This window comes from Pristiophorus japonicus, chromosome 8 (assembly GCF_044704955.1).
Source record: "Pristiophorus japonicus isolate sPriJap1 chromosome 8, sPriJap1.hap1, whole genome shotgun sequence".
Taxonomy (NCBI): Eukaryota; Metazoa; Chordata; class Chondrichthyes; family Pristiophoridae; genus Pristiophorus; species Pristiophorus japonicus.
The window spans coordinates 56,561,963-56,830,134 of NC_091984.1; the positions used below are offsets into that span (position 1 = coordinate 56,561,963).

At 45.3% G+C, this 268,172-nt stretch overlaps 3 protein-coding genes across 7 annotated transcripts; 2 read left to right on the top strand and 1 right to left on the bottom strand.

Moving 5' to 3' along the window:
• Positions 1-282: 282 nt before the first annotated feature.
• On the bottom strand, positions 283-89,542 carry LOC139268533 (peroxiredoxin-1-like). 3 transcript variants are annotated; one of them, XM_070886819.1, is made up of 6 exons: positions 89,374-89,463; positions 59,741-59,857; positions 28,309-28,462; positions 13,429-13,551; positions 10,506-10,636; positions 283-947 (listed from the first exon to the last, which is right to left on the bottom strand). In XM_070886819.1, exons 2-6 carry the CDS (start codon positions 59,844-59,846, stop codon positions 862-864), a joined length of 600 nt encoding a protein of 199 aa, XP_070742920.1. In that variant the 5' UTR covers positions 59,847-59,857; positions 89,374-89,463; the 3' UTR covers positions 283-861. The 3 variants fall into 3 exon arrangements, with proteins under 3 accessions (XP_070742920.1, XP_070742919.1, XP_070742918.1); XM_070886818.1 differs by lacking the exon at positions 59,741-59,857 and having other exon boundaries at positions 89,374-89,542; XM_070886817.1 differs by lacking the exons at positions 28,309-28,462; positions 59,741-59,857; positions 89,374-89,463 and adding an exon at positions 27,622-28,045.
• A 122-nt stretch (positions 89,543-89,664) lies between these two features.
• akr1a1b (aldo-keto reductase family 1, member A1b (aldehyde reductase)) lies at positions 89,665-129,217 on the top strand. 2 transcript variants are annotated; one of them, XM_070886815.1, is made up of 9 exons: positions 89,665-89,892; positions 91,484-91,576; positions 108,054-108,173; positions 114,817-114,968; positions 115,323-115,518; positions 116,398-116,597; positions 119,692-119,764; positions 125,105-125,191; positions 127,037-129,217. In XM_070886815.1, exons 2-9 carry the CDS (start codon positions 91,490-91,492, stop codon positions 127,100-127,102), a joined length of 981 nt encoding a protein of 326 aa, XP_070742916.1. In that variant the 5' UTR covers positions 89,665-89,892; positions 91,484-91,489; the 3' UTR covers positions 127,103-129,217. The 2 variants fall into 2 exon arrangements, with proteins under 2 accessions (XP_070742916.1, XP_070742915.1); XM_070886814.1 differs by having other exon boundaries at positions 89,665-89,883.
• Positions 129,218-151,324: 22,107 nt separating this feature from the next.
• Positions 151,325-174,384, top strand: nasp (nuclear autoantigenic sperm protein (histone-binding)). Of its 2 annotated transcripts, none has more exons than XM_070886812.1 (14): positions 151,325-151,597; positions 155,639-155,743; positions 155,978-156,058; positions 161,688-161,806; positions 163,255-163,911; positions 164,429-164,475; positions 164,555-164,631; positions 164,783-164,856; positions 165,045-165,233; positions 167,075-167,268; positions 168,310-168,372; positions 168,515-168,592; positions 173,324-173,458; positions 174,188-174,384. In XM_070886812.1, exons 1-14 carry the CDS (start codon positions 151,542-151,544, stop codon positions 174,248-174,250), a joined length of 1,938 nt encoding a protein of 645 aa, XP_070742913.1. In that variant the 5' UTR covers positions 151,325-151,541; the 3' UTR covers positions 174,251-174,384. The 2 variants fall into 2 exon arrangements, with proteins under 2 accessions (XP_070742913.1, XP_070742914.1); XM_070886813.1 differs by having other exon boundaries at positions 173,336-173,458.
• The last annotated feature ends 93,788 nt before the right edge of the window (positions 174,385-268,172 follow it).

The window sequence follows — 268,172 nt, forward strand, 5'->3', positions numbered from 1 at the left end:
AGTTTACTGAAAGAGGTAGATTTTGAGGTGGTTTTAAAAGAGAGGTGAAGGAATTTAAGGTTGGATTACCAGAGTGTAGGGCTTAGGTTGCTGATGTCAATGGAAAAGAAAATCGAACACAGTGTAAATCAGGCTGCCGATTCGCTAGGGGACCATTTCACACTATTGGCATAGACCAATTTCAACCCTAATGTTTGCCAGTGTCTGCAGAATTTGAGTGAGGGAAGATCAACTTGCATGAATATGGGGAAGAAACAAAAAAGTACGTAATAAATCATAATGAACACTTTTTTTCCAAACTTTATTTTTGCACTGATAAATGCATGAAATATGTCATAAATTTTACCCAAACAGCACAGGTTTATTCAAAGTCATTTACTATGCTCCGACACCTGTTCATCTCATAAAACATTGTAGCATTTTAGCTTCAGAAGAGAAGATTCATTAGAACTAATACAGAAGTGTGGAAACCAGTTTTATCAAGGCACAAGGTACATTTTGCAAGATTTTGCTCCGAGCACAGAGCCTCACTCAACAAGTGCAACAATTGGGAAATTAGGCACAGGGATTAGTACGCCCAACTCATGGCCTCTTGATTTTTCAGTGATTGAAATTAATTACTGGAAAACCAGGAGCATGCAAATTCAGCACACTGACCTCCATGCCCAATCCTTAGATCCATGTTCTCATCAAGCAAGGCTCTGTACAGAGAGCCTGGATGCATAAAATGTACCCTTATACCCATCAGTTTTGGCAAACAGCAGCAAAATGTCTGCATACTAAAAACAACTTTTTTTCAGCCACACACATAACAGACTAATATTCCACATCGGTTATATTCAATCATAAAAGAACGAGGAACTATTTCTGTTTCGCAAAGTAATTCTTGCTCTTTTCTACATCAGGTGTGATGGTTTCAGCACCAGGTTTCCAATTAGCCGGGCAAACTGTAAGAAAGGAAAGTTTTAAATAACATTTATAAAACAATCCAATGCACAAACAAAAACAGCAGAATTCATTGTGTACATTTTCTATTCTCTTTGTTCTTCACCCTCTGCTATGGCTAATTCTCAAGTGAGAGGGCAGGTAAGTGATCTGGTATCAGACTATGGGAGCATAGCTCTGCAAAGTCCCAACTAGGTGTATGACTAGAGCCCATGTCAATTTGCTTCAGTTTTCCTTTCTACATGCGGTAAAATACCTCACTTCTGCTCTGACTGGTGAAATGTTAAGCATGAAGATCCAGTCCCTCCAACATATTCAGGAAACTGTATCGTGATCTGTGGTAGGTACGCAACTTCTGGAGACTCTTTTTGATGCAGGCGCACTTGCCTGTGCTCCTGGTTGAAGAACCCTGCTTCCTTCAGCTCCCAAGTGCAAAGGAACTTTCCAAAGAAATTCATCATATGCTCAGGGTGATATGAGGCAGTGTCTTGAATGATAGGGGATACAGAAATAAATTTTAAACCAAAGAAAAAGGAAGAAATTAAAGATTCAATCTAAACCAAAGGAAACAAAAGAGCCAATCCAAAGAAACAAACAGTAGTGTAATACACAAACAAAAGCTCTTAAGTATCACCAAAAAAATGAGCTGGACAGCTTTATCACACTTTCAGTGGCTGAGCAGCAGTACTCCACGTTTTGTAGGTGCACAGCGATGAAATTCTGTTAATGATGCAATGCAGTAGAATTTACCAGTCAGTAAGGGCATGCCCTCAAACACATAAAACTAAAGGCACCAATGTGGCTTGCAGCAGAATAGTGCAGGCCACCTGTTCCTACAACAAAGACCCATTGGAAACAGAAACAGGAGTCGGCAGTTCGGCCCTTTGAGCCTGCACCACCATTCAATAAGATCATGACTGATCATTCACCTCAGTACCCCATTCCTGCTTTCTCTCCATATCCCTTGATCCCTTTAGCCATAAGGGCCATATCCAACTCCCTCTTGAATATACTAACGAACTGGCATCAAAAACTCTCTGCGGAAGAGAATTCCACAGGTTAACAACTCTCTGAGTGAAGAAGTTTCTCCTCTTCTCGGTCCTAAATGGCTTACCCCTTATCCTTAGACTGTGACCCCTGGTTCTGGACTCCCCCAACATCGGCAACATTCTTCCTGCATTTAACCAGTCCAGTCCCGTCAGAATTTTATATGTTTCTATGAGATCCCCTCTCATTTTTCTAAACTCCAGTGAATACAGGCCCAGTCGATCCAGTCTCTCTTCATATGTCAGTCCTGCCATCCCGGGAATCAGTCTGGTGAACCTTCGCTGCACTCTCTCAATAGCAAGAACGTCCTTCCTCAGATTAGGAGATCAAAACTGAACACAATATTCCAGGTGAGGCCTCACTAAGGCCCTGTACAGATGCAGCAAGACCTCCCTGCTCCTATACTCAAATCCCCTAGCTTTGAAGGCCAACATGCCATTTGCCTTCTTCGCCGCCTGCTGTATCTACATGCCAACCTTCAATGACTGATGTACCATGACACCCAGGTCTCGTTGCACCTCCCCTTTTCCTAATCTGCCGCCATTCAGATAATATTCTGCCTTCATGTTTTTGCCACCAAAGTGGATAACCTCACATTTATCCACAGTATACTGTACCTGCTATGCATTTGCCCACTCACCTAACCTGTCCAAGTCACCCTGCAGCCTCTTAGCATCCTCCTCACAGCTCACACCGCCACCCAGCTTAGTGTCATCTGCAAACTTGGAGATATTACTCTCAATTACTTCATCAAAATCATTGATGTATATTGTAAATAGCTGGGGTCCCAGCACTGAGCCCTGCGGCACCCCACTAGTCACTGCCTGCCATTCTGAAAAAGACCAGTTTATCCCGACTCTCTGCTTCCTGTCTGCCAAACAGTTTTCTATCCATGTCAATACATTACCCCCAATACCATGTGCTTTAATTTTGCACACCAACCTCTTGTGTGGGACCTTGTCAAAAGCCTTTTGAAAGTCCAAATAAATCACATCCACTGATTCTCCCTTGTCCACTCTACTAGTTACATCCTCAAAAAATTCGAGAAGATTTGTCAAGCATGATTTCCTTTTCATAAATCCATGTTGATTTGGACCAATCCTGTCATTGCTTTCCAAATGCGCTACTATTTCATCTTTAATAATTGATTCCAACATTTCCCCCACTACTGATGTCAGGCTAACCGGTCTATAATTCCCCGTTTTCTCTCTCCCTCCTTTTTTAAAAAGTGGTGTTACATTAGCTACCCTCCAGTCCATAGGAACTGATCCTTAGTCAATAGACTGTTGGAAAATGATCACCAATGCATCCATTATTTCTAGGGCCACTTCCTTAAGTACTCTGGGATGCAGACTATCAGGCCCTGGGGATTTATCGGCCTTCAATCCCATCAATTTTCCTAACACAATTTCCTGACGAATAAGAATTTCCTTCAATTCCTCCTTCTCGCTGGACTGTCAGTCCCGAGTATTTGTGGAACGTTATTTGTGTCTTCCTTCGTGAAGACAGAACCAAAGTATTTGTTCGATTGGTCTGCCATCTCTTTGTTCCCCATTATAAATTTATCTGATTCTGACTGCAAGGGACCTACATTTGTCTTCACTAACCTTTTTCTCTTCACATATCTATAGAAGCTTTTGCAGTCAGTTTTTATGTTCCCTGCAAGCTTACTCTCATACTCTATTTTCCCCCTCCTAATTAAACCCTTTGTCCTCCTCTGCTGAATTCTACCAGTCCTCAGGTTTGCTGCTTTTTCTGGCCAATTTATATGCCTCTTCCTTGGATTTAACACTATCCTAATTTCCCTTGTTAGCCACAGTTGAGTCACCTTCCTCGTTTTATTTTTACTCCAGACAGGGATGTACAATTGTTGAAGTTCATCCATGTGATCTTTAAATGTTTGCCATTGCCTATCCACCGTCAACCCTTTACGTATCATTCGCCAGTCTATCCTAGCCAATTCACGTTTCATACCATCGAAGTTACCTTTCCTTAAGTTCAGAACCCTAGTCTCTGAATTAACTGTGTCACTCTCCATCTTAATAAAGAATTCTACCATATTATGGTCACTCTTCCCCAAGGGGCCTCGCACAACAAAATTGCTAATTAGTCCGCTCTCATTACACAACACCCAGTCTAGGATGGCCAGTTCTCTAGTTGGTTCCTCGACATATTGGTCGAGAAAGCCATCCCTAATACACTCCAGGAAATCCTCCTCCACCGCATTGCTACCAGCTTGGTTAGCCCAATCTATATGTAGATTAAAGTCGCCCATGATAACTGCTGTACCTTTATTGCATGCATCCCTAATTTTTTGTTTGATGCCATCCCCAACCTCACTACTACTGTTTGGTGGTCTGTACACAACTCCCACTAGCGTTTTCTGCTCTTTGGTATTCCGCAGCTCTACCCATACAGATTCCACATCATCCAAGCTAATGTCCTTTCTTACTATTGCGTTAATTTCCTCTTTAACCAGCAGTGCTACCCCACCTCCTTTTCCTTTCTGTCTATCCTTCCTGAATGTTGAATACCCCTGGATGTTGAGTTTCCAGCCTTGGTCACCTTGGAGCCATGTCTCTGTAATCCCAATTATATCATAAACACCAATAAAACAGAAATCCATCCTGCTGTCAGAATAAAAGTGTTTAGTAATGATCAAATTGATTCTGTATAAGTATATATATATATAAATGTTAAAAGTGTAGATTACACGAAAAGACAAGTTTGAAAGAAACAAAATGGATAACTTCCCCAAGTTCATGTCTCCTCTGGCTGGGCAGAGCTCAAGGAACAAAGCTTTGAAACCCACCAAACTAGAAAAGATGTTAATCGGAAAGCCATTAACCTAATCAAGGAATGGCACCAGGCGTCCTGACAGACACATGAGGAGAAGCTAATCAGGAACAGCACTGGAACCAAGACCCAATCCTCAGGCTTTCTGAGAACAATGGCCTTAAGGGGTCATCAGTCAGTCATAGGCAGTCCCTCGGAATCGAGGAAGACTTACTTCCACTTTTAAAATGAGTCCTTAGATGGCTGAACAGTCCAATACGAGAGCTGCAGTCCCTGTCACAGGTGGGACAGATAGTCGTTGAGGGTCAGGGGGAGTGGGACAGATTTGCCGCACGCTCTTTCCACTGCCTACACTTGATTTCTGCATGCTCTCGCCGATGAGACTAGAGGTGCTCAGCGCCCTCCCAGATGCACTTCCTCCACTTAGGGCGGTCTTGGGCCAGGGACTCCTCGGTGTCGGTGGGGATATTGCACTTTATCAGGGAGGCTTTGAGGGTGTCCTTGTAACGTTTCCTCTGCCCAACTCTGGCTCGTTTGCCATGAACGAGTTCCAAGTAGAGCGCTTGCTATGGGAGTCTTGTGTCTGGCATGCGGACAATGTGGCCTGCCCAGCAAAGCTGATCAAGTGTGGTCAGTGCTTCAATGCTGGGGATGTTGACCTGGTCGAGGATGCTAATGTTGGTGCTTCTGTCCTCCGAGGGGATTTGTAGGATCTTGCGGCGACATCGTTGGTGGTATTTCTCCAGCGACTTGAGGTGTCTACTGTACATGGTCCGTGTCTCTGAGGCATACAGGAGGGTGGGTATTACTACAGCCCTGTAGACTATGAGCTTGGTGGCAGGTTTGAGGCCTGGTCTTCGAACACTCTTTTCCTCAGGCGGCCGAAGGCTGCACTGGCGCACTGGAGGCAGTGTTGAATCTCGTCATCAATGTCGGCTCTTGTTGATAAGAGGCTCCCGAGGTATGGAAAATGGTCCAACAGGACAACGTGGACCTTAAGGGATATAATAACCCAAGCAAAGATTGCTGGTTCTCTCTCTTCTCCTTAGCACACAGCAAAAGCAGGAACCTCCCTCCACAGCAGAAGTAAGGACGAACGCCATGTGCTTGTGCTTTGCCAGAGGGAAGTGACGAATACCTTTTTGTACCATTTTATACATCATTATTGTAACATCATTGTATCTGTTGTAACTAAGTAGATCCGTAGGATAGCTGATGACTGCTGATAGATGTATATGTCTGTGTGTTTAATGAACTATTCCAAATTGTTTTAAAATAATCGGTCTTGCTGTCAATTTAATGCCAGCGATTTAGAAATCTTACAAGCTGCCTGTTCCTGATTTTCTACCCCTTCTGTATTCGGCATTACCTGCATCCCCAACACAAGGAACAAAATTTAAGTCCCTTGTTCAATGTATTCTGGATAAATACTTGGCAATAAAAAAAATAGCCTGACATCAATTTCTAGCTGTTTGAAAGTTGTCTCTTATTCTTTATTTAGCAAAATTTTGTAATCAAATCTATTATGTATTTTATTGATACAGCACAATAATGATGTGGTCAGACCTGAACTGGTAAAGTCCAATTTTGTTACATAGTGAAAACAGAGGTACTAATGTGATGTCAATTCACTATATCAGTATATTTCCCACCACTTATAGCAGGCACGTTGGTGTTAACAAGGTTTTGCCATTATGAAAAGTGGGAGAACATATTGGAGTAAGTGTTGCATGTCTTTGTTATAGTACTTTGAGCTAATCAATTCAAAAGCACATAAAAGGGCAAATTAAATAATATTGTTAAATCTGATACCATTAATCATTGTGTTAATTGTACAGAAAACTTTGGTGCGGTGTACAGGCCTCTGAAAATGCTAGAGGAGTACAAAAGTTAGCAGCAGCATCCTGATGACAACTTATGAACATTAATACGACAAAACCTCCACCTCCCATATCTTATCTAAGGCCACATACCTCTGTCCCTGGTTTTCTACTCCTTCTGTACTCGGCATTACCTGTATCCCCAGCACAAGGAACAAAATTTAAGACCTTTATCACAACAGTGATAACTATCGTTAAAGTCGTTGGGACTCGGGACAGGATTGTTCAAGGCAGGAGTAGAATTTCTCTTTGGCCTCGTCCGTAGCTTCCAGGGTTGGGGCCTATGCACTGATGATCTAGCATACTGGTTCCGGGTTAGACTGAGCCGAAGGGTCATGAGGCGTTCATTTATCCCATAAGGGGAAATCACTAAGACGCCAAACTAACTGATTTTTGATGGTGAAGCCAACTCCATGGAGACGGTGTTCTTCTTCTGATTTGCCTTTCCAGAAGAAGGTGTATTCACCACCTTGTTCCTTGAGATGACCTTCTCCTGCCCGCCGTGTCTCGCTCAGGGCGGCGATATCAATGTCGAAGCATCTGAGTTCCAGGGCAATGATAACAGTAGGATGTTGGGGTTGTCTATGAGGGTCCTGATGTTCCAGGTCCCGAATCTCTTTTTAAAGGTCGGAAAATGCCTGTGTGTTAATTCTTTTAACTTGGGGTGGCCGTTGCACACCAGCTACCACACGAACGTGACTGAGCAAGGTCTTGGTCCAATGGCAAGGGGGTCCAAGACAATTAAAGGCCAGGCTCTGCTGCATGGGCCTAGCACACACATACACATGTTCCTACTGACCCCCTCCCTCCCTCAGATCCTCTCTCCCTGGTTTTCAGAGATCGCAGTGTAGGTGAGCGCATTAATCTTGGAGCAGCTTACGAATTTGCCCATAAAATATTGACACTGTACCCCGGGCTCCCTGGCTCCAGCATGTTGCTCTCCATGTGCAGGCTCTACCGCCGCTCACGCTTTGGTCTTTGGTTCTTTACTAGTGACCACACGTATTCTGGTCTCGTGTCCCCACCTCGGTGCTGGCCTCAATCTTCCGACCTCGCTACTGGCCTGGATCCCACAGCATGCTACCTGCCACCACCTCGGCACAATCCCAGCCCAGCATGAGGTTGAAAAGGTCATCTGACAACTGAAAAACAACAAGGCCTCAGGAGCAGATGGAATCCCCGCCGAAGTACTGAAGCATGGCAGAGAAGTATTCTTGACGCAAATCCTCTTCTCTTATCTGGAAGGTGGAGAGCATGCCTGGGGATCTCAGAGTCGCCGTAATCGTGACCATCTTCAAGAAAGGTGATACGTCCGATTGCAGTAATTACAGAGGAGTTTCCCTGCTGTCTGCCGCAGGGAAAATTATCGCAAGAATCCTCCTCAATCGTCTCCTCTCAGTGGCTGAAGAGCTCCACCCAGAGTCACAATACAGATTCTGCCCATTAAGTAGCACAACAGACATGATCTTCACCTCGTGATAAATCCAAGAAAAGTTTAGGGAGCAGCATCAAATTCTGTACATGGCTTTCTTTGACCGCACAAAGGCCTTCAACTCTGTCAACCGTGAGGGATTATGGAATGTCCATCTCAAATTTGGTTGTCCTTAAATGTCACCATCCTCCGCCTGCTTCACGATGACATGCAAGCCGTGATTCTTACCAACAAATCCACCACAGACCTAATACAAGTGCAGACCGAGGTCAAGCAAGGCTGTGTCATCGCATCAACACTTTTGTCAATCTTCCTCGCTGCAATGCTTTATCTCACCTTTAACAAGCTCCCCGCTGGAGTGGAGTTAAACTACAGGGCAAGCGGGAAATTGTTCAACCTCCGACGCTTCCAGTCCTGATCCAAGGTTGTTCCAACCTCTTTGTCATTGAATTACAATATGCAGATGACGCTTGCATCTGTGCACACTCGGAGGCCAAACTCCAAACCATAGTTGACTACCATTAGAACCGCCGCTGCCCGAAATACCCCTGTTTGCTTAATTGTAATTTGGGACCTGGAATAATAGGTCCTTCATTGAAACATCTGTGAACTCATCCCTTTTTGGCGTGGAAGCAAGTCATCCTTGGTACGAGGGACCGCCGATGATGATGAATTAACTTCAGTAGTAATGGCAACTGGTTTTTGCCATTTGCCCGATATAGGCGGTTGCTTGTGATAAGCATGGTCGGTATAAGTGGGGTGGACGGTTTTATATAAAAATAACATATCAATCGCCAATTATTATTAATGTGCTCTGCCTTTTATTTAGCTAGAATGAAGATAACTTTTCCAGGTGTTATGGGGTAACAATTCTGCTGCTGCACTTCTGGCACATGACAGAAACACACTGTGAAATTGTACACCACCAGAAATTAAATACCAGCATTCATTAGAGTGATTGTGCATAGCCAGTTCATATCCCGAGGCATACATACTAAAGAAATACAGATTAAACAGAATTGATGGTAAACTTCTAGGGGCTTAAGTTACTGTCTTCACTAATTTTAATGAAAATTAAATGAGTGGCTGGCAGCTGTTAACTGGCTGTTCATATTAAGAAGGCATAAGCAATGAAAATATGAGCATCAAATTTCCTGCACCGTTCCACTGGGAAATCAGTATAATTTGGGGGTGCAGGTGGAAAGAGAACCATGAAATAGGAAGCCATCCACTCAAAATGGAGTGGGAATATTGTGATGACATACAAATGTGGGAAATACATTGTGTGTCCCTATATTCCAGCATGCATTGGCCTAGAGGGTGGCGGGGGTGATGTGGATGGAAAAGGCGGGGGAAGATTACATTTTAAATGGTCAGTTTTTCTAATGCAAACAATTGTGATGTAGTTGACTGCACTAGTGAAAATGACATAATGGAGAACTGGGCACAGGCAATGTTTAAAATATTAAGCAGGGCATGTTATGGTGAAATAATATAAACCCCTCCTGCAATGAAAATCACCAAGACTTGTTCTAGAATCTAGGCCCTAGATATAACTGTCCCAGAGATATGTGCTGATTTTAATTATTAACTGTTTACATTGAAACCATTCTGGTGGTTAGTGGGCCCCACCACCCACTGCTGTAGAAAGTGCTTGGTGAGCTCCCGGAGTAGCAGCTGTTACTGGCACCTCTCCGGCAGCTTTCAAATGATCTTGATTATCATTCCTGGGTGCCAATTATTAAATGCAACCAACTCACATTTGCTTGGAAAGGACAAATAAAGATTGTTCTATTGGTAAGCCAATCAGAAACAAAAGGAATATTGACTGGGGATCATCACTATAATTGAAAGGAGAAAGTTAGAGGAAATGTTATTACATAAAGGATTATTAGAACATGGAATGCTTTATAAAATGGCTATAAGACAGACACTATAGCCCCAATTTTAACCTGAGGCAAGCTTGGGGCTGGCGGGGCAAACGGCGGACTCGCCAGCAAGAATTCTGGACCACTTTAACTCCCAGGCGTCATTACTATACTCCAGGTCAGATTCCTGCCCAAACACTGCCTGGGTTTACAAGAAAAGGCATGGGTGTACAGGACCTGCCTAAGGACCCCAGCATTTCAGGGAGCAAAGGTGATCAGAAGGGATTAATTACCGTGGAATGCCGGCAATAATTTCCAAACATTAAAAATTTTTAAGTCTTCTGTAATGGTTCATTATGGGCTGGTGGCTTCTCTAATTGGAATGACAACATGCTGCTCTGATATTCTGACAATACTGCGGAACTAAAGTATTACACATAAATGTTATCCCTGGAATTACCCAAATACTGTCTTTTAAAATGTTCTAACATATGTGTACATTGAAGGAATGAATCTGAAAAAAAAACGGCTCATTACCTTCTCCATGCTCATCTGTAAATTGGAATGCTTGAACCAGCCTCATGACTTCATCCACTGAACGCCCAACAGGCAGGTCATTGATCATGATCTGACGCAGGATACCAGCATTATCAATGATGAACAAACCTCTGGAGAACAAATTTATCATCTTTACACAATATTTGGTAACAAGTATCATCAAGTGTTAATGCATTTTTAGGGGTTTGAGAAACTAGGCATAGCGTTTACAAAACTCTAGTTTCCAAGTTTACAAAACTGTCATAACAAGTATTTTCAAACTATACTAAAATCTTCTACGGCACTATTTTTATTCAAGAAACACTATTAAAGACTGGCAGTAGGTTCTACTTTTGCTTCAAATTGGCATTTGCGTCAATTTCCTGCAGTCACAGCACTAGAAAATATAAACTACAATGAATAAAAGATTAAAGCAAATTCAATATTAGAGTATACAGATGTTCGTAAGATAGAAATGATAGAAAAGTAGGAAAGATTATGTTATAGGGCAGATTTCCATATTATTGCAATTGGATACATTGGACTGCATAGACACACCAAATAGAGCAAACTCAAGCAGGGCAGATTGCACCCCTGTAAGGGAATCCGTCCAATTTACCATCCAATAATTCCGTTTTATCTTTTTATTTCAGAATAATTATCTTATCAGATTCAAAAACTATTTAGAGTCGAGGATGCTTCTTCCATTTGTTTAATTGTGAGTTAATACTCAATGTTAGCGTATACAGTAAACCCACAATTCTGCAATCATGTGGTGGCACCAATGGGAATAGCAAAAAAGCAAGGCAACTAATATACAAAATGTAATTTTCTAGTTACAGTGTAGGGGTTCACCAACAGACTTTAATTTCAGCTACACAAATTAAGACAATTAATATTAGTCATTTAAATCTAGTAGCCAATCATTAGTTCTTTGAGAGTATATTTAAATGGGCTGAAAATTGGCTGACTCTGTTACCAGTTGCCATTACCACTGAAGTCAATTACAAAGGCACCGCTAATAACAGATTAAGCAAGCAGGGTATTTCGAGCAGCGGCGGTTCTAACATTCTATTTTCTATGAGTTTGAAAGAGCATCCTACTCTTTTTCATTGTGCTTCTCCTGGTAGCAACACATGCCTTTTTTTAATCCATTCTTGTGGTTGGCTCCCATGATCTACAAAAGACTCATGGGAATGAAGTGGCGTTCATCTCATGGCATCTTGCTTCTTGGCAGTTTGATGTTGCCTACCACGCTCCAATGGTATAGTGCTATGGGGGCGGGAAGGGGGATAGCTGGAGGCTTGGCATGTGCTGCTGTCCTGAGAGACAACAGTATCATGCAACTGCAAATCCAGGGTGGCTTGGTCCTCATTAACTTCACCATTATCTTTCTCCTCCTATACCGCCCGTTGCTGTGGCAGATCTGCAGGGAAGAAGGGTAGAAGCAAAGCATGGTATTGCATTGTTCCTTTGGGATTAAGGAGACAAAGAAGGAGGTGGAAGGTTGTGGCTGTGTGGTGCTTCACAGGAATGCCTGGGCAATAATGTTGGTGCTCACTCAATACCTGGCATCAGAAAGATCTTGCTGACTTCATTATCTCTCACAGCAAGAATTTAGTTCCTCTGCACGGACTGCATGACCTTCTCATCGAAGTGGGTAAAGTACTTAAGGTTGGAGAAGCCCTCTTTGGTGGCCTGCCTGTGGCGGGCATTGTGTGCTAACTTGTCCGACAAGATGACAGCCTTACCGTTATTCACTTTTTCAGTTGAGGATTGTGTAACCAATTGGCACAGGAGAGATGAAGGATGAGATGTGGGGCAATTAGACTGTAAGAAAGTGGAGAAAGGGGTTTTAGGGCTTTGTATGTAAGAGTAGATGGCTAGTCATAGTGCAGAATGTTGAGTTAATGTCCCCCTCAAGGAGATAGCTTTGTGATGTGTGATTTGCGGAAGTGTTGCTTGAAGAGGGTGAAGACTAGTAGTGAGCAAGGAAGAAAAGGGAAAGATATGTAGCATGCCCTGCTGAAGATGGCATTGTTCTGGAGGTGAAGGAATTGACATTCAATGCCAGTGCCAGCTCTCTCCAGGTGACATGACTTGATAATTCTGGGTGACTTGGTGACACCCATACGCAGGAGTCTTTTCGTCCTGCCTTCAAAAAAGCTTTGAGATCTGAATGAGTGAAGTTGTACATTCTTTACTCTGTTTGGTGCCAACCCCTACTGATCTCTCAGCACAGATGGTGCTGGAGTGTTCAGAATTTTGTCTATGTATAATAAAAATATTGCTTTCATTTCATTTTCGATCGGGGGAGGCTGGGGCTGGGATTTCCTTTGTGCTGGGAGGGATGCCAGGCTGGAGATTTCCTTTGCAAACGGGTATTGCTACTCCTCCTGGCCCACAAGGAGTTCAAACAGATGAAAATTTCTAAGACTTACAGTAACCTCTTATGGTCATTCGACTCCTTCCACCATGGCTTTTCTGCTGGGCAGCAGAGAGTGCTGGACTCCCCCTGGCTTGACATTACTGTTATGCTGCATTGTTGATGCTGTCACCAAGCCACGACTTTTGCATCTTAAGTCGGCTCCCGCCTGCATTTAGCGGGAGCCTCGTTGAGGACCTGAATCGTCGCTGTTAATATTACATTAGCTGGAATGCGGCGGGCTTGAGACAGGATTTCAATTTTCAACATTTTAATCCCTCGGGCCAACCCTTTCCTGCCTGTCAAAGAGAGCAGGGGAGTTAAAATCTAGGCCAAAATGCCCCATTTTGCCCTCTCAGACTTAAAGCAAAGCTTCTGAGTCTCTAGAGAAACATTTGCTTTTTATTTCTGAATCTGTATTTTGCCAATATAGGTCACTAATAGTGACGTTTAGTTCTAACCTACATTTTATTCTTATATTCCTCCCCAACAACTTACCGGAAAGCAATGCCTTCGTCTTCTTTTAATATACCATAATCTGTGCAGATCGAGTGACGGAGGTCCGAAACTAAAGGGATTTTTGTTGGACCAAGTCCTCCTTGCTTTCTTGGGGTGTTAATCCTATGAAACACAAAAGATTTAAGTTTGAGTTTGTATTTGAATGCAATACTTAAACTGAATTGAATCACATAAAAAATATGAACAATAAACTGTGGTTCAATTGGTAAAATATATGAAAAGAAAATCCTATTTGATCATCATTTTAACAGCTACTTCATTGAATTTGCTTTGGTTGTTTGAATTATGTTACAATAGCTCAGATACCATCAGAAGTCTATAGTGCCAATTTTGTGAGGGTCTGCTGCTGGTGTGGAACCTTAGTACTGCATTGAAGTATTGCCTAGATTATATACTCTTCGCTGGAGTGTTGCTTCAACCCACATCCTTCTGACTCAGAGGCATAGGTGCTACCATTGAGTGACAATTGAATGCTCAAAATGCAATAGAATAACCAGTGTAGGAATTTATCAGTCACAAGCAATGCTTTATGTTTCATATATGTATCAATGGACTTATAACCATACTCTGTTATGTCGTAGAGCCACTGCTTTGGGTTATGCGTTGTCAGAACAGAAGTGGCAACACCACCACAATACCAGTAAAAGACCTAGCGACTTTAGGACATGTTTGATTTCAAAATAATGGCTGACGCAGAAATCCAAGGTTGGTCAGGTTTCTGACTGATTCTGAAGAAGGTAATGTGAGCAATGGACAGCCCGATCAAAAGTCAGTGAGAATTGCCGCTCATCCACTGCATCTTTCATATTCTGCTCCCACAAGGAACTACTGATCGAGCAGCTCACAGGGCCATCGACTTCCCATCACATTGCAGCACTCACTCCACCTGTCGCAAGCATCAGCTCAGGAACATCCATTCAAGGGAAAATGTAGAGAGTTAGAGCAGGAGCATTAGGTGAAACACACAGTGCAAGTTAGGAGCAACTGCAGGTGGCAGAAGAGAAGCAGGGAATAAGCTGTGAAGGGCGGGGGCATGCTCCACGAGTCCCTTATATATGATTATTACTATCCAGAATGTTGCTTTCTGAGCAGTGTGGACAGAACCTGTCAAAGAAACAAAAATAAAGGCCCAAAAACAAGGGCCGGGAAATTCTTTGGAGCTGCTTCTGCTCTGCCACCATATCTTTGCCAGAAGTGCAACATAAACAGGGTTTACATAAGATATACGGCACAGAAACAGGCCATTCAGCCCAAACAGTCTATGCCGGTGTTTATGCTCCACTCGAGCATCCTCCCATCTATCCTCATCTAAATCTATCCGCATAACCTCTATTCCCTTCATATGCTTGTCTAGCCTTCCCTTAAATGCATCTATACTATTTGCTTCAACCACTCGTTGTGGGAGAGAGTTCCATATTCTCACCGCTCTTTGGGTAAAGAAAAAACTGTCGGGGGCACCGAGCGGTGGCCGGAAGATTTTCTACGGTGAATTTTGCTTGCGGGGCGGGACATTGGCGGTGCGTACTTTGAAGACGCACTAAGGAGGGTTCAGCAGCAGGGCGGAAGTGGGGACCGCCGGAAAAACCACCGGGGAGAATTTCGTAAGCATCGGCTATTCGACTACAAATCGGTGGCCATTCGACACCGTCGTGTGGCCGCTGCTTTCTGACGGTAACAGGCCTTATTGGGAGGCTGAATTTCGATCCCCCCAGCCTGTTCATTCTTTCCTGATATGTATACCCTTGTATTTCTGGTATCATCCTTGTAAATCTTCTCTGCACCCTCTCCAGTGCCTCTATATCCTTTTTATAATATGGTGACCGAAACCGTACGCAGTACTCTTACGTGTGGTCTAACCAAGGTTCAATACAGGTTTAGCATAACTTCCCTACTTTTCAATCTGATTGATACCTCTAGAAATAAACCCTAGTGCTTGGTTTGCTGTTTTTATGGCCTTGCTAACCTGTGTCGTAAATTAGTGATTTGTGTATTTACACTCCGAGATCCCTTTGTTCCTCTATGCCACCTAGACTCTCACCCTCCAAGTAGTAAGTGACCTCCCTATTCTCCTACCAAAATGTAATACCACACATTTATCAGTGTTGAACTTCATTTGCCAATTGTATGCCCATTCTGCAAGTTTATTAATGTCCTCCTGTAATTTGTGACCATCCTCCTCAGTATTGACTATTGCCCCCAGTTTGGTGTCATCCACAAATTTAGAAATTGTGTTTTTGATTCCAAAGTCTAAATCGCTAATATAAATTGTGAACAACAGTGGTCCCAGCACTGATCCTTGTGCAACACCACTTCTGCCACTGTGAATAGCTACCTTTTACCCCTACTCTCTGCTTTCTGTCTTGAAGTCAGCTAGCTATCCATTCTGCTACTTGTCCCCTGGCTCCACATTCTCTGATCAGTCTATTATAATAATAATAACTTTTACTTATATAGTGCCTTTAACATAGTAAAACATCCCAAGGCACTTCATAAGTGTTACACGACAAACAGATAAATTTGACACCGAGCCAAAGAAGAAGAAATTAAGGCAGATGACCAAAAGCTTGTTTAAAAAGGTAGGTTTTAAGGAGCGTTTCAAAGGAGGAAAGAAAGGTAGAGATGCGTAGAGGTTTAGGGAGGGAATTCCAGAGCTTAGGGCCCAGGCAGCTGAAGGCATATCCACCAATGGTTGAGCAGTTCTAATGAGGGATGTTCAAGAGGGCAGAATTTGAGGAGTGCAGACATCTTGTGGGGTTGTGAGGTTGAAAAAGATTACAGAGATAGGGAGGGGCAAGGCCATGGAGTGATTTATAAACAAGGATGAGAATTTTGAAATCAAGGCATTGTTTAACTGGGAGCCAATGTAGGTCAGACAGCACAGGGAGTGATGGGTGATCTTGACTTGGTGCAGGTTAGTACACGGACTGTTGAGTTTTGGATGACTTCAAGTTTACGTAGTGTGCAATGTGGAAGGCTGGCCAGGAGTGAGTTGGAGTAGTCAAGTCTAGAAGTAACAAAGGCATGAATGAGGGTTTCAGCAGCAGAAGAGCTGAGGCCGGGGCAGAGGTGGAAAAAGGCGGTTTTAGTTATGCAGCAGATATAAGAACATAAGAAATAGGAGCAGCAGTAGGCCATTTGGCACCTCGAGCCTGCTCCGCCATTCAATAAGATCATGGCTGATCTGATCATGGACTTAACTCCACTTCCCTGCCCGCTCCCCATAACCCTTTATTCCCTTATCGCTCAAAAATCTGTCTATCTCCGCCTGAAATATATTCAATGACCCAGCCTCCACAGTTCTCTGGGGCAGAGAATTCCATAGATTTACAACCCTCTGAGAAGAAATTCCTCCTCATCTCAATTTTAAATGGGCAGCCCTTTATTCTGAGACTATGTACCCTAGTTTTAGTTTCCCCTTTCAGTGGAAATATCCTCTCTGCATCCACCTTGTCAAGCCCCCTCATTATCTTATATGTTTCGATAAGATCATCTCTCATTCTTCTGAACTCCAATGTGTATAGGCTCAACCTATTCAACCTATCTTCATAAGTCAACCCACTCATCTCTGGAATCAACCTAGTGAACCTTTTCTCAACAGCCTCCAATGCAAGTTTATCCTTCCTTAAATACGGAGACCAAAACTGTATGCAGTATTCAAGGTGTGACCTTACCAATACCCTGTATAGTTATGGCAGGACTTCTCTGCTTTTATACTCCATCCCCCTTGCAATAAAGGCCAACATGCCATTTGCCTTCCTGATTACATGCTGTACCTGCATACTAACTTTTTTGTTTCATGCACAAGGACCCCCAGGTCCCTCTGTACTGCGGCACTTTGCAATTTTTCTCCTTTTAAATTATAATTTGTTTTCTATTTTTTCTACCAAAGTGAATAACCTCACATTTTCCCACATTATACTCCAGCCGCCAAATTTTTGCCCACTCACTTAGCCTGTCTATATCCCTATATAATAAAGCAAAGCAATATTGAACATGTATATGTTAACCACTAAAGTCTTAAGATCTCTTAGGAGTATGTTGCATGCATTTATATGGGTAACTGAATGGTTGTGTAAATAATGTCCTGCTAAGTCAGACTGAATAGAGGAAGCTTGCTAAGAAAAGGCAGCTTTTCCAGTGCTATAAAATTGAACTGTTTATTTTTGCTAGTTCTTTTCTAATTGGTGAAGCCAGTGAAAACATTAATTTATATAGTCTATTCTTCGCCTGCCACAACTACAGAAAAGTACTCAAGAAATAGTGACAACTGCAATAAAACAGTGGACATCTAATAAATCGCAAAGAACTCATTTCAGGAAACTCATTTCAGGGTCAAATATGACACCTAGGTTGCGAATAGTCTTGTTCACCCTCAGATTGATGCTAGGGAGAGGGATGGAGTCGGTGGTTAGGGAACGCAGTTTGTGGCAGGGACCAAAGATAATGGCTTCGGTCTTCCCAATATTTAATTGGAGAAAATTTCTGCTCATCCAGTATTGGATGTCGGACCAGCAATTTGACAATTTAGATATCAAGCATGGGTCGACAGAAATGGTGGAGAGGTAGAGCTGGGTGTCATCTGCGTACATGTAGAAACTGACTCCGTATTTTCGGATGATATCGTCAAGGGGCAGCATATAGATGAGAAATAAGAGGGGACCAAGGACAGATCCTTGGGGGACACCAGTGGTAATGATGTGGGAGTAGGTAAAGAAGCCATTGCAGGAGATTTTCTAGCTATGATTAGATAAATAAGAATGGAGCCAGGTGAGTGCGGTCCCACCTTGCTGGACATTGGTGGAGAGGCATTGGAGGAGGATGGAGTGGTCAACTGTGTCAAAGGCTGCCGACAGGTCCAGAAGGATGAGGAGGGATAGTTTACCTTTGTCACAGTCACAAAGGATGTCATTTGTGACTTTGATGAGAGCAGTTTTGGTACTGTGGTAGGGTCGAAAGCCAGATTGAAGGGATTCAAACAGTTTGGTTCGGGGGATCCATAATGAGACATGTGGTTGTGAGCCTAGTGGATGAACTGGTAATATGTAGTGTGATTGTTAAATCTTTGCTAATAAATCAACTAGTTCTTAATAGCAATGTGTTGCTATGAATTCTTAAGCAAAGAAACCACAAAACAAATACATTACAATGTCCTCATCAATTATCATCTTAAAGCGTGTTATATTTTAATCACTATTGCCTAGATGTTCCCCTACTTTTACTTCTCTTAACTGCTGTGGTTCATTTCCCATTGCTAGATCCAATAATGAATCCTCCCTTGTTGAGCTCTTTACATATTGGTTTAGAAAGCAGTCCTGTACACATTGTTGGAACTCCATTCCCTTATCCCCTTTACCTACCTCTTCTGTCCAATTAATATCAGGGTAGTTGAAATCACCCATGATTGTTTTTTACTCATTTCCCTTTGTCTGCATATGTCTTCCTCCACCTCCCTTCCACAATTAGGTGGTCTGTAGACTTCACCTATTAGTGTGATTGATCCTTTATTATCTTTTATCTCTATCCATATGGATTCTATTTTTGTCTTGCTGATTGCTGCGCCACTTTTTTCTACTGCCATTATGTTATCCCTAATAAGTACAGCGACTCCACTTCCCCTTTTCTCTCTCTCTCTTTTCTAAATAGGTTATACCCCGCAATGTTTAATTCTCAGTCCTGATTTTTCTTTAGCCATGTCTCAGTAATCCCTACTATTTCTGGTTCCTCGCAATGCATGATTGCCTCCAGATCCCCAGTTTTATTACAGACACTGTGTACATTGCTATACAGGCAGTTTAACTAATTATTAATAGGATTTCCTCTCACTTTAAGTTTAACCATCTTTTAGACTCCTGTTCTCTTACTCTATTTATTCCCTTGCCATCAATGTCCTTCCTTACTTTATTCTTTCCTATGCTCTTTTCTGTTGTTTTGTTGATATTTAGGCTGGTTCCGTTTCTTGTATATCCCTCCCCCTATCTTACTAGTTTAAAGCCTTTGCCACCTCCCTGTTTACCGTTTCTGCTAGGACACGGGTCCCATTCCATTTCAGGTGGAGCCCATCCCATCGGTACAGCTCCATCCTGTCCCAGAACTGGTGCCAGTGTCCCATGAAAAGGATCCCCTCTTTCTCACACCAGCCCTTTAGCCATGTGTTAATTCTCCTGATCGTCTGCTTCTATGCCAATTTGCACGTGGCTCGGGCAATAATCCAGAGATTATTACTCTTGAGGTCCTGCTTTTTAATTTAGCGTCTAACTCCTGTTACTCTTTCAGCAGGATTTCCTCCCTGTTCCTACCTATATCATTTGTTACAGCATGGACCACAACAACTGGGTTTATCCCCTCCCTTTACAAGATCCTCTCTAGCCTCCATGAGATATCCCTTATCCTGGCAACACACCCTTCGGGATTCTCGTTCTTGGCTATCTATCCCTCTAATTATAGAATCCCCTATCACTACCACATTTCGCTTCTGCTCCCCCCCATCCCCTTGGACAGCCTTCTGAGCCACAGTGCCTGTTATATATGTATACTATAGAGATATTCTCTGTGTAGTCACTGAATAGTTGCATAAGATGGAGACTTGTTTACCGGAGGTACCATGAACAAGGTTCCTACTGTATACACTACGCTGGCACCACCAGAGGATGCAACTGGTGGAGGCCCAGGGGTCACCTGTACACCACAGGTACCCAGGTATAAAAGGGAGTCCACCATGTGGTATCCTCACTCTGGAGTTATATTCAATGGACTACGGTCGCTACAGTTCAAGTACAATACTTTGTCTCGTGGAGTCATTATCAGAGCATCTAAAGACATAACAATTGGCGACGAGATTACGGACTTTCACGTGAAAATGGCTAACCTTGGTACGTTGCAGCAGTTCACCGTTGGGGATGATTGGGACGCCTCTGTGGAGAGGCTCGATCATTTCTTCACAGCAAACGACCTGGCAGGTGATGATCCTGGCTGATAAGCGCAGAGCTATCCTACTCACCAGTTGTGGGCCCACTGTCTATGGTCTCGTCAGGGACTTGCTGGCACCAGCGAAAACAATGATCAAGATGAACGAGGAGCTTGTAACGCTGATCCAAGAGAGCATCCTCACAGCCAGACACCGGTTTTACACCCACCGACGGCCCGATGGCCATAAAATCGCGAAATATGCTGCAGACCTCAGGAGGTTGGCAGTACCTTGTGATTTCGGCGAACACCTCACCGAAGCACTGCGGGATATCTTTGTCATCGGAATCGGCCACGAGGTCCTTCTTCATAAGCTACTATCTGCGGATATCAGTCACACTTCAGAAGGTCATCACCATGAGCCAGGCATTCATGACCTCGACCTGCAGCTCTAGGCGGATGACTCATCCTCAGGGCTCAAACCCGGCAAGTACTGTACACAGATTGGCGCCTTTTATAGGCAGGACTGTAGAACGTGAATCTCCTCAGGGGAGAGAGAACAGGCCCCCGAGTCCCTTAACTCTGAGCCCGCCAAGGGGGGTTAATCAGTTAGCACCATGCTGGTGTTGCGGAGGAAATCACCGGGCTCACCAGTGCCGTTTTAAGGACTATGTGTGCAAAGCGTGCAGCACAAAGGGCCACCTCCAGCGAATGTGTAAAAGAAATAGGACTCACCGTGTTGAAAAAGAGTCTGCAGAGGGCCATGAATCCAGCGCGGGTTATGAAGAGTTGGTCAGAGAGGCAGCTCAGCCCCACGATGAGGTGTACAGAATGTTTACCTGCACCACAGAATGTTCCCCGTTGAGAATGGAAGTCGAGATAAAAGGCGCTCCAGTTTTCATGGAGATGGACATGGGGGCGAGCCAGTCAGTACTGAATCAAGAAGCCTTTGAGAGGCTATGGGACGATCAAATTGAACGACCCAAGTTGATCCCGGCTCAAGCAAAGCTGCTCACCTACAACAATGAACTTATCCCAGTCATTGGTAGTGCGAATGTTAAGGTACTCCATGATGGCGCAGTGCACAAGTTACCACTGTGGATTGTTGCAGGTGATGGACCAATGCTACTCAGAGAAGGTGGATGGAGAAGATCCATTGGAGTTGGGAAGATTTCATCCCTCCAGCGATCGACGTCCCCCGTGCTCAGAGGCAAAGCAAGCCCCCACCTGAGGTTGGATCCGGCACCAGAGAGCAGACTAGCACAGCACCTGAGGCACAGACCGCTCAGCACGACTGCGTGGAGATGATCCAGCTGAGATGACCCTAATGCACCTTCCAGGCTCCAGTGGCAGGACTCCGGAGGAAGAAAATCGGATCCAAAGGCGACTTCCCAGCTTCGGTGGCAAAACCCGAGGAGAAGAGGATCACAGCAGCCGACATCGTGGATGGAAGAAAGATGGCACCCAAACCACGAGGAAAAAGATGGCGGCGGCCAGACCATGAGGTGCAGCACTGATGGAGCAACACATGGTACCAAGCGAAGAAGAGGATTGGGGTAAAGATAGCAAGGCTCTCTTAAAGGAGGACAGCAACCCACCACACTTAAAGGGACAGTCCCACATTCTCACTCAATGTAATAACAACTGTGAGCTAAATGTAAAGCTTGTAATTGATGATCAGAGTTTTATACATGTAATAAGCAAAGAAAAGTCGGGCAATTGCGATCGGAGCTACAGTTTATCCACAATAAGCAATGACATGTTGTGCAATGCAGGATTTCAACTGTATTCTGATTATGTAGCGGGCAAACACCCATCGGAAGCACACAGGTCCAGTGGGCTACCCAATGCTGTAACCTGCGCCCCTGGGACCAGAGTGATGCACCACGGAGTGTGGCCACAAGCAGCTAAAATAGACAAGCTCAGAGCAAGTGATCTCAGGAGGGCAACAGCACCAGTATCAATACGCTGCCGCTGATCGGTTCCACCTCTCAGGCACCCGATGGCACCAACTGCCACGAGCCTGAAAAAGCGAACTGCGTTAAGGCGCAGCCCCCAGACCCCATCACCACCAAGGCTACACCCGGGAACGAAGGGTCACCCGCAACGGTTCTCCCAATTGGAACCGGGATCAGCCAGGATCCCAAACCAAATAACGCCCAGGCAAGTGAGTTAGTAGTTCCTTATGCACTGCGAGACGACTGCTCCTCTGGGAGCAGCAGTGACCCGGGGCGCAAGGAGAGGACAGGGAGGTCACAGGCATCTGTGAATGTGCCCAATGCTAGGAGCATCGGCAAAGGCCCCCGAGAGCAGGCAACTCAAGCCAACCGGGTTCCCACTGCCAGCACCGGGCAACGCGCCGCCACTAGGCTACCTGGACACCATCCAGCAGCTCTGGAACTAGCTTGTCCTCACGCACCGGTGTTGACCCCAGCACTGATCTCAAAGATGTACCATCAATGTATCTCACCAGTCAAATGTACTTGCCTCACAACTGGACCACAAATGCAATGATGTAAATGCAAATTTCCTTTTCTGGATTGAATGTATATGAATGTATATGAATGTGATGAGCCACCGGCATGATCTACATGCGAGGGGGAAAATGGATGTATGTAGCCATGGGCAAACACATGGTCACACCCAGAACCAACTGAAGCCCCACTTCATCATCGAACCATCCAAACTGGTAACCACTACCCAACGTTGTGGCAATAAGGACTTGGGGTTAACAGGGAGAGAGCCAAGCCAAAGCACAGTCAAGGTGCAAGGGCTGTTGGCACTTATGTCTGGGGAGAGCTAAGCCAGAGCACACAGTGCAAAGGTATTGGCACAAAAGACTTGGAGGAGAGTGATGTTATATATGTACACTATAGAGATACTCTCTGTGTAGTCACTGTACAGTTGCATAAGATGGAGACTTGTTTACCGGAGGTACCATCAACAAGGTTCACACTGTATATACTATGCTGGCACCACCAGAGGGTGCAACTGGTGGAGGCCCAGGGGTCACCTGTACACCACAGGCACCCAGGTATAAAAGGGAGTCCACCATGTGGTATCCTCACTCTGGAGTTATATTAAATGGTCTAAGGTCACTACAGTTCAAGTACAATACTTTGCCTCGTGGAGTCATTTTCAGAGCATCTAAAGACATAACAGTGCTTTGTTCAGCATTGTGGCTGTCCTCCCTGCAGTCTTTCTCTTTATCCTCACGGGTAGCGAGTACATCGTACCTGTTGGACAGGACCAGTGTCTGTGGGACCTCCTTGTCTACCTCTCCTAATTCCTCGCTGCCCGGCTCCCTAACAGTCACACCCTCCCTTTCCTGAACATGTGCTTTCCTCTGGGATGTGACTGTATTCTGGATAAAACTTTCCAAAATTCCTCCCCCTCCCTTGCGTGTCGGAGTATCTCTAACTTACACTCCAACTCAATGACACTAAGCCGCAGAGATTCGAGATAGAGACATCCCCTGCAGACGTGCTTGCTCGAGACAGTCTCGCTGTCCACAAACTCCCACATATGGCAGTCCAGACACACAACCTGCTTTGCCATATCTTATTCTAGCCTCATTTTATTTATTTCATTCGTTAAAGTCTTTATTCAATTATTATTTATAGTTATATTAAATAGTTTAACTAGTTAAACTATAAGTTTAATACAGTACTTTATAGTTTCTCGTACCCAGTTTAAACCACAGTCGTAGGGTAGATTAGTGAGAAAAGGGAGAAAAAAAAACCTTAATACTCACCCATTGGCTGTCCTTGTTATTTTGGAAATCATCGAACATTCCGCCGCCGCTGATACCTCCTCCAATTATGTCCTTCCCCCTCTTCTCCAAATGCCCACTCCTTCCAAATTCCCAAATAAACCATTCTCTTTAAGTCCACTCCGGTTAAGACACTGGGGTCGAAATTGCCCTCCTGAGAAGGCCTCTGGCCACCTGAAAGCGGCAGCCACAGGGCAACGCGGAATGGCTGCCTACTCTCCAGAGAGGGACCACCATTTTGTAAATTAACCTTCTTGAGTTTTACAGTGGTGCCTGGGACTGCTCCGCCCATTTTCTCACCGCAGCATGCATGCGCTGACCCTTTACTGACTGGCGGGGATCTCCTCATGAAATTGCCCCCCAAGAAATGGACCCTTTCCCGGTATTGCCCCACAGAAGCAGCCCCGCCGCCGTCCCGGACAGCTTTTTGTGTCGATACACTATCTTTGGCATGACGGCCCGGCCGCTCTTAAAGGGGAGGGCGCACTGCCGTGGCCGCCATGTTAATTATTTTTGTTGGTCAACTGCCAGGTCGGCCCAACAATTATGCCCCCGGGTTCGGCTGGGCCACCAACAGGCAACCTGGCACCTCTTGGGCCCGGCCGAAACCCTCCTTGGTGGCCCAGTTGACCTAACTTAAAAGTATGCAGAGCTCGCAGTGGCTCTCCCCTTTAACTGAAGGGAGGAAACGTTGTGACGTGTCAGCGCGAAGTCATCACGAGACAGTCAACCCGCTGCAGGGGCACGTCTGCCCTTCAGCCGCTACGACATCCGCCCTGACCCAAAAAAAATTCTAAGTGCCAAATATCGACGGAATCTCCACTGCATGAGTTAAAAAAATGGAGGATTCGCCCCATTTCGGGCGATGGGAAATTTCGGCCCCACTGTGCGCAGAGTACAAGTCTGAGGGATTAACCCCCAAGGTTTCCTAAAGGCTGCAAACGATCAGGCTGGAGGCAGCTTTAAGGGTTCTTCTGGTTGCTGTGTGCCTGCAGGAATGCACTGTGGAAGCGCACAACAATGACGTTCTTCCAATGATATGATACACTGGACTTTCCGGGGCAGCAAGTACATATCAAAAATGAGTAGAATTACACACATGGCGAAAAAGGCGCACCTCAGAGCTGGGCGCCTGTTTTGCGCGCCGAAAATGGCGCCGGAAAAAAAGTGCGGTATTCTCGAACTCCTTGGAGCTCGATGTCTGCTTGGCGCGGCGCACAGGGGGCGGAGCCTACCACTCGCGCCGATTTTGTAAGGAGGGGGCGGGTACAATTGAAATGAGGCTTCTTGGTGCCGGCAACCCTGCGCGTGCGCGTTGGAGCATTCGCGCACGTGTGGTCTGAAGTAAACATTGGCACTCGGCCATTTTTAAAAGTACTGCAGAAAAAGTGAAGAATTGTTTCTTGGACCCCTGCAAAGGCTTGTATTTTAATTTTCTTGATATTTCTGTGTGTGAGGGAGTGCTTTTAGCAGCACTGCTGAATAAATCACCTGCTGAAATCAGTGAGTTCAGCTTTTCACTACTAAACTTGCAGAACCGGTGCCTTCAAATTAAGGACTGTGTGTTTGGAGAAATAAAAGTGCCAATTCAACTTTGCAATGGATCAACGTCCACCAAGAACAAAGAATTTCTTGCATGAGGAAGCAAACCATTGCATAATATGTGGTGTTGACAATGCAGCACCCATTCTGCAAATTTAAATATAAAGATGTCGATGTGGCTGCCTCTCCCTGTCCAAATGGCCTCAGTCAGTCCCCCTCACAGCTCGAAGGCTGCTGCTATTCTTTCTTCGGCTCCCGGCCAGCCACTGACGCCGCTGCAATCCCATGGCCGAATGGCCTCACGTCCGCTCCTGATTCTTCGGCTGCCTTCGAGCCACTGACGCCGCCCCATAAGCGTGGCTGAACGGCCTAAAGAATTTTTAATCTGCAGCTGCGTGTGTCCTGTGTTCATTCTTCGGCTCCCGGCCAGCCACTGACGCCGCTGCAATCTCATGGCCGAATGGCCTCAAGTCCGTCCGGGTGCTGCATCTTCGCGGGGAATGAAGGCCTGCCTCAAGCACCGCAGCTCAGCTCGAAGGCTGCTTGCTGCCTGCCGCTGCCGTCGAGACGAGACACTGACGCCATACCCCTCCCTCAAGCACTGCAGCTCAGCTTGAAGGCTGCTTGCTGCCGCTGCCGTCGAGACACTGACGCCACACCGCTGCCTGAAAGGCCTGCCTGAAGCACTTTCACACAGGTAGGAACATGGTTTATTTAATCTTTTCTTTGCTTATAAATTTTTATTCAGGTTGGATTTATTTGTATAATATTTGTATAAGTATAACTAAGGATTGATTGTAGAATTTAATGACTTCCCTTCCCCCCCCTCCCCCCCCCCCTCGTTCCCTACGCCTAATTTGTAAACTGCGCCTGATTTTTTAAAGTGTAGACAAGGTTTTTTCAAGCGTACAAAAATCTTCACTTACTCCATTCTAAGTTAGTTTGGAGTACGTTTTCACTGTGGAAACTTTGAAATCAGGCGTCAGTGGCCGGACACGCCCCCTTTTGAAAAAAAAATTCAGTTCCAAAGTGAAACTGTTCTAACTAACTAGAACTGGAGGAAACTAAATGTGGAGAATTCCGATTTCTAAGATACTCCGTTCTACACCAGTTGCTCCTAAAAATCAGGAGCAAATCATGTAGAAACTTGGGGCCAATGTTCTTAATGACACACATGACAAGGTGGAGCATGAGGCTCCTGCTCCCCCAAAGAGAAAACCCCAAACAAGAATAAATCAGGTGCAAGTGGCAGAAGAGACGGTGATTTAATTGCAGCCTTTTTTTTAAATTTCTGTGCCCGTTTACTGCTGGGATCAGGTCTTGGCAAGCTAGAACGAATGTTCATGAGCAATTGGGGCAAATAAGTTGGAGCTGGTGAGAATTTTGACAATTAATATTATTCCGCGAGTTCTGCCTTTTTTATTGTCCACACAGAAAGGGACAGATAACAGAAGCATCCACTATCACTTGTGACAAAAATTTTAACACAGCGTAAAGGGGCAGAAACACGGTGTAACCAGGCTTTGCACCAAATTCTGCCTTTACCCAGATTACACAAATTTGGGACCCCTGAAAGTTAGGAATTTCAAAACTTTATGGCTGCAATCTCCTCCACAATCCCGCCCAGAATAGCAATGCGAATGATGGAAAATTGAGGCTCACCACCACTTCACTGCCCCAACTTAGAATCTTCCTCCCCGCCCCCACCACCCCCATTGCTTCCCTTGCCCTCTGCACGTAATTATTCAATCAGGTTGCAATGCCTACTTGAATCCTCTAGCCACCTCTGCTCACCCATGCAAAAATACCAGAGTAATAAAAACAAGGTGAACATGAAAATACAGGTTCAACCTCCCTTATCCAGCACCCTTGGGACCTGGCCTGTGCCGGATAAAGGATTTTGCCGGACGACGGGAGGTCACACTGACCGTCCTCCGTCGCCCCCCCAGACTTACTGGGTACTGCTGACTTGGGGCACCAACACCCACGTTGTGTCCTCGGGCCGACGTCCTCTCGTCTCGCTGCTCGCCGACCTCCTCTCTTCCCACTGCTCGCCAACATCCTCACCTCCCACTGCTCGCCAACCTCTTCTGGGCCCTGACACCGCCGCTGAGCTCGACTTCGCACCAAGAGACCTGGCTGCTTCAACCCAGGACGGGTCTGCCGACGCCGGAATGCTGCAAAATGGCAGGTGCTGTGCAGCGCGATGGCTGCAATTGTCTGTGTGTCGGGCTGTCTCTCTCGGGGGCTGTGGGTGTGAGGGGAGCGGTAAGGGAGAGGGGAGGCCGGCACTGATTCTCCGGATCACCGGCCATCCCACATTTGATGCTGCAGCAGCTCCCACCGCTTTCACACACATACCCGACCACCTGCCGGGAATGATGCTGGACGAGGGGTGGTGCAGGATAAGGGAGTCCCGGATAAGGCAGGTTCAACCTGTAATACCATCTAGGTTGCCGATGGTTTCCCAAATATCCTCACTCTGGTCATTACAATCACTATATTAAATCAACTAATAAACCTGGAAGGGAGAAAGAAGGAAAAAGAAACACTTGACACTCCATTCCTACGTTACTTTGCAATTTGCAATTCAAGCACTGGATACATTGGTCAAAAAAAGGACAAAAAACAGTATTACATACCAAGCTAAATGAGCAAAATGGGAGTCTGTAGATGCAGCAATTATTTCGCAATTGACCTTGGTGAAATCTTCGACACGATCACTAAAAGCGATAATTTCAGTCGGACACACGTAGGAGAAATCAAGTGGGTAGAAAAAGAAGACTACATATTTTCCTGTTGAGAAAATCAACAGTTTAATTCATAAACACAGTGCTGTGCAATCAAAAGCCATACATCACTGTTCAGCATGTCAGGTTTGTGCCAAAGCAATGGCTGGAACCCATGTTGAGAATGCTAGCTCACTTACTATTTACGAGAACTATCTAAAGAGCAATACAAAAAATGTAGAGCAGAGGAAGACCCAAGCCCCCATATTCCCCTTACATTGCACAAATTGCCCTAGGAGCCAAAATTGGTTGATGGGTAAGGTCCGCCCATTTCTCAGCGGTATGTCGGCGGTGCGTCATAGAAACATAGAAAATAGGTGCAGGAGTAGGCCATTCAGCCCTTTGAGCCTACACCACCATTCAATATGATCATAGCTGATTATGCAACTTCAGTACCCCATTCCTGCTTTCTCTCCATACCCCTTGATCCCTTTAGCCATAAGGGCCACATCTAACTCCCTTTTGAATATATCTAACAAACTGGCCTCAACAACTTTCTGTGGTAGAGAATTCCACAGGTTCATAATTCTCTGAGTGAAGAAGTTTCTCCTCTTCTCGGTCCTAAATGGCTTACCCCTTATCCTTAGACTGTGACCCCTGGTTCTGGACTTCCCCAACATCGGAAACATTCTTCCTGCATCTACCCTGTCCAGTCCTGTCAGAATTTTATATGTTTCTATGAGATCCCCTCTCATTATTCTAAATTCCAGTGAATATAAGCCTAGTCAATCCAGTCCTTCTTCATATGTCAGTCCTGCCATCCCGGGAATCAGTCTGGTGAAAATTCGCTGCAATCCCTCAATAGCAAGAATGTCCTTCCTCAGATTAGGAGACCAAAACTGTACACAATGTTCAAGGTGTGGCCTCACCAAGGCCCTGTACACCTGCAGTAAGACCTCCCTGCTCCGATACTCAAATCCTCTCGCTATGAAGGCCAACATTCCATTTGCCTTCTTCGCCGCCTGCTGTACCTGCACGCCAACTTTCAATGATTGATGTACCATGACACCCAGGTCTGGTTGCACCTCACCTTTTACTAATCTGTCACCATTCAGATAATATTCTGCCTTCCTGTTTTTGCTACCAAGGTAGATAACCTCAATTTATCTACATTATACTGCATCTGCTATGCATTTGCCCACTCACCTAACCTGTCCAAGTCACCTTGCAACCTCTTAGCATCCTCCTCACAGCTCACACTGCTATCCAGCTTATTTATTACATACTTGGATTTATTACATTCAATTCCTTCGTCTAAATCATTAATCTATATTGTAAATAGCTGGGGTCCCAGCACTGAACCTTGCGGTACCCCACTAGTCACTATCTGCCATTCTGAAAAGGACCCGTTTATTCCTACTCTTTGCTTCCTGTCTGCCAACCAGTTCTCTATCCATGTCAATACATTACCCCCAATACCATGTGCTTTAATTTTGCACACTAATCTCTTGTGTGGGACCTTGTCAAAAGCCTTTTAAAAGTCCAAATACACCACACCCACTGGTTCTCCCATGTCCACTCTACTAGTTACATCCTCAAAAAAATTCTAGAAGATTTGTCAAGCACGATTTCCCTTTCCATGCTGACTTGGACCAATCCTGTCACTGCTTTACAAATACGCTGCTATCACATCTTTCATAATTGATTCCAACATTTTCCCCACTACCGATGTCAGGCTAACCGGTCTATAATCCCCTGTTTTCTCTCTCTCACCCTTTTTTTAAAAAGTGGGGTTACATTAGCTACCCTCCAATCAATAGGAACTGATCCAGAGTCTATAGAATGTTGGAAAATGACCACTAATGCATTCACTGTTTCTAGGGTCACTTCCTTAAGTACTCTGGGATGCAGACTATCAGGCCCTGGGGATTTATCGACTTTCAATCCCATCAATTTCCCTAACACAATTTCCTGATTAACAAGAATTTCCTTCAGTTCCTCCTTCTCACTAGATCCTCGGTCCCCTAGTATTTCCGGAAGGAGATTTTTATCTGCCTTAATGAAGATAGAACCAAAGTATTTGTTCAATTGGTCTGCCATTTCTTTGTTCCCCATTATAAATTCACCTGATTCTGACTGCAAGGGACCTACATTTGTCTTCACTAACCTTTTTCTCTTCACATATCTATAGAAGCTTTTGCAGTCAGTTTTTATCTTCCCTGCAAGCTTATTCTCATACTCTATTTTTCCCCTCCTAATTAAACCCTTTGTCTTCCTCTGCTGAATTCTAAATTTCTCCCAGTCCTCAGGTTTGCTGCTTTTTCTAGCCAATTTATATGCCTCTTCGTTGGAGTTAATACTATCCCTAATTTCCCTTGTTAGCCACGGTTGAGCCACCTTCCCCATTTTATTTTTACGCCAGACAGGGATGTACAATTGTTGAAGTTCATCCATGTGATCTTTAAATGTCTGCCATTGCCTATCCACCGTCAACCCTTTAAGTATCATTTGCCAGTCTATCCTAGCCAAATTCACGTCTCATACCATCGAAGTTACCTTTCTTTAAGTTCAGGACCCTAGTCTCTGCATTAACTGTGTCACTCTCCATCTTAATAAAGAATTTGACCATATTATGGTCACTCTTCCCCAAGAGTGCTAATTAATCCTCTCTCATTACACAACACTCAGTCTAGGATGGCCAGCTCTCTAGTTGGTTCCTCGACATATTGGTCTAGAAAACCATCCCTTATACACTCCAGGAAATCGTCCTCCACCGTATTGCTACAAGTTTGGTTAGCCCAATCTATGTGTAGATTAAAGTCATCCATGATAACTGCTGTACCTTAATTGCACGCATCCCTAATTTCCTGTTTGATGTCATCCCCAACCTCACTACTACTGTTTGGTGGTCTGTACACAACTCCCACTAACGTTTTCTGCCCTTTGGTGTTCCGCAGCTCTACCCATACAGATTCCATATCATCCAAGCTAATGTCCTTCCTTACAATTGCGTTAATCTCCTCTTTAACCAGCAATGCTACCCCACCTACTTTTCCTTTCTGTCTATCCTTCCTGAATATTGAATACCCTTGGATGTTGAGTTCCCAGCCTTGGTCACCCTGGAGCCATGTCTCCGTAATCCTAATTACATCATATCCGTTAACAGCTATCTGAGCAGTTAATTCATCCACCTTATCACAAATGCTCCTCGCATTGAGACACAGAGCCTTCAGACTTGTTTTTTTAACACTCTTTGTCCTTTTAGAATTATGTTGTACTGTAACCCTTTTTGATTTTTGCCTTTGATTTCTCTGCCCTCCACTTTTCCTCATCTCCTTTCTACATTTTGCTTCTGCCCCCAATTTACTTCCCTCTGTCTCCATGCATTGATTCCCATCCCCCTGCCATATTAGTTTAAACCCTCCCCAACAGCACTAACAAACACTCCCCCTAGGACATTGATTCTGGTCCTGCCCAGGTGTACACCGCCCGGTTTGTACTGGTCCCATCTCCCCCAGAACCAGTTCATATGTCCCAGGAATTTGAATCCCTCCCTCTTGCACCATTCCTCAAGCCACGTATTCATCTTAACTATCCTGCTATTTCTACTCTGAGCAGCACGTGGCACTGGTAGCAATCCTGAGGTCCTATTTTTTAATTTAACTCCTAGCTCCCTAAATTCAGCTTGTAGGACCTCATCCCATTTTTTTTACCTATATCATTGGTGCCTATATGCAGTACGACAACTGGCTGTTCACCCTCCTCCTCCAGAATGCCCTGCAGCCGCTCTGAGACCTCCTTGACCCTTATACCAGGGAGGCAACATACCATCCTGGAGTCTCGACTGCGGCCGCAGAAACGCCTATCTATTCCCCTTACAATAGAATCCCGTACCACTATAGCTCTCCCACTCTTTTTCCTGTCCTCCTGTGCAGCAGAGACACCCATGGTGCCATGAACTTGGCTGCTGCTGCCTTCCCCTGATGAGCCATCTCCTCCATCAGTATCCAAAGTGGTATATCTTTTTTGGAGGGAGATGACCGCAGGGGACCCCCTTCCTACTCCTGCTCTGCCTGATGGTCACCCATTTCCTATCTTCCTTTGTAACCTTTACCTGCGGTGTGACCAAGTCAGTAAACGTGCCTCAACATCGCGGATGCTCCAGAGTGAATCCATGCGCAGCTCCAGTGCCGCAATGTGGTCTGACAGGAGCTGCAGCTGGATACATTTCCAGCACACGTAGTAGTGTCCCTGATTTCCCACATAGCACAGGAGGAACATGGGTCTGGGCTCTCCTGCCATGACTTAACCCTTAAATTAACTTAATTTGGCAACAATGCCAAAGGATTCCTACTGATAAGAAAAAGAAAAAGAAAAATATAAAATACTCACCAATCCACCAGCCAATCACTTACCCGCTTGGCTGTGACGTCACACTTCGATTTCTTTTTACTTCTTTGTTTTACCTTCGGCCTCGATCTCCCGCTCCCGCTGTGATCTCGGACTTAGAGTCAGCGCTCCTTTTATCCCCACCGCTGGTCCCGCTCCTGCTGTGAACTCGGGCCTCGGGTCAGCGCTCCTTTTATCCCCGCGCTGGTCCCGCTCTCGCTGTAATCTCGGGCCTCGGGTCAGCGCTCCTTTTATCCCCACCGCTGGTCCCGCTCTCGCTGTGATCTCGGGCTTCGGGTCAGCGCTCCTTTTATCCCCGCCGTTGGTCCCGCTCCCGCTGTGATCTCGGGTCTCGAGTCAGCGCTTCTTTTATCCCCGCCGCTGGTCCTGCTCCCGCTGTGTTTCAAACCGCCGGCATACCGCTGAGACTGAAGAGGACAAAATTGATCAAATTTTTTTCGGCAGTATGTCGGCTGTCTGCATTGGGCGGTATGTATTCTAGTAGTCGAAGCAGATCGACTTTCTGTTCAATGGGCGGTGTGGCACTGAACTGCGCATAATATAAATTTATTGTACTGTAATGTTGGCCTGATGTAATGTAATGTAAGTTTATTGCACTGTAATATTGGCCTCGTGTGATGTACTGCAATGTTGGGGGCATGTAACACAATACATATATGTATTGTCTGTCTGTGATATGTAATGCAGTACTGCAGCAGTGGACATTTAAGTAAGACTGCGGTAAGTCATTGTACTATGTACTCATGTAACCCTGACCCCTCTCCTGTTGCCAAGCTTTTAAAAATGTTGTTGTGTACTTCCAGACTCGGATGATTCAGACCACAGCAACACAAGACAGATCCACTGCCTCCACCTCTGGCAGAGATGAGGAAGACGAAGAGGAAGAGCCGCTGATCCTGCAGCCAGTGGAGGTGGAGCTGGGGGTGGAGACGGAGGAGCAGTGGCGTAACTACGCCAATGCAGTGGCATTGGGGCCCTTGCCTGAAGGGGGCCCCCCCCCACCTGCTTCCTCGCGAACTCGTTGGCGATGTGGCTCAGCTGGAAAACGCTCTCGTCCATCCTCTTGGTGAAAGTTTTGAACCCGTCGGCCCTGCTCTCCACCTCCTGCAGGTCGAGGGGGCTCTGAGCATCAGGAAGAAGTTGCCCCCCACCAGGACGTCCTTCTCAGCTTTCCTCTTGCCCTGCTTCCAAGCCTTCTCGTCGTTGCAGGTGAGGAAGTGCTGGAAGGCGTTGCAGCTGGTGAGAACCCGCCATCGCCGCTGTCTCCCCCGGACAGTGGCTCGTCCGCCACCGTCAAGTTATCATCCCAGTTGTCGTCGTCGCCGCTGCCCGACGTCTGGTGCTGCAGTCCTGTCAGGACCAGCCCCCCCCCCCCCCCCCGAGGCCGCCGCCGCCCGTTTGGCACCCTCCAGCCAGCCCTCGATGTCGTGGTGGCTGTACGCAGTCAGCATTTCGTCCTCCCACACTGAGATCTCGCCCACATTCTCGCTTTGGAAATCGTACAGAGCCCGAGCCTGGAGCGCCATCATCCCATTGTCCGCACCCAGCTCAGCTCCGCTCCTGGACCCCGCAGTAACCCGCCACCCCGTAAACCCTCCCTCACACCGGTCTCAGCTCCCCCAGACCCCGAACTCCCTCTTCGGCCCCCCTCACGCGAGGGGTGGCTGCGTGGTGTCTTCCCTGGCCAGCTGCACTTTTCCCTGTCATTCTGTGATTCTTTTTTTAAATCTATGTTTGCATTGGGAGCCCACATCCTCTAGTTAAGCCATTGCGGAGGAGGATACACCAGCTTAGTGAGGGACAGCTGGAACATCCTCCACTACGGAGTCTGTATTCATGGGATTCCCCCATGGCTCCTCTGATTCTGCCGGACCCAGCTGTGCGCAGCAAGGCACCCCCAGTGTTGCAGTGCCTTTGCCGCAGCAACGGAGGTTGGTGCAGGAAAGGTCGGTTGCTGTTGGCGTCTACCAGGACATGGTGCGTCTGTCACAGGCCAGCATCGACATAGGTCAAGAGCTGCTCAAGGCCTTGACTACAATACCCACAAACATCGCAGCTCTATCAGAGCGGCAGTCGGAGGAAAGGTTGCGTATGATCATCGTGATGGAGCAAACCGCCGAATCCATGCGGCAATCGACGGGATCGGGACATGGCGTGGAAGCCCCCCCCGCCCGTGCCATAGTAGTCAAGTAGACAACACCTGAGGGTGGGGAGCTGACATCATCGTCCAGCCCAGAAGCCTCATCTTCCACATCGCGAGCTTCTCCAGAGGCCCCATTTATTGCGCCTGCAATGCCTGACCCCCAACGACAGCAACGGTTCTTGGGGTGTGGTGCTGTACATCGGCTTGGTATCAACACAGGGGTCCATGCACTGGGAAAGGGAAGGGAGGGAGCAAAAAAGGGGGGGAATAGTCCCAAGGGTGATGTAGCATGCGGGCGTAGACAGGGTAGAGGTCGTGGCCAAGGAAACTAAAGGGTCTTTTTGTTGTAATTGAAGTTTGATTTGTAAAAGTTTATTAAAGTTGTAAAAGTTTTGATAACAGTCGTTATTAAAGTTGTTACAGATGTTTTATAGTTATAAGTTTTTAAATTGTTGTATATTTTTTACATAAATATTTGAATTGAATTTAAGCACTCTTGTACAATGTCAAACCTTTGGGGTAACAGTCATCAGGGTCCCAAAACGCAGCTCTCCAATTCAAGCAAAGCGTTCATTTATGAGCTGCTGACATTACAATTTTGCAGTGGCATACGCTCCCTGTGCCCTCCGCTGTGGTGTTGCGGGGGGGGGGGGGGGAGGGTGCCATGGATTAATTTGCAAGCTCCTCATCATCCTCCTGCCCCTCATTGTCCTCTTCTTCCTCCTCTGTCTTCTGCACACTCTCCTCAGGTGGTTCCGCAGTCCCCAGTGGCAATTCCTGTCCCCGCATGATTGCTAAATTATGCAACATGCAGCACACCACTGTAAACTGAGCAACCTGCTCAGGGTGGTATAGACACCTCAAATCACTGGAGAAATACCACCAACGATGTCTCCACAAGATCCTGCAAATCCCCTGGGAGGACAGATGCACCAACGTTAGTGTCCTCGACCAGACCAACATCCCCAGCATCAAAGCACTGACCACACTCGACCAGCTCTGCCAATTTGGGGCCAATTTGTTCGCATGCCTGACACAAGACTCCCAAAGAAAGCGCTCTACCGGAGCTCCTACACAGCAGGCGAGCCCAAGGTGGGCAGAGTAAATGTTTCAAGAACACCCTCAAAACCTCCTTGATAAAATGCAACGCCCCCACTGACACCTGGGAGTCCCTGGCCAAAGTGGAGGAAATGCATCTGGGAGGGCGCTGAGTACCTCGAGTCTCATCGCCGAGAGCATGCAGAAACCAGGCGCAGGCAGCGGAAGGAGCATGCGGCAAACCATTCCCACCCAACCTTTCCTTCAACGACTGTCTGTCCCATCTGTGATAGTGTCTTTAATTCCCATATTGGACTGTTCAGTAACCTAAGAACTCATTTTTAGAGTGGAAGCAAGTCTTCCTCGATTTCTAATGATTGCCTATGATGATGATGATGGTATTGCAGCCTGCCTCCCAAGTGATCGAAGCATCAAAAGCACTGCTTCAGCACTCCAATTGTCTTTTCAATTAGGTTACGTGTGGCTATATGGTTCTTATTGTAGCGTTGCTCGGGTTCTGTGTGAGGGCTCCGCAGGGGAGTTCAAAAGCCAGGTGGCGAGGCCGTACCCTTTGTCCCCGAGCATCCAGCATTTACTTTATGGCTCAGTCTTGAACAGGTCAGACACAGTGCTCTCATGCAAGATGTGTGCCTCATGGATGCTCCCTGGAAAGTTGGCATTGACTGCCATTATGCGCGGTGTATGGTCGCATACGAGCTGCATGTTGAGGGAGTGAAATCCCTTATGGTTTCGGTACACCTCCGCCTCTTGTAATGCTGCTCGCAGGGCAATATGGGTACAGTCAATAGCATCCTGCACCTTGGGGAAGCCGGCAATGCAAATCCCAAAGTCCTGTCACTCTGTGCTTCCCTGGTAACTGGGATGTTTATAAATTCCATCCGGCGTGTATACAGTGCTTCGGTTACCTGTCAAATGCACCAATGAGTAGCCTACTGAGAAACAGAGCATATGTCTTGTAAAGTCCTTACATAATACCACAAATCCACATGAGGCACACTCTATGGACAAGGTCACTCATGACCTGAACCTTTATTCACAGGACCAAGAAATCTCACTTTATATACCTGGGTGACCAGGTGAGGAGTGTCTCCCACAAGTTCACCCCCTGTGGTCAAGGTGTGCATTTCTTACGTATATACAGTATTGCAGTGTTGTTACATAAAGGTTACATACATGACATCACCTCCCCCTCAACATCTTATTGGTCTCTCGTGGAGCGCCGCAATTGGGGCTCTGGTTGTTGAGCTTTGGTATGCATGTCTGTCACCTGTGGTGGTTCAGGCCTGTCCGGGCTGACCGCAGCTGCTGAATGTTCTTGTTGCTCGTTCACTGGCGGTGGTGTGAATACCATCTCATGATCTTCCTCAGGTTCCTCAGTGTCCATGCTGAACCTTTTTTTTATTTGGTCCAGATGCTTGCGGCATATCTGCCCATTGTTAAGTTTAACCACTATGACCCTATTCCCCTCTTTGTCTACTACAGTACACTCAAGCCATTTGGGCCCCAAAGCGTGATTGAGAACAAATACGGGGTCATCAATTTCTATACATCTCCCCCTTGAATTTCGGTCATGGTACTCGTTTTAGGACTGGCGCTTGCCCTTAACTATGTCGGACATTCATCTATGTCTGGATGAATGAGGAACAGCTGAGTTTTGAGTGTTCGTTTCATGAGCAGCTCCGCGGGCGGGACCCCCGCGAGCGTGTGCGGTCGGGGCCTATAGGCCAGCAGGAGGCGCGATAGGCGGCATTGAAGGGAGGGTCCTTGAATCTGGAGCATGCCTTGCTTTATGATTTGGACCGCACGTTCCGCTTGGCCATTGGAGGCCGGCTTGAACGGTGCTGTCCTGACATGGTTAATGCCATTACCCGACATGAGCTCCGGGAATTCGTAGCTTGTGAAACATGGGCCATTATCGCTAACAAGGATGTCCGGCAAGCTGTGGGTCACAAAGACCGCGTGCAGACTCTCCACGGTGCTGGATGTCGTGCACGATGATCCATTTCGAGTACGCATCAACCACAATGAGAAACATTTTTCCCCATGAATGGGCCCGCGTAGTCTACGTGAATACATGACCATGGCCTGGTGGGCCAGGGCCATGGGCTGAGCGGGGCCTCCCTGGGGGCATTACCTAGCTAGGCACACGTCGTGCACCTGCGAACACAGTGTTCCAGGTCTGAATCAATTCACGGCCACCACACGTGACCAGGCTTTCATCAGCACGATCCCTGGGTGCTCGCTGTGGAGTTCCGTGATGAATGCTTCCCTGCTCCTCTGGGGCATGACCACCCAGCTGCCTCATAATAGGCAGTCGGCTTGGATGGAAAGCTCATCCATCCGCCTGTGAAATCCCCAGTCAGGACACATTTCTTAATCAAGGATAGGAGGGGATCTCTGTTGGTCCAGATTTTGATCTGTCGGGCTGTGATGGGGGAGCCTGCCCTGTCAAAGGCATCGACAGCCATGACCATCTCAGCGCTTTGCTTCGCTGCCCCCTCAGTGGTGGCCAGTGATAGCCTGCTGAGCGCGTCAGCACAATTCTCAGTGCCAGGCCGGTGTCGGATGGTGTAGTCATATGCAGCGAGCGTGAGAGCCCATCGCTGTATGCGAGCTAACGCATTGGCATTGACGGCCTTGCTGTCTCACAGCAGGGATGTTAACGGCTTGTGATCCATTTCTAATTCAAACCTCCTGCCAAAAAGGTACAGAAAGGAATTAGAAACGGACCCATAGACACATGCGAGTGCTTCCTTCTCAACCATCCCACATCCCCATTCAGCTTGAGAGAGCGACCTGGAGGCATAAGCCACAGGTTGTATTTGGCCCTCAGCATTACCCTGCTACAACACGCACCCAACCCCGTAGGACGATGCATCACATGTCAGAACCAATTTCTTACGGGGGTCGTACAGGGTCAACAACTTATTTGAACAAAGTAGGTTCCACGCCCGATTGAAAGCCCGTTCCTGACAGTCCCCCCAAACCACCAATCGCAACCCTTACGCAGGAGCACGTGTAGCGGCTCCAACAATGTGCTTAAGTTCGGCAGAAAGTTCGCGAAATAGTTCAAGAGTCCCAGAAATGAACGCAACTCCCATGTGTTGCAAGGCCTGGGCGCTCGTCGAATCACCTCCGTTTTGGATTTGGTAGGCTGAATCCCAACTGCAGCAACCCTCCTGCCCAGAAACTCGACCTCGGGAGCCAAAACCACACACTTAGACTTCTTGAGTCGCAGGCCTACCCAGTCCAGTTGGCGTAGCACTTCCTCCAGGTTGTGGAGGTGTTCCTCGGTGTCACGACCCGTGATGAGGATGTCGTCCTGAAATACGATTGTCCCAGGAATGGATTTGAGCAGGCTTTCTATGTTTCTTTGAAAAATCGCGGCCGCTGATTGAATGCCAAATGGACACCTGTTGTAAACAAACAGTCCCTTGTGCGTGGTGATGGTGGTCAGTAGTTTAGATTCGTCGGCCAGTTCTTGGGTCATGCAGGCTGAAGTGAGGTCCAACTTGGTGAATAGCTTGCCGCCTGCCAGCGTGGCAAAAAGGTCTTCCGCTCTCAGGAGCGGGTATTGGTCTTGTAGGGACACTCGGTTGATAGTGGCCTTGTCGTCGCCACAGATCTTGACCGAGCCGTCGCTTTTAGGACGGGAACGATGGGGCTTGCCCAGTCGCTGAATTCAACGGGCGAGGTGATGCCCTCTCTCAGCAACCGGTACAACTCGCTCTCAATTTTCTCCCGTATCACATATGGCACAGCTCTGGCTTTGTGGTGCACTGGTCTGGCGTCTGGGGTGATGCGTATCACTACTTTGGTACCTTTGAACGTCCCGACGCCAGGTTGAAATAGTGACTCAAATTGCTGTAGGACCTGTGAGCATGAACTTCGCTCCACAGATGACATGGCATGCACATCCCCCCATTTCCAGTTCATCTCAGCTAACCAGCTCCTCCCCAACAGTGCGGGACCATTGACCGGGACAATCCAGAGCGGCAGCTGGTTCACCAAACCATTGTGTGTGACCGCCAACATTGCATTGCCTAGCACTGGAATGATTTCTTTGGTGTGCGTCTGCAATTGCGTCTCAATGCGTTCTAGTTTAGGTCTGCTGGCTTTGAGTAGCCACAGCTTTTTGAATTGTTGAACACTCATGAGTGACTGGCTGGCCCCCGTGTCCAGCTCCATGCGTACAGGGATGCCGTTTTAATAGGACTTTCATCATCATAGGTGGCGTTTTGGTATATGAGCTGTGAATGTTTGCCACATGAACCCGCTGAACTTCAGCGTCCATTGATTTGCCCCAAGCGTCATCCTGCCTCGCAGACCCCTCATCTGGTTCATCCACCTCATATTATTAGCCGGGTTACAGGTTTTCTGCACATTCTGGCTAAATGGCCACTGAGGTTACAATTTCTGCAGACGAACTGTTGAAACCTGCAAGTCCTGGCAGCATGTCTGCCCCCACACCTCCAGCATGAACTGAGATTCCCATTGTTGTGAACAAAAGAGCTGTTGCAAGGCATTCCTCGCTGATTGTCCCTTTGACTGCACTTGAACACCCTGTTAGTGGGTGTCAATGGCCCCATCCCGGGCCGCATTGTCCACTGGGGGAGGCGTAAATGTCCGTTCAGCCTGCCATTGTCTCTGTTGGAGACTTATTCTTTTGCTGCCTGGGGTGTCTCGAACTGCCCTTGCCTGCCTGTGGGGCTCTGTGTCGCGTTTATGATATTGACTCCCTGATCCATCACCACATTGAAGGCAGAATTGCGCGCATATATTATCTTGGTTTCTTCCTCCCCCGCCATAAAAGTCTGAGCCATCAACGCCGCCGCTTCCAAGGTCAAGTCCTTGGTCTCAATTAGCTTTCTGAAAATCCCAGCATGACCGATGCCCTCAATAAAGAAATCCCTTAGCATCTCCCCCTGCAGGCATCTGTGAACTTACAGAGGCTGGCTAAGCGCCGGTGGTCCGCAACGAAATCCGGTATGCTCTGTCCTTCCCAACGTCAGTGTGTATAGAATCTGTGTCGGGCCATGTATACGCTGCTCGCCGGTTTGAGGTGCTCACCGATTAGTTTGTTGAGCTCTTTGAAGGTTTTGTCCGCCGGCTTCTCGGGTGCTAGCAGGTCTTTCATGAGCGCGTAAGTCTTAGGTCCACAGCTGGTCAGCAAATGAGCCCTTCGCTTGTCGGCCGCTGCATCTCCCAGCCAGCCCTTCGTGACAAAACTCTGCTGGAGCCTCTCAATGAAATCGTCCCAGACCTCACCAGCCTTTCATCTGTGCTGCTGGTGGCCATTCTCGTGGGTCATTGATTTCCGTTTCTCGTCGCCAATGTAAAGTCCTTACACAATACCACAAATCCACATGAGGCACATTCTATGGACAAGGTCACTTCCATGACCTGAACCTTTATTCACAGGACCAAGAAGTCTCACCCTGCGTGGGACCTCCCTTTATATACCTGGGTGACCAGGTGAGGAGTGTCTCCCACAAGTTCACCCCCTGTGGTCAAGGTGTATATTTCTTACGTATATACAGTATTGCAGTATTGTTACATAAAGGTTACATACATGACATGTCTGGTGCCTGAAAAGAGCCACATGCATAAAAGGAAAGTGCCACAGTCACCTTCATCTCCATAGAAAATGCAGTAATGTTGGTGGTACCGGGCTGCAGGTCTGCCTTAATGAGCTGGCAAATCTCAGTGATGACCTATTTCTGAAAGCATAGCCTTCGAATGCACTGTCAATCGGTCAGGTCCAAGTATGTATGCTTCTCCCTGAAAATCCTATGCGGGTAAGGCCTCCTCCTCCTCCTCATCAGTCTGCAACCTCCTCCATAACCCTTATAACTCTGCTCAATAAACTCTCTCATATCTGGTTCCTCCATTAGACAGGTTGTCAGCAATACAGCCAGAGATAATACAGGCCCCATTCTTTTTAAATCTCCACAATATTTCTCGATTAAACAAATATATCTAAAATGCCTTCTATCTTAATAAGGTACTCAGTAACAATAAAAATACCTTTTCCAATCTAAATCTCACCGTAAAATCAATATTCACCTCAGAAATACAGAGGTGCTGCTTTAGCTGACAGTTCCCGATTTCCAAACTGACAGATCTGTGCATTCCGCCAACTTAACATCACGCATAAAACCACCTTTTCCAGGACGGTATGCAGCTCTGATGGTATGTCGGCGGTAAGCGATGAAAATCGGGACTTTTTGGGCGGTATGCGGGCGGTCCTGCACAGCGGACGGTGTGCATATCGCTTGGCGGTATGTCAATGATGAATATTCTGCCGAGCAGTATGTCGGTGTTTTTGACCAAAATCACAATTTTGGACGGTTCGCCAGCGGTATGTCAACCAATTTCAGCCCCCTAATGTTTTGGGCATTCCTGACAAGAAAAATGAATGCAATCACTGCAGTGACTTGGTGCTTACATAGCGTTGCCCGAATGCTGTCTCTGGATTCCTGTCAGTGTTTGACTGCACTGTAATGAATCATTCCAAATGAATTAGCATTCAATTCAGGGTCATTTGATGACATCAAGGCCTGCTACCTGTTTACACAGATCATGGGTCAAGTGCAGGCTGCCCCTATAAAAGTTGGTGCCGAGTAAAGAAAGCTATGTCTGAGAGTGCACTTTAAATAAACGTCTAAGAAGCAATTAGTGCAGCAGTCATGATTCTACATTTAGATATGTTTGGTGTTGCAAAATGATCTTAGTATTTTTGTCAGTTGATTGTTGTGGGTGCAGTGTGAACTGTTTAAACCCCACATTCTCCATCAAAACAATGGGGGTTTTGGCTTATAAGGAAAGAAAAGACTTGCCCTTATATAGCGCTTTTCATGACCACCAGATGTCTGCAAGCATTTTACAGCCAATGAAGTACTTTTCAAATGTAGTCACTGTTGTAATGTAGGCAATGTGGCAGCCAATTTGCAAACAAGGTCTCACAAATGTGATAATGACCAGATAATCTGTTTTTGTAGATTGGATAAATATTGACCAGGACTCTGGAGATAACTCCCCTGTTCTTCTTCAAAATAGTGCCATGGAATCTTTTACGTCCACCTGAGAGAGCAGACGAAGCATCAGTTTAACTTCTCATCCGAAAGACAGCACCTCCGACAGTGCAGCACTCCCTCAGCACTGCACTGGAGTGTCAGCCTAGATTTTTGAACTCAAGGAAGATAAACCGGAAGCTCTTCTGAATGCCAGGAAGGTGCAAAATCACAGGAGGAGGAAGGCACCTACCTATTCACTGTTACTCTACCGTCTGGATTTATTGGGCTAGAAATTCATGAACTTGCCGCCATTCTGTAGCGCCATGAAATGATGGAAAAATGACGGCGGCCACTCTTTCACCAGCTGGTGCCACGTCCCGCGGTGACCGCCATTTTCCTCCTTCTCTTTGCCAGTAACTGCCAGCGCCCTGGGAAAAAAAATGCAGGATGGTGACGTCAATCGACGTGCAACGCCGACTTAACATCACTACTCAGAACTTCGACCCTAGCGCTGAATTCAGCACTAGGTCCCTAAGCATGCCAAGCAGGCTGACAGTGGCGATGTCAGCACTTCTTAAAGGTAACATAGAAACTCAGATTTCAGCAGAGAAAAAAAACTGAAACATAGAAAATAGGTTAGCAGCAGGCCATTCAGTCTTTCGAGCCTGCACCACCATTCAATAAGATCATGGCTGATCATTCAACTTCAGTACCCCTTTCCTGCTTTCTCTCCATACCCCTTGATCCCTTTAGCCTTAAGGGCCACATCTAACTCCCTTTTGAATATATCTAACGAACTGGCCTCATCAACTTTCTGCGGTAGAGAATTCCACAGGTTAACAACTCTCTGGGTGAAGAAGTTTCTCCTCATCTCGGTCCTAAATGGCTTACCCCTCATCCTTAGACTGTCACCCCTGGTTCTGGACTTCCCCAACATCGGAATATTCTTCCTGCCTCTAACCTGTCCAATCGCATCAGAATTTTGTATGTTTCCAAGAGATCCCCTCTCATTCTTCTAAATTCCAGTGAATACAAGCCCAGTCGATCCAGTTTTTCCTCATATGTCAGTCCTGCCATCCTGGGAATCAGTCTGGTGAACTTTCGCTGCACTCACTCAATAGCAAGAACGTCCTTCCTCAGATTAGGAGACCAATACTGAATACAATATTCAAGGTGTGGCCTCACCAAGGCCCTCTACAACTGCAGTAAGACCTCCCTGTTCCAACTGCAGTAAGACTTCCCTGTTCCCGGAATGGCGGGACTGACATATCAAGAAAGACTGGGCTTGTATTCACTGGAGTTCAGAAGAATGAGAGGTGATTTCATAGAAACGTTGAAAATTCTGACGGGTTTAGACAGGTTAGATGCAGGAAGAATGTTCCCAATGTTGGGGAAGTCCAGAACCAGGGGTCACAGTCTAAGGATAAGGGGTAAGCCATTTAGGACCGAGATGAGGAGAAACTTCTTCAACCAGAGAGTGGTGAACCTGGGGAATTCTCTACCATAAAGTTGTTGAGGACAATTGTCTAAATATATTCAAAAAGAAGTTAGATGTAGTCCTTACTACTAGGGGGATGAAGGGGTGTGGCGAGAAAGCAGGAATAGGGTACTGAAGTTGCATGTTCAGCCATGAACTCATTGAATGGCGGTGCAGGCTCGAAGGGCCGAATGGCCTACTCCTGCACTTATTTTCTAGATTTCTATACTCAAATCCTCTCGCTATGAAGGCCAACATGCCATTTGCCTTCTTCACCGCCTGCTGTATCTGCATGCCAGCTTTCAATGACTGATGTACCATGACACCCAGGTCTCGTTGCAGCTCCCCTTTTCCTAATCTGTCACCATTCAGATTATATTCTGCCTTCCTGTTTTTGCCACCAAAGTGGATAACCTTACATTTATCCACATTATACTGCATCTGCCATGCATTTGCCCACTCACCTAACCTGAACTAACCTGTCCAAGTCATCCTGCAGCCTCCTAGCATCCTCCTCACAGCTCACACCGCCACCCAGCTTAGTGTCATCTGAAAATTTGGAGATATCACATTCAATTCCTTCATTTAAAACATTAATGTATATTGTAAATAGCTGGCGTCCCAGCACTGAATCCTGCAACACCCGACTAGTTACTGCCTGCCATTCTGAAAAGGACCCGTTTATTCTCTGCTTCCTGTCTGCCAACCAGTTCTCTATCCTCGTCAATACATAATCTCCAATACCATGTGCTTTAATTTTGCACACCAATCTCTTGTGTGGGACCTTGTCAAAAGCCTTTTCAAAGTCCAAATACACATCCACTGGTTCTTCCTTGTCCATTCTACTTGTTACATCCTCAAAAAATTTGAGAAGATTTGTCAAGCATGATTTACCTTCCATAAATCCATGCTGACTTGGATTGATCCTGTCACTGCTTTCCGAATGTTCTGTTATTTGTTCAATTGGTCTGCCATTTCTTTGTTCCCCATTATAAATTCACCTGATTCTGACTGCAAGGGATCTACGTTTGTCTTCACTAATCTTTTTCTCTTCACATATATATAGAAGCTTTCGCAGTCAGTTTTTATGTAACCTGCAAGCTTACTCTCATACTCTATTTTCCCCCTAATTAAACCCTTTGTCCTCCGCTGCTGAATTCTAAATTGCTCCCAGTCCTCAGGTTTGCTGCTTTTTCTGGCCAATTTATATGCCTCTTCCTTGCATTTAACACTATCCCTAATTTCCCTTGTTAGCCACGGTTGAGCCACCTTCCCCGTTTTATTTTTACGCCAGACAGCGATGTACAATTGTTGAAGTTCATTCATGTGATATCTGAATGTCGGCCATTGCCTATCTACCGTCAACTCTTTAAGTATCATTTGCCAGTCTATCCAAGCCAATTAACGTCTCATATCATTGAAGTTACCTTTCCTTAAATTCAGGACCCTAGTCTCTGAATTAACTGTCACTCTGCACCTTAATAAAGAAATCTACCATATTATGGTCACTCTTCCCCAAGGGGCCTCGCACAACAAGATTGCTAATTAGTCCTCTCTCATTACACAACACCCAGTCTAGGATGGCCAGCCCTCTAGTTGGTTCCTCGACATATTGGTCTGGAAAACCATCCCTTATACACTCCAGGAAATCGTCCTCCACCGTATTGTTACCAGTTTGGTTAGCCCAATCTATATGTAGATTAAAGTCGCCCATGATAACTACTGTACCTTTAGTGCACGTATTGTGCCCTAAACACAGATGAGGCTGCACACAGGGAGGTTAAAGTAACAGTGACTGCAGTCTTTATTAAGACACTCCAGAGTGAGGAACAGGCCTTAGGGGCCGGCTTATATAGTGTTCCCAAGGGATGCTGGGATCCCTTGGAACTTCAGGGGATGAGCTCCCTGGTGGCGGAACATGGGAGTGCATGCTTTACAGATACACATCACTCCCCATCCAAAGTCAAAGTAAAAACTATTTACAAGGTGAGGCGGTCGGGAGCCTTTCTTTCCCTGGTGGACTGCCTCGGTACAAATGTCTGTTCTGGTGTGTTGGCTGTGCCCTCGCTGGGCTGGCGTGTTGTTGGCCCTGCAGGGCTGCTAGGTGAGCCTGGCCTTGCTGGGCTGTTGGGTGTGATGGGTTCGATTTCCGGGCCCGGGGTGGTGTCGTTGATCCTTTGGGTGTGTGATGTGGGCTCGAAAAAGGTGGTGTCTGCTGTGGGTTGTTCAGGGCAGTCTGTGAACCGCAGCCTCGTTTGGTCCAGGTGCTTTCTGCAAATTTGTCCGTTGTCTAGTTTGACTACAAACACCCTATTCCCTTCTTTAGCTATCACCGTGCCCGCAATCCACTTGGGCATGTCCATAGTTTAGCACATACACAGGGTCATTCAGATCAATTTCCCGTGACACAGTGGCGCGACCATCGTTTACATTTTGTTGCTGCCGCCTGCTCTCTACCTCATCATGCAGGTTGGGGTGAACCAGCGAGTTTTAAGTGTCCTTTTCATGAGTAGCTCAGCCGGGGGCACCCCTGTGAGCGAGTGGGGTCTCGTGCGGTAACTGAGCAGTACAGGCAGGTTTGGAGTGAGCCTTCTGTGACTCGGTTAAGGCTCTGTTTGATTGTTTGTACTGCCCGCTCTGCCTGCCCATTGGAGGCTGGTTTAAACGGGGCCGAGGAGACATGTTTGATCCTATTGTGGGTCATGAATTCTTTAAATTCGGCACTGGTGAAACATGGCCCATTGTCACTGACCAGTATGTCACGCAGGCCGTGGGTGGCAAACATGGCCCTCAGGCTTTCAATGATGGCGGTGGCGGTGCTTCCCAACATTATTTCACATTCAATCCATTTTGAAAAAGCATCCACCACCACCGGGAACATTTTACCGAGAAACAGGCCCGCATAGTCAACATGGATCCTCGACCATGGTTTGGAGGGCCAGGACCACAAACTTAGTGGTGTCCCTCTGGGCGTGTTGCGCAACTGAGCACACACGCTGCATTGCCGTACACAGGACTCTTAAGTCAGAGTCGATACCAGGCCACCACACGTGGGATCTGGCTATCGCTTTCATCATTACTATATCCGGGTGTGTGCTGTGTAGATCCGAGATGAACATCTCCCTGCCCTTTTTGGGTAACACTACGCGGTTACCCCACAACAGGCAGTCTGCTTGAATGGACAGCTCGTCCTTTCGCCGCTGGAACGGCTTGATTAGCTCTTGCATTTCAACTAGGGACAGCAGAGGATCTTGGCTGGTCCAAGTCCTAATCTGGTGGGCTGTGACAGGTGATTTATCATTTTCAAACACTTCCATGACCATGAACAAGTCTGCGGGCCGCGCCACCATCAACAAGTTTGCAGTCTGAGCCATTTCCACCACCGTGGTGGGAAATGGTAGCCGACTAAGAACATCCGCACAGTTCTCGGTGCCTGGCCAGTGGCGGATGGTATAGTCATACGCTGATAGCGCGAGTGCCCACCTTTGTATACAGGCTGAGGCAATCGTATTCATCCCCTTGTTTTCAGCGAACAGGGATGTGAGGGGCTTGCGATCGGTTTCCAGCTCAAATTTGAGGCCAAACAGGTACTGATGCATTTTCTTTACCCCGAACACACATGCTAATGCCTCTTTCTCAATCATGCTGTCGGCCTTCTTGGCCTTAAGACTAGCTTCTGGAAGCATAGGCAACAGGTTGCAACTTCCCCGCAACGTTAGCTTGTTGTAAAATACACACCCGACTCCGTACAATGACGCGTTACATGCTAGCACAAGTCATTTACACAGGTTATACAATACAAGTAGCTTGTTAGAGCATAAAATGTTTCTGGCTTTCTCAAAAGCAATTACTTGTTTTTTTTCCCAATACTCAGTTCTCACCTTTGCGCAATAACACATGTAGGGGCTCTAAGAGGGTGCTTAACCCCGGTAGGAACTTACCAAAATAGTTGAGGAGTCCCAGGAACGACCGCAGCTCTGTGACGTTCTGTGGCCTGGGCGCGTTCCTGATAGCCTCTGTCTTGACGCCTGTGGGCCGAATGCCGTCCGCCGTGACCTTTCTCCCCCAAAACTCCACTTCTGTTGCCATGAAGAAGCATTTCGACCTCTTCAGCCGCAGCCCTACGCGATCCAGTCGCTGGAGGACCTCCTCCAGGTTTTGTAGGTGCTCGATGGTGTCCCGACCCGTGACCAGTATGTCGTCCTGAAAGACCACCGTGTGTGGTAACGACTTGAGTAGGCTCTCCATGTTTCTCTGGAAGATCGCTGCAGCCGACCGAATTCTAAACGGGCATCTGTTGTAAATGAACAGTCCCTTGTGCGTGTTGATGCAGATGAGGCCCTTCGAAGGCTCCTCCAGCTTCTGTGTCATATTGGCCGAAGTCAGGTCGAGCTTGGTGAACGTCTTGCCTCCTGCCAGCGTCGCAAATAGGTCGTCTGCCTTAGGTAGTGGGTATTGGTTCTGCAGCGAGAAACGATTAATAGTTACGTTATAGTCGCGGCAAATCCTGACCGTGCCACCACTTTTGAGTACTGGAACAATCGGGCAGGCCCACTCGCTGAATTCCACCGGGGAGATGATGCCCTCGCGTTGCAACCTGTCCAGCTCGATTTCCACTCTCTCCCATGTGAGGTACCGCTCGCGCCTTGTGGTGAATGGGTCATGCCTCTGGGACCGAGTGGATCTGCACCTTCGCCCCGGAAAAGTTTCCAATGCCTGGCTCAAAAAGGCAAGGAAATTTGTTAAGAACCTGGGTACATGAGGCCTCATCGACATGTGATAGCGCTCGGATGTCATCCCAGTTCCAGCAGATTTTGCCCAGCCAGCTCCTTCCAAGCAATGTAGGGCCATTGCCCGGGACAATCTAGAGTGGCAGTTCGTACACCGTGCCCTCATAGGTGACCTTGACCATGGCGCTGCCCAGGACAGTGATAAGCTCTTTGGTGTTTGTTCTCAGTTTCGTGTGGATGGGGCTCAGGGCTGGTCTGAGTGTCTTGTTGCACCACAGTCTCTCAAACATCTTTTTACTCATGATGGATTGGCTAGCGCCAGTGTCCAGTTCCATGGCTACGGGTAAGCCATTCAATTTTACGTTTAGCATTATAGGTGGACATTTCGTCAAAAATGTGTGCACCCCATGTACTTCAGCATCTGCCTCCTTTCTGAGGCTCGAAATTGCTTTGATGCATCATGGACCAATCTTCCTCTGCCATGTGGTGGTTAGCAGGTTTTTCAGAGCTTGCAGCTCGTTGGAGGTGCCCCATTGTTCCACAGCTCTTGCAAACATACCCTTTGAAGCGGCATGAATAGGCTGAATGGAAGCCTCCACGCCAACAAGGTGTGAATTGCCTTGCATTCATCCTTTGTTGGAGACTCTCAGTCATCTGGGTCACCTGAGGCATGCTGGCAGTTGCAGACTCGTAGGTTCTTCCCTGTACATTTCTGCTCGCAAACTCAGTTCCAGTTAATTTATGAACATTGCGAGCACTTGTGTGCTGAGAGATTTGTTTGGTGTTATCACTGGTGGACATAAACGCCTGTGCTATCGCAATGGCCTTACTGAGGGTCGGTTTCTCTACAGTCAAAAGTTTTCGTAGGATGGTCTCGTGGCCAATGCCCAGTACAAAAAAGTCTCTGAGCATTTGTTCCAGGTAGCCATCAAACTCACAATGTCCTGCAAGTCGCCTTAGCTCGGCGACATAGCTCGCCACTTCCTGACCTTCAGATCGCTGGCACGTGTGGAACCGATACCTCGCCATCAGCACGCTCTCCCTCGGATTAAGATGCTCCCGAACCAGTGTACACAGCTCCTCGTACGACTTATCTGTGGGTTTCACCAGAGCCAGAACATTCTTCATGAGGCTGTAGGTCGGTGCCCCGCAGACTGTGAGGACCGCTCTCCTTTTTGCAGCGCTTCCTTCTCCGTCCAGCTCGTTGGCTACAAAGTACTGGTCTAGCCGTTCGACATAGGCTTCCCAGTCCTCACCCTCCGAGAACTTCTCCAGGATGTCCAGTTTGCTGCATCTTTGCATTGGATTCGTATTCTCGTCGGCAGTTATTGTGTTCCTAACACAGATGAGGCTGCACACAGGGAGGTTAAAGTAACAGTGACCTCAGTCTTTAATAAGACACTCCATAGTGAGGAACAGGCCTTCGGGGCCGGCTTATATACAGTGCTCCCAAGGGATGCTGGGATCCCTTGGGACTTCAGGGGATGAGCTCCCTGGTGGCGGAACATGGGAGTGCATGCTTTACAGATACACAACAGCACGCATCCCTAATTTCTTGTTTGATGCCATCCCCAACCTCCCTACTACTGTTTGGTGGTCTGTACACAACTCCCACTAGCGTTTTCTGCCCTTTGGTATTCCGCAGCTCTACCCATACAGATTCCACATCATCCAAGCTAATGTCCTTTCTTACTATTGCGTTAATTTCCTCTTTAACCAGCAACGCTACCCCACCTCCTTTTCCTTTCTGTCTATCCTTCCTGAATGTTGAATACCCCTGGATGTTGAGTTCCCAGCCTTGGTCACCCTGGAGCCATGTCTCCGTAATCCCAACATATATAATATTCGTTAATAATTGCCTGCGCAGTTAATTCATCCACCTTATTACGAATACTCCTTGCATTGAGACACATAGCCTCAGGCTTGTCTTTTTAACACCCTTTGTCCCTTTAGAATTATGCTGTAATGTGGCCCTTTTTGATTTTTGCCTTGGATTTCTCTACCCTCCACTTTTACTTTTCTCCTTTCTATCTTTTGCTTCTGTCCCCATTTTACTTCCCTCTGTCTCCCTGCATAGATTCCCTGCCATATTAGTTTAACCCCTCCCGACAGCACTAACAAACACTCCTCCTAGGACATCGGTTCCGGTCCTGCCCAGGTACAGGCCATCCGCGTTGTACTGGTCCCACTTCCCCCAGAACCGGTTCCAATGTCCCAGGAATTTGAATCCCTCCCTCTTGCACCATTTCTCAAGCCACGTGTTCATCTTAACTATCCTGCTATTTCTACTCTGACTAGCACGTGGCACTGGTGCAATCCTGAGATTACTACCTTTGAGGACCTACTTTTTAAATTTAACTCCTAGCTCCCTAAATTCAGCTTGTACACACATCTTTCAGGCAAGTTTAGATTTAAGCTTTTGGACTGTTTTTTTTGTTGATTTTATTGAAGTAGTGGCTTGCTGCAATAGATGTTAAAAGTTTTTTTTAAAGTGTGTACGGAGTCCCTGGGTGCCCATTCCCTGGCTTGCTGAGCCATGTGTGTTAGTGCTGAAGCAGTTTTCCCTTTTCTTGAGGTTCAGAAGGGAATTGAGCTTTAAGAGATGAATAACCACATTTGGGACTTCTTTTAAAAAAAAGGCAATAAGGGCTGAAAACTCAATTTTTCATTGTATTTTAATTTGTATTAGTTCTGAGTGCATTGTCTCTTTAATTAATAGTCTTTTTAATTGTCCACAATTTCTTACAAGCTCCACAACCTCGCTCCCAGAGGCGGGGCGAAGCCACTTCAGGATGGGAACTTTGTCTCAGCAGTCTCCACCAACTCCACCAGTAGGGGGTTGCACAGAAGGTTATTCTCCTTCGCCGTTAACTCACTTTCTAAAGTTCAGCAAAGGGGTTGTGCAAAAGTTAAGCAACCTGTTTCAGGAAGACTTGGAGTCATGCAGCAGGGTTGACACGGCACTGACAGTTGCAGTGAGGTAACTACAGCTTTGACTTAGGGTGGAATCAAGTGGGCCATGGGAGACACAGCTAACATTAGCTAGTTAGTAGTGCATTGAGCATTCACCAAGTGGCCACAGCATCACCTTTCCCATGAATCCCAGGGATCAGCGAGCCAAAGCACTTGCTTTTTTTCCACACCACTGGCTTCCCGGGATTGATCAATGACATACACATTAGCTTCATGCTCCTCTGTAAACAAGTGCCCCTTATATGAATAGAAAGAGTTCCTGATCTATGAATATCCAGCTTGTCATTGGGAAAATGCTGGAGTACATTATTAAGGGAGTAGTAGCAGGTCATTTAGAAAATCATAATACAGTCAAGCAGAGTCAGTTTATGAAAGGAAAATCATGTCTGACAAATTTGCTGGAGTTCTTTGAAGATAGAACAAGCACGGTGGATAAAGGGGAACCAGTGCACAGGTTGGACGTCCCTTATCCGGGGCTCCCTTAACCGGCACCACCATTCGTCCAGCATGATTCCGGCGGTCGGGGGTGCATGCACAGAACGCAGCCGGCCTCCACCCCAACTTTGGGCCCGCGCCGACACTCGTCCCGCTGAGGCCACGCCCGGGGTGCCGACCTCCTCCTCCCCACCCCCGGTAGTAGCAGGACATTTAGAAAATCTTAAAAGTCAGAGTCAACATGATTTTCTGAAAGAGAAATCATGTTTGACAAATTTGCTGGCGTACTTTGAGGATAAAGGGGAACCAGTCAATGTTGTTTATTTGGATTTCCAGAAGGCATTCGATAAGGTGCCACATAAAAGGTTACCGCACAAGATAAGAACTCACGGGATTGGGGGTAACATATTAGCATGGAGAGAGGATTGGCTAATTAACAGAAAATAGAGAGTCGGGATAAATGAGTAATTTTCTGGATGGCAAACTATAACTAGTGGGGTGCCACAGATATCAGTGCTGGGGCCTCAACTACTTACAAACTATATTAATGACTTGGATGAAGGAACCGAGTGTAAAGTAGCCAAATTTGCTCATGATACAAAGATAGCAAGTTGTGAGGATGCAAAGAATCTGCAAAGGGATATAGATAGGCTAAGTGAGTGGGCAAACATTTGGCAGATGGAGTATAATGTGGGAAAATGTGAGGTTATCCACTTTGTTAGAAAAAGAAAATTATTATTTAAATGCGCGAGATTACAAAATGTTGCGATACAGAGGGATCTGGGTGTTCTTATACATGAAACACAAAAGTTAGTATGCAGGTACAGCAAGTAATTAGGAAAGCAAATGAAATGTTGGCCTTTAGTGCAAGGGGGATGGAGTATAAAAGTAGGGAAGTCCTGCTACAGTTATACAGGATATTGATGAGACCACACCTGGAATACTGCATACAGTTTTGGTCTCCTTATTTAAGGAAAGATATACTTGCATTGGAGACTGTTCAGAGAAGGTTTATGAGGTTGATTTCCAAGATGAAGGAGTTGTCTTATGAAGAAAGGTTGAACCTGTTGGAGTTTAGAAGAATGAGAGGTGATCTTATTGAAACTTATAAGATTCTGAGGGGGCTTGACAGGGTAGATGCAGAGAGGATGTTTCCCCTCGTGGGGGAATCTAGAACTAGGGAGCATAGTTTCACAATAAGGGGTCGCCTTTTTAAAACAATGAGGAGGAATTTCTTCTCTCAGAGGGTAATGAATCTTTGGAATTCTTTACCCCAGGGAGCTGTGGAGGCTGGGTCATTAAATATATAAGGTGGAGATAAGACAGATTTTTGAACAATAAGGGAATTAAGGGTTATGGGGAGCGGGCAGGGAAGTGGAGTTGAAGCCATGATCTTATTAAATGGCGGAGCAGGCTCGAGGGACCAAATGGCCTACTCCTGCTATTTCTTATGTTCTTATGTTTGTGTGCATAAGATCATACAGCTGAAAATGACATTCCCCTGCTGCACACATTTTGAGACATGCTCTTAAACGGACTATCTCGGTCCCCAAGGATGGATGGGCTCTGCGGTGATGCTTGTCTGTGTAAGATACAGTAAAGAGGTGCAAATAAGGTGGTCTTGAGATGGCCGTACTGCAACTAATGCTCCCATTGTTCAAGGTTACCCACAAAGTGAAGGATTGGCTTCTGGGCACACGGTTTAAGGGATCTAGCAGTTTAAAGGCACAGTGGCTAGAGGGTTGATTTATTTTTTCCATTTTTGCTGCTTGAGCTGTGCCTGCCAGATTACTGTTCATACCTAAAATGTTGCTGCCATCTTAGTCCTGCTGTCTCTCATGTGCCTGCCAGATTATTGTTGATCCCTGAACTGGGTTTACTAGATTATTGCTATTGCCTCAACGAGGTCTACTTGGGGCCGCTGGAAATTGTACTCTTAAAAAGATTGCATACAGCAATGAAGGAAGAAACAATACTGCCACAACTGTTGAGATTTTTTTTTAAGGAAGTGGAGTGCAGAAGGGAAGTTCTGCTCATTCATGGTTGCAAGATATGTATGATGAAGAGCTTGGCAGATTTAGGATTATTTCTGCTATACACCAACTAGTAGTAGCACCATCTCATGCCTCTTATTTATTCCTTTCCTTTCTCTATCCAGGACTGTCCATGAAGCTCTACTTGGCACCACTTACCTTGTCCAATCACATTCTAAACAAGGACCCCAAGACAATCTGTAAACAACTCCTTCTCTGACTAGCACCTTGATGCTGCATCTTTTTGCCCTTACCAACCCTATGGAGTGCATCTTCACACATGGGTGTGGGTACATTCTAAGCAGACAAACGCACAGTTCCCATCTCTTCGTCTAGTTTTATAGGAGGAAGCCATGAGCAACATAATGCAGCTGTCTGCTCCTGTTGGGGGGACAGTGACAATCCATGATCTTACCCCATATGAAGAGCATGCTCTGCAAGTCTAGGGTTGTAGTTTTGGAGGAGTTGGTGAAATAGGCATGGTCTGAACTAAAGGTCTGTATTAGACTGCTCCTTCTTTCATGCTCCATCCTACATATTCTCATTGATATCCAACCTGCCATACATTGCTAAGTAGCTGGCATAGTATAGCCAAAGGCAACTCTTCAGCAAGTACCTCTGAGAACATTCTCCTGACATTTTTGTCTTTCTGTCTCTTTAGTTGTGCTGCCATTAGTTGCAGTAAGGCCATCCCAAGACCACCTTATTTGCACCCCTTTACTGTGAACTTAAGGAAAGGTAACTTCGATGGTTTGAGGTGTGAATTGGCTAGAATAGACTGACAAATGAACTTAAAGGGTTGACGGTGCATAGGCAATGGCAGACATTTAAAGATCACATGGATGAACTTCAGCAATTGTACATCCCTGTTCAGAGTAAAAATAAAACCGGGAAGGTGGCTCAACCGTGGCTAACAAGGGAAATTAAGGATAGTGTTAAATCCAAGGAAGAGGCATATAAATTGTCCAGAAAAAGCAACAAACCCGAGGACTGGGAGAAATTTAGAATTCAGCAGAGGAGGACAAAGGGTTTAATTAAGAGGGGGAAAATAGAGTACGAGAAGAAGCTTGCCGGAAACATAAAAAGTGACTGCAAAAGCTTCTATAGATATGTGAAGAGAAAAAGATTATTGAAGACAAACGTAGGTCCCTTGCAGTCTGATTCAGGTGAAATTATAATGGGGTACAAAGAAATGGCAGACCAATTGAACAAATACTTTGGTTCTGTCTTCATGAAGGAAGACACAAATAACCTTCCGGAAGTACGAGGGGACCGAGGGTCTAGTGAGAAGGAGGAACTGAAGGATATCCTTATTAGGCGGGAAATTGTGTTAGGGAAATTGATGGGATTGAAGGCCGATAAATTCCCGGGGCCTGATAGTCTGCATCCCAAAGTACTTAAGGAAGTGGCCCTAGAAATAGTGGATGCATTGGTGATTAATTTCCAACAGTCTATCGACTCTGGATCAGTTCCTGTGGACTGGTGGGTAGCTAATGTAACACCACTTTTTAAAAAGGGAGGGAGAGAGAAAGCGGGTAATTATAGACCGGTTAGCCTGACATCAGTAGTGGGGAAAATGTTGGAATCAATTATTAAGGATGAAATAACAGCGCATTTGGAAAGCAGTGACAGGATCGGTCCAAGTCAGCATGGATTTATGAAGGGAAAATCATGCTTGACAAATCTTCTGGAATTTTTTGAGGATGTAACTAGTTGAGTGGACAAGGAAGAACCATTGGATGTGGTGTATTCGGACTTTCAAAAGGCTTTTGACAAGGTCCCACACAAGAGATTGGTGTGCAAAATCAAAGCACATGGTATTGGGGTAATGTACTGACGTGGTTAGAGAACTGGTTGGCAGACAGGAAGCAGAGTCGGGATAAACGGGTCCTTTTCAGAATGGCAGGCAGTGACTAGTGGAGTGCCGCAGGGCTCAGTGCTGGGACCCCAGCTCTTTACAATATACATCTATGATTAGGATGAAGAAGTTGAGTGCAATATCTCTAAGTTTGCAGATGACACTAAACTGGGTGGCGGTGTGAGCTGTGAGGGGGACGTTAGGAGGCTGCAGGGTGACTTGGACAGGTTAGGCGAGTTAGGTGAGCAGATGCAATATAATGTGGATAAATGTGAGGTTATCCACTTTGGGGGCAAAAACACGAAGACAGAATATTATCTGAATGGCGGCAGATTAGGAAAAGGGGAGGTGCAACGAGACCTGGGTGTCATGGTTCATCAGTCATTGAAAGTTGCCGTACAGGTACAGCAGGCGGTGAAGAAGGCAAATGGTATGTTGGGCTTCATAGCTAAGGGATTTGAGTATAGGAGCAGGGAGGTGTTACTGCAGTTGTACAGGGTCTTGGTGAGGCCTCACCTGGAATATTGTGTTCAGTTTTGGTCTCCTAATTTGAGGAAAGACGTTCTTGCTATTGAGGGAGTGCAGCGAAGGTTCACCAGACTGATTCCTGGGATGGCAGGATTGACATATGAGGAGAGACTGGATCAACTGGGCCTTTATACACTGCAGTTTAAAAGGATGAGAGGGGATCTCATAGAAACATATATGATTCTGACGGGACGGGACAGGTTAGATGCGGGTAGAATGTTCCCGATGTTGGGGAAGTCCAGAACCAGGGGACATAGTCTTAGGATAAGGGGTAGGCCATTTAGGACTGAGATGAGGAGAAACTTCTTCACTCAGAGAGTTGTTAACCTGTGGAATTCCCTGCCGCAGAGTTGTTGATGCCAGCTCATTGGATATATTCAAGAGGGAGTTAGATATGGCCGTTACGGCTAAGGGGATCAAGGGGTATGGAGAGAAAGCAGGAAAGGGATACTGAGGGAATGATCAGCCATGATCTTATTGAATGGTGGTGCAGGCTCAAAGGGCCGAATGGCCTACTCCTGCACCTATTTTCTATATATCTTATACAAGCATCACCACAGAGCCACCAAATGGATAAATGCCCAATCACAGATGCAGCACATTGCCTGCTGCACGCCCACATTATGTACAAAATTAAATATTGGCACTGCAAGCCCCTTCCAGGCACGGTGCACTACCAGTGCATTCCGCTGTGGGAGTGCAATCATAAGGGCCCCCCTGTGCAATGCATTGATGCAACAAGTATAGTTAACAATAGGTTGTATTGCAGGTTTTGTAAAGATGACATCAGTAATAAAGCAGATTCATCAGGAAGGACTGCAGCCTACACTCTAATCGACAGGGCACGAGCTCACTGGGGGTAAACTTTGCAAGGCACAGTGCCTTACATGCAGTGGTCAAGATATTAGGTTTGTGGCTGCATGTGCCCTATTTCCAATCCAGTAATATCAGGGCAATAATGAGGCTATGCTAACAACATGCATGGGCCTCACTTCAATCAAATATTTATTGAAAAATTAGGTCTCTTGCCATAATTCCTGAGAGACTGTTCAGTGCATGCTGCTCATCTATTTTATGAAGGCACATTGAAGAGACAAAACGCCCGGATTCCCAATCAGGCTTCTTAATCTTTGAAATTTTTATCCCCATTTACACCTGCAATCTGTCTCACATATTAGATGCCTTTGCTGGAAACTGCAATTTTGTATTTTGGAAATTGGATAAGGCATAAAAACGGGCACGATGTGTGAATACCCCACGTCCATTCCTTCCGATGGAGGCAGCACGCAAACTAGGCCACCAGAGCAGGGTGGTGCCGAGTCCACAGCCCGGCACCCAAAACGGAGTGCAGAGCCGCAAGAGGCGAAGAAGTCGGGCCGACCTGTGAGTCAGCAAAACTGCCGAGATGGTGGTGCAGGGCACTCACGACCGCCCCTTTAACTTCTGCCCCGCGAGCGGATGTTGGCCTGGTTCGCGACCCATGAGGCTGGCGTTGACACCACTCGCGGCAGCCTCGCAGGGTAAAATCCCCCGTGGGATGGAAAGGGATTGGCGCCAAGGGGTTGCCATGCACGGCGATGATGTCATTGGCGGTTGCGCGGTGGCCCAGGGTGCTACTGGCAGAGAGCGCCGCTATCATGGCAGCGCCTCCGCTAACTCCCGCACAATTTCATGGGAGTCTGTAGCACCCCCCACCCCACCTCCCCCGGGTGAAAAGTGTTTCGCACCCCATTAGCGACTCCTCCCCCCCCCCCCCCCCGAGGCGGTAATGAGCATCGCAAAAAGGGGCACATTTCGACCCCCCTGGAATTTTTTTTAAATTGCAACTTCCTAAATAGCTACTGATCTCTAATATTAACAATCTAAGTATCAATACACTACCATATTGTAGACCTTTTACAACCACAGAAGCTGATGAGAAACAAGTCTCTAAGAAATTCAAGAAGATAGTGAAATTATATCCCAGCATCGTTATGTGTTAGCCGTGGCTCAGTTCGTAGCACCCTTGCCTTGGAGTCAGAAGACTTGAGCAGAAAAATCTAGGCAGAGACTCCAGTGCGGTACTGAGGCAATGCTGCACTGACGGAGGAGCCATCTCAGGTGGATGTAAAAGATCCTATGGCACTATTTCGAAGAAGAGCAGGAGAGTTATTCCCGGTGTCATGGCCAATATTTATCCCTCAATTATCACTAAAAAGCAGATTATCTGATCATTATCAAATTGCTGTTTATAGGAGCTTGCTGTGCAAATTGGTAGCTGCTTTTCCTACATTACAAGTGACTATACTTCAAAAGTACTTCAGTGGCTGTAAAGCGCTCTGGGATGTCGGAGGTCACGAAAGGTCATATAAATGCTAAATTTCTTTCTTCTTCCTATCATCATGGTAAGTAGTCAGCAAAATGTTCCAATTTGATCCCAAATTTTAACAGTTACTGCAATTTAATCATAATGACTGCAAGAGTCTGATTTTCAGATCACTTTACAATTCCATGCGGTACATCAAAAGATATGCGCTAAACCTGGCACACTTCATGCTCACAGCTTAAACAATACTTCAGTAAAGGCTTCCAAAATTCTGACTGTGATTTCGAGAAAATAGACATATTATTACAACATTTAAGAAAATTTTAAACCAGTGATTTTGTTTTCTAATTTTACCTAAAACCCTGTCATTATTCTCACCTCTGTATTTAGACAGTATGAGTTGTTCAAATTGTCCATTAGGCATCACAGCAGTGGCTTCAAAATCAGGGGCTAGCTTCCCAATCATAGCTTTTCCAGCAGTCATTCTGAATCAGTCTGAAAAAAATATTTTTAGAATATAGGCTTGTCCTATTAATCTAGCAGATTCTTTGACACCTCGAAGGATCTTTGTTTAATGTATAGACCTTGTAATCTAAGTCATAGTCTTAATACGCACATCCAACATTTAGGAATTCTGGATTATGATAATACCAGCAAGAGTGTGCTAGCCCTGTAGTAGAGAGGAACTGAAAATAGCCTAATTGGCCAGATGAATACTGAGATGTCAGTTTGATTCAGTTGAGTCAGAAAATCACGGAGCCAATCCCGATCCAGAATTGCAGCACATAATCTAGGCTGATACTTCAGTGCAGTAATGAGGAAGTGCAGCATTGTTTCCGATGATACATTAAACGAGGCGCTGTCTAACATAAAAGATTTAATGACACGTTCCCCTGGTGTCCTAGCCAAAATCCATCCATCAACCAGCACTAACAAAAAAACACATTGGCCCAGGTTTTGCTGTAGCAGGGCATCCATCTAACAGCATCTGCCCTTGCAAGTTGTTTTTTAATTTTTGGCGTGGAAAGTTGCTGAAAGTGTGAGCTGATAACGATGCAGCAAGGGAAAAAGGACATCTGGGAGCATACTGGTCAGGGCAACCAACTTAATCTCCTGTTTCTCCTTAATCAATCAGCTTGAAGGATGAGAAATAAACAAAGGAACAACTGAGAAGCATAAATTAGAGTGAATTCAGTATCAAATCAGGTACAGAAAGAGAAATAAAGAGGTAAAGAAAGATTGGACTGAAAGAAAAAGAGATTTTTAAAAATCTTTTAAAATCTCCACCAATACCTGAAGGAATGAGACTCCACACTTTTAATAATTCATTTTTAGGGCCAGTTAAAAGGGTACTTGCACTTGTAATGATAAGACTCAACTTTCTGTAGCGAGTTTAGTACATATCTACGCGCAAATACAGCAACTTCAAACCACTGAATGCATTTCAAATGATAAGGAAGACAATGAAATCCGGTTTTCGCGAAGCTAATGGTGGAGTAGCGCAACTCGAACAGCAAGTTTTGGGTATGGCATTTAACCGCGCATCTGCCCCTCGCCTGAAGTTGCTGTAGCATTTAAGTTTCAATAACGGCGACTGCCATTAGCATCACTGTTGTTTTGACTGCAAAATCTGGGCCTTACACATTCACTGACTATCCCACTGCTGTTTGTGTGACTTTGCTGTATGCAAAATATCTGCGTCATGTGCGTATATAACAAGTTTACACCACACAAGTGACAGGCAATGACTATCTCCAACAAGCAAAAGTGTAACCCTTGACATTCAACAACATTACCATCACCGAATCCCCCACCATCAATATCCTGGGGGTTACCATTGACCAGAAACTTAACTGGACCAGCCACATAAATACTGTGCCAACAAGAGGTCATAGGCTGGGTATTCTGAGTCACCTCCTGACTCCCCAAAGCCTTTCCACCATTTACAGGTCAGGAATGAGATGGAATACTCTCCACTTACCTGGATGAATGCAGTTCCACCTATACTTAAGAAGCTCAACACCATCCAGGACAAAGCAGCCCGCTTGATTGGTACCCCATCCACCACATTAAACATTCACTTCCTCCACCAATGGCGCACCATGTCGACAGTGTGTGCCATCTACAAGATACACTGCAACAACTTGCCAAGGCTTCTTCGGCATATCCTCCCAAACCCATGACAACTACCATCCAAAAGGACAAGGGCAGCAGGCGCAGGGGAACACCATCACCTGCAAGTTTGCCTCCAAGTTACACAGCATCCTGACTTGGAAATATAGCGCTGTTCCTTCATCGTCGCTGAGTCAAAATCCTGGAATTCCCTCCCTAACAGCACTGTGGGAGTACCTTCACCACACGGACTGCAGCAGTTCAAGGCGATGACTCACCACCACCTTCTCAAGGGTAATTAGGGTTGGGCAATAAATGCTGGCCAACGACGCCCACGTCCCATGAATGAATAAAAAGTTGACCTTTTTTAAAAAAGTAATTCATTTCTGTGAGCACTGCTCTGAAGATGTGAAAGTTAGTATATAAATGCAAATTCTCTCTTTTGGAGTTAAATATTGGTAACTGCAAAAATTAATGCTAAATTATTTTCCACCATCAACTATTTACCTAGATATACAGATCAAAAGGCAACCGCTAGCACAATTCTAAGGACAAGTTTACATTAGACTGGATTTATTTTAGCATAATTATAAATGCTAGGAAGTTTTTGTGTGAATTCAGGCATTAATTTATTTTGGTCCTCTATTACTCTACTATGCTTTATTTTAAATGTGTTTTTAAAAAATTAAATATGAATTTATTATTTTTAGAAATGGTTTATAGCAGCATGCTTGAAAATATTACCATAAAGTTCACCCAACACATTCACACTTCCATTGCATCTCTTCATAAGTGTTTTATTTTGTTAATCTATGTGCAGTGACCAGATTAAAATATAAATGTACAAAGACATCAAAGTACAGACAACAGAAGTAATTTGGACTATCTAGCTCAATTTTCCAAAGAACGAACTTGCATTATTATAGGGGTTTTCATGACCTCGGGAAGTCCCAAAGCTCTTTACAGACGATGAAGTGCTTTTAAGTGTAGTCACTGTTGTAATGTAGGAAACCAGACAGCAAGCTCCCATGAACAACAATCACAGAATTAACCAGGTCATCTGTTTTAGGTGTTGGATGAGGAAAAATGTTGGTCAGAACTCCCCATTTCTTCAAATAGTGCCTGGGGATCTTTTACGTCCCTGCGAGATGGAAGATGAGGCCTTTGTTTAATATTTAATCTAAAACACTACACCTCTGACAATGCAGCACTTCCTCATTACTGCACTGAAGTGTCAGCCTAGATTTTGTACTCAAGTCTCTGAAGTGTGACTTGAACACAACAAAAAAAGTTGGGTGATTCCACTCATTTGCTGTGATTTGGACTTTACTGTACACAATTTGACTGCTGTTTTCCTACATATAAGTGTCATGTATGTACTTTTGGGATCACTAGCCACTAGATGGCATCACTGTTGGAGGCCATTGGGCTGCACGCACATGTGTGCAGCCCAAGTATAAAAGGACAGCCATTTTGTATATTAGTCATTTTGGGCCTTAATAAAGCAGAGCCGAGGTCATACCTCTTGGAGTTAAACAGTACTCAGTCTAACAGTTATTGCATACACAACATTTGGCGATGAGGCAACAAGAACCTTTGCATGCAAAAATGAGCACAATTAGATTGTTGGAGTGATTTGTGGAAGGAGAAGATTGGGCAGACTTTGTGAGCCATTTGAGCCAGATCTTCGTGACCAACAAAAATGGAGGAGGTCGGCGACGCAGATTGACGCTGGGCGGTGTTCCTCACGATTTGCAGTCCAAAAATTTATGGTCTGATAAAGAATCTACTCCTGCCTGTGAGTCCAACAAAGAAGACATATGAAGAATTGTGTACATTGGTGCAGGACCACCTTAAGCCAGATGAAGGCATCATCATCTAGATACAGATTTTACATGCACGTTCGCTCAGAGGGCCAGAATGCGGCGGAATTCGTTGCCAACCCGAAACGTCTACCGGGACCGTGTAAGTTCGGGGCTGTGTTGGCAGACATGCTGCAGGATTTCTTTATAATCGGCATCAACCACGAGGTGATCCTGCGTAAACTACTGGCGGTGAAGACGTTGGACTTGAACAGGGCCATCACGATCGCTCAGTCATGCATGACGACGGATAGAAGTCTAAAGCAGATATCAGTGAAAAATCGAAACTCGGCAAGCACTGTAAATAGGATTGATTCGGCGTTCAGCAGAGCGGCACATGGCAGGGCCTATCTGACTGCGTATGTGAAACCTGTGGCTGCCCAAAGTCTGCCAGCGGGAATGCATCCGATTTCTCTGTGTTGGCGTTGTGGGGGAAATCACCGGCACCAGCAGTGCCGATTTAAGCAATATAGTTGCAAAGGCTGTCTGAAAGTGGGGCATCTCCAGCACAAGTGTCCACAGATGAGCAAGTGTGCTGCGACACACCACGTGGAGGATGATCGTCAGACTAGCACGGATCCAGATACAGAATCCGAGAGACCAGAGGAGGAAGTGTATGGACTGTACTCGTTCCTAACTAAGAGCAAACCAATAATGATCAACATGAAATTTAATGGGGTGCCAGTATCGATGGAACTGGATGTGGGGGCGAGTCAATCGATAATGAGCCAGAAGGCATTCGACAAGCTGTGGGATACTAAGACTGTGAAGCCCAGGCTGAGTCCAGTCAATGCCAAGTTGCACACGTACACCAAAGAACTCATAACGATGATTGGCAGTGCCACAATTAAAGTGTCGTATGACGGTGCGGTTCACGAGTTACCGCTATGGATTGTCCCAGGCAATGGTCCAACGCTGTTCGGCAGGAACTGGCTTGAAAAAAATCAGATGCGATTGGAACATCATCAAAGCATTGTCGTCGGAGAAAGATACATGTGCCCAAGTACTGAGCAAGTTCCCCTCGCTGTTCGAACAGGCATCGGCAACTTCAAAGTGCAGATCCACGTGGACTCAGATGCAGGACCCGTCCATCATAAAGTTCAAGCAGTTCCTTTTATGATAAGGGAGAAGGTCGAAATCGAACTGTACTCCAGCGTGAAGGGATCATATCACCAGTTGAATTTAATGAATGGGCCAGCCCCATTGTTCCTGTGCTGAAAAGTGATGGCACAGTCAGAATCTGTGGCGACTACAAGGCTATGATCAACAGGGTTTCGAAACAGGATCAGTACCCTTTACCGAAGGCTGATGACTTGTTTGCAACGCTAGCCGGGGGGAAGTCGTTCACCAAACTGGACTTGACGTCGACCTACGTGACACAGGAGCTGGTCGAGACGTCGAAGAGACTTACATGCATTAACACGCATAAAGGACGGTTTATTTATCACAGATGCCCTTTTGGAATTCGCTCGGCTGCAGCAATATTTCAGAGGAACATGGAGAGTCTACTGAACGCCATTCCCAGAACCGTCATGTTCCAAGATGACATCCTGATCCCAGGTCGTGACTCTGAGGAACATCTGAAGAGGTTCTACATCGTCTGGACAAAGTGGGACTCAGACTGAAACCTCAAATTGCGTCTTCATGTACCAGAAGTCGAATTCCTGAGGAGGAAAATTGCTGCTGACGGCATCAGGCCCATGGACGCGAAAACCAAGGCCATCAAGAATGCACCGAAGCTGCAGAATGTGACAGAGCTGCGTTTGTTCCTGGTTCCACTCAACTACTTTAGTAACTTTCTACCTAAATTGAGCACCTTATTAGAATCATTGCACATGCAGCTAAGAAAAGGTGACAACTGGGTGTGGAGTGCGTCTCAAAACAGAGCTTTTGAGAAAGCCACTAATCTGCTTTGCTCTAACAAGCTGCTGGTACATTATGTCGCATGTAAACGTTTAGTATTGGCCTGTGATGCTTCGTCATATGGAATTGGTTGCGTACTCCAACAAGCTAATGTCGGGTAAACTTCAACCAGTCGCGAATGCTTCAAAAAGTTTGTCTGAAGCGGAAAGAGCCTACAGCATGGTAGAGAAAGAAGCACTAGCCTATGTGTATGGGTTAAAAAGATGCATCGGTACTTGTTTGGTCTTCGGTTTGAACTGGAGACAGATCACAAGCCGTTCATTTCACTGTTCTCTGAAAACAAAGGTATCAATACCAATGCTTCATCCTGCATCCAGAGGTGGGCGCTGACATTATCTGCTTATGATTATGTCATTCGCCATAGACGGCACCGAGAATTGTGCTGATGCTTTGAGCCGTCTGCCGTTGCCCACACCGGAGGTGGAAACGCCCCAACCGGCAGACCTATTGCTGGTTATGGATGCTTTTGAGAGTGAAGGAACCTGTCACGGCTCAACAAGTTAAGACCTGGACCAGCCAGGACCCGATTTTATTGGTGGTGAAGAATTGCATCCTCAAAGGTCTGCCATACCCAAGCAAATGTGCGAGGAGACCAAATCTTACATTCGTCGCAAAGACGAACTGTCTATTCAGTCATATTGTATACTGTGGGGCCCAAGAAAGGGAGAGAGAAATTTGTATGTAAGCTACATAGCAGACATCCCAGCATTGTAATGATGAAAGCCATCGCCAGGCCTCATGTATGGTGGCCGGGAATTGACTCTGAGCTGGAATCATGTGTGTATCAGTGCAACACTTGCATACAGCTTAGCAAAGCACCAGCAGAATCGCCACTGAGTCTGTGGCCGTGGCCGTCCAAACCATGATCCAGGATCCACATAGACTTTGCAGGTCCCTTCCTAGGGAAGATGTTTTTAGTTGCAGTGGATGCATATTCGAAGTGGATAGAGTGTATAATCATGTCATCCAGCACATCCACAGCTACCATTGAGAATCTCAGTGTCATGTCTGGCAGACACATGGTCTGCCTGACATCGTTGTTAGCGACAACGGAGCGTGCTTCATCAGTCAGGAGTTTCAAGATTTCATGAAACTCAATGGTATCAAACATGTAAGGTCAGCACCATTTAAACCTGCATCCAATGGGCAAGCAGAACGTGCAGTCCAAATCATAAAGCAGAGTATGAAGCGAGTAACCCAAGAGTCACTGCAGACCCGCCTATCATACATACTGCTGAGTTACAGGACAAGGCCACACACACTTACCGGGATCTCGCCTGCTGAACTAATGATGAAGAGAGCTCGTAAGAACATTTACTTGTTATAGCACACATTCTCTTGTACACCCGGACTTGAATAATCATGTTGAATATAGAAGACAAAGTCAGCAAGGGTATCACGATCGCGCAGCTGTGTCCGGCGATATTTTTGTAAATGATCCTGTATATGTTCTGAATTATGGTCAGGGTCCCAAGTGGGTCGTTGGTACTGTCATGGCCAAGGAGGGCAACAGAGTATTTATTGTCAAGCTCAAAAATGGGTAAATATGCAGGAAACATATGGATCAGACAAAGTTGCGGCACACAGACGAACCGGAACAGTCAGAGGAAGAGACAATCGACGACCAACCAACCTACCCTCAGTCATCAGAAGACTCAGTGGTCATCAGTGAATCGGGACTTTCAATCCCTGATATGGTCATTGACTCTCCCACCAGGTCAGCCACCCAGCCACCAGTTACAACAGACTCTGAACACTCACCCAAGGCTGGAGTTGAACTGAGACGGTCAACCCGGGAGCGTAAAACACCGGACCGTCTCAATTTGTAAAAGACTGTGTTAATATCTCAGAGGGGGGTATTGCCATGTATGTACTTTTGGGATCATTAGCCACTAGATGGCGTCACTGTTGGAGGTCATTGGGCTGCACGCACGTGTGTGGAGCCCAAGTATAAAAGGCCAGCCATTTTGTATATTAGTCACTTTGGGCCTTAAAGCAAATCCAAGGTCATAATTCTTGGAGTTAAACAGTACTCAGACTAACAGTTATTGCATACACAATAAGTAACTGCACTTCAAAAATGAATCCATCAGATGGTTTGTGGATGTTTTAAGGTGCTGTATGTGACCATGAGTTGATGTGCAAATCCGCTAATAAACAAACAGAATTAATTGGTCCTGCTCCTAAAATAGTAGGTCCAGCTTTGCTGGTCCCAGCTAGTAGAGCTATACCAATTGCTGGCAAAGACAATGGAGAGTCACAATTTGCAAAATAACAGTGGCATGACAGGAATCCCAGAGATGTCAAGCACCGAGTGATTTTCCATTGCTGCTGAAGTAGTTGTAGTTTCAAAATGTACGCTGTCAGAATGTCAGTTAAATTCAATAATGGGCATCAGCAATACTGCCAACCTTTAGCACATGAGTTCAGCGCAGGCATTTACCCATGCCAATACTTTGTCCAGTATAGAACTGGAATGGCATTCCTTGTTAAATATAGGGAGTACATTTGCATGCTTTCAGTCTTGTAATATCTCACTAGCCCTAAGCAATTCTCAAGACAATTGCCAGTGCCAGAAATTGCCTCCATGGTCTCCCTCAACAAATCTGGGTATATTCTGTTTGGCTAATAAGATTTATTTATCTTCAGTCCCCTTAGCCCATGCAAATAGACTTCAAAAACCACCATTAATTTTTGATGTACTATAACAATTAAACAATGGCCCTGAAATTGCAGCCTTGCCAGGTGCATACAATGTGTGCATGCGCCCGAAGAGAACCCGCAAGTTCCAGGTTTAGGCAAGCAAAGCACACGTGCCGAAATACAGCACTTGCGAACAGTTCCAACACATCCCCGGGAGAAGGGCTTTCGCAGGTGGAAATATGGGCTATTTGCCCAATTCTTGCCCAGCAAATGTCCTTAAAACTCATGCCTGGTAAAAGCAGGTGTAAGGCTTGCTTTTACCAGCGTAAGAGTTTTAAAAGATAAAAAAATTAAATTTTATCGCCAATTTTTATATTAAAAATCCTGTCCATTAAGCTAAGTTTATTTTTAACCCTATTAAAACATTTTCAAAAACATTTTCAAAAAATTTTTTTTTTTCCTAAAATGTTTAATTTCAATTAATTTTAAGAGACTGAATCAACTGGGCCTGTATTAGAGTTTAGAAGGATGAGAGGGGATCTCATAGAAACATAAAATTCTGACGGGACTGGAAGGTTAGATGCAGGAAGAATGTTCCCAATGTTGGGGAAGTCCAGAACCAGGGGACATAGTCTAAGGATAAGGGGTAAGCCATTTAGGACTGAGATGAGGAGAAACTTCTTCACTCACGAGAGTTGTTAACCTATGGAATTCCCTACCGCAGAGAGTTGTTGATGCCAATTCATTGGATATATTCAAGAGAGAGTTAGATATGGCCCTTACAGCTAAAGGGATCAAGGGGTATGGAGAGAAAGCAGGAAAGGGGTACCGAGGTGAACGATCAGCCATGATCTTATTGAATGATGGTGCAAGCTCGAAGGGCTGAATGGTCTACTCCTGCACCTATTTTCTATGTTTCTATATGTGAGGGTTTTTTTTATTTATTGTGTTGTGTTTCTGTGTTTTGGGGGGTATTCTTTTGAAAGTAATGGGAGCTCATACAAACAGAACTCACCATTATTATCAATGAGAATACTCCATGTTCATTGGTAGTCCAGGCCCACGTGATCCTTGGTTGCACTTATGTTCCTGGGATGCGTGGGCCTCTGCGCTATGCTGCGCATCTAGGCCTCGGACCGGAAGTGTTCGTTCTTCCAGGATCACCAAGTACTTTCGTTAAAAAAATTTTGGTTGGAGGCATCCGCCTACGGGAAGCCTCTGACCGCAATTTTTGGCACAACTTGTTTGAATTATCCTCTTTAGTGAATGTCTTACAAAGTATTAATTCTCTTTTTCAACCCAAACTTCTGTGCACTGTTGTAAAAGAGGTGCAGGAGCAAACTGCTGCTCCCAATGTTATTTCAGCTGAGAAGATTTCATTAACATGATGCCTGCTTTTTTAAGTAGCTGCAATTTTAAGAGATCTTCTAGGTCTTGACCATGAATCACAATGCTTTCAAGTTGAATTTGAGGTTTCAAGACACAGATGAAGTAGACTGCTGACACCACACCAATGACAGAGGCAGAAAGAGGGATGAAGTCCTGTAGGCAGATTTTAGAGGAAAGAGTTTAATAAACAGGACCTCAAAGGTAGTAATCTCCAGAATACTCCTGGTGTTGTGCAGTACTGAGTACGAAAGAGAGACTGGATTGACTGGGCCTGTATTCACTGGAGTTTAGAAGGATGAGAGGGGATCTCATAGAAACATATAAAATTCTGACGGGACTGGACAGGTTAGATGCAGGAAGAATTTTCCCGATGTTGGGGAAGTCCAGAACCAGGGGACGTAGTCTAAGGATAAGAGGTAAGCCTGAGATGAGGAGAAACTTCTTCACTCACCGAGTTGTTAACCTGGAGAATTTCCTAACGCAGAGAGTTGTTGATGCCAGTTGCCAGTTCATTGGATATATTCAAGAGAGTTAGATATGGCCTTTATGGTTAAAGGGATTAAGGGGTGTGGAGAGAAAGTGGGAAAGGGGTACTGAGGTGAACGATCAGCCATGATCTTATTGAGTGGTGCAGGCTCGAAGGGCCGAATGGCCTACTCCTGCACCTATTTTCTATGTTTCTATGAAATAGGAGGATAGAGCAGATGAATGTGTGGCTCGACAAAGATGGTGCAGGAGGGAGGGCTTTAGATTCCTGAGGAATTGGGACCGATTCTGGACAGGTGAGGCTTGGATAAGCCAGGCGGGTTGCACCTCATCAGGGCCAGGACCAATATCCTCGCGGCGAGGTTTGCTAGTTCTGTTGGGGAGGGGTTAAACTAGCTTGGCAGGGGATGGGAACCAGAGCGTAGATTAGAAGGGAGAGAAGTAAAGCTGGAAATGGAGAGTGCAAGAATACACCAATGGACTGGACAGGTGGGCAGAAAAGTGGCAAATTTGGGGAGGGTTAACAAGGCAAGGGAATACACATTAAATGGTAGGACACTGAGAAATGTAGAGGAACAGAGTGACCTTGGAGTACATGTCCACAGATCCCTGAAGGTAGCACAACAGGAAAAAAGGTGGTTAAGAAGGCATTACCGGAGACATACATTTATTACCTGAGAGCTTCCTTTTCCCCAAGCCCCAGCCCTAATAGACACTAATGGGTGTCTTAAGCACTTAAATCCCCACTCTAACCCCAACACCGCGAATCCCAAAAGTTCGGGCCTACCTCAGGCCTCCCACCATACCACACATCGGCAACTCGGTGCAACCTGGGCCTTCCGGCTCGACCTCCTGTGGTGACTCGACGCAACCTGGGCCTCCCGGCTGGACCTCCAGCGGCGACTCAACGCGAGCTGGGCCTCCCGGCTGGACCTCCTGCGACGGCTTGGTGGCTGGACCTGGTTATCGAGCCTCCATACACCCCGCCCATCTAGACCTCTCCTTCCCCACTGATGGCCTGGCCTCCTCTCCTCCTCCAGCACGTGGTGAGTACAGTGGCTGTGATCCCCCTGCCCTCCCACTCTGAACCCGTGGATCACTGGCCCCCCCAATGCCTGCCCCCAACCAAGCCTTGGACCACCTACCATCAAGGGCGCTACTCAGCGCCAAGCCTGCTGCCAACATCTCGCCATGGGCCCATACAGCCTGGTCTCCAGTCGTCTTGGACCCCTTTGCCACTGGACCAAGACCTTGCTCAGCTTAGCCCGTGTGGTAGCCGATGTGCAACGACCACCCCACGTTAAAAGAACTCACGCACAGGCATCTTCCACTCCTCAAACATGAAGTTCGGGACCTGGAATGTCAGGACCCTCATGGACAACCCCAACAGCGACAGACCGGAACGCCGCACTGCCATAGTTGCCCGGGAACGTAGACGCTTTGATAGCGACATCGCTGCCCTAAGCGAGACACGGTGGGCAGTGGAAGGCCAGCTCAAGGATCAAGGTGAAGGTTAAACCTTCTTTTGGAAAGGGAAACCAGAGGCAGAACGCCGTCTCCACGGAGTCGGCTTCGCCATCAAAAACGAGCTGGTCGACCGCCTCAAAGAATCCCCCTGCGGGGCTAACGAACGCCTCATGACACGCTGACTCAAAATATCCCGAAACCAGTGCGTCACAGTCATCAGTGCTTACGCCCCAACACTCGATGCAAAAGATGAGGCCAAAGAGGGTTTTTACTCCAACCTCGAAAAATCCCTGACCTGCGTACCCACGGGCGACAAACTGATCCTCCTCAGCGACTTCCAACGCCAAGGTCGGCAAGGACACAGATCTCTGGGGAGGCATAATTGGCAGAGGGGTAGGGAAAGCCAACTCCAGCGGTACGCTACTCCTAACAAAATGTCTAGAGCATGAACTTGTCATCACCAACACCTTGTTCCGACAGAGGGACAAATACAAGGCATCGTGGCAACACCCTCGCTCCAAACACTGGCACCTGCTCGACTATGTCATTTCTCGAGCCAGGGATCGCAAGGATGTGCACATTACCCGTGCCATGACAGGAGCTAACGACTGCTGGACGGACCACCACCTAATCCGATCCATCATTGAGATCATCATAGCCCCAAAGCGAAGAGGGCAGCAGAAGCAGTGTCGCAAAAAAGTCAATGCCGGGGCATTTAAGGACCCAGTTAAGAGAGCTCTTTACAGTCAGCACCTCATAGCTAACCTGGCATGCCTTGATGACCCCAAGATGCAGAATGCCCACAGCGCTTGGTCTGCCCTGCAGGCCTCCATAACCAGTGCCTGCAAAGAGACACTTGGTCACTCAACCAGGAAATCCCAGGACTGGTTTGATGAAAATGATCCAGGAGATTCAAGAGCTAATAGATTGCAAGCGCAGGGCATTTCTGAGCCTTAAACAACCCAACTCGGAGCAACAAAGCAGCATTACAGGCGGCTAAAGGCTAAGGTCCAACAAAAAACCTGGGACCAAAAGAACAGGTGGTGGATAGAAAAAGCACAGGAGATACAACAGCTGGCCGACAGCCATGATGCGCGAGGATTCTTCATCGCAGTCAAGGCCACCTACAGTCCAAACACCCAAGGCCCCACCCCGCTGCTCGCCAAGAATGGGGAAACACTCATCAAGGACACCGAGACAGTCAGAGCCGCTGGAAGGAGCACCGAAGATCTCCTCAATTGAGACTTTGCCTTTGACTCGAGTGTTCTTGACTCCATTCCGCAGCATGCTACCCGCCATCACCTCAATAAAACCCCAACACTGCTCGAGGTAGAAAAAACCATAAGGCAGCTAAAAAACAAGGCTACGGAAGCGGATGGAATCCTTGCTGAGGCACTGAAGTATGGCGGAGAGGCACTGCTGGCGCGAATACATGACCTCATCACTCTCATCTGGAGGGAGGAGAGCATGCCAGGGGATCTTAGAGATGCAGTGATCGTGACCATCTTTAAAAAAGGGGACAAGTCCGACTGCGGCAACTACAGAGGAATCTCCCTGCTATCAGCCACTGGGAAAGTCATCGCTAGAGTCCTCCACAACCGTCTTCTCCAGGAGTCGCAGTGCGTATTTCGTCCCCTCCTGGGCACAACGGACATGATATTTGCAGCGCAACAGCTGCAGGAAAAATGCAGGGAACCGCGCCAGCCCTCATACATGGCCTTCTTCAACCTTACAAAGGCCTTTGACATTGTCAACCATGAGGGTCTATGGAGCGTCCTCCGTTTTGGATGCCCCCAAAAGTACGTCACCATCCTCCGCCTGCTCCACGACGACATGCAGGCCGTGATCCTTACCAACGGATCTATCACAGACCCAATCCACGTTCGGACCAGGTTTAAGCAGGGCTGCATCATCACCCCAACCCTCTTCTCAATCTTCCTCGCTGCCATGCTCCACCTCACAGTTGACAAGCTTCCCGCTGGAGTGGAACTAAACTACAGAACCAGTGGGAAGCTGTTCAACCTTCGCCGTCTCCAGGCCAGGTCCAAGACCACTCCAATCCCTGTCGTCGAACTACAGTACGTGGACGACGCCTGTGTCTGTGCACACACAGAGGCTGAACTCCAGGACATAGTCGTTGTATTTACTGAGGCGTACGAAAGCATGGGCCTTACACTAAACATCAGTAAGACAATGGTCCTCCACCAGCCTGTCCTCGCCGCACAGCACTGCCCCCACCAGACATTAAGATCCACGGCGCAGCCCTGGATAACATGGATCGCTTCCCTTATCTCAGGAGCCTCCTATCAACAAGAGCAGGCACTGACGACGAAATCCAACACCGCCTCCAGTGCAGCCTTCGGCCGCCTGAGGAAAAAAGTGTTTGAAGAGGTGGTGAGAGGCGGGAGCAGCGTCGGAGCGGCCTGTAAAAGGCGTACTTGTGCAGCTACAGCGGGAGAGAAAGCAAAAAAGTAGAAAGGAATCAAAAGATGACGCCACAGCCAATGGGGTAAGTGATTGGCTGGTGATTGGTGAGTAGCTTTTCTTTTTATTTTCATATCAGTAAGTAAACTGTAACATTGTTGTTACCAATTTAAGTGTATCCAAGGGTTAAGGCATGGCGGGAGAGCTCGGTCACGTGATATGCTCCTCCTGTGCCATGTGGGAACTCAGGGACGCTTCCGGTGTCCCTGACGACTACGTGTGTGAGAAGTGTATCCGCCTGCATCTCCTGACGGACCGTGTTGCGGAATTGGAGCTGAGGGTGGATTCACTCTGGAGCATCCACGATGCTGAGAATGACATAAGTAGCACGTGTAGTGAGTTCGTCTTACCGCATGAGAAGGATCCTTAGCCAGTTAGGGAATGGAAGACCAGCAGGAAGAGTAGTACAAAGAAGGTAGTGCAGGGGTCCCATATGGTCATCCCCTTGCAAAATAGATACACTGCTTTGAGTGCTGTTGAGGGAGATGACTCATCAGGGAAGGGCAGCAGCAGCCAAGTTCATGGCACCGTGGCTGGCTCTGTTGTACAAGAGGGCATAAAAAAGAGTGGGAGAGCGATAGTGATAGGGGATTCAATCATAAGGGGAATAGATAGGCGTTTCTGCGGCCGCAATCGAGACTCCAGGATGGTATGTTGCCTCCCTGGTGCAAGGGTCAAGGATGTCTCCGAGCGAGTGCAGGACATTCTAAAAAGGGAGGGAGAACAGCCAGTTGTCATGGTGCACATTGGTACCAACGACATAGGTTAAAAAAAAGGGATGAGGTCCTACGAGACGAATTTAAGGAGCTAGGAGCTAAATTAAAAAGTAGAACCTCAAAAGTAGTAATCTCGGGATTGCTACCAGTGCCACGTGCTAGTCAGAGTTGCAATCGCACAGATGAATACGTGTCTTGAGCAGTGGTGCAACAGGGAGGGATTCAAATTCGTGGGGCATTGGAACAGGTTCTGGGGGAGGTGGGACCAGTACAAACTGGACGGTCTGCACTTGGGCAGGACCGGAACCAATGTCCTAGGGGGAGTGTTTGCTAGTGCTGTTGGTGAGGAGTTAAACTAATATGGCAGGGGGATGGGAACCAATACAGGGAGACAGAGGGAAACGAAAGGGAGACAGAAACAAAATACGGAAAGGAGATGAGTAAAAGTGGAGGGCAGAGAAACCAAAGGCAAGAAACAAAAAGGGCCACTGAATATAAAAGGGCTGCAGGAGGGGTCAAAACTAAAAATCATGGTTTAAAAACTAAGATGAAAACACTCTACCTAAATGCACGCAGCATTCGAAATAAAGTAAATGAGTTGACGGCACAAATCATTACAAATGGGTATGATTTGGTGGCCATTACAGAAACATGGTTGCAAGGTGGCCAAGACTGGGAATTAAACATACAGGGGTATCTGACGATTCAGAAAGATAGGCAAGAAGGGAAAGGAGGTGGGGTAGCTCTGTTAATAAAAGATGATATCAGGGCAGTTGTGAGGGATGATATTGGGTCCAATGAACAAAATGTTGAATCATTGTGGGTGGAGATTAGAGATAGTAAGGGGAAAAGGTCACTGGTTGACGTAGTTTATAGGCCCCCAAATAATAACTTCACGGTGGGGCGGGCAATAATCAAGGGAATAATGGAGGCAAGGAATGGCAGTAGTCATGGGGGATTTTAACCTACATATCGATTGGTCAAATCAAATCGCACGGGGTAGCCTGGAGGAGGAATTCATAGAATGCATACGGGATTGTTTCTTAGAACAGTATGTAACAGAACCTACAAGGGAGCAAGCCATCTTAGATCTGGTCCTGTGTAATGAGACAGGAAAAATAAACGATCTCCTCATAAAAGATCCTCTCGGAATGAGTGATCACAATATGGTTGAATTTGTAATACAGATTGAGGATGAGGAAGTTGTGTCAGAAATGAGCGTACTATGCTTAAACAAAGGGGACTACAGTGGGATGAGGGCAGAATTGGCTAAAGTAGACTGGAAACAATGACTAAACAGTGGCACAATTGAGGAACAGTGGAGGACTTTTAAGGAGCTCTTTCATAGTGCGCAACAAAAATATATTCCAGTGAAAAAGGGCGGCAAGAGAAGGGATAACCAGCCGTGGATAACCAAGGAAATAAAGGAAAGTATCAAATCAAAGACCAATGCGTATAAGGTGGCCCAGGTTAGTGGGAAACTAGAGGATTGGGAAAATTTTAAGGAACAGCAAAGAATGACTAAAAAAGCAATAAAGGGAAGAGAAGATAGATTATGAAGGTAAACTTGCGCAAAACATAAAAACAGATAGTAAAAGCTTTTACAGATATATAAAACGGAAAAGAGTGACTAAAGTAAATGTTGGTCCCTTAGAAGATGAGAAGGGGGATGTAATAATGGGAAATGTGGAAATGGCTGAGACCTTAAACAATTATTTTGCTTCCGTCTTCACAGTGGAAGACACAAAAACCATGCCAAAATTTGCAGGCCACAGGAATGTGGGAAGAGAGGACCTGGAGACAATCACTATCACTAGGCGGGTAGTGCTGGACAGGCTAATGGGACTCAAGGTGGACAAGTCCCCTGGTCCTGATGAAATGCATCCCAGGGTATTAAAAGAGATGGCGGAAGTTATAGCAGATGCATTCGTTATAATCTACCAAAATTCTCTGGACTCTGGGGAGGTACCAGCGGATTGGAAAGCAGCTAATGTAACGCCTCTGTTTAAAAAAGGGGGCAGGTAAAAGGCAGGTAACTATAGGCCGGTTAGTTTAACATCTGTAGTGGGGAAAATGCTTGAAACTATCATTAAGGAAGAAATAGCGGGACATCTAGATAGGAATAGTGCAATCAAGCAGACGCAGCATGGATTCATGAAAGGGAAATCATGATTAACTAACTTACTGGAATTCTTTGAGGATATAACGAGCATGGTGGATAGAGGTGTACCGATGGATGTGGTGTATTTAGATTTCCAAAAGGCATTCGATAAGGTGCCACACAAAAGGTTACTGCAGAAGATAAAGGTGCGCGGAGTCAGAGGAAATATATTAGCATGGATAGAGAATTGGCTGGCGAATAGAAAGCAGAGAGTTGGGATAAATGGGTCCTTTTCCGGTTGGAAATCAGTGGTTAGTGGTGTGCCACAGGGATCGGTGCTGGGACCACAACTGTTTACAATATACATAGATGACCTAGAAGAGGGGACAGAGTGTAGTGTAACAAAATTTCCAATGACACTAAAATTAGTGGGAAAGCGGGTTGTGTAGAGGACTCAGAGAGGCTGCAAAGAGATTTGGATAGGTTAAGCGAATGGGCTAAGGTTTGGCAGATGGAATACAATATCGGAAAGTGTGAGGTCATCCACCTTGGGAAAAAAAAACAGTAAAAGGGAATATTATTTGAATGGGGAGAAATTGCTGTGGTGCAGAGGGACCTGGGGGTCCTTGTGCATGAATCCCAAAAGGTTAGTTTGCAGGTGCAGCAGGTAATCAGGAAGGCAAATGGAATGTTGGCCTTCATTGCGAGAGGGATGGAGTACAAAAGCAGGGAGGTCTTGCTGCAACTGTATAAGGTATTGGTAAGGCCGCACCTGGAGTACTGCGTGCAGTTTTGGTCACCTTACTTAAGGAAGGATATACTAGCTTTGGAAGGGGTACAGAGATGATTCACTTGGCTGATTCCAGAAATGAGGGGGTAACCTTATGATGATAGATTGAGTAGACTGGGTCTTTACTCCTTGGAGTTCAGAAGGATGAGGGGCGATCTTATAGAAACATTTAAAATCATGAAAGGGATAGACAAGATCGAGGCAGAGAGGTTGTTTCCACTGGTAGGGGAGACTAGAACTAGGGGGCACAGCCCCAAAATACGGAGGAGCCAATTTAAAACCGAGTTGAGAAAGAATTTCTTCTCCCAGAGGGTTGTGAATCTGTGGAATTCTCTGCCCAAGGAAGCAGTTGAGGCTAGCTCATTGAATGTTTTCAAGTCAAAGATAGATAGATTTTTAACCAATAAGAGAATTAAGGGTTACGGGGAGAGGGCGGGTAAGTGGAGCTGAGTCCACGACCAGATCAGCCATGATCTTATTGAATGGCGGAGCAGGCTCGAGGGGCTAGATGGCCTACTCCTGTTCCTAATTCTTATGTTCTTATGAAGACCAGGCCCTCAAAACGGTCACCAAGCTCATGGTCTACAGGGCCGTAGTAATACCCACCCTCCTGTATGGCTCAAGAGATCTGAACCATGTACAGTAGACACCTCAAGTTGCTGGAGGAATACCACCAATGTCTCCGCAAGATCCTACAAATCCCCTGGGAGGATAGATGCACCAACATTAGCGTCCTCGCCAGGCTAATATCCCCAGCATTGAAGCACTGACCACACTTGATCATCTCCGCTGGGCAGGCCACATAGTTCGCATGCCAGACACGAGACTCCCAAAGCAAGCGCACTACTCGGAACTCGTCCACGGCAAACGAACCAAAGATGGGCAGCGGAAACGTTACAAGAACACCCTCAAAGCCTCCCTGATAAAGTGCGACATCCCCACTGACACCTGGGAGTCCCTGGCCAAAGACCGCCCTAAGTGGAGGAAGTGCATCCAGGAGGGCACTGAGCTTGATTATCGTCGCCGAGAGCATGCAATCAAGCGCAGGCAGCAGAAGGAGCGTGTGGCAAACCAGGCTCCCCGCCCACCCTTCCCTTCAACCATTATCTGTCCCACCTGTGACAGAGACTGTGGTTCTCGTATTGGACTGTACAGCCACCTAAGAACTCATGCTAAGAGTGGAAGCAAGTCTTCCTCGATTCCGAGGGACCGCCTATGATGATGACCCGAGGCATAGAATACAAGAACAGGGAGGTTTATCAGAATCAGTGCTGTGCTATATTCAGCAACTAGAGCAGAGCTAATAGGAACTAGGGGCACTGACAATCTCAACAAACTGCTGCATCATTGACAGATAGTCTCATTGGACAGAAGCTAAAGAACAATCTCACACTGCCATATATGCTTGGCATTAAGGCACTGAAACAATTATCGTGACCATCTGCAAAGGAAAAAGTACATGAGTATTTACTAGTGTTTGGTCATTTAAGAATATTTGATCTGATCTAAATAAGACTTGAATTCCTAAAAAGATTTAACTCGAGCTACTTTTCAACTAAAAAAAGGAAGAACCAACTAAGTACAAATACAGAGCTCACAATTTTTTTAAAAACTTAAGATCTGAGGATAGTTAACAATTAAAGCAAGACATCATTTTTTTTTTACAAATCTGAGCAGTGCAATTTGAGTGTTGAGTTGAGACTGAAAAAACCCAAACTGAAGCCTTAGTGATAGGGCTTGCCAGAGTGAGAGAACAGGAAGAGGTCAAACAGCGGCCACCTTTGATAGGTTGGTACTTATATCATGCTTAAAAGGAGTTAACATAGAAAAAAAGTTAATTCTGTAATTTTCCCCCTGAAAAACAGAACCAGCTCAGCTTGCTCTTGTATTATGTAAAGGAAGTATTTTTTGTCTTCCTTAAGCACAGAATCTAAGCTACTATCTTACTCCAATACTAAGGGAGTGTTGCACTATTGGAGGTGCCATCTTTTGGACATGACGTTAAATCAAGATCTTGTCTGTCCCCTCAGGAAGATCCCATGGCACTATTCAAAGAAAGGTTTGGTGGATTTTCCAGTGTGCTAACCAACATTTATCTCGCAACCAAAATCACCAGATTGTCATTTATCTCATTACTGTTTATGGCTCCTTGTTTGTGCAAATTAGCTGCCCGTTCCTCTACATTATAACTACATCTTAAAAGTGATTAATGTGGCAGACTCGATGGTCCAAATGGCCTCCTTCTGTGCTTTACTGTACATTTATTTCAACAAATTTGGCAGAAGATTCCAATTAGTTGTGATTTTATTCTTTGGTGTGTAAATAAAGAAATTAATCACAATCACGCCCTCTTTTCTCAACTTAAATACTTTCATTACCTTTATGATTCTCGTCTAATAATTCATTTGTCAATTAGATCTGTTTTCCACAAGTCTGAATGTGTCCCAAGACTCCTCATGGCACTAAAATCGTGCTGCCAAGCTGGACTTGAACATAGTCATTTACTGCTTAACATACCTTTCGATTCCTGTAAACGAACATTCTTCGCAGATCACCTTCTATGTGGCCATTGCCTCTAGTAGAAGAATCAGTGCAATTCAGGCATGGTGTGAATGCAGTAATTGGATTTTTTTTTAATTCTAAAGATGTGGGCATCACTGGCATCCCTTGTTACCCTGGTGGTGGGCCTTCCTCTTTGTTGCAGTTTGGTACAGCTGAGAACCTTGCTAGCCCACTTCAGAGGGCAGTTACGAGTCAACCACGTTAGTGTGGCACCCGAGTCACATTTAGGCCAGACTGGGTAAGGATGGCAGTTTTCTTTCCCTAAAAGGACCTTAGTGAACCAATTTGATTTTTATGACAATCCAACAGCTTCATGTCACTTTTTCTGATATCAGCTTTTAAAACTTAATTCAAATTCTCAAACTGCCATGATGAGGTTTGAATTTACATTCTCTGGATTATTAGTCCTGGCCTTTGGATTAGTCCAGTAACATAACCACTACACTACCGTACCCCATGGAAGCGGACTCCTCCACACTCTCAGCTATAGTGGTGAAATTCCTTGGCAGACCTTCCAATACCTTGTATAACTGCTAATGTGAGTTTTCATTTCATGGCTGGGCCCACAAGGTGCACATCTCTGTCCTCCTCGGCAGAGCTGGGAGAGGGCATTGCCCTCCAGTGAGCTCTCTTCTGAACTGTCCCTGCCACCAGCACCTGCTGCTGCTCACTGGCGCTTTTTGTTTCACCACATGCAGGCCCCTCTGCCTCACTATCTAACCCACGCAACATGCCAATATCTGAGTTGGTGCCTGGGAGAAATGGAGTAGCTGACAGTGCATCTTCAGGAGATTATCCTCCTCCAAGCATCTTCTGAAGTAACCTCTTGCTTTCTAGGACCTGAATAAAAGAGAAAAGGGACAAGAGTTAGAATGGCAGATAGAAACGGCATTTTCAGGTGACGGTCTGGAGAATGCAGCTGGAAGTTGTGAAGCTTACTGCATATTTGCTGAGTGAATGTAAGGATGCAAGTAATATATAGATACGCTACTCAGATAAGGCGTCAGCCTTGCCATCCCCGATACTCATGGCTCTGTCTGGGTCATTGAACCTCAGGGCTTGATCTGCTTGGGTGAGAGCAATGACGCTGGCGACTCCTCCCCTAGTTTTGGTACTCTCCCTTACATTATATCTTGCTTTGTCCTGCAGAAAGAGGAGAGTTATTGAGTGGATGCTGAAAATGTCATGTATGTAACCTTTATGTAACAACACTGCAATACTGTATATACGTAAGAAATGCACACCTTGACCACAGGGGGTGAACTTGTGGGAGACACTCCTCACCTGGTCATCCAGGTATATAAAGGGAGGTCCCAAGCAGAGTCATCACTTCTTGGTCCTGTGAATAAAGGTTCAGGTCATGGAGTGACCTTGTCCATAGAATGTGCCTCGTGTGGATTTGTAATATTGTGTAAGGACTTTACAGAAAATGTAGGTGGAGATGTGTTGGACTTGTGCATACAGTATATGTGCTGAGAACTTGGGAAGAAGCAAAGTGGAATGAGGATGGGGATGTGCTGAATGTAAAGCTTAATGTGTGGAATGTGAAGAGAGAACGGAGTACTGGGAGTAGTTGTTGCTTGTGCAAGTAGCATGATGTGAGAAGAGAATGCTGTTTATGTGTGGTGTGAAGGGAGGAAAGGAAGAGATGAGTGTGCATGGAATAGGAAAGGAAGGCACTGCAATGTACCCTTGTGATTGTATGCTGAAGGGTGTGATGGGAGGGGAGAGAACTGTTGAGAGCGGTGGGGGAAGAGGATGTAAGGAATGTTGTCAGGTGCTCTTGAGAAAGATGGCAACGTGAAGAACTGTACTCACCCTTGCTGTTCTTGAGGTCATGGAGCCTCTTTCTACATGAAACCAGGTCCTGGGGTGATGGTGCTGGTGCTAACTCGGTCAGTCACCTCTGTCTAAACCTGCTGAGCAGTGGCCTTGTAGTGGCTCCTGCAGCTGCCGGGGAACAGTACCTTCCCTCTTGCCCGGACTTCCTCCACTTAGACCTCCAGGGAGCAATCAGAAAAGTGGGGGGGTCGCCCTTCGACTCATCTCTGCTGTAAAATTTCTTCTGCAGCTGGTCAAGAAAAAAATCGAAGCGGGGAATGCATCCTCGCTTTAAGAGATGCACCCCTACTATAAAGAAGCATCAGAGTTGCGCCAGAATTATGTGCGTCATGTGGGCAGGTTGATTTCCAATGCAATCAGAAGGGCAGCCAGTCAGTTGAATGGAAGTGAAGTCCAGGTATTAAAATTGCCCGGCCTCCCAACGACAATGTCATAGGGCATTCTATGCAGCTGATTCGCACCCAGAGTTAAAACTGGTCCTCATCAAACTAAAAAAGATCCAAATCACAGCAAATAGGCATCTCTACTCTATCTTTCCCAGGAGAGCTGGAATATCCTGGATCGATTTTAACCTCCAGCGACTTTAGGGATGGGGCCAAGTGCAATACACACTCGCAAGTCCAGCTTTCAGGCCCAGGGTATTTTAACTCCATATTTGTGGGAGTTAGCTTGTGCACAAAATGGCTGCCACATTTCCTACATTACAACAGTGATTACACTACAAAAGTACTTCATTGGCTGTAAAGCGCTGAGATTTCCGGTGATCATGGAAGGTGCTATATAAATTGAATTTTTTCTTTCTTTCTTTCTCCCAGACCTTATTTGTATACTGCTAATCAGCTTCCCACCTAACAGAGGCAGAAAGTGTCAGCTGGCCAGTGGGTTTGTCCGTACATTCAGGCTGTCGGCACCAAAGGAAGGTTTGCCAGCAAGCAATTAAGTGGCAGGGAGGGGTTTCGGGAGGGTCTCGAAGGTGATGGAGTGGGGGAGTCTGGGGCAGGAGAGGCCACAATTTTTCGTGGGGCTGAGAAGAGCACTCCTGCTCCGTCTGGCCCCACAAAGGAAGGATTTGCACTTACCTCAGAGGACTTTTACTACTTCCGACAGCTTCTGACCTGCCTTTATCTAATTGGAAAGTCGCAGCGACGACCCCGCTCAGGCCAGAGTTAAATTCACAGCCTGATTAAAATGGAGTGGTTATTCAGCAATTACATCAACATAACAGGTTGTGCATCGCGGTCGTGAAATACATTGAGCACTGGAACAGAAACAGGCTATTCGGCCCAACAGGTCGATGTCGGTGTTTATGCTCTGCACGAGCATCCTCCCACCCCTCCTCATCTAATCCATCAACTCATGTGTTTATCTAGTTTCCCCTGAAATGCATCTATGCTATTCACCTCAACCACTCCCTGTGGTAGTGAGCTCCACATTCTCACCACTCTCTGGGTAAAGAAGTTTCTCCAGAATCCCCTATTGGATTTATTAGTTATTAGTTAGGGATTATGGTTATTGATTAGGGACTAGTGTTAACGGTTCAGATCAGTGGGTAGGGGTTAATGATCAGTGGTTAGGGGTTAATGGTCAGTGGTTAGGGGTTAATGATCTGCAGGTATCTAAAAAGGAAAAGAGCGGCTAAAGTAAATGTTGGTCCCTTAGAGGACGAGACCAAGGAATTAGTGATGGGGAACATGGAGATGGCAGAAATTCTGAACAAATATTTTGTATCAGTCTTTACGATAGAAGACACTAAAAATATCCCAACAGAGGATAGTCAAGGGGCTATGGGGGTGGGGGGAGGAACTTAACACAATCACAATTACTAAGGAGGTGGTACTCAGTAAGACTTGCATCTGAGGGTCTTAAGAGAAGTAGCGGCAGGGATAGTGGATGCATTGGTTGCAATTTACCAAAATTCCCTGGATTCTGGGGAGGTCCCAGCAAATTGGAAAACTGCAAATGTAACACCCCTATTTAAAAAAAGAGGCAGACAAAAAGCAGGAAACTATAGACCAGTTAGCCTAACATCTGTGGTTGGGAAAATGTTGGAGTCCATTATTAAAGAAGCAGTAGCAGGACATTTGGAAAAGCAAAATTCAGTCAGGCAGAGTCAGCATAGATTTATGAAGGGGGAGTCATGTTTGACAAATTTGTTGGAATTCTTTGAGGATGTAACGAACAGGGTGGATAAAGGGGAACCAGTGGATGTGGTGTATTTGGACTTCCAGAAGGCATTTGACAAGGTGCCACATAAAAGTTTACTGCACAAGATAAAAGTTCATGGGGTTGGGGCTAACAGAAAACAGAGCATCAGGATAAATGGTTCATTCTCTGGTTGGCAACCAGTAACTCGTGAGGTGCCGCAGGGATCAGTGCTGGGACCCCAACTATTTACAATCTATATTAACGACTTGGAAGAAGGGACTGAATGTAATGTAGCCAAGTTTGCTGACAATACAAAAGTGGGAGGAAAAGCAATGTGTGAGGACACAAAAAATCTGCAAAAGGACATAGACAGACCTCAGTAAATGGGCAAAAATTTGGCAGATGGAGTATAATGTTGGAAAGTGCAAGGTCATGCACTTTGGCAGAAAAAAAATCAAAGAGCAAGTTATTATTTAAATGGAAAAAGATTGCAAAGTGCCACAGTACAGCGGGACCTGGGGGTACTTGTGCATGAAACACAAAAGGATAGTATGCAGGTACAGCAATTGATCATGAAGGCCAATGGAATCTTGGCCTTTATTGCAAAGGGGACGGAGTATAAAAGCAGGGAAGTCTTGCTACAGTTATACAGGGTATTGGTGAGGCCGCACCTGGAATACTGCGTGCAGTTTTGGTTTCCATTATTTATGAAAGGATATACTTGCTTTGGAGGCAGTTCAGAGAAGGTTCACTCGGTTGATTCCAGAGGTGAGGGGGTTGACTTATGAGGAAAGGTTGAGTAGGTTGGGTCTCTACTCATTGGAATTCAGAAGAATGAGAGGTAATCTTATCGAAACATATAAGATTATGAGGGGGCTTGACAAGGTGGATGCAGAGAGGATGTTTCCATTGATAGGGGAGAGTCAAACTAGAGGGCATGATCTTAGAATAAGGGTCCGCCCATTTAAAACTGAGGTGAGGAGAAATTTCTTCTCTCAGAGGGTTGTAAATCTTGGAATTCGCTGCCTCAGAGAGCTGTGGAAGCTGAGACATTGAATAAATTTAAGACAGAAATAGGCAGTTTCTTAAACAATAAGGGGTTATGGGGAGCAGGCAGGGAGCTGTAGCTGAGTCCATGATCAGATCAGCCATGATCTTATTGAATGGCGGAGCACACTCGAGGGGCCGTATGGCCTACTTCTATTCCTATTTCTTATGTTCTTATTAGCATGGATAAAGGATTGGCTAACTAACAGAAATCAAGAGAGTTGTGATAAATGTTTCAGTCTTGGGTTGGCAATCAGTAACTAGTGGGGTGCTGCAGGGATCAGTGCTGGGACCCCAACTATTTACAATCTATATTAATGACTTGGATGAAGGGACAGAGTGTAACATAGCCAAGTTTGCTGACGATACAAAGATGGGAGGAAAAGCAATGTGAGGAAGGCACAAAAAATCTGCAAAAGGACATAGGCAGGCTAAGTGAGTGAGCAAAAATTTGGCAGATACAGCATAATGTTGGAAAATGTGAGGTCATAATAAAAGAGCAAGTTATTATTTAAATGGAGAAAAATTGCAAAGTGCTGCAGTACAGTGGGACCTGGGGATCTTGGTGCATGAAACACAATAGGTTAGTATGCAAGTACAGCAAGTGATCAGGAAGGCCAATGGTATCTTGGCCTTTATTGCAAAGGGGATGGAGTATAAAAGCAGGGGAGTCTTGCTACAGTTATACAGGGTATTGGTGAGGCCACACCTGGAATACTGCATGCAGTTTTGGTTTCCATATTTACAAAAGGATATACTTGCTTTGGAGACAGTTCAGAGAAGGTTCACTAGGTTGATTCTGGGGATGAGGAGTTGACTTATGAGGAAAGGTTGAATAGGTTGGGCCTCTACTCATTGGAATTCAGAAGAATGAGAGGTGATCTTATCGAAACGTATAAGATTATGAGGGGGCTTGACAAGGTGGATGTAGGGAGGATGTTTCCATTGATGGAAATTAATGTTTCCATTAAGCAACAGCAAAGAATGACTAAAAAAGCAATAAAGAAAGGGAAGATAGATTATGAAGGTAAACTTGCGCAAAACATAAAAACAGATAGTAAAAGCTTTTACAGATATATAAAACGGAAAAGAGTGACTAAAGTAAATGTTGGTCCCTTAGAAGATGAAAAGGGGGATTTAATAATGGGAAATGTGGAGATGGCTGAGACCTTAAACAATTATTTTGCTTCGGTCTTCACAGTGGAAGACACAAAAACCATGCCAAAAATTGCTGGTCATAGGAATGTGGGAAGGGAGGACCTTGAGATGATCACTATCACTAGGGAGGTAGTGCTGGACAGACTAATGGGACTGAAGGTAGACAAGTCCCCTGGTCCTGATGAAATGCATCCCAGGGTATTAAAAGAGATGGCGGAAGTTATAGCAGATGCATTTGTTATAATCTACCAAAATTCTCTGGACTCTGGGGAGGTACCAGCGGATTGGAGAGCAGCTAATGTAACGCCTGTTTAAAAAAGGGGGCAGGCAAAAGGCAGGTAACTATAGGCCGGTTAGTTTAACATCTGTAGTGGGGAAAATGCTTGAAACTATCATTAAGGAAGAAATAGCGGGACATCTGGATAGGAATAGTGCAATCAAGCAGACGCAGCATGGATTCATGAAAGGGAAATCATGTTTAACTAACTTACTGGAATTCTTTGAGGATATAACGAGCATGGTGGATAGAGGTGTACCGATGGATGTGGTGTATTTAGATTTCCAAAAGGCATTCGATAAGGTGCCACACAAAAGGTTACTGCAGAAGATAAAGGTACGCGGAGTCAGAGGAAATGTATTAGCATGGATAGAGAATTGGCTGGCGAACAGAAAGCAGAGAGTCGGGATAAATGGGTCCTTTTCCGGTTGAAAATCAGTGGTTAGTGGTGTGCCACAGGGATCAGTGCTGGGACCACAACTGTTTACAATACACATAGATGACCTAGAAGAGGGGACAGAGTGTAGTGCAACAAAATTTGCAGATGACATTAAGATTAGTGGGAAAGTGGGTTGTGTAGAGGACTCAGAGAGGCTGCAAGGAGATTTGGATAGGTTAAGCGAATGGGCTAAGGTTTGGCAGATGGAATACAATGTCGGAAAGTGTGAGGTCATCCACCTTGGGAAAAAAAACAGTAAAAGGGAATATTATTTGAATGGGGAGAAATTACAACATGCTGCGGTGCAGAGGGACCTGGGGGTCCTTGTGCATGAAACTCTTTTTGGAGTTTATCTTAAAACATAAAACATTAATCCGTGCCACCCGACCTGGATGACACACCAGACATTTACAAGGCCCTTTTTTTCCTTTTTTGTGGTTTTTTTTGTGTTTTTCTTTTTTTTTTTGGGCACTAAAATCACATTTTTTTTTCCAGTGCCCCCTATAAAAGGGGAGGGGGACACTAAAAGCACCGGCAATTAAAACAAATTAACTTAAAAACATAAAATCAAATTAAAATTTGGTTGCCAGGCATGATGATGCACTCCAGTCCCTCCGGTGCCTACCTCTCGCGGAAGGCCGCGAGCGTACCGGTGGACACCGCGTGCTCCATCTCCAAGGACACCCTGGACCGGATGTATGCGCGGAAGAGAGGCAGGCAGTCTGGCTGAATGACCCCCTCGACCGCCCGCTGCCTGGACCCAAAAAATTAGTTTGCAGGTGCAGCAGGTAATCAGGAAGGCAAATGGAATGTTGGCCTTCATTGCGAAAAGGATGGAGTACAAAAGCAGGGAGGTGTTGCTGCAACTGTATAAGGTATTGGTAAGGCCGCACCTGGAGTACTGCGTGCAGTTTTGGTCACCTTACTTAAGGAAGGATATACTAGCTTTGGAAGGGGTACAGAGACGATTCACTAGGCTGATTCGAGAAATGAGGGGGTTACCTTATGATGATAGATTGAGTAGACTGGGTCTAGTTCAGAAGGATGAGGGGGTGATCTTATAGAAACATTTAAAATCATGAAAGGGATAGACAAGATAGAGGCAGAGAGGTTGTTTCCATTGGTGGGGGAGACTAGAACTAGGGGACACAGCCTCAAAATACGGAGGAGCCAATTTAAAACCGAGTTGAGAAAGAATTTCTTCTCCCAGAGGGTTGTGAATCTGTGGAATTCTCTGCCCAAGGAAGCAGTTGAGGCTGGCTCATTGAATGTTTTCAAGTCAAAGTTAGATAGATTTTTAAGCAATAAGAGAATTCAGGGTTACGGGGAGGGGGCGGGTAAGTGGAGCTGAGTCCACGACCAGATCAGCCATGATCTTATTGAACGGCGGAGCAGGCTCGAGGGGCTAGATGGCCTACTCCTGTTCCTAATTCTTATGTTCTTATAGAAACATAGACATAGAAACATAGAAAATAGGTGCAGGAGTAGGCCATTCGGCCCTTCTAGCCTGCACCGCCATTCAATGAGTTCATGGCTGAACATTCAACTTCAGTACCCCATTCCTGCTTTCTCGCCATACCCCTTGATCCCCCTAGTAGTAAGGACCTCATCTAACTCCTTTTTGAATATATTTAGTGAATTGGCCTCAACAACTTTCTGTGGTAGAGAATTCCACAGGTTCACCACTCTCTGGGTGAAGAAGTTCCTCCGCATCTCGGTCCTAAATGGCTTACCCCTTATCCTTAGACTGTGACCTCTGGTTCTGGACTTCCCCAACATTGGGAACATTCTTCCTGCATCTAACCTGTCTAACCCCGTCAGAATTTTAAATGTTTCTATGAGGTCCCCTCTCATTCTTCTCAACTCCAGTGAATACAAGCCCAGTTGATCCAGTCTTTCTTGATAGGTCAGTCCCGCCATCCCGGGAATCAGTCTGGTGAACCTTCGCTGCACTCCCTCAATAGCAAGAATGTCCTTCCTCAGGTTAGGAGACCAAAACTGTATGATGGGGGAAGAGTTGAATTAGAGGGCATAATCTTAGAATAAGGGTCTGCCCATTTAAAACTGAGATGAGGAGAAATTTCTTCTGTGGGTTGTAAATCTGTGGAATTCGCTGCCTCAGACAGCTGTGGAAGCTGGGACATTGAATAAATTTAAGACAGAAAGAGACAGTTTCTTAAACGATAAGGGAATAAGGGGTTATGGGGAACGGGTGGGGAGGTGGAGCTGAGTCCATGATCGGATCAGCCATGATCTTATTAAATGGCGGAGCAGGCTCGAGGGGCCATATGGCCTACTCCTGCTCCTATTTCTTATGTTCTTATCAGTAGTTAGCGGTTAATGATCAGTGGTTAGAGATTAATGATCAGAGATTGGGGCGAGCGGTTAAGAATTCAAAAACATTTAATTTTGTTACGAATTATCAATAGTAGAAACCGTTCTTGATAATGTCACCGAACTTCACATCATATTTTTCCCTTTTTTTAAACCGTGACCTGTTCTTTTGTTATAAAGAAAATAAAGAAAAGCCGCTCTGTAATTTGAGCCGAGACACTAAACGCTACTTGCCGTTATCAGCAGCCGCCTCACTCCCGCACTGCAAACCGTTAACCGTCAACCGCGTGAGCCCCGCGTGCCACGTACCCGCACCCCGCGCCTGCGCAGCCGGCCCGCGGCGGGGCGAGCCCCAGACCTGGCAGTTTGAATTGGCGCGCGCAGGCATTTAATTGAACTTCCGTGCCATTATCATCGTAACAGTAAAAAAAAAGATTCCATCTTCTTCCCTTTCCGTATAAACATATATATAAAAATAACCTCGTGTAAAAAAAAATAATTCTCAGCCTGCCAACGACGATCGATGACGTCAGCGCGCCTTTCAGGAAGCAGCACGTTGGTCGCGTGAGTAGACAGAGGAAGGTTGTGGGCTGTGTTTCGGGGCAAGTCTGCTGGGGGAAAAAGCAGCTTCTTCCTCCTCCTGTTTAAAGTAGCAGAGTGTGCAACCGCAACAGTAAAAGTAATAGAAATAAAGATATTGAGGAACAGGAAATACACAGCAGCTTGGTCAGCATCGGTGAACAGGTATTTGGAGTATGTGGCAGTTCATTTGACTTACGCTTTGGGAGATTGATGATGCATTTTGTTCAGATTAAGTACAGTGTTAACATTTGCTGCATTCTAATCAATATGCGAGTCGGTGCATTATCTTTAACTTGGCTATATGTTATAGTATTGTTTTACTCGTGATGTTTCAGGATTAAATTTAAAGGAAACTTTATTCATTCAAAATGTGCATACGTTGTTGGGTCTCACACACGTAAAGTGCTTAAGTGGAAATCAAGATATGGTTGAAGTGATATTAACATGAGCCAATAGAAGGCATAATGACACTGACAATTTGCATTTATGCCACACTTTTTAAATACAGAAAAATGTCCCAAAGAGCTTAAGTGTAGTCGAACAAAAAAAAACGATGGCCATATTATATATGTTAATAAGTGCAAATTGTTGTACTGAGCTCTTCCTCCTTTGATCACATTTGGATAATAACAGAAATATTGCACTTTACTGCAGTGTAGTCTCAACTAGAATACATTTTCTCTTTTCCTCCAGTCCCTGTTTTCATTTCAATGCAACCATTTTGTCATGTCCAGCAGTGTAATCTGAAATATCTTTCACTGAGATTAACTGTTAATGGTTTTAAAATTTCTTTGTGGGAACCCTCTAAATAGTCAGTGATTCCCTGTCCTTTTTTTCCACCAAAGGATGGTGTTAGCTACCCAAAACAGTGTGATAATTACAGAAAACTACTTTACTTTAGTGTACAACAAAAGTAGCGAGCTAGTAAGTGAAATTCAGCAAAAAATCTGAAATCTGCTGACGTTTGAGACCTCCCCCTTCTCAGATGCAGTTTGCAATCCTATAGATGAGAGAACTCGAGTTAGAGATTTACAAGTTGTATGCTTCAATTTTGAAGGGGCAATATGTGCAAGATTTTAACCCTGTTTTTAAGGCCAAAGCAAATTTCCAGAAACTTCTGCAAGGTAACAAGTAGAAATGTGCTTTTGCTATTAGTGCTGGTATTTATTTGTATAAATTGTATGACTTGTGAAGGCCTTAAAGCCAATTATGTACCACTTTTTGGCCAAACCCATTGTCAACACTAGATGTCTAGAGACTAGTGACACAGATTAATAAATATTTCACTCTTTCCTTTTCAGTTCTTTTTCTCAATTTTATATGTATAATTCTTTTTTTCTCCACACACAAGTATTAATTCCAACTTTCTTTCCTCTTGAAGGAACCAGTTGGGGTTCTGTTCCACAGGTGCTAGCTCCTTTCCTGTAACTCTCAAACTTAAATAGCAGCTATTCAACCATAGAGAGCATCTTGGTCCAGTCTGATCTTGTCCACACTTCCCTTTTCCAATGAGGTTCACTGCATAGCAATCAAAAGGCCTTAAGTTTAGTGGGAAAGCAGGTTGATTTAACCTCTCCCTAACCCAGTTTCCCCCCCACTTAAATATCAATATATCAACTTTAAAAAGAAAGTTAAGTTCTGTGTGTGATATTCAAAAAAGAGTAGGTAGCATTGATTTATGAATTTTAAAGGTATGTATAATGGTATTAATTTGTGTACATGTCTTGAAGCTTTTAGAAATGTTTGTTTTTTGTTTCTTTAGGTTAAAATGGCCACTTCTGATTATGTTGTGCTCCATACTGGACAGAAGATGCCCCTCATTGGGTTGGGGACATGGAAAAGTGCACCTGGCGAGGTAACCTGACCATGCTTACACAGACAATTTGATTGACTTTCTTTTGAGCAGCATCATTTTGTTTTTTGAATGAATTGATAACTGGTTGTGTTGCTGTTTGAATCTGGCAGCATACGTGTATTTTTTTTTTTCCTGCTATTTTTCTCCCCAACTTCCTCCCATCTCCTTTCCTAGTGGTATTGATTCCTTTCTGGGACGTAAGAAATAAAAGCATGAGTAGGTCACTCGAGCCTGCTCAGCCATTCAATAAGATCATGGCTGTTCATCAATCTCAACTCCACTTTCCTGCCCGATCTCCATATCCCTCGATTCCCCTAGACTCCAAAAATCTATCTATCTCCGCCTTCAATATAATCAGAGACTCGGCATCCAAATCCCTCTGAGCAGAGAATTCCAAAGATTCACAGCATTGAATGAAGAAATTCTTCCTCGTCACTGTCTTAAATGGCCGACCCCTTATTTTGAGACTATGCCTCCTAGTTCTAGACACTCCAGCCAGGGGAAACAACCTCTCAACATCTACCCTGTCAATCCCCTTCAGAATCTTGTCTGTTTCAATGAGATCACCTCTCATTCTTTTAAACTCCAGAGATTATAGGCCCATTCTACACAATCTCTCATCATAAGAGCCCTCTCATCCCAATAATCAATCCAGTGAACCTCTGTTGCACTGCCTCCAGTGCAAGTATATCCTTCTTTCAAGGACCTTGCATTCATGGAACTAAGTTGATAGTGAGCTTTCAGGATAAATGTTGGCAGGCTCATCAATTGTAGTGTGTAATAAACATAGAAACATAGAAAATAGGTGCAGGAGTAGGCCATTCGGCCCTTCGAGCCTGCACCGCCATTCAATGAATTCATGGCTGAACATGCAACTTCAGTACCCCATTCCTGCTTTCTCGCCATACCCCTTGATCCCCCTAGCAGTAAGGACTACATCTAACTCCTTTTTTAAGATATTTAGTGAATTGGCCTCAACAACTTTCTGTGGTAGAGAATTCCACAGGTTCACCACTCTCTGGGTGAAGAAGTTTCTCCTCATCTTGGTCCTAAATGGCTTACCCCTTATCCTTAGACTGTGACCCCTGGTTCTGGACTTCCCCAACATTGGGAACATTCTTCCTGCATCTAACCTGTCTAAACTCGTCAGAATTTTAAAAGTTTCTGAGATCCCCTCTCATTCTTCTGAACTCCAGTGAATACAAGCCCAGTTGATCCAGTCTTTCTTCATATGTAAGTCCTGCCATCCTGGGAATCAGTCTGGTGAACCTTCGCTACATTCCCTCAATAGCAAGAATGTCCTTCCTCAATTAGGGGACCAAAACTGTACACAATACTCCAGGTGTGGCCTCACCAAGGCCCTGTACAACTGTAGTAACACCTCCCTGACCCTGTACTCAAATCCCCTCGCTATGAAGGCCAACATGCCATTTGCTTTCTTAACCGCCTGCTGTACCTGCATGCCAACCTTCAATGACTGATGTACCATGACACCCAGGTCTTGTTGCACCTCCCCTTTTCCTAACCTGTTACCATTCAGATAATAGTCTGTCTCTCTGTTTTTACCACCAAAGTGGATAACCTCACATTTATCCAGATTATACTTCATCTGCCATGCATTTGCCCACTCACCTAACCTATCCAAGTCACACTGCAGCCTCATAGCATCCTCCTCGCAGCTCACACTGCCACCCAACTTAGTGTCATCTGCAAATTTGGAGATACTACATTTAATCCCCTCGTCTAAATCATTAATGTACAATGTAAACAGCTGGGGCCCCAGCACAGAACCTTGCGGTACCCCACTAGTCACTGCCTGCCATTCTGAAAAGTACCCATTTACTCCCACTCTTTGCTTCCTGTCTGCCAACCAGTTCTCAATCCATGTCAGCACACTGCCCCCAATCCCATGTGCTTTAACTTTGCACATTGATCTCTTGTGTGGGACCTTGTCGAAAGCCTTCTGAAAGTCCAAATACACCACATCAACTGGTTCTCCCTTGTCCACTCTACTTGAAACATCCTCAAAATATTCCAGAAGATTTGTTAAGCATGATTTCCCTTTCACAAATCCATGCTGACTTGGACCTATCATGTCTCACCTTTTTCCAAATGCGCTGCTATGACATCCTTAATAATTGATTCCATCATTTTACCCACTACCGATGTCAGGCTGACTGATCTATAATTCCCTGTTTTCTCTCCCTCCTTTTTTTAAAAAGTGGGGTTACATTGGCTACCCTCCACTCTATAGGAGCTGATCCAGATTCTATGGAATGTTGGAAAATGACTGTCAATGCATCTGCTATTTCCAAGGCCACCTCCTTAAGTACTCTGGGATGCAGTCCATCAGGCCCTGGGGATTTATCTGCCTTCAATCCCATCAATTTCCCCAACACAATTTCCTGACTAATAAGGATTTCCCTCAGTTCCTCCTTTTTTACTAGACCCTCTGACCCCTTTTATATCCGGAAGGTTGTTTGTCCTCCTTAGTGAATACCGAACCAAAGTACTTGTTCAATTGGTGTGCCATTTCTTTGTTCCCTGTTATGACTTCCCCTGATTCTGACTGCAGGGGACCTACGTTTGTCTTTACTAACCTTTTTCTCTTTACATATCTATAGAAGCTTTTGCAGTCCGTCTTGATGTTCCCTGCAAGCTTGCTCTCGTACTCTATTTTCCCTGCCCTAATCAAACCCTTTGTCCTCCTCTGCTGAGTTCTAAATTTCTCCCAGTCCCTGGGTTCGCTGCTATTTCTGGCCAATTTGTATGTCACTTCCTTGGCTTTAATACTATCCCTGATTTCCCTTGATAGCCACGGTTGAGCCACCTTCCCTTTATTATTTTTATGCCAGTCAGGGATGTACAATTGTTGTAGTTCATCCATGTGATCTCTAAATGTCTGCCATTGCCCATCCACTGTCAACCCCTTAAGTATCATTCGCCACTCTATCCTAGCCAATTCATGCCTCATACCTTCAAAGTTACCCTTCTTTAAGTTCTGGACCATGGTCTGCGAATTAACTGTTTCCTTTTCCATTCTAATGTAGAATTCCACCATATTATGGTCACTCTTCCCCAAGGGGCCTCGCACAACGAGATTGCTAATTAATCCTCTCTCATTACACAACACCCAGTCTAAGATGGCCTTCCCCCTAGTTGGTTTCTCGACATATTGGTCTAGAAAACCGTCCCTTATGGACTCCAGGAAATCCTCCTCCACCGTATTGCTTCCAGTTTGGTTAGCCCAATCTATATGCATATTAAAGTCACCCATGTTAACTACAACATGAGACTGTTCGCTCTCGCTCTCGTGTTACATTTGTCTATTTCTCATTCACAGCAATTGTAGATCACCAGTGCTCTTTGCCCATTAGCTTTTCTCCAAATTATTTTGTAAGACTGAAATATCAATACACCACCCTCCAGTTATTTTCAGGCTCCAAATTGAATTACTAAGCTTATTTACAATGATCTTTAACAAGTAAATCACATACCGAACAACAATGACTTGCACAATGGCTGCACGAAACTGTTGGCCTTTTGAAGCTATACTCAGTAGTGAATGTCAAATGTCGCCATGTGCAAGTTTTCAATACAGTTCCTGAATCTCTCATCCCCTTGTAATTGAATTTCTCATCTCCCACAGTTCCCAACAGAGACTTCTAAGTATCATATTTTCTTATTATTTACATGGAGTTCACCATGAATTTAATGTAGCCAGAAAGTGCAGATCTTGTACTAATTAATTGCTTAATTGTCACTTAGTATTCTTAGTTCCAAATTGAATGATGGCACAGAATAGCATTGGTAGTGTTTTTGAAAGATCTTCCTGGTTCATGTTGGCACATCAAATCCGTGAGAATGCCAAGAAAAACCATCTTCCAGTAGCTAGAAAAAGCATGTTGTCAAGCCCCTAATGCCACACTGGCTGAGATCATCTGACAGTTGGCACAGACTGGTGATAGAACATGAGACCTTACAAGACTGTATAGCTCATCTACTCCCTCAGTAAATTCGCTTAGCTGTCGAGGGAGCTTATGCATATACAGCTATTTCAAAAGCATCTTGTTGGAAGGCGATTCTCTGCATTGAAGAACCAAAGTGGAGTGCTACAGAGTGATGCAATCCAGGTGCAATATACGTAAGGAACGAGATGAGGTCCTACAAGCTTGTATTTAGGGAGCTAGGAGTTAAATTAAAAAGCAGGACCTCAAAGGTAGTAATCTCAGGATTGCTACCAGTGCCACGTGCTCGTCAGAATAGGAATTGCAGGATAGCTAAGATGAATACGTGGCTTGAGGAGTGGTGCAGGAGGGAGGGATTCAAATTCCTGGGACATTGGAACCGGTTCTGGGGGAGGTGGGACCAGTACAAACCGGACGGTCTGCACCTGGGCAGAACCGGAACCAATGTCTTAGTGGGAGTGTTTGCTAGTGCTGTTGGGGAGGGTTTAAACTAATATGGCAGAGGGATGGGAACCTATGCAGGGAGACAGAGAAGTAAAATGGGGGCAGAAGCAAAAGATAGAAAGAAGAAAAGTAAAAGTGGAGGGCAGAGAAACCCAAGGCAAAAATCAAAAAGGGCCACATTACAGCAAAATTCTAAAGGGACAAAGTGTGTTAAAAAGACAAGCCTGAAGCTCTGCGCCTCAATGCGAGGAGTATTCATAATAAGGTGGGCGAATTAACTGTGCAGGCAGCTATTAACGAATATGATATAATTGGGGTTACGGAGACATGGCTCCAGGGTGACCAAGGCTGGGAACTCAACATCCAGGGGTATTCAACATTCAGGAAGGATAGACAGAAAAGAAAAGGAGGTAGGGTAGCGTTGATGGTTAAAGAGGAAATTAACGCAATAGAAAGGAAGGACATTAGCTTGGATGATGTGGAATCTGTATCGGTAGAGCTGCGGAATACCAAAGGGCAGAAAACGCTAGTGAGAGTTGTGTCCAGACCACCAAACAGTAGTAGTGAGGTTGGGGACAGCTTCAAACACGAAATTAGCGATGTGTGCAATAAAGGTACAGCAGTTATCATGGGCGACTTTAATCTCATATAGATTTGGGATAACCAAACTGATAGCAGTACGGTGGAGGAGAATTTCTTGGAGTGTATTAGCGATGGTTTTCGAGACCAATATGTCGAGGAACCAACTAGAGGGCTGGCCATCCTAGACTGGGTGATGTGTAACGAGACAGGACTAATTAGCAATCTTCTTGTGCGAGGCCTCTTGGGGAAGAGTGACCATAATATGGTAGAATTCTTTATTAAGATGGCGAGTGACACAGTTAATTCAGAGACTAGGGTCCTGAACTTAAGGAAAGGTAACTTCGATGGTAAGAGACATGAATTGGCTAGAACAGACTGGCGAATGATACGTAAAGGGTTGACGGTGGATAGGCAATGGCAAACATTTAAAGATCATATGGATGAACTTCAACAATTGTACATCCTTGTCTGGAGTAAAAATAAAATGGGGAAGGTGGCTCAACCGTGACTAACGAGGGAAATTAGGGATAGTGTTAAATCCAAGGAAGCGGCATATAAATTGGCCAGAAAAAGCAGCAAACCTGAGGACTAGGAGAAATTTAGAATTCAGCAGAGGACGACAAAAGGTTTAATTAAGGGGAGAAAATAGAGTATGAGAGGAAGCTTGCTGGGAACATAAAAACTGACTGCAAAAGCGTCTCTAGATATGTGAAGAGAAAAAGATTCGTGAAGACAAACATAGGTCCCTTGCAGTCAGAATCAGGTGAATTTATAATGGGGAACAAAGAAATGGCAGACCAATTGAACAAATACGTTGGTTCTGTCTTCACGAAGGAAGACACAAATAACTTTCCAGAAATACTAGGGGACCGAGGGTCTAGCGAGAAGGAGGAACTGAAGGAAGTCCTTACTAGTCAGGAAATTGTGTTGGGGAAATTGATGGGATTGAATGCTGATAAATCCCCAGGGCCTGATAGTCTGCATCCCAGAGTACTTAAGGAAGTGGCCCTAGAAATAGTGGATGCATTGGTGATTTTCCAACAGTCTATTGACTCTGGATCAGTTCCTATGGACTGGAGGGTAGCTAATGTAACAGCACTTTTTTTAAAAAAGGAGGGAGAGAAAACGGGGAATTATAGACCGGTTAGCCTGACATCAGTAGTGGGGAAAATGTTGGAATCAATTATTAAAGATGAAGTAGCAGCGCATTTGGAAAGCAGTGACAGGATCAGTCCAAGTCAGCATGGATTTATGAAAGTGAAATCATGCTTGACAAATCTTGTAGAATTTTTTGAGGCTGTAACTAGTAGAGTGGGCAAGGGAGAACCAGTGAATGTGGTGTATTTGGACTTTCAAAAGGCTTTTGACAAGGTCCCACACAAGAGATTGGTGTGCAAAATTAAAGCACATGGTATTGGGGGTAATGTTTTGACGTGGATAGAGAACTGGTTGGCAGACAGGAAGCAGAGAGTTGGGATAAACGGGTCCTTTTCAGAATGGCAGGCAGTGACTAGTGGGGTGCCGCAGGGCTCAGTGCTGGGACCCCAGCTATTTACAATATACATCAATGATTTAGATGAAGGAATTGAGAGTAATATCTCCAAGTTTGCAGACGACACTAAGCTGGGTGGCGGTGTGAGCTGTGAGGAGGATGCTAAGAGGCTGCAGGGTGACTTGGACAGGTTAGGTGAATGGGCAACTGCATGGTAGTGGATAAATGTGAAGTTATCCACTTTAGTGGCAAAAACATGAAGGCAGAATATTATCTGAATGGTGGCAGATTAGGAAAAGGGGAGGTGCAACGAGACCTGGGTGTCATGGTACATCAGTCATTGAAGGTTAGCAAGCAGGTGCAGCAGGCGGTGAAGAATTCAAATGGCATTTGGCCTTCATAGCTAGGGAATTTGAGTATTGGAACAGGGAGGTCTTGCTGCAGCTTTACAGGGCCTTGGTGAGGCCTCACCTGTAATATTGTGTTCAGTTTTGGTCTCCTAATCTGAGGATGTTCTTGCTATTGAGGGAGTGCAGCGAAGGTTCACCAGACTGATTCCTGGGATGGCAGGACTGACACGAGGAGAGACTGGATCGATGGGCCCTGTATTCACTGGAGTTTAGAAGAATGAGAGGGGATCTCATAGATACATATAAAATTCTGATGGGACTGGACAGGTTAGATGCATGAAGAATGTTCCTGATGTTGGAGGAGTCCAGAACCAGTGGCCACAGTCTAAGGATAAAGGGTAAGCCATTTAGGACCGAGATGAGGAGAAACTTCTTCACTAAGAGTTGTTAACCTGTGGAATTTTCTTCCACAGAGTTGTTGATGCCAGTTCGTGTTATATATTCAAGAGGGAGTTGGATATGGCCCTTATGGCTAAAGGGATCAAGGGGTATGGAGAGAAAGCAGGAAAGGGGTACTGAGGTGAATGATCAGCCATGATCTTATTGAATGGTGGTGCAGACTCGAAGGGCCAAATGGCCTGCTCGTGAAGCTATTTTCTATGTTTCAGTTTTTTTTCTCTGCTGAAATCTGAGTTTCAACAATAGTATTAGGTTGATAGGGAGAGGGAAAAGCAGTTGGGGAACCTGACCTGTTGCTTTGACATGGCACTTGGTGGCTACCCCAGAGTGATATCCTTGATGGACTGGGGATAAACCATGCATTTTATCCCACACACAGAAGATATGCAATACCTGTATTGGGGAGAAAGGTTCATGTAAAATGATTCAAACAATTCTGAATGATAGTAACACTCAGACTTCTCGATTTTGAGGAGACTACATTTTATTTTCCCCCCAAAAAGTGTTTTTAAACATTTTCGAAGGAAGGGAAGCCAAGATTCTATATCTCTTCAGATTGGCTTACACTGAGCTCTTGGATTTAAAGAAGTATTCTCTTAGCCTTCTAAGAAATATGAATTGTAGTGATGATTCTTTAATTCATTTGTTATTTTTATAAGCATTTATAAAGCTTGAAAGAATTGCTGAATCTGATGAAAAAATTAGCTTTAGCAGAGACTGTCTTATCAGTGCTGCTTCAATATTCATTGTTAATTCAGGTGGCTCATAACTTCAACATTAATACTTCCATCAACACCTTGATGTCATTAACACTTGCATTTTCCTTTGAATTTTTTTTAAGAACTGCAATGATAGTCCAATTTTGTATTTGTATCTGTTTAAAGGATTCTGATGGTAAAAATGTCCCCATTTTAAATATGCAATAAAACATCAATTCATCAGCTTGATGTCAGTGAGCAGCCCAAGTTTGTATAATAGGTATTTCCCAGGGATCATTATAAATTCCTGGGTTCCATGTCAAGCACTTTAAAAATGAAAATGTGTGATAGTGTAGTATTTTAGTCTGCTTCTGAAACAGAAACAGAAAAATGCTGGAAACACTCATCAGGTTGAGTAGCATTGAAAAAGGAGAAAAGTTAAGTTTCAGACCTATAACCCTTCGTACAGCATTAACAAAAAATCAATGATCGTTTGTTTTTGTTAAAAAGGCACTCATTGATTTTTCTAATTTATAATCTGATTGTTTATCAGCTAATTCTTCCTGTGACATTCATTTCACAGTAAATCAACATGTTCTGATGTGCTTAAATATAGAAACATAGAAAATAGGTGCAGAAGTAGGCCATTCGGCCCTTCGAGCCTGCACCACCATTCAATATGATCATGGCTGATCATGCAACTTCAGTACCCCATTCCTGCTTTCTCTCCATACCCCTTGATCCCTTTAGCCATAAGGGCCACATCTAACTCCCTTTTGAATATATCCAATGAACTTGCCTCAACAACTCTCTGTGGTAGAGAATTCCACGGGTTCACAATTCTGAGTGAGTGGCTCAACCGTGGCTATCAAGGGAAATCAGGGATAGTATTAAAGCCAAGGAAGTGGCATACAAATTGGCCAGAAATAGCAGCGAACCTGGGGACTGGGAGAAATTTAGAACTCAGCAGAGGAGGACAAAGGGTTTGATTAGGGCAGGGAAAATGGAGTATGAGAAGAAGCTTGCAGGGAACATTAAGACGGATTGCAAAACTTTCTATAGATATGTAAAGAGAAAAAGGTTAGTAAAGACAAACGTAGGTCCCCTGCAGTCAGAATCAGGGGAAGTCATAACGGGGAACAAAGAAATGGCAGACCAATTGAACAAGTACTTTGGTTCGGTATTCACGAAGGAGGACACGAACAACCTTCCGGTTATAAAAGGGGTCGGGGGGTCTAGTAAGGAGGAGGAACTGAGGGAAATCCTTATTAGCCGGGAAATTGTGTTGGGGAAATTGATGGGATTGAAGGCCGATAAATCCCCAGGGCCTGATGGACTGCATCCCAGAGTACTTAAGGAGGTGGCCTTGGAAATAGTGGATGCGTTGACAGTCATTTTCCAACATTCCATTGACTCTGGATCAGTTCCTATGGAGTGGAGGGTAGCCAATGTAACCCCACTTTTTAAAAAAGGTGGGAGAGAGAAAACAGGGAATTATAGACCGGTCAGCCTGACATCGGTAGTGGGTAAAATGATGGAATCAATTATTAAGGATGTCATAGCAGTGCATTTGGAAAGAGGTGACATGATAGGTCCAAGTCGGCATGGATTTGTGAAAGGGAAATCATGCTTGACAAATCTTCTGGAATTTTTTGAGGATGTTTCAAGTAGAGTGGATAAGGGAGAACCAGTTGATGTGGTATATTTGGACTTTCAGAAGGCGTTCGACAAGGTCCCACACAAGAGATTGATGTGCAAAGTTAGAGCACATGAGATTGGGGGTAGTGTACTGACATGGATTGAGAACTGGTTGTCAGACAGGAAGCAAAGAGTAGGAGTAAATGGGTACTTTTCAGAATGGCAGGCAGTGACTAGTGGGGTACCGCAAGGTTCTGTGCTGGGGCCCCAGCTGTTTACACTGTACATTAATGATTTAGATGAGGGGATTAAATGTAGTATCTCCAAATTTGCGGATGACACTAAGTTGGGTGGCAGTGTGAGCTGCGAGGAGGATGCTGTGAGGCTGCAGAGCGACTTGGATAGGTTAGGTGAGTGGGCAAATGCATGGCAGATGAAGTATAATGTGGATAAATGTGAGGTTATCCACTTTGGTGGTAAAAACAGAGAGACAGACTATTATCTGAATGGTGACAGATTAGGAAAAGGGGAGGTGCAAAGAGACCTGGGTGTCATGTTACATCAGTCATTGAAGGTTGGCATGCAGGTGCAGCAGGCGGTTAAGAAAGCAAATGGCATGTTGGCCTTCATAGCAAGGGGATTTGAGTACAGGGGCAGGGAGGTGTTGCTACAGTTGTACAGGGCATTGGTGAGGCCACACCTGGAGTATTGTGTACAGTTTTGGTGGTCTAACCTGAGGAAGGACATTCTTGCTATTGAGGGAGTGCAGCGAAGGTTCACCAGACTGATTCCCGGGATGGTGGGACTGACCTATCAAGAAAGACTGGATCAACTGGGCTTGTATTCACTGGAGTTGAGAAGAATGAGAGAGGACCTCATAGAAACATTTAAAATTCTGACGGGGTTAGACAGGTTAGATGCAGGAAGAATGTTCCCAATGTTGGGGAAGTCCAGAACCAGAGGTCACAGTCTAAGGATAAGGGGTAAGCTATTTAGGACCGAGATGCGGAGGAACTTCTTCACCCAGAGAGTGGTGAACCTGTGGAATTCTCTACCACAGAAAGTTGTTGAGGCCAATTCACTAAATATATTCAAAAAGGAGTTAGATGAGGTCCTTACTACTAGGGGGATCAAGGGGTATGGCGAGAAAGCAGGAATGGGGTACTGAAGTTGAATGTTCAGCCATGAACTCATTGAATGGCGGTGCAGGCTAGAAGGGCCGAATGGCCTACTCCTGCACCTATTTTCTATGTTTCTATGTTTCTAAGAAGTTTCTCCTCATCTCGGTCCTAAATGGCTTACCCCCTTATCCTAAGACTGTGACCCCTGGTTCTGGACTTCCCCAACATCGGGAACATTCTTCCTGCTTCTAACCTGTCCAATCCTGTCAGAATTTTTCTATGAGGTCCCTTGTCATTCTTCTAAATTCCAGTGAATATAAGCCTAGTCGATCCAGTCTTTCTTCATGTCAGTCCTGCCATCCCGGGAATCAGTCTGGTGAACCTTCGCTGCACTCCCTCAATAGCAAGAGTGTCCTTCCTCAGATTAGGAGACCAAAACTGTACACCATATTCAAGGTGTGGCCTCACCGAGGCCCTGTACAACTGCAGTAAGACCACCTCCTCCTATACTCAGATCCCCTCGCTGTAAAGGCCAACGTGCATTTGCTGCCTTTACCACCTGCTGTACCTGCATGCCAACTTTCATTGACTGATGTACCATGACACCCAGGTCTCGTTGCACTTCCCCTTTTCCTAATCTGTCACCATTCAGATAATCTGCCCTCCTGTTTTTGCCACCAAAGTGGATAACCTCACATTTATCCACATTATACTGCATCTGCCATGCATTTGCCCACTCACCTAACCTGTCCAAGTCATCCTGCAGCCTCTTAGCGTCCTCATCACCGCTCACACTGCCACCCAGTTTAGTGTCATCTGCAAACTTGGAGATATTACATTCAATTCCTTCGTCCAAATCATTAATGTATATCTTCCTTGGCTATTTAAGCTATCAATCTGTTAATTAAATAACTGTTCATCTAGTATATCAAACTGACAATTAGTTCTTGTTTGCCTATATTTGGCAAGTGATATGCTGGGAAGAGTGAAGCTAAAATAAATCTCTGGTCAGAATCTGTTCTAATGTTTTCCCACTGTTCATGATCTATTCTGTTTTTTGTCAAGCTGATGGCTTAAAAACAACAAATTGCTTTTGGTCTTTGTCCTTCCCTATTCTCCTAAATTTATTAGAAAGCATGGGAAATAGTAAGTGTTAACACTTTCTTTTGTCTCCCTTTCCTCCTCACACTGCCCCGCCCCAAACATATGAGGAAAATTAACTGTGTATTGAGAAACACTGGTACAGCTTAATATATTTTTTTCTTGGAAGGGGGAGAGAAAGAAGAAATTTGGCACAGTGAAAAACATGAATCTATTTTAAAGTCTGAGTTGTTTGTGCAAAGTGTGATCACCAGAAAGTTGGCTGACCAACCAACAGCATACAGTTGTAAACAAGAAACTAGTTAGCTTCTGTGTTCATTGGTTAATTTTCAGTTTTCACGTACCAGTGACCTTAAAAACCTTTCAGGTGACGCTGTATAGTTGAATATAATGATTTTCTTCCTCTCTCCTGCCCTCTCCCTAAATTCTCCCCTTTCAGGAGCACTCCTAGATCAGAAATGCAGTGACTATCTGACATTAAAGTTGTCTTTGCTGGAATACTGATCCTGCAGGCAAGTTTGGGTAGTTTCAATATTTATTAATATTCCATTTCCCACACAAGTCATCCTGTGCAATTTCAAAATTGCTAATTTTGACTTAATTGAAACTGCCCAAACTTGCCTGCAGTATCAGTACTCCAGCAAAGACGACTTTAATTGTCAGTTTGGGCTGGATTTGAACCTGGTTCCGGAGGTGACAATTCATTGTCTAATCCACAGGAGCACCTACCAACCCCCAAAAAGAGATTTTTTTTTTCCCAACCAAATGTTTTTTAATTTTTTTTTAAATGCATGCTTATTAAGTGATATTATTGGCACTGGTTATTGGCATGCATGATGTGGACATTAATCTGCAGTAAACAGGTCTGTACCACAGTTTCTTGATTCCTACCTCCCCTGCCCCCCCCAAAAATAAAACTCACTAATGTTGCTGAGAGTCTGATTTTGGAATGGGTTCTCCAAACTGAGTTATCATTCATTTTAGTGCAGTTATTTTCAAACTTTTCACTGGTGGGGGAAGGAGACAGCACACCTGCAAGTACTCTATTAATCAACTCTTGGGGACTTCATCGTACCATCCAAAATAGCAGGTCCAGCTACCTAAAGGAACACAGTGCTATTGTTGCTGAAAATGTTTTCTCAATACACAGCAGTAGAAATAAAATGCTAGAAAATCAACCAATACAGGGAAAGAAAAGAGAATATTGTGAGGCACTAGGCTCTTGGTGCCCAGTATGCTCAAACCCAGACGGACAGCTATGATAATCTTGCAGATCCTTTGGGATCCGGTGCTCCCAGTCTCAAAGCCTACAATTGTCTAGCATCACAGCAACTTATTTTTATTTGGAATATGCTAAGGATAAAATTCTGTTAGTACCCTTTAAAAACTTTTATTTAACTGTGATGCATATTTTTAAGTTAGAGTTAGTTTAGTTCTAAGTCAATAGCCAGTGCTAATTGTCTCGGGTATGCATTTGGGAGGAATTATCGAATCATTTAATAGTAAGGGAGCATAGTTGAAACTGAAGCAAATCTGTTTGAACATTGATGCATTTTTTGATATTTTTCCAATTTTGGTGAATTGCCCTCATCACGATGAGGGATGCCTGCCCTTCGGAGCAGATACTTTTCCACTTTGTCAGCATCAAACAGTCCCAGATAGATGCAGAGTAAAACTCCATCGACTCTGCTGAGCAGCATGCCTTAAAATTCAGGCAAATATTCCCACTGCAGTAAGTGTTTAATTTCCCACACCAACCTTTCTTCTTGCACCCCTGAGTGAGATTTCTTAATTGTAAAAGACTGCCCAAATATATTTCACTGACTTGTAACCTGAGGGAACAAGAAAGGACAGACTTGACCTTACCAGCCCGAGTTAGATTTAAACTCTGCAGAGATGAAAAGATGCTTTGCTAACCAGGTGTGACAGCCATTTTCTCTGAGGAAGCTGAATACCCATCAACAGAGACAGTGACAAACTAATTCCACATTATTGGAATTCTTCAGTGCTATCTCAGAAGGAAGAGAATATTCCTCTAGGATATTCATTCAAACTTCCTAGCAGACAGTCTAAAAGCAGCAATGGTATACTTCTGGGAAGAGTTGTCAGCCTGACCTCTTGGCTGGAAAATTGTGTGTGGGGGAAGGGATGTGGAGAGCCCAATGGCAAGGCCCAACAAATCTGTGTCCATCAGAAAATGAAATGTGTTGGTATCTTCCATAAATCCAAATCCCCTATTTTTGCAGTACCTAGTGTACATGTCACACAAGTCAACATGAACTCATCCAAGTTTACTTAAGCTTTCTTCTTGGGCAGTCTCCTGGAGTCGAGGATGACTTGCTTCCACACTAAAATGAGTTCTAAGGTGACTGATGAGACCAATGCAGGATCTACAATCTCTCTCGGGTGGGGCAGACGCTGGTTGGAGGGACAGGTAGGTGGGGTGCTTGATGTGTTGTACGCTCCTTCTGTTTTTTGTGCTTGGCTTCCGCGTGCTCCCAGCGCAGAGACTCGAAGTGTTCAGCACCTTCTTGGGTGCTTCTTCTCCAATTTGAGCGGTCTTGGGCCAAGGATTCCCAAGAGTCGGTGGGGATATTGCATTTTTTCAAAGAGGCTCTGAGGGTGTCCTTGAAGTGTTTTCTCTGCCCTTCTGGGGCTCACCTCCTGTGATGTAACTCGGAGTAGAATGCTTGTTTCTGGAGTCTAGCATGCGGACAATGTGGCCCGCCCACCGGAGCTGGTTGATTGTGCTCAGTGCCTCCATGCTGGGGATGTTGGCCTGAGAGAACATGCTGATGGTGCGCCTAGCCTGTCGATGAATTTGCAGGATTTTGTGGAGGCAGCATTGGTGGTACTTCAGTGTTTTGAGGTGCCTACTGTACATAGTCCATGTCTCCTGAAGCATGTAGGAGGGTGGGTATCACTACTGCTCTGTAGACCATGAGCTTGGTGTTGGGTATGAGATCCTGGTCTCCGAACACACTCTTCCTCAGGCAAACGAAGGCTACACTGGCACACTGAAGGCGGTGTTGGACTTTGTCATCGATGCCTGTCCCTGCTGACATTGGCTCCCGAGGTATGGGAAGTGGTCCACATTGTCCAAGGTCTCATCACGGATCTTGATAACTGGGGAGCAGTACTGTGTGGCGGGGGCAGGTTGGTAGAGGACCTTTGTCTTACTAATGTTTAATGTGAGGCCCAGACTCTCATACGCTTCAGTGAAGGTGTCAACGATGGTTTGGAGTTCGGCCACCAAGTGTGCACAAATACAAGCCTCATCTGCATATTTTAATTCAATGACAGGTTGGAGCAACCTTGGATCTGGACTGGAGGTGTTGAAGGTTGAACAATTTCCCATTTGTCCTGTAAATTAACTCCACTCCAGTGGGGAGCTTGTAAAGGGTGAGACGAAGCATTGCAGCGAGGAAGATTGAGAAGAGCATTGGTACGATGACACAGCCTTGCTTGACCCCAGTATGCACTTGTATTGGGTCTGTGGTGGATCTGTTGGTAAGAATCACGGCTTGCGTATCATTGTGAAGCAGGCGGAGGATGGTGATGAATTTTTGAAGATAGCCAAATTTAAGAAGGACACTCCATAATCCCTTGCAGTTGACAGTCGAAGGCCTTTGAGGTGAAAGAAAGCTATGTAGAAGTTGATGCTGTCTCCTACATTTTTCTTGAATTTGTCACGCGGTGAAGATCATGTCCGTTGTGTTTTAGTGGGCGGAATTCGCATTGCGACTCTAGGAGGAGCTCTTCAGCACTGGGAGGAGCCAATTCAGAAGGATTCTTGCGGTGATTTTTCCTGCAGCAGACAGCAGGGAAACTTCTCTGGTTTGCCTTTCCAGAATAAGGTGTACCCACCACCTTGTTCCTTGAGCTGACTTTCTGCCCAACGTTTCACGCTCGGGGCAGTGATGTCGTAGTGTCTGAGTTCCCGGGCAATGATAGCAGTACGACATTCCGGTCTGTCGCTGTTGAGGGTCCTGATGTTCCAGGTCCCGAACTTAATTTTAAAGGATGGAAGATGCCCAAGTGTGAATTCTTTTAACGTGAGGTGACCGTTGCACACCAGCTGCCACATGAACTTGACAGAGCGAGGTCTTCAGCTTTAACTATTTAGTGACTGCTGTGTCACTTGTGTTTTCTCTGAATTTGCTGGACTATAGATGTGTTGCACAGAATTATACATCAGTATACTTTTATTTTGTCGTGGTTTTGTGATGTATCAGTAAGTGAAGTCATGTTTATCTGCCATCAATTACAAACCATGAACAATCCAAATAAATAAAACACTGAAGCTCTTGTTTTCCCCTGCTGGTCCTGGGTGATAGGCTGAAGAATTGCCAGGTCATTGCTATCTTATACAGTAGTTAGCCACTGAAAGACGTGTGAATATGGCTGGGAATAACTGGTGTAGCTTATCTATCATCCTCCCTTCTTCCACATCTCTTTCCCAACCCCCCCCCCCAAAAAAAAAACTTGCTTCCTCATCGTGGCGGAGTTGAGATTGCTATACAAATAGCAATTGATCCCCAGTAGAATTTTATTCATGTTGGAAAGAACCTTGGAATTGTCCTTTTTTTAGACAATGTTTAATCATATTTGCTCTTTTGCTTAGGTAAAAGAAGCTTTCCAGAATGCTTTAAAGACAGGCTATCGTCACATAGACTGTGCTGCAGTGTACAGCAATGAAGCTGAAATTGGAGAGGCCTTTAAGGAAATGGTTGGTGTTGACAAGGTAAGGTGTAAGCATTGAAATGACCCATTGATGAGAACCACGTTATAAAAATATGCCGAGAATTGCGATTTTTAAGATACTCCATACTAAACTAGTTGCTCCAAAAAATTGGAGCAACTCCACCCGAAACTTTGGCCCAATGAATGCAGATTTGGGTTTTTGTGATGTTTCATTTTGTTCTTGTCCTCTTAGTCAATTCTTTGCAAATTGACTAAATTGCAAGGCTCCAACCACCAGAATGAACTACCACTTAACTCTTGATTCGTCCCCCAAAATATCATAGACTGAACAGGTCGCAATTTGATATATTACTGACAACATTATTTCACTAAATCTCCACAGTACTGGATGTTACAATTATCAGTGTAATCTTTGCAAATAGAACAGCTGAGTTCAATTTAAATACAACAGTAATATTCAATTTCAAGGATTCCAGTATATGCTTGGCAAAGTTGGTCCTTTTCAGTTTATATAGTAAAGTAACAGTTAGCATTCATGATCATCCTGTTTAAATGTAGATCTTTGAAGATGTTAATAAAAAATATGCAGCCTTTCTGATCAACTAACATGGCATCAAAACAGTTACCTGCAGTCTGTGATGCATTGGTTCCAAGTTCTGGCAAACACCTTCAAATCATCTGTAGTCCTGGCTTTTCAGCCATCTTCTGGCTAACACCTTAATATGCTTATACTGTTGCAAGTTGGAAGCATGCAGTACATTACTGATTAACAGTTGGGTTACACTGTTCCACTTAGTAGTCGTGATAGTCCAGCAGAGCTATAAACTATCTGAACTGTAGATCCACATGCTAACAATCTAAACATTGTCTACAAATTTCTACTTTCATACACCTTTCAGACTTCCCTGCAAGGGTCATTTTTTAATATAACAGACTTGCATTATATAGCACCTTTCATGACCACCGGTCATCCCAAAGCACTTCACAGCCAATTAAATACTATTTTTGAAATGTAGTTACTGTTGTAATGTAGGAAATGTGGCAGCCAATTTGCATACAGCAAACTCCCACAAACAGCACTTTGAGAACCAGATAATCTGTTTGTGATATTGATTTGAGAGAGAAATATTGGCCAGGACATTGAGGATAAACCCTGCTCTTCTTAAAAATAGTGCCATGGGATCTTTTATGTCTGTCTGAGAGCATAGATGGTTTAACATCTCATCCTCTGAGCTCCCTCAGTATTGCACTGGAGTGTCAACCTAGATTTTTGTGCTCCAGTCTCTGGTGGGACTTGAACCCACAACCTTCTGACTGAGGCAAGGGTGCTAACTACTGTGCCACAGCTGACATTGTAAATTATTAAATTGAAAGAACAGTCTCGAGCAACCACCCTAAAAAGTGGCATCTGACTGATGCATTTAAGCTGTTAGCAGTTTTATCTCCTGTATGTTTCAAATATATTATCCCTATAGTGTTACAGCTTTCCCTGAAGGTACTTTTGCACAGCCATCTTTTTTTCTTCAGGTGCTGTCTGAAATGTATTAAAGATTTTTTTCCCCATTATGTTTGACAGGTGTGGGTCAGCTTCTTTATAACTAAACTATACAAAAATATTCATTATGCACCTGATTGCATTTTTTAATTTAAAAAAAACATGGTTAGAAATTTAAGTTCACTTCAGTGAATGGCCTTATTTTAAAATTTCATACATAGGATATACTGCACAGAAACAGGCCATTCGGTCCAACCAGTCCATGCCGACGTTTATGCTCCACTCGAGCCTACTCCTGTTTTTCCTCATCTAAATCTACCTCTATTCCCTTGTCCCTCATATGCTTGTCTAGCCTCCCCAAATGCATCTATTATTTGCTTCAACCACTCCCTATGGTAGCAAGCTCCACATTCTTACCATTCTTTGGATAAAGAAGTTTCCTTGGAATTCCCTATTGGATTTCTTGGTGACTATTTTGTTTTGATGGCCTCAGGTTATGCTCTTCACCCACAAGTGGAAACATTCTCTTTCTATCCACTCTTAATTTTAAAGATTTGTATTAGGTCACCCCTCTGACTTTTTTTAAAAAGAAAAGAAACCCAGCCTTTTCATCCTTTTTCTGATATGTATACCCTCGCATTTCTGGTATCGTCTTGTAAATCTTTGCACCCTCTCCAGTGCCTTTATATCCTTTTTATAATATGGTGACCAAAACCATACGCAGTACTCTTGGTCTAACCAAGGTTCGATACAGGTTTAGCATAACTTCCCTACTTTTCAATTCTAATCCTCGAAATAAACCGGAGTGCTTGGTTTGCTTTTTTTAATGGCCTTGCTAACCTGTGTTGCAACTTTGTGATTTTGTGTATTTGTACTCCGACACCCCACCTAGACTCACACCCTCCAAGTAATAAGTGACCTCCCTATTCAACCTTCCAAAATGTAATACCTCGAAGTTCAACACAGATAAATGCATTTGCCAATTTTTGCCCAATCTGCAAGTCTATTGTCCTCCTCCGTATTGACTATCTTCCCCCAATTTGGTGTCATCCGCAAATTTAGAAATTATTTTTGATTCCAAAGTCTAAATCATTAATATAAATTGTGAACAAGTTGTCCCAGCACTAATCCTTGTGGAACACCACTACCCACTTTCTGCCACTGTGAATAGCTACCTTTTACCCCTGCTCTCTGCTTTCTGTCTTGAAGCCAACTAGCTATCCATTCTGCTACTTGTCCCTTGACTAGCATTCTCTGACTTCATTTTATTATGGGATAGCTTATGTAAGGACTTTTGAAAATCTAGATAAATTAGACCTATTGCTTTACAATTATCTACCCTGTTACCTCTTCAAAAAATGTAATGAGATTGGTCAAGCAAGACTTTCTTGAAATCCATGCTGACTATTCATTACAATATTTTTGGTTTCTAGATGTTCTATTTTCTCCTTTTAGTAGGGATTCTATTATTTTTCCTGCCACTGATGAGCTAACTGGTCTATAATTCCCTGGGCATGTTTTAACCCCATTCTTAAATATAGCCTATCCGTCAGTCCTCTGGCACTACACCTTTTTACAACAAATGATTAAATGTGTTCTAATGTCTCTGCTATCTCTTCCCTAGATTCTTTTAAAATGCATGGATGCAATCCATCTGGACCAATTTTAATTTGAGTTTGATTCATTTATTTACTATACCTTCTCTTTTTAAAAAAAAAAAATTTAAATGCACTTATCTCATTACTAATCTCATCATCCAATGTCATGTCCGCCTGTTCTATCTTCCTGGTAAATACTGAGGCAAAATTATTAAATATTTCTACCATCTCTATTATTATCTGTGGTATTATTCTGTCTATCCCTTAAGGTTTCTATTCCTGTCCCAACCTTTTATTATCTATGTGCCTGTAAAATATTTAATGATTTTATTTGATGATTTTTGATTTAATTTCATAGTTTCTCTTTGCCTTCCTATTGTTTTTTTGACTTCTCTCCTAATCTCTTTATATTCTCCATTGTCAATATACTTGATGTATGCCTCTATCCTTACCCTCAAATGTTCCCTTATAGCTTTATTCATCCAAGGAGTCTCATTAGTGTTTAGTTTGTTCTTTCCTTTGTGGAATATATTGTTCCTACACTCTGTTGAACACATTGCTGTTCTACATTGTTGTTTGCCAATATTGTTGCCATTTTATTTTCCCAAGTTCTATTCTCAGTACCTTAAAATCAGCTTTTCTCCAATCTATTACCCTGGTTTTCGTCATACTTATATCCTTATCAATTATCATAACGCATAATATATTGTGGTCACTGTTGCCTAGATATTCCTCTACTTTTACTTCTCTTAAATTATCTGGTTCATTCCCCATTACTATACTCCCTTGGGCTTTTTACATACTCAATTAGAAAAGAGTTCTGTACACATTGTAGGAACTCCATTCCCTTATCCCCTTTACCTACCTTTCTGTCCAATTAATATCTGGGTAGCTGAAATCCACCATGATTATAATTCTATTTTTTTTTTACTCATTTCCCTAATTTGTCTGCATATTTCTTTATCCACCTGCCTTCCACTATTAGGTGGTCTGTAGACTACACCTATTAGTGTGATTGATCCTTTATTATATTTCATCTCTGTCCATGTGGATTCTATTTTTGTCTTGCTGATAGCTGTCACTTTTTTTCTACTGCCATTATGTTATCCTTAAGTACAGCTACTCCAGCTCCCCTTTTCCCCCCTCTCTTTTCTAAATATATTATACCCTGCAATGTTTAATTCCAGTCCTGATTTTTCTGTAGCCATGTCTCTGTAATCCCTACTATGTCTGGCTCCTCGCAATGCACGATTGCCTCCAGCTTCCGTGTTTTATTACGGACACTTTGTGCATTGCTGTACAGACAGCTTAACTAATTTTTAATAGGATTTCCTCTCACTTTATGTTTAACCATCTTTTTAGACTCCTGTTCTGTAACTCTATTTATTCCCTTGCCATCAATGTCCTTCCTTACTTACTTTATTCTTTCATATGCTCTCTTCCTGTTTTGTTTATATTTAGGCTGGTTAAGTTTCTTGTAGATTTCCCCCCCCCCTCCCCCCCCATCTTACTAGTTTAAAGCCTTTGCCACCTCTCTTTACCCTTTCCACTAGGACATGTGTGCCATACCAGTTCAGATGGAGCCTATCCCATCAGTATAACTTCCTGTCCCAGAACTGGTGCCAATGTCCCCTGAAAAGGAACCCCTCTTTCCCACAACAGGCCTTTAGCCACATGTTAAGTCTACTGATCTGTCTGCTTCTATGCCAATTTGCTGGTGGCTCTGGCAATAATCCAGCGATTATTACCCTTGAGGTCCTGCTTTTTAATTTCGAGCCTAACTACTAATATGCTCTCAGCAGGATTTCCTCCCTATTCCTACGTGTGTCATTTGTTCCAACATCGACCAAGACAACTGGATTTACCCTCTTCCTTTCCAAGTCCCTCTCCAGCTGCCGTGAGATCCCTTACCCTGGCACCAGTAGGCAACACACCCTTCGGGATTCTCGTTCTTGCCTGCAGATGGTGCTATCTATCCCCCTAATTATAGAATCCCCTATCACTACCACATTTCTATTCTGCTCTTCTGTCGCTCTTTCTCTCTGCCACCCAACCCCTTGGACAGCCTTCTGAGCCATGGTGCCTTGGTCTGCATTGTGGCTGTCCTCCCTACAGTCGTCTTGTCCTCACGGGTAGCGAGTACATCGTACCTGTTGGACAGGACCAGTGTCTGCGGAATCTCCTTCTCTACCTCTCCTAAATCTCCGCTTATCTAGCTCCCTAACAATCACACTCTCCCTTTCCTGAACCTGTGCTTTCCTCTGGGGTGTGACATGCAACCTGCTCTGCCATATCTTAGTCTAACCTTGTTTTATTTAATTAGTTAAAATGTTTATTCAACTTAAATATCAATTAAGTCCAAGCCAACTTGCAATGGTTCAATGTTTTTTTTAAACACTGGAGTAACATTCTGGGGGTCACCATTGACAGAAACATAACTGGACCTGCCACATAAATACTGTGGCAGTAAGAGCAGGTCAAGCAGCCCGCTTGATTAGCACCCCATCCACCACCTTAAACATTCACTCCCTCCATCACCGACATACCGTGGCTGCAGTGTGTACCACCTACAAGATGCACTGTAGCAGCTCACCAAGGCTTCTTTGGTAGCACCTCCCAAACCTGTAATCTATAGCACATGGGAACACCACCATCTCCACGTTCCTCTCCAAGTCTCTCACCATCCTGACTCGGAAGTATATCGCTATTCCTTCATCGTTGCTGGGTCAAAATTCTGGAACTCCCTAACAGCACTGTGGGAGTACCTTCACCACACGAACTGCAGCAGTTGAAGGCGGCTCACCACCATCTTAAGGGTAATTAGTGATGGGCAATAAATGCTGGCCTTGCCAGCGACGTCCACATCCCATGAACGAATTTTTAAAAAATGTTTTTAAATATATATTTATATATACAAGTTGAGCATCTGAAATTCGGAGGTCCAAAACTTGGAATGTTCTGGAATCTGGACACCAGGCCAATGGTGGGGTCATCTGGAAACCGGAAAATGTTCCGAAATCCGGATCTCTTCACTTTTTTTCTCTTTTTTTTCCCCCCACCCTTGGCGGCCGCAAGTTCACCCACCCCAACCCTTGGCGGCCACGACTTCGCCTGCCTCGGCCCTCAGCCGCCCTGCACCTTGGCGGCCCGAGCTCATCCCGGCCCTCAGCGCTTCTTCCCCTTCCGCCCCCCCCCCCCATTACCTCGGCTGCCAGACGCCACCTACCTTGACCCAGGCAAAGACGGTCCAAAATCCGGAAATATCTGGAACGGCCTCGGTCCTGAGGTTTCTGCATTTCGGACACTCAACCTATAATATATATATATAATATAATTTCTTTAAAAAAAAATTTTTTTAATTGGTGTGTTTTGTAAGGTATCTGCATTTACTGGTCACAATGATGTTGCACTAATGAATCAAAAAGCAAAATGTGTTTTGAATGATGGCTGAAGATCAAATTTAGAAAATAAAATCAATGGTCTTTTTGATCCATATGATAAGTATATATCATATTTAGCTATGTAAAGTTGACTGAATTTCCAAGCTGATGAAGGAATTTAATTTTTAAATCATACACTTCCTGTTGCAGATGGTAAGGCGTGAAGAACTTTTTGTAACTTCCAAGTTGTGGAATACCAAGCATCATCCTGAAGATGTGGAACCTTCCTGTCGCAAATCCCTGGATGACCTGAAGCTTGCTTACCTGGATTTGTATCTGATTCACTGGCCTTATGCCTTTCAGTAAGGCATAGTTTATATTGAAGTTTGTTGTGGGATTGGGTCGTTATGAGTTGGAATGTAACACTTTGTTGTGGAAGTAAAGTGCAGATAAATGGAAGCTTTCCTTTGGCTAATTGCAGTGGGCTCGTTGGTCTGTTGAAAGCCCAGATCATTGACTTACACAAATTGCTGATTACAAAATTGGTTTTGCATTTATTGTATCCACATAAATGTGGGTTTGTGATCAGTTTACATGATAACCATGATTATCAATAAGACTCAACATCTCTAAGCAGTAGTTTCTTGTGTATCTTGCATGTTCTACAGTATGTGTTGTAATTGCAGTTTCAATTTAGAAATTTGTGCTATTTACAGACGAGGTGACATCCCCTTTCCAAAGAATCCTGATGGCACAGTACAGTATGATTATATTGATTATAAGGAAACTTGGAAAGCTATGGAGGGGCTAGTAGAAAAGGGCCTGGTGAAAGCCATCGGACTCTCAAACTTCAACAGTCGACAGATAGATGATATCATTGCCACAGCTACGATCAAACCTGCAGTGTTGCAGGTAAGAACATTTTTGGAATTGTCAGTTGTGCATAACCTGTTTCCTTCTCCAAAAAGGATATATTGAGCTGTTTTCTGGACTCTTGAGGGCCACATCCTGACAGACGCATGAATATATAACAATATTTGCCTAGTACAGGTTCGACCTCCTGAATCCAGCAACCTCGGGACTGGGGCTGAGCCGGTTTTCGTGTTTTTCCGGACTTCTGACATCACTAATCCGGAAACACCCGAGCATCAGTTCAGAAGGGCGGGGGGGGGGTGCTCGCCGAGGAGCTGTTTAGGTCGCCAGCCCTGCCGCCAAGAACCTGATCGGGCGGGGCCCCACCGCCGTGGAGGAGTTCCTTGTCTGGCCCGAGGTAGTGAAGGCGGGTGAAGTTGGGCCGGGACGAAGTCTGTTTGCCAAGGCAGGGAGAGTCTGGAATATCGGAAATTTTCCGGTTTCCGGACTACCCCGCCACAGATCAGCCCGGATTCCCGAACTCCGGATTTTGGAGGTCGAACCTGTAACATATAAAGTTGAATTTTATTAATGGTCAAAATTAATTACTTTAGACATGCAGTAACTGTTAGGACTAAATGTACAAGCACACTCAATCATGATTTATCAGTTATCTGTACTTGCACATGTAGCCTTTAATTTTGTTCCCTTGGGCTTGTGACCAAATAATTGCACTATAAGCCAACTAATCTGGAAGATTTGTGGGTAGGTGAAAGAAGGAAAAATATTTTCTGTAAGTTAATTTAATTATTTCTGGTGCTGAATAGTTCCTAAAAGTTACCTTGTACTTAAACCAAATTGCCTTTTAAGATCCAGGAACAAGGCATAAGTCCTGAGAACTTTGCATGACTCTGGCATTTCTTTGTATATCATTCCTAGGTTGAATGCCATCCATATTTTGCCCAGAATGAGTTGATTGCACATTGCCAGAAGCGTGGATTGGTGGTGACTGCGTACAGTCCTCTTGGTTCCTTTGATCGGATGTGGAAAGCCGCAGATGAACCAGTATTACTTGAAGATGCTAACATTAAAACTCTAGCTGATAAACATGGGAAATCACCTGCTCAAGTTATGCTCAGGTACGGGTTCTTAGAATGATTTTGTAAGTTATCATAAGGCTTGAAGCAATTTCATCAAGATAACTCCGAAAAGAATGAACAGCACATTTTCTTTTTAAAACAAAACAAAATGCCTGTTAATGGGGTTATGATCAGAAAAGTTCATGGCAATATATATTCTGGCAGTGACTTCCATGGCCTGATGTTTTGGACAGACTGAGACCACAGAGAATGTGACCGGATTCTCATTCCGTACAGACGCCGGTATTATGGGGCTATCCCCCTGGAAAAAGTCTCCAACAATAGTCTCCCCTCCCCCTGGCAACTCCAGGTGAGAGGCGGGAAATCAGAAGATTGTCTCGTGTGCCTCCCGTCATACGAATAAAACAGGAGCCGCTGGACTGAACGGACACACTCGTAAGAGGAGAGAGCAAAAAAAAAAAAAATTATTAAAAAATAAATAAATTTTAAGAAACATTTCCTGTGCATTGGGTTGAAAGGTACTGACTCTTCACAATTGTTCCTTCTAGCTGGTTTCCCTGCCCCATTGTGTTGAAGTGCAAACCTCTTTATCACAAACACATGGGTGAAACAATTGTAGGATTATATGCCAGGTAATATATGGATGCTGCCTGGAGCTCTGAAAGCACCAGGTAGTCTGAAGCCTACTCTAGCCAGCTATCCTCAACCTGACCCCAGGGTACGATCATAAGCTGGCAATGATTCTCTTCTGTTCTGATCTGCTGAGCTGTGAACGTCTCTCTCTCAGCCCTGTAAAATCTCTTCAGACTCCTCCTCCCCCATCGCCCCCCCCCCAACCAAGTTCTGGAAAGGTAATTGAAATCATCTTGTCGTGGCTGAACCTGAGAGCGTCAAATTATCCTAATTGGTGTTCAAATTAGAAATACCTGTACATTGTAGTGAAACACTCCTGCAGATTTCATGTACCAACAAAAGTTGAACCTACATTACCACAGTGGCTACAGTTCAAAAAAAAAAGTACAGATCGGGACCTGGCCTGTGCCGGATGAGAGGTCATGTTAAAGTGACTTATTGAGCAAAGGGATATTGGGGCTAGGAATGCGGCGGGGAGGGTGGAGCGATGGATTGCGGGGTCAGGCCAGCGATTGTGGAAGTCGGCAGCGAGGAAGGACTTCAATTTGTTCATGTCGGATTTCTGCGCATGTGCCACCCGGGGCCGGGAATGGTTCCGGACCAGGGGTGGTGCCAGATAATGGAGTCCCGGATAAGGGAGGTTCAACCTGTACTTTATTGGCTGGTTGTCAAGTGTTTTGGAACATCTGGTGGTCGTGACAGGTGCTATATAAATGCAAGTCTTTCTTTTTCTTCCTCTTGAAAGATGTGAATCTGATTCAGTCTTAAACTTCAATAGTGATGAAGGTTGTTTTCCATTGTAAAAATTGCTGACCAAAAGAAGGATCTTTGCAAAAACCTGGTGACCTTTAGGAAAATTGTTGCCATGCACGTCAGTCAAAATTGACATTTTGTCACTTTGTCCTAAAATTTGGTCAATAATAAAATAATCCATTAGATTCACCTTCCTTCTAGTTCTATAGAACTTGATACCTGTATTCCAAAATCCTGCTAATGTGAACCAGATACAGAACTATGTAGTTTTCAGCAGAATTTTTTTTTAAGTAGTGTCTTTGGCAAGCATTTACAACATTCTTGTGAACAGGCCAGTTCTTGAAGTAATCTAGGAAGCTGAGAGTGCATTGAGTTGAGAAGGGAGGAAGGATCATCAGTTTGAAAATCTGAACTGCTAATATGATGTATTGGAGATTGGTTTCACCATGTCTTTGGTATCCCCTTAGACTAGGATGATTTCAAATCTGTTCCATGCTGTCTTGTGCCTGTCCTGGGGGAAGGTATATTGGGAACCCCAGCTGGTACTGCAGGGCTCAATTTTGGCCATGACTTGCTCCAATTTTATTTTTTAAAGAGTACGTTAGTTTTTCTGGCGCACTTTTTTTTAAAAAGCCATTTTCCCCAATAAACTTGCTCCAGAGTAAGTCAGGTTAGGTATGATTTTTTTTGAGTGGGGGGGGGTTTCCAGCCAGTTTTGGCCATTTATGCCACTTTGGCCAGCTAAAACTTACTCCAAATCGACTTAGGTCAGTGTATGTGGCCAGCTCTGAAAAATATTGCGGGCAGTTAAGAATTCGGCACAGGTTAGTACATTTAAAGCACCAAGACTTACAAAGCACTAAACAAAGCATAAAAATAAGCATTCAATAACAAATAAAAAAATACAAGGAAGCTGAGGACCTGCACTAAACAAACCACAAAAAGTAATCAATCAATCAATTAACACACAAAAAATAGAAGTCCTATCTTTATGCCAGAATCAAGTTTTTAAACCCCCCCCCCCCTTGCTGCGCAATCAAAACTCTCCCCACTAAACAAAGCACAACCATCAATAAATAAAAAAATAAAACTCTGGTCCTATCTCGGCCCGAGAAGTCAGTGGGCCGACTGGTGTGGGAGGCCACTAGGCCGGGGATAGGGCGAGGTGAACATCGGAGCGTCCCTTCGTAGGGGATAGGGGCTGCGAGCATTGGGTCCTGCTCTTAGTTTTTTTTTAATTATCTGGCGTTCCTACTGATTTAGTCAAATGGGGAATAGATGTTTGTGCGAATTGGGCATCAAATAAATGAACCAAAAATTGGACTATCATGAAAGATTAATGCAGTAATAATCTGACAATTATTTATTTATCAAATGGTGCTATAATCAATTTGCAAATTATGTTTGAAGTAGTTTTGTCTTGACTTCAGTGTTGGAAATTAGTTTTAATAGGCATAGATACATTCTTGGTATCTAACTTTGATCTAATATTGATTCCTAGTGTCTTACTACCTGTCGGAGCTGACACTTAAGTCTCCTTTTATATAGGTTTTAAACTTAAGGAAGTGACTTTTCCCTAAATCTTCATGCTCTAAATGCAGTAGTCTCTTGTCGTTTTATTTCAAACTCCGTTTTGTCAGACGTTTACCAGCTTGCTTTTACAGATGGCCAATTAATTTGAATTAATTACTCTAGGTTTTCTACCCTTTCTATCCATGTAACTTCATTAGGATGCCTCTCTCTGCAGGTGGCAGGTACAGCGTGGGGTGGTGGCCATTCCCAAGAGTGTCAATCCAGCACGAATTTCACAGAATCTACAGGTAACTTGGATGTTTCACCATTATTAGAATTGGGCTCTGTTTCTATGATTAGTAATGAAACAGCAGAATGGAAGTTCATTAAATCAATTTTACATGTAGCAATAACATTTCTCGTTCATAACGTCTGCAGCGATCCTCATTATCTCGTAGTGAAAAGTCAAGTGCAAATGAGGGAGGCCATTCAGGAACCATGTTGATTCACCCATGCAGAGAGATCCTAAAATCCCCATAGGTTGTAGCATCCAAATGTTTCTTGAATGATTCCAGGGTTTTTTCCACATTGATCACTTGCGTGTATCCAGTCTTTCCTCATAACTCAAACCACTGACACTGTGAACCAACCTCATGGCTTTTCTCTGCACTGTCACCAGTGCTTAATTGTCTGTTTCTTGGCCATCAGAGCTAGATGATAACATTTGATCTCTACTTCTATTCCACTATTTTGGCTATGTAACTCAAAGTTTTGTTGGCTTTGCTTGTTGCTCTCCATTGGTTGGACATGTTCTACAAAGAATTCTAGGGTTTGTTTCATTATAAACTATTTCTACAGCATTCATGGAGTATGCATGTTGTCGGTCTTGCCTTCCTACGTGCAGCACTTTATATTGGGCAGATGAAATTTGATGTAGACAATGTTCTTCCCACTTGCCTGCGCTATACAACTTGTTCCATAATTGCTGGGCTGTCTCTTCCAAATCCACTGCCCCCTCCTAGTTTGGCATCATCTGCAAATTTAACCATTTTGCATTAAGTTTCTGAAATTAGATTGAGTAGCAGTGCCAGCACTGAGCCCTGAGGCACTCCACTCAGTACCCCCACTCTGTATAGCAAGCACTTGTTAGAGAAGATGTTTTATTATCTTTCAGCCAGTTTCTCCATTCTCAGGTTTTTCCTGAATCCCCCACAACTGAATTTAATATATTTTTAGAACTTTATCAAAACGCTTTTGAAGTCGAGGTTTGCCATACCATGGGGCTTAACACAGTCCACTTGGGTTGGCACTTCTTCAAAGAACAGAGGTTGGTCAAGCAGGATCTTCCCTTATCAATCCATGCTGACTTATTTCCATTATTTTACATGGAATGGAAGTAAGACTAATGGCTTTATAGCCTTGTGACTCTTAACACCATTTTTGAATATGGGCACCACATTAGCCTGTCTGCAAACTACTAGTATCTCCCCGGTGTCCATTGACTCCCTCGTAATGAGCGTCAGTGCATTACTATTCTCTTCCTGGTGTCTTTCAGCACTCTTGGATAAATGCCATATATCCCTGGGGATTTGTTTGTTTTGAATCTATTTAGCCTGCCTTGTCTAAGTTTCATTTATAATGTCATTGATTTTGCTTGGGATATCTTTGTTTCGAGAAGGCACATTACTAATGTCTTCCCCTATGAATACTGAGATGAAGTAGGTTTTTTCAGAATATTTACGTTTTGTACTCATTCTGACTTTTAAGCTATTTATGGTTTTCTCCCTTCTTGTACTATTGTCCCCAATCAGATATGTTGGTATTATTGCAGTTTGCCTGCTGTGAGGTAGACGGTGAACACAAGAACATAAGAAATAGGAGCATGAGTAGGCCATTTAGCCCCTCAAGTCTGCTCTGCCATTCAATAAGATCATGACTGATCTAATCATGGCCTCAACTCCACTTTCCTGCCTGTTCCCCATAACCCTTAACTCCCCTGTAGTTCAAAAATCTGTCCATCGCCACCTTGAACTTATTCAATGACTCTGCCTCCACAGCTCTCTGGGGTAGAGAATTCCAAAGATTCACATCCCTCTAAGAAATTCCTCTTCATCTGTCTTAAATGGATGACCCTCTTAATCTGAAACGATGCCCCTTAGTTCTAGATTCCCCACAAGGGGAAACATCCTCTCGGCATCTACCCTGTCAAGCCCCCTCCAAATCTTTTATATGTTTAAATAAGATCACACCTCATTCTTCTCAACCTTTCCTCATATAAAACAACTGTTTAATCTCCGGAGTCAACCTTCTCTGAACTGTCTTGAATGCAAGTATAATCCCTCTAAGACCAAAACTGTACGCAGTACTCCAAGTGTGGCCTCACCAATACCCTGTACAGTTGTAGCAGGACTTCTCTGCGTTTATACTCTCTCCCCCTTGCAATAAAGGCCAACATTCCATTTGCCTTCCTAATTGCTTGCTGTACCTACATGCTAACTTTTTGTATTTCATGTACGAGGACACCAGATCCTTCTATACCACAGCATTCTGTAATCTCTCTCCATTTAAATAATCTGCTTTTCTATTCTTCCTACCGAAGTGGATAACCTCACATTATACTCCATTTGCCAATTTTTTGCCCACTCACTTAACCTATCTATATCCCTTTGTAGACTTTGTGTCCTACTTACAATTCTGGCCCACTACTAATCTTCCCAACATTGTCTGCCTTTTCTTCCAATCTGATACCATCCTTAACTTCCTTAGTTGGCCACAGATGGTTTGTCCTTTTCATAGAGTCTTTCTCAGTGGAATATATCTTTGTTGAGAATTAATGAAATATCTCCTTAAATGTCTGCCACTGCTCATCAATTGTCCCATACTTTAGTCTATTTTCCCAGTCCACTTTAGCCAACTCTGCCCTCATACCTTTGTAGTCTCCTTTATTTAAGCTTAGGACATTGGTTTGAGAACCAACTTTCTCACCCTCCAACTGAATTTTAATTCAACCATGTTATGGTCATTCATTCCTAGAGGATCCTGTACAAGATCATTTATTAATCGTGTCTCATTACACAGTACCAGATCGAAGATAGCCTGCTCCCTGATTAGTTCCACAACATACTGTTCAAGGAAACTGTCCTGGATACACTATGAACTCTTCCTTAAGGCTACCCTGGCCAATTTGCTTTGTCCAATCAATATGAAGGTTAAAATTGCCCATGATTATTGCCATTCCTTTATTACAAGCCTCCATTATTTCTTGATTTATACTCTGTCCAACAGTGTAGCTACTGTTAGGGGCCTATAGACCACGCCCACCAGTGACCTTTTTCCCCTTATTATTCCTTATCTCTACCGAAACTGATTCAACATCTTGGCCAATATCGTTTCTCACTAACTCACTGATCTCATCTTTTTATTAACAGTGCTACCCCACCTCCTTTTCCTTCCAAATTGTCACATACCCCTGAATATTTAGTTCCCAGTCCTGATCACTTTGCAACGGTGTCTCTGTAATGGCTATCCGATCATACCTATTTGTGCCGTCAACTCATCTATTTTGTTACGAATGCTACATGCATTCAGATAAAGAGCTTTTAAATTTTTTTTACCTTTTTTTTTTTTTCCCCTGCTTTGACCCCACTTTCTGATTCGCCTTTGTTTATACATTCTATCCCTTCCTGGCACACTCTGGTTTTTCATTTCCCCCAGTGCTGCCCTGATCTATTGTCTTCTCATTCTTTTGACTTTTTTTAAATTTTCGCTCACCTGAATCTTCCCCTTCCCTGCCCTCCCCCTCCACTGTTGCATTTGTGTTGGTAGATTTCCATGGAATCATTCTTAAAACACAAAATTGCTTTTCCTGTTGAAGCATGATCCAGTGCTCTGACTTCAAACCTGTGGGTTTCCCCCCACTAATCAGACTCCATCATATCATTGAGTCACCAATGTCAGCAAAGGAAGGATAGAGTCTGCTGCAAATTCCTCCCTCAAGCTCATTTTATCAACACCTGACATTAGAAGGAAAAATTCACAGGAAAATAAAAATGAATTACTGAAGGCATCTAGCCAGCTGCAGTTACATTTTCCCTGTGAATCTGCATTCTGTGCTGTGCAGATTTCTCCCCTGCGGCTGTTCTCATTTCACTTCAATTGCCAACTAACCTGAAATACTGCAGCAAAAAGTGAGCACCAGGCAGCCAATAAAGTTTAGTACCACAACTATCTGATGGCCCGACCATCAGATCACAAAGCAGTACTCCAGATGGGGTCTAAATAAGACTATACAACTGAAGCATCACCTTATCTCTCTTGTATTCTCACCACCGTGAATGCATGTCGCATTTGTAACAAAATAGATGAGTTGGCCTTTTTGATCATTTGTGCACAGCACAAAAAGTATTTAATGTTTGCTAACATGGACACCCAAATCCCTTTGCTTTACCATAGTTCCAAGTCTCTCACCATTAAGAAAATATTCTGACTTATTTTTCTCTGAACCAAAGTGCATGATCTCATGTGCTCATATTGAACTCCATTTCCCATAATTTAGCTCACTCACCTAATCTGCATATGTTTAATTTCCTGCTTCCATCTAACTTAGTGTGACTTTTTTAACTTGGTGTCATCGGCAAACTTGAATATGCAACTCTCTATTCTTCATCCAAGTCATTAATATATATGGGGGGGGAAAAAAAACTATAATCCCGGTACAGATCCCTGGAAGCACCACCTGTCATATCCCGCCAATCAGAATGTTCTCTTTATTCCGACTGTCTCCTACCTCCCAACCAATTATCAATCCATGTCACATGGTTGTCTCCAATTCCATCCTCTTTCATTTTTGTGAATAATCTCTGGTGGAACCTTATCAAATGCCTTCTCCAGTCCATAGTCAACATCCATAGGCACTCCTATCCACCATGCTCGTGATCTCACAAAATGAAATGGATTAGTCAGACATGACCTACCCTTGCAAATAGATGCCGACTCTCTGATCAGCTGATAATTGTCCAAGTGGTCAGTCTCTCTGTCTCTAATGGATTCCAGTAACTTTCCCACAGCTGGTGTTAAACTGATGGGTCTGTTATTGTGGTTTCTCTCTCTCTCTACCGCCTCCCTTAAATAATGGAGTGACATTTGTAATTTTCCAATCCAAAGGCACAATTCCTAAACCTCGAGTGCTTTGGTAAATGATGACCCGTATTTGCAATTTCCTCACCTATGTTAATGCTCTGGGCTGGATATCATCAGAACCTTTGTAAAAGAGACAGTTTTATTTTCCTTCAGCAAATTTACTCTGGATGCTCCAGACAAAAAGAAAAGCCCTGGCATTTGAAACTACAGCATCAAGATCTGCCTGAGCTACATATCTTCTCTAAGGAAGTTGACCAGGCAACTTCTTTCTTGCTTCTCTGCCAATGCCACTTTTAGACTAGGTAGATGAGAGCAGCCTGGTTGGGGGGGGAATTATGTCTATACTACTTCCTGTTCCTCTTCCACCCACCCTACATAAAATGTGGAAGTGCTATTGCGTGCAACATTAGTTTATTACTGTAGGAGTCATTTTATCCACAAGTAAAGCTGCCGAACAAATAATACTGGAAAGTCTTAAGAATGCTGTAATTGTCACACTCTCCTCTTAGGTATTTGATTTCACTCTGACTGAAGATGAAATGAAAACAATTGGAGCTCTCAACAGAAACTTGCGGTTCATTGTTCCAAAAGTTGTAGTAAGTATTCATGGCCTTCCTTTCTCTGCCCTCCCCACCCAAAACAAGATTTCTGCCCACTCCAAAGTGCACATATCGCAGTGTCACTGAATTAAGTTAGGCTGATCCTATGACGATATGGCTGGTAAGTGAGAGCTCCTGTAAACTGCATAGATATGGGCAGTTGAATTTCAGTGTTGAGGCTAAGATTGCAATCATTGACTGTTGAGTCTAATGTATTGCTAGAGCTACTGGCCTTTCCTGAGTGTGTGTGATATTATGGCTTTATTTTTACTGTAAGTTCTCAATAGGGAACTATGTACACAGGAAGTGCAATTTTTTTAATTCACTTTTTCATGTTTGAATTTAGACTTGGAAAAACTGCTGTGAACAGTCAGTAGCAGCAGTATCTCTTTTTTTTTGTCCTAACATTGGTAGTGCTTCCCATTGTGTATCTTCGGAGGCAGTTTGGAAATTGCCTGCTATTATACAGGTAAAACATCCCGAATCTGGCAACCAAGGGACCAAGGCCGTGCTGGTTTTCGGATTTCGGGTCTGACATTAAAACAGCGTATGGGTCAGGTCGCACACTGCGATATGTGCGCACTTGGTCCGTGCAGCAGAGCTGGTCTCCAGTCGTCTTGGTTAATCCTTGCTACTTGACCAAGATCTAGCTCTGTCAAGCCCGTGTGGTGGCTGGTGTGCAACGGCCACCATACGTTTAAAAATAATCCACGCACAGGCATCTTCCACCCTTCAAGATTTAGTTCGGGACCTGGAATTTTTGGTCCTTCATTGAAACACCTGTGAACTTCTTGATGTGGAAGCAAGTCATCCTCTATTCGAGGGACTGCCTATGATGATGGTGGATCGGGTCACACGTAGGTCGGGGTTGAGGGTTATTTGGCAAGGCTCGGACCAATCGCTCGCCAGACTACTCAATCTGAAATGCGCTTTTGTAAAAAATGTCCGGTTTTCGGACAATGATTCAAGATTCCAGACTGCTCAATCTGAAATGTGTTTTTGTAGAAAAAAAAATGTCTGGTTTTCAGACCAATCCAGAATTCTGTACCTGTACTTGCAAATGAAGGTCTGCTTTTAGTCAATTCAGGTACTACAGGTGCAGCGTCCAAAATCCGGAATGTTTCGGACTCCGGGACAATTCGTGGCAGGGTTGTCCGGAATCTGTAAAATGTTCCGGAATCCAGACCGGATGACCCTGTCTGGCCTCTCCTTGCCGCTGCCTGACCTCGGGCCTCTCCTCGGGGCCTCCTTGCCGGCCGGCTGGCCCGACAATGACATCCTTGGCGAGGCCCCGCTGGCCCGACAATTACATTCTTGGCGGTGCCCACTGGCCCGACACCACCTCGGTGGGGTCCCGCCCGATGCAAACACCTCCTCGAAGGGCCCTGCCGGCCCGCCCAACAACATCCTTGACAGGACCAGCCTGATGACGACCTCCTCGGTGGGGACCCGCCCGATGACCACCTCAGCTGGCCCCGGACGGCCCAAACAGTTCCTCAGCGGGTACAGCCCCCTCCATCCTTCTGACGTTCCGAAATTCGGAAATACCCGAACCTGGGCTCTGGTGTTTCCGGATTCGTGACGTCAAAGATGTTCCAAAGTCTGGGAAACCGCGAAATCTGTAATGGCCTCAGTCCCGAGGTTTCCGGAGTCGGGACACTGCACCTGTATTTGATAAAGGATCTTAATATTAGGGTATTGGGGTCAATTTTTTTTGGAGTTGTGCTGATCACTAAAATGCAGCAGAAAATATTAAACACTTATTTCATAATTAGGCAGATTATGTGCAAGATAATTGGTCATGTTTTTCTCACTAACCCTTTTTCCTCCTTGTTAATGCAGGTTGACAACAAATCTGTATCCAGAGATGCACAGCATCCCCATTACCCGTTCAATGATCCATATTAGTGTCTGTGGGATGAGCCGTCTCTGCCTCGATGTTTGTACTATTGTGCAAAAACTAACTTCTTGCACCAGTTGCTGATGGGATTATTTAATAATTCCTTTATGTAAAAAAAAAGTAATGTTTGAAGAACCTTATTCAAAATGATTGCCATATTTTGTAGCTTTTTTTAGATAGTCCTAGCACTCCACTGTTTCCATAGAAACTTCAAATGTTTGAAAGCAAAACCATGAAATTAATTACTGGAGAAAAGTAACCGTAAGGGTGACTTCAATTCAGATTTTCCTTTCCTCATTTTCAGCTTTATCTTTTTTTTTTAATCTGACAGAGGAAAGTAGTTTGACATTCACTAACCCAAGACAAAAATGACTAATAGGGTTGTACCTAATGAATTTATTAGAAACTGTGTTGGTAGCTTTTGGTGGGGGGGGTGGAAATTTTGCCATAGTAAGCATTCATACACCATTGCACATCTTCAAAATGTTGACTTTACTTATATGAGGTTTGAGAAAATACCTTTTGTCGGTACCTGTAATAGGAATATTTAATCACCCAGGTGCTGGTTGGAAGTCTACCTCCTTTGTTTTGTGGAGATTGAATTTACTTTTAACATGCAAAATTATTATTTTCATCACTATTTCCTTCCACTCTGAGATAAAATGTCTCTCGAACTCACAAAACATTTGTAAGGGATTGGATCAATTCTGATTCAGTAAAAGGTTGGTTTAACTTGTCCACTGGGATCTAAAAAGGGCTTGGATAGAATCATATGGAGGACATTCGGGCCAGCTCTTTCGAAGAGCAATCCAATTAGTCCCATATCCCTGCAATTTTTTTTCTCCAAGTGTTTATCCAATTCCCTTTTGAAGGCTACTATTGAATCTGTATCCACCACTCTTATCAGGCAGTGCATTCCAAAGTTTTTTCTCATGTTGCCTCTGGCTCTTTTGCCAATCACTTTAAATCTATGCCCTCTTATTGACCCGTCAGCCATTGAAAACAGTTCCTCTTTATTTACTCTTGCCTAAATCCTTCATGATTTTAAACACCTCTATGAAATCTTCTTTGCTCCAAGGAGAACAACCCCAGCTTCTCTAGTCTGTCCAAATAACTGCAAACCCTCATCCCTGGAACCATTCTAGTAAATTTCTTTTGCACCCTCTCCAAAGCCTTCACATCCTTCCTAAAGTATGGTGGCCAGAATGGGACACAATACTCCAACTGGGCTGAATTGGTGTTTTATATAGATTTAACATAAACTTCCTGGCTTTTGTACTCTATGCCTCAAGTTGTAAAGCCCAGCATCCTATTTTATTTGTTTACCTGTCCTGCCACCTTCAAAGATTTGTGCACAAGTACCCCCAAGTGTCTGTTTTTGCACCCCCTTTAAAATTGCACCATTTAATATGTATTGTGTCTCCTGATTCTTCCTACCATATCACCTCACCCTTTCGTGTGTTGAATTTCATCTGCCATGTCTCTGCAAAATCCACCAGCCTGTCTGTCTTAAAGTCTTTATTATCTTCCTCACTGTTTGCTGCACTTCCAAGTTTCATGTCATCTGCAATGGATGATTTAGCAAGCTGATTTGTTTCTCATTCCTGTTTTCTTAGCATTTAACTGGAATAACCCTCCCAACTGAGGTGAGTTTGCAATTGACAGAAAACCCATCTCCTTTGAGAATTACTTCTGTTACTTGAACTCATCACTTAATTATGGAATTGAGAACTTAACTCACTTCACCAATTAACCTATATGGGAGGAGAGGTTCCATAATTAACTACAGGAAGGGTAATGGCAGACATCACTATACACAGGATGAATGGATGAGTTTAAAAACTAGATTGTGAAATAAAAACTTTGTTTTAATAATCAATTATCACCCAAATATCTGCTAATTCCTTGAAATCTGTCAATGATTTCATGGATATTACTTTAAACTCAATAGCTGCAAAAGTAGTGAACGTGCATCTCTACTGACATTGTTTTCTTTATAATCAGATTATAAATGCACTAGCTGCTGCTGATATCCTGCTTTGTGCTGTATTCTTTATCTACTTCATTATTGTATCTGATTTATTAGCGAGACTTATGAGTATTAATAAAACTAATACTGTCAATTTTCCTACAATTATTGATTTACAAGCAATGAATACAACATCTGACCATCCAAAGTGTCAAGCACAAATAATTTGCACATTTAATTCCTATTTAGTTCAAAGTATTAATCTATGATTGTATACTGTTTTAGTGCTTTGCGGGTCTTATTAACGTCCTTGCTATTAATCCACAATAATAGAAATTTCATAAAGATTGCTATAGTTTTGAATCTATACAAATATTTGTGTAATTTAGCAACAATATAACAGTTTTGTCAAAATTCACTACAGGTTCAGTGCAAATTCTCTCAATTTATCAGCTTCTCTATCCAGAGAACCACAGGTTTTAAAGTCATAAAAGATAATCGCGAGATTGCGCTACACATTTTAATGTTCAGAGACTACTATCTAGCTGAATCACACCTGATTGCCAGGGACTGAAGCACAGCCAGGCAGCCTGACTGCACTTTCAGCAACATTAGATATGTGGGCCAGTGGGCCAAGGACAGAATAAAGAAATGTCAGACCCTGCCCCAAAAAAACAAGTACCAGATCCTGTTATGGAATTTTTAAAATTCTAATCTAGGTCACTACAGTGCATTAAATTATTTATTGTGGATTACAAGGATGCTGAGATTGACATTCAATACCACTTGGAAGTAGCACTGAGGGGAGCAAAGGCACAATGTATTCTGGATGGGGCACTTCAATGGCTCAGGAGCATCGCCACTGGTCGAGTCTTGAAGGTTATTACTTCCAGACTAGGCACGCGGCAGGTACCTGTAGTGAAAGAGCCAATACGGAGGAAAAACCTACTTGACGTGGACACCTACTTAAACTAGCAAGAAATATAAAAATGGACAGTAAGAGCTTCTACAGGTGTATATAAAAAGGAAGAGTAGTTAAAGTAAACGTTGGTCCCTTAGAGGATGAGGCTGGGGAATTAATAATGGCAGAACCTTTGAACAAATATTTAGTATTGGTTTTCACTAGTAGAAGGCACTAAAAGCATCCCAATAATAACCAAGGGGCTATTGGGAGGGGGGAACTTAAAACAATCACTCACCAGAGAAAAAGTACAAGGCAAACTAGTGAGAATAAAGGTGCACAAGTTCCCTGGACCTGATGGCCTGCATCCTAGGGTCTTAAAAGAAGTGGCTGCAGAGATAGTGTATGCATTGGTTGTAATCTACCAAAATTCCCTGGATTCTGGAGAGGTTCCAGCAAATGTAACGCCCCTATTTAAGAAAGGAGGAAGACAGAAAGCAGGAAACTATAAACCAGTTAGCCTAACATCTGTCAGTGGGAAAATGCTGGAGTCCATTATTAAGGAAGTAGTAGCAGGACATTGAGAAAATCATAAGTCAAACAGTCAGCGTGGTTTGATGAAAGGGAAATAATGTTTGACAAATTTGCTGGAGTTCTTTGAGGATGTAACGAGCAGGGTGGATAAGGGGGAACTAGTAGATGTGTATTTGGATTTCAGAAGGCTTTCAATAAGGTGCCACATAAAAGGTTACCGCACAAGGTAAGCGCTCATGGGGTTGGTAATATATTAGCATGGATAATTAACACAATACAGAGAATTGCGATAAGTGGGACATTTTCAGGTTGGCAAACTAACTAGCGGGGTGCCACACATCAGTGCTGGGGCCTCAACTATTTACAATCTAAATTAATGACTTGGATGAAGGGACTGAGTAATGTAGCCAAATTTGCTGATACAAAGATGGGTGGGAAAGCAAGTTGTGAGGAGGACTCAAAGAATCTGCAAAGGAATATAGATAGGCTAAGTGAGTGGGCAAAAATTTGGCAGATGGAGTATAATGTGGGAAACTGAGGGGTTATCCACTTTGATAGGAAAAAAGCAAATTATTTAAATAGGAAGAGATTACAAAATACTGCGGTATAGAGGGATCTGGGAGTCCTTATACCTGAAACACAAAGTTAGCTTGCAGGTACAGTAAGTAATTAGGAAAGCAAATGGAATGTTGGCCTTTATTGTAAGGATAGCGTCTAAAAGTAGGGAAGTCCTGCTATAACTCTAAAGGGCATTGGTGAGTCTGCACCTGGAGTACTGTATACAGTTTTGGCCTCCTTATTTAAGGAGGGATATACTTCCATTGGAGGCAGTTCAGAGAAGGTTCACGAGGTTGAGATGAAGGGATGGTCTTGTGAAGAAAGGTTGGGCCTCCACTCACTGGAGTTTAGAAGAATGAGAGGTGATCTTATTGAAACGTATAAGATTCTGAGGGGGCTTGATAGCGTAGATGCAGAGAGGATAATTCCCCTCATGGGGGGAATTTCGAACTAGGGGGCGTAGTTTCAGACTAAGGGGTCGCCCAGCTCAAACTGAGATGATTAATTTCTTCTGAGGGTCATAAATCTTTGGAATTCTCTGTGGAGGCTGGGTCATTGAATATATTTAAGTGGAGATACAGATTTTTGAATGATTAGGGAGCGGACAGGGAAGTGGAGTTGAGGCCAAGATCAGATCAGCCATGATACTGAATGGCGGAGTAGGCTCGAGGGGCCAAATGGCTGACTCCTGCTCCTATTTCTTGTGTTCTTATGACTGTGTCCAAACCAAACTACCTGTCACAGATGCATCTGTCATTGCCAGTAGCGCTAGGCGTGACCACCTCACAGTCCTGGAGACAAAGTCCCATCTTCACACTGAGGAGACAGTGCCACCCAATAGATGCAGTATCACTGTGCTAAATGCAATTGATTAACACATTTAGCAGCTCAAAAATGGGCAACCATGGGGTGCAAAGGGCCATCAGTAGAATTGTATTGCACCACAATCAAACCTCCATGGCCTGGCATATTCTTCACTCTACTATTACCATCAAGCCAGTTGACCAACCCTGGTTCAATGAGGAGTGTAGAAGAGTATGCCAGGAGCTGCTCCAGGAGTATCTGAAAATGAAATACCAACCTGGTGAAGCAACAACATAGGACTATATGCATGCTAAATAACAGAAGCAGCATACTCCAGACAGCTAAGTGATTCCACAACCAACGAATCAGATCAAAGCGATGCAGTCCTGCCACATCCAGTCGTGGATGTGGCAGGACTAACTGGAGGAAGAAGCTCCATGAATATACTCAACGATGGAGGAATCCAGCACGTGAGTGTAAAAGACTGAAGCATTTGCAACCATCTACAACCAGCAGTGCGGAGTGCAGGATCCATCTTGGCCTCTTCCTGAGGTGCCCACCGTCACAGATGCCAGTCTTCAGCCAATTGTATTCACTCCTCGTGATATCAAGAAACGGCTGAGCACACTGGATACAACAATAGCTACGAGCCCCGACAACATCCGGCTGTAAATACTGTGGCTACAAGTTCAGGTCCGAGGCTGGGTATTCTCTGGCGATGACTCTCCTGATTTCTCAAAGCCTTTCCACCACCTACAAGGCACAAGTCAGGAGTGTGATAGAATACTCTCCACTTGCCGGACGTCCCAAGGCGGTTCACATGGGAGTATTATGAATGTTTTTTTAATTGACACCGAGCCGCATAAGGAAAAATTAGGGCAGGTGACCAAAAGCTTGGTCAAAGCGGTAGGTTTTAAGGAACGTCTTGATGGAGAAAAGAGAGTTGGAGATGTTTAGGCAGTGAATTCCAGAGCTTGGGGCCTAGGCAACAGAAGTCACGGCCACCAATGATTTGAGCATCCCAGATTATAAATCGCTCAGAGGGCAGAATTAGAAGAGTGCAGACATCTCGTGTGGGTGGAATTGTGGGGCTGGAGAAGATTAGAGATAGGGAGGGGAGGGGCGAGGCTATGGAGGGATTTGAAAACAAGGATGAGAATTTTGAAATCGAGGCATTGCTTAACCGGGAGCCAATGTAGGTCAGCGAGCACAGGGCTGATGGGTGAGCGGGACTTGGTGCGAGTTAGGACACGGGCAGCCGAGTTTTGGACCACCTCTAGTTTACGTAGGGTAGAATTTGAAAGGCCAGCCAAGAGTGCATTGAAATAGTCAAGTCTAGAGGTAACAAAGGCATGGATGAGAGCTTCAGCAGCAGATGAGCTGAGGCAAGGGTGGAGACAGGCAATGTTACGGAAGTGGAAATAGGCAGTCTTAGTTATGCTGTGGATATGTGGTCGATAGCTAATTTCAGGGTCAAATGTCGGAGGTTGGAGATGGGGTGGATATTTGTAGGGGTGGATATTTGTAAGGGCGGAGGGCTCGAGGGTTTTTTTGAGGAGAGGGGTGATGACAGTAGATTTGCGGGAGAGGGGGACAGTACCTGAGGAGAGAGTACCGTTAACAATGTCAGCTAACACTGGAGCCAGAAAAGGAAGTTAGCTGGTAAGCAGTTTGGTGAGAATAGGATCAAGGGAGCAGGAAGTAGGTCTCGTGGACAGGATGAGCTTGGAAGCAACACTCAAGAAACTCGACACCATCCAGCACAAAGCAGCCCGCTTGATCGGCACCCCATCCACCACCTTAAACATTCACTCACTCCACCATTGGCGCAATATGACTGCAATGTGTACCATTTACAAGATGCACTGCAGCAACTCACTAAGGCTTCTTCGACAGCACCTCCCAAACCCATGACCTCTACCACTTAGAAGGGCAACAAGTGCATGGACTTCAAGATCCCCTCCAAGTCACACACCATACTGACTTGGAAATATATCACCGTTCCTTAATCGTCGCTGAGTCAAAATCCTGCAACTCCCTATCTAACTGTACTGTGGGAGTACCTTCACCACACAGACTGCAGCAGTTCAAGAAGGTGGCTCATCACCACCTTCTCAAGGGCAGCTAGGGATGGGCAATAAATGCTGGCCTTTCCATTGATGTCCATATCCCATGAATGATTTTTTTTTTTAAATTCCAATCAACTTTTACAATTTTTAAAGTTTTACTGAAATCCTTGATGTAGCTATTTGTTTTGGGGCCAGTTGCAGCCGTCCCTAAACACAATAGCTCACTCCGTATTTAGCCACTCCCTACTCCATTGAAATCTCCTTGCTGCACATTTATGTCACGTGAGCAAGCACCATAGTGATGTCAGTAATTGGTGTTGCACACAATATTATTTTCACCATTTTCAGATGTGTTCTTGAGGATGACTTGCTTCCTCACTAAAAAGGAGTACTCAGGTGACTGATGAACTCATTTTAAACGGTGGAAGATGCCTGTGCATGAATTATTTTAACGTGGGGTGGTCATTGCACACCAGCTTGATGGAGCAAGGTCTTGGTCCAGTGGCATGGGGATCCAAGCCAACTGGAGACCAGGCTCCGCCGCATGTGCCAATACATGCACACAAACTCAAACATACTCCTACTGTCCTCCTTCCCACAGGACCCCTCTCTACATGGAATTCGTAGTACGCAATGTGAGCCTCACGACCTCACAGCCTCGCTATTGGCCCGTGCTGCACCTTCCCTTGTCCACGCTGCTCCACCTCTGGGCTCTGACCTCTCCGCTCCTCCATGCCTCGTCCGTCTTCTCCTCTCCGCTTCCGATCTCCGGACCTCCACTCCTCATCAGTCCCTCTCTCTGCTCCTAGCTGCTTCCGACCTCTGCTCCTCACCGCTTCCGACTTCCCCTCCATGCCGATTCCAACCTGCACTCCACGCTGATTCTGACCTCCGCTCCTCGTCGCTGCCGACCTCCACTCCTCGCCGCTTCCAGCCTCCGCTCCACACTGATTCCGACCTCCGCTACTCACCACTTCCGACCTCCACTCCTCGCCGCTTCCGGCCTCCGCTCCTCGCCACTGTCGACCTCCACTCCTCGCTGCTTCCGGCCTCCACTCCACACTGATTGCGACCTCCGCTCCTCACCACTTCCGACTTCCCCTCCACGCCGATTTAGACTTCCACTCCATGCTGATTCTGACCTCCACTCCTCGGCTGCTGCTGACCTCCACTCCTCGCCACTTCCGGCCTCCACTCCATGCAGATTCCGACCTCCTCTCCTGGCCGCTTCCGACCTCTACTCCTCATCGTTTCTGACCTCAGCTCCACGCAGATTCTGACCTCCACTCCTCGCCACTTCCGTCCTCTGCTTCTGCTTCTCCTGCTCCTGCTCCTGGGTCCCGACCACTCCACCATGCTCCAAAAGATGCCACCAATCATAAACCCGCATACTGATGACGTCTAATTTTGTCGCCCACTTTGGTTTTGTCATCCTCTCGAGACCGTTGTTGATTCTGCTGCTGCGGTGACTAGCTTTTTTTGATTTGCCCACAGCTCCAGCCTCGTGCTCCAAACTGCTCCTCTGACTGTCCCACGAGGTGAGATAGAGGATTGGATGGACAGAGGATTGGCTAACTAACAGAAAACAGAGAGTCAGGATAAATGGATTATTTTCTGGTTGGCAAACTGTAACTAGTGTCTGCCACAAGGATCAATGCTGGGTCCTCAACTATTTACAATCTATATTAATGACTTGGATGAAGGGACCGAGTGTAATGTAGTCAAATTTGCTGATGATACAAAGATGGGTTGTAAAGCAAGTTGTAAGGAGGACGCAAATAATCTGCAAAGGGATAGATAGGTTAAGTGAGTGGGCTAAAATTTGGCAGATGGAGTATAATGTGGGAAAATGTGAAGTTATCCACTTTGGTAGAAAAAAGAAAATTATTATTTAAATGGTATTACAAACATTACAAAATGCTGCGATACAGAGGGATCTGGGGGTCCTTGTACATGAAACACAAAATGTTAGCATGCAGATACAGCAAGTAATTAGGAAGACAAATAGAATGTTGGTCTTTATTGCAAGGGGGATAGAGTATAAAAGTAGGGAAGTCCTGCTACAACTGTACAGGGTATTGGTGAGACCACACCTGGAGTACTGCGTACAGTTTGCGTCTCCTTATTTAAGGAGGGATACACTTGCATTGGAGAGAGTTCAGAGAAGGCTCATAGGGTTGATTCCTGAGATGAGGGGGTTGACTTATGAAGAAAGGTTGAGCAGGTTGGGCCTATAATCATTGGAGTTTAGAAAAATGAGAGGTGATCTTATTGAAACGTTTAAGATTCTGAGGGGGCTTGACAGAGTAGATGCAGAGAGGATGTTTCCCCTCGTGGGGGAATCTAGAATTAGGGGGCATAGTTTCAGAATAAGGGGTTGCCCATTTAAAACGGAGATGAGGAGGAATTTCTTCTCTCAGAGGGTTGTGAATCTTTGGAATTCTCTCCCCCAATGAGCTGTGGAGGCTGGGTCCTTGAATATATTTAAGGTGGAGAGAGACAGATTTTTGAACGATAACGGAGTCAAGGGCTATGGGGAGCAGGCAGGGAAGTAGAGTTGAGGCCAAGATCGGATAGGCCAAGATCAGATCAGCCATGATCTTATTGAATGGGGCCATATGGCCTACTCCTGCTCCTACTTCTTCTGTTCTTATAATAGGGTGTAAGGCAGGCGAGATTAAATGACAACAGGAATGGTAATGCAAGGCGAAAGCAGATGGTAATAAGCAAGTAAAGAAACAAAAGATGAGTCTAGAGGTACAAATGCGAAGATCAGAATCATCAGGAACAGCTGCCATCTGAAAAAGTGGGGCAGAGGTCATGTTCCCAATGTTGGGAAGTCCAGAACCAGGGGGTCACAGTCTAAGGATAAGGGGTAAGCCATTTAGGATCGAGATGAGGAGAAACTTCTTCACCCAGAGAGTGGTGCACCTGTGGAATTCTCTACCACCGAAAGTTGTTGAGGCCAATTCACTAAATATATTCAAAAAGGAGTTAGATGTAGTCCTTACTACTAGGGGGATCAAGGGGTATGGCGAGAAAGCAGGAATGGGGTACTGAAGTTGCATGTTCAGCCATGAACTCATTGAATGGCGGTGCAGGCTTGAAGAGCCGAATGGCCTACTCCTGCACCTATTTTCTATGTGTCTATGTCTATGTTTCTATCTGAAAATGTTCAACTCAATGTTGATTCCGGAAGGCTGTAAAGTGTCTGATAGAAAGATGAGATGCTGTTCCTCAAGCTTACATTGAGCTTCATTAGAAAAGTGTAGAAGGCCAAGGACAGAAAGGTCAAAGTGGGAGTAGGGCGGCGAATTAAAATGATAGGTGACTGGAAGCTCGGGATCACACTTGTGAGCTGAACGAAGGTGTTCCGCAAAATGGTCACCCAATCTCCAATGAAGATACTGACCTGAGGAAATCCTGCAACGATGTACTGGGGCTGAGATGATTGGCCTCCAACAACCACAACCATCTTCCTTTGTGCAAGGTATGACTCCAGCCAGTGGAGAATTTGTCCCTGATTCCCATTGACTTCAATTTTACTAGGGCTCCTTGATGTCAAGGACAGTCACTCTCACCTCACCTCCTCATCTACCCGACAATGTGGAAAACTACCCAAGTATATCTTGTTCACAAAAGAACAAATCCAATCTGGTCACTTACCTCCCTCTCAATCTACTCTCAATCATCAGCAAAGCAATGGAAGGTGTCAGCGACAGTGCTATCAAGCGGCTCTTACTCAGTTTGAGTTCCGACAAGACCACTCAGCTCCAGCCCTCATTGTATGCCTTGCTCCAAACATGGACAAAAGAGCTGAATTTCAGAGGTGAGGTGAAAGTGACTGATCTTGACATCAAGGCAGTGTTTGACCAAGTGTGGCATCAAGGAGCCCTAGTAATATTGAAGTCAATGGTTATCGGGGAAAACTCTTCAATTGCTGGAGTCAGGCCTAGCACAAAGGAAGATGGTTGTGGTTATTGGAGGCCAATCATCTCAGCCCAAGGACATTGTTGCAGAACTTTCTCAGGGTAGTAGTCTTCAGCTGCTTCATCAATGACTTTCCCTCCATCATAAGGTTAGAGGTGGGGACGATCGTTGATGTTTGCACAGTGTTCAATCCATTTTGCAACTCCTCAGATAATGAAGCAGTCCGTGCCCATAGGCAGCAAGACCTGGACCACATTCAGGCTTGAGATGTTAAATGGCAAGTAACATTCGTGCCACATAAGTGCCAGGCAATGACCATCTCCAACAAAAGACAGTCTAACCACCGCCCCTTGACATGCAACAGCATTACCATCACCGAATCCCCCACTATCAACATCCTGGATCAGCCACATAAATAATGTGGCTACAAGAATAGGTCAGCGGCTGGGTATTCTGCGACGAGTGTCTCACTTCCTGACTCCCCAAAGCCTTTCCACTATCTACAAGGCTCAAGTTAGGAGTGTGATGGAATATGCTCCACATACCTGGAAGAGTCTTCTTCTTAGGCAGTCCTCTGGAGTCGAGGATGACTTGCTTCCATACTAAAATGAGTTCTAAGGTGACTGATGAGACCAATGCAGGATCTACAATCTCTGTCACAGGTGGGGCAGATGGTGGTTGGAGGGATGGTTGGGTGGGGTGCTTGATTTGTCATATGCTCCTTCCACTGTTTGTACTTGGCTTCCACCTGCTCCTGACGAAGAGACTCAAAGTGTTCAGCCTCTTCTCGGATGCTTCTCCTCCACTTTGAGCGGTCATGGGTCAGGGATTCCCAAGAGTCGGTGGGGATGTTGAATTTTTTCAAGGAGGCTTTGAGGGTGTCAAGTGTTTTCTCTGCCCTCCTGTGACTCACTTGCTGTGACATAGCTTGGAGTAGAGTGCTTGTTTCGGGAGTCTAGCATCAGCTTTGCGGACAATGTGGCCCGTCCATCGGAGCTGGTCGATTGTGGTCAATGCCTCAATGCTGGGGATGTTGGCCTGAGAGAGAACGCTGACGTTGGTGCGCCTATCTTGCCAATGAATTTGCAGGATTTTGTGGAGGCTGCGTTGGTGGTACTTCTCCAGTACTTTGAGGTGCCTACTGTACATAGTCCATGTTTCTGAAGCATATAGGTGGGCGGGTATCACTACTGCTCTGTAGACCATGAGCTTGGTGCCAGGTTTGAGATCCTGGTCTTCAAACACTCTTTTGCTCAGGTGGCCGAAGGCTGCACTGGCACACAGAAGCAGTGTTGGACTCCTTCGTCGATAGTAGGTTCCCAAGGTATGGGAAGTGGTCCACATTGTTCACGGTCTCGACATGGATCTTGATAATCGGGGAGCAGTACTGTGTGGCGGGGGTAGGTTTGTAGAGAATCTTTGTCTTATGGATGTTTAATATAAGGCACAGGCGCTCATGCGCTTCGGTGAAGGTATCAACGATGGTTTGGAGTTCGGCCTCCAAGTGTGCACAAACGCAAGCATCGTCTGCATATAATGATGGAGGTTGGAATAGCCTTGGATCTGGACTGGAGGCGTCAGAGTTTGAACAATTTCAAACTTGTCCTGTAGATTAACTCCACTCCAGCGGGGAGCTTGTTAAAGGTGAGATGAAGCATTGCAGCGAGGAAAATTGAGAAGAGCGTTGGTGCGATGACACAGCCTTGCTTGACCCCGATCTGCACTTGTATTGGGTCTGTGGTGGATCTGTTGGTAAGAATCACGGCCTGCATGTCATCGTGAAGCAGGCGGAGAACAGCCGAATTTGAGAAGGACGCTCTATAATCCCTCATGGTTGACAGAGTCGAAGGTCTTTGTGAGGTCAAAGAAAGCCATGTACAGAGGTTGATGCTGCTCCCTACACTTTTTTTGGATTTGTCGTGCGGTGAAGATCATGTCCGTTGTGTCCCTTCGTGGGCGGAATCTGCATTGCGATTCAGAGAGGAGCTATTCAGCCACTGGGAGGAGAAGATTGAGGAGGATTCTGGATGAGCGCAGCTCCAACAACGCTCAAAAAGCTCAACACCATCAAGGGCAAAACAGTCCGCTTGATTGCCACCCCGTCCACCACCTTAAACATTCACTCCCTCCACCACTGGCGCAACGTGGCTTCAATGTGTACCATCTACAAGATGCACTGCTGCAACTTGCCGAGGTTTCTTCAACATAACCTCCCAAACCCACAACCTCTACCACCTAGAAGGGCAAGGGCAGCAGACTCATGGGAACACCACCACCTGCAAGTTCCCCTCTAATCACACACCATCCTGACTTGGAAATATATCACCGCTCCTTCATAGTTGCTGGGTCAAAATCCTGGAAATCCCTCCCGAACAGCACTGTGAGAGTACTTTCACCACACAGACTGCAGCGGTTCAAGAAGGCAGCTCACCACTACTTTCTCAAGGGCAATTAGAGATGGGCAATAAATAAATGCTGGCCTTGCCAGCGCCGTCCACATCCTGTGAACAAATTTTTTAAAATGCATCGTGAGCAGCGAATACAGTATAATAAATTGAAGGAAGTACAAAAGAAATCGCTGTTTCACCTGGAAGGAGTGTTTGGGCCCCTGGGGAAGAGGTAAAAGGGCAGGTGTTGCATCTCCTGCACTTGCGCAGGAAGGTGCGGTGGGAAGTGGAGTAGATGTTGGGGGTGATAAGAGATGTGGACCAGGGTGTTGCAGAGGGAACGGTCCCTTCGGAATGCATGAAAAGGGGAGGGGAAGATGTGTTTAGGGGAGGTTACGGTAGCAAGGTGGGTAGCTGGATTTAAGATTCAAGTCAGCCATTATCTAATTGAATGGCGGAACAGGCTGGAGAAACTGAATGGTCTACTCCTGTTCTTATGCTGGTTAATCATACTGGTAGAACTTCTTTCATGAGAAACCACATAAAGTACAACATGCTAAAATTGAATTCCTATGAAAAACCTTCCAGTATAATGGTTAGTTAGGCCTTTGTACATGTCCGTTGCCACAACCAAGTTTAACAGTTGGAGTTTCTGCTTGTACTAATCATCTGCCAAAGTGAAATCTGGAAATATTTCATGCATTTGTGTGGCTACTGAAGGTGTGTACAGTGCACCTCATGTATTGCCACTATCTGCCTTCTCTTCAGCCTCCATTTTCCCTGCACCTCACGTCCCTTTGAGAAACCTATTGATAGCAGTAATGGTGCTGCAGAAAAATAAATTAAAAAGTTAACACAAAGGCTCATAATACCTTAGTAGCCTGTGCCTTCTCAGACATGGCTTCAGGTGTACCAGTACCATTTCATGACCATGCATGCACCCATGTTCAGGTAGACTTGGTGGGGGAGGGGGGGGGGGTGGTCTGTAAGTTCAGGGCCTGGAGTAGTGATGGGTGCACATAAAACACCTTAAATGTCATTGTACTTGCATTTATTGTCCCTTCATGAATTTGTCTTCCTCGTATTGCAGCACTTTTGAACCTCAAAGGAGTTCCCATTCTCCCAACTTTGTTTGCTGAAAATTGAATTGCAGCAGCAGGGAATAATACTGCAGGAAATTACTGCAAAAAGTGCAAAAATGGCACAGCACAGCAACAAAAACTAATGCATGGAGAAAAATTAAACCAAATATCAATGCTAAGTGAAAATAAATTCATAAGTTTGCAATTAAGTTTTGTAACAGCAACATTGTTTTAAGAATCCAACTTCAAAAGGCCAGGACAAAGGATTAGCCCTCCACTCATTTTGTATGGCGAGCTCAACGCTGGATTGCAGCCTGGCAATAATATGGGAAATCCAGGAAATTACTGTGGCTGTAATGAGGTTTGTGCGCGTTGACAGTATAGGCTCTGGAAAGCTCCTAAATTACTCAGCTGAAAAATTAAGTCCAACTTTACAACTCTTTTTCACCCCTATCGAACCTCTGCATTAGTGCAGCCTCCAAAGTTGGCCCTACACTGCTCCTTTAAAAAAAAAGTGAAACACAACAAATGAATTATATTTAAAAACCAAAATGAATGATTGTCTTCATGAGTGATATTTGGCTTCTCTGATGCTATTGTACTTTCATCTAATTATATAGCAATTTACAAATTGACCCATGTAGCTATTGCAGAGTAAGTGAAAAGAATTGGGCACGGTTTTTTATTTCACTGCACAGAGACGATGAAAGAGAAAGAAAAAACACTATTTACAGCAAGTTGCTTGAAGAGAAACTGCTGGTGAATTAATTAAAGCAGTTTTTGCTGTGGAGTACTGCAGTCCATCACTATGCTGGTTCCAGGGAAAGCGTTACATAGGATTACATAGGATATACGGCACAGAAACAGACCATTCTGCCCAACCAGTCCATGCTGGCGTTTATGCTTCACTCGAGCCTCCTTCCCATCTTTCTTCATCTAATTCTGTCAGTATAACCCTCTATTCCCTTCTCCCTCATATGCTTATCTAACCACCCCTTAAATGCATCTATACTATTCACTTCAACCAATCCCTGTGGTAGCGAGTTCCAATTCTCACCACTCTCTGAGTAAAGAAGTTTCTTCTGAATTCCCTATTTGATTTCTTGGTGGCTATCTTATATTGATGGCTTCTAGTTATGCTCTTCCCCACAAGTGGAAACACTTTCTCTGTATCCACTCTATCAAAACTTTTCATAATTTTAAAGACCTCTATTAGGTCACCCCTCAGCCTTCTTTTTTCACACAGAAAGAGACCAAGCCTGTTCATCCTTTCCTGATAGGTATACTCTCACATTTCTGGTATCATCCTTGTAAATCTTCTCTGCACCCTCTCCAGGAACTCTATATCCTTTTTATAATATGGCAACCAGAATTGTACGCAGTACTCCAAGTGTGGTCTAACCAAGGTTCGATACAGGTTTAGCTACTTTTCAATTCTATCCCTCTAGAAATATTCCCTAGTGCTTGGTTTGCATTTTTGATGGTCTTCTTAACCTGTATCACAACTTTTAGCGATTTGTGTATTTGTACTCCAAGATCCCTTTGCTACTCTACCCCACCCAGACTCGTACCCTCCAAGTAATAAGTGACCTCCCTATTCTTCCTACCAAAATGTAATACTTCACATTTATCTGTGTCGAAATTCACTTGACAATTATATTGGTAATCCTCCTCAGTATTGACTTTCCTCCCCAATTTAGTGTCATCTGCAAATTTAGAAATTGTGGTTTTGATTCCAAAGTCTAAATCGTTAATATAAATTGTGAACAGCAGTGGTCCAAGCACTGATCCTTATGGAACACCACTACCCACCTTCTGCCACTGTGAATAGCTACTCTCTGCTTCTGTCTCAAAGCCAGCTAGCTATCCAATTTGCGACTTGTCCACTCTGCATTCTCTGACCTTGTTCATTAGTCTATTATGTGGTACCTTATCGAAGGCCTTTTGAAAATCTAGATAAATTACCCTTGTCTACTCTCTCTGTACCGCTTCAAAAAATTTAATGAGGTTGGCCAAGCAAGACTTTCCCTTTTGAAATCCATGCTACTCATTAATATATTTTTGGCTTCTAGATGTTGTTGTGTTGTGTAGTAAATAAGCAACACAATTATTGCCGTCCAGAGAAGGTGGGGGTCACCAATGGAGTGCTCTCTATGTGGGAGTCCTCCCTTTATTTATTGGGGACTTGGCCTGGAGGGTGTTGCACAGAGTAGTCCCGTGCAGTAAGTTTTTAAGTCGGTTCGTGGGCTCCCAGGCCGCCTGCAATTTCTGCGGTCTGGAAGAGTCCGTGTTCCACATTTTTATTGAATGTGCGAGGTTACAGCTCCTCTTCCAATATTTGAAGGAGTTGTTCCTCAAATTCTGGTTGCACTTCAGTCCCACATTCCTGATCTTTGGGCACCCTGTGCAGAGGGGTGCAGGCAGGTTGGAAGGCCTCCTCGTAGGACTGTTCCTTGGCATGGCCAAGAGGGCCATCAGCCAGTCCAGGCAGCGGGCAGTCGAGGGGGTCGTTCAGCCCGACTGCCTGCCTCTCCTCCGCGGTTACATCCGAGCCAGGGTGTCCCTGGAGATGGAGCACGCGATGTCCACTGGTACGCTCGTGGCCTTCCGCAAGAGGTGGGCGCCGGAGGGACTGGAGTGCATCATCACTCCCGGCAACCAAATTTTAATTTGATTTAATGTCTAAAGCTTAATTTGTTTAAGTTGTCGGTTTTAGTGCCCACCCCCCTTTTAGCCAGGGGGCACTTGTATAACTTGTGTTTTAATGCCCTCAAAAAAAAAACAAAAAAAGGGGGCACTTGAAAAGTTTTTGGAGTGTGCCCCCCTTTAATCAGAGGGCACTTGATTAAAGTTTACAACTCAAAATAGTTGCACTTCAGTCCCACGCTCCTGATTTTTGGGCACCCTGTGCGGAGGGGAGCGGGCAGGTCGGAAGGCCCCCTCGTAGGACTGCTCCTGGGCATGGCCATGGTGGCCATCAACCGGTCCAGGCAGCGGGCAGTCAAGGGGGTCGTTCAGCCTGACTGCCTGCCTCTCTTCCGCGGTTACATCCGGGCCAGGGTGTCCCTGGAGATGGAGCACGCGATGTCCACTGGTACGCTCACGGCCTTCCAGGAGAGGTGTGCGCCAGAGGAACTGGACTGCATCATCATCCCCGGCAACCAAATTTTAATTTGATTTAAGTGATTTATTTGTCGGTTTTAGTGCCCCCCCCCTTTAATCAGGGGACACTTGATTTATGGTTTCAACTTAAAATAATTGTAGCGATTTCTGGCCATTTGGAATGCAGATCATGTACTACAACAAGGAAATGCTGGTGCTGTGGAGCTGCTTCATCTGGACCAAAGATATCCAACTGAAGTTGTTGCCATGGTCTTTGTGGCCATGAAATGGGCTTCATTGGCGCTGGTCAGATGTTTGTGTCCATTCCGCTCACACTGCGTGCTTCGCAGTGTGAGACAAACTCCTCGATGCGAGTGTCAATCCCAGGCCACTATACTGAATCGCGACATCTCTGCTTCATGCGGACAATGCCAGGGTGTCCATCGTGTGCCAATGAGAGAACGTGTTGTTGAAGCGACTTGGGAATTAATGCTCTATCACCATGAGCTAGGCAGCCTTCATTCTAAACGGAACATTCATTGCGAAGTCTGTGGAAGGTTTTCAGCTCTTCCGGAATTTGCTTAGGTCACTCAGTCTGGAGGAAGTGGCATATGTACTGGAGCGTAGCATCACTCTGTGATTCGGTTTTGAGTTTGTCGCAGGAGATAAGGCTTCTGATGGACTGAATGATGATCGATGTGACATTTGTGTCGTCATCTGTGAACAAGTCAGCATCAGAGTTCGAAGCAGGTGTCGAGCAGCTGAGCATGTCAGCTACGTGGTTACGACTGCCAGCGATGTACTGTACATCAAAGTTATACTGATGAAGGCAATCTGACCATCGACTGATTCATAGTGATCTGTGCCCAAATCCTGTTGTAGCGAGTAGCGTAGTTAGCGCTTGGTGATCCGTATGAGGGTAAATTTCCTGCCATAGAGGTAGATGTGCCAGTGTTCACATGTATAGATGTATGCGAGTGCTTTGCATTCCCCTATAGAGGATTTACATTCTGCAGACATAAGAAATAGGAGCAGGAGTAGGCCATACGGCCCCTTGAGCCTGCTCCGCCATTCAATAAGATCATGGCTGATCTGATCATAGACTCAGCTCCACTTCCCCGCCCGCTCCCCATAACCCCTTATCGTTTAAGAAACTGTCTATTTCTGACTTAAATTTATTCAATGACCCAGCTTCCACAACTCTGAGGCAGCGAATTCCACAGATTTACAACCCTCTGAGAGAAGAAATTTCTCCTCATCTCTGTTTTGTATGGGCGGATCCTTATTCTAAGATCATGCCCTCTAGTTCTAGTCTCCCCCCCCATCAGTGGAAACATCCTCTCTGCATCCACCCTGTCAAGCCCCCTCATAATCTTATACGTTTCAATAAGATCACCTCTCATTCTTCTGAATTCCAATGAGTAGAGACCAAACCTACTCAACCTTTCCTCATAAGTCAACCCCGCAATCAACCTAGTGAACCTTCTCTGAATTGCCCCCAAAGCAAGTATATCCTTTCGTAAATATGGAAACCAAAACTGCATGCAGTACTCCAGATGTGGTCTCATCAATACCTTATATAGCTGTAGCAAGACTTCATTGCTTTTATACTCCATCCCCTTTGCAATAAAGGCCAAGATACCATTGCCCTTCCTGATCACTTGCTGTACCTGCATACTATCCTTTTGTGTTTCATGCACAAGTACCCTCAGGTCCCGCTGTACTGCAGCATTTTGCAATCTTTCTCCATTTAAACAGTAACTTGCTCTTTGATTTTTTTCTGCAAAAGTGCATAACATCATACTTTCCAACATTATACTCCATCTGCCAAATTTTTGCCCACTCACTCAGCCTGTCTATGTCCTTTAGAAGATTTTTTGTGTCCTCCTCACACATTGCTTTTCCTCCCATCTTTGTATCATCAGCAAACTTGGCTATGTTACACTCAGTCCCTTCTTCCAAGTCATTAATAGATTATAAATAACTGGGGTCCCAGCACTGATCTCTGCGGCACCCCACTAATTACTGGGAGCCAACCAGAGAAAGAATAATTTATCCCTACTCTCTGTTTTCTATTCGTTAGCCAATCTTCTATCCATGCTAAAAAAAAACCCCAACCCCGTGAACTTTTATCTTGTGCAGTAACCTTTTATGTGGCACCAAGTTAAATGCCTTCTGACTTTGAGGAGGTCTTCTAAGTGCTTCTTCTAGCGGGCTCTGACTGCCTCGGTGTCCTTGATGAGTGTTTCCCTGTTCTTGGCCAGCAGTGGGGTGGGGCCTTTGGTGTTTGGCGTGCGAGAGGTGTAAAATGTACAGAGTTAAAAGCATTCAAGCAAAATAAACGATTATTGTATCCGCATTTATGGTATAAACTGAATTAACAGACACTATAATTTAAACCAGAATTGAATAGAAACATAAAAACATAGAAAATAGGTGCAGGAGTAGGCCATTCGGCCCATCGAGCCTGCACCGACATTCAATTAGTTCATGGCTGAACATGCAACTTCAGTACCCCATTCCTGCTTTCTCGCCATACCCCTTGATCCCCCTAGTAGTAAGGACTACATCTAACTCCTTTTTGAATATATTTAGTAAGTTGGCCTCAACAACTTCCTGTGGTAGAGAATTCCACAGGTTCACCACTCTCTGGGTGAAGAAGTTTCTCCTCATCTCGGTCCTAAATGGCTTACCCCTTATCCTTAGACTGTGACCCCTGGTTCTGGACTTCCCCAACATTGGGAACATTCTTCCTGCATCTAACCTGTCTAAACCCGTCAGAATTTTAAACGTTTCTATGAGATCCCCTCTCATTCTTCTGAACTCCAGTGAATACAAGCCCAGTTGATCCAGTCTTTCTTGATATGTCAGTCCCGCCAACCTGGGAATCAGTCTGGTGAACCTTCGCTGCACTCCCTCAATAGCAAGAATGTCCTTCCTCAAGTTAGGAGACCAAAACTGTATACAATACTCCAGGTGTGGCCTTACAAAGGCCCTGTACAACTGTAGTAACATCTCCCTGCCCCTGTACTCAAATCCCCTCGCTATGAAGGCCAACATGCCATTTGCTTTCTTAACCGCCTGCTGTACCTGCATGCCAATCTTCAGTGACTGATGTACCATGACACCCAGGTCTCGTTGCATCTCCCCTTTTCCTAATCTGTCACCATTCAGATAATAGTCTGTCTCCTGTTTTTACCACCAAAGAGGATAACCTCACATTTATCCACATTATACTTCATCTGCCATGCATTTGCCCACTCACATAGAAACATAGAAAATAGGTGCAGGAGTAGGCCATTCGGCCCTTCTAGCCTGCACCGCCATTCAATGAGTTCATGGCTGAACATTCAACTTCAGTACCCCATTCCTGCTTTCTCGCCATACCCCTTGATCCCCCTAGTAGTAAGGACCTCATCTAACTCCTTTTTGAATATATTTAGTGAATTAGCCTCAACAACTTTCTGTGGTAGAGAATTCCACAGGTTCACCACTCTCTGGGTGAAGAAGTTCCTCCGCATCTCGGTCCTAAATGGCTTACCCCTTATCCTTAGACTGTGACCTCTGGTTCTGGACTTCCCCAACATTGGGAACATTCTTCCTGCATCTAACCTGTCTAACCCCGTCAGAATTTTAAATGTTTCTATGAGGTCCCCTCTCATTCTTCTGAACTCCAGTGAATACAAGCCCAGTTGATCCAGTCTTTCTTGATCGGTCAGTCCCGCCATCCCGGGAATCAGTCTGGTGAACCTTCGCTGCACTCCCTCAATAGCAAGAATGTCCTTCCTCAGGTTAGGAGACCAAAACTGTACACAATACTCCAGGTGTGGCCTCACCAATGCCCTGTACAACTGTAGCAACACCTCCCTGCCCCTGTACTCAAATCCCCTTGCTATGAAGGCCAACATGCCATTTGCTTTCTTAACCGCCTGCTGTACCTGCATGCCAACCTTCAATGACTGATGTACCATGACACCCAGGTCTCTTTGCACCTCCCCTTTTCCTAATCTGTCACCATTCAGATAATAGTCTGTCTCTCTGTTTTTACCACCAAAGTGGATAACCTCACATTTATCCACATTATACTTCATCTGCCATGCATTTGCCCACTCACCTAACCTATCCAAGTCGCTCTGCAGCCTCACAGCATCCTCCTCGCAGCTCACACTGCCACCCAACTTAGTGTCATCCGCAAATTTGGAGATACTACATTTAATCCCCTCATCTAAATCATTAATGTACAGTGTAAACAGCTGGGGCCCCAGCACAGAACCTTGCGGTACCCCACTAGTCACTGCCTGCCATTCTGAAAAGTACCCATTTACTCCTACTCTTTGCTTCCTGTCTGACAACCAGTTCTCAATCCATGTCAGTACACTACCCCCAATCCCATGTGCTCTAACTTTGCACATCAATCTCTTGTGTGGGACCTTGTCGAACGCCTTGTGAAAGTCCAAATATACCACATCAACTGGTTCTCCCTTGTCCACTCTACTGGAAACATCCTCAAAAAATTCCAGAAGATTTGTCAAGCATGATTTCCCTTTCACAAATCCATGCTGACTTGGACCTATCATGTCACCTCTTTCCAAATGCACTGCTATGACATCCTTAATAATTGATTCCATCATTTTACCCACTACCGATGTCAGGCTGACTGGTCTATAATTCCCTGTTTTCTCTCTCCCTCCTTTTTTAAAAAGTGGGGTTACATTGGCTACCCTCCACTCCATAGGAACTGATCCAGAGTCAATGGAATGTTGGAAAATGACTGTCAACGCATCCACTATTTCTAAGGCCACCTCCTTAAGTACTCTGGGATGCAGTCCATCAGGCCCTGGGGATTTATCGGCCTTCAATCCCATCAATTTCCCCAACACAATTTCCCGGCTAATAAGAATTTCCCTCAGTTCCTCCTCCTTACTAGACCCCCTGACCCCTTTTATAACCGGAAGGTTGTTCGTGTCCTCCTTCGTGAATACCGAACCAAAGTACTTGTTCAATTGGTCCGCCATTTCTTTGTTCCCCGTTATGACTTCCCCTGATTCTGACTGCAGGGTACCTACGTTTGTCTTTACTAACCTTTTTCTCTTTATATATCTATAGAAACTTTTGCAATCCGTCTTAATGTTCCCTGCAAGCTTCTTCTCATACTCCATTTTCCCTGCCCTAATCAAACCCTTTGTCCTCCTCTGCTGAGTTCTAAATTTCTCCCAGTCCCCAGGTTCGCTGCTATTTCTGGCCAATTTGTATGCCACTTCCTTGGCTTTAATACTATCCCTGATTTCCCTTGATAGCCACGGTTGAGCCACCTTCCCTTTTTTATTTTTATGCCAGACCTAACCTATCCAAGTCACTCTGCAGCCTCATACCATCCTCCTCGCAGCTCACACTGCCACCCATCCGCAAATTTGGAGATACTACATTGAATCCCCTCGTCTAAATCATTATAGTACAATGTAAACAGTTGGGGCCCCAGCACAGAACCTTGCGGTACCCCACTAGTCACTGCCTGCCATTCTGAAAAGTACCCATTTACTCCTATTCTTTGCTTCCTGTCTGACAACCAGTTCTCAATCCACGTCAGCACACTACCCCCAATCCCATGTGCTTTAACTTTGCACATTAATCTTTTGTGTGGGACCTTGTCGAAGGCCTTCTGAAAGTCCAAATACACCAATCCCCAGGGCCTGATGGACTGCATCCCAGAGTACTTAAGGAGGTGGCCTTGGAAATAGCGGATGCATTGACAGTCATTTTCCAACATTCCATAGACTCTGGATCAGTTCCGATCGAGTGGAGGGTAGCCAATGTAACCCCACTTTTTAAAAAAGGAGGGAGAGAGAAAACAGGGAATTATAGACCGGTCAGCCTGACATCGGTTGTGGGTAAAATGATGGAATCAATTATTAAGGATGTCATAGCAGCGCATTTGGAAAGAGGTGACATGATAGGTCCAAGTCAGCATGGATTTATGAAAGGGAAATCATGCTTGACAAATCTTCTGGAAGTTTTTGAGGATGTTTCCAGTAGAGTGGACAAGGGAGAGTCCAAATACACCACATCAACTGGCCCTGGGGATTTATCGGCCTTCAATCCCATCAATTTCCCCAACACAATTTCCCGACTAGTAAGGATTTCCCTCAGTTCCTCCTTCTTACTAGACCCTCTGACCCCTTTTATATCCGGAAGGTTGTTTGTGTCCTCCTTAGTGAATACCGAACCAAAGTACTTGTTCAATTGGTCTGCCATTTCTTTGTTCCCCGTTATGACTTCCCCTGATTCTGACTGTAGGGGACCTACGTTTGTCTTTACTAACCTTTTTCTCTTTACATATCTATAGAAGCTTTTGCAGTCCGTCTTAATGTTCCCTGCAAGCTTCCTCTCGTAGTCTATTTTCCCTGCCCTCATCAAACCCTTTGTCCTCCTCTGCTGATTTCTAAATTTCTCCCAGTCCCTGGGTTCGCTGCCATTTCTGGCCAATTTGTATGCCGACAAAGAAGCTGTCATTTGACGTTGTCACCATTTGCCAAGGTGAACTTTGGCAGAATCTCCACCTGCAGCCTCACATAACAGGATCATTCAAAGCAATCGGTGTTTGCATTGAACACGGCAAATAATTGGCAATCACACCGCCAGAAGTTTAAATGGGTTTTCAATCTCTTTTTCATCATAAATTCCAATGCTGACATCGATGTTACAGTGTAAAGCTTAAATCTCGTTCACAAAAGTCGAACCCGTTCAGTGTCTCCGAGGTGGTTTAGTCAGAGATCAGGCTGCCCGCCCACACTCTCACTCCAGTTCTCCAACGGCCTAGACAATGGGCAGAGCAGGCCGCTTCCGGCCGGTCGGCCAGCTGGGGTGAAAGGTGAGCCGGAAGTGCTGCGCGGGCGGGCGAGCGGGGCATAAAAGGCGGGAACAGCGACAGCTTCTTTCCGCTGCTACACTTTAAACAGAGAGGGTCGGGAAACCCGGGAAATATTAAGAATAATTTATTGGTTACATAATTATCCTTATTGTTCAGTCTCTGTAGGAGTTTTTAAAAATATTATATATATATATATATAACACATAGGTGGAAAGTAAGTACGAGCCTGAAGGAGAATTTGAAATGGCGGATCAGGAACCGAGCGCCTCTACGTCCAGTGTCCCGGCCAGCGCCGAGGGGTGAGTGAGGGAGGGAGGGGTGAGTGAGTGAGGTGCTCTGGGCTTTGGGCTGGTGCTCTGGGCTCGGGCTGCTGTGTACTGGCTCTCTGGGCAGTGCTGTCTGTGCTCGGGCTGTGCTGGTGTTCTGCTCCCTCTCCCCCTCTCTGCTTCCCACGCGCTCACCGCCTTCTGTTTGTTTTTTTTGCTGCAGTTTGGACCGAGTCCCCGCTCCGCTCAAAGCCCCGAGCCTGGGACACCTGCTGCAAATGCACCGCTTCTCGGGCAATAACGCAGAGTGTCCTCCAAGTCTTATTGGGGATGTTTGAAAGGTTTTTTTCCTAACTTGGCCGTTTGCTTTAGGTTATCTTGGGGTTTTTTGCTGGCTGCTGTGTAACCCTTTCCGTTAAGAAACGCGCTGGGTTAGTGGAGGTTGGGTCATTTTACTACGTTAAAGGCGCTATATAAAAAAAAGTTTCTATTTTAGTGGAATGAATGTTCGAGCCACTTTATCTTGAGCAAAAGTTTAAATCGTCAACACTTTAACAACTTTAAAACATTGTGGACATTTTTAAAAACCTTGTAGTAAACCTTACACCTGCAGTAAGTTTTGTTGCGTGTCTCTATAAATAATGGGTTAATGAAGGTTCTTCAGCCTACCGAAGTTCACCTTTCGAGGACCGTGACTATCTGCCATCACCACATCCAATTGTATTTTGAACTCCAGTTTCCTGTTTGGTCGATTATAGAGACTTTTCCTCAAAGTTTATTTTCCATTTGTTCTTTAGTCTTTATTTTTTTGTGAAGAAAAGTCTCTGGATGATGCTGGCAAGGCTGCATTTATTTCCTTGGATGCCGTGCTCTATGATGGTTGGCCTTGAACTGTTGCAGTCCTGGTGATGGTGCTCCCACAATAGGATTGGATAGTGACTTTTACACAACTTGCATTTATGTAGCACCTTTAACATAATAAAACTTCCCCACTGCTGTTGCTGTAGAATTTTTGTGGTGGAGGTTGCATGGGGCTGGTCTACTCAAGTAATCTGGGTTTATATAATGTGTATCAAAAGCTAGAGTTTGCCTTTGTGGATGTGAACGATGGAGCCTTGAGGGCCATGTATAAAGTTTAAATCATGATTACAGTATCTCTCGTTGCTAATACAGACACATCTCTGGTGTTTTGGTTTGTTGCCATGAGGCAATAACTTTTTCCAAACCACTGGGCCTGCACAATTCAGCCAAGGCAAACCCAGTGTATAATGCAAGCACAACTGACACTATCACAGACTTGGGAGATCATGTATAGCCCATGCACTGTAGTTTGGATACTATCTTTGAGTGTCTTCAGGCACTAGTGGGAGTTATTTAGCTAGGTCATGTGTTATGAAAAATTAATATATATTTAACATGAGCTACTGCATGATGCCTGTTTGGGAAATAGAGGGGGGGTGGTGGAATAAGTAAAATGTGCAACTATTTCTATTGGATAGACTAATTGAGATTTTCATATTGGGCCTTCAGTTAAGATTTCTACGTTAAAATGATTAGCTTTACTTACCTTTTTATATTTTAGTGCTGTCTTAAAAGGTAGATAACTGGAAATCTAAGCTATTATTGTGAAGTGTATTGGTATTGCACCTGAAACACTTTTTTTGTGGGTGCTAATCTGCAGTGACTTCTTTTGTATTTTGAAGTTACTTTTATGCAGAATTTTGGATTTTAAATACATTGAGAAAAAAAATTGACATGGCACATGCTGGAGTGAATTTTACCATCTGTGTTCTGCTACCAAAAGCTGATAGTTATTGAATTTATCCCTGAATAGTGCTCTTTAAAATCAAAGGAGCAAATTGGTGATTTTATAATTGATACATTTTAACATTATTGGGACATCCCAAAGTACCTCACAGCCAATGCATTAAGTGTCACTGTTATGTAGACTTCTGACTGCTAATTATCCAATAGGATAGTTGTTGGTGGTAGGGATCTTCTACATGTACCCGAACTGGGGGGCAGGGGGTTGGTTTAACTTGTATTTGACAACTCTGAAATTCCTTAGTACTTGAAGTTTGTTTAGATTATCTGCTCAAGTCTGTAGTGGGGCTTGAACTTGAGGTGACTGTTACCACTGCCAAACTGATTTGTTTGTTTCAGCCGTTGTAATTTTAGCTGTGAATTTCCCTCACTGTTTTGCCAACTCCCTTTAATGTTTTACTAAACCTTTTTTAGCAAAAATTTGATCTTCTGTTTTGAGGTCTGGCATTTGAATCTACCTGCAGCTTGATGGCGCCAGCATATCTGATCATGAGATCAGGTTGATGGCAGCTGGTGTCTTTGTGTTGGTGGTGATTTGTGGTCCAGATGGTTCTTGCTGACCAAGGGCTGAGTTTCTAGCTTCATGCTTGAAGTTAGATCTGTGTGGCATTGCAGAAACCACTTGCTTTGGTTTTGTGAAGTGCCTTTTTATAGAGCTAAAAGGGATGGAACTTTAACTAAGCTACAATGTCCTGCTGGTTATGGTACTAGACTAGAGACCCAGAGATAGAGTTCAAAATTATATCCAATAAAATGACTACACTTAAGTCTGTTGCTGCCCCTACCTAGTCTGGTCTACAACTTCAGTCACTCACTGATTGATTCTTGTTGCTGTCTGAAGTTGCTGAGTAGACAGCATCACGCATCCCAAGAACGCGATGGGAAATAACATTCTCATGTTTGTTTTGTGGAAAGAATGTGATGCCCAAGTTAACAATTAATGCCTGCTTGTTGTATTGCTCATCATATGGGACACCACTGTCATTTCTGAAGATGGAAAATAACAAAGCAATGCATAAAACTACTTGGTTAGAATTAGCCATGCTGGCACAACAATACAGCAAGGTACTAAACAGGGCATAAAAACCATTACACTAGAATTGGTTTATACAACAGTTTAACTGCTTTTTACTAACTTGAGCAGGATTTCTGGATTAAAATCTATATTGATTTAGACAGTTTTTTTTTTTAAAGATGAACTGTTGCATTTAGATTCAATGTTGGAGTTCAGATGGTTTAACTAGAACTGAAAACTAGCCTCTCAGCAAGTTATGCCATGCAACATCCTTGGCCACTTCCAGATTAAGCCTGGTGAGGTTTTGGTATCTGGGAATTGCCCCTAGATGACTTGCTCTTTTATACTGGTCTCTACTAATGGGTCATGATTCAGACAGTAGTAATCTATGCCACTCTTGGTCAATTAAATAAAGCCATTCAGAAACTGACACAATTTGGTTTTTGAACAGATGTTTAGCTGCATTCATCATACAGTCCCTCGAATTGAGGATGACTTGCTTCCATGCCAAAAAGTTCACGGGTGTTTCAATAAAGGACCTAATATTCCAGATCCCGAGCTAAATCTTGAAGGGTGGAAGATGCCTGCGTGGATTTTATTTAACATGGGATGGCTGTTGCATACCAGCCACCACACGGGCTTGACAGAGCTAGGTCTTGGTCCAGTGGTGAGGATTAACAAAACTATTGGAAACCAGCTCTGCTGCATGGACCTAGTGTGCACACCAATGTGGGTTGGCCTGTGCTGCCCCTGGACCCTGATCACATCCATCTAAAATCTCTTGCCACTCCTTCGCCCCGACCCCTCTGCTCCTCTCCTGCTGTACCTGCCCTCGCTCCAATCAGCGACCTGATTCTTGGTGACGTCCAATCCTGTCGCCCTCTTTGCTGTTGTTGCTCTCCTGCTTCAGCACATGCAGCTCCCTGGAGTGGTATGCTCCTTTTTTAAGGCCCTGACCTGCCTCTGATGTTCCCTCGCAGGTCGGGGCCGCCATGCTGCTCCTTCTGCTCCCCAGAAGGAGCAGCATTGCCATAAAGGTAGTCTATGGCTTCATTTAGCATCTTTGGTGAGGAAAGATAATTTCAACTTCAACTAGCTTTTTATAAACTGAAATAGATATGTCACTGTTTTAGAATTTTTTTAACATTGTGTTTTTAAACTGGGCAATCTTGGCAACAAGCTGGTAAAAGTGGATGTCTTCTTTTCATTCATGTTACAATTATTTTATTTCATAGTGTTGGTGTTGAAGCCATGAAGTTGCTTGGGACTGGCAAAAGACACATGGTAATGGAAGACTTTGTAGCAGCTGTCAATGCCTTTCAAGATGCATGCAAGCTATTGTAAGTATATTGCTATGGGCTGTCTGATAAATTTGCAGAAGAGATGTCTGATGCCAGTTGCTGTGAAAATTGTCATGCTTAGAAGTTGATTGGGTGGGGGAGTTTATTTATAAAACAAGTTTGCATTTTCAGATGGTAAAATACATGTATGACTTGGTGTGGCAAGTTGAATTTTTCCTGCTGTCATGACTGTTACACTTGCAAAACTGACTGTTCCCTTTTTTTTTTAAAAAGGAGCACAACGCATGGAGAAATGGCAAATGAATGTGGAGAAGCTTACTTCTGTTACGGAAAAGCCCTTCTGGAGTTAGCAAGGTTAGTCTACAACTGATCGATCAATAGACTGACTAATGCAGTTGATGGAAAATGCAAGGAAGAATATTTCAAACAAAAGCTTGTCCCTATATTCCAACCTTGCAGCCACCTCTAACTTTACCTAATCTCTGAACTCTTGTCTTCATCATAGGCAGTCCCTTGGAATTGAGGAAGACTTGCTTCCATTCTTAAAATGAGTCCTTGGGTGGTTGAACAGTCCAATATGAGAACCACAGTCCCTGTCACAGGTGGGGCAGATAGAAAATAGGTGCAGGAGTAGGCCATTCGGTCCTTCGAGCCTGCACCGCCATTCAATGAGTTCATGGCTGAACATGCAACTTCAGTACCCCATTCCTGTTTTCTCACCATACCCCTTGATCCCCTGAGTAGTAAGGACTACATCTAACTCCTTTTTGAATATATTTAGTGAATTGGCCTCAACAACTTTCTGTGGCAGAGAATTCCACAGGTTCACCACTCTCTGGGTGAAGAAGTCTCTCCTCATCTCGGTCCTAAATGGCTTACCCTTATCCTTAGACTGTGACCCCTGTCTCCCCCAACATTCATAAGAACATAAGAACATGACATCTAGCCCCTCGAGCCTGCTCTGCCATTCAACAAGATCATGGCTGATCTGGCTGTGGACTCAGCTCCACTTACCTGCCTGCTCCCCATAACCCTTAATTCCCTTATTGGTTAAAAATCCATCTATCTGTGATTATGAATATATTCAATGAGCTAGCCTCAACTGCTTCCTTGGGCAGAGAATTTCACAGATTCACAACCCTTGGAGAAGAAATTCCTTCTCAACTCGGTTTTAAATTGGCTCCCCTGTATTTTGAGGCTGTGCCCCCTAGTTCTAGTCTCCCTGACCAGTGGAAACAACCTCTCTCACTCTATCCTGGCTATCCATTTCATTATTTTATTTGTTTCTATAAGATCACACCTCATCCTTAACTCCAAGTAAAGACCCAGTTTACTCAATCTATCATAAGGTAACCCCCTCATCTCTGGAATCAGCCTAGTGAATCGTCTCTGTACCCCCTCCCAAAGCTAGTATATCCTTAAGTAAGGTGACCAAAACTGCGTGCAGTACTCCAGGTGTGGCCTCACCAATACCCTGTACAGTTGCAGCAGGACCTCCTTGCTTTTGTACTCTATCCCTCTCGCAATGAAGGGCAACATTCCATTTGCCTTCCTGATTACCTGCTGCACCTGCAAACTAACTTTTTGGGATTCATGCACGAGGACCCCCACGTCCTCTGCACTGCAGCATGTTGTAATTTCTCCCCATTCAAATAATAATCCCTTTACTGTTTCCCCCCCCCCCCCCCCCCCCCCCCAAGGTGGATGACCTCACTTTTTCCGACGTTGAATTCCATCTGCCAAACCTTAGCCCATTCGCTTAACCTATCTAAATCTCTCTGCAGCCTCTCTGTCCTCTACACAACCTGCTTTCCCACTAATCTTTGTCATCTACAAATTTTGTTACACTACACTCTGTCCTCTCTTCCAGATCATCTATGTATATTGTAAACAGTTGTGGTCCCAGCACCGTATCCCTGCGGCACACCACTAACCACCGATTTCCAATCCGAAAAGGACCCATTTATCCTGACTGTCTGCTTTCTGCCAGCCAGCCAATTCTCTATCCTTGCTAATATATTTCCTGACTCCATGTACCTCTATCTTCTGCAGTAACCTTTTGTGTGGCACCTTATCGAATGCCTTTTGGAAATCTAAATACACCACATCCATCGGTACACCTCTATCCACCATGCTTGTATCAAAGAATTGCAGTAAATTAGTTGCACATGATTTCCCCTTCATGAATCCATGTTGCATCTGCTTGATTGCACTATTCCTATCTAGATGTCCTGCTATTTCTTCCTTAATGATAACTTCGAGCATTTTCCCCACTACAGATGTTAAACTAACCAGCCTATAGTTACCTGCCTTTTGTCTGCCCCCTTTTTTAAACAGGTGTTACATTAGCTGCTTTCCAATCCGATGGTACCTCCCCAGAGTCCAGAGAATTTTGGCAGATTATAACGAATGCATCTGCTATAACTTCTGCCATCTCTTTTAATACCCTGGGATGCATTTCAAGACCAGAGGACTTGTCTACCTTGAGTCCCATTAGCCTGTCCAGCACTACCTCCCTAGTGATTGTCTGAATCCTCCCTTCCCACTTTCCCATGACCAGCAATTTTTGGCATGGTTTTTGTGTATTCCACTGGACAGGTTAGATGCGGGAAGAATGTTCCCTATGTTGGGGAAGTCCAGAATTAGGGGATATAGTCTTGGGATAAGGGGTAGGCCATTTAGGACTAAGATGAGGAGAAACTTCTTCACTGAGTTGTTAACCTATGGAATTCCCTGCTGCAGAGAGTTGTTGATGCCAGTTCATTGAATATATTCAAGAGGGAGTTAGATATGGCCCTTACAGCTAAGGGGATCAAGGGGTATGGAGAGAAAGCAGGAAAGGGGTGCTGAGGGAATGATCAGCCATGGTCTTATTGAATGGCGGTGCAGGCTCGAAGGGCGAATGGCCTACTCCTGCACCTATTTTTTTTCTGTTTCTAAAGACCGAAGCAAAATAATTGTTTAAGGTCTCAGCCATTTCCACATTTCCCATTTATTAAATTCCCCTTCTCATCTTCTAAGGGACCAACATTTACTTTAGTCACACTTTTCTGTTTTATATATCTGTAAAAGCTTTTACTATCTTTGTTTTGCGCAAGTTTACTTTCGTAATCTATCTTTCCTTTCTTTATTGCTTTCCTAGTCATTCTTTGCTGTCGTTTAAAATTTTCCCAATCTTCTAGTTTCCCACTAACCTTGGCCACCTTATACGCATTGGTTTTTAATTTGATACGCTCCTTTATTTTGCTGGTTATCCCTTCTCTTACTGCCCTTTTTCACGAATATATTTTTGTTGAGCACTATGAAAGAGCTCCTTAAAAGTCCTCCACTGTTCCTCAGTTGTGCCATTGTTTAATCTACTTTAGCCAATTCTGCCTTCATCCCACTGTAGTCCCCTTTGTTTAAGCATAGTACGCTTGTTTGAGACACTACTTCCTCACCCTCAATCTGTATTACAAATTCAACTATACTGTGATCACTCATTCCAAGAATATCTTTTACTAGGAGATCGTTTATTATTCCTGTCTCATTACACAGGACCAGATCTAAGATCTTGCTCCCTTGTAGGTTCTGTAACATACTGTTCTAAGAAACAATCCTGTATGCATTCTATGAATTCCTCCTCTAGGCTACCCCATGTGATTTGATTTGACCAATCGATATGTAGGTTAAAATCCCCCATGATTACTGCTGTTCCTTTTTCACATGTCTCCATTATTCCTCTAATTATTGTCTGCCCCACCGTGAAGTTATTATTTGGGGGCCTATAAACTACGCCCACCAGTGACTTTTTCCCCTTACTATCTCTAATCTCCACCCACAATGATTCAACATTTTGTTCATTAGAGCCAATATTGTCTCTCTCAAATGCCCTGATATCATCCTTCATTAACAGAGCTACCCCACCTCCCTTCCCCTCGTCTGTCTTTCTGAATTATCAGATACCCCTGTATGTTTCATTCCCCAGTCTTGGCCACCCTGCAACCACGTTTCAGTAATGGCCACCAAATCATACCCATTTATAATGATTTGTGCCGTCAACTCATTTACTTTGTTTTGAATGCTGCGTGTGTTTAGGTAGTGTTTTAATACTAGATTTTAAACCATGATTTTTAGTTTTGACCCTTCCTGCAGCCCCTTTATATTCATATATATTGTCCCTTCCTATCACCTTGTGGTTTACACTTACCCCAGTGCTACTCTGCTCTGTTGCCTCCTGCCTTTTGCATTCTTTCTTGGGGTTCTGTTTGTCTGAGCTCTCACCCACTCTAACTAGCTCAGAGCCCTCCTGGGTTCCCATCCCCCTGCCAAGCTAGTTTAAAGCCCTCCCAACCGTACTATCAAAACCACCCGTGAGAACATTGGTCCCGTCTCTGTTGAGGTGTAACCTGTCTGACTTGTACAGGTCCCACCTACCCCAGAAGCGATCCCAATTATTCAGGAAACTAAAGCACCCCCCCCTTCCTACACCAACGGGAGAGTGGAGAGCACCAGTTCCAACTGTCGCAGGACGGGAGAGTGGAGAGCATTTGGGGTTGAGAGGGAAAGAGTAGGTGGGACTGGTTTTCCGCATGCTCTTTCCGATGCCTGCACTTGACTTCTGCATGCTCTCGGCGATGAAACTCTGCTCAGCGCCCTCCCAGATGCACTTCCCCCACTTGGGGTGGTGCTTGGCCAGGGTCTCCCAGGTGTCAGTGGGGATGTTGCACTTTATCGGGGAGGCTTCGAGGGTGTTCTTGTAACGTTTCCTCTGCCCACCTTTGGCTTATGTAAAGGAGTTCTGAGTAGAGCGCTTGCTTTGGGAGTCTCGTGTTTGGCATGCCAAACACGTGGCCTGCCCAGCAGAGCTGATCAAGTGTGATCAGTGCTTCAATGCTGGGGATGTTGGCCTGGTCGAGGACGCTAATGTTGGTACATCTGTCCTCCATGGGGATTTGTAGGATCTTGTGGAGACATCGTTGGTAGTGTTTCTCCAGCGACTTGGTGTCTGCAGTACATGGTCCATATCTCTGAGCCATACAAGAGAATGGGTATTACTACAGCCCTGTAGACCATGAGATTGGTGGCAGATTTGAGGGCCTGATCTTCAAACACACTTTTGCTCAGGTGGTTGAAGGCTGCACTGGCACACTGGAGGCGGTGTTGAATCTCAATCAATGTCTGCTCTTAAGAGGCTCCTGCGGTATGGGAAATGGTCCACGTTGTCCAGGGCCGTGCCGTGGATCTTGATTCCTGGGGGGCAGTGCTGTGTGGCAAGGACAGGCTGGTGGAGGACATTTGTCTTACGGATGTTTAGTGTAAGGTCCATGCTTTCGTACACCTCAGTAAATACATTGACTATCTTGTCTTATGGTAGTGAAGCCAGATATTTCACCTATTGAGAATCAGGTTGATTTTTAGACTGCGACACCTATTTTCTCTAACCAGTCTGCAACACTTAAGTACTTGTTTCCCATTTAAAAAAAAAAAAAAATCCAATTTCTTCTAACTGCAGGTTCCTGTGGATTTTAGGCACTGATGTCCATTTTGACACAAAGTTAGCTCCTGAATATTAACTGGAAAGTTTTGTACTTATCATTTTGAATCTTGTTCTGTGCTGTTTGCTTGCTGGCTAGAAAATAGGTTGCATGTTTCCACTTCACTAAAACTTGATTTGCAGGCCAGATTTTTTTTAAACAGTAGATTCAGGAGAAACTTCTTTACTCAGTGGTGAGAATGTGGAACTTACTATGACAAGGAGTAGTTATGGTGAAGCTAAATAAATGCATGAGGAAGAAAGGAATAGATGGTTATGCAGATAGGTTGGATGAGTTTGGGGAGGCTCGTATGGAGCACAGCCAACATTTTGGTTGGACTGAATGGGCTGTTGCTGTTAATTCTATGTAATTGTCCTAGTGTAGTTATAAAACTGGGTGCATGTTGTGGCTTTGGGATGAGGGGTTATGAAGGAGCAGGATGCCCATCATGATCTCTTAACTTGCAGAATGGAGAGTGGTGTTCTTGGTAATGCCCTTCAAGGAGTTCCTGATGAAGATAATGACGATGATGAAGAAGCAGCAGCAGATGAGGACTCGAAAGTAGAAAATGCAGGGAGTGTAGATGGTGAGTATCTTCTATTTTGACAAGTGAGTTTACTGTTTGCTTAAAGCATGGCTTCAAGTTGGTATTTGTCCTCGTTTTAATTGCACAGCATCTGTAGACTACATCTGGCTGATTAATGCAGCCAGTTTGGAGTGACCTTTCAAGCAAAAGTCGAGACCATGTTTGCCTGTTTATGCTGGTGGGCAACTCCAAAATACATGCAAGCTTATAGACTTTAAATATACATCACCTGATAGGTGTTTGATTTTAGATATTGAGTGATCTCTGTATATTCTTGGTGAATCTCATTTCAACAGTGGCTGGGCAATTGCAGTTTGTGAAGTGGCAAATTTGCCATTAGCCTGTGCTTTCTTCCCCCACCCCACCACTGCTATAAACAAAGTTTATAGGTTAGCTTGCATGTATTTATATATTTGAAGGAATGTGAATTCTTTACATGTTGGAGTAGAATGTATAGTCTAAAAAGTGCATTTCTGTGGGCTGTTAAGTATAAATGTAGGTCAAACAATTTGGATATAAACTCCAACTTTATACAAAGGATTAGGACTTGCAAATATTCTTGGTGAAAGCAAGATTTTTGGTTTGCTGTTGATCTGATCTTTTACTGTAACTGAAAAAGCAATTAAGATCAAATTATGGGTAGAATTACTCAGGATATAGGAGATAGTGTATACCTCCATGTCTTTATTCTTTGGTTTCCTCCCCCCCCCCCCCCCCAATGCACTTGGTGTCATGGGTCACAAGTGGAATATAGTTTTTTAAAGAATCTTCATACATTGCATTGATGTGGTTTAGAATTAATTTCTAACTTGGTCATTTTTTTGTTACCATTTTTGACACAGCCAGAGGGTGCTGTATGGATAAGAACAAGATGGGGGTAGGGAGGGGGGGGGGAACATAAGAAATAGGAGGAGTAGGCCATACTGCCCCTTGAGCCTGCTCTGCCATTTAATACAATCATGGCTGATCTGATCATGGACTTGGGTCCACTTCCCTGTCTGCTCCCCATAACCCCTTAATCCCTGATCAGTTAAGAAACTGTCTCTTTCTGACTTAAATGTATTCAATGTCCCAGCTTCCACAGCTGAGGTAGTGAATTTGAGATTTCCAACCCTCAGAAGAAATGTCTCCATCTCAGTTTTAAATGGGCAGCCCCTTAGTTCTAGTCTCCCCTATCAGTGGAAACATCCTCTCTGCATCCACCTTGTCAAGCCCCTTTTTATAATGTTTCATATGGAGTTGGTAAGATTGATTTACTGGTAGCTGCCTTAATCTGTACTGCTGTCTACTCTGCACTAAACTTAAAATTCTACATTCTTCCTGATGCTATTTTCCACTTTGAGACCTTTCAACTGTGACTGTCCAGATAGTCTCCTCCAGATTTTTGTTGCTGATGCCACCATTGGAAACTCCAATTTTATGCATTTCTTTTTCCTTAATGTGTATAGAAAAAGAGAGGGAGGAATTGAGGGAACAGGTGTATGCAGCACTAGCCGAAGAAAAGAATGAGAAGCCAGCAGAAGATGAGGCACCAGCTGAAAACATTTCTGGTGATCAGAAAGTAGATCATGAAAAAACCAAAAGTCCTACTGAGAAAACTAGTAAAGAAAAAAAAGTAAGCTCTCCCACAGGAGAGCTCTGTACTGCTGAGAATGAAATGAAGTCCAAAATAGAATCAGCTGACCAGGATGATAAAAATGAGCCAATGGAAGTAGTAGATTCCCATCTGGGGAGTGGTGATGGTATCCAGGAAGGGAAAGTGAAGAACTACCTTGAAGATAAGAGCAGTGCTGCTAAAGAGATGACTGTTGAAGATTCCCCTATGACTGAGGATGCTGGCGAGAAGGCAACTACTGATGAATCGGTGGAAGGAGTTAGTAAAATTGAACTGGAGAAAAAAGTAGCTCTTCCTTTGAAAAATGCTCTGGGGGATCCAGATAAAAAATCAGATGCAGATAAGGAACCAGCGCAAGAGAGCCTGAAAGATGAGAGTGTGAGAAATGACCAAGAATCAACCAAAAGTAAAATCACAGTTGAGAAAACCATTGCTGCTGACCAAGAGGATGGGACTTCTGGTTCTGAAGAACAAATGGAAGAGGGTGAAGGTATAAGCTCAAGGACAAGTTTCAGATTTACAAAGTTGGTTTAAAGGGTTAAATGGCCTGGGGATTATCAACTGAACTAAAACCACAACAATCTCTTCCTTATAGACACTTTATGGCTATAGATACCTAATTGTTCTTTAAGCACTTGTTGAATCTGCCCACTTAACACTAATATGAAGAGCACAAGAATGGAAACTAGTTGTTTTTTAAACTTGCAGTACTCACTGGGGATAGAACGGTCTTGAGTTGTGTACTTTGGCACCAATCACAGTTGCACAGTGGGTTTTTAAGTGATCCTCTGCATGCCTGAGTTAAATCTCCTTGTTCCAAAAGTTGAAAATTCCAATGACTGGTAGCTTTTTAAAATGGGTATGGATCCAGAATTGAGTTAGGGTAGTATTTCTAGTAACCATGGCTACAGTGCCTATAAATGCAGTAATTGGCATGTTCACTCTTTGGCTAGCATATAGAGCTGAAAATTGGTCAATGTATAAATGTTGTACACCAATTTTTCCAGATGCTGCAGATGCAAGTGATGAAAATGAAGAGCCTGCTGCAGAAAAGGTGGGTGTAATGCTGTGCCAGCTTCAAGCACCAACTTGGGTTTGAACTTGAGATTTAATGTGCCCACTATTTGTTGCAGGATGCTGAAAGTGAGGAGGTGGATAATTTGCAGCTGGCCTGGGAAATGCTTGAATTGGCGAAAGTGATCTTCAAAAGGCAAGTCTCAATAAACCAGCATCCTAGCACAAAATTCAGTTTTATGCCTTTTATTTAATAGGAACTGGTGTGTAGAGCAAGGAATGAGAATTGAATGATTCAATGCATTAATTCTGTAACAAGCTCAGCTCCATTTTGGTCAATCTTTCAGGCAAGAAACAAAAGTACAACAACTGTGTGCAGCACAGGCTTATCTGAAACTGGGAGAAGTCGGAATAGAATCTGGTAAGCTGTAAACTGCATGGTCTTTAGTTCTTGCTGTACAGTATAAACTGCTAATGGCTTTTTTGTTCCATCTGGTGATTCATTTTCCTGAAGGTTTCAGTAATGGGTAAACTGAATATTGAGTTTGGCCCATATGGTATTGTGTAAAATAAGTGACTGCAGATTGATTTAATCTTGTTCTATTCCAGAAAACTACATACAGGCTATTGAGGATTTCAGTGAGTGTCTGAACATTCAGGAAAAACACCTTGAGCCACATAACCGACTACTGGCAGAGACGCATTATCAACTGGGGCTGGCTTACAGTTTTAACAATCAATATGATTGCTCTCTGAAGCATTTCAAGAAGTCGTTTAGTGTCATAGAGAAAAGGTTGGGTAAGGAGAATAAGCTTTAGTTTTTACACAAACATTATACCCTGCTTTCATCTAGGGTGGATGCAATGCCAACGCTGCTTGTTTGCTGCAGGATTTACTGTGTGGCTAGACTGGCAAGATGCTGCTCTTTTTTTTTTTGGTAAACACTAGGTGCTAGCTGCCATAATCATTTTCCAAATATGATTACAGTTGCTTTCCACTGAACATTATTTGATTCATTCATAACCTATATTCAACATGCAAGGTGGCCATTTAGTGGAGTGGGGGTGGAGAAAGACTGAGTAACTGCATTGAGTGCAACCACCTAACAAATGCTTACCAGTGGAAATTTAGTCTTGTACAGATTTGTGTTGCATTTTGGGAGGAAGAATGAGTACAATTTAAAGGCAGACACAGATCTGGGTGTTCATGTACTCCAATCTTTGAAGGTGGCAGGACCACTTGATAAGGTGGTTAAAGCATATGGGATCCCTGCTTTATATAGACAAAGGGCACAAACACAAGGAAGCAATGCTAAACTTTTATAAAATACTGGTTAATCCTTGCCATAGGGGAATCTTCTACAGTCACCTCTCATCCTCCGATGGAGTATTGTCCAATTCTGGGCACTACACTTTAGGAAGGATGTCAGGGCCTTGAAGGTGGTTCAAAGAAGATTTACCCAAATACCACCAGGGATGAAGGACTTGTGTGGAGGGACTAGAAAAGCTGTGATTATGCTCCTTGGAACAAAGGTTATGGGAGATTTGAGGTGTTCAAAATTATTTGGTGTAAATAAAGGGACTGGCAGGTGGGTCAGTAATCAGGACACTTGCAACTGACAAAAGAATAATGGGATTTGTTTTTTAATGCAGTGAATTATGATCTGGAATGCACTGCTATACTTTTGTAAGTAACATGAAATGTCTGTCCCAATGGTGTCTTTTGTCTGGATTGCCATTTGACTGATGGCTAGTTCATGAAGAGTAGAATCTGAGTTGAACACATTCAAATTTCTGAGGAACATTTTGATCTTTAAGAACCTTTTGGAGCTCATGGGATTGGGGGTAATATATTGGCATAGATTGCAGATTGGTAAAAAAGTAGGAATAAATGGGTCATTGTCAGAATGGCAGGGTGTAATTAGTGGAGTGCCGCAAGGGTCAGTGGGCCTCAGCTCTATGTATAATCAATGATTGATTTGGATGAGTGTAATTCAATTCTGACTGTACAAAGCTCACAGCTGGCATACTGGTACATTTTGGTCTCTTTTCCTAAAGGAAGGATATCGTTGACTTTTTATAGGGGAGTGCAACAAAAGTTAAATTGATTGCTGGGATGAGGGCTGTCCTGAAGAGAAATTGAGTAGCATGGGCCTATACTCTAGAGTTTAGAAGAATGAGATGATCTCATTGAAATATAAGATTGTGATGACTTTACAGGGTTGATGCTGAGGCTGTTTTCCCTGGCTGGAGAATCTAGAACTAGGGGGTAGTCTCATGGGGTCAGCCATTAAGATTGAGAAATTTCTTCACTGAGTTGATTTAAAATTCTGTACCCCGGAGGGCTGTGGATGCTTAGTCAGTATGTTCAAGAACAATTGTTTTTATTTGGGGGGGCAGGGGGTGGCCAGTAAGGGAGTTGAGGGATATGATTGGTTGGGAAAGTGGAGTTGATTTGTAGAAGTTCAGCCATGATATAATTGGTGGAGCAGGCTTGATGGGCTTTATGGACTACTACTCCTCCTATTTCTCGTGCTCTTGTGGAGGTAAACCTTTTATGGCTGCTTTAGGCTTCCAGCCACTTTATATTGTAAATAAGTGTTGGATTTGCAGTTGAACTAATTTACACTTTATCTGCAGTTATGTTAACGGAAAGGATTGAAAAAGCTGAAGAGAAAGGCAAATCTCCAGCAAAGGACACTGATGCAGTTTCTGAAGATAAGCAGGAGGTTGAGGAACTTCAAGAGCTATTGCCAGAGATAAAGGCAAAAATCGAGGATTCAGAAGAATCCAAAGATGATGGGAAAGCAACTAAAGCCCTTCAAGAAACATTGGTCAGTACATGTTGAGTAGGAAATTCATAAATTGACAGGGGCTAGCCAATTGGTTGTTGCATTGGATGACTTGGAACCAAGGAGAATATGAAGTGTGCCCTTTGGGTAGTACATGTCCTGAAGGTTTGAATTAGAGGGGCAAAATGCTGCATGTAAATTAAAATTACAGTTCATCAGTTGACTGCTTCATGGTATTGAGCCCCTCTATACATAAAATATACAGCATAATAGTCTGTGCTGGTGTTTATATGCCTTTCTAGTCTCATTGTATCACACATCTGACTTTCAGCACATTTTTTTCTTATACCCATCTAGTTTCCTTATGAAAGCATCTGATTTGCCTTAACTGCTTACACTCAGCTAGTTCCACTCATGTAAACTTCTCATTTCCTTATTGGATTTATTAGTAACTATCTTGTATTTATGGCCTCTTGTTTTGGATTCTCCCACAAGTGGGAATGTTCTTTCCACATCTACCCTGTTAAATCCATTCATCATTTGAAAGACCTGCTGGTTCACCATTAAGTCTTTAAAGATAAAAGCCCCAACCTGCCACAATCTTTCCCAATAACTAATCTCAGTTCTGGTACCATCCTTGTAAATATTTTTTGCACTATCCAGTGCTTCTAGTCCTTTGTATAGTATGGAGACCAGAATCATGTGCAGTACTTGTACTGATTAGGGTCCTGTACAAGTTTTAGCATAACTTCACTGCTTTTGAAATCTATACCCCTAGAAATGCTTTAGCATTTTTTAATAGCTTTGTTAATCTGTGATGCTGCTATTAATAATTTGTTCCTGTATCCCTAGATCCCTTTGATCTTCTACCTCATGCAAGTTTCTTATTTTCTAAGGTGTAGTGTAGGTGATTCTATTTTCTTACCATAGTGCATCACCTAATTTATCTGGTTCATTTGCCACTTAACTGGCCAGTCTGCAAGTTTTCTAATGTCATGTATTCTGTTGGATTCTTCCTCTGTATTGGTTGTCTGGGTATTGTATTGTGTATGAATTACTATACTATTTTTCTTTCCACATCAGTCTAGAACACCTGCCATTTCAGGGTTTGTTACAGAAAGTATTGCAAGTAGCACGCCATCAGCTGTAAGTTTTTGTAAAAATGCCTTGATATATGCTGCTTATCTCTTTAGTCATAGTTGCTTTGAATTCAGATGATTTACTTGAAGGAGGACCTGGACTTTGTTCTTTTGTAACTTGACATTATTCTGAATTGTTGTCGATACAGGCTGGAAAAGTAACAGGTGAAGCTTCTACCTCCACCTCAAACTCTGTATCTAACATCTCTCATTTAGTAAGGAAAAAGGTGAGTTTTGTGTTTGAACTGGTATCCTGCAAATGGCTTTTCTGCTTGTTGATACTTGTGCTTTGAGAATCGTGCTGTGCCTTTGTCATGCTGTATATCTGGTGTGTAGTGTACTCTGGCAACAAGGAGCCAATTTCTCAGTTAGTAGCTCTGCTGCATAGATTTGATCTGAAGCATGGATCACTCAATTACTGCAAACTTTCACATTCAATGAGGATTGAAAGATGAGACAACTGGATAGGTGCTGCAAATTAGTTTGCTGCCTCCCGATCGGTTAACCCTCCCAATTTCATTTGATTTAAATATTAACTAAATTCAACTTTGAAGCTTTTTTTGGGGGTGGTGGGTTTATTCCTCCCTGCCAAGTGAGAATGGGATGGCCATGCAGTTAAAATCACCATGAGAAATTATTGCCACCATCACTAGAGGCTTTTTATTTTTGGTGGCTGAGGCACTTCAATATGTGCTAATTTGATTCTCTGCCTAATGAGTAGGACACTGCTCAATAAAAGCTGGCAGGGAAGAAGAGTAGATCCTCTTGGGGTAAATCTGTTCTGGGCTTCTGTTGCCTTGGGTGCCCCACTTTCCCACAATTTACCTTGGTGCAGGTATGTGGCCTCTAAGCTCTGCCATTTTTGACCTGCTTGAAGCTGTTGAGCTGCCTCTTGCCACCATTTTTGGCAGGCAGCTAGTTAGTGGCATGTAAATGGGTTCCATGCATTAATATTGTCTGGGTGGCCATGATGGGTGGATTTAATGCATACACTGCCTGTGAAACATGCTTCCAGTTTAAAATCCAACCACCCCAACATGTAGTGGCATGGTGCAAGCAGAATTACCCACAATGAAATTCTGCTGACTCTCATAATGCCATTTGTGATTGACCATGGTCTTTTGTGGTATTCCATGCTTACATTTTCCTGGCCTTGAGGAAGTGACAAGAAAATAATTGGTTATTACATAGAAAATAGATGCAGGCCATTCAGCCCTTTGAGCCTACACTGCCATTCAATGATCATGGCTAATCATGCAACCTCAGTACCCCACCCTTGCCTTCTCTAGAATTCCACAGGTTCACAACTGAGTGAAGAAGTTTCTCCTCATCTCAGTCCTACATGGCTTACCCCTTATCTTTAGACTGTGACCCCTGGTTCTGGACTCCTCCCCCTCCCCTCCCAGGACATTCTACCTGCATCTAACCTGCCCAGTCCCATCAAAATTTTAAGTTTGAGATCCCCTCTAGAACTAGGACAAGAGGGCTCATGTCATTTCCAGTAACAAGTATGCTGTACAAGGTTCTGTCACTAGATATTGTATATTTGGTTGATAAGAAATGGAGAGCTTACTTGCAATCATGATCTTCAACACTGGGTGCAAGAGATACCTGTTCAGAGCCTGAAAATCATCATGCATGCATCCTAATGTAATGCCTCTGTTTAAAAAAAAAAAGGGGGCAGACAAAAGGCAGGTAACTATAGGCCAGTTAGTTTAACATCTGTAGTGGGGAAAATGCTTGAAACTATCATTAAGGAAGAAATAGTGGGACATCTAGATAGGAATAGTGCAATCAAGCAGATGCAACATGGATTCATGAAGGTGAAATCATGTTTAACTAATTTACTGGAATTCTTTGAGGATATAACGAGCATGGTGGATAGAGGTGTACCAATGGATGTGGTGTATTTAGATTTCCAAAAAGCATTTGATAAAGTGCCACACAAGGTTACTGCAGAAGATAACTGTTTGTGGAGTCAGGAAATGTATTAGCATGGATAGAGAATTGGCTGGCGAACAGAAAACAGTCGGGATAAATGGGTCCTTTTCGAGTTGGAAATTGGTGGTTAGTGGTGTGCCACAGGGATCGGTGCTGGGACCACAACTGTTTACAATATACATAGATGACCTGGAAGAGGGGACAGTGTAGTGTAACACAATTTGCAGATGACAAAGATTGGTGGGAAAGCGGGTTGTGTAGAGGACACAGAGGCTGCAAAGAGATTTAGATAGGTTAAGCGAATGGGCTAAGGTTTGGCAGATGGAATACAATGTCGGAAAGTGAGGTCATCCACCTTGGGGGGGGGGGGGGGGAAGAGGAGGAGGAGGAGGAGGAGGAGAAGAAGAGAGAAACAGTAAAAGGGAATATTATTTGAATGGGGAGAAATTACAACATGCTGTGGTGCAGAGGGACCTGGGGGTCCTTGTGCATGAAACTCAAGTTAGTTTGCAGGTGCAGCAGGTAATCAGGAAGGCGAATGGAATGTTGGCCTTCATTGCGAGAGGGATGGAATACAAAAGCAGGGAGGTCCTGCTGCAACTGTATAGGGTATTGGTGAGGCCGCACCTGGAGTACTGCATGCAGTTTTGGTCACCTTACTTAAGGAAGGATATACTAGCTTGAGGGGGTACAGAGATGATTCACTAGGCTGATTTTGGAGATGAGGGGGTTACCTTATGATCGATTGAGTAGACTGGGTCTTTACTCATTGGAGTTCAGACGGATGAGGGATGATCTTATAGAAACATTTAAAATAATGACAGGGATAGACAAGATAGAGGCAGAGAGGTTGTTTCCACTGGCCGGGGAGACTAGAACTAGAGAGCACAGCCTCAAAATATGGGAGGGCCAATTTAAGAGTAGAGAAGGAATTTCTTCTCTCAGAGGATTGTGAATCTGGAATTCTCTGCCCAAGGAAGCAGTTGAGGCTAGCTCATTGAATGTATTCAAGTCACGGATAGATAGATTTTTAACCAATAAGGGAATTAAGGGTTACGGGGAGCGGGCGGGTAAGTGGAGCTGAGTCCACGGCCAGATCAGCCATGATCTTGTTGAATGGCGGAGCAGGCTCGAGGGGCTAGATGGCCTACTCCTGTTCCTAATTCTTATGTTATGTTCTTATGTAGATCGCCACAAGCAAAAATAAATGACTCTGATGCCATTTTATTGTGAATTCAGTGATTTTTAACAAAGTATACATTTTGACATCTGAACTGCACAATTAGATTTCAGCAGGAAACTCGCTCTCGTCAGACATTGTCCTATATACAAATCATATGAACCCTTTGATTAGATTTCCGCCTATGATTTGCTTCTCTGTGCTCTTTATTCTCATAAATTATCTCCACTCCCTTGATTGAAATTGCAGCTTGTAACCTATTCCCAGGTATCTGTTCAGAGTAATTAAACAATTCCTCACTGACTTCAGAGGTGTTGACTGTCCAAAAAGGTAGTTTCTAAAATATCAGAACTCAAAATGGTCTTGAGCCCCAAGTTATATTACAGGACTGCCAATGAAATAGTTACAATTCATGACTTTCAAATAACTGTACATGTGACATAACTCCCATTGTTGTAGAATTCACTCTTGGAAGCTGCTCCATAATGTAAAGGGAGCAAGAGAAGGGTATGTAAGAAAACAACAAATCTGAAGCAGGGGATAAGGAGCTTTGGAGCAGGAGGCTAGACATCAGTGTGTTCGTTAGAGTCTTGTGGGTTTTTTGTGGATGGATGTGATCAGGGCCCAGGGGAGGCATGAGTTCAGGGGCAGCATGGGCCAGCCCACACTGAGCAGGTCTCCACTTGTCTTAGGTAATCCTTGGACCAAGACCTAGCTCTGTCAAGCCCATGGGGTGGCTGGTGTGCAATGGCCACCACACGTTTATTTAAAAAAAATCCCCACACTGGCATCTTCCACCCTTGATGTAGTTCAGGTGGTTCTTTTGAAACACCTGTGAACTCTTTTTTTTTTTGGGCATGAAAGCAAGTCATCCTCATTTTGAGGGACCACCTATGATTTTTTTAAAAGCTATTCAATGTATTTTCAAAATGAGTGCTCTATAACAAGGTCATTTAACATTTTCAAAGCCAAATGTTTGTAGGAAGTCTAATTGGTTTGGCTTGCACCCAGTTTCTTGAAAAATTAGTTTTCATAAGCATTTCCTAGATCACTAACTGCTCTCAGCCCATTCCCAAATTTGATAGCACATGGCTGTTAAATTAGTAGGTAGTTTAAGGTACAAAAATCACAAGTCCCCCAAAATAACCACCCACTGAGAACCCAGCTGTCCCACTGCCAAAGATTTTAATATATAGAAACATTAAAATAACAATTGAGCAAATTTCCTTTTTAGAGCTTCAATTTTCAAAGCTGACATTTTAACAACCAAGTACTTTTCCCAATAAACTTTTGGTTTGGCTAAATTGACCTAATCAGGTACACCTGTGCCTTTAAATTACATTTAAAATTGCATCTCTAAAAGCAAGACAGGCTGTAACAATGTCATTAAGGACAGCTCCCCCTCTTTTTCAATTCCCAAACTCTTTTACACACCACCAGCTTTTTTGGGGGTACTTTTTGTTACTGAATGATTAGTGAGCCAACAAACTGAACTGCTTTGTCACATTCCCAACCTGCTTCAACACATTACTTAATTGTCAGGTTTAAGCCACACTTTGTCTTCCAATTTTGATTCCATGAGCCAACTTAAAAATTGTTCCTGGGCTGTGGGCATTGCTGGCAAGGCCAGCATTTATTATCCTCTAAAGTGGTGATGAACCACCTTGAACTGCTGCAGTCCTTGTGAAGGTACTTCCACAGTGCTGTTAGGGAGGGAGTTCCAGGATTTTGATTATTCTCAACCTTTTTTTAATTCAAATTTTGTTCTTGTAACTATATTGTTGGAATATTGTGCACAGTATGCTAATAAGTGTAAAAAGTATTTAAACTTTTAAAGTCCTCATTGCAGAGGAAACCTGAAGACAGTGAAGGAGATAAAGAGCCTAAAAAAGCCAAGCAGGAGGAGTCTGCTGTGAATGGCAGGTGTGGTGATACTGCCCATGATAGGAATGGTGTTCCTGAGAAAATGGAAGTAAGTTTATTATTTTTATATAGTCCATTGCTCCTTGGAGCCAAATTTGAAAATTGTACAATACCACCAGTTTAAATTTTAGCAGAATGCAATAGACTGTTTATAAATGTTAACTAGAGTTGATTTGCTGCCAATTCTGCAAGCTATTTTCTCAATCACTGGTTAACATTTGTCTGTAATTTATCCATTTTACTAAAATAGACCTGATGCATGCAAGGAGATTGTGATCAGAAGGACTGATTTTTCCTTGGTCAATAACCAGGGGCCATAGATTTAAAGTAGGATTAGAGGAGAGTTGAGAAATTATTTCACCAGATGGTGGGTGTGGCACTGCCCAAGGGTGATAGAGGCAGAAACCCTTGGCACATTTAAAAGTGTGTGGATGTGCACTGAGAAGTGCTGTGGCCTGCAAGGCTATGGACCAACAGCTGGAAAACTGGATAGCTCCTTTTGGCCAAATGGCTAGATAGCTCCAAACTTCTATGTTGTGACTGTTGATGTGAAGGTCCTTTTTAGCCTGGAGAGGAGACTTGTTTCATACTGGTCACTTGTGCACACTGAGGAAGTTATAAATAGTGAAATTGAACTTTGTCAGTTGCTGTTGGATTAGCAATAAACTACAGTTTATTGTAAAGTGGCCAAACTATTATCTTGCATAATTACACATTGGCTGTAGGAAACCTTCAGAATCTTTTACAACATTTTAACCTGCTTTTCTCTCTCTTTCAGTCTGAAGAAACTAAAACTGCTTCCCCGAAGAAGTCTGAGCCAGCAGCTCAAAGTGCTAGTTAATAGATGTTTGGATGGCTGGCAATACTTTGCCCACATGCAGGACTGTTTTTGTACATAATGTATTTTTTGATTGGCTTTTTGAACTGTTTTTGTAATACATTGTGGAAATATTCAATAAAGATGTAATTTGCAAACTGGAGTCTTGGAGTACTTACCAGCTTTGGGCACATTAATGTTTTGGATTAAGGTACTAAATTCTTTCCTGTAGTGCGGTTTTGAGACTGCCTGTAGCATCTTTGATGGCTTGGGTGTACTACACAATTTAGCCATTTGGTGGTGTGCCTTCTGCTTTTTAAGCTTGGCTGTTCACTGCACAAGGTGTATTTTACCAATTTTAGTAAATAAGTGGCATTAGCTTTTAGCTATTCAGTTGGAGCTGGTGGCCTCATTTAATTTTATATTCTCTCTCTCTCTCTCTCTCTCTCTCTCTCTCTCTCTCTCTCTCTCAGAAAGCTGCTTTATATAGATCCTGTGACCAGAGTTGATCTAAAGTTGGCACTAGCCAGTGATGGCTACAAAGCAAAGTGGCTTTATTTCTATGCAAAGTAGGGCTACATGAAATTCTGTCCAACAAATGCACTCTTCCTTTACCTATACAAAAGTCAGTGCTGAAACCCAAGTTCCATATTTTGCCACTTTTTTATGATTTGGGTGGGATGAATAGATCTGTGACTAAACATTTCCTCAGGCTAAAGCCTTGGCATGCTATTTGCTCAGCCTCAAACTGCACATCCTACTATCTTCCCCCCCCCCAAAAAAAAATAAAATCACTTATTTCCACTTGAGCTTTCATGTCTCCATCCTTTCTTTACCCTATCTTTTTTCTTCCATTAGCTTCATTATCCACTTCCATAACAACTTGTTCAAAACCCAGATACCACTTGCCTCAACTTTCCAAAACATTGAATGTAAAATCCTTGCTAATCTTCCACCCTATTCAGTCTCCTGGCCTTGTCCCCTAACTCCCCTTTGAACCTTTGTTTGTCAGCTTTCTGACCCTTAACCCCATGTTGGTTCTTCTTTATGGATTGAGTTTTACTTGAGGCATGCTTTACCTTCCAGTATATGCTTTGAGTAACTGCTTGTTTTGTCATGAGACCTCGTGCATTGTATTTAGCTGAATGCATCGGAAATTGTGTCCTGTCTTTTTCAGGTTTCTATTGCTGACTTGTGCACTAAGGGCTTCTAATCCTTGATACTCCGATTCAGTTGACTCCAGAACTTTGGATGGCAGGGTGGCAAAGGATTGTCATCAACTTGACACTAGCTGTAGAGTTGAAAAACAAAAGGTGTGAAGAGAAATTAATAGCCTACAATGTGCAATCTACAACTTCATTAAGGACATTGTTTACATGTGACATGTATTTAAAACTGGTGCACTACCTTCTGCAACTGAAACTTTTAATTAGAAAAAATCAAACTGGTATACAACCAGGTGATCTGGTCTGCTCTAACTTGAGTTGTGCTTGTAGGGGGAGATGGTGATAGTGTGATTGTGCTGCTTGGCATTTTTTCAACCAATAAAACACCTCCCAGGGTCTACTGCAGGCTCAATTTTTCCCAGTGATGTTGCTGTTTTTTTGGAGCAGGCTGCCTTTTCTGGCCTAACTTTAAAAATCTGCTGTTTTCCCCAATCAATTTGGACCTGTAGCACTTTTTTTTTTTAGGTTAAGTTTTTTTTCATCCAAAGGGGGTGTAACCAGCCACCTATACCAATTCTGGCCATTGAGAGAATTTTGGCCAGCTGATTTCTGCTTGGGCTAGCATATGTGGCCTCTCTCAAAAACCCTTGCGGAGAGTTAAAGAAATCAGTGCAGGTAAGTAAATTAGAGGCCATTCGGCCTGGGCTAGGAGCGAACCTGGACTGACTCAGGACCGGGAAGGCACGCACCTGGGGGCCACAGCAGACTGGGAAGGCAAGCACTGGGGGGGGACACCTCACTCAAGGACCAGAGAGGCTTGGCAGTTTGATATGAATCTAGATTTCAAATGTCAGTTTTGTTTTACAGAACATAATTTTTATTTTAATGAAATTGTAATGGTACAGCAATATGCACAGTTGTGGGAGTGCATAGTGTTTGCTTTTTTCTTTCTCTTCTCCCCTCTTCTTTCTCTCTTCCCCTGTGCGCACACCACCCCCCCCCCCCCCCCCCCAAAAAAAAAAAATGAATGAGGATATGCAAAATTCAGTGTTTCACCTGCCCTTGTCCTAGCTGGTAGCTAACTGGTTTGGGAGATGCTGTCAAAGAAGCCTTGGTGAGTTTCTGCAGTGCATCTTGTAGATGGCACACACCACCTGTGGTGGATGGAGTACCAATCAAGTGGGCTGCTTTGTTATGGATGGTGTTGAGCTTCAGTTATCCAGGCAAGTGGAGATTATTCCATCTCATGTCCAGCTTGTGCCCTGTAGATGGTCGAAATGGCAGGGAGTCGGGAGGTGAATCACTCACCGCAGAATACCCAGCCTCTCAGTTGCTCTTGTAGCCACAGTATTTATATGGCCAGTCCATTTAGATTTCTGGTCAATATGACCCCCCAAGATGTTGACTGGGGGATTTGACAATGGTAATGCTGTTGCATGTCAAGGGGCAGTGATTAGACTTGTTGGACATAGTTATTACCTGGCACAAGTTTGGTGTGAATGTTGCCACTTATCAGCCCAAGCCTGAATGTCATCCAGGTCTTGCTGTATGCGGGCATGGACCGCTTCATTATCTGAACAGTTGCAAATGGCATTGAACACTGCAGTCATCAGCGAACATCCCCACTTCTGATGTTTGTCTGATCAGCCTAGTGTCCTTTTACACCTCCTCGGAAAAGCAAAGACGCTGGGGGAATTCCTGATGGGAACTTAGATGAAAGTGACAAATTGAAGCATATAACACATTTTTATTAATTCACAATGTGGACGTCGCTGGCAAGGCCCATCCCTAATTGCCCTTGAGAAGGTGGTGGTGAGCCGCCACCTTGAATAGCTGCAGTCCATGGGGTGAAGGCACTCCCACAATGCTGCTAGGGAGGGAGTTCCAGGATTTTGACCCAGCAACGATGAAGGAACGGCAATTATATATCCAAGTCAGGATAGTGTGTGCCTTGGAGGGCGCCTTGTAGGTGATGGTGCTCCCATGCACCTGCTGCCTTTGTCCTTTTAGGTTGTAGGTTTGGGAGATGCTGTTGAAAGAAGCTTTAGTGAGTTGCTGTAGTGTATCTTGTAGATGGTACACACTGCAGCCAGGGTGCGCCACATGGTGGAGGGAGTGAATGTTGGATAGGGTGCCAATCAAGCAGGCTGTTTTGTTCTGGATGGTGTCAAGCTTGTTGAAGCTGCACTCATCCAGGCAAATGGAGAGTATTCCATCACACTCCTGACTTGTGCCTTGTAGATGCTGGAATGGCTTTGGGGAGTCAGGAGGTGAGACACTTGCCGCAGAATACCCTGCCTCTGACCTGCTCTTGTAGCCGCATATTTATGTGGCTGGTCCAGTTAAGTTTCTGGTCATTGGTGACACTCGGGCTGTTGATGGTGGGGGAATTCAGTGATGGTAGTGTCATTGAATATCTAAGAGCGGTGGTTAGATTCTCTCTTGTTGAAGATAGTCAGTCATTGCCTGACACTTAAGTGGCAAGTAACATTCGCACCACACATCAGCCCAAGCCTGAATGTCATCCAGGTCTTGTTGCATGTGGGCACAGACTGCTTCATTATCTGAGGAGTTATGAATGGAACTGAACCCTGTACAATCATCACTTCTGACCTTATGATGGAGGGGAAGTCATTGATGAAGCAGCTGAAGATGGTTGGGCCTAGAACACTGTCCTGAGGAATTCTTGCAGCGATGTCCTGGGGCTGAGATGATTGGCCACCAACAATCTCAACTATCTTCATTTGTGGCAGGTATGACTCTAGCAAATGGAAGGCCAATGGAATTTTGGCCTTTATTGCAAAGGGGATGGAGTATAAAAGCAGGGAAGTCTTGCTACAGTTATACAGGGTATTGGTGAAGCCACATCTGGAATACTGCATGCAGTTTTGGTTTCCATATTTACGAAAGGATATACTTGCTTTGCAGTTCAGAGGTGGTTCACTAGGTAGATTCTGGAGATGAGGGGGTTGACTTATGAGGAAAGGTTGAGTAGGTTGGGCCTCTACTCATTGGAATTCAGAAGAATTCAGAGACTAGAGTCCTGAACTTAAAGAAAGGTAACTTCGACGGTATGAGATGTGAATTGGTTGGTTAGGATAGACTGGCGAATGATACTTAAAGGGCTGACGGTGGATAGGCAATGGCAGACATTTAAAGATCGCATGGATGAACTACAACAATTGTACATCCGTGTGTGATGTAAAAATAAAAAAGGGAAGGTGACATAGCCGTGGCTAACGAGGGAAATTAGGGAAAGTGTTAAATCCAAGGAAGAGGCATATAAATTGGCCAGAAAAAGCAGCAAACCTGAGGACTGGGAGAAATTTAGAATTCAGCAGGAGGACGACGAAGGGTTTATTTAGGAGGGGGAAATAGAGTATGAGAGTCAGCTTGCAGGGAACATAAAAACTGACTTCACATATCTACAGAAGCTTTTGCAGAGAAAAAGATTAGTGAAGACTAATGTGGGTCCCTTGCAGTCAGAATCAGGTGAATTGATAATGGGGAACAAGGAAATGCCAGACCAATTGAACAAATACTTTGGCTCTGTCTTCACTAAGGAAGACACAAATAACCTCCCGAAAATAATAGGGGACCGAGGGTCTAGCGAGAAGGAACTGAAGGAAATCCTTATTAGGAAATTGTGTTTGGGAAATTGATGGGATTGAAGGCCGATAAATCCCCGGGACCTGATGATCTGCATCCCAGAGTACTTAAGGAAGTGGCCCTAGAAATAGTGGATGCATTGGTGGTCATTTTCCAACATTCTATAGACTCTGGATCAGTTCCTATGGATTGGAGGGTAGCTAATGTAACCCCACTTTGTAAAAGAGGAGGGAGAGAGAAAACAGAATTATAGACCGGTTAGCCTGACATCAGTAGTGGGGAAAATGTTGGAATCAACTATGAAAGATGTAATTGCAGCGCATTTGGAAAACAGTGATAGGATTGGTCCAAGTCAGCATAGATTTATGAACGGGAAATCATGCTTGACAAATCTGCTAGAATTTTGTGAGGATGTAACTAATAGAGTGGACAAGGGAGAACCAGTGGATGTGGTGTATTTGGACTTTCAAAAGGCTTTTGACAAGGTCCCACACAAGAGATTAGAGTGCAAAATTAAAGCACATGGTATTGGGGGTAATGTATTGGCGTGGATAGAGAACTGGTTGGCAGACAGGAAGCAAAGAGTAGGAATAAACGGGTCCTTTTCAGAATGGCAAGCAGTCACTAGTCGGGACTGCAAGGTTGTGCTGGAACCCCAGCTATTTACAATATACATTAATGATTTAGACAAAGGAATTGAATGTAATATCTCCAAGTTTGCAGATGACACTAAGCTGGGTGGTAGTGCGAGCTGTGAGGAGGATGCTAAGAGGCTGCAGGGTGACTTGGACAGGTTAGGTGAGTGGCAAATGCATGGCAGATATGGTATAATGTAGATAAATGTGAGGTTATCCACTTTGGTGGCAAAAACAGGAAGGCAGAATATTATCTGAATGGTGACAGATTATGAAAAGGGGAGGTGCAATGAGACCTGGATGTCATGGTACATCAGTCATTGAAAGTTGGCATGCAGCTACAGCAGACGGTGAAGAAGGCAAATGATATGTTGGCCTTCCTAGCGAGAGGATTTGAGTATAGGAGCAGGGAGGTCTTACTGCCGTTGTACAGGGCCTTGGTGAGGCCACACCTTGAATATTGTGTACAGTTTTGGTCTCCTAATCTGAGGAAGGACATTCTTGCTATTGAGGGAATGCAACAAAGGTTCACCAGACTGATTCCCGGGATGGCAGGACTGACATATGAAGAAAGACTGGATCGACTAGACTTATATTCACTGGAATTTAGAAGAATGAGAGGGGATCTCATAGAAACATATAAAATTCTGACGGGATTGGACAGGTTAGATGCAGGAAGAATGTTCCCGATGTTGGGGAAGTCCAGAGCCAGGGGTCACAGTCTAAGGATAAGGGGTAAGCCATTTAGGACCAAGATGAGGAGAAACTTCTTCACTCAGAGAATTGTGAAATTCTCTACCACAGAAAGTTGTTGAGGCCAGTTCATTAGATATATTCAAAAGGGAGTTACCCTTACGGCTAAAGGGATCAAGGGGTATGGAGAGAAAGCAGGAATGGGGTACTGAAGTTGCATGATCATATTGAATGGTGGTGCAGGCTCGACGGGCCAAATGGCCTACTCCTGCACCTATTTTCTATGTTTCTATGAATGAGAGGTGATCTTATCAAAACGTTTAAGATAATGAGGGGGCTTGACAAGGTGGCTTCGGAGAGGATGTTTCCACTCATAAGGGAGACTAGATCTAGAGGGCATAATCTTAGAGTAAGGGGCCACCCATTTAAAACTGAGATAAGGAGAAATTTCTTCTCTGAGGGTTGTAAATCTGTGGAATTCGCTGCCTCAGAGAGCTGTGGAAGCTGGGACATTGAATAAATTTAAGACAGATATAGACAGTTTCTTAAACGATAAGGGGTTATGGGGAGCAGGCAGGGAAGTGGACCTGAGTCCATGATCGAATCAGCCATGATCGTATTAAATGGCGGAGCAGGCTCAAGAGGCCGTATGGCCTACTCCTGCTCCTATTTCTTATGGTCTAATGTTCCCCCTGATTCCCATTGACTTCAATTTTACTAGGTCTGCTTGATACCACACTTGGTCAAATGCTGCCTTGATGTCAAGGGTAGTCACTATCACCTCATCTCTGGAATTCAGCTCTTTTGTCCAAGTTTGGACTAAGGCTGTAATGATGTCTGGAGTTGAGTGGTCCTGGTGGAACCCAAACTGAACGTCGATGAGCAGGTTATTGGAGAGTAAGTGCCACTTGATAGCACTGTCGACGACACTTTCGATCACTTTACTGATGATTGAGAGTAAACTGATGGAGTAGTAATTAGCCGGATTGGATTTTTCCTGCTTTTCGTGGACAGGACATACCTGGGTAGTTTTCCACATTGTCGGTTGGATGCCAGTGTTGTACCTATACTGGGACAACTTGGCTAGAGGCGTGGCTAGTTCTGGAATGCAAGTCTTCAGCACGACAGTCGGGATGTTGTTGAGGCCCATAGCCTTTGCTATATCCAATGCGCTCAGCCGTTTCTTGATATCACGTGGAGTGAATCGAATTGGCTGAAGACTGGCTTTTGTGATGGTGAGGACATCAGGCGGAGGCCGATATGGATCATCTCCTCAGCACTTCTGGCTGAAAAAGGTTGCAAACTCTTCAGCCTTATCTTTTGCACTCGCGTGTTGGGTGTCGGCATTATTGAGGATAGGGATATTCATGGAACCTCCTCCTCCCGTTAGTTTAATAGTCCACCAGCATTCACGACTAGATGTGGCAAGATTGCAGAGCCTTGATCTGATCCGTTGATTGTGGGATCGCTTAGCTCTGTTTATAGCATGCTGCTTCCGCTGTTTAGCATGCATGTAGTCCTGTGTTGCAGCTTCCCCAGCTTGGCACCTCATTTTTAGGTACGCCTGGTGCTGTTCCTGGCATGCTGTTCTGCACTCCTCATTGAACCAGGGTTTGTCCCCTGGCTTGATGATAATGGTAGAGTGAGAGATATGCTGGGCCATGAGGTTATAGATTGTAGTGGAGTATAATTCTACTGCTGCTGATGGCCCACGATGCCTCATGGATGCCCATTTTTGAGCTGCTAGATCTGTTCTGAATCTATCTCATTTAGCACGGTGGTAGTACCATGCAATGGATGGTGTCCTCAGTGTGAAGACGGGACTTCGTCTCCACAATGACTGTGCGGTGGTCACTGCTACCAATGCTGTTTTGGATAGATGCATCTGTGACAGGTAGATTGGTGAGGACGAGGTCAAGTAGATTTTTCCCTCATGTTGGTTCTCTCACCACCTGCTACAGGCCCAGTCTGGCAGCTATGGTCTTAAGGGCTCAGTCAGTAGTGGTGCTACCGAGCCACTCTTGGTGATGGACATTGAAAGCCCCCACCCAAAGTACATTCTGTGCACTTGCTAACCCCCCCCACCCCCCACCCCCGTACTTCTTCTAAGTGGTTTTCAACATGGAGGAGCATTGATTCACCAGCTGAGAGTGGTAATCAATAGGAAATTTCCTTGCCTACGCTTGACCTGAAGCCATGAAACTTCATAGGGTCCGGAATTAATGTTGAGGACTCCCAGGGCCACTCACTCCCGACTATATTCCACTGTACCACCACCTCTGGCAGGTCATACCCCGGGATGGTGATGGAGGAGTCTGGGACATTAGCTGAAAGGTATGATTCTGTGAGTATGACTGTGTCAGGCTGTTGCTTGACTAGTCTGTGTGACAGCTCTCCTAATTTTGACATGTCCCCAGATGCTAATGAGGAGGACTTTGCAGGGTTGACTGGGCTGCATGTGCTATTTTCGTGTCCGAGGTCAATGCCGGGTGGTCTGTCTTGTTTTATTCTTCTTACTGTTTTCTGTCATGGTTTGCTACAACTGAGTGGCTTTGTAGGCCATTTCACAGGACAGTTAAGAGTAAACCACATTGCTGTCACTTATAGGCCAGACCAGGTAAGGATGGTAGATTTCCTTCCCTTAAAGGACATTAGTGAACCAGATGGGTTTTTATGATAATCCGATAGTTTCATGGTCACTATTACTGATACAAGATTTTTATTGCTAGCATGCAGGGCTCGGAAGGTCAGGAAATTGATGAATTGAGGGAACAGAAGGTAGGTCTTATGGACAAAAGGAGCTTAGAGATTGCAGAGTGTGCAGAGACTTGGAGGTTTAGGTTGAGAGTGGGAAGAGCCCCAGAGAGGATCCAGCAAAGGCAGTTGCATGAATGGTCTCTATCTTGGTAACTAAAATCCATGAGCACCTCACACTTGGTGTTTGAGCTGAGGGATGGAAAATATGACCACAACATGACGCAATAGCATTGTGTTACTTAAACTGCACTTCTGAAGAACAAATATCCAATGAATAGGTGTGCTTGCATAACCATTTTGATCACCCCTCCTACCATGATCTTGGTTCAAACAAATAGTGTAATCAGAAACAAGTTCAGCTGTGAATGGTATAGGATGAGCATTCTCAATCCCTACAGCCTCAGTTCTCAAATCTTTGCCATGAGGAGGGGCTTAGCAAAAGTATGAGGGTGTGTCATTTTTGGGCCAGTTGGCCTCCTTCTGCGATGTATCATTCTATGATTAATGAGGACTTTCCTAGCTGTAGATGATGCTTGGTACAGGGAGAGACAGCAAGAAAATACCTTAAGCGGATGTATCACCTCAACAAACAAGAAACAATAGATTGTCATTTTGATATGTTTTCCAGTATTCTACCATTTACATACCTCTCTGAATCGCTGCGATAACTGTTTTTGAAAATCTTCCATAGACTTGCCAGCAGGAATCAGCTGCCTGAGTAGCATGTTACTAGGTTCTGCTTTGTACAATTCAATGAGTTCAGATGACAAATATGACTGATTAACATCCTTCAAGAAATGGAAATAATAAAAATTAGAACCCACTCAATCAAACTATACTGTTCCGACGAAAAATTCGGTGTGCCCCGTTTGGAGGCAGTAACGCTTGTGAGGCGCAGATGTCTCGCCTCACGTGAGAAGTTGGTGTTATTGCCCCCGAAAGAATGTGGAGTGCTAAATGAAGCGCTCCACTTTCTTTCTGGGACAGTAGCAGGACGGACGTATCGGGAGGTGGGCGATACGCTACGCACTGCGCCGGGTAACACTGAATTAAAGGGAAGGGCCCAAGCTGCATACTCTGCAACAAAAAATGGATTGTACCTGGACCACCGGGGAGCGGGGGTGTCATGTCAACAGCCCGGCACTCAAGCAGAGTGCCGGGCTGACCGATTGTGGCACGGACTTCGCGTTCAAAGCGCCAACGGAACGCTCAAAAAAAAAAAATCGGGGAATTTTTTTTTAACAGCTGCACAACTCCCCTTTAAGTTCTGCCCTGTGAGTGGTCGGCCGCCCAATACGCATCCCCTGAGGGTGGCGCTGTCGACTCCCAGCGCAGCTTCAGGGGGCAATACCCAATTTAGGGTACGGGACGCTGCGCACGGCAATGATGTCAGCATTACTGGCGCAGCAGAGTGGGGTGCTGCGGGTTACCGCTGCCACTAAACTCCCGTCAAATTTAGCAGGAGTCGTTAGCGGCACCGTGCCCGGTCGCAAAGTCATTAGCACTCCCGGGGGCGCTAACGGGAGGTACAAATGACCCGAATTTCTAGGCCTCAATGTCTGAAATATAAATTGTGCCGTTGAGTGGTAGGATCTATGTATGTATCCATAATTTCTACATGAATCCCTGAGCTCAGCACATGGGTAAGGCATTTCCTCACAAGAAAGTTTGAGAAGATGGAGGGTACACTGATTTGAGCTGATCAGCAGTGACTGGCTACAGATGGTAGATGGAGTTAAGATACAAATCGGGCATGATCTAATTGAGTGGTGGAGCAGGCTCAAGGGGCTGAATGCTTCTATAGATATGTGAAGAGAAAAAGATTAGTGAAAACAAACGTAGGTCCCTTGCAATCAGATTCAGGTGAATTTATAATGGGGAACAAAGAAATGGCAGACCAGTTAAACAAATACTTTGGTTCTGTCTTCACGAAGGAAGACACAAATAACCTTCCGGAAATACTAGGGGACCGAGGGTCTAGTGAGAAGGAGGAACTGAAGGAAATCCTTATTAGGCCACTAATCTTTTTCACATATCTGTAGAAATTTTTTGAGGATGTAACTAGTAGAGTGGATAATGGAGAACCAGTGGATGTGGTATATTTGGACTTTCAAAAGACTTTTGATAAGGTCCCACACAAGAGATTGGTGTGCAAAATTAAAGCACATGGTATTGGGGGTAATGTACTGACGTGGATAGAGAACTGGTTGGCAGATAGGAAGCAGAGAGCCGGGATAAATGGGTCCTTTTCACAATGGCAGGCAGTGACTAGTGGGGTACCGCAGGGCTCAATGCTGGGACCCCAGCTATTTACAATATACATTAATGATTTGGATGAGGGAATTGAGTGTAATATCGCCAAGTTTGCAGATGACACGAAGCTGGGTGCAGTGTGAGCTGTGAGGAGGATGCTAAAAGGCTGCTGACTTGGACAGGTTAGGTGAGTGGGCAAATGCATGGCAGATGCAGTGTAATGTGAATAAATGTGAGGTTATCCACTTTGGTGGCAAAAACACTCAGGCAGAATATTATCTGAATGGCAGCAGATTAGGAAAAGGGGAGGTGCAGCATGATCTGGGTGTCATGGTACATCAGTCATTGAAAGTTGGCATGCAGGTTCAGCAGGTGGTGAAGTAGGCAAATGGTATATTGGCCTTCATAGCTAGGGGATTTGAGTACAGGAGCAGGGAGGTCCTACTGCAGTTGTACAGGGCCTTGGTGAGGCCTCACCTGGAATATTGTGTTCAGTTTTGGTCTCCTAATCTGAGGAAGGACATTCTTGTTATTGAGGGAGTGCAGCGAAGGTTCACCAGACTGATTCCCAGGATAGCAGGACTGACACATGAGGAGAGACTGGATCGACTGGGCCTGTATTCAATGGAGTTTAGAAGGATGAGAGGGGATCTCATAGAAACATATAAATTCTGATGGGACTGGATAGGTTAGATGCAGGAAGAATGTTCCCGTGTTGGGGAAGTCCAGAATCAGGGGACATAGTCTAAGGATAAGAGTTAAGCCTGAGATGAGGAGAAACTTCTTCACTGAGAGTTGTTAACCTGTGGAATTCCCGACCGCAGAGAGTTGTTGATGCCAGTTCATTTGATATATTCAAGAGGGAGTTAGATATGGCCCTTATGGCTAAAGGGATCAAGGGGTATGGAGAGAAAGCAGGAAAGGGATACTGAGGTGAATGATCAGCCATGGTCTTACTGAATGGTGGTGCAGGCTCGAATGAACAAATGGCCTACTCCTGCACCTATGTTCTATGTTTCTATGTTTCTATGAATGGCTTACTCCTGTTCCTATGTAAAACAAAAGCTAAAACATGTAGTCACTGCTTGCTTTATTTTAAACACTAATGTGATCATCATCATAGGCAGTCCCTCGGAATCGAGGAAGACTTGCTCCACTCCTGAAGTGAGTTCTTTGGTGGCTGAACAGTCCAACACGAGAGCCACAGACTCTGTCACAGGTGGGACAGACAGTCGTTGAGGGAAGGGGTGGGTGGGACTGGTTTGCTGCACGCTCTTTCCGCTGCCTGCGCTTGGTTTCTGCGACGAGACTCAAAGTGCTCAGCGCCCTCCCGGATGCACTTCCTCCACTTAGGGCAGTCTTTGGCCAGGGACTCCCAGGTTTCAGTGGGGATATCAACTTTATCAGGGAGGCTTTGAGAGTTGTAACGTTTCCACTGCCCACCTTTGGCTTGTTTGCCGTGAAGGGGCTCCGCATGGAGCACTTGTTTCGGTAGTCTCGTGTCTAGCATGCGAACTATGTGGCCTGCCCACCGGAGCTGATCGAGTGCGGTCAGTGCTTCAATGCTGGGGATGTTAGCCTGGACGAGGACACTAATGTTGGTGCGTCTGTCCTCCCAGGGGATTTGTAGGATCTTGCGGAGACATCGTTGGTGATATATCTCCAGCGACTTCAGGTGTCCACTGTACTTAGTCCATGCCTCTGAGCCATACAGTAGGGTGGGTATTACTACAGCCCTGTAGATCATGAGCTTGGTGGTAGATTTGAGGGCCTAGTCTTCGAACATTCTTTTCCTCAGGCGGCCGAAAGCTGCACTGGTGCACTGGAGGCGGTGTTGAATCTCCTCATCAATGTCCGCTTTTGTTGATAAGAGGCTCCCGAGGTATGGGAAATGGTCCACGTTGTCGAGGGCCGCGCTGTGGATCTTGATGACTGGGGAGCAATGCTGTGCGGCGAGAACAGGCTGGTGGAGGACATTTGACTTACGGATGTTTAGCGTTAGGCCCATTCTTTCGTATGCCTCAGTAAATACGTCGACTATATCCTGGAGTTCAGCCTCAGAATGTGCGCAGATGCAGGCGTCGTCTGCGTACTATAGCCAACGACAGAGGTTGGGATGATCTTGGACCTGGCCTGGAGATGGCGAAGGTTAAACAGCTTCCCACTGGTTCTGTAGTTTAGTTCCACTCCAGCGGGGGAGCTTGTTGAATGTGAGGTGGAGCATGGCAGCGAGGAAGATTGAGAAGAGGGTTGGAGCGATGGCGCAGCCCTATTTGACCCTGGTCCGGACGTGGATTGGATCTGTAATGGATCCGTTGGTAAGGATTACAGCCTGCATGTCGTTGTGGAGCAGGCAAAGGATGTTGACAAACTTTTGGGGGTATCCGAAACGGAGGAGGATGCTCCATAGACCCTCACGGTTGACAGTGTCAAAGGCCTATGTAAGGTCGAAAAAGGCCATGTATAAGGGCTGGCGCTGCTCCCTGCATTTTCCCTGCAACTATCACGCTGCAAAAATCATGTCCGTTGTGCCCTGTAGGGGACAAAATCCGCACTGTGACTCCGGGAGGAGCTCCTCGGCCACAGAGAGAAGACGATTGAGGAGAACTCTAGCGACAACTTTCCCAGTGACTGAAAGCCGGGAGATTCCCCTGTAGTTGCCACAGTCGGACTTGTCCCCTTTTTTAAAGATGGTCACGATCACTGCATCTCTGAGATCTCCTGGCATGCTCTCCTCCCTCCAGATGAGAGAGATGAATTCATGTATCCGCGCCAACAGCGCCTTTCCGCCATACTTTAGCGCCTCAGCTGGGATTCCATCCGCTCCTTGTTGTTCTTGAGCTGTCTTATGGCTTTTCCTACCTCATGCAACGTTGGGGTTTCACTGAAGTGGTGGCGGGTCACATGCTGTGGGATGGAGTCAAGGACACTCGAGTCAAAGACAGAGTCTCGATTGAGGAGATCTTCGAAGTGCTCCTTCTATCGGGCCCTTACTGCCTCGGTGTCCTTGATGAGTGTTTCCCCGGTCTTGGCCAGCAACGGGGTGAGGCCTTGGGTGTTTGGCCAGTAGGTGGCCTTGATTGCAATGAAGAATCCTCACACATCGTGGCTGTCGGCCAGTTGTTATATCTCCTGTGCTTTCTCCATCTACCACCTGTTCTTTAGGTCCCAGGTTCTTTGTTGGACCTCAGCCTTGAGCCGCCAGTAATGTTGCTTTGCTGCTCCCGAGTTGGGTTGTTGCTTGAGGCTCAGAAATGCTCTGCGCTTGCGATCTATTAGTTCTTGGATCTCCTGATCATTCTCATCAAACCATTCCTGTTGTTTTCTGGTTGAGTGACCAAGTGTCTCTTCACAGGCACTGGTTATAGAGACCTGGAGGGCAGACCAAATGCTGTGGGTATTCAGCATTCAGTGTCATCAAGGCATGCCAGTTTGGCTGTGACGCGCTGGCTGTATAGGGCTCTCTTAACTTGGTCTTTAAGTGCCCCGGCATTGACTTTTTTGCGGCATTGCTTCTGCTGCCCCCTCCTCTTTGGGGCTATGTTAATGTCGATGACGCATCGGATTAGGCGGTGGTCCGTCCAGCAGTCGTCAGCTCCTGTCATGGCACGGGTGATGTGCACATCCTTGCGATCCCTGGCTCGGACGATGACATAGTCGAGCAGGTATCAGTGTTTGGAGCGAGGGTGTTGCCACAATGCCTTGTATTTGTCCCTCTGGCGGAACAGGGTGTTGCTGATGAGAAGTTCATGTTCTAGACATTTTGTCAGGAGTAGGGTACTGATGGAGTTGGCTTTTCCTACCCCCTCTCTGCCAATCATGCACCTCAGAGGGCTGTGTCCTTGCCGACCCTGGCGTTGAAATCACCTAGGAGGATCAGTTTGTCACCCACGGGGACGCGGGACAGGGATTTTTCGAGGGTGGAGTAAAAACCCTCTTTAGTCTCATCCGTTGCATCGAGTGTTGGGGCGTTCGCACTGATGACTGTGGCGCATTGGTTCCGGGATAGGGTGAGTCGAAGAGTCATGAGGCGTTCGTTAACCCCCCAGGGGGAGTATTTGAGGCGGTCGACCAGCTCATTTTTGATGGCAAAGCCGACTCCGTGAAGGTTGTGTTCTTCCTCTGGTTTTCCTTTCCAGTAAAAGGTGTAACCTCCACCGTGTTCCTTGAGCTGGCCTTCCCCTGCCCACCAGAACTCACTTAGGGCGGCGATGTCGATGTCAAAGCGTCTAAGTTCCCGGGCAACTATGGTGGTGCGGCGTTCCGGCCTGTCGCTGTTGGAGTTGTCCATGAGGGTCCTGACGTTCCAGGTCCCGAACTTCATGTTAACGGAGTGGAAGATGCCTGTGCGTGAGCTCTTTTAATGTGGGGTGGCCATTGCACACCGGCCATCACACAGGCTTAACTGAGCAAGGTCTTGGTCCAGTGGCAAGGGGGTCCAAGACGACTGGAGATGAGGCACTGTTGTATGAGCCTAATTGCCTACGGCGAGATGTTGGCTGCAAGCTCGGTGTCGAGTAGCGCCCTTGATGGTAGGTGGCCCGAGGCTTGGGGGCAGGCATTAGGAAAGTCAGTTGTCCGCTGGAGTTCCGGGTGGGAGATCAGCAAGGAGTGGGAGGGTGGAAGAGTCTTAGCCATAAGGTTCACCAGTAAAAGAGACCAGGTCACCAGTGGGGAAGGAGAGGTATAGCCATTGACGAGGAGAGGGATGTGCGCCCGCCGCTGGAGGGATGTAGGCCCGCCGCAGGAGGGGGGTGGTGATGTCCCAGTCGTCTGGTCGGAGGCATAACCGCTCGGCGGGCGGCATCATGAGTAACTCGGTTTCAAATGACTGAAAATGATGCTAATAAAAGTTTCTTCAGAAGTTTTAAAGGTATCTTCTGAAGTTTTAAAAAAGTTTCTCCAAATTGTTTAAAAGTTTCTCCCAAAGTTTTAAGAGTTTTCCCAAGTTGTTTAAAAGTTTCCCAAATTGATTAAAAGTTTAAAATGAAAGTCAGTAGTAAGCTGCCTCCCTTGTTACTGTTCCATGAGTGCTGCCAGCCCTCTGCAGCTGCACAAAGCCCTGGCTAGACCACACCTGGAGCACTGCGGGGAAGTAGAGGCCCAGTTGTCTCCGAAGGCGGCCCGAACATCTGGACGCCGCTGGGAAGGGGTTTGGACACCGCCAGGGAGAGGTGCCCTTGGGATCTTTGATAAAATAGCTGCCGTTCGACCACTGCGAGATCCGCTGCGGGTAGACGCCGCTGATGGCCTGCTCAGCCTGCAGGACAATGTCAGTGAACTCGGAGTCATACTATCTTTCCTGTTTGCACTTGTTAGTGACTGCAGGGTAGATGTTGCACCAACATACAAAGACACAACATCAAATCAACTCCTTTCTCTTTGATGCTTTAAATGTTCCCTCCTGAGGTGGTGAGGGAGGTGGGGTGAGGGAGGCGGGGGGGGGGGGGGGGGGTAGAGTGAAATAATTCTCTCCAGTAGAGTCTCAACTTAGCACTACTTACACGTTCAGAATGTGTCACTAGCTCTTCACCCCTTCTTCCATCAGCAATGCGAACAAATACTGATGCACCTCTCACTCGAAGAATCTATGTAGGAAAAAATATTAAAAGGATCGTATTTCAAACTTACATTAGGAAAACAACAGTAAAACTTGGTTTTATTAATTGGAAATGACACTTACAGTATTCCTACGAACCAGATCATCTAGAATACTCTGACAATCTGCTCTTGCCAACGCAGCCAAGACATCCTGCACACAGGAAAATAGTCAAAGTGCATCAGAATTGGGACGATTTTGATCTACTTTTAGTGTATAGATAGTGGGGTAGAAATTCGGCTTGGGCAGCGGAGCGAAACTGGTGGCATCACTGTGGCCGCCTGTTCGAAGCCCCGCTTGATATTTCGATCCATTGCAGTCAATGGAATTGAATATTAGGCAAGGCATATAACGGGCAACTGATGGAATACCGCTCATTTTGCATTACCACCCATGCCGAATTTCTACCCCAGTGTAGCTTGTGCTAAATAGGTAAAGCTATTGTGGGCCGAAGATGCGCGGCCAGTCTAGAGGGATAGTCCAGACTCCGGTCGGCGAGCGATGTTTCTAGGATGGTTTTAGAATCATACATAGAAACTTACAGCATGGAAGGGGGTCATTTCAGCCCGTCATGTCCACGCTGGCCAACCAAGAGCTATCCGGCCTAATCCCACTTTCCAGCTATTGGTCCGAAGCATCTTGTGGGGGTAGAATCTCCAACAATGATCCCTGTAAGCTGTGCTTTGTTCTGCATGGCCTGTTTCTTTTAATGCGTGGTCCCTTTGTAAATACTGCGCACGAGCTGAGATTTAACGTAAAAGCTAGTGAGCGGCCTACGCAGGATCTTTCCGATTACTACTTAGCCGCACACGTGCATTTTAATGGGAACATTGGTCTCCAAACATTCCTACCAGGCCATTGACTAAAGGGTGGGGGAGGGGTGGTTGGGGAACGGGAGTCCCTCAGTCGGGACGTCCTGTAGCCTAGCCCCAGGTTGGGGTCTGGTGTTGGGTTGGTGCTGGTACCCCTGGTCTCGCCGATAGGGGCAGCTCTTGCACAATTCAAACAGGAATCTAGTTTACTGGATTCTTGCTGTTTTCCTGATTCATAAGAACATATGAAATAGGAGCAGCATTAGGCCATAAGGCCCCTCGAGCCTGCTCCGTCATTTAATACGATCATGGCTGATCCGATCATGGACTCAGGTCCACTTCACTGCCCGCTCCCCAAAACCCCTTATTCCCTTCTCGGTTAAGAAACTGTCTATCTCTGTCTTAAATTTATTCAATGACCTGGCTTCCACAGCTCTCTGAGGCAACGAATTCCACAGATTTACAACCCTCAGAGAAGAAATTCCTCCTCATCTCAGTTTTAAATAGGCGGCACCTTATTCTAAGATTTTGCCCCCCAGTTCTAGTCTCCCCTATCAATGGAAACATCCTCTCAGCATCCACCTTGTCAAGCATAATCTTATACATTTCGATAAGATCACCTCTCATTCTTCTGAATTCCAATGAGTAGAGGCCCACCCTACTCAATCTTTCCTCATAACTCAACCTCTTCATCTCCGGAATCAACCTAGTGAACCTTTTCTGAACTGCCTCCAAAGCAAGTATATCCTTTCTTAAATATGGAAACCAAACTGTACGCAGTATTCCAGGTGTGGCCTCACCAATACCTTATATAGCTGTAGCAAGACTTCCCTGCTTTTATACTCCATCCCCTTTGCAATAAAGGCCAAGATTCCATTGGCCTTCCTGTATGTCCAAGATTGAGAAGAGGGTTGGGGGCGATGACACAGCCCTGCTTGACCGGTCCGGATGTGGATTGGGTCTGTGACGGATCCATTGGTAAGGATCGCGGCCTGCATGTCGTCGTGGAGCAGGCGGAGGATGGTGACGTACTTTTGGGGGTATCCGAAACGGTAGAGGACGCTCCGTAGACCCTCGCAGTTGACAGTGTCGAAGAAGGCCATGTATAAGGGCTGGCGCTGTTCCCTGCATTTTTGCCTGCAGCTGTCGCGCTGCAAAAATCATGTCCGTTGTGCCCCGTAGGAGACAAAATCCACACTGCGACTCCGGGAAAAGCTCCTTGGCCACAGGGAGAAGACGGTTGAGGAGGACTCTAGCGACGACTTTCCCAGTAGCTGATAGCAGGGAGATTCCTCTGTAGTTGCCGCAATCGGACTTGTCCCTTTTTTAAAGATGGTCATGATCACTGCATCGCTAAGATCTCCTGGCATGCTCTCCTCCCTCCAGATTAGAGCGATGAGGTCATGTATTCGCGCCAACAGTGCTTGTCCGCCATACTTCAGTGCCTCAGCAGGGGTTCCATCTGCTCCCGTAGCCTTGTTGTTTTTAAGCTGTCTTATGGCTTTTTCTACCTCGTGCAGTGTTGGGGTTTCACTGAGGTGGTGGCGGGTAGCATGCTGCGGGGTGAAGTCGAGAACACTCGGGTCAAAGGCAGAGACTCGATTGAGGAGATCTTCGAAGTGCTCCTTGCAGCGGGCCCTGACTGCCTCGGTGTCCTTGACAAGTGTCTCCCCGTTCTTGGCCAGCATTGGGATGGGGCCTTGGGTGTTTGGACCGTAGATGGCCTAAGGATAAAATACTTTTTACATTTGGCACCAGTGTTAGTATCGAGCATTCCAGTTCCGGCATAGCAGAAAATCAGGATTTTTAAGAAAAATAGAGGTTCCTAGAATTGTTGGGATAGTGTAACTCTATTCCGGAGCAGGGATCTGGGACGAAAGGATTTTCATTCTCCCCCAAACATGGCCCATGACACTGGAGGTCGCAGGACTCGACTTCTGCCTCCATTCTACCCAACAATCTGGATGCCAGAAAGAATCCTACGTACAAGTTGCATAGCTGCTGCATGGGGCCTATCAGGATCGCCAAGCCAGAATCATGGCCTGAAAAGCCCCAGAGATGCTGCTAGGTAACATTTTGATCAGTCTTCCTAAGTGTTCAGTGGGGAAGCCTGTACTTTGAGAGGGCCCTCCCAGCGGCCATTCCTCTTGCAATTTACTCTCACCAGGTGCAAGCGCCCAAGCAAATAAACTGACTGCACCCAGATCCTGGATACTCCAGTGGGGATCAGGGCTGGAGGTCAATAGCATGCTCTCCACCACACTTTCGCCACCGGAGTAAGGCCAAGGATTTTAATACAGAGTGTTTTTATTATATACAGTATAAAGATATTTCATACCTGAGTGGGTGCTCCTTGGTACAGAGGTAGCTGATAAATTGCAGTGTTGCAGTAGCCTTTAGAAAACACCTGTAAGGCAGTCCAGGCTTGATCCTTCAGATCATAGATAAGTGCACCTGCCTCCAAAGGGGAGACAGCAACTTCATGAAGGTGGACAATCACAGTGAGGTACTCATTATAAACTCTTCTTGGGAATGACTGGAAATATTAAAGAAATTGTGAAAAATAAGGTTCTTGCAGCTTAATACAAAAACAGAACGGTGAAGTTACATTCTTCTTTTTGGAGTATCCAAGTATCATCTGTGTTTCTGAAGACAAGCTGGAGACCAACTCCCCAGTCTCAACTGTTGCCTCTACAGCCAGCCGCCAGGAGGTGTGCAAAACAGCCTGGGTTAATTGGTCCTTTGATTTTCTCCCTCTCTGCTGTGCGAAAGCACATGACTTCTGCTTGTTGTCTTTCAACAGCAACACAGTTGAGATTACTCGAGAAGAAAGCACACATGTAGAACCACATCCTGTCACTCTATGGCTCAGCATATTGGACTATGCTGGACATGGAGTTAAAACTATAATCCAATCAGTCACACTTAAATGAAAATACGTTAAATTTGTGAATATGTTCTTCTTTAACCTTGCAGAACATTTCCATCAGAATGTAGAAAAAATATTTCAGAATTCAGAATATCAGAAACTTAGCAAGAAATAGTGTTGCTGTTCGAATGTTTAAAAAAAAGTTATTTCTTGATCACCTGCTGAGCAAACTATACCCCACGGCAAATCTGTAGCTACACTTTGCCATTCTAACTCGAGACTACCACTTCACCCTATTAGCTAGATGCTCCGGAATAGGCAAGAACAGTTTCACATATTCCCACCTCTTCTGGAAGTTGAGGTACACTATGTCATAGAGCTAACCACCTCCTCAAAGACATTGAGGAGCTTGGTCGGGCAAGATCTACCTTTCTCAATCTATGCTGACTGCTGTTAACTAGGTTATTGTTGTACAGGTGATCCTCATGTTTGCTACTGATAAATCATTCCATATTACATGGTAGCATGAGGACAAGTGCTCCCCAAAGACATGAACTAAATTATTTCCCTAAATTCCACCATTGGAATGTTCATGTATTAGAAATAATAAAATGCATTTTCAATTTTCCAATGAACAAACTGAGTTGCTGTTGAAACCCTACATGACACCAATATTCATTGAGTTACAAAATATAGGGCCCAATTTTAGCCATGACCTGCATCAATTTTTTTTGGAGTAAGTTTTTTCTGGCGTAAGTTTAAAAAATGCCATTTTCCCCCCAAAATTTGCTCCAGAGTAAGTCAGTTAGATACGATTTTTTTTAGGTCAGTTTTCTTTTCAAAATGGGGCGTTCCCAGACACTTACACCAGTTTTGGCCATTTATGCCACTTTGGCACAGCAAAAACTTACTCCAAATCGACTTAGGTCAGCATATGTGGCCAGCTCTGAAAAACCTTGCGGGCAATGAAGAAAAAGCAGCGCACATTTGGCAGACATTAGGGCAGGGATAGGGGAGGGAAGGGAACTGGAGAGGACCTCAACAACTAAGCACCAAACATTGCAAGGAAAAGCTCAAACAATTAAAATACTAATAAAAATGAAGTAATTCCTACCGGAGAAATGTGAGCTGCTGGCCCGATGTCACGGGGGCGGTGGGGATAGGGTGGTAGCCAGAGAGAGAGAGAGATGCTGGTATACAAAACACTCTTTCTGCCCCCCCTCCCCATACACTCTTTCTCTCTGCCGCCCCCCCAAAACTCTCCTCCTCCTCCCCCTGCCCCACCCCCCACCAATCAAAACTCTCAAGCACACACAACCACTAAATAAAAAATAAAACCAAAGTCCTACCTCGCCCGGGAACTCAGTGGGTCGGCCAGCCAGTGCAAGAGGCACTTGGCCAGGGATAGGGTGCAGCGAGATCGGGCATCCCTTCGGCCGGGGATAGGGGCTGCGAGCATCGGGTCCTGCTCACAGCCCACAGGAGCATGCGTGCAGCCTTCACTGAGCATGCGCGCAGGTGCCGGCAGTGCTTTCTGCGCTGTCTGTTGCTCCGCACCCCCCACCCCCCCCCCCTCAGACTGCATGCCACGCCAGGACTCCGGGGACTTGGAAGAGCGGCCAGGATGGGGCCCTTTTTTCCGGCGCCCTTTCCAGCGCGCAAAGTCGCCGTGCTTCAGATCAGAGCACTGAAACAACAGCTTAGGCAATGTTGGGCCCATACAGTTGCAAATAGCCTTAGTGGCAAAACTAGTAGTTGAAATTACATTACCTTCAAATTATCCAACCATATTGGGCACTTCTGGAGACTGCTGAAATCTATGTTTTCTATGAAAACTGGGCGATCATATTTGGCCCATGGACTCCCAAAATAATATGCACCCGGAGGGTTGAATGAGGAGTGAGCTAATGTGAAGTTAGCCCAGGGTAAATTCTTAGCCCTGTCCATAGATAACTGTAAAAGAAATAAGCACAAATAAATTGTAAGTAAGTTACAGATAGCATCTGTAATTAAGGAGTTCAAAATCACAAGTAAGCTGGGACAATGGCAGTGTTCCAGTAGGAAAGCACACTGCACAATAAGGGACAGATAAAGTGTACTTTCAATTATTTACTCGAACTTTGAACTGCTGCAGTTTTGTATTTTTATCAGATTTGTAATTTAGCATAAGAGCCTTTCAATTTACATATTCAACACATGGTTATCTTGAATTACATGATGTTTATTCACTCACGGGATGTGGGCGTCACTGGCAAGGCCAGCATTTATTGCCCATCCCTAATTGTCCTTGAGAAGGTGGTGGTGAGCCGCCTTCTTGAACCATCGCAGTCCGTGTGGTGAAGGTACTCCCATAGTGTTGTTAGGAAGGGAGTTCCAGAATATTGACTCAGTGACGATGATGGGTCGGCGATATATTTCGAATGGTGTGTAATTTGGAGGGGAACTTGCAGGTGATGGTGTTCCCATGTCCCTGCTGCCCTTGCCCTTCTAGGTGGTAGAGGTCGCAGATTTGGGAGGGGAATGTGTTATAACACTGTACATAATTTGCAAAAACAAACACCTTTGGAAAAATCATTTAAGTTCACATTTTACCTCACCTCACATGGCATTAGTCAAAACCAACTTGTAAAAGCTAAGTTAAAAGGGACAGTGGGTCCCTCTATAGATGGAAAAATAAAGTGTTTCTATTTTGCCCCAATGAGATGTCAACCAATATCCGAGCACTGCCTGTTTTCCAAAGACTTTGGCCCTGCAAAATTTGCATAACTTCCACATTCTTCATAAGAGCCTCACGTGGCACTAGGTTAAAGCCTCTCAAAAGTCACTGAAAGTGAGTTTCTCCTGAATCTTATGATACTCTGCGATCTTGTATAAATACATTCCTCATTCGAGCTAAATCCAACTTATTGTTTTCTAATTATGCTATGTACCTCCATAGAATCTAATATATGTGCCACAGCAATCCAATGAACCACCTCAGAAGCCTGAGATTTCTCAGTAGTTTTCTGCCGTATTAGATCCCCCTTCTTATGGACAGAAATTGCAGTACTCGAAAACCTTGCAATCCCTACGCTCATTAACATAATTTTCAAACCTTAATGAAATCCATGCATGTCATCAGTACATGTCCTCTGTGAAACAGCAGTTTAGCCAGTAAAGCATATGAAGCACGATCCTAATGCAGAGTAGGTTCAAAACCTCAGTTCGAACTTTCTGACCTCTCCCACACTAGAAGCACACATGCACAACTGGCATATACACCAGCAGAGAATTTCCCCTATGGACCCTACCGCATAGGCACAAAAAACCATGTTAGAATATTTTAAAGTGGTTTAAATGGTCAAGTCGAATATGGAGAAAAGGGGAAGCTAGAAATTGAATCACGCCTGAATTGGGACACGATCCCACTGCAGCACACGCTGCATGTGCCTAAGGAGTCCTGCAGCAGGACCACATCAAGTTGGTCCATTGTCCTAATTGGCCGTGGGCGTCATCACATCTCAAGAGGTAGCTCGCTAGTCCCAGGGATCAGCCGGTTAGGAGAGTCCGGGAGGAGGCAGGCAATCAGAAGGGGTTGAGTAGTCCGCGAATTTAATGTAGAGCCAGGAGGAGTACTCCTGCTCCTTCCAGCTTCACAATAAGGTATGTAAAAAAAGTTTAAACTTGCCTCCTCCAATTCTTTTAAGGACCACAGGTTTGGCTGCCAAGTACTTGAGAATATTGACCAAAACAGGCACAGCGTATGCTGCAGTCATGAGCAAACAAATTTTGCAAAGGGGGCCTCAAAAATGCGTTTAGCCCCCATTTGCATATAGCTAATGCCTGTTTCAGGTGCCACAGAGGAGCCCTTACCAATATGGAGTGCAGCGCAATTCCGACATGGAATGAGCATGTGCCCGCCATATTGGACCCTCAGACCCCTGTTTTATACATTTAAAGCAGGCACAGTGCAATCCAATTTCTAGGCCATTAACCATGAGTCAGTTTTTTCCAAGGACCTTAATTTGTTTTCCCCTCTTTCAGTCGATAAAAGATTAATGACTATTTTGCTCATGTATCATACACACCTTGATGCCATATGTAGTGAGATACCTGCTTATATAGGCCAGGTTAAAGGACAATGGTTTATCATCCATCAGTTTGCAAAGTTTCATGTGGATATAGGTTTCAATTTCATCATCTGTCCTAAGGTCTTGTTCCTTGCTGCCAGCTATCATTGGAACTATTTCTCGAACCAAAACAACAGATCTTTGAAACAAAACCAACAGCAGTGTCACAAGGGCTGATGCTCATGAAAATCCTTGAAGGAATAAAAACCACTACGGACAATATTTTCAATAGAGACTGTTTAAAAACATTCTCCTTAAGAGCAAAGAAAGCATACATTTAATACAGGAAGAAATCAAGGGAGCATCCAGTGATATTGGCCAAACACATTCTTAAAAAATGTATAGCTCTATCCAGCACTGATATCTAAGCAAATAAAAAGGAAAATGTAAATGCTGAAAATCTGAAATCAATGTTAGTGCTTGAGTATAGACCCTTTGTCAGAACTTAAAACTGAAAGATAACAATGCTCCTTCCTATCTCTGTAACCTCCTCCAACCCTACAACCCTTCGAGATCTCTGCGCATTCCCGATTTTAATCGTTCCACCATTGGCGGCAGTCGGAGGAGCGGGTGGTCGAGGATCGAGGCCTATAAAAGGCCAGGAGCAGCGGCAGTCAGAGGAGTGGGAGGTCGAGGATCGAGGCCTATAAAAGGCCAAGAGCAGTGGCAGTCGCAGGAGCCAGCTGGTGCAGGGACAAAAGTAAACAAAGAAGTATTAAGAAATCGAAGTGTGACGTCACAGCCAAGCGGGTAAGTTATTGGCTGGTGGATTGGTGAGTATTTAATCTTTTTTGTTTTCTTTTCCTTTTCTTATCAGTAGGTAACCTTTGGCATTGTTGCCAAATTAAGTTAATTTAAAGGTTAAGTCATGGCAGGAGAGCCCAGACCCGTGTCATGCTTCTCCTGTGCTATGTGGGAAGTCAGGGATGCTTCCAGTGTCTCTGACGACTATGTGTGCAAGAAGTGTGTCCAGCTGCAGCTCCTGAAAAACCGCATTGCAGCACTGGAGCTGCGCATGGATTCACTCTGGAGCATCTGCGATGCTGAGGATGTCGTGAATAGCACGTTTAGTGAGTTGGTCACACTGCAGGTAAAGGTTACACAGGCAGATAGGGAATGGGTGACCATCAGGCAGAGCATTGGAAGGAAGGTAGTGCAGGGGTCCCCTGTGGTCATCTCTCTCCAAAACAGATATACCGTTTTGGGTACTGTTGAGGGAGATGACTCATCAGGGGAAGGCAGCAGCAGCCAAGTTCATGGCACCATGGGTGGCACTGCTGCATAGGAGGGCAGGAAAAAGAGTGGGAGAGCTATAGTGGTAGGGGATTCTATTGTAAGGGGAATAGTTAGGCGTTTCTGCGGCCGCAATCGAGATTCCAGGATGGTATGTTGCCTCCCTGGTGCAAGGGTCAAGGATGTCTCGGAGCGGCTGCAGGGCATTCTGGAGGGGGAAGGGTGAACAGCCAGTTGTCGTGGTGCACATAGGTACCAACGATATAGGTAAAAAATGAGATGAGGTCCGACAAGCTGAATTTAGGGAGCTCGGAGCTAAATTAAAAAGTAGGACCTCAAAGGTAGTAATCTCAGGATTGATACCAGTGCCTCGTGCTAGTCAGAGCAGAAATAGCAGGATAGTTAAGATGAATGCGTGGCTTAAGGAATGATGCAAGAGGGAGGGACTCAAATTCCTGGGACATTGGAACCGGTTCTGGGGGAGGTGGGACCAGTACAAACCGGACGATCTGCACCTGGGCAGGACCGGAACCAATGTCCTGGAGGAGTGTTTGCTAGTGCTGTCGTGGAGGGTTTAAACTTATATAGCAGGTGGATAGAAATCTATGCAGGATGACAGAGAGAAATAAAATGGGGGCAAAAGCAAAAGGTAGAAAGGAGATAAGGAAAAGTGGAGGGCAGAGAAATAAAAGGCAATAATCAAAAAGGGCCACTTTACAACATAATTCTAAAAGGACAAAGAGTGTTAAAAAAACAAGCCTGAAGGCTCTGTGTTTCAATGCGAGGAGCATTCATAATAAGGTGGATGAATTAACTGCGCAGATAGCTGTTAAGCTGTTAATGGATATGATGTAATTGGGATTACGGAGACATGGCTCCAGGGTGACCAAGGCTGGGAACTCAACATCCAGGGGTATTCAATGTTCAGGAAGGATAGACAGAAAGGAAAAGGAGGTGGGGTAGCGTTGCTGGTTAAAGCGGAGATTAACGCAATAGTAAGGAAGGACATTAGCTTGGATGATGTGGAATCTGTATGGGTAGAGCTGCGGAACACCAAAGGGCAGAAAACGCTAGTGGGAGTTGTGTACAGACCACCAAACATTAGTAGTGAGGTTGGGGATGGCATCAAACAGGAAATTAGGGATGCGTGCAATAAAGGTACAGCAGTAATCATGGGTGGCTTTAATCTGCATATAGATTGGGCTAACCAAACTGGTAGCAATACAGTGGAGGAGGATTTCCTGGAGTGTATAAGGGATGGTTTTCTAGACCAATACGTCGAGGAACCAACTAGAGAGCTGGCTATCCTAGACTGGGTGTTGTGTACTGAGAGGGGATTAATTAGCAATCTTGTTGTGCGAGGCCCCTTGGAGAAGAGTGACCATAATATGGTAGAGTGACACAGTTAAGTCAGAGACCAGGGTCCTGAACTGAACTTAACTTCGATGGTATGAGACGTGAATTGGCTAGGATAGACTGGCGAATAATACGTAAAGGGTTGACGGTGGATAAGCAATGGCAGACATTTAAAGATCACATGATGAACTTCAACAATTGTACATCCCTGTCTGGCGTAAAAATAAAACGGGGAAGATGGCTCAACCATGGCTAACAAGGGAAATTAGGGATAGTGTAATATCCAAGGAAGAGGCATATAAATTGGCCAGAAAAAGCAGCAAACCTGAGGATTGGGAGAAATTTAGAATTCAGCAGAAGAGGACAAAGGGTTTAATTAGGAGGGGTAAAATAGAGTATGAGAATAAGCTTGCAGGAAACATAAAAACTGACTGCAAAAGCTTCTATAGATATGTGAAGAGAAAAAGATTAGTGCAGACAAACGTAGGTCTCTTGCAGTCAGAATCAGGTGAATTTATAATGGGAAACAAAGAAATGGCAGACCAATTGAACAAATACTTTGGTTCTGTCTTCACTAAGGAAGACATAAATAACCTTCCGGAAAGCCCAGGGGACCGAGGGTCTAGTGAGAAGGAGAAACTGAAGGAAATCCTTATTAATCAGGAAATTGTGTTAGGGAAATTGACGGGACTGAAGGCCGATAAATCCCCAGGGCCTGATGGTCTGCATCCCTGAGTACTTAAGGAAGTGGCCCTAGAAATAGTGGATGCATTGGTGGTCATTTTCCAACATTCGAAAGACTCTGGATCAGTTCCTATGGATTGGAGGGTAGTAATGTAACCCCACTTTTTAAAAAAGGAGGGAGAGAGAAAACAGGGAATTATAGACCGGTTAGTCTGACATCGGTAGTGGGGAAAATGTTGGAATCAATTATTAAAGATGTAATAGCAGCGCATTTGAAAAGCAGTGACAGGATCGGTCCAAGTCAGCATGGATTTATGAAAGGGAAATCATGCTTGACAAATCTACAATTTTTTGAGGATGTAACTAGTAGAGTGGACAAGGGAGAACCAGTGGATGTGGTGTATTTGGACTTTCAAAAGGCTTTTGACAAGGTCCCACACAAGAGATTAGAGTGCAAAATTAAAGCACATGGTATTGGGGGTAATGTATTGACATGGATAGAGAACTGGTTGGCAGACAGGAAGCAAAGAGTATGAATAAACGGGTCCATTTCAGAATGGTAGGCAGTGATTAGTGGGGTACTGCAAGGTTCAGTGCTGGGACCCCAGCTATTTACAATATACATGAATGATTTAAACAAAGGAATTGAATGTAAAATCTTCAAGTTTGCAGATGGCACTAAGCTGGGTGGCGGTGTGAGCTGTGAGGAGGATACTAAGAAGCTGCAGGGTGACTTGGACAGGTAGGTGAGTGGGCAAATGCATGGCAGATGCAGTTTAATGTAGTTAAATGTGAGGTTATCCACTTTGGCGGCAAAAGCAGGAAGGCAGACTATTATCTGAATGGTGACAGATTAGGAAAAGGGGAGGTGCAACGAGACCTGGGTGTCATGGTATATCAGTCATTGAAAGTTGGCGTGCAGGTACAGTAGGCGGTGAAGGCGGCAAATGGCCAGTTGGCCTTCATAGCGCGAGGATTTGAGTATAGGAATAGGGGGTTCTTACTGCAGTTGTACAGGGCCTTGGTGAGGCCACACTTTGAATATTGTGTACAGTTTTGGTCTCCTAATCTGAGGAAGGACATTCTTGCTATTGAGGGAATGCAACGAAGGTTCACCAGACTGATTCCTGGGATGGCAGGACTGACATATGAAGAAAGACTGGATCGACTAGGCTTATATTCGCTGGAATTTAGAAGAATGAGAGGGGATCTCATAGAAACATATAAAATTCTGACAGGACTGGACAGGTTAGATGCAGGAAGAATGTTCCCGATGTTGGGGAAGTCCAGAGCCAGGGGTCACAGTCTAAGGATAAGGGGTAAGCCATTTAGGACCGAGATGAGGAGAAACTTATTCACTCAGAGAATTGTGAACCTGTGGAATTCTCTACCACAGAAAGTTGTTGAGGCCAGTTCGTTAGATATATTCAAAAGGGAGTTAGATGTGGCCCTTACGGCTAAAGGGATCAAGGGGTATGGAGAGAAAGCAGGAATGGGGTATTGAAGTTGCAAAAATGATCATGATCATATTGAATGGTAGTGCTGGCTTGAAGGACCGAATGGCCTACTCCTGCACCTATTTTCTATGTTTCTATGCCTTCAGCTCCCTGGGCCCTAGGCTCTGGAAATCCCTCCCTACACCTCTCTGCCTCGCTACCTCTCTCTCCCCTCCCTTAAGACGCTCCTTAAAACTTACCTCTTTGACCAAGCTTTTGGTCATCTGCTGTAATATCTCCTTATGTGGCTTGGTGTCAAATTTTGTTTGGTAACTCTCCTGTGAAGCACCTTGGGTCATTTTACATTAAATGCAAATTGTTATTGTTGTTGTTGAATAGCACTGAGCAAAAAAAGAGGAAAGGGGGTACTGCAATCACAAAGAGAAAGTGACTGGATTAAAAGGTCTGTGAACTACTTAAGAGAAAGCAAGAAACTGGCAGATGATATAAAAGAACCTCTTGATGAAACAATTAAAGGTACTAAAAGAACAGAGGAGTGTGAAAATAGATGTGGTGAAAAGGCATGGGAGACCCCGACAAGGAACTGAGGAGGGGTGGGGGGAACGTAAACTGCACATGCAGGCGGTCTGCAATTCATTAATTTTCAACTTACAAACATGCAGTAGGCCAATCTGTACCTAGAAAGAGAAAAGTACTGACAGCACTATGTTGTGATAAAGGGCCTATACCTTATCTGCATTCCCTTGCCTTGCATTCCAACAGACCTGTTCCACATCCCCAGCACTCCTGTTCCCCAAAAAATGGGACAAATGGCTAGGTCTGAAGTTGTTAAAATTAATTGGGCTGTAGATTTTGCTGAAAATTTGCTGTGTAGACATCTAGGAGGCAAAATTCCCCTGTTGTGCGCCTCCTGTTAGCACCTCCGGAGGGGTAGCTAACGGGGTGCAAACCTGTTTTTACCCGGGGGGCGCTACTGGCCCCCGCGAAATTGCGTGGGATTTATCGGAGGTGCTGACATTAAGAACATAAGAAATAGGAGCAGGAGTAGGCCATTTGGCCCCTCGAGCCTGCTCTGCTCTACCTCATATCCATTGATTCCCTTAATATCCAAAAAAACTATCGATCTCTGTCTTTAATATACTCAATAACTGAGCTTCGACAGCCCGCTGGGGTAAAGAATTCCAAGGATTCACAACCCTCACAACCCTCCTCATCTCAGTCCTAAATTGCTGATCCCTTATTCGGTCACTGTGACCCCTGGTTCTAGACTCCCCAGCCAGAGGAAACATCCTCCCTGCAGCCATCCTGTCAAGCCCTGTAAGAATTTTGTATGTTTCAATGAGATCCCCTCTCATTCTTCTAAACTCTAGAGAATATAGGCTTAGTCTACTCAATCGCTCTTCATAGAACAATCCCCCCATCCCAGGGATCAGTCTGGTGAACCTTTGTTGCACTCCCTCTATGGCACGTATATCCTTCTTTCGGTAAGTAGACCAAAACTGTGCAAAATACTCCAGGTGTGGTCTCACCAGGGCCCTATGTAATTACAGTAAGACATCTTTACTCTTATACTCAAATCCTCTTGTAATAACATACCATCTGCTTTCTTAATTGCTTGCTGTACCTGCACGTTAACTTTCAGTGATGTGTGTACAAGGACACCCAGGTCCCCCTGAACATCTACATTTCCCAATCTCTCACCATTTAAAAAATACTCTGCTCTTCTATTTTTCCTACCAAAGTGGATAACTTCACATTTCTCCACATTATATTCCATTTGCCATGTTCTTGCCCACTCACTTAGCCTGTCTATATCCCCTTGAAGCCTTTTTGCATCCTCCTCACAACTTACATTCCCACCTAGCTTTGTATCATCAGCAAACTTGGATATATTACATTTGGTCTCCTCATCCAAATCATTGATATAGATTGTGAATAGCTGAGGTCCAAGCACCGATCCTTGCGGTACCCCACTAGTTACAGCCTGCCAACCCAAAAATGACCCGTTTATTCCTACTCTCTGTTTTCTGTCCGTCAACCAATCCTCAATCCATGCTAGTATATTACCCCCAATCCCATGAGCCTTAATTTTGTTTAATAACCTCTTGGTAACACTGCGCTCTGCTAGTAGCACCCTGGGCCGCCGTGCAACTGGTGATGACATCAACGCCGTGCGTGGCAACCCTTTATACTCCACAGCGGAAATTGCCTAGCGCCCCGCGAGCAGTGTCAGCGCTAACCTCACGGGTCGCAAACAGGGTTGACATCCGTTCCCGGGATGGAAGTTAAAGTGGACGTGCACTGGACGCCATTTTCTCGTTTGGCCGACTCACCGATCGACCCAACTTGAGGCTCCCTAGTATGGTCTGGGCCGTCATCGTGCAGCCCGGCACTCCGTTTGGGTGCCGGGCTGCGGCCTCGGCATCACACCACCCTGGTGGCCCAGTAGAGGCCATCAGAGGCCCTGCAGAGTGCGCCGTGACGGTCCCCTTTAATGGAAGGGGAGGGGCTTTGAAACGCGTCTGCACTTTGCGGAGAAGCCGCGTAGCACTGCTGATCCCACTCGAGTAATGCCCTGGATACTGGCCCAACAGAAAGTGGAGCATGTCACATTGCGCTCCACTTCCAGTGAGAAGTGGTAATCCCAATTTCTCCGCCGGGGCGGGACTTCCACGCCGGACGCAGGAAATCCCTCCCAGACTAGGTTACTGCCTCCCAAACAGGACGCTGGGGCATTTCACCATCCTAATGTCAAATAACAAAAAATAAGTGTGTATGAAAATAAAGTTAAGTGTACATCCAATTGCAAATAGCTGGCACGTTAGTCAGGAGCTTTGAAAAAGAATTTTCAGCTGATTCACCTATTAACCATGGCATGGTAGAGATCATTTTCACCTGTGGTTGGTCTGGCCTTGTCAGAATAGTACACTTTATCATCATAGTTAGGCCTAGGCTGGAAAAGACCAAGTTTAATCCATTCAGTTTTGGGAACCTTGTCTCTCTCTAGGGCTCGGAGATTCATATCAACTCGTGCTTTCACCAATCTGACTAATAATGTAGCACATGGAATATACCTAAAAAACAAGGAAATGTAGTTGGTAATGCCCTTCAAGAATAGAAAAAACATTCATCATTGTTAAAAGATTTGGATGAGGAGATGGCCTGTTCAAATATGAGTCCAATCCAAGATTTTATAAATCCATGCAGCAGGTGAAACTGACTCAGCTCCAGTTTCCTCAGGTCAGAGAGGGGGATAAAAGAAAAATCTGCCAGGATTCCCAGAAGCATTCATCCCTATGTAGTCTTGCAAAATAACAAGGAGGGCACTAACGAGTTATCGCCCAGGGGCAGGCAGCGGAAGCGAAAATGGGGTATTGGCGACCTCGTACTTTTTGCCCCGGGTCAGGACACGCACGGCGATGATCTCATCGTGTGCGCACTGAGCCCTTATCAGCCAGCGCCGACCCGAAAATTGCCCCGCGGGACACGAGATTGGTGTGGAGCGATGCCGAATCACGAAGCTGTCATGACTGGGGTGCCCCTGCCGCCCTTAAAGGGGAGGGCCTTGCACTGTGGCCGTCATCTGTTTTTGTCTACAATGGCCGGGCCGCCAACATGTAGCCTGGCACCCTCCAGGAAAGCGGCTGCAGAGTTCGTAGCAGCCTTCCCCTTTAAAAAGGGAGGGATGTTGTGATGCAGGGCTACACGGAGGGCTGCACGGAGCATCCACATGGCACTGCAGTACTCGCCCCAGTAGCGCCCTGGGACCCGTCCCTAAAGGAAGTGGAGCATGCGAGATTGCGCTCCACTTCCTTTGAGGGGTGGTAAGCCCAATTCAGCGGCGGGGGCGGAATTTCTGCGCCGGGCATAGGAAGTCCCGGCCCCAGCAGGTTACCGCCCCCAATCGGGGCGAAGGGCAATTTTGCTCCCTCATATCCTTCTTATAACAGAAAGCCCAAAAGTGCACACAATACTCCAAATGCCTTGTACATAATTATCATCACCTCTTTGCTTCTATATTTAATGTCCCTATCTATGAACCTGGTGTCTCATTTGCCTTATTAATGATTTTATTTTCTGATTTTAAAGGTCTGTCGTTCGAAATCTAAAACTCTGTTCCTCCATTCCATTGAGAATTTTACCATTTATGTCGTATTTCCATTCTCTGTTCTTTTCCCAAAATGTACGACTTAAAATTTATCGAATTGAACTGCATTTGCACACATCTGCCCATTCTCCTAATCTATCCACACACACACCCTCCTCCCCCCCTGCAGTCTTCCACACATTTTGGCATGCCTCTAATTTGTCAGCAAATTTTGATATTGATGTCTGTGTCCAATTCAGTTATTTATATGGAGAACAAGAGAGGTCCTCTCCCATCAGATCCTTCGGGCACACTTCTAGCTGCACCTTGCTAATCCATTTCCTCCCACTCTCTCATTTCTGTCCTTTAGCCATCTGTCCATCTATGCCATTACTTTACTTTTAATACCATGGGCTTCAATCTTTATAACAATTGTGTTCTCAGCTTAGACAGCAGAGCAGTCTTTACAGACAGTTTTCCTCCTCTTGGTTGAAGAGTGTTCTGTAATTTTATGGAGTGGTTCAAGAACTGAGACAGCCAAGTTTCCGTATCAGTCAAGCTTGCAATTTGCACCCAGCTCTGCCACCATGGGAATCCTATACTGTCTTTCTGTAAGTCCAAGGCTGCAAACTCATGATTACATAACTTTCTTGTTTTATATTGTTATTTTTACATTTTGAAGCTCAGAAATTAGACTTACCTTCCTTCTATTGTAACAGCATGAACTGATAATGGCTTATCTGGGTCAGGGCCATCATAGTACAAACGTAACTGGTGAGCACCTTCATTCAGTGAGATCTGACAGACAAAGCATGATCATGATCAAGTATAATTGGAAAACTTAAGCTGGATTTCCAAACAAAAACATACTTAAAATATGAATGGATACCATAAAAACATGATCTATGAGATAACAAAAGTGAATTATATAAATGTTGTTTTGGTAACTTATGTACATTAGTGCAGCAATACATTCTGCCATGCAGGCTCTTCTAGAGTCCCTGAATGTCAATTTTCCATCTTAATCTGTGAAATCTGCTGAGGTGCTGACAAACTACTTCCTCTGAGAGAAGGCATGAAAGTCAAAATAGTGCATTTAATTTTAATCTGTGACCGCTGCACTTGATAATATGAATACAAAATTGTTAAGCCTCAAGCAACACTTGTATTAGGAGAAAAGTTTTCCTACCCCTTCTACATACAAACACACGATCTCAGAACAATATATAGATGGGATCTGTTCCCATCAAAGCTAATTAGTACTCTACTTATTTACTCCCATTAACAGTAATTGGATAGATTTATGGTTATGAAAGGCATTAAAGGCAAAGGATTACTATTCGGAACAGGCAATCAAATAATCTACAAAGCACTATTCAAAAGATGTCCCTGGGCCATAGGTATATTAACTGTGAAAGAACAGGTTAAACAATGTTAGATTCATAATCCGGAGTTTTTCCACAAGATTGTTACCAGGATCAGTGAGTTTTCTCTCCTTAGAAGTGTGACTTGTGCTGTTCACTATCCAAAAAAGTTTAGATTAAACAGGGTTGGGGATAATTCCACACTCCCAGCAATGAGTTGCATTCCTGTTCCTTTGTTCCTATGCACTCATGAAAATTTCATGTTAACCAATCAGGGCTACAATGTCCTAACCCTGTCTCCAACCCATGCTGAACATGAGCGTGGCTTCCCTGTTGGGAGCACGGGATCGAAGAAACACCTCTGATGAATCCAACAGAATACAAATTATACATGGTCAACTAGTAGAAGGCTGAATAATTGGAAATTTATGTTCAAAGTCACATGATTCTTGAACACCTCTATTCAAAACAAAAACAGTCGGAAGTGTGGGAACAAGACAATGTCTTCTTAGCACAGGGAACCTAAAGTATTAAGAGATAATAACATGAAAAATAGTTTGTGCAAGCTACCAGGACAAAACAATGGAACTCCTTGTCAATGAAAAGCATAAAAGGATTACAAGATGAACAGAACAAGCAAACATTAACTAAGTTAAATTACACATATCGATTACTGCTCTGCAATTGTTCAGCGGAACTTGTTCCTTGCTTTTTATTTACATTGGAAGGATTAATGTATTGGAATATACACTGACTGTTGAATAAAGATGCTCAGTGCCTTGATTCTTATTCATAGAATCATAGAATGGTTACAGCACAGAAGAAGGCCATTTGGCCCGTAAAGCCCATGCCAGCTCTCTGCAAGAGCACCTCAGCTAGTCCCATTCGGCCCTTTCCCCTGTCCCGGCAAATTTTTACTAATGACTCTTGAAAGTTGCAACGCCTGGTGAAGCCATTGCATAACTCCAATGGCAGCAGTTTGTAGAAAGAGATGAAGGGAGGGAGAGAAGCAAAGGAGGGAGGTGGAAAGATAGGGTGGGAAGGTACATAAATAAACATTATCCAGAGAATAATCCCTTAGTGAACTGCTCAAGCTCATTTTGGAGCAGGTTGAGTAAGCAGCTGCATTGATGGTATAGACTGGGCCATTTCCACCCTTCCCATCAAGGAATATAGAATGGTAAGAGGGATTTTATAAACATCAATTCAATTTCTTTCAACGTTGATGGCAAGACAGTAAACTTAAGTTTGCATTAATGTTTCATTAGGAAACCTTCTCCACCTAATTCTGTATGTTGAATATTATTTACCTGAACTACTCCAGAATCCACTGTTGGGTTTGTTTCATTGCCTGACTCCACAAAGACATTCAGAACTGCCCAGCCAATCAAAACCAATTTCAAACTGAATCGGTCAATAGAATAAACCTACAAAACAATACATTTAAAGGTATTTCCCTTTATGACTGACAATGCATCAAGCACATTGGATGTTTCTAAAAGAGTATTGGATAGAGAATAGTGGATACTGATTACAAGGTAGCAATATCATCCAATTGAATATGGAAGCATAATCTCAATAACATTTTATAGCTATTATCAGTGACACGCACAATAATTACAGTTCTAAAATGACTTCCAGTATATTAGCAGATGGTTTTGTTTACAATAGAGTTTCCATTTGGCAATGCTCGATTTCCAAATATTAAGTGGGCATTAGCAATTGGAAAATTAACCATTTTGCATCCTTTCCAAGTTTGCAATCACAATTTTAATAAGTACATTAAGCCCTGGCCAGGTTGTGGGCAGATGTATGCCAAAGAGTGAATAATGGCATAATTAAGACAATATTCCAGCATTTCCACCCCTTTTAACACTGATTCTGTATAAACTGGGCACTCAGTGTTGGTAGATGCTGATCTCCATCTAGAAATCAGGTCAAAATAACCCAGAAGGTAAATTGCCACATTACAAGGCCACTGCTGAAGCTGTTTTGTATTTTCTTCCTGTTGCCATTGATGTTTTTGAAGAGTCTTTGTGGCTATTGCTGTAGTGCTGCCTTTTTTCTACTCCCGCCGCTATAGTCCACCATAGATTTTCCCTGGGAATTCCCCTATCTCTCTGCTTTTATGGCAACAAGAGGACTAACAGAAAAATACCAGGCAAGCAAAGCTCAGAAATGCTCTGCACCCACCCCCTGATAATGCCACACCATGGTATACATCCAGAGGTGTACATGCCTCCACTTATTTAAGGAGCAGTGTGCAAAGTTGCAATTTACACCAACATCATGATTGAGTCATGCGGAATGCTCCAATGAACACATGAGCCAGGCTCAATCACAGGGCCGGTTCAGGATTATTTCAAGCATCTACCAGGGACATCAATAACAGAAGACGATCAGTTGGCCATAGACATGTCAAGCAAGTGACCAATGTCTTGTTTTCAACTTCTTACAACGGACATTGGTCAGTGGCATCAGGATTGGTAGAATTTTATAGGGAGGCAGGATTCTTGAAGTAGCTTATAAGTCATACCCATGTGGTTCTCCATAACAAATGAATAGGAAAGGATTCCTCTTTCTCTCCCTATACAGTTGATTGGCAATCATATGTTTGCTTCTCAGGCAGCTGTCACGACACCATAATTTTAAGGTAGCCCATCTTTCACCATTATTTAATCTACAAGGGCAAGTTTCATGGTGGCTCCTGGGCAGCCATGTGTCATGACACTTGTGCGGTATCTTAGGACATCATGATCTGATGGCATCAACCAGAGTAATCAGTGAACATACAGTGGATAAGGCTCCCTTCTCAGTCATTTCCTAGTTAGGTTAAAGAGTTCTGTTTTCTCCAGTCTATCCTCACAATTTAATCCTTTAACACGAGGCATCAGTCTCGTGGACTGAATATACTTATTGAGCTGAGCATTAAAATATAGATGAATGGGAATTGTTATGTTTCAATACAATTCTGTAAAATAGAAATGACTGAATCTGTCATAATTCCATTCCTAATCTGTATTTCAAATGGAACTAATCATTACTGTTGTAATTTATTTTCTATAATTCATATTTTCAAGTTCAAAAAAAGTCCTGAATAGTTTTATTTCTATTCCTCAAAATGATTTCTGTTGATATTGATAATTATTACCACCTTCCTATACAATTAGAGCTCTGTAAACAGAATTAATGTTCTCCAAAGCGACGGCATTCTGATAATGGCACTTTACTTAACACATCACTTCTCGCACCATGCTCTAACTCACCAGCTGCAGGACACGAAGCTAGGAAAGTGGACTCAACAAACTGCAACTTCCAACCAGGGACTGGGACTATTACCCTGTGCACACCAAGGGGGAGAAATTGGGTGCATTTGCACCTCCCGTTAGTGCCCCGGGTGGGGCGATAACATCAACTCCCACCATATTGGGCGGGAGTTTAGCTGCGGTGCTACAGCATTGTGCCCCGATCTCCTGTGCCCGGAGATTGTGACATCATCGTTGTGCGCATCGCCCCATTAGTGCCCCGGACCCGAAATTCGCTTCCACCCCTGAAGCAGAGCCTGGCGAAAACTCCGGCAGCTGTAGGAGGCATGGATCGGGCAGCCGGCTGCTACTGGGGCGATGTTTAAAGGCGAGGTGGCCAAGGTAAGTAAAAAAAAAAAAGTACCTTTGTTGATGCCGTTTTCTTCACGGGTTCCTGCCCACGATTATTCAGCCTGGCCCTCTGCCGGGCTGATCTCGTGGGATCGGCGCGGCCTTGGTGGTCCAGGTAGGTGACTTTTAAATTGCAGAGCCTGCAGTGATGTTGTAGCACTGCTGAGGTTTCTGCCTTGCCTTCGTCCTTTAGCACTCCAAGCTTGATTTAGCTCTCCACTTCCTTCCTGGAGCGCTAAAGCCAATTTTTTGAAAGCTGGGAAGCAGCAGCGCTTGGAATTAACTTTCCCAGCTTTCAAAAGTTACTGCCCCCAAATGGGGCCATAATGAATTTCACCTCCCAACACTCTAAATTTAGTTTGATACAATTTAAAAGGGCATGAGGCTGCGCATAGTGCAGCTCTATTTTCAGAATTCCACTTTATGCACCATTCTAATCTAAAATTGTAATTAAATAAAGCTTGATTTTATCAACATAAATCATTTTTTGGATAAGGAATAAATACTCCTTTTCAATTTGAAAATACTTTATAGAAAGTACAACATAAAAATTAAAATTAAAAAAAATTAAGTGACAACTGTTATATATGTAAATCTGTAAATACCTTGTTTAACCACCAGAGGGCTCATCCCCTGGAGTCCCAAGTACAAACCGGGCGGTCTGCACCTGGGCAGGACCGGAACCAATGTCCTAGGGGGAGTGTTTGCTAGTGCTGTTTGGGAGGAGTTAAACTAATATGGCAGGGGGATGGGAATCTATGCAGGGAGACAGAGGGAAATAAAATGGAGACAGAAGCAAAAGATAGAAAGGAGAATAGTAAAAGTGGAGGGTAGAGAAACCCAAGGCAAAAAACAAAAAGGGCCACTTTACAGCAAAATTCTAAAGGGTCAAAGTGTGTTAAAAAGACAAGCCTGAAGGCTCTGTGCCTCAATGTGAGGAGTATTCGGAATAAAGTGGACGAATTAACTGCGCAGATAGCAGTTAATGGAGACGATGTGATTGGCATCACGGAAACATGGCTCCAGAGTGACCAAGGCTGGGAACTCAACATCCAGGGGTATTCAGCATTTAGGAAGGATAGACAGAAAGGAAAAGGAAGCGTGGTAGCATTGCTGGTTAAAGAGGAAATTAATGTAATTGTAAGGAAGGACATTAGCTTGGATTTTGTGGAATCGGTATGGGTGGAGCTACGGAATACCAAAGGGCAGAAAATGCTAGTGGGAGTTGTGTACAGGCCACCAAACAGTAGTAGTGAGGTTGGGGACAGCTTCAAACAAGAAATAAGGGATGTCTGCAATAAAGGTACAGCAGTAATCATGGGCAACTTTAATCTACATATTGATTGGGCTAACCTAACTGGTAGCAATGCGGTGGAGGAGGATTTCTTGGAGTGCATTAGGGATGGTTTTCTGGACCAATATGTTGAGGAACCAACCAGACAGCTGGCCATCCTCGACTGGGTGATGTGTAATGAGAGAGGACTAATTAGCAATCTTGTGCGAGGCCCCTTGGGGGAGAGTGACCATAATATGGTAGAATTCTTTATTAAGATGGAGAGTGACACAGTTAATTCAGAAACTAGGGTCCTGAACTTAAGGAAAGGTAACTTTGACGGTATGAGGCGCGAATTGGCTAGATTAGACTGGCAAATGATACTTAAAGGGTTGACGGTGGATAGGCAATGGCAAACATTTAAAGATCACATGGATGAACTTCAACAATTGTACACCCCTGTCTGGAGTAAAAATAAAATGGGGAAGGTGGCTCAACTGTGGCCAACAGGGGAATTAAGGATAGTGTTAAATCCAAGGAAGAGGCATACAAATTAGCCAGAAAAAGCAGCAAACCGGAGGACTGGGACAAAGGGTTTAATTAGGAGGGGGAAAATGAGTACGAGAGGAAGCTTATCGGAAACATAAAAACTGACTGCAAAAGCTTCTATAGATATGTGAAGAGAAAAAGATTAGTGAAGACAAACGTAGATCCCTTGCAGTCGGATTCGGGTGAATTTATAATGGGGAATAAAGAAATGGCAGACCAATTGAACAAGTACTTTGGTTCTGTCTTCACAAAGGAAGACACAAATAACCTTCCGGATGTACTAGGGGACTGAGGGTCTAGTGAGAAGGAGGAACTGAAGGATATCCTTATTAGGCAGGAAATTGTGTTAGGGAAATTGACGGGATTGAAGGCCGATAAATTCCCAGGGCCTGATAGTCTACATCCCAGAGTACTTAAGGAAGTGGCCCTCGAAATAGTGGATGCATTGGTGATAATTTTCCATCAGTCTATCAACTCTGGATCAGTTCCTATGGACTGGAGGGTTGCTAATGGAACATCACTTTTTAAAAAAGGAGGGAGAGAGACCTGTTAGCCTGACATCAGTAGTGGGGAAAATGTTGGAATCAATCATTAAGGATGAAATAGCAGCGCATTTGGAAAGCAGTGACAGGATTGGTCCAAGTCAGCATGGATTTATGAAAGGGAAATCATGCTTGACAAATCTTCCAAAATCTTTTGAGGATGTAACTAGTAGAGTGGACAAGGGAGAACCTGTGGATGTGGTGTGTTTGGACTTTCAAAAGGCTTTTGACAAGGTCCCACACAAGAGATTGATGTGCAAAATCAAAGCACATGGTATTGGGGGTAATGTACTAACGCGGATAGAGAACTGGTTGGCAGACAGGAAGCAGAGAGTCGGGATAAACGGGTCCTTTTCACAATGGCAGGCAGTGACTAGTGGAGTGCCGCAGGGCTCAGTGCTGGGACCACAACTATTTATAATATACATTAATGATTTAGATGATGGAATTGAGTGTAATATCTCCAAGTTTGCAGATGACACTAAACTGGTGGCAGTGTGAGCTGTGAGGAGGACGCTAAGAGGCTGCAGGGTGACTTGGACAGATTAGGCGAATGGGCAAATACATGGCAGATGCAGTATAATGTGGATAAATGTGAGGTTATCCACTTTGGGGCAAAAACAGGAAAACAGAATATTTACTGAATGGCGGCAGATTAGGAAAAGGGGCGGTGCAACGAGATCTGGGTGTCATGGTTCATCAGTCATTGAAAGTGGGCATGTAGGTACAGCAGGCGGTGAAGAAGGCAAATGGTATGTTGGCCTTCTTGGCTAGGGGATTTGAATACAGGAGCAGGGAGGTCTTACTGCAGTTGTACAGGGCCTTAGTGAGGCCTCACCTGGAATATTGTGTTCAGTTTTGGTCTCCTAATCTGAGGAAGGACATTCCTGCTATTGAGGGAGTGCAGCGAAGGTTCACCAGACTGATTCCACGGATGGCTGGACTGTTATATGAGGAGAGACTAGATCAACTGGGCCTTTATTTACTGGAGTTTAGAAGGATGAGAGGGGATCTCATAGAAACGTATAAGATTCTGACGGGACGGGACAGGTTAGATGCGGGAAGAATGTTCCCGATGTTGGGGAAGTTCAGAACCAGGGAACATAGTCTTAGGATAAGGGGTAGGCCATTTAGGACTGAGATGAGGAGAAACTTCTTCACTCAGAGAGTTGTTGACCTATGGAATTCCCTGCTGCAGAGAGTTGTTGATGCCAGTTCATTGGATATATTCAAGAGGGAGTTAGATATGACCCTTACGGCTACGGGGATCAAGGGGTATGGGGAGAAAGCAGGAAAAGGGTGCTGAGGGAATGATCAGCCATGATCTTCTTGAATGGCAGTGCAGGCTCGAAGGGCCGAATGGCCTACTCCTGCACCTATTTTCTATGTTTCCACAATCCCTTGGGAGCACCTGTATATAAGGCGGCCTCACAGGCTGGAGAGGCATTCTGGAGACCTGTAATAAAGGACTACGGTCACACTTTACTTTGAGCTTACAGTATCTGGTCAGACTCTTTGTTCATACACTACAACTGGCGACAAGATACAGATGATGAACCCCACCACAATGATGCAGAGAACAGTGGGCATCTTGGAGAAATTTTCGGAAAGATGATTGGGAAACCTTCATGGAGCGACTCAACCAATACTCCGTGGCTAACGAGCTGGAAGGAGAAGCGAACGCTGCCAAATGAAGGGTGATTCTCCTCACCGTTTGCGGGGCACCAACGTAAGGCCTCATGAAAAATCTGCTTGCTTCAGCGAAACCCACAGAGAAGTCGTATGATGATTTGTGCACACTGGTCCGGGAGCATCTAAACCCACAGGAAAACGTTCTGATGGCGAGGTACCGGTTCTACAAGGACAAGAGATCTGAAGGCCAGGAAGTGATAAGCTATGTCGCCGAGCTAAGATGCCTTGCAGGACATTGAAGGACATTTGGAGCACATGCTCAGGGACTTCTTTGTACTTGGCATTGGCCATGAAGTAATACTTCGCAAACTTTTGAATGTAAAGACCCCAACCTTGAGCAAAGCCATAGCGATAGCCCAGCCATTCATCGCCACCAGTGACAATACCAAACAAATCTCTCAGCACATGAGTACTGCTACAAGTACTGTGAACAAAGTAACGTTGTTTTCGAATCGTAACATACAGGGCAGGCCTCACATGCCTGCAGCTGCATGTCCACAGATGTCTCAGAGTCCACCATCAAGGGTGGTGAATGCTAGGCTGCGGGGGTGATCATAGTTTTCATTCATGCCGCTTCAAAGGATACGTTTGCAAGGGCTGTAGAACAATGGGACATCTCCAACATAGTTGCAGGTGAGATGCAAACCCTGCAAGCCATGTTGCAGAGGAGGACAGATCCATGGTGGATCACGACGAACCAGAGCCTCAGACCGAGGAGGCAGAGGTATATGGGGTGCACACATTTACCACAAAGTGTCCCCCGATAATGCTGAAGGTTGAATTAAATGGACTCCCAGTGTCAATGGAGCTGGACATAGGGACAAGCCAGTCCATTATGAGCAAAAAGACTTTCGATAAATTATGGTGCAGCAAGGCCTCAAGGCCAGTCCTGACTCCCATTCGCACTAAACTGAGAACGTACACAAAGGAACTGATACCCGTAATCAGCAGTGCTACTGTAAAAGATGTCCTATGATGGAGCGGTGCACAAGTTACCACTCTGGGTGGTACCGGGCAATGGCCCCACGCTGCTCGGCAGGAGCTGTCTGGGGAAGATACGTTGGAACTGGGACGACGTCCGAGCGCTCTCGTCCGTCGACGACACTTCGTGTGCCCAGGTTCTAAATAAGTTCCCCTCGCTGTTTGGACCAGGCATCAGGAAGTTCCAAGGAGCAAAAGTGCAGATCGACCTGATTCCAGGGGCGCAACCCATCCATCACAAGACGAGAGCGGTACCGTACATGATGAGAGAGAAGGTGGAGATCGAGCTGGACTGGCTGCAACAAGAGGGCATCATTTCACCGATCGAATTCAACAAGTGGGCCAGTCCGATTGTTCAAGTCCTCAAGGGAGACGGCAATGTCAGAATCTGTGGTGATTACAAAGTAACTATCAATCGTTTCTCCCTGCAGGATCAATACCCACTACCAAAGGCAGACGACCTATTTGCGACGCTGGCAGGAGGAAAATGTTCACGAAGCTGGACTTGACCTCGGCCTACATGATGCAGGAGTGGAGGAATCATCGAAGGGCCTCACCTGCATCAACACACACAAAAGTCTCTTCATTTACAACAGATGCCCGTTTGGGATTTGATCAGCTACGGCGATATTCCAGAGAAACATGGAAAGCTTACTGAAGTCGGTCCCGTGCACCGTGGTCTTCCATGACGACATCTTGCTTACAGGTCGGGACACTGTCGAGCATCTGCAGAACCTGGAGGAGGTTCTTAGTCGGCTTAATCGCAGGGGGCTCAGATTAAAATGCTCGAAGTGCGTTTTCCTGGTGCCTGAAGTGGAGTTCCTGGGGAGAAGAATCGCGGCGGACAGAATCAGGCCCACCGATTCGAAGACGGAGGCAATCGAGAACGCACCGAGACCACAGAACGTGATGGAGCTGCGGTCGTTTCTAGGACTCCTGAACTACTTTGGTAACTTCTTACCAGGTCTTAGCACACTGTTAGAATCACTGCACGCTTTACTGCGTAAAGGAGATGAATGGGTATGGGGTAAAAGCCAAGAAAATGCCTTTGTAAAAGGTAGAAAACTGTTATGCTCAAACAAATTGCTTGTGTTGTACGATCCATGTAAGCATTTGGTATTAGCATGTGATGCGTCATCATCGGTGTCGGGTATGTATTGCAACAAGCTAATGAATCTGGGAAATTGCAACCGGTTGCTTAAGGCTGTCTAAGGCTGAGAGGGCCTACAGCATTGATCGAAAAAGAAGCGTAAGCATGTGTTTATGGGGTAAAGAAAATGCATCAGTATCTGTTTGGGCTCAAATTTGAATTGGAAACCGACCATAAGCCACTGATATCCCTTTTTTCTGAAAGCAAGGGGATGAATACCAATGCTTCGGCCTGCATCCAGAGATGGGCACTTACGTTGTCCGCATACAACTACGCCATCCGCCACAGGCCAGGCACAGAAAACTGTGCCGATGCTCTCAGTAGGCTGCCATTCCCTACCACAGGGGTGGAGATGGCACAGCCCGCAGATTTAGTCATGGTAATGGAAGCATTTGAGAGTGAGCAATCACCTGTTACCGCCCGACAGATTCGAACCTGGATGAGCCAGGACCCCTTACTGTCCTTAGTAAAAAACTGTATGCTCCACGGCAGTTGGTCCAGTATCCCATTAGAAATGCAGGAAGAAATAAAGCTGTACCAGCAGCGCAAAGATGAGATGTCTATACAGGCAGACTGCCTTCTGTGGGGTAATCGGGTAGTGGTGCCCACAAAGGGCAGGGATACTTTCATTAGTGATCTCCACAGTACCCACCCAAGCAGTGTAATGATGAAAGCGATAGCCAGATCCCACGTGTGGTGGCCCGGTATCGATGCAGACTTAGAGTCCTGCGTGCACAAATGTAATACATGTTCACAGTTAAGCAATGCACCCAGGGAGGCGCCACTAAGTTTATAGTCTTGGCCCTCCAAACCGTGGTCTAGGGTTCATGTTGACTATGCAGGCCCGTTCTTGGGAAAAATGTTCCTCGTAGTTGTAGATGCGTACTCCAAATGGATCGAATGTGAGATAATGTCAGCAAGCATGTCTGCTGCCACCATTAAAAGCCTGCGGGCCATGTTTGCCATGCACGGCCTGCCTGATGTCCTTGTGAGTGACAATGGGCCGTGCTTCACCAGTGCCGAATTCAAAGAGTTCATGACCCGTAATGGGATCAAACATGTCACATCTACCGCATTCAAACCAGCGTCCAGTGGTCAGGCAGAGAGAGCAGTGCAAACAATCAAGCAGAGCTTGAAGAGGGTAACTGAAGGCTCACTGCAGACTCGCCTATCCCGAGTCCTGCTTAGTTACCGCACTAGACCCCACTCGCTCACTGGGATTCCCACCTGCTGAACTGCTCATGAAAAGGGCACTTAAGACAAGGCTCTCGTTAGTCCAACCTGATCTACACGAGCAGGTAGAGAGCAGGCGACTTCAACAGAATACATATCATGATCGCGCAAATGTGTCACGCGAAATTGAGATTAATGATCCTATATTTGTGTTGAACTATGGACAAGGTCCCAAGTGGCTTCCTGGCACTGTCGTGACCAAAGAGGGGAGTAGGGTGTTTCGGGTCAAACTTTCAAATGGACTCATCTACAGGAAACAATTGAACCAAACCAAACTCAGATTCACGGACTATCCAGAGCAATCCACAATAGACTCTATCTTTTTTGACCCTCCAACACACACACAAGTGGCAACCGACCCAGCGGTTGACCACGAAGCAGAACCCATCACCTGCAGCAGCCCAGCAGTACTCACCTCGCCAGGATGCCCAGCAAGGCCAGCTGCACAGCAGCCCAGCGAGGGCCCAACAAACGACTCACCGAAACCAGCATGTGCACCGAGACGATCAACCAGGGAAAGAAAGGCCCCAGATCGATTCACATTGTAAATAGTTACACTGTTGACTATGGGGGGGGTGAGTGTTGTTATATATGTAAGCCTGTAAATACCTTGTTAACCACCAGAGGGCTCATCCCTTGGAGTCCCAAGGGATCCCACAATCCCTTGGGAGCACCTGTACATAAGGAGGCCTCACAGGCTGGAGAGACACTCTGGAGACCTGTAATAAAGGACTGCGGTCACACTTTACTTTGAGCTCACAATATCTGGTCAGACTCTTTATTCAATACATAACCACAACTGTATTTATTTTTTCCTCAAAATACAAACTGACTCCAGGTTGTGAGGGTGTAAATTGCAGTATTTTTCTCTCCAATTCCTAAGCCCCCTGTGCCTAGCTCCTGGAAGAGCTCCACCGCTCTTCAATCAGTGGTTAGAAATGTATTCAGCAATGGCTCAAGAATGACTCCTAACGATTCTCCTTACTTTCTCCCCAATCATGGGAAAATGTTTGTGCTTCACTTAGTGACTTTCCACTACTATGATATTGTGCGTTATGTCTACTGTACTGTGCTACAAGATAGATACAGGTGAAGCAGTCCATTCAGCCTATCCTTCCACACAAAATATCTACATTCCCCCATTTATGTCACCTGTCTCTTGAATGAGCCCGTTTTCACCTCTGCTATCATACCTGGAAGGCCATTCGCTCTTTGCATGAAATAATTCTTCATGACATCTGCCCTAAACTTTCCTTCCACCAGTTTTGACCTATGTCCCCTGTTCTACAATCCTGGCATAACTTGAAGTAATGCTTCAGATTAACCTCATCGATGCCATTTAATTTCTTGTATACATCTATAAGGTTCTTTTCTCAGTCACATTTTTTCAGGGTTAAAGAGCTCCAGTTTCTCCAGCCTCTCCTCATAATTCCACCCTTTGACACTAGGAATCAGCATTATGGATCTTTTCTGCACCGCCTCCATGATTTGAATGTTTCCTCTATGCTTTGGTGATCAAAACGGAACACAGTACTCAACGTGCAGTCTAGCCAGAGTACTATACAGTTTTAACATGGCATCTGCCAATTTTATATTCAACTAACCTGCAATATTATTAAACAGCCTCTTTATTTATTATTGACCTACCTTGATTTGACATGTCAAGCCAAATCTATTTTCATTTCCTGATCTCTTTTTGCTTTTGTTCGTGCCTAATGTACCGTGCCTTTAATTATTTCTACATATTCCATTGCATACTTATGGCATCCAATTTTTCTGCCAATATGTAGTAAACATTTGTGAATGTGCAGTTACCTTCAGTAACAATGTGGCTGATGGCGGCATTCGTGGGTTCCTAAATTCTACACGGTGATTGTAAAAGGGCTCAAATATGTTGCTGTTCAAGTCAATCCCTGTAGCTATATCTGGACCAATTCTTTTGACAAAATGGAAATACAAAGATGTGTTAAAAAATATTTTGTGTGAAGTTGTACATGACTGATAAGTTCAGATATCAATTCACAAAACACATTAATTTAGCACCATCAACTAATAGCTAGTTCATTTTACATGTGCTGCCTCTTCAAATGAAACTGGTATTGTTGTCAAACATTTTAAGGAGCAGAATGATTTACTAATTAATGTGTATGTATAACATAAGTATACTCCCTGTACACTCAATGTACAGTTATATAAGACTACTGGATGTACCTTCACACTGGATACACTATGCTTGTACCACCAGAGGGTGCAACTGGTGGAGACCTAGGGGCCACCTGTACACGACAGGTAACCAGGTATAAAAGGGAGCTCACCATGCTGTACCCTTACTCAGGAGTTGTAATAAATGGACTAAGATCACCACAGTTCAAGAACAATATCTTGCCTCGTGGAGTCATTACTAGAGTGCTTACAGACATAATAACAGGCATTGAGATTATGAATTTCCACGCGAAAATAGCCAACCTTGGCATGTCTCAACAATTCGCCGATGGGGAAGATTGGGAGGCCTGAGTGGAAAGGCTCGAACACTTCTTTATTGCGAACGACCTGGCGGGAGACGACCCGACCTCGCTCTGGTTGATAAGCGCAGAGCTATCCTGCTCACCAATTGTGGGCCACCGTCTATGGCCTCATCAGGGACTTGCTAGCCCCAGCGAAGACAACGGCCAAAACATATGAGGAGTTCGTAACAATGATACAGGAACAACTCAAACCTAAAGAGAGCATCCTCACAGCTAGACACCGGTTCTACACCCACCGGCGGCCCGAAGGTCAAGAAATCGCAAAATATGCTGCAGACCTCAGATGATTGGCTGCACCATGTAATTTTGGCGACCACCTCACCGAAGCGCTGAGGGACATCTTCGGCCACGAGGGCCTTCTCCACAAGCTGCTCTCTGGGGATACCACAGTCACCCTGCAGAAGGCAATTAATGTGAGCCAGGTGATCATGTTCTCGGCCTGCGATTCCCAAGTGGATGTCTCATCCCCAGGACTCTAACCCAGCAAGTACTGTGAACCGATTGGCACCTTTTAGAGGCAGGGCTACTGCAAGCAGTCTCTCTCAGGGAAAAGAGAACAGAACCCTGAGTCCTGCAACCCTGAGTCCGCCACATGGGGCCAACCGGCTAACCCCATGCTGGCGCTGTGGAGGAAATCACAGGACCCACCAGTGCCGCTATAAAGACTATACATGCAAAGGCTGTAACACAAAGGGCCACCTCCAGCGAATGTTGGCCGATCATCCGGACTCCAGCGACGATGAAGAAAGAGTCCATAAGGCAGCTCAGCCCCACGATGAGGTGTACGGAGTGTTTACCTGCTCCACTGAGAGTTCTCTGTTGAAAATGGAAGTCAAAATCAACAGTGTTCCAGTCACAATGGAGGTGGACACAGGGGCGAGCCAGTCACTGATGAATCAGGCACAATTGCTTTGAGAAACTCTGGGACAATCCAGTCGAACGACCTAAAATGATCCCGATCCAAGTGAAGCTGCTCACCTACATAAATGACACCATCCCAGTCGTTAGCAGCGTGGATGTCCAGGTGTCCCATGATGGCGCGATGCACAAGTTACCTTTGTGGATTGTTGCTGGGGATGGTCCAATGCTATTCGGAAGAAGATGGATGAAAAAGATCCGTTGGAGCTGGGAAAACCTCCAACCTCCAGCGATCGACATCCGCCGCGGCCCCGAAGAAAAACCAGCCGCTCAACTCAACTGTGTGGAGACGACCCAGATCGCTCAACCCAACTGCGAGATGATGCTGCCGAAAAGACCCGACCTCACCTTCCAGGCTCCAGTGGCAGGACCTCGGAGGAAGAAAATCGGCGCAGAAAGCAACTTCCCTGCTTCCATGGCAGAACTGGGGGAGAAAAGTTCACTGCAGTCTGCCCTGGAGAGAAAGATGGCGCCCGCACCATGAGGTGAAGCGCCTGAAGTAAAGATGGCGGCGGCCAGATCACGAGGGGCAACGTTGATGGAGCAACACGTGATGCCGAGCAGCGAACCGAATTGGGGTAAAGATTGCAAGACCCTCTTAAAGGAGACCAGCAACCCATCACAATTAAAGGGACAGTTCCACTCTTTATACAGCGATGCCGGTGACACATATGTAAAAGATGTAAGTGACAATTTCAAGTTTGTAAATGTAACTAACCATGATAAGTCGGGCGATTGCGGTCAGAACCAATGCATTGTGAGGGTAAATGAAGTGATGATGTGCGATGCTGGGATCTACATGCATGCCGACAAAACCAAGGGCAACCTCCCATCGGAAGCACCCAGGTCCAGCAGGCTACCCGATCATGTAGCCTGCGCCTCCGGGACCAATGTGCTGCCCCAGGGAGCGTGGCCACACACAGAGGGAGCATACCAGTTGCAGGGCCAGCGATCAGCGGAAGGCAAAGGCACCACTACCGGTACCCAGCCCCTGATCGGCTCTACCCCTCTGGCCGCCAGGGCCAGTACCAGGAGCAAGAGGCTAGCACCCTCCAGCACTCCCAATGGGACCTGGGATGACCAGGCTCCCACTATCGCTGAAGGGCAGCAAAGAGACACTGCAGCCCTCAAAGGAGGACAGGGAGGCTACACACCCCTGTGGCTCTGCCCACCATTAGGCAACGGCAAAAGCTCTGAGACTCAGCCAGGTGAGCGATCCGAGCCCACCCAACTGGCAGGGGGCGCAGCGCCGCCATCAGACAACCTGGACACAGTCCGGTCACTCCGAACTAGCGTCCTCACCCACCTGCACCTACACCTACACAATCCATGGGCAAGACTGTGATACCACATATGTACCTTATCTGTAAAATGTACTTGTTCCACTACTGCAGAACCCAAACAGTGATGTAATCAATCCTACGATTTTTTTTGTGCTTTCTTTCTGTACATGTATGCACATACAGGTGTTGAGCCACACACATGGTCTATGTATGGTGGAGAAAGATGAATGTATGTGGCCATGGACACACTTGGATCTCACCCAAAACCCACTCAACCCCCACTGCAACCTCAAACCACCCACTGCTGACCATTTACCAATGTTATGGCAATAAGGACTTGGGGGTCAACAGGGAGAGAGCCAAGCCAAAGCATAGACAAGGTGCAAGGACTTTGGGCATTTAAGTCTAGGGCCAGAGTACACAATGCAAAGGCCAGTTGCACAAGACTTAGGGGAGAGTGATGTTGTGTATGCATAACATAAGTATACTCCCTGTACACTCAATGTACAGTTACATAAGACTACTGGATGTACCTTCACACTGTATACACTATGCTTGTATCACCAGGGGGTGCAACTGGTGGCGACCTAGGGGTCACCTGTACACGACAGGTAACCAGGTATAAAAGGGAGCTCAGCATGCTGTACCTTCACTCAGGAGTTGTAATAAATGGACTAAGGTCACCACAGTTCAAGTACAATACCTTGCCTCGTGGAGTCATTACTAGAGTGCTCATAGATATAATTATCTCAGAATTTCTTCTAATTTCTTTGCATAAAAATGGTACAATCTGGGCAGAAACATGAGGAATATGAGCAGGTCTTAGATCTACCCTATTTTACATCCATTGTATAAATTCGACCAGGAGAGAGGGAAGAAGCTCCTGTCCTCATCCTAGCAGAAATAGGAAACTGACAGGATAATTACAGGATGACGTCAATAAATTTGAGTATTTTGTTGTGGCTATGTGGTGCTTTGTTTTTCCTGATTTGTAACTTTTCCTACCTATCTAAATGGAAAGAACAACCAAGGAAAGTCAGGAAAATGTGCAAGATTGTGAACATTTGTATCCGACTGGATATACCACCTTAACTGCCTTAAGCTTAAATGTGCACATCTGCATTGCAGAATAACCCATTTCGTAAACCCCCAGGTTCTCGTATTTCTCCTGTAAATACAGTTTTTACAAAGTGATTTTGAGAGCAATGTGGCACCTTCTTGCACACAGATTTAACACAAAAAGTTTAAATGGGCAAGCGCACTTGGGCACACCGTTAACAAGCTGTCTAGTGGTCCCACATTGGTCAGGACAAGCGGCAGCTATAGTATAAAGCAAGTTGGTATAAAGTCTTTCCAAAAGTTACACTTCTGATTTAAAAAAAACATTCCTTATTTCCTCCCCGTTTCTCCTAAAGTTTTGCCGTGCTGGGACAGTATGTGATTTAATCAATGCCAAGGGTTATCTAATACCTTGCCCTAGTGACCACTCTTCATGCATGAAACAGAGAGTGAATGTCTAACACAAAAGCAAAATACTGTGGCTGCTGGAATCTGAAATAAAAACAGAAAATGCTGGAAATCTCAGCGGGTCAGGCAGCATCTGTAGAGAGAAACAAAGTTAACGTTTCAGGTCGATGACCCTTCGTTCTGACGGGGATATCAGAGCCAAGCCTGTCCTCACCTAATCTCCACACATGCTCACTTTCCAATAGAGATCATTGGATAGCCTTTATGAGTGGGAACCCTGGCTGAATTATTCCTCTTCTTTAACCCAGCCACTTAAACCAATTCGCGGCTCTACCACTGCCCCAGTTGAGATCAGCTAACTGAACACAGACTTCGTAATAATGCAAGCAGACATATTGCCCACCTGACTGTGTCCTTTCAAATGCTGCCCAATCAGCTCTTCCTTTCCAGTCTATAGTGCAAGTAAAAGGATTGTAATAAAATTACAGGTGCAGTAGTTTTAATAGATTGTTTTCCTAGAATTATGGACATGATGGAATCCCATCTTCCGAAACAAAAAAGGAAATGGGGTGTGACTGCACAGCTAGGCATTACCAGCACACTCCAAGCAAACAGGACAAGGAGCTTTTCATTGCTGAAATTGGAGTGTACCGAATAAGCCAACAAACTTGCCTGGTTCATTGCCACTAGAGGACCTCAGTGAAATAGGTTAATGCAAGAACCATCTCCACTGATGTAAACTGCAACATCTCAATTTGTCACACAGGTCTGACAGCAATTGAATACATACTTAATTCAAATAAAATGTTTCCTTAAACGAAAATCTGTGGCATATTCTATACCAAACTTAGACATTTCTGCTCGTACTCACTGGTTGTAGTTCCGATCAAAGATGCGGCCTGTAACTCTGCTGATGGTGACAGCATCTGGGAGAAAACGAGCACCATCGATGTACAAGTCAAATCCATCTCCTGCATTAAATGGTGAAGATGGTGGGGATGGCCTAACATGATGAATGTAGACAATCTAAATAATATAGATAATGCAAGTCAGTTATAAAGGATTAAAACACCAGTTCATTTTTCCTTCCCATTTGCAATGCTACTCTCTAATGGGACACTATGACCTAATAATCCAAGTTCATCTTCTTTCCTGTGGTAAGTACCTAGGGTCCCTTGGCACCTACCTTCATTGTTGGCAGGGGCATGGTGCATGGGCATGATTTTGAACTCAATGTGTGGAAAAGCAAACCCACATCCTAGGAATTAGTTGCATTCCTTGGCCCTTCGATCCCTGGTCCTTCATTCGCAGCACCCCCCACACCCCCAGACCCCCAGCCCCCCCCAAATTCCCAACCCATCCTGATCCCTGTCCTCGCATTACCTGGCCCCACTGACCTCCAGCACTTCATTCACTTCCCCCCCCCACCCCGAATCACTGACCCCACATTCTCCAGCCCCATGTTCTCCCCTCCCCCTCAACTCAATCCCCAGCCCCATGTTCCCAAGCCTCCCAAATTCTCGGATCCCTGGCTCCCGGACCCACTTATCTCTGGGCCGCTGTGACTCTAGCAGTGTCCCGATTTTTCATACTCTTTGCAAGTGGGCTGTTGCACCGCACTGGCTCCATTATATTGAGGCCCGAGTCCCAATATCTGGGGAGCCTTGGGCCTCACCATTCAGGTACAGGGAATGTAACCTGTATCCCCCATGGCCTCAAAGAATAAGCATGCCTTAATTGCAGTGCAAATAGCATTAACAGATTCCTAACTGCAAAGTGGATGAGAATGGGAAAATAAACATACTGGGATCTAAAATATGTAGGAATGATAGAAAATATAGCAAAGGAGTGACAATATCGGTTAAAGAGGGACTGCATGCTGTAGAGAGGGATGAGCTAGACGGGGTTTGTGCCACCTGCCTCAGGTACAGGTACACCTTCCTCAGCAGGGGCTGTTGCAAAGCTCTGTGAAAAGCCCGTGACTGGTAGGTGGTATAAGGAGAAAAAGGGAAAAAAAGACTAAATTAAACTGAAATGCAAATGAAAGTTCATCAATGAATGCAAGAAAAGAAAACCATAACGTCAATTCAAAAAAGCAAACAAAAAATATTCACCAAACCTAGGGACATATAAAAGGAGCAGGAATTCACTTCTGTTGATTGCGTGTGTTGGCCAGTACCGTGTTCCTATTTATGACCTAGTGATGATGGTACAAGCCACCAGAAAATGTGGGACATGGACATGTCTTCAGTTAAATCATTTTTACACGTTTAATGAGGTTCACACCCAGGAGCAGTGCAAGCCTCCTGCGCCCCCAGCACTGCCCAGTTGCAGCGATATCTGGTGCAAGGCCTCGGAACCTGATTTTCTGCTCCCACCGTGCCTGATGCACGTCTGCACCATCAGCAAATGGCGACAGGATTTTTATCCTATACGTTAAGATGTTACATGTGAAATCAGAATGTCTGGTTTGTAAAGGATATTTTTTTAAAAATGTACCACCACAAGTAGGGTCTTTATCAGCTACTTACATCAGGCCATTCCTTAATCATGTCTGACTCAACAGGAGAATCTGGTATGGTGAGAACCTTGGGTCTGCTGCCAATGAACAGATAGAGTCTCACTGTAGCATTCCCGTATGGCTCCCATAGGTCATACAGGTGTTCGCCAGGCTTAAAGAAAGATAAACACGTATCAATAAGCTTTTATCTCGTACCCCTCAACTTCCACTTGTGAACAAGATATATATGTGAACTTCATGCTTTTACATCAAAACATACAGATTGTTTTCCTTTAATTTTGCACCTCCAACATCAGATGTCTATAGTGCCCGTCTGTGACTAGGCCTGTGATTCACACCAATTATTATTGCCAATGATGAACATACTTTGCAAGCCAACTCACCACAATGCAACAATGGACACATCCTGAAAATTAATACTTAGTCACAAGATAATTTAACATGTCATTGATTTTGGGACAAAAACTTCTGGTTGTGCCGATGTTTGAAAATACTCCATACCAACCACTGTTATATACAGTGGTCTGGGACCATTGGTTAGTTCTAAGTGGATATGGTTTTTGCCAGCCATTAATAATAGAACTGTTGACAGTTTTGAATATTAAAGGATTAATTTAGAAAGTCCTCCATGTACTTGTTATTTTGAAAATTCTCAAAATATAGTTCAGTCAATTTCTCAAAATGACAAAGTCCAGATTTCAGGTCAGAACTGAGAGGAATCTTCCCCGGGAGTGGAGGGTACTTCTCATCGGAAATTTGGAGAGCAAATCAATTACAACTACTTCCACACATTGGCTAAAAGATATGAATTGGGATTGGCAGAGGACAGGGAGTCACTTGTGCCTTGGCCAGAGTTTAGTGAAAGGTCAAGGGACTAAAGAAGGTTAAAGAAATAATAAAATGGAGGAATATTGATAATTTATCAGACTTTAAACTCAGAAGTAATAAAGACTTATTTTATGACATTTATACAGTATTGCAGTCATGTTATCTAGTTTGACCTACGTATAGTCAATTGGTGAACAGACTGGCTAGGATTGTCCATCAAGTAACACCTTAACCTAAATAACCTAATATTGCCTTACATAGTCCAAGGGCTTTCCCTCTCTACTGCCATTATTCAGTTCATAAATAAGTACATAGGGCCCAAGGTTCCACATGATTTGTGCCTGATTTTTAGGAGCAACTGGTGGAGAACGGACTATCTTAGAAATCGCAATTCTCCACATTTTTTTTTCTGCAGTTCTAGTCAGGTAGAACAGTTCTACTTTGGAACAGAATTTTTTCTTCAAAAGGGGGCGTGTCCGGCCACTGACGCCTGATTTCAAAGTTTCCACAGTGAAAACGTACTCCAAACTAACTTAGAATGGAGCAAGTGAAGATTTTTGTAGAACTGAAAAAACCTGTTCTACACATTAAAAAATCAGGCGCAGGTTACAAATTAGGCGTCCAGAACGAGGTGGGGGGGGAGGGGGGGTGAAGGGAAGTCATTAAATTCTACAATAAATCCTTATTTATACTTCTACAAATATTATACAAATAAATCCAACCTGAATAAACATTTATAAGCAAAGAAAAGATTAAATAAACCATCTTCCTACCTGTGTGAAAGTGCTTCAGCCAGCCTCACAAGTTGGTTCGTTCGTTCCCGACGGCAGGGGGGGAGGAGGAAGATGTTCCAGACGGCGGGAGGGAGGGAGGGAGTGCGGGCCCGACCGACCACCCGCCCGAATGCAGCGGTGGGGGGGGGGGAGGAAGACGTTCCAGATGGCGGGAGGGAGGGGAGTGCGGGCCCGCCCGCCCGAACGCAGCGGGGAGGAGGAGGAATACGTTCCAGACGGCGGGAGGGAGGGAGGGAGGGAGTGCGGGCCTGCCCGCCCGAACGCAGCGGGGGGGGGGGGGGAGGAAGACGTTCCAGATGGCGGGCGGGAAGGAGACAGTGAGAAGGCTGCAGGAAGCCTCAGTGCTGATGGCAATGTGCTTTTATTAAAACATTTTCAAAAATTAAACAGCTACAAAGAACTACAAAAATGGCCGAGTGCCAATGTTTTCCTTCACACTGCGCGTGCGCGAACGGTCCAACGCACACGCACAGGGTTGCCGGCAGGAAAAAAACTAATTTAAATAGTACCCGCCCCCTCCCACTTACAAAATCGGCGCGAGTGTAGGCTCCGTCCCCCTGGGCGCCGCGCCAAACAGACAAGGAGCTGCAGGGCTCTCCAGAATCGCGAGTTTTTTTCCGGCGCCGTTTTAGGCGCGAAAAACGGGCGCCCAGCTCGGAGGGGCGCCGGTTTTTTATCGTGTGGAAACTTGGGCCCATAGAGTTAATTTACTCTTAAAAGGCATGGAAAGTTGAGGGGCAGTGCTGTTTAAAGTGAACTCTATTGTTTATTTAAAAATTCTAAAATAAAAATATACTCAGAAGTCTTTAAAAAAACAATGTGTTACCCCAGCAGACTGGTCTCCTTCCCACTGACAGGGAGCAGCTCCCTGCATTAGGAGCAGCTACAATCATTTTAATTGGAACTCTGCTTTCAGACCTGTCTGGGAGCCAATCTACGGCTGCTCAACTCCAGAAAAATACACTACCAGCTTGGTACACTGTCAAGCAGGTATATGGAAGGCAATCACCCTTCCATAGAGGAGCTTTGCAAACAAAGACAATTCAAAAACACAAGCTTCCAAAAGTAATCGAGACCAGTGAAGAATTCCACAGGTACAAATCCATCACTAAAATTGTTCATTTATACAGTCATGTACTTGTTTGAGTGACTACTCCTTTAAAGATGTAACATGTAGTACCTGTACAAACATTTTGACAATAGTAATTTGATTAAAAATACAAAGTTGCCTATGGCATGGAAAGGGCTAAAAGAAGACTTTGCTTCCATACCAGCACTGAAAGATCATGAGGTGAAGGGACGGGTCCATGAAACAATGGCAGAGTGTGTGTCCCAGTGTTCCATGTGATGACTGGGCTTTGAGTCTTCGAGGTATCTGTGGATAGCACACAGAAAACATATTTTTATAATCTCCATCATCCACTGTTAGAAATAGAATTTTGAAATTAGGGGCGAGCACCTCCACTTTTGAGCTTATCGCCCCAAAATGGGCATTATTTCCAGCGTAGGTGTTAAAAAAGGATTTTCAGATCGCCGGCTTCTCGCCCATTCTCAAAACACCTAGTTTACATTTTTGAAAATGGGCGTTACCGCAAATGATATCAAATGGGCGGTAGCGCCAAATTTTTCTGACCTTCTGCCGTAAAGTGTGGTCGTCCTTAGCAACGGCATGGCAATGCTCGATTCCTGTGATTCATGAGGTCAAGGGTCATCATGACATGCGCAGAAGAGGAGACAGAGAGAGAGGGAGCTCAGGGGCACTGAAAGCGTGTGTGGCTGTGGTGTGTGCTTATTTGGCTGTTGTGGGAGGAACGACGGAGATTCACCAGTAGCAAAAAGCCCACTAAGCACCAAGAACATAGTTGGCACCGAGTTTTTGTCCAACAAATAACATATAAAATGGAAGGGATGGAAGAGGCCCTGGAGCTGGTAGCCAGGAACACTGGTGGCAGAGGGCTCCCAGTGGTCCTGGAGCGCCGCACTGCACCCCAAGGTGCCGTACCCCCATTGCCAACCACACACGAGAGAGCCAGCAGCAACATCTTGCTTAAGGCTCGGAGCACGTTCCCACCTCGGGACCGTCCTCTCCCGTATTCGCCCAAGCAGCACTTCGGCCGTCACCGCACCCCGCCCAATGAAGCATTGCCTGAGGACCTCCTCGGTCAAGCAGCTTGGAGTCAGGGGGGGAAGGGGAAGGGGTAGAGGTGGGGAGGAGAAGCGGGGTGGGGGGGGGGGCAGGGTTGGTTTGTACAGAAATACTGATGATTTCAGACTAATGTTCGGTTTAAATGTTTTTTATTTAACAAAACCTTGCAGCACATTGGCTCAGATAGCTGCACCATTACACGCTGGTGATTCCTTAACATCAAAGGGTAGGTATAATCACACTTAACTTCAATCAACTTAAACTTTAACTGTCACCAAGGTGATGTCCACCATCGATGTATGACCTGCACACCCAGCAGTGTGTCAGCCTTGTAAATAACATCAACGTTCTTTCAGGCAAAGTGATCATTGATGAGCTCCTGACGTAAGGCTCTTGCAGCTATCATGCGGTCTACAGGGGGGTGGGGGCATGGCTTCAGCATCAGCCTAATTGTCTGGCCCGATGCCAATGTCCGCCTCCTCGTCCTCCTCTTCCTCTCTCTGGTGAGGTGGACTGAGACTCATCAGGCAATTCTTGTCCCCTCCTGATAGCCAAGTTGTGTAGCATGGAGCAGACCACCATGAATTGAGCTGCTCAGGGTGGTATTGGAGCTCGCCTCCTGAGTAGTTCAGGCATATGAAGCGCTGCTTCAGCACTCCAATGGTTTTCTCCACGATATTGTGAGTTGCTCTGTGGCTCTCGTTGTATCGCCTCTCAGCCTCGGTGTGGGTGTCACTCAGGGGGGTCATCAGCCAGGTGGCGAGGCCACATCCTTTGTCCCCAAGTATCCAGCATTGACCTTGTGGCTCATTGTTAAACAAGTCAGATACAGTGCTCTCATGCAGGATGTGCACATAAGAACATAAGAACATAAGAATTAGGAACAGGAGTAGGCCATCTAGCCCCTCGAGCCTGCTCCACCATTCAAAATGACCATGGCTGATCTGACCATGGACTCAGCTCCACTTACCCGCCCGCTCCCCATAACCCTTAATTCCCTTACTGGTTAAAAATCTATCTATCTGTGATTTGAATACATTCAATGAGCTAGCCTCAACTGCTTCCTTGGGCAGAGAATTTCACAGATTCACAACCCTCTGGGAGAAGAAATTCCTTCTCAACTCGGTTTTAAATTAGCTCCCCCGTATTTTGAGGCTGTGCCCCCTAGTTCTAGTCTCCCCGACCAGTGGAAACAACTTCTCTGCCTCTACCTTGTCTATCCCTTTCATTATTTTGAATGTTTCTATAAGATCACCCCTCATCCTTCTGAACTCCAACGAGTAAAGACCTAGTCTACTCAATCTATCATCATAAGGTAACCCCCTCATCTCCGGAATCAGCCTAGTGAATCGTCTCTGTACCCCTCCAAGGCTAGTATATCCTTTCTTAAGTAAGGTGACCAAAACTGCACACAGTACTCCAGGTGCGGCATCACCAATACCCTGTACAGTTGCAGCAGGACCTCCCTGCTTTTGTACTCCATCCCTCTCGCAATGAAGGCCAACATTCCATTCACCTTCCTGATTACCTGCTGCACCTGCAAACTAACTTTTTCGGATTCATGCACAAGGACGCCAGGGATGCCCCATGTCCGGCCAGTTATACGCCGTTTGCGTGGAGCCTTTCCTGCGCCTCTTGCGGACGAGGTTGACGGGACTGGCTCTGCAAGGGCCGGGCGTGGAGGTCGTCCTCTCGGCTTACGCCGATGACGTGCTCCTCGCGGTAGAGGATCCCGCTGACCTGCGGAGGATGCGTGAGTGCCAGGAGATTTACTCGGCCGCGTCCTCCGCCAGGATCAACTGGGAGAAATGTTCCGGACTCCTGGTGGGTCAGTGGCGGGTGGACTCCCTGCCGGAGGAGCTCAGGCCTTTTGCCTGGAGCACGACCCATCTCCTCTATCTGGGAGTCTACCTTAGCCCCGACGAGGGAGCCTGGCCGGCGAACTGGCAGGAGCTGGAGGCCAAGGTCGCTGCTCGCCTAGGGCGCTGGACAGGACTGCTCCGAGTGCTGTCCTACAGGGGTCGAGCGCTAGTCATAAACCAGCTGGTGGCCGCAATGTTGTGGTACCGACTGGTAACTTTGACCCCTCCCCCTGCGTTTGTCGCCAAGATACAGAAGAAGCTGGTGGACTTCTTCTGGAACAACAGGAAGCACTGGGTCTCTGCCGCGGTCTTGAGTCTCCCGCTTGAGGAGGGCGGTCAGTCGTTGGTGTGCGTCAGCGCCCAGCTCGCGACTTTCCGTCTTCAGACCCTGCAGAGATACCATTACGTCGAGCCCCCTCCTAGGTGGTGTGCTCTGGCGAGGTATTTCTTCCGCCAGCAGCGCGACCTCAATTATGACACGCAGCTCCTGTTTGTGAACTTGGGGGGTGCTAGGACCGCCCTCCGGGAGCTGCCTGTCTTTTACAGGGAACTCATCAGGGTCTGGAACAAAGTCTCCACCAAGCGCAGCTCTCCGCCGGCTGGAGTGGCGGCCATCCTGCAGGAGCCGCTGCTCGGGAATCCGTACCTCCACGACCGAGGTTTTATGTGGCGGTCGGAAGAGAGGGCTGTGGCTGGTGAGGTGACCAGGGTCAGGGACCTGCTCGATGGCGGAGGAGCGGGCTGGATGGCGCCAGAAACGCTGGCGCGGCGCCTAAATTCTGCCAACGTCCGCCACGCGGCCGATGCCATCGAGTCGCTAAAAACAGCTCTGGGCCCTGACTCCGTTAGGTGCATCGAGGAGGCTCAAGCACGTGGGGAGATCCCGTCCGAACTGACCCCCGTCCGGACGGAATTCCTCATCGGCGCCAAACCCCGGAACCTCCCTCAGGGGCCGGCGCCTCACAACTTGAGCCGCCTCGGGGAAATCCCCTCCGTGCCTTTCAGTTCCGCGCGGAGGGGTTTCATGTACGGGCTGCTCCTGCACACTCTCAACTTTGCCATCCTCGCCTGCCGTCCGGACACGCCATGGCGTACCATCTTGCCGTCCGGAGGAGGCGGGGGTCTCCGATGGAGGGCACTCTACGCAGGGGTCCTCCCACCATTCGTCGGGGACTTGGCCTGGAGGGTGGTGCACGGAGCAGTGCCGTGCAACAAATTTTTAAGCCGGTTCACGGACTCCCAGGCTGCCTGCAATTTCTGCGGTCTGGAGGAGTCCGTGTTCCATGTTTTTATTGAGTGCACGAGGTTGCAGCCCCTGTTCCATTATTTGAAGGGGCTGCTCCTGAAATTCTGGCTGCACTTCAGTCCCACTCTCCTGATCTTTGGGCACCCTGTGCGGAGGGGAGCGGGTAGGTCCGAAGGCCTCCTCGTAGGACTGCTCCTGGGCACGGCCAAGGGTGCCATCAGCCGGTCCAGGCAGCGGGCGGTCGAGGGGGTCGTTCAACCTGACTGCCTGCCTCTCTTCCGCTCTTACATCCGGTCCAGGGTGTCCTTGGAGATGGAGCACTCGGTGTCCACCGGTACGCTCGCGGCCTTCCGCGAGAGGTGGGCACCGGAGGGACTGGAGTGCATCATCACGCCCGGCAACCAAATTTTAATTTGATTTTACGTTTTAAAGTTTAATTTGTTTTAATTGCCGGTGTTTTTAGTGTCCCCTTCCCTTTTATAGGGGGCACTGGGGAAAAATTGTGATTTTAGTGCCCAAAAAAAACCCAAAAAAAAGAAGGAAAAAAAAAAAACCCCAAAAAACCCCCCAAAAAAAAAAAGGCCTTGTAAATGTCTGGTATGTCACCCAGGTCGGGTGGCACGGTTTAATGTGTTTTGTTTTGCAGATAAACTCCAAAAAGAGTTTCATGCACAAGGACCCCCAGGTGCCTCTGCACCGCAGCATGTTGTAATTTCTCCCCATTCAAATAATATTCCCTTTTACTGTTTTTTTTTCCAAGGTGGATGACCTCACATTTTCCGACATTGTATTCCATCTGCCAAACTTAGCCCATTCGCTTAACCTATCTAAATCTCTTTGCAGCCTCTCTGTGTCCTCTACACAATCCACTTTCCCACTAATCTTTGTGCCATCTGCAAATTTTGTTACACTACACTTTGTCCCCTCTTCCAGGTCATCTATGTATATTGTAAACAGTTGTGGTCCCAGCACCGATCCCTGTGGCACACCACTAACCACCGATTTCCAACCCGAAAAGGACCCATTTATCCCAACTCTCTGCTTTCTGTTAGCCAGCCAATTCTCGATCAATGCTAATACATTTCCTCTGACTCCGCGTACCTTTATCTTCTGCAGTAACCTTTTGTGTGGCACCTTATCGAATGCCTTTTGGAAATCTAAATACACCACATCCATCGGTACACCTCTATCCACCATGCTCGTTATATCCTCAAAGAATTGCAGTAAATTAGTTAAACATGATTTCCCCTACATGAATCCATGTTGCGTCTGCTTGATTGCACTATTCCTATCTAGATGTCCCGCTATTTCTTCCTTAATGATAGCTTCAAGCATTTTCCCCACTACAGATGTTAAACTAACCGGCTTATAGTTACCTGCCTTTTGTCTGCCCCCTTTTTTAAACAGAGGCATTACATTAGCTGCTTTCCAATCCGCTGGTACCTCCCCAGAGTCCAGAGAATTTTGGTCGACTATAACCAATGCATCTGCTATAACTTCCGCCATCTCTTTTAATACCCTGAGATGCATTTCATCAGGACCAGGGGACTTGTCTACCTTGAGTCCCATTAGCCTGTCCAGCACTACCTCCCTAGTGATAGTGATTATCTCAAGGTCCTCCCTTCCCACATTCCCGTGACCAGCAATTTTTGCCATGGTTTTTGTGTCTTCCACTGTGAAGACCGAAGCAAAATAGTTGTTTAAGGTCTCAGCCATTTCCACATCATGGATGCTGCCCGGAAATTGAGCATTCACTGCCAGTATAATTTGCTACAGTACGCGGACGACGCCGGCATCTGTGCACACACACAGAGGCTGAACTCCAGGACATAGTTAACGTATTTACCAAGACGTATGAAAGCATGGGCCTTACGCTCAACATTAGTAAGACAAAGGTCCTCCAACAGCCTATCCTCACCGCACTGCACTGCCCCCCAAACATCAAGATCCATGGCGTGACCCTGGACAACGTGGCCCATTTCCCTTATCTCGGGAGCCTCCTATCAACAAGAGCAGAGATTGATGACGAGATCCAACACCGCCTCCAGTGCGTCAGTGCAGCCTTCGGCTGCCTGTGGAAAAGAGTGTTTGACGATCAGTCCCTCAAAACTGTCACCAAGCTCATGGTCTACAAGGCCATAGTAATACCCGCCCTCCTGTATGGCTCAGAGACGTGGACCATGTACAGTAGACACCTCAAGTCGCTGGAGACATACCACCAGCGATGTCTCCGCAAGATCCTGCAAATCCCCTGGGAGGACAGATGCACAAACATTAGCGTCCTCAACCAGGCCAACATCCCCAGCATTGAAGCACTGACCACACTTGATCAGCTCTGCTGGGCAGGCCACATAGTCCGCATGCCAGACATGAGACTCTCAAAGCAAGCGCTCTACTCGGAACTCGTCCACGGCAAACGAGCCAAAGGTGGGCAGAGGAAATGTTACAAGGACACCCTCAAAGCCTCCCTGATAAAGTGCGAAATCCCCACTGACACCTGGAAGTCCTTGGCCATAAATGGAGGAAGTGCATTCGGAAGGGCGCTGAGCTCCTCGAGTATCATCACCGAGAGCATGCAGAAATCAAGTGCAGGCAGTAGAAGGAGCATGCGGCAAACCATGCTCCCTGCCCACCCTTTCCCTCAACGACTATCTGTCCGACCTGTGACAGAGACTGTGGTTCTCGTATTGGACTGTGCAGCCACCTAAGAACTCATGTTAAGAGTGGAAGCAAGCATTCCTCGATTCCGAGGACGACTGCCTATGAATTTGCTGGTGGTCGACAACCAGCTGGACATTCAGGGAGTGGAAACCCTTATGGTTCCTGAAAACCTCAGCATTCTGAAAAGGTGCCCGCACCGCGATGTGCGTACAGTCTATTGCTCCCTGCACCTTGGGGAAGTTTGCAATTCTGGAGAAACCTAGAGCCTTCTCACTCTGTGCCTCCCTGGTCATGGGGAAGCTGATCAAGTCCTTCCTGCAAGCGTACAAGGCTTCAGTGACCTGTCTAATGCAGCGATGTGTGGCATGCTGAGAAAGTCCGCAAATATCGTCAGCTGTGGCCTGAAAAGAACCCGAGGCATAGAACGACAGTGCCGCGGTGACTTTGACCTTGACGGACAGTGCAGTTCTGATGGTGCTGGCAGGCTGCAGGTCTGCCCTTATCAGCTGGCATACCTCAGTGATAACCTCTTTGTGGAAGCGCAGTTTCCGAAGGCAGGTGGTGTCGGGCAAGTTGAGGTAAGAATGCTTCTCCTTGTACTTGCGGGGGGTGTAACGTCTGGTCCTCCTCATCTGACTATCACTTCATACATTGGGCACGTAATGCAGTGGAGCGTTCCTTCGGCGATGTCGAGTCTGCTGCATATATTTGGTCACCAAGAGAGGGTGAGAAAGGACAGGCTCCATTGCAGTAGCTCTCTGTTTTCCAACAATTGCACACAAACAAGGAATGTCCAGACGAGCACACCTCTTCAATTCCAATCGGTCACATTGTGGTCAAGATGTTTTTAGAGATGTTCACATCAACTCCAACGACCTGCAGAGTACATCCGAACTCCGCTGAGGTTGAAGCACAGCAGCCTTTTAAAGGACGCGACATGTGATCTACAATATGGCGTCCATAATGCTGTGATTAGTTCCGGTTAGTTCCACTTTTTGTGGGCGGTTTTTTGAGCAAGTGATATTGCAGGCGAAATGTGTGCGAGGTGGTGAAATTGGCACTAATTTGGGTAAATACAACAAAAAACAGTCGCCGGGCGTTAATATTGAATGTCGGCGTTAATTCCGCGCGGAAAGTAACGCTGTGTGATATTATGGGTGTTGAATTCGCCCATTCTGTTGATTCCGCCCCCAAAAAGTGGGCGGGTGGTAATATTTTTCTCGATGTTAACCACATGGGGAAAGTAACGCTCGGCGATAAGTTTCTGAAAAATGCTGGTCAGTTTCCATTTTGTGCCAAAATGGGCAATATATGGGCGTTATATGTCATTTCAGTGGTAAAATGGGCGTTAAGTGGGCATGAAGCAGGCAAAAGAAGTGGAAGTTCTAGCCCCTAGTCTCCATTTTTGAAAATGGGCGTTACCACGTGCGATATGAAATGGGCGGTAGCATAAAACATTTTTGACCTTCTGCCGTAAAAGTGTTGCTATCCTTGGCAACGGTATGGCAATGCTCGAATCCCGCGATTCAGGAGCTCAAGGGTCACCATGACATGCGCAGAAGAGGAGACAGAGAGAGAGGGAGCTCAGAGGGACTGAAGGCGTGTCTGGGTGTGGTGTGGCTGCTTTGGGAGGAAGGAGGGAGACTTTAAAGCTTCACAGCAAGTAAGTGTACCTTACTACAGACTCACACGAGGCATGGATATATCAGACATGGTCACTCTGTGACCTTCACCTTTGTTGCCAGGACCAAGGAGTGTTGACCCTGGGTGGGACCTCCCCTTTTAGACCTGGAAACCCAGGTGAGCAGTGTCTCCCGCAAGTTCACCCACTGTGGTCAAGGTGTGCATTTCTAGGATACAGGTACAGTGTACATGAGTTACAGTTACATGACTATGTCATTGCAAGATGTTTAAATACATGACATCACCTTCCCCCTTAAGTCTTTTTGTTTCAGAGGTTAAGTCTGTCAGGTGGTCGACGCTCTCTCATGGAGCGCCGCAGTTGTGGCTTTGGTGGTTGAGCCACTGCACGCGTCTCTGTCACTTGAGGTGATTCCGGCCTGTCCGGGCTGGCCGCAGGGACTGTGCATGCTGAGGGCTGTCTTTGTTGCTTGTCCGCTGGCAGTGATGTGGGTGCCATCTCATGCGCTAGGCGGTACTGAAGGGAGGGTCCTTGGATGCGTAGCATGCCCTGTTTTATGACTTGGACCGCCTGTTCCGCCTGGCCATTGGAAGCCGGCTAGAATGGCGCTGTCCAGACGTGCTTGATACCATTGCCCGACATAAACTCCTGGAATTCATGGCTGGTGAAACACGGGCCATTGTCGCTGACCAGGATGTCCGGCAAGCCATGGGTCGTGAAAACCGTAGGCAGACTGTCCACGGTAATGGATGTCGTGCACGAGTTCAATATGATGCACTCGATCCACTTCAAGTATGCATCGACAACGATCAGGAACATTTTCCCCGTGAACGGGCCCGCATAGTCTACGTGAATGCGTGACCATGGTCTGGTGGGCCAGGGCCACGGGCTGAGTATATGTCATGCGCCTGCGAACCTAGTGTTCCAGGTCTGAGTCAATCCCCGGCCACCATACATGTGACCGGACAATGGCCTTCATTAACACGATGCCAGGGTGCTCGCTGTGGAGTTCCCTGATGAACGCTTCCCTTCCTTTCTGGGGCATGACTACCCGGCTGGCCCATAGCAGGCAGTTGACTTGGATGGAGAGCTCATCCATCCGTCTCTGAAACGGTCTGACTTCCTCGGGGCACGCCCTGTGTGCGGGAGCCCAATCCCCAGTTAGGACACATTTCTTTATCATGGATAGGAGGGGGTCCCTGTTGGTCCAGAGTTTGATCTGGCGGGCTGTGATGGGGGAGCCTGCAGTGTCAAAAGCCTCAATGGCCATGACCATCTCGGCGCTCGGTGGTGGCGCGTCAGTGCAATTTTCGGTGCTTGGCCGGTGCCGTATGGTGTAGTCATACGCAGCCAGCGTGAGGGCCCAGTGCTGTATGCGAACTGACGCATTAGCATTGACAGCCTTGCTGTCGGACAACAAGGATGTTAACGGCTTGTGGTCCGTCTCCAGCTCGAACTCTCTACCAAAAAGGGAGAGCGACCTAGAGGCGTAAGCCACCGGTTGAAGTCGGCCGTCATCGTTACCCTGCTGCAACACACACCCAACCCCGTAGGATGACGCATCGCATGTTAAGACCAGTTTTTTTACAAGGGTCATACAAAGTCAACAGTTTGTTGGAACACAGCAGGTTCCTCGCCTTATTGAAAGTCCGTTCTTGACAGTCCCCCCAAAACCATTCACAACCTTTACGCAGGAGCATGTGTAACGGCTCCAGCAATGTGCTTAAGTTCGGCAGAAAGTTCCCAAAATAGTTCAAAAGTCCCAGGAATGATCGCAACTCCGATGTGTTGCCGGGCCTGGGCGCCCGGCGGATTGCCTCCGTTTTTGATTCAGTGGGCCGGATCCCATCTGCGGCAACCCTCCTGCCCAAAAACGCAACCTCTGGGGCCAAAAACACGCACTTGGTCTTTTTCAGCCGCAAGCCTACCCGATCCAATCAGCGTAGCACCTCCTCCAGGTTGTGGAGGTGTTCTTCGATGTCTCGACCCATTATGAGAATGTCGTCTTGGAATACGATCATTCCAGGAATGGATTTGAGCAAGCTTTCCATGTTTCTCTGAAAGATGGCTGCTGCTGAATGAATGTCGAACGGACACCTGTTGTAGACAAATAATCCCTTGTGTGTCGTGATGGTGGTCAGAAGCTTGGGTTCTTCAACCAGTTCCTGAGTTATGTAGGCCGAAGTGAGGTCCAACTTCGTGAACAGCTTGCAACCCACCAGCGTGGCAAAAAGGTCCTCCACTCTCGGATGCGGATATTGGTCTTGAGGCGATACTCGGTCAATGGTGGCTTTGTAGTCGTCACAAATCCTAACCGAGCCATCTGCTTTGAGGACGGGAACGATGTGACTTGCCCAGTCGCTGAATTCAACGGCCGAAATTATGCCCTCTCTGAGCAGCCTGTCCAGTTCACATTCAATTTTTTCACGCATCACATACGGCACCGCTCTGGCTTTGTGGTGCACTGGTCTGGCATCTGGAGTGATGCGTATCACTACTTTGGTGCCCTTGAACGTTCCGACACCAGGTTGAAACAGTGACCCGAATTTTTGCAGGACCTGTGAACATAAACTTCGCTCCACGGATGAAATGGCGTGCACATCCCCCCATTTCCAGTTCATCTCAGCTAGCCAACTCCTCCCCAAAAGCGCGGGGCCATTCCCCGGAACGATCCAGAGTGGCAGCGGTTCTGTATTCCATTATGTTTAACCACCAAGTTTGCACTGCCCAGCACTGGGATGATCTCTTTGGTGTACGTCTGTAGCTGCGTCTCAATGCATTCCAGTTTGGGCCTGCTAGCTCTATGTGGCCATAGTCTCTCAAATTGTTGGGCGCTCATGAGTGACTGGCTGGCTCCCGTATCCAGCTCCATGTGCACCGGGATGCCATCATGGGTGGCGTTTTAGTGTCTGAGCTGTGGACGTCAGCCACATGAACCCGCTGAACTTCAGCATCTATGGCTTTACCCCAGGCCTCATCCTGCATTGCAGACCCCTCGTCTGGTTCTTCTATCTCGCAGATTAGCCTCGCTACTGCCTTTTTGCACATCCTGGCCAAGTGTCCACTGACATTACAAATCCTACAGGTATATTGCTGGAACCTGCAGCTTCTCGCAGTGTGTCTACCCCCGCACCTCCAGCATGAGCTGAGATTGAGATTGCTGTTAACAAAAGGACTATTACCAGGCATTCCTCTCTGATTGCCCATTTGGCTGTTTCTAAGCACTCTGATGGTGGGTGTTAATGATCCCATCGCGGGACGCATTGTTCCTCAAGATGGCATGAATTGCTGATCCCCTTTCCGTTGTCCTTTTTGCAGGCCCACCCTAGAGCCTGTTGCTGCCTGGGCGGTTTCGAAATGCCCTTGCCTGCCTGTGGGGTCCCGTGCTGCGTTCACCATATTAACTCCCTGGTCCGTCGCCACGTTTGGACCAGGGCTGCGTGCGTAAATTAGCTTGGTCTCCTCTTCCCCTGCCATAAAGGTCTGAGCTATCAATGCCGCCCCTTCTAAAGTCAAGCCCTTAGTCTTTATGAGCTTCCTGAAAATGCCAGCATGATTAATGCCCTCGATGAAAAAGTCCCTTAACATCTCCCCCCTGCAGGCATCAGAGAACTTACAGAGACTGGCCAAACGCCGCAGCTCCGCCACGAAGTCCGAGACGTTTTGACCCTCCCGACGCCGGTGAGAGTCGAACTGGTGCCGGGCCATGTGTATGTTACTTGCCGGCTTGAGATGCTCATTGATCAGTTGGCTGAGCTCTTCGAAGGACTTGTCCGCCGACTTTTGGGGTGCGAGCAGGTCTTTCATCAGCGCATACGTCTGTGGCCCGCAGCTGATCAGCAGATGCGCCCTCCACTTGTCAGCCGCTGTCTCTTCCAGCCAGTCCTTTGTGACAAAGCTCTGCTGGAGTCTTTCCATGAAGTCGTCCCAGTCCTCACACACACAGTAACGTTCCTCTGTGCCACCGGTGGCCATCCTCGTGGTTTGGTGATTCCCGTTTCTCGTCGCCAAATGTAGTGTCCCCTGCACCTTACTATAGACTCACACGAGGCATGGATATATCAGACACGGTCACTCTGTGACCTTCACCTCTATTGCCAGGACCAAGGAGTGTTGATCCTGGGTGGGACCTCCCCTTTTATAACTGGAAACCTAGGTGAGGAGTGTCTCCTGCAAGTTCACCCCCTGTGGTCAAGGTGTGCATTTCTAGGCTACAGGTACAGTGTACATGAGTTACAGTTACTTGACTATGTCATTGCAAGATGTTTAAATACATGACAGTAAGCAAACAAAAATTAGATGTTACCAGCCACATATTTGCCTGAATTTGGCCTATAATGGAGAGAGAGGAGGCGGCATCACAGCACGCTATGGAAAGATGCTGGAGAGAGCAGTGAGGTGGGAGAGGAGCACATTGGAGGGCGCAATGGAGCCAGGAGGTTCTCAAATGAGGCAAATGCCTCCCTCCTGCAGGAGGTCGAATTACGCTGGGGTGATTTGACACAGGGAGGGCATGGGAAGCCCACCCCAAAGGCCTACCAGAGGATATGGACTGAGGATGGCAGAGGTGGTCTCATCGGCAAACAACGAGGTGCATGAGGGCAACCAATGCCGCAAACGATGGAATGACCTTGTGGGATCTGCAAGAGTAAGTATTACATTGATTTACATGTACTTATGTATTTATATCATTTGATTTATAACAGTCATAAGTGACTATCATCAGATGTGAGATCTTGCACTTTTACTGGGAATGTTTTACTCAAAGCCTGCGGTCACGGTGTAAGCCTTTAGGTAAAGAATGATAATTTTCATAATAATCATGATTATATCTGTTAGTTATGTGTTGTATCAGTCTCTGTGACAGTACCTAGCAATGATATCATGCAATGATCTCATGCCATGTCGTCCTGTCACCTTTTACAGAAGAAACTATCGACGATGAGGTCCGTGCAGAGGCGAACAGGTGGGGGGGGGGCATCAGTCACCAGCAACATCACTGAGATGGAGGAGCGGGTGCTCGCACTCATGGGGAAGCACCTCCCGGACAGCCACAGACGCATCTGCAGACCCTGAAGTGATGCCACGTGAGTAAAGCTTACATCATTGCGTGATGTCAAGTCAATAGATGCCACACTCACTCATATCCGAACAATCATATACGATAGATGATTTCTAAAAGTGTCATAGAAATAATGATGGCCTAATTAAAATCATTGCAATGCAAATGTGTTGATGGTCATGAAATGTGATGTCTGCGATGATTTTGAGAGCGGTGGTGTTTTTGTCGTGCATCTGCTGTGTATAGTACTGGACTCACCTTGTCACCCTAACACCCCCTTCTTCTCTAATAACCTGATTTGTGTTTTGCAGCTCAGCCAGCAGTGCGTCCCAAGGCAAGACGACAGAGGCCAGAAGGTGGGGGTGTGGAGCCCAACTCTCCGGACGATCCAACATCTGGTGCTGAGGAGCTCCGATTCTCACCCGTCAATCCACTGGGTCTGTTCTCTACGGATGAGAGCGCGGACTTCGAGGAACCTGCATCGCCATGCTCCAGAAGCCATTCCACCCCAAGGCCATCTAGTGGTCCTCCGCTCATTCCCGCCTCCACTCTGGAGGTACCGGCTCCAAGCACCTCGCCACAGGGCACTCCATTTGTCCCCAGGACGGCGATGACCCGCAGAGGTCTCATGGACGCGGCAGGTCTGTTCCACGAGCGCCACATGACAGCGGAGAGATGGTACAGTTGTCCAGGAGGACTGTAGACATTGGTGACCAGCTCATCAAAGCATTGGGGGGCATATCCCGACAGCTGGCCACCATGACCGAGTACATTCCGCGCATGGTGGAGGCCCTGGATGCGATAGCCAGGAACACTGCTGGCACAGGCCTCCCAGTAGTCCCCGAGCGTGGCACTCCACCCCTAGGTTCCGCATCACCACTGCAAATGACAGATGAGAGCAAGGACCAAGATCCTGCTTCTGCATCAGAGAATGTTGCCCCCGCGGTACCCCCCGCTCCCGTACCCGTGCAACCACTGCATCTGCCTTCATCCCCCCCAATGAGGCATCGCCTGAGGAGCTCCTCGGCCAGGCACCGTGGAGCGAGGAGGGGAAGGGGTAGAGGGGGGGAGAAGAAGGGGAGGGGGGAAGGAAAGTGAGGTGCATGTCTGCAGGTGATGGCTGTGTTATATCTCCATCTGGGTGTATGCAATTTGTTGTAATGTATGGGGGCTGGGGACCATCGTTCTGCTTAGCCTTTGTATTCTGTGTTGCTGGACATGTTGAACATTTGATTGATGTCAATGGTGAAAAAAGTGGGGTGTGGCTGGGGGTTGGGTGTTATTGCCTGTGATACTTATGATTTCAGACCAAGTTGATATAAAATTTTTGTTATTGAGCATAACCTTGTTGCGCATTGTCTTAGATAGCTGCACCGTTACACACTGGTGATTCCTTAACATGAAAGGGTTAAATACAACTTAACTTCAATCAACGTAAACTTTAACTTGCACCAAGATGATGGGCACCATTGATGTCTGAGCTGCACACACACAGCAGTGTGTCAGCGTTGTCACTCACATCAACGCTCTTTCAGGCAAATCGTTCAGATCTCAGCTCCTCACGCACGAGTCTTGCAGCTATGTAGCCACCACGGGCTCTTTCCTGCAGTCTGGAGAGGGTCGTGGGCATGGTTGCATAGCCAGCCTGATTGTCTAGCCCTTGGTCAGCGTCCAGTCCTTCGTCGTCCTCTTCCTCTCTCTCCTGAGGTGGAACATCAGTGCCTACTGGCAATTCTTGGCCCCTCCTGATAGCCAGGTTGTGCAGCATCGAGCACACGACCACGAATTTACCTACTTGCTCAGGGTTGTATTGTAGCTCACCTCCTGAATGGTCAAGACATCTGAAGCGCTGCTTAAGCACAGTTATTGTTTGGTGGCCCCATTGCATTGAAAGTATAATAGCGATTGATCAGAAGCAATGATTTCCTCACTAAAATGCACCTGGAGTAAAGCTCCAATAGTCCAGAATCTGAAAATATGTCTGTTGAGATGTTCACTTCACCTGAGAAGAACTCCAGAGTCAATGCAAACTCCCCCGAAGTTGTGGCAGCCTTTTAAATGAAGTGAACTGCAAAAATGCCAGCCACACCGCTGGTGTTCATTCAGAACAGTTCCACTTTTTCTGGGCGATTTTTGGGCGAACGATATTGTGGGCGATATGTGTGCGAGGTGGTGAAAGTGACGCTGGGCGATCTCCAGGGTATTAGTTTTGCCAAATGTGATCTTTACGACAAAAAAAAGTGAGCGGGCGGTATTATTGAATCTCGGCGTTAATTCCGTGCGGAAATTAATGCTGGCCGATATTATGGGCGTTGATTTCACCCATTCTGATGATTCCGCCCAAAAAAATATTTTTTCCAGGCGTTAAGCACATGGGGAAAGTAACGCTCGCCGATAAGTTTCCGGAAAATGCCCGTCAGTTTCCATTTTGTGCCAAAATGGGTAATATATAGAAACATAGAAACATAGCAAATAGGTGCAGGAGCAGGCCATTCAGCCCTTCTAGCCTGCACCGCCATTCAACGAGTTCATGGCTGAACATGAAACTTCAGTACCCACTTCCTGCTTTCACGCCATACCCCTTGATCCCCCGAGTAGTAAGGACTTCATCTAACTCCCTTTTGAATATATTTAGTGAATTGGCCTCAACTACTTCCTGTGGTAGAGAATTCCACAGGTTCACCACTCTCTGGGTGAAGAAGTTTCTCCTTATCTCGGTCCTAAATGGCTTACCCCTTATCCTTAGACTGTGACCCCTGGTTCTGGACTTCCCCAACATTGGGAACATTCTTCCTGCATCCAACCTGTCCAAACCCGTCAGAATTTTAAACGTTTCTATGAGGTCCCCTCTCACTCTTCTGAACTCCAGTGAATACAAGCCCAGTTGATTCAGTCTTTCTTGATAGGTCAGTCCCACCATCCCGGGAATCAGTCTGGTGAATCTTCGCTGCACTCCCTCAACAGCAAGTATGTCCTTCCTCAAGTTAGGAGACCAAAACTGTACACAATACTCCAGGTGTGGCCTCACCAAGGCCCTGTACAACTGTAGCAACACCTCCCTGCCCCTGTACTCAAATCCCCTCGCTATGAAGGCCAACATGCCATTTGCTTTCTTAACCGCCTGCTGTACCTGCATGCCAACCTTCAATGACTGATGTACCATGACACCCAGGTCTCGTTGCACCTTCCCTTTTCCTAATCTGTCACCATTCAGATAATAGTCTGTCTCTCTGTTTTTACCACCAAAGTGGATAACCTCACATTTATCCACATTATACTTCATCTGCCACGCATTTGCCCACTCACCTAACCTATCCAAGTCACTCTGTAGCCTCATAGCATCCTCCTCGCAGCTCACACTGCCACCCAACTTAGTGTCATCCGCAAATTTGGAGATACTACATTTAATCCCCTCGTCTAAATCATTAATGTACAATGTAAACAGCTGGGGCCCCAGCACAGAACCCTGCGGTACCCCACTAGTCACTGCCTGCCATTCCGAAAAGTACCCATTTACTCCTACTCTTTGCTTCCTGTCTGACAACCAGTTCTCAATCCACGTCAGCACACTACCCCCAATCCCATGTGCTTTAACTTTGCACATTAATCTCCTGTGTGGGACCTTGTCGAAAGCCTTCTGAAAGTCCAAATATACCACATCAACTGGTACTCCTTTGTCCACTTTATTGGAAACATCCTCAAAAAATTCCAGAAGATTTGTCAAGCATGATCTCCCTTTTACAAATCCATGCTGACTTGGACCTATCATGTCACCATTTTCCAAATGCGCTGCTATGACATCCTTAATAATTGATTCCATCATTTTACCCACTACTGAGGTCAGGCTGACCGGTCTATAATTCCCTGCTTTCTCTCTCCCTCCTTTTTTAAAAAGTGGGGTTACATTGGCTACCCTCCACTCGATAGGAACTGATCCAGAGTCAATGGAATGTTGGAAAATGACTGTCAATGCATCCGCTATTTCCAAGGCCACCTCCTTAAGTACTCTGGGATGCAGTCCATCAGGCCCTGGGGATTTATCGGCCTTCAATCCCATCAATTTCCCCAACACAATTTCCCGACTAATAAAGATTTCCCTCAGTTCCTCCTCCTTAATAGACCCTCTGACCACTTTTATATCCGGAAGGTTGTTTGTGTCCTCCTTAGTGAATACTGAACCAAAGTACTTGTTCAATTGGTCTGCCATTTCTTTGTTCCCCGTTATGACTTCCCCTGATTCTGACTGCAGGGGACCTACGTTTGTCTTTACTAACCTCTTTCTCTTTACATACCTATAGAAACTTTTGCAATCCGCCTTAATGTTCCCTGCAAGCTTCTTCTCGTACTCCATTTTCCCTACCCTAATCAAACCCTTTGTCCTCCTCTGCTGAGTTCTAAATTTCTCCCAGTCCCCAGGTTCGCTGCTATTTCTGGCCAATTTGTATGCCACTTCCTTGGCTTTAATACTATCCCTGATTTCCCTAGATAGCCACGGTTGAGCCACCTTCCCTTTTTTATTTTTACGCCAGACAGGAATGTACAATTGTTGTAATTCATCTATGCGTTCTCTAAATGTCTGCCATTGCCCATCCACAGTCAACCCCTTAAGTATCATTAGCCAATCTATCTTAGCCAATTCATGCCTCATACCTTCAAAGTTACCCTTCTTTAAGTTCTGGACCATGGTCTCTGAATTAACTGTTTCATTCTCCATCCTAATGTAGAATTCCACCATATTATGGTCACTCTTCCCCAAGGGGCCTCGCACAATGAGATTGCTAATTAATCCTCTCTCATTACACAACACCCAGTCTAAGATGGCCTCCCCCCTAGTTGGTTCCTCGACATATTGGTCTAGAAAACCATCCCTTATGCATTCCAGGAAATCCTCCTCCACCGTATTGCTTCCAGTTTGGCTAGCCCAATCTATGTGCATATTAAAGTCACCCATTATAACTGCTGCACCTTTATTGCATGCACTCCTAATTTCCTGTTTGATGCCCTCCCCAACATCACTACTACTGTTTGGAGGTCTGTACACAACTCCCACTAACGATTTTTGCCCTTTAGTGTTCTGCAGCTCTACCCATATAGATTCCACATCATCCAAGCTAATGTCTTTCCTAACTATTGCATTAATCTCCTCTTTAACCAGCAATGCTGCCGTTGCACACCAGCCACCACACGGGCTTGACAGAGCTAGGCCTTGGTCCAGTGACCTGCTCTGCTGCACGGACCTAGTGCGCACACATATCGCAGTGTGGGCTGGCCCATGCTGCCCCTGGGCCCTCACCTATTCTGGGCCCCAAACTCGTGCCTCTCCTTGGCCTCGATCACGTCCCTCTACAATCTCTCGCCGCTCCTTCGCCCCAACCTTGCCGCTCCTGCAGTACCTGCCCATACTGCAATCAGAAGCAAGTCATCCTCGACCTGGATCTCGGTGATGTCCAATCCAGTCGCCCTCTTCGCTGTTGTTGCTCTCCTGTTCCAGCACATGCTGCTCCCTGGAGTGGTATGCCAGCACGCTGCTCCTTCCGCTCCCCAGCCTGCTCCAATGGTGCTCGCAGGCCGGGGGCCGCGCAGACTGCAATACTGACACACTACTGGGGACCCCAGTAAATACTGACACATATACATAGTAAATACTGGCACATTCCTGGGGATCCCTGTAATTCAAAATGAATGTAGGCGATAACATGCAGAACATTCAGTCTCTCAATGCCATTTCTTGGCAAGTGCAATTTGCAACCCAACTTCATTTCCCAAGGGAGGTGAATTCTAAACAAACAACATAAGAAAGCATGGAATGAAAAAAGCACATTACGTCCACCAAGCCTGCCAAGCATGATGCAATGGTTTCATTGAAATGTCTCCCTTATTCCCAAAAGTAATCTAGCAAAACTCAGCAACATATCCTGAACAGGTTCATTAATCAGCAGCAATCCGTTAAATTCCAGATTCCATTTCCTTGGTTCCATCAGGTTTCATAGAGCCATTATTCAGTCATGATAATGATTAATAATGATATAACCCTTGACCTCATTCTTAACCAGAAATTTATCCAGCTCTATTTTAAAGATACAGCATTAACTATTTGACATAGTATTAACTACTTTTGCAGAATATTCATTCCACATATCTAATACTCTGGAAAAAAGATCCTCTAATCTCAAATCTTGCTTGATGTTTGTTAATTTTATACTGTCCTTTTATTCCATGCTCAGAGCATCTTAAAAACCTGGACATTGTCTCCTCTTAGTCCTCTTTTTCCAAGAAAAACAAGTTCAGTTCTGTGAATCTCTCTTTATAATCTTAAAGTTATAACTGCCAGAAACAACCTAACCACTCTTTTTTGACTCCTATCCAACTCACCAACGTGAAACATCGGGCACTGGGCACCAGAAGGATCGAGAGCTTTTGGCCCTACCATGTTCTCGTAACAAATCAAAGGAGCATGGAAAAATTCAGCAATATGGAACATCAGATACTGGGTATCAGAGGCATTAAATATTGAGTATTAGAAGCATTAATGATCAAACATTGGGTGGCACAGATTTCAAGTGAGGGAATGGGGTCACAGGTGGATACTCTTTGCAAAGATGGTTATTTCAAGATCAGTACTGCAAGAACTCAGGAACAACCAGAAATAAATGTGAGGAATGGAAGGAGGAAAGGAGAGAAAATAGCAGGAGAAAGAATTGAAAAAGTCAGAAAAGAAAAAAAAACAGAAAGAGAAACAAAGGGCTCAGAAGAGAGTACCAATGAGACCAAATCAGTTATAAATATTGTAAGATTAAAAATTCCTCTACACACAGGAGTGAAAACTCAAAAAGTAAGAAAACATTTTCATTGTTCTTTTTGGTGTTTTCTTCTCATGTCAATACCGTAAAACATAAACTAGTGTTTGTATGACCGACTGTGAATTTGCCACTTGTTCACCACTCCGAGCTAATACTAGTACAATAAATGTTTAGATCATTCAGCAACTTACATGAGTCTGCAGATCTTGATAATCTTAGCACTCCCCATGCTACCAACCACTCCTCACTTTCCATTAAATTTCCCATGCTAAGGTTGATATCCCATGGAGCAGTTGCTATGTTTCCATTTGGCCAGTGGTAAAATCGGATTATTAGTATCATGTCCTCTTCAGGCATCACATCATAAAATGACATCTAGAAAAGAATCATTGCCATTATAACATCTGGCTCTGTTGCCAAACACAGGTTTATTGCCAATGTTGTAAAAATATTGCCAATGTTGATCATTTTGTGGCACTATAAAGGGGCACATTGGTGTTACCTTTTGATCTATTGATATCATTTGTGTTGAAGAGTTAGAGGTGTTTCTGCAGGAGGTGCCTCAAAGGAGGGTGGCTCTATTTGGGGCCGAAGGCTACCCAATAAAAATACAGTTACCAGCTGAATAGAGAGAGCCCACTGCAAAATCAATTCAGTCACCCAGCTTCTCACACTTGGTTGCAAATGAGCAAGATGTATACTGCAATCAAGTGCATACATTTTTTATGACATCCGTCAAGCATGGCACAAAGCTAAGTTGGAAATTGCCAAATCCTCTGGGAGGTACCATTTCAAGCATTGTACGTGGCCATGACCCTTTTACATACACCCTTTTGTTGTGTCTACACTGTGGGGCACATTATTCTTGCAGGTAGAGATGGCAGCTGAGGAACAGCAAACAGATGCTGAGGTGTCCAAACAGGGGAACTTCTTTGCTGTTAGAGGACTTTATAATGGTGTCAACAGTCATGGATGCAGAAAATAGTCCGAAGAACCATCACTTGATGTTTCTTTTTTTTTTAAATAATGTGGGCACCATAGAATGTCACATAATAAAAGCATCATGGCTGCTTCATCGATAACCACCACTGAGATGCATGATGGTGCTTCTTGGTCAAATAGCACCTGAATATGAATTAAGTGAAAACCTTTTCTGTAGATCAAGTCCATGGAGTTATATGAAGAGTCCGGATGCCCACATGGGTGCTATGTGAGACTCTTTGTGCCTCAGAGTACCCTGCCACCTGGTGAATGTCTCTCTCGACCCCTCGACTGCCTCTGTGCTGCCAGACTACTTGTCGGATATCCAGTCTTAACTTTCCAGAGCTCAACCTCTTCAGCCCTGCCACAAGTTGTGCTCTCTTGCCACTGATTCTATCCCCCTGCCTAGCCATTGTCGCATGCTGAAATGTACTGTCCGCAGTCTCATAGTCCTATTTGATTCCGAAATGAGTTTCAAACTCCAAATGCCCTCCCTCACGTATACTTCTACCTCCAATGGCCACTTCCACCCTACTTCAGTCCTACCACCACTCAAACTTCAAGATTCCATTATTCCAACACTACCATCTTTCATCCTTCCATAAACTCCAGCTTGTCCAAGACTCTAGCGCACATATCCTATCCTGCACGATACTACTCTCTCATCACACCTGTCCTCACTGACCTACACTCCACATGCCCCAAACCCTGAAATTTAAAAATCTTTGTCCCTTTCTTTAAATCCACTATAACCTCATCTCACCCTATTTCCACGACCACTTCTAGCTCTATACCCCATCCACCCTAAATACACTGTGCCTGTTGTGTATTCTCCCCTCTCTTCACCTATTGCTGGCAGCAGAGTCTTCAGGTGCTAGGGCTCTACTCTCCGGAATTTCCTCCGTAAACCTAGTAAATGAAGCATACTTTAACATTTTAATTTGGCCATAACTAATTACAATGCTATGTAAATTATGTGCCTATTTCAGATATGGATAACGTACGGTGGTGCAGTGGTTATGTTACTAGATTTGTAATCCAAAAGCCTGGACTAATAATCCAGGAAATTTGAGTTCAAATCCCCCCAAGGCAGTTTCAGAATTTGAATTTATCGGGAAATAAAAAGCTGGTATCACTGAACGTGACTATGAAGCTGTCAGATTGTTGTAAAAATCCAACTGGTTCACTAATGCCCTTTAGGGAAGGAAACCTAATGTCCTTACCCAGTCTGGCCTACATATACCTCCAGTCCCACCAATGTGCTTGACTCTTAGCAAGTTATTCAGTTGTTTCAAATCAGAGCAACTAGTGATGGGCAATAAATGCTGACCATGTCAACAATCTCCACATCCTGAGAATGAATAAAATAAAATAATATTATACTGATCAACATAACTGTTTTCAATAATAATAACATACTCATAGTTGATACATTGACAGGACTCCTACCTCCTGCTCTCCAAAGATAAAGTATCCTTGTTTGATATTAGATTTCACAGGAGCAGTGGTCCACAGAATCTCAGAATTCCTTGTATTAATTACCTGCCAAAGGAAGATTTAGTTAAGGAGATTGCCTCACATATATGGCACATCAGCATCATAGGCGGAATTGAAATGGGAAATGGGAAATACACCTCCCATATATGGCACACTGCATTTATGTTTACATGTGCAAACACATGAGGGGGAATGCTCTGAAATTATTTGCCAGTATAGAAGCCACAAGACAGGTAGGTAAGGTGGACAATTGCTGCGTGGAATTCTGATCCTCTGACAGCTAGGAGTGACTGCTCGAGGTAAAGGAGGCCACTCATTTTGCACATCTAGAATTGTTCATGGATGCAGTTTTTCTTGATACTGGCTTCATCTATGCAGTGAAAATGGGGAAAATCAAGTGGCCAGTGAATAGAACTGTTATGTATGCAACCCTCTGTAACCAGTATTATACCGCCACCAGAGGGCGTACCTGTTGGAGTCCCAAGGGATCCCAGCATCTCTTGGGAGCACTGTATATAAGCAGGCCTCCCATGCTGTACCAACACTCTGGAGTTCGAATAAAGAAACTAAGGTCACACTTACTCATGTCTACAGTACTCAGTTACATTACTTTATTATGAACATAACAACTGGCGACGAGATAACGAACCATCACGTGAAAATGCAGAGAACTGTTGGTATCCTGGAGAAATTCTCAGAAGGAGACGATTGGGAACCTTCATAGAGTGACTTGATCAATACTTTGTGGCTAACGAGCTGGAAGGGGATGAGAATGCTGCCGAACGAAGGGCGATCCTCCTCACCGTCTGCGGGGTAACAACCTGTGGCCTCATGAAGAATCTTCGCGTTCCGGTGAAACCAACAGCCAAATCATAAGAAGAACTGTGTACGCTGGTCTGGGAGCACCTAAATCCGAAGGAGAGGGTTCTGATGGCAAGGTATCAATTTTACACATGTCAATGGTCTGAAGGCCAGGAAGTGGCGAGCGACGTCGCTGAACTAAGGCGCCTTGCGAATTCGATGGATTCTTGGAGCAAATGCTAAGAGACTTTTTCGTGCTTGGCATTGGCCATGAGGTTATCCTTCGCAAACTATTGACTGTTGAAACACCGAAACTGAGCAAAGCCATAACGATAGCCCAGGCATTTATGTCCACCAGCGATAACACCAAACAAATTTCACAGCATAGAGGTTTCGGCAAGTACTGTACACAAAGTAATGTCATTTTCAGGCAGGAATGCAGATGGCAGAACGTACACACCTGCAGTGGCACGACCTCAGATGACCCAGAGTCCGCCATCAAATGTGAATGCGAGGCAATTGACACCTTGTTGGCGCTGTGGAGGCAATCATCGAGTCCATCAATGCCGCTTCAAACACTATGCGTGCAAAGGCTGCGGAACAATGGGACACCTCCAGCGAGTGTGCAGACGAGCTGAAAACCCTCACGCTGCAGAAGAAAACCGATCCATGGTGGATCAAACTGAACTAGAGACTCAAGCCGAGGAGGCAGAAGTGCATGGGGTACACACCTTCACCACAAAATGTCCACCGATCACGTTAAAAGTTGAACTGAACGGAATGCCAGTATCCATGGAACTGGACACGGGTACGAGTCAGTCTATCATGAGCAAAAAGGCCTTCGACAGGCTGTGGTGCAACAAGGCATAGAGGCCCAAGCCGAGCTCTATTCACACCAAGCTGAGAACTTACACTAAAGAGCTGATCCCTGTAATTGGCAGCGCAACAGTAAAAGTCTCCTATGATGGAGCAGTGCACGAAGTACCACTATGGATTGTACCAGGAGATAGCCCCACACTGTTCGGCAGAAGCTGGCTGGGAAAAATCCGTTGGAACTGGGATGACATCCAAGCGCTCTCGTTCGTCGGAGGGCCTCATGTGCCCAGGTTCTGAGCAAGTTTCCATCGTTATTTGAGTGAGGCATTGGCAATTTCTCGGGGGCGAAGGTGCAGATCCACCTGGTTCCCGGTACACGACCCATCCACCACAAGGCACGGGCGGTGCCATATATGATGCAAGAGAAAGTGGAGATCGAGCTTGACAGGCTGCAACGAGAAGGCATCATCTTGCAGGTGGAGTTCAACGAGTGGGCCAGTCCGATTGTTCCAGTCCTCAAGGGCGATGGCGCGGTCAGATTTTGTGGGGACTATAAAGCAACGATTGACCGTTTTTCGCTGCAGGACCACTACCCGCTACACAAGGCAGACGACCTATTTGCGACGCTGGCAGTTCACTAAGTTGGACCTGACCTCGGCCTACATGACGCAGGAGCTGGCGGAATCTTCGAAAGGCCTCACCTGCATCAACATGCACAAAGGTCTGTTCATCTACAATAGATACCTGTTTGGGATTCAATCGGCCGCGGCTATTTTTCAAAGGAACATGGAGAACCTGCTTAAGTCGGTCCCGCGCACCGTGGTTTTCCAGGACAACATATAGATCACAGGTCAGGACACCATCGAACACTTGAAGAACCTGGAAGAGGTTCTAAGTCAGCTAGATCGTGTGGGACTCAGGTTGAATCGCTCAAAGTGCGTTTTCCTGGCGCCAGAGATTGAGTTCTGAGAGAGAAGAATCGTGGCAGACGGCATCAGACCCCTAACGCCAAGACGGAAGTCATCAAGAATGCGCCGAGACTACAGAACGTGATGGAGCTGCGGTCGTTCCTGAGACTCCTCAATTATTTTGGTAATTTCCTACCTGGGTTAAGCACCTTGCTAGAATGTGTTGCTACGCAAGGGAGATGACTGGGTATGGGGAAAATCACAAGAGACAGCTTTTGAGAAAGCCAGAAAGCTGTTATGTTCCAACAAACTGCTTGTTCTGTATGACCCATGTAAATATTTAGTGCTAGCTTGCGATGCGTCTTCGTACGGGGTCGGGTGTGTGTTACAACAAGCAAACGAATCGGGAACATTGCAACCGGTTGCCTATGCGTCCAGGAGTTTGTCCAAGGCCAAAAGGGCCTACAGCATGATTGAAAAAGAAGCTCTGGCATGTGTTTACAGGGTAAAAAAAATGCACCAGTGTCTGTTTGGTCTTAAGTTTGAGTTAGAAACTGAAAATAAGCCGCTCATATCGCTATTCTGAGAGAGCAAAGGTATTAATACCAATGCCTCTGCTCACATCCAAAGATGGGCGCTCACGCTGTCTGCATATAACTATGTAATTCGCCACAGGCCAGGTACAGAGAACTGTGCTGATGCTCTCAGTCTGCTACCATTGCCCACCACCGGGGTGGAAATGGCACAGCCTGCAGACTTGCTCTTGGTGATGGATGCATTTGAAAACGAAAAGTCACCCGTTACGACCCGCCAGATCAAGACCTGGACCAGCCAGGGTCCTTTACTGTCCCTTGTAAAAAAACTGTGTCCTCTATGGGAGCTGGTCCAGCGTCCCAGTGGAGATGCATGAAGAGATCAAGCCATTCCAGCGATGCAAAGACGAAATGTCCATACAGGCGGACTGTCTTTTGTGGGGTAACCGCGTGGTTTTGCCTAAGAAAGGCAGGGAAACGCTCATACGCGATCTACACAGTACCCACCCAGGCATAATAATGATGAAAGCGAAAGCCAGATCCCATGTGTGGTGGCCCGGCATCGACTCAGATTTGGAGTCTTGCATGCGCCAATGCAACACTTGCTCTCGACTAAGCAATGCCCCCAGGGAAGCACCGCTAAGTTTGTGGTCATGGCCCTCCAAACCGTGGTCTAGGATCCACGTTGACTTCGCTGGCCCGTTTCTAGGCAAAATGTTCTTGGTTGTTGTGGATGCTTATTCAAAATGGATTGAGTGTGTAATAATGACTGTGAGCACGTCCAGTGCCACCATCGAAAGCCTATGAGCCATGTTTGCCATGCACGGCCTGCCTGATGTCCTTGTCAGCAACAATGGGCCGTGCTTCACCAGTGCTGAATTCAAGAATTCATGACCCGCAATGGGATCAAGCACGTCACATCTGCCCCGTTCAAGCCCGCATCCAATGACCAGGCAGAACGGGCAGTCCAAACCATCAAGCAAAGCTTGAAACATGTGTCGGAAGGCTCCCTGCAGACCCGCCTGTCCCGAGTCCTGCTCAGCTACCACACCAGACCCCACTCGCTCACCGGGGTTCCCCCAGACGAGCTGCTCATGAAAAGGGCACTCAAAACAAGGTTCTCTCTTGTCCACCCTGATCTCCATGATCTCATTGAGGACAGGCAGCATCAACAAAGCATGTACCATGATCGCGTAAATTTGCCACACGATATTGAAGTCAATCACCCTGTATATGTACTCAACTATGGACATGGTCCCAAATGGCTTGCTGGCACTGTCATAACCAATGAAGGGAGTAGGGTGTTTCAGGTCAAACTTGCAAATGGACTAACTTGCAGAAAGCATTTGGACCAAACCAAACTGCGATTCACAGACAGCCACGAGCAACGTGAAGAAGACACCGCCAACTTCGACCCTCCGACATACACACAAGTGGCAACCAACATCACGGTTGACCACAAAGCTGAACTCACCATCCCCAGCAGCCCAGCAAGGCCAGCTGCACAGCAGCCCAGCAAAGAACCAACCAACTCAGCTACACCTGCATTTGTACCGAGACGATCGACTAGGGAGCAAAAGGCCCCAGATCGTCTCACCCTGTAAGTAAATGTACTATTGATCTTGGGAGGGAATGATGTTATGTATGCAACCCTATGTAACCAGTATTATACCACCACCAGAGGGCATACCTGTTGGAGTCCCAAGGGATCCCAGCATCCCTTGGGAGCACTGTATATAAGCAGACCTCCCGTGCTGTACGGGCACTAGAATAAAGGAACTAAGGTCACACTTATTCACGTCTACAGTACTCAGTTACATTACTTTATTATGAACATAACAAGAACCATGGAAGTTTACAGCACAGAAGGAGGCCATCCAGCCCATTTCATCTGTGTAGGCTCATTGCTGAAGAAATCCATAACTATTTCCACTGCAATAGCTCGCTCCCCATAGCTCTGTATCTTCCTCTGCTTCAAATATTTATCCACTTTTTCCTTAAAAGCTGCAGTGGTCTCTGCCTCAAACACTGTGGCAAAGTATTTCATGCTCCAACAACCTTTAGAGTAACAGAACTCTCCTAATCTCTCTCCTTACTATTTTAGTAACCATTTTACTCTAATCCTTGATAGCCCAACTGAAAGTTCACGATAAAAATACATCACATATTTACTCTTCCTGTTCTCTGATGGTATCCAGTGAGTCTCAAGCTGCCATCCCCAATGGGGGCACCTTTCACTCTGTCCACAATAATCCCAACACTTTTTTCCAGCTCATTTTCATTGTCCTGTTCCCTGGATATTTGTACAGTTAAGTTCCTTCCATCATTAGGCCTGGAAGAGAAAAAAAAATGACAATACATATCAATCAATAATTCTTTTGTAAAATGATTTGCGACTTTGTTTAAAATATTAGCTCAATATTATGTTTCACAGCAAATTTACACAAAGAGAAAATTATGTAAACACGATTTAAAATTCTTTTCTCTCTTTCGATTCTTCCCGTAATCTGCACCAACCTTAGTCCAGGTGATGGGCTAGTGAGCTGCTCCCAGGTTTCCACTGATGCCGCTCTGAAATGGTTTGCTGGAGTGACTACCTAAGCTTTATGTCTATTCCTTTTGTCAAAAGTGTGTTGGCTCCATTTGGTGCACATCCCATTTCCACATTGTTACACTGCCCGTTGAAATTGCAGCTCACTGTACCACCATGGCACCCTCTTGTTACAGATCTTTACATTATCAAGTAGTCTTTCAAATGGCAAAATCCATATACTGTACATGCATATGCCCTTTCATTGCAAGCAAATTCCAAGCAATTGTTATGATATATGCAAGTTGTTACCAGTGTCATGTACCTTACATTATTATATATAACTGTATCCTAACATGCTATACATGACTGTAATAAGATATGACCTGTAACCACCAGCATACCTGACAACCAGGGGTGCACTTGCAAGAGACAGGTAGATAAGGACAGGTCTCAGGCAAGTGCAGCATTCCAGAGCTGTGAAATAAAGGTGCAGGTCCAGAGTGACCTTGACTTCACTACATGCCTCGTGTGAATCTGTACTGAGGGGACAGGACTTTACAGTGGCGACGAGTTACGGGATTACAGAATCCACAGAATGGCGAACAACGGATCAGATGAAAAGTACAATGCGGGAGACAATTGGGAGGACTTTATAGAAAGGCTCCAGCAAAGCTTTGTAGCCAAAGACAGGTTAGGCGACGATAAGGCAGACAAGAAAAGAGCCCATCTCTTGACCAGCTGTGGCTCGAAAACATACGCATTAATGAAGGATCTGTTGGCACCCGAGAAACCAGCAAGCAAGCCGTTTGAAGAATTGAGCACACTGGTAAGAGACCACCTGAAGCCAGCGAGCAGCCTACACATGGCCAGACACAGGTTCTACAACTACAGATGCTGTGTGGGCCAGAGCATACCCGACTTCGTGGCGGAACTTCGGAGGTTGGCTAGTTTATGTGAGTTCTCCGATGAACTGAGGAGAGAAATAAAGCAATAAAGAAAGGGAAGATAGATTACGAAGGTAAACTTGCGCAAAACATAAAAACAGATAGTAAAAGCTTTTACAGATATATAAAACGGAAAAGAGTGACTAAAGTAAATGTTGGTCCCTTAGAAGATGAAAAGGGGGATTTAATAATGGGAAATGTGGAAATGGCTGAGACCTTAAAAAATTATTTTGCTTCCGTCTTCACAGTGGAAGACACAAAAACCATGCCAAAAATTGCTGGTCATACGAATGTGGGAAGGGAGGTCCTTGAGATGATCACTATCACTAGGGAGGTAGTGCTGGACAGACTAATGGGATTGAAGGTAGACAAGTCCCCTGGTCCTGATGAAATGCATCCCAGGGTATTAAAAGAGATGGCGGAAGTTATAGCAGATGCATTTGTTATAATCTACCAAAATTCTCTGGACTCTGGGGAGGTACCAACGGATTGGAGAGCAGCTAATGTAACGCCTCTGTTTAAAAAAGGGGGCAGGCAAAAGGCAGGTAACTACAGGCCTGTTAGTTTAATATCTGTAGTGGGAAAAATGCTTGAAACTATCATTAAGGAAGAAATAGTGGGACATCTGGATAGGAATAGTGCAATCAAGCAGACGCAGCATGGATTCATGAAAGGGAAATCGTGTTTAACTAACTTACTGGAATTCTTTGAGGATATAACGAGCATGGTGGATAGAGGTGTACCGATGGATGTGGTGTATTTAGATTTCCAAAAGGCATTCGATAAGGTGCCACACAAAAGGTTACTGCAGAGGATAAAGGAACGCGGAGTCAGAGGAAATGTATTAGCATGGATAGAGAATTGGCTGGCGAACAGAAAGCAGAAAGTCGGGATAAATGGGTTCTTTTCCGGTTGGAAATCAGTGGTTAGTGGTGTGCCACAGGGATCAGTGCTGGGACCACAACTGTTTACAATATACATAGATGACCTAGAGGAGGGGACAGAGTGTAGTGCAACAAAATTTGCAGATGACACTAAGATTAGTGGGAAAGCGGGTTGTGGTGCAGAGGGACCTGGGGGTCCTTGTGCATGAATCCCAAAAGGTTAGTTTTCAGGTGCAGCAGGTAATCAGGAAGGCAAATGGAATGTTGGCCTTCATTGCGAAAGGGATGGAGTACAAAAGCAGGGAGGTGTTGCTGCAACTGTATAAGGTATTGGTAAGGCCGCACCTGGAGTACTGCGTGCAGTTTTGGTCACCTTACTTAAGGAAGGATATACTAGCTTTGGAAGGGGTACAGAGACGATTCACTAGGCTGATTCGAGAAATGAGGGGGTTACCTTATGATGATAGATTGAGTAGACTGGGTCTTTACTCCTTGGAGTTCAGAAGGATGAGGGGTGATCTTATAGAAACATTTAAAATCATGAAAGGGATAGACAAGATAGAGGCAGAGAGGTTGTTCCATTGGTAGGGGAGACTAGAACTAGGGGGCACAGCCTCAAAATACGGAGGAGCCAATTTAAAACCGAGTTGAGAAAGAATTTCTTCTCCCAGAGGGTTGTGAATCTGTAGAATTCTCTGCCCAAGGAAGCAGTTGAGGCTGGCTCATTGAATGTTTTCAAGTCAAAGATAGATAGATTTTTAAGCAATAAGGGAATTATGGGGAGAGGGCGGGTAAGTGGAGCTGAGTCCACAACCAGATCAGCCATGATCTTAATGAATGGCGGAGCAGGCTCGAGGGGCTAGATGGCCTACTCCTGTTCCTAATTCCTATGTTCCTATGTTCCTATGAAATGCTGAGAGACTTTTTCATTGAAGGAATAGGCCACGCAGGCATATTCCGAAAGCTCATAGAGACCAAGAACCTGACCTTAGAGGCAGCAGCACTGGTTGCACAGACATTCTTGGTAGGGGAAGAAGAAACGAGGTTGATTTACAATGCAGGTACGACAACTAACGAAATATCGGAACAAGAAGTTCACAGCACTAAACAAGCTGCTATCCCCACACACAGACAAAACCGGGAGAACAGGCTCTCGACAGCAGGCAGAAGCCATCAAGGGCCACAGGAACGGCTGTTCACACCTCATCAACCCACAATGCGAGCAATCAACTATAAACTGAGAGAAGCGCAAGAGAGATCAGCCAGACGCAGCTCATTCTTTGGGAACTCTTTGAACAATGGAACAGGTCTGTGCTGGAGGTGTGGGGGTGGGCACTCGTCAAGGGGATGTCGATTTCAGCAGGCTGTTTGCAGAAATTGTGAATATACAGGGCATTTGGCCCTCATGTGCAAAAAAACGGCAGCTCGGCTGGTATACGAATCGAATGGGTCGGAAAGCGGATCAGAAGATGGTGGGGACAGTACCTGGGACACCGATGTACAGCGGGTCAATGCGATCAATGGCCGCTGCTCCTACAACAGGACGCCTCCTATAATGATGAGGGTCCTACTCAACGGGATATCTGTCAACATGGAGCTGGATACGGGAGCGAGTCAATCTCTCATGGGCGCTCAACAATTTGAACAACTGTGGCCGCTTAAAAGAGACAGACCAAAACTCACAAGGGTCGACACCAAACTAAGGACCTCTACCAAAGAAATCATACCAGTCCTCGGCAGCGACATGCTCTCTGTCACACACAAAGGAACAGTGAACCGACTTCCCCTGTGGATTGTCCCCGGAGACCTCCCAGCACTGCTGGGGAGAAGCTGGCTGGCAAAACTAAACTGGAAATGGGATGATGTCCATGCCATGTCATTAGAAGAACGGACCTCCTGCTCAACAGTTATAAAGCGATTTGAACATCTCTTTCAGCCAGGTGTGGGCACTTTCAAAGGGGCCAAAGTCAAAATCTACATCACACAGGATGCTAGACTGGTCCATCACAAGGCCAGAGCTGTACCCTATGTGATGAGGGAAAAGATTGAACACGAACTAGACAGGCTTCTGCGGGAAAGCATTATGTCACCTGTGGAATTTAGCGACTGGGCAAGTCCCATCGTCCCAATCATGAAGCCTGATGGATCCGTACGAATCTGTGGGGACTACAAATCTACCATAAACAGAGTCTCCCTACAGGACCAGTACCCGCTGCACAGAGCGGAGGACTTATTTGCCACATTGGCTGGAGGTAAACGTTTCTCAAAATTAGACCTCACATCTGCGTATATGACGCAAGAATTGACCGAGGAATCCAAGCTACTCACTATCATCAACACACATCGAGGCCTTTTCATGTACAATCGATGCCCATTCGGCATCAGGTTGGCAGCTGCCATATTCCAGCGCAACATGGAGAGTCTGCTCAAGTCCATCCCGGGGATGGTTGTATTTCAAGACGACATACTTATCACGGGCAGGGACACTGACTCCCATCTCCGTAATTTGGAGGAAGTACTAAAGTGGTTGGATCGGGTAGGTCTACGAGTCAAGAAATCTAAGTGCCTGTTTCTCGCACCCGAGGTTGAATTTTTGGGCAGAAGGATTGCCGCTGATGGAATCCGCCCAACAGAGTCCAAAACAGAAGCAATTCGCCTGGCACCCAGGCCCTGGAATGTCTCAGAACTGCGCGCCTTTCTCGGGCTACTCAATTACTTTGGGAACTTTATGCAGAACTTAAGCACGCTGCTGGAGCCTCTCCACGTGCTACTCAGGAAGGGGTGCGATTGGTTTTGGGGGGACGCCCAGGAATGCGCCTTCAATAAGGCACGCAACCTTCTGTGTTCCAACAGTGTTTTGACTTTCTTTGACCCAGGTAAAAAGCTAGTTCTCACATGCAATGCGTCAGCATATGGGGCCGGGTGCGTTTTGCAACATGTCAATAGTGCGGGAAAATTACAACCCATAGCTTATGCCTCCAGGTCACTTTCGCGGGCGGAGCGCGGGTACGGAATGGTAGAGAAGGAGGCACTCGCGTGCGTGTACGGTGTCAAAAAGATGCACCAATACCTTTTCGGGGCCAAGTTCGCGTTAGAAACCGACCACAAGCCCCTCATGTCCCTCCTATCCGAGAGCAAGGCAATAAACGCCAACGCCTCGGCATGAATTCAATGGTGGGCACTCATGCTGGCGTCCTACAACTATACCATAAGGCACAGACCAGGCGCAGACAACTGTGCCGACGTGCTCAGCAGGCTACCCCTGGCGACCACGGAAGGGTCTGACGAACAGGACCGCGAGATAGTCATGGCAATCAATGCCTTTGAGTTCACAGGTTCTCCCATGACGGCTTGCCAAATCAGAGCCTGGACGGCCAGCGACCCCACGTTATCCTTAGTAAAAAGATGTATCCTAACCGGTGAATGGGCAGAGGCTCGCGATGCATGCCCCGTGGAATTAAAACCCTTTCACAGACGCATGCATGAGCTATCACTACAAGCAGACTGTCTGATGTGGGGCAGCCGAGTAGTCATGCCCCTGCGAGGCAGAGAGGCATTTGTCTGGGAGCTCCACCGCGAGCACCCGGGTATCGTTCTCATGAAGGCCATAGCCAGATCCCACGTCTGGTGGTCTGGTATTGACGTGGACTTGGAACTCTGCGTCCGAAGGTGCACTATTTGTGCCCAACTCAGCAATGCCCCCAGGGAGGCTCCACTGAGCCCCTGGCCCTGGCCTACCAAACCGTGGTCGCGGGTGCACGTAGACTATGCGGGCCCATTCATGGGCAAAATGTTCCTCGTAGTTGTAGATGCATTTTCAAAGTGGATCGAATGCACCATTTTAAACTCGAGCACAACCTCCACCACTGTGGAGAGCCTCGCAACCATGTATGCAACGCACGGAATCCCTGACATATTGGTCAGTGACAATGGTCCGTGCTTCACTAGCGCAGAATTCCAAGACTTTATAATTGACCACGGCATAAATCACGTCAAGACGGCACTGTCCAAGCCGGCCTCCAACGGCCAGGTGGAGAGAGCAGTGCAAATCATTAAACAAGGCATGCTTAAAATCCAAGGTCCCATGCTGCAGAGTCGCCTGTCGCGACTGCTGCTGGCATACAGATCTCGTCCGCACTCACTGACTGAGATCCCCCCCGCGCAACTGTTGATGAAAAGGACTTTAAAAACAAGGCTCTCATTAATCCTCCCAGACATGCACGAAATGAGATAGGGGACAAAGTGTTTGTACTAAACTATGGCAGGGGTCCCAAATGGCTTGCAGGGACAGTAACGGGCAAGGAAGGAAACAGGCTACTGGTAGTACAAATGGACAATGGCAAAACCTGCCGGAGGCATGTAGACCAAGTCAAAAGCAGATTTACCAACAACACTGCGGAACCAGAGGCAGACTACAATGTGGAACTCGCACCATACCTGGTGGACAGACAGAGGGAACAACCTGAGGAAAGGGTAATCCCAACAGACAGCCCAGGTGAGTCAACAACAATCACACCAATTGAAACAGACAGCCCAGGTGAGATACCAGCAACCACACCCAAAGAAAAACAGACACCAAGGCAAACAACTGAACCACAACTAAGACGCTCCACGTGAGAGCGTAGACCACCTGAGAGACTGAACCTATAAGGACAATAAGACCTTGGGGATGGGTGATGTCATGTATCTTACATTATTATATATAACTGTATCCTAACATGCTATACATGACTGTAATAAGATATGACCTGTAACCACCAGCATACCTTACCACCAGGGATGCACTTGCAAGAGACAGGTATATAAGGACAGGTCTCAGGCAAGTGCAGCATTCCAGAGCTGTGAAATAAAGGTGCAGGTCCAGAGTGACCTTGACTTCACTACATGCCTCGTGTGAATCTGTACTGAGGGGACAGGACTTTACAACCAGGGTCCAGTTTTGCTTCTCCCATATTCAATCCCGTTATAAATAATTTTCTTGGCTTTGATTTTCTGCTGGATTTTTGCCAGGGAGCCTGCATATCTCTCGTAGAAAGTTTATTCCGTAGAGTAGAGCTCTTGATAAGAGAAACCAGACTATACTGGTAACTGGTCTCGTAATGAACAAAACATCGAATAATTTTACATATTAAATGAGCACAATCTGTCAGAAAGTAGTACACCATGAGGTAGTGCCCTTGATTCTGACATGGTGAACTCAACATTTTGGCCAAGTGGTTGAGTGGAGGTGTGGTATTTTAGGTAAAGATGAGAGAAATATCTATGGGACTCATCTGCCCCTTCTATTGGTGAACTACACTGTAACATCGTAAGAGATCTGGAACAAGCTGTCTATCTTCCCTGCCCAATGTAAATCATAGATATTATAGAACAGGAAAAAGCCTTTTGGCCCATTATGCCTGTGCCAATGTTGGCTGTACAATTGTAGCAAACTGTTCTAATCCCATGACCCCTTGTACTGATTCACAAACTAGTGGAAACAGTCTTTCAGTATATTTTTTATTTGTTCTTGGGATGTGGGAAACACTGACAAGGTAAATTTACTGCCCATCCCAAGTTGCCCTCAGGATAAGAGTCAGCCACATAGTGTGGGATTGGAATCACAAGTAGGCCAGGCTGGGTCAGAGCATCAGTGAACCAGTTGGGTTTTAACAAAAAGCAGCATCGGTTCTTTTTCAATTATTAGTGATAGCCCACAGATTACCATTTTTTAGGTCACCTTTACAACCTGCAATGGGGAGTTTGAACTCTGGGTAACTAGCCCAGTGGCATAACCTCTAGCCTGCTAATATCCTATTAAGTGTTATGACTACTAGATTACTGTTCACACTCCTGCTATGCCTGCCTGCACTGCAATCAGCGACCTGACTTCGCAGCCGCCGCATGCTGCTCCCTCTGATGGCCCCGGCCTGCTGATAGTCTTGCAGGCTGGGACCGCGCCGATTTTGGGGCAGGACGGGGCCGCCATACGCTGCTCCCTCTAATGTAGCCTTTCAATCACAGTAGGTCACTGAGTGCAGTGCGGGCAGGCACAGCAGGAGGGGTGAAGGAGCGGCAAGAGTTTCTAGAAGGAAGTGACTGGGGCCCAGGAGAGGCGTGAGTTTGGGGCCCAGGAGAGGCGAGGGCCCAGGGGCAGCACGAGCCAGCCCACACTGCTATATGTGTGCGCGCTGGGTCCCTGCAGCAGAGCTGGTCTCCAGACGTCTTGGTTAATCCTTGCCACTGGACCAAGACTTAGCTCTGTCAAGCCCGTGTGTTGGCTGGTGTGCAACGGCCACCACACGTTAAAAAAAATCCAAGCAAAGGCATCTTCCACCCTCCAAGATGTAGTTCGGGATGTGGAATATTAGCTCCTTCATTGAAACACCTGTGAACTCATTCCTTTTTGGCGTGGAAGAAAGTCATCCTCGCTTCGAGGGACTGCCTATGATGATGATGATGTTCACACTCCCAAAATCTCTCATAATTTTGAAATGCCAATTAGCTTTCTCTGTTTCACTGAAAAAACCTCTGTTTTCAAGCATTTTCTATATCT

Coding starts and splice junctions, on each gene's coding strand:
- LOC139268533 (XM_070886817.1), bottom strand. CDS start 28,025: ATGTGTGTGAAAGCGGTGGGAGCTGCTGCAGCATCAAATGTGGGATGG. Junction 10,637..13,428: donor GACGAAGGCATTGCTTTCCG/GTAAGTTGTTGG, acceptor TTTGTTCTCCAG/AGGTTTGTTCATCATTGATA. Junction 948..10,505: donor TACAGATGAGCATGGAGAAG/GTAATGAGCCGT, acceptor CCTTTCTTACAG/TTTGCCCGGCTAATTGGAAA.
- akr1a1b (XM_070886815.1), top strand. CDS start 91,490: ATGGCCACTTCTGATTATGTTGTGCTCCATACTGGACAGAAGATGCCC. Junction 91,577..108,053: donor GGAAAAGTGCACCTGGCGAG/GTAACCTGACCA, acceptor TCTTTTGCTTAG/GTAAAAGAAGCTTTCCAGAA. Junction 115,519..116,397: donor TCAAACCTGCAGTGTTGCAG/GTAAGAACATTT, acceptor TATCATTCCTAG/GTTGAATGCCATCCATATTT.
- nasp (XM_070886812.1), top strand. CDS start 151,542: ATGGCGGATCAGGAACCGAGCGCCTCTACGTCCAGTGTCCCGGCCAGC. Junction 167,269..168,309: donor AAGCCCTTCAAGAAACATTG/GTCAGTACATGT, acceptor TTTCCACATCAG/TCTAGAACACCTGCCATTTC. Junction 173,459..174,187: donor GTGTTCCTGAGAAAATGGAA/GTAAGTTTATTA, acceptor TCTCTCTTTCAG/TCTGAAGAAACTAAAACTGC.